The sequence below is a fragment of the Microtus pennsylvanicus genome, chromosome 3, assembly GCF_037038515.1.
Source record: "Microtus pennsylvanicus isolate mMicPen1 chromosome 3, mMicPen1.hap1, whole genome shotgun sequence".
In the NCBI taxonomy this organism is placed as follows: Eukaryota; Metazoa; Chordata; class Mammalia; order Rodentia; family Cricetidae; genus Microtus; species Microtus pennsylvanicus.
In genome coordinates this window covers 71,741,577-72,027,945 of record NC_134581.1, presented here as the reverse complement: position 1 = coordinate 72,027,945, position 286,369 = coordinate 71,741,577, and the positions used below count along the sequence as shown (strand labels likewise).

The 286,369-nt window shown below is 45.2% G+C and overlaps 6 protein-coding genes and 2 pseudogenes across 19 annotated transcripts; 3 read left to right on the top strand and 5 right to left on the bottom strand.

Moving 5' to 3' along the window:
* Positions 1–33,329: 33,329 nt before the first annotated feature.
* On the bottom strand, positions 33,330–44,415 carry Htr3a (5-hydroxytryptamine receptor 3A). The gene is made up of 9 exons (XM_075967800.1): positions 44,201–44,415; positions 41,910–42,076; positions 40,827–40,871; positions 39,782–39,891; positions 37,998–38,167; positions 35,650–35,810; positions 35,090–35,300; positions 34,791–35,012; positions 33,330–34,134 (listed from the first exon to the last, which is right to left on the bottom strand). Exons 1-9 carry the CDS (start codon positions 44,265–44,267, stop codon positions 33,794–33,796), a joined length of 1,494 nt encoding a protein of 497 aa, XP_075823915.1. The 5' UTR covers positions 44,268–44,415; the 3' UTR covers positions 33,330–33,793.
* Positions 44,416–68,377: 23,962 nt separating this feature from the next.
* On the bottom strand, positions 68,378–94,947 carry Htr3b (5-hydroxytryptamine receptor 3B). Its single transcript, XM_075966009.1, has 9 exons — positions 94,834–94,947; positions 89,441–89,601; positions 79,540–79,584; positions 79,158–79,267; positions 78,319–78,488; positions 77,545–77,702; positions 70,386–70,596; positions 70,099–70,278; positions 68,378–69,441 (listed from the first exon to the last, which is right to left on the bottom strand). Exons 1-9 carry the CDS (start codon positions 94,871–94,873, stop codon positions 69,206–69,208), a joined length of 1,311 nt encoding a protein of 436 aa, XP_075822124.1. The 5' UTR covers positions 94,874–94,947; the 3' UTR covers positions 68,378–69,205.
* An 11,387-nt stretch (positions 94,948–106,334) lies between these two features.
* LOC142846108 (H/ACA ribonucleoprotein complex subunit DKC1 pseudogene) lies at positions 106,335–118,738 on the bottom strand (annotated as a pseudogene).
* A 231-nt stretch (positions 118,739–118,969) lies between these two features.
* Usp28 (ubiquitin specific peptidase 28) lies at positions 118,970–182,192 on the top strand. Of its 12 annotated transcripts, XM_075965999.1 has the most exons (28): positions 118,984–119,136; positions 129,864–129,988; positions 136,356–136,439; positions 136,673–136,750; positions 137,678–137,810; positions 138,889–138,994; positions 139,835–139,994; positions 147,108–147,194; positions 147,820–147,957; positions 149,187–149,260; positions 150,230–150,309; positions 154,875–155,023; positions 156,917–157,044; positions 158,571–158,666; positions 162,415–162,594; positions 164,389–164,603; positions 167,106–167,176; positions 168,249–168,477; positions 170,623–170,817; positions 171,541–171,680; positions 171,869–172,054; positions 172,885–172,980; positions 174,291–174,469; positions 174,588–174,666; positions 175,706–175,785; positions 176,314–176,437; positions 177,884–178,079; positions 181,031–182,192. In XM_075965999.1, the coding sequence occupies exons 4-28, from the start codon at positions 136,682–136,684 to the stop codon at positions 181,204–181,206; spliced, it is 3,366 nt and encodes a 1,121-aa protein (XP_075822114.1). In that variant the 5' UTR covers positions 118,984–119,136; positions 129,864–129,988; positions 136,356–136,439; positions 136,673–136,681; the 3' UTR covers positions 181,207–182,192. The 12 variants fall into 12 exon arrangements, with proteins under 12 accessions (XP_075822122.1, XP_075822111.1, XP_075822116.1 ...); XM_075965997.1 differs by lacking the exon at positions 129,864–129,988 and having other exon boundaries at positions 118,974–119,136; XM_075966003.1 differs by lacking the exon at positions 171,869–172,054 and having other exon boundaries at positions 118,981–119,136; positions 136,356–136,443.
* On the bottom strand, positions 124,251–124,535 carry LOC142847064 (small ribosomal subunit protein bS21m pseudogene; annotated as a pseudogene).
* Positions 182,193–188,079: 5,887 nt separating the features above from the next.
* Cldn25 (claudin 25) lies at positions 188,080–188,769 on the bottom strand. The gene has a single exon (XM_075967798.1). It carries the CDS (start codon positions 188,767–188,769, stop codon positions 188,080–188,082), a length of 690 nt encoding a protein of 229 aa, XP_075823913.1.
* A 7,575-nt stretch (positions 188,770–196,344) lies between these two features.
* Positions 196,345–221,509, top strand: Zw10 (zw10 kinetochore protein). Its single transcript, XM_075965995.1, has 16 exons — positions 196,345–196,550; positions 198,292–198,426; positions 200,662–200,763; positions 200,936–201,013; positions 201,159–201,318; positions 202,212–202,364; positions 203,427–203,618; positions 206,524–206,687; positions 208,304–208,486; positions 209,989–210,224; positions 213,191–213,262; positions 216,578–216,747; positions 217,707–217,837; positions 218,658–218,789; positions 219,530–219,732; positions 220,924–221,509. Exons 1-16 carry the CDS (start codon positions 196,446–196,448, stop codon positions 221,042–221,044), a joined length of 2,337 nt encoding a protein of 778 aa, XP_075822110.1. The 5' UTR covers positions 196,345–196,445; the 3' UTR covers positions 221,045–221,509.
* An 18,248-nt stretch (positions 221,510–239,757) lies between these two features.
* On the top strand, positions 239,758–257,201 carry Tmprss5 (transmembrane serine protease 5). 3 transcript variants are annotated; one of them, XM_075965991.1, is made up of 13 exons: positions 239,758–240,040; positions 244,185–244,316; positions 244,621–244,719; positions 245,207–245,329; positions 247,183–247,318; positions 247,490–247,603; positions 249,675–249,718; positions 250,369–250,531; positions 252,052–252,230; positions 253,463–253,561; positions 254,004–254,146; positions 254,436–254,588; positions 254,929–257,201. In XM_075965991.1, exons 2-13 carry the CDS (start codon positions 244,241–244,243, stop codon positions 254,935–254,937), a joined length of 1,338 nt encoding a protein of 445 aa, XP_075822106.1. In that variant the 5' UTR covers positions 239,758–240,040; positions 244,185–244,240; the 3' UTR covers positions 254,938–257,201. The 3 variants fall into 3 exon arrangements, with proteins under 3 accessions (XP_075822106.1, XP_075822107.1, XP_075822108.1); XM_075965992.1 differs by having other exon boundaries at positions 239,861–240,040; positions 244,214–244,316; XM_075965993.1 differs by lacking the exon at positions 253,463–253,561 and having other exon boundaries at positions 239,953–240,040.
* The last annotated feature ends 29,168 nt before the right edge of the window (positions 257,202–286,369 follow it).

Below are 286,369 nucleotides of genomic sequence, written 5' to 3'. Positions count from 1 at the left end.
CAAATAACCACACTAGGAAGTAACCTGCCCCCACTTTTTTTTGCTAAGTGGGATGATGGGGTGGTTCTGGGGCAGCTTGGAAAGGCTCACAGTCTGATAAAGTAAAACCATGGCTCAATCTTTGCCCTTGCCCTAGAGCAGTGGCTCTCAGCCTTCCTAATGCTGTGACCCTTTAACACATGTCTTCATGTTGTGGTGGCCCTAACCATAAAGTTATTTTCATTGCTGCTTCATAACTACAAGTTTGCTACTGTTATGAATTGCATTGTAAATATTTTTGGAGATAAATGTTTGCCAAAGAGGCTGTGGCCCACTGGTTGAGAACTACTGCACCAGGGGCTTAGGACGTATCTCCTACTGTCAATGGTGTTCCTTGTGAGAGTCCTGGGAAATGTACAACTAGGGAGGGAGAAAGGCCACATTTGATCATACATACTTAGGTTGTAAGCTTCGTTCACTGTTATTTCTTAACATCTCTATTAAAAAGGGACATTATCTCCATGTTGGCAATTCCCATAGAGTTTTTTGTTTTGTTTTGTTTTGTTTTCAGTTTTGTGGAAATTCTTTACTCTTCAGAAGAGTAAAAGTTTCAATCAACCAAATTAAATAAATAAACAAACAAACAAATAAATAAATAAATAAATAAATGTAAAAGAGAAAGACCAGCCAGATTCTATGTTGAGGGGCCCCTTCCCTTCTCATGCCCCCTTCTTTCTCAGTCTTTCTATTTTGTCTCAACTGAGACTTGAAGGATTTTCCCATTCCTGAGACTATTGCAGCCCTAATGAAGGCACTGTCTACGAGGGAAAGAGAGGAGGACGGAGGTCCATAGGTTCCCACAGTCTAGAGCAGCATTTAGAGCATGCTTTTGCTACAGAGCACTGTCTTCTCACTTGGCCACCAACGCCATTCCAAGCAGGATGGAGCCTGGCACCTCTGCCTTCATGTTAGTCTCAAGGCTCTCTGTCTAGAAACTGCAATACCTCGCTCGTCTCTTTCCCCTTCAAGGCTGAAAGCACAAAGAGTAACTGAGACCTCTTGTCACCAGCTCTTACAGTGTCCTGTTCCAGATAGGTCTTAGTCATTGCCCTAACCCTGCAGATGTCCTGGATTCCAGCAACAGCACAGCATCTCAGGACAAGCTATTCCCCAGACGAAGGCAATGGTCAGTGGAGCTGTACCCCGAAGTGGGGCATAATCACCCCCTGGGAGCTAGTTTATCTTCTCAACAATAAGTTCTCCTTCAGGTCACCTTACAAAAATAGACTTTAAACACTGGTCAACCACACTTGAGCTTGAATAGCTTAATTATGCATACTTCTTGCTTCCTGCCCCAATTCTTCCTCTAAACCTAAAGATCATGTCAGTATCCTAGAATAAATGTGGAGGTCACAGGACCCTTTTATCTTTTTCTTTTCCTAATGTACATATTGGCTAAATTTCCTTTCCGTGCTTTCTTTCTCTTTGTGTATGCATAGGTGTGTGTGTGTGTGTGTGTGTGTGTGTGTGTGTGTGTGTGTAAGAGAGAGAGAGAGAGAGAGAGCAAGCCAGGGGTCAACCTCAAATATCCCTCCTCAAGAGTTATCCACGCTGTTATTTTAGAAGGGGACCAGGCCTCTCATTTGTCTGTATAGTTCATGGGCTTGGCTGGTCAGAAAGCCCCAGAGTTCTGCTTGTTACCACCTCCACAGGGCATCTGGACAGTGAGACTGTGGGACTTTACAACATTAGCTTTTGAAGCCCTGTAAGCTGTTCTATCATCACCATCGCCACAATCACTTTTTTTTTTTTTGATTTTTGAGACAGGGTTTCTCCGTAACTTTTTTGGTTCCTGCCCTGGAACTAGCTCTTGTAGACCAGGCTGGCCTCGAACGCACAGAGATCCGCCTGCCTCTGCCTCCCGAGTGCTGGGATTAAAGGCGTGCGCCACCATCACTTTTAAGACAGGGTCTCACTGTGAACCCCTGGCTGGTCTGGAGCCCAGTGTGTACAACAGGCTGGCCTCAAATTCACAGAGATCTACCTGTTTCTGCTCCCCAGCTGCTGGGAAAAAAGGAGTGTGCTGCCGTGCCTGACCAGTTTTCCTCGTACTTTATTCATGAGGAACATGAAGGCAAAAAAGTCTTACAATTCTCAGAGGAGTAAAGTCAGAATAGGCTAGACACCAAAGGTCCTGACATCAAATACGTTCTTTTTCTGTAGTATTTTGTGTTTTCTTCTCTCTGGTTGTACCATCTAAGTATGGAGAAGATAAATAGGAGCAAGAAAGAACCCAGGACCCAGGGCCATACACTGGATGCGATGGGAACATGGGCACCCTGGAGAGGTCTCAAGATTGTGAGATATTTCAGGATCATGTCAAGTGGCTGGAGAGAATGCCACAAAAATGACAGATATGTGTATCAAATAAACAACTTATCATGAATATAAAGGAGCTAAGATGAAGATGCAAAATAGACCGTGACGCCCTGGAAGTGAGTCCAGACAATAACTACTTACAATTTGATATGAGCTAGACACCCAGCCCCACGCCAAGCGCTTTGGGCAAAATCAAGAAGCCAGAAGAAATAGCGTCTGTTCACAGGGCACAATCCGCCTAGTTAGAGATGCCACAGGGTGTGAGGGCACCAGAGGACACTGGATCAGGTAGGTCACTAAGCCGCAGGGATGAAACCTTACCCCTGGTCCTGTGGTCCCGTACTGAAGACCTTCAGCTTCTCTAGATTCTGGAAAGCAAAAATTGGATTAAGGGGGAAAAAAAGTGCACCACGGCAAAGGAGGCCTTAGTGACGGTCACCAAGGCGCTGGGGCTGGAGCTACTTTCTCAATCAAGGTCAGGGTCATGGAGAAAAAGCCTAACAAATTCCTGAGCCAGCTATTTCATGCTACTGGGGCCTGTGGACAAGACAGTGACCCCCAAGACTCCAACTCTCACTATTCTAGTGGGAGGTGGAGGAAGCTCTCCTAGGCCCAGAGCTCTGTCAAACTGGGCAAGTGCTGAGATGAACAGCCACAGAGCTTAGAGTTAATACTGTATATAAATAAACTTTACCATCATGAAAAAGGCTTTCTACTCAGAAGAGACCATGGGAATATTTTATAGTGGTGCAGACCAAGTGAAAAGATGGAGGATAAATAAAAAGGGAAGATAATTGTTTGATGGAGCTCTCTTAGGATCCGCCACAGCAGGGAATACTTACAGAGAATACATATTACTGGAGAGACATAGCTCTTCACACATCAAACTGAACTATAAATTGTCAGAAGCGAGCATGGGAGGAGAGGGATGGGCCAGATCCGGGTGCCCACCATGCCATTAGAGCTGGGTCTCCGCTTTCCACCTTGCTCGCAGAGGCTCTACGCGCCAGCCTGGGCACAGTCCCGCAGAAGGGAGACGCCATCTAATAAATGTCTCTAGAAATTTACAATTGTACTGCTACAGTAAAAAGATGGGGCCGTTTATCTCAGCGCCATCTGCACAGGCTCATTTGTTGCTCCTGAGGCAGCCCACGCGCACCCAGCAAGTTTGCAAGTCTCCAGCACTTGGGAGTGTTTTCTTCACTAGAATGCTGGAGAACTCGATGTGTAATTTCTCTTCCGGCTCCCTGTGGTCAAGCCAGGGGAGGCCGGTAATTGGACCTTCTGGTTGGCATGTGCCATGGACCACAGCATTCCGTCTGGGTTTGGGGATTAGGAACAGGGGCCCGGATTCCTTCCTAGGCAGGTGGAAAGGCATAGGGAGAGTTGGAGAGAAGGCTCAACCGGCATGGCGCTTGCCACAGCATGAAGACCTGTGTTTGATCTCCAGTACCTGAATTTAAAAAGGCAGGTCTGGAAGCATCGTGGACTTGTGATCCCAGTGCTGGGGAGATGGATGGAGATACATGGATCCCTGGGGCTTGTTGCCTAGTTATCGTAGCCTCCTCATGGAGCTCTAGGCCAGTGAGACCCTATCTCAAAAAACAAAGTAGATGGCGCCTGAGGAATGATTCTTGAAGTTGGCCTCTGGCCTCTGCATGCGTGCATGCAAACGTGCAAGTCTGTTTGCACACACATACACAGCTGTGGGCGGGGTGGGGAAAACACCCTCGTGGCTCATCCATTCTACTAGTTAAAACAAAGTCTTAGCTAGCTGTGGGGCACTGGTGGAAATGAAGGCTAGCTTCCCAAGTGCTCACACTGGCTGTACTTCCTGTAGGCTCTTCTTCAAATGCCATCTTCTCAACAAGGCTTTCCCTGGCACCCTCATCTAATATTGCAACAGCTGCAGCTTGTAGCATGTCATTCTGCCCTGCCAGTATGACAGTGCTCCTTCTTTATTCCCACAGACTCCCACTGTTATATTACCAATGCCTGTACCCAGGTCTCTTTGGGGCCACAGGCCTCAAATCGCTAGAAGTTATTGGAAGGGCCTGGGAATGCATAGCTCAGCTCCTGCCCTCTGCATGTAGTCATTAGCCGATGATGTTTGTTTGTTTTCAAGACAGGGTTTTTCTGAGAAGCCCTGGCTGTTCTAGAACCTACTCTGCAAACTGAGCTGGCCTTGGACTCACAGAAATCAGCCTGCCTTTGCCTCCTGAGTGCTCAGATTAAAGGTGTGCGCTCTCACCACCCAGCTCAACCACTGATTCTTGTAAATGGATCACCTCCCCAGTACAGGGGCTCCCAATGGCTACACTATTATGATGTGTTTGCTACTGTTGCAGTTAAAATATCGAGGCTGGAATGGGCAGCTATCAAAGTAGGAGTGCACTTTTTGGCAGGTATGTGGACTTGTAGAGGTATCCAAGGACCCGTCTACAGAGGATGCTGTGAGGGTCCACAACTGAGAGGGACTCACAAGGGGCCAGTATGAGAGGATGAGGTCATCGGCCCTGCTCTAAGCTCAGCCTGCTTTCCAGTTGATGTATTGGAAGGTGCAGGTGGCTCTGGAATCACCTGTAGCCCCTGCTTAACAGTGACCAAAACCTTGAAAGCCACTGAGATGGCTTGAAATCCCTCCCTTCTCTTCTTTAGAAGTCACACCCTACAGATACTGGCTTGAAAACCTCTTCCTTGCCTTATCTTTATACCCAGTCCAAGAAGAGACACCCATCTCAGCTAATTTTGTTTGTGTTTGGGCAATCTTACTTAGGCCAGGTTGGCCTCAAACTCCCTATATAGCCAAAGATTGCCGTAAGCTCCTGATCTCTGCCTACTAAGTTGTGGGATTATAGGTGTGTGTCACCACACTTGCTTGGTCTACTGTCATTTCTGTTTCTGTGATAAAATATCCCGAGAGGCTCCTTGAGGGAGAAAGAATTTATTTTAGTTCACAATTCTATGTTACAGCCCCTCATTCTGGGGAATTCCTTGACGGCAGGAATTTGCACATCTGTAGTCAGGAGCAGAGAGAAATGAACAAATGCATATATACTGCTTGCTTGTTTGCTCTCAACTAGCTTTTCCTCTCTTATATGGTTCAGGACCCCCTGCCTAAAGAATGGTGCTACTCACGGTGGGCTGAATCTTCCTACATCAATGAACAAGTAAGACAACCCTCCACCATAGACATGCCCCAAAGCCAACATGAGCTAGATAATTCCTCTTTAAGATGCTCTTGCCAAGTTAATTCTAGGTTGTTGAACTAAAACCACCTGCTACATAGCCTAAATCACTATTCTTTGTGCTACGTGCAGAAGCCCCTGTTGGACTTGGTTTAGGGATCCACTTGAAGTCTTCATGCCACTGATAGGGGTAAGGGGGTCAGGGTACCATGAAGTTTGGTGGAGCTATTCTCAGTAGATGACTCGGAAGCAGTGATGGTTTTCATGGGGGGGGCATGCTAGTCAGGGCTGCAGGTGGGTGGAGAATGAGTTGACTGTATCCACGCCTGGGGGAAGGCTCCACCAAAAAGAATCAGGCGATGGTGAGGCAAAGGGGTTGGTGATGTGGCCCTGGGCTGGGAAAGTGGCCTCTAATGGAGGTTGGAACTCGGGGCTCCTTGAGACCTTTAGTCCACGGAGTGGATGTTTGTGCGGAGGTTAGCTCTGGGGAGGGGCATAGATTTGTGTGGAAAGGAAAAACAAGGGACAGAGGTAGGGTAAAGGGGGAAGGAGAAATGAAGGGCAAGAGATGCTGAAAGGATGACAGCAAGACACAGACACTGAGAGAGCTGACAGTCTTCAGATGTTTGGTGAGTTTTTAGCCTCTTTGGAGCTAATTTTAGACTTTCAGAACATTGACAAAACACTACAGAGAAGCCCCTCAGCCCTTGCCCAGCTTCTCCAGGACTAACATACCACATGATCACAGAGGATACTCCTGTAGATGGGGTCAGCCACATGGTAGACCTTGTCTAGCAGGTTCCCTAAACTACTCAACTCCCAGCATGTACAGACCCAAGGAAGGATGGGACCAACGGGATCAAATTCCTGATTTATGGCTTCCTATTTCATCTAGTGTCTTGACTTAGCTGCTATGCTCATGCCCGTCCCTCTTGAATGTGAGTACGTGTGTGTGTGTGTGTGTGTGTGTGTGTGTGTGTGTGTGTGTGTGAGAGAGAGAGAGAGAGAGAGAGAGTTTCTGTGTATGAGTGCATGAGTCTGTGAGTGTGTGCATGCATGTGAGAATGTGACTGTGCATGTGTGCATTTGTGTGTGTGAGTGTGTGTATGCATGTGTACAAGGCAATCTTGAGAGAGTAGGCTATGAACCATCAGAAGGTACATGAGTCTCTGCCCTCCTGGGGCCATCTGACATGGAGTGTGCCATCCCAGTGGCGGGCAGGTGTGGAACTAGTGACCCAAACACAACTTCCCACATGTCTTCTGAGACTAATTTCAAAGCCTACAAAATTGCAGCATGATTAGGCCAGTCTGCTTTCTCCATAGCAGTGACAGCGACATGTTTGGAGATTCCCTTAAGCTTGGGCTATAAAATGCCACCAGCTTCTTTCTTTGTTTCTTTCTTCTTTCTTTTTTTTTTTTTTCAAAGTCTCACTATGTAGCCCTTGCTGAAGACCTGGAACTCAAAGATCTGCCTGCCTTTGCCTCTTGAACACTGGGATCGAAGTCTTGTGCCACCAACCTTGATTTTTTTCCCCTTGTGGGTTTGAACACCTGACTCCCATTGGTGGCCTGTTCTGAAAGATGGTGTGCTTTTTAGAGATGGGACCTCATTGGAGGAAGTGGATATTGTAGGATGTACCTTTAGGCTATAGCACAGCCTGACTTCCTGTCTCCTGTGTGCCTCCTGCTCCATCGGCACATGAACAAGAGGCCACAATCTACACCACAGCTGCGAGCTCTCCCTCCATCATTCCTTCTCTTCAAAGCCCGTCCGTACCCCCTCCAGCTGCTCATCTAGCATTGCTTTGCAGCCATGAGAAAAGTCTCCAACACCGTTCCTTTCTGCTGTTCTCTGTTTCACAAAGGGAGAGAAATCTGCCATGTTGGCCCTTTAGGAAGACTGGCGTTTATCGAAGGTCAGCCGTGACCCTTATGTGGGTTGCACGAGAGGGGAGGAATCTGAAACCATGACTTGAATGAGATGGCAGAGCAAAGGGGCAAAGCTATGACAGGTCCCTGTGACCAAACTGAGGCGAGCTAGAAAGACAGGAGTAATTGAGGAGACTCGGAAAGGGGGAAAGAGCCTGGTTGACACTGATCACCGGTAGAGAGTCAAAAAAAAAGCAGCGCAATTAACCGCATCTGCTGTGAAGGTTGCTCAAACAGAGACAGCATTTCTATTATACAGAGAAACTTTCAAATAAGAATATTAAAATAGCAATGAATCATGCTTACTTCAAGTGTGCCTACTCCTTTCCCAGATATTTCCTGGAAGTCTCACAAATAAGAATAAACTTGATAGTAAAAACATCTTGAGAACTAGGATTTACATTATGGGCTGTTATCTCTCCCGGTGCCCAGAGAACCACCCCGTGACCTCAGTCGGGTTCTGTAGCAGCTTTTTGAGTGTATCTAGGAGCCACCCTAAAGACAGTTCATGGACACTCTTTTAGGGAGCCCACACCTGATTACTTCTCATTCTTTCCCTGAGCGTCCCGTCCCGTGCTCTCACTCTGTTTAATCCTGCCCCGCCCCCGCCCCACCCCCTCCCCCACATGCACACATCCTGGCCTAAAACCTATGTTATACTTTCTTCCCAATAAATTCCAACTCTATTTCCTACGGACTGATCCAAAATTCTTTTCTGTGGTGCAACCAAAAATCCCATCTCCACCTGAACTGAGGTCTCTGCTAACTTGGTAGGCTGTGGTGGACAGCAGCTTGGGGCTGTGTCTCAAGCCTGCATCCTGCTGCTGAAAGGGCCAGTGACTTCAGGTCAGTACAAATGTTCTTTGTTGGAACTCTTTGGTGATCGCAGAATAAGGTGTGTGTATGGTGGGTAGGGGTGTTGTGGACGGGGACGGGGAAGGGACTAGGAACAGGCATTGCCTTCTAATACCAAGGAATGTCTGTCTATTCAAGGCCCTTCTGATGGCTCCTGTCTACTCAAAAGTGGGTGATCTTTTCTCAACTGGTGAAGAAAGATACAAAGGTGTAACAGACCAAAGAAATGGAGGACTTGAAGCAACCTAGTTCTAGTTAGTCATGGTTTCTTTTTCTGTTTTTCTTTTCAGTTTTTTTGAGACAGGGTATCTCTGTGTAGCTTTGAAGCGTGTCCTGGAACTCACTCTGTAGACCAAACTGGCCTTGAACTCAGAGATCCACCTGCCTTTGCCTCCTGAGCTCTAGGATTAAAGGCGTGCACCACCACTGACTGGCTCTTGTCATGGTTTCTTATTAGATTCAGTTTCTCAAGCAATGAAGGGAATTGGACAATTTCATCTTTTCTTTTGGTAACAAGAATAAGAAACAGTTGGGGCTGACAAGATGGTTCAGCTGGTGAAGGCACCTGTGGCCAAGCTGATGTCCCTGGAACTTACATAGTAGAAAGAGAATTGGCTCCTGAAAGTCTCTCTCTCTCTCTCTCTCTCTCTCTCTCTCTCTCTCTCTCTCTCTCTCTCTCACACACACACACACACACACACACACACACACCCCACATGAGGGGGTGGGGAGAAAGAGAGTAAGTAAATAAATAAAGTAAATAACTGGCTGGGGTCTGGGGGTATAGCTCAGGGACAGAGCACTTGCTCAATGTATACAAGACCCTGGAATCAGTTCTAGCCCCAACAAAGAACAAAATGTTGGCATCTATTGAAGCAAAACAACAGGTTAGCTTTAGCTGCTAGCTCAGGCCCTGGGACACAGTAGGTGTTGGAAGTTATGTACTAACTGAACAAATAACCAGTGTAAGTATAGGAGAAACCGTGGTAGCTGGGGAATACTAAGGAACGGGGTTGGGATCAGAGAGAACTGAGCAGAAGAGTCTAGACATACTCCTTCCAGTGTGTCTTGGACATGTTACACATCTCAACCTCCATTTGTTTCACTAAAAGAAACAGAGATAAAAGACTGGGGATGTGGCTCAGAAAGTGCAGTGCTTGCCTAGCACACGTGAGGCCCTGGGTTCAATCCCCACTACTGCATAAGCCAGGCATGCACGGTAGGGCAAGCCTACTATTGGCATACAGGTGGCAGAAGCAGAGGCAGGAGGATCAGAGATTTAAGGCTGTCTTCATCTACATAAGCTTGAGGCCAGCCTGGAATATGAGACCCTGCCTTTGAAACAAACAACAGCGAAAGTGAATCGCTCCCTTCTTCAGTGCTTGGTGGGGATGAAATAAACAATCAATGTGCTGGAAAACTGCAGTGCACAAGGCCTGGATGAGATAGATAAGAACAGTAGCTGGGAGGGGGGATGCAAGGAGAGAGTACTGGGAGAAACAGCAGCGGGAACTGAGGGCACTAGTGAGGGGAGGGCGATGTGGAAGCCTCGTGCAGTGGAAACTCCATGGAGTCTACGAGGTGACCCTACAAAGTCTCCTAGTAATGGGGGATGTGGAGCCTGAATGGACCAGCTTCTGAAACCAGGCAAAGCTTCTAGTGGTGGGATTGGGACATCAACCCAGCCACAAATTCTTCCGCCAACAATTTGTCCTGCCTGCAAGGTGTGCTGGGGTAATGGTGGTGCAGAGCTTGTGGGAACTGCCAACCAATGACTGGTCCAACTTGAGGCCCAGCCCACTCCTAATACTACCTAGATAGCCTGGAGCCAGGGACTGGGGTCCAGAGACTTAGACCAGTGCCTAGCTTAGTTGTTATCAGAAAGGCTTCATTCAACAACCAAAGGGAGCAGATGTAGAGACTCACAGCCAAACTGGGCTCAGGGAACCCCAGTGAAACAGAGAGGAAGGATTGTAGTAGCCAGAAGGGTCAAGAACACAGCTCACAGATTCAACTAAGCTGGGCTCACAGGGGTTCATAGAGACTGAAATGACAACAAGGAGTCTCTATGGGTCTGAGCCTGGCCCTCTGCATAGATGTTATGGTTATGCCGCTTGCTGAGCTTGTGGAGCTCCTAACAATGTCTCTGACTCTTTTGCCTGCTCTTGGGACCCTTTTCCTTCTACTGAGTTGCCTCGTCTGGCCTTGATATGAGGGTTTATACCTAGTGTTACTGTATCTTGCTATGCCATGTTCGATTGATAGCCCTGGGAAGCCTGATCTTTTCTGAAGGGGAATAGAGGAGAAGAGAGGGGAAGTCAGAGGCAGGCAGGTACTGGGAGAAGTAGATATGGGGAACTGCAGTTGGGATGCAATGTATGAGAGAAGAATTAAGAAAAAGTAGTTATTTTTTGATTGTTTTAGATAGAGTCTGGAGCCATGGCTCAGGAGTTAAGATTACTTGTTATTCTTATGGAGGACCAGGGTTTGGTTCTCAGCACCCACACAGTAGCTCATTGTGGTCTGTAATTCCAGTCCAACGCCTTCTTCTGGCCTCCACAGGCACTGCATGAATGTGGTTCGGATACATACATGGAAGCAAAACACTCATACATAAAAAATAAAAACAAAAATGCCTTTTAAAGAAAAATAACAGAAAGTCTGGTATGTATACTGAACACATTGCTGTTCACAGTGTACAGTAGGTATGGAATCTGAGCCGAGGTGTTCCAGGCAGTGTGCCTCAGCATTGTGTGGTAGAACTTTGTGCGTGGTGTAGACCATGATCTTTTATGGGGTGTCTGAGTCTGAGGTGCTGGGTCTGCCTGGGTCCCTTAGTCCACAGCACAAGCAAAGGCCACCCAACCAGATGAGAGAAGGAGGCAGGCACTGTCATACACCACAGTCTTGTCTAGAGCAAAACCCTACAAAGCAGAATTCCCCCATCCTCTGTCCAGAGGTGTGGCCAACAGTGTCGGTCCAGCCTTGAGAGTGCATCAGGCCCATCTGGAGGCTGACTCAACATAATGAAATGCAGGGTCCCATTTCTGTCCTGGAGTCAGTAGGTCTGAGGTTGAACTGGCATTCAAAAAGGGTGTATGTGTGTGAGGGATGTTGCTTGGGGGACCACTGGCCTCAGAGTCACAGCTGTAATTGCAATGGGAGACTTAAAATGGACTTTTTTCTGACCCCAAGTCTAGTCCCTCCCTGCATCTGGCGTCCTTCTGTAGAGTGCCTGCCTAAGATCTCTGCCAATGCCCCGAAATCAGTTGCCCTGGCAACAGCATGTTGTGAGTGGAGTAGAGCAAGGAACCAAGTGCTCTGAGCTCTGGTACCGTGGGATGGAGGCTTGGACCACAGGAGTGGCTCTTGGCCACATCGGCTGCTGCTACTGTACCTCCTCTTGTTCCACCTCCTCTTCCTTGACACAGGGTCTCCTGTACCCTAGATTGTCCTTGAACTTGAAATTGCTGTACAGCCTAGGATGACCTAGAAGACCTGGTTCTCCTGCCTCCTTCTCCTGTATGCTCAGATTACAGGCATGCATTGCCATCCCTGGTTTGTGCAGGCCTGGAGATCAAACCCAGGGGTTCCATGCACTAGGCAAACTCTATAGTAGCTGAGCTACATTTTCAAGTTTGTAGCTTTTACAGAGTGTTTTAAAAGGGGCATTTTTAGTGCTGGCATTGGGGCGGGGTGAAGGTTTTGGCCCTCTGGAGTCAACAGGGCTCTGCCTGGTCATTGGAGCACCCCCTCAACCCCCACTGCAGGGTGGCTTTTAATTGCTACTGTAGTTTTTAGTTAGCTGAACTATTGGTGTGGTCATGGACAAAGGGCTAGACAGAAAATGGCAGGAATGGACTGAGAGGCTGAGAGACTTTACATTTCTCCCTGCATTTAGCTCACTGGGGATTCTGTACAGAGCAGCACCATGGGGCTCAGCAGGAAGTCTGTGTCAGCACTGTACTTGATGGGTCTGAAGTTTGTGTCTCCTGGTTAGTGGGACCCAGGAGGCTGAGAGCCCCAGCTGCTGCCATGAGTCTCTCCTGCCATTTCCATAGGCAGGGACTGACTGTGACCTTTCTAGGTCCCAAAATAGAAGCCAGAACTAGCTTTCAACACCATAAAACTCTGTGACACTACATGTTGTCACTGCTCTTCAGGGTCCCTTATTAGCAGGGATGCCTAGAGAGAGGCAGGGGGATGGCCACAAAGGCCACACCAGCCCCAAATCCTAAACAACTCCATCTTGTCAACCCTCAATGTTGGGAAGTGAAAGCAGGTGCCTTTTGCCCTCATCTGTGCCCAGTCCAGACTCCTGCCCTTTGCCTGGTGTGGCTCCTTCAAGTATCCAGGGCCAGCCCTACCTCATTGTCCCCAACTTCAGGTGGAAGCAGGAAGCAGAGGGAGAATGCTAGTCATAACCATTGCTGCTGTCCTTTGCTTGGGGCTCCTCTGTCCTGGGCACAATGCTTACACAATGCTTCAGTTAACCAACATAGTGAACAACTGTGGGTACGTCTTCAGCTCTGTTTTATAGACAGAAACTGAGGCACTTAGGGCTTGAGTAACTTGGCCAAGAGCACAAAGCCAGGGAGTGAGGCAGGATTTGTATCTATGTGGTTCAAGCCTATTCCCTTGACTTCTCCTTCGTACTGCTTCCCATTCCTACTCTGATACCCACAGCTGCCACGGATGGCTTAGACACTTCCGGTCTTGTACTTGTCAATCACATAGCCATAGTCACCTGTGTTCATGCGACACTTGCAGATACATTACTTTGCAAGAATGGAATGCTAAGAAGATGGCAGTGAGGGCAGAGGACTCTCAGAGGATGGTCTGTGACCCTAGAGACGGAAGTGGCAGAGAGCACTGGGGTCTAGGATCAGATGGCAGAGTCCTTCCCTCAGCCTCCTATGTGAGTGAACATGGGAAAGCTACCTAACTCATAGGGGCCATTTTCCTATAGACAAAAGTAGGACACACTAAGTGTGGGTAACTCACTCCTGAGATCCCAGTATTCGGGAGATAGAGGTAGGAGGACTACTGTAAACTTAAGGCCAGCCTGGGCTACAAAGTTGGACACAAACAAAGATAAGATAAAGGAGAAGAGATACAGCTTAGTCAGTAGAATTCTCGCCTAGTGTATATGAAGCTTTAGGAGTGATTTCCCAGTACTGCATAAACCAGCACCAGTCTGTGATCCCATACTTGGGAGAATCAAAAGTTCAAGGAGAGAGAAAAAAGAGAAAGAAATAGAGAGAGAATGAATATTAGAGCAAATGGCACATTTTTAAAGGTTACAAAAAAAAAAGCCTAGCACATATTTATTTTCTAGGTCCTTGGAAGGAATTTGTTGGAATAAAATGTCATGGAGCTTAGATGTCCATAAATCTGCTTCGGCTTGTACAAGTAAACACACATCCATGCCTAGACACCAAGCCAGCACATGACTTATGCGGTGTTCTTGCCAGAGGCCTCTCCCTGGAGGTCATTAAATGCATGGTCATCTTGGAGCATGTTGGCCCCCGTTTGCACACAGGACACTCCGAGGGAATTGTCACCGAACCCTTACACAGTCCGGAGATCCATGCGTGGAACTGGAACAAAGGCTCGTTAGCAGCTGGCTCTGAGTCAAGCTATCAAGACCAGATGTGATGCCCAGGTATCCTGAGTGGGAAGAAGAGCTGTGGAGAGTTCAGGAGGCAGGAGGTAGCCAGGGCTTTTTGAAGAGTTATTCATTCTCAATGATGCTGAATTTGTGCACACAGGTAAAGAGGCAAGAAGAGAAGGATGTCGGAAGGAGCTGAGGAATCACAGATGCCAAAGCACTAAACAGGAAGTCATTGCAACCAACTAGAATACAGAGACACATTCAGGGCATTTTTGAGAGGGGGAAGACTACTCTAAAAGCAGAATGGAAGAAGCCGAAGTGCCTCAACAAGGTGGGAGATCCTTCTGGAAGTTTCTGTAGTAGTCTAGGTGGGAGAGCCTTCTGGAATCTACTGTAGCAGTCTGGGTGAGTTGGGAGTCTCCAGGGAATTAGAAACCAAAGAATAGGGGTGGAATGGATAGAAAGACTCAGAAAAATAAAATTCCAAGATCTGCAAGCAAAACCCTGGAGATCCAGAAGATGCTATAGTGTAGTTCTTGTCTAATCCTGAAGGCCTTAGACACAGGAGAACCAAAGATGTGAGCTCAGTTTGAACATAGGCAGGGTCAAGGAAGAGCTGGTGTTTCTGTTTAAATCCAAAGGTCAAGAAAAAATGTCCTAACTCACGACATTCAGGCTAGAAGAATTCTCTTATGAAAACAGGGGTCAGTCTTTTGCTTGATTCAGACCTTCAACTTGACTGTATAAGGCCTATACATATTGTGGTGAGCATCCCATGACTTTTCCTGGGAAGACAAGAACTAGCATTATTTATCCCAGATAAGACCCTGATGACAAGATAAGAGAAATTAAATTAACTAATGAGTATACTGGAGTTACTGATGGGAACCTGGGTTCCCATCCTAGCTGGGTTCGTCAACTGGACACAGCCTAGAACACCTGAGAAGAGTCTTGAAGAATTGTCTAGATCAGATTGGCCAGTGGACATGTCGGTTGTTAATTGATATAGGAAGGCATTGTCCACTGTGGGCAGCACCACCCCTAGGGAGGAGATCCTGGCCTGTACAGGAGAGGTGTTCCTCCATGGTTTCTGCTTCGAGTCCTTCTCCTGACTTCCCTGAACAATGGACTGTGACCTAGAAGTGTCGTACCAATAAAACCTTCCCTGCCCTAAGTTCTTTCCTCGTGTGACCACTCACAAAAACAACATCACAAGAGCTTCCTGTGAGGTTTACAGACAGCTTCACTAAGTGTCTCCTCTTCCTGAGACACTCTGACAGCCTCCAGAACCTCAGGAGGGACCTCGTGAGTCTTGTTTGTTTCCTGAGCCTCCCTGTTCCCTTAGCAAAGATCCAGAACAAGCAGGGGAACCTACTTTCCACAGTTTATTCCTTCACACCTCAGCTTTGTCTAAAACATCCTGGCGGGGGGGGGGGGGATAACGTTTGGCCAATTATTCGGGCACCCCATGACCCAGTCAAATTGGCATATAAACTCCTACACAAAGGGAGGCCAAATAGTGGCTACCACAAAAACAGCAGCCACAGCCAAGCAACAAAGCTAGGTGACAAAGCGCTTATGGAGCAGAGTAGGAGTTAATGACTGACCTACTTTGAAAGATGGAGGAGCCAGATTTGGGTTTGCAGTTAAGTGAAATGGGGTCCTGTGATGATTAGCTTTAGTTGTCAGACTGACACAACCTAAAATCTTTAGGGAGGTAAGTCTATATTGGGTTGATTGTGGTCTTGTCTGTGTGTGTGTGGGGGGGGGTTGTCTTGTTGTACTAGGGACCAAACGCATTGCCTTTGCATGTGCTAGACAGAAACGCTGCCTCTATTTCCCCTCTAAGACAGGGTTTCTCTGTGTAGCCCTGATTGTCCTGGAACTTGTTCTGTAGACCAGCCTGGCCTCCGACTCAGAGGTCCACCTGCCTCTGCCTCCTGAGTCCTGAGACTAAAGGTGTGCACCACCACTGCCCAGCTTGTGGAGAGAGAGTGTCTTAATTGCTGTAGGAAGACACAGGCCGGTGTGGGTGATGCCATCCCCTAGGCAGGAGGACCTGAACTAGGTAAGAGGGGAAAAACTGAGCCCAGCACTAGAAAACAAGCAAGTGGGTATGCATGGCTCACCACCACCCTCCTGCCTAAGGGTGACAACTTTACTGCTTCGAGCTCCTGTCACTAGGCTTCCATCTTAAGACAGCCTGTAACCTGGTCCTGGAGCTAAAATAAACCACGTTCTCCCCTAGGCTGCTTTTGGTTACGCTATTTCATCAGAGCAGCGCAAGTGGAACTCGACCATCTCCTCTTACTGCTGCCGTGTCTTCTGGTTGTCCTGTAGCCTCACTGGGTCACAGGAACAAAGGCTGTCATGGTGACCATAACGTACAGATCTTACTGGCACGAAGTTCCCACCTGCAGATCTTCACAGCCTTCTTCCCCAAGAGCTCCTGGTGTCTTATGAGGTCTCCACCCACAATGCACCTTTGCGGAAGACACCGCCAAGCCACAACTCTGCCGTGCCTGCCTTTCCACACACATCCACAGCCAGAGAAGCTTGGCCCCGGGTGTGCAGAAGCTGCAGGTTGTTTAAGCATGCCACAGGGCCTCCAGATGTCTGGTCACATGGAATGTCCCTTCCCTTAGGCTATGAGGCTGACTTTGTGACTTGCATAGGCTTGACTCACAGAAGCAGCACTGAAATGCATGGATCTCTTGTTCTTGGGTAACTCTCTCCTTCCTCACACAAGGACACTAGTTGGTTTTATGGTTCGCCCTATTCTAATTTAATATTATTATAGCCAATTATACCTTAAATGCCTTTTTTTTCTGAGTAAGGTCATACACTGAGGTACTGGGAGTTAAGACTTAAGTCTATCTTAGTGGGAACTCAATTCAACCCCTAAAAGCCCTTCTTTTCTTTTCTTTTCTTTTTTCCTTCTCTGCCATTGTCAACTCAGGGCTTGCCTTTTGGCTTCCTCAGATCTGGCTGTCATGGTCCCCTATTCATCTGTTATGGTTATGTCGAGTAAACAAAAAGGGACCTCCTCTCCCCCCTGCCTTTCCAGGACTCCTTCACCAGCAGACTTCCTTGTATTTCTCCTTGGCAATCAGCAGGATTTTATCACATGCTCACGTCTAACCCAATCCCTAGGAAGGAACAGGGTCATTTACCACTATTGACTTAGACCAGTGGGTTCAAGCTTGAGCACTTAAAGGGCTTGTCATAACACAGGTCGTGGGCTGGGAGAGTGACTCAGTGGAAGGTCCCTTGCCCAGCATGGGCAAGGCTCTGGATTTGGTCCCTAGCAACAGAAAAACAAATAACAACAACAAGAAAACCCCAACCCCACAGATTATAAGGCTCTATCTCTCTTCAGTTTCCAGCTCAGCCGTCTGTATTGAAGTGAGGCTTGTGAATTTGTACTTTGTCTCAAGCTTTATCTTATTTTAATTGACACGTGGTAATTGTGTATGTTCATGGGATTCAATGGGATTTCTGATACAAGTATGCTTTGCAAAAATAGTTAAATCAGCATTATTATCATATCTGTCACTTCAAACATGTTTCGTTTTTGCCTGGGAATGTTCCAAATTTTCTTTTGAAGCTACTGTGGAATTGATGGTACTTTTCTTCTTTTCTTTCTTTCTTTTTTTATTTTTTTTTATTTTATTTTATTTATTTATTTTTTTTTTGGTTTTTCAAGACACGGTTTCTCTGTAGCTTTGGAGCCTGACCTGGAACTAGCTCTTGTAGACCAGGCTGGCCTTGAACTCACAAAGATCTGCCTGCCTCTGCCTCCTGAGTGCTGGGATTGAAGGTATGCGCCACCACCGCCAGGCTGATGGTACTTTTCTGTTAACTATAGTCACCCCACTGTTAACAGAACAGCTGAACTTGCTTCTCTCTACCTGTTGAACCTGTTGTCCAACCTCTCCCCATCCTCCCTCATCTCAGCCTCTGGTGACCACCAGTCTATCCTCTACCGTATTACTAGCCTCCTCTTCCACGTGTGACTGAGCTCTTACAACGTCTCTCTTTCCGTGACAGACTTGTTTCACATACTGCAATGTCCCCTAGGCTCTTCCAGAATGTAGGTCATTTTGTTTTGTTTTATTTTGTTTTGTTGTTGTTGTTTTGAGACAGGGTCACAGATATTCCAGCCTGGATTCAAACTCACTATAGGGTCAAGGATGACTTTGAACTCCTGATCCTCTTGCCCATTGCTCCTAAGTACTGGGGTTTCAGGTGTGCCACCACACCTGGTTTGTGTGCTGGATTGAACCTAGGGTTTAAGAATGCAAAACAAGCACTCTGTGTCCTTTGCTCTTGGATTCATTTTTTAATTTAATTTTATTTATTCTTGTGAGTGTGCTTACTGGATGCAGCGGTTGGTGGGGGGCTAATGAATACCACTGTTTCTGTAGAGGTTGGAGGACAACCTTCAAAAGTCAGCTCCCTCCTCCCTCTGTAGGTTCCAGGATTCAAACAGGTGGTCAAGTTTGTAGGGCAAGTGCCTGACCCGGTGCCATCTTGCCGCTGGTCTTGGAGCACTCTTTGAGAACCAGTGGTTCAGGACAATCAGGATCCATCTCAAAAGATGGAGCTCAACTCTTGGGAAGTACTTTACCACTCACGGAAGGACGACTGACCCAGATCAGGATTCCCACCAGAAAGGAACAGGTGGAAAGTGGGAAGCACTCAGCAGGTCAGGAGGAGATTCAGAATGGTGCATGTGGGCCACACTGATAGTGTCACAGAGGGCTTGACAATGTCACCATTGGGTTGGACAACTGGGAAGGCTTTCCTGACCTTGCTTCTCATTCTGAAAACAAAACAGAAGCCTAGTTCCAGAAAACAGAAAGTTACAAGACAGGTGAGGGGGCTTATATTTGACAACTGTAATTCCAGTACTCTGGGGGCTGAGGCAGAATGATGTCCACAAGTTCAAAGTTAGCCTGGGCTACATAATGGATTCCAGATGATTCTCGGAAACCATGTGAGACCCCATTTTGGGGGTTTGGGTTTTTTGTTTTTGATAAGCCAATAAATAATATCATCAATAATAAATAATGATTATGAAGTACATATGGTACAGACTTAGTTATATATTGTTGCCTAACAAGTACTAGAGTTAATTTCCAGAGTTGGGACTGGTGGTCCTGGAATCAGATTGTGGCGGGACAGTAGGGACTGAAGAGAGCAGTACCAAGGCTAGCATATGAGAGACACTGGTGGCAGGGGACTGAAACCTTCCCCACCTGGGCTGCTTGCATTAAACAGCATGTGTGAGAAAAGCCCGTCACCGATAAGCATGAGAAAGGCAAACTCCATAAAGGGGCTAGCGGATGACTAATGAGAGGGCCATGAGAACTGAAGTCCAGAACCTTCGAAACTATGCCTTTCCCCACTTGTAGCTGCCCCCACTCTTGGAGTGACTTTCTCTTTCTTCATTAGCTGCCTGTTTCTATTCCCTTACCACGTGTCCTGGTGCCGTTCCCTGTCCTGTTAGCTGGATCGGATATACCTGTAACGAGGTAAATAAGAGGATGCCATGTGCTAGATGGGGTGGCCCATGATTTCCATGCCAACAATTAGGATCTCTGTGAGTTCCAGGTCAGCCTAGGTTACATAGGAGACCTGGCAAAAGGGGGGGGGGGAGGCGGGGAGCGTTTAGCTGAATAGCAAGATGAATCTGATTAGCTAGTCCTGTGTTCTGAACTCAGCAGCTAACAGTCCTTCTGGGTCCTCAGATACAAATGAAAAGTCATGGTTGTGGGGGAAGGTTTGTTCATCTCATTGAGGTCCCCACGTCCATTTCCATGTGTATTTATGCATACCGAGCCCTCTGCCCCTCTCTCTTCCCTACTTCCTCATTGTCTAGCTTTACACCTATGTAACATTATCTATAACCAAGTTAAGCTTCTGCCTCACTCTGGAAGGCTTTTCCTGGTCTCCCTTTCAGCGTCTGTGACGCGGAGATAGTAATTGTACCCCTCGTGCAAGAGCTGTGAGGATTAAGTAAAACCACGTGTATAAATAAAGATGTGTATTAAGATAATTGTTGTTGTGGCTACACATCCATTGCTCTCCCCACGCATAACATCACCACTAATTACAGATTGATTCCCAGGTGCTGGATGATTATCATTTTAGAACTGTATTTATAGCTATTGACATCCACTCGCCTACATAAATCTATACCTAGGGATGTAGGCCTTGGCTTCCAGCATTTCGTGCAAACATCGTCATGCCTGTCTTCCTGGCTGCGTGTCTTCCTAGAAGCTATCTACAGGAGCAAGGTGTGAGTGACGCTTGTATATACGCCCCCCTCCTTACGTAAATGAGAGGAGCATTATTCCAGGTCTCATGAGCTTAGATGTCAAGAGGGGATTAAAAGTGTGAGGATTTTATTAGGGGGGAATGTCTAATAAAAGGCAAATGAGGACCACGCTGTGAGGCTGCATGGCAAGGCTGACCTGAGGCGAGAAAGGAGGGAGAGAGTTGGGAAGGCATCTTCCTAGGCTGCTATGCTGTGCCATGAAGATCTGGCAAGGCCATTGGGGAGTCCTCTGGCAGGTCAGGTGCTGGAGGAGTTCCCTGCCTTTCAGCACAGTGTGACAGTGTTCCTCCTCCTTTATCCACTCCCCTCCTTCCCCCACTTCTTTAAGATAGGATGGCCTGTGTCTCAGGCTAATGTCACATTTCTGACTCTCCTGCCTCTATCTCCTGAGTGCTCCATCACAGGCATGTGCCACCATGCCTGGTCTCATGCCGTGCTGGGCCTGCATGCTAGATGCTAGGCAAGTACCCTACTAGCTGAGCTTTATCTCCAACCAGGAGAGAGCTTCTGTTAGCATCTTTATCCCGTTCAGTCTCGGGCCTCCATCAGCCCGTGTGAGATGTCAGAGCCAATCTGGAGCTCCGGCTGCAGTTTGGATGGGGCATGGGTCCTCTTGGCTGTCATAGGCAGCGTCATCTATTTTTGTGCTTGGCAAAAGTACAAAACTACAGATTAAATGACAAAAACTCAAATTCAAGAGACTTTCCCCTTAGGACCCCTCCCCTGTGGCTGTGCTATGCTGTGCTTCTGCTTAAACTGCTCTTAAGTCTGGTGTCTCACATAGAGCCTGGCTTGAGCTCTGTCCCTGGCCTGTCGTGGGAAGCTATGTCTAAGCTTAGCACTGCTACCCTCTAGCAACTTTGGGGAAGACTTACCCTGTGCAAGAATGGGAGTATCTAGAACATTCTTTGCTTGACAGATGGGAGCCCATTCTCAGACCATCATAAGAGGAGGGGGAGGGCCCAGGGAGGGCCCACCCCTTAAATCTTTTCCTACTGGGGTCCATAACTTTCCTCAAAGTCTTCTAGTCCAGCTTTGATTGGCAGCAAAGAGACTGAGGATGGCAAACCAGGACGTTGACTTGGTGGGAACCACCTTAGGTTCCATTGCCAAGTCCACTGATGGAACCAGCCCCAGCACTTCAGTACTGTATCCATGAAAGTGTTATTTATGTGAAAGCTATATCTACAGAGGGAACAATAAACCAGAAAGCAAAGTATGAAGGTTTGCAGCGAGCGCTGTAAAGTTTTATATTCCTGAAAACTAGGGATAAAAGATATAACCATTTAAGGCAAAGTGGATAAAAGGGGTTTCACGCGATTGTAAAACAGCCTTATAATAGTTAATTGCTAGTTTCTTATTACGACGGGGAGAGTCAAAATAGGCTTTAAAAACCCCACACTGCAAAGTGAAAGGAGGTAGAAAAAAAGAGACAGGAAGGGGTGACCTGTTAGAAAGATTTAAGTCACGTTTTGGCACTTCTAGCAGAGAGAACACTATTGTTTCAAAGTGCTGGTCATGTCCGATAGTAGTGACTAGCCACTCCCAAGTCTGTCTTGCATTTCCCATCCTTAGTCTACCACCCAAGGAGTAGAAAGGACATGTCTCCCCAAACTGTAGTGCTTTATGACCAGTGACAGTACACAAGAGCATCCAAAACCCTCCCATTGTGATGCTCAGCTCCCACTCCATCCCAGAGCCTCCACTGGCCTGGCACTGTGCTAGCAACTGGGTGGAAGAGAGTGTGTGGGCAATAGGAAAGTTAAGCAGACCACAGGCATCTATGGGTGACAGGACAGATACCCAGAGAGGACTTAAGGCTTCACAGAGGGCAGCTGATCTGAGTTGGGTGTTGGTGGCATGGCAGGAACATGCCAGAATGACAAATTCCCCTGTGCAAGGGAATAGTGTGAGTGAGGTAACTTCCAAGGGTCCATTTACACGACACCCCTTTAAATGATGCTGTAGCAACTAATGGCAGGGTTCAGAATGTATCTCCACAGGGAGGGGGACAGGTTCTTGTGTCCCTGAAGGAGGAGTAGAGCAGAGACATACGGTTGTAGCAGAATCAGAAACAGTTTATTAGGAAAAGATATACATACTTCAAGGACCAAGACTGTGGAGCCACCATGATGGCTCAGTGGGTAGGTGAACTTGCCTTTGATACTTGGTGGCCTGAGCTCAATCTTTGGGACCCACACGGTGGAGGGAGAGAACTGACTCCCATAGTTTGTTCTTTGATCTCTATGTGTGCACTATGGTACACACACGCACACACGTGCACGCACACACACACACACACACCACATCAAATTAATTAATCAATTAGTTAATTAACAAATGGAAGGGAAAGGCCAGATGTGGCTGTACACCTTTGTAATCTCAGAACTGGGGAAGCAGAGACTGGCAGAACCTTAGGGTTGGCAGCCAACCTAGTCCAATCAGGGAGCTCCAGGACCAGTGACTGACCATGTCTTAAAACACAAGGTGGATAGCACTCATGGTTGACCTCTGGCCTTCGCTCTGAGTTTCACACATACCCAGGTGCACAGGAATACACACACACACACACACACAGAGAGAGAGAGAGAGAGAGAGACAGAGAGACAGAGAGACAGAGACAGAGAGAGAGAGACAGAGAGAGAGACAGAGAGAGAGACAGAGAGAGGGAGAGAGGATACACTTCTGGGCTTACGGATTCTAACAGAGTTCATAACAGTGAGGATGGCATGGCAGCAGGTGGAGAGAACAGGAAATCTGACAGGTTCTGTTTTCAACAGCAAACACGAAGCAGAGAGGGTGAACTGGAATTGGGGCCAGACTACATTCCCCCCCCCCCAGGGACCTTCTTCCTTCAGCAAGGCTGCACCTCACAGAACAGCCCCAAATAGCAGCCCCAACTGGGAAGGAAGCACTCAAATAGCCAAGCCTCGGGAAACATTCTCAATCAAGCCGCCACAGCTTCCAAAGGAGGAAGTGGGCTAGAGCAGTGAGGGCTCAGGAACTACACAAGGATCAGAGCTTTACTGCACTTAAGTGACAGCTTCCGGACTCATTTGCATGGTGCAGGCTTTTCTGTCCATGCTCCATTCATTACATGGCATGCTACATACAACTTCTCGCATCACATGCCTCATTAGCATATTCAGCTCCACACAGGGGTGGGTTTTAATATGATAAGGAGCCCAGGTGACCGTCAGATCCTGTGCAGTGCCTCTGTGCCTGGGCTAATGGCCATTGGAATTGCCTCTACCACTTGAGGGGTTTTTGTCTTTATTTGGTCTTTGTGTGGGGTGTGTGCATGTATACACACATATGTGAGAGCACAGAACTCAGATGTCAGCCTTAAGAGCAAGTGCTGTCACCTGCTAAGCCATCTTGCTGTTTTTCTGTAATATGCAGATTTCATAAGGCTTTGTGGCAGACATTCCAGAGAAGCATACCCTCTACCCTACAGTGTACAACCTGTGTGAACCAACACAGACACCCTGTAAAGCTGGCGTGTCAGATGCACCGCGGGAGGGTGAGGCAGAGCCCAAGACTCAGCAGGCACTGCCACGGATCCTCATGGCTTCCCATTTCTGATATCTAGGACTGGAGGTCAGATAGGATGGAGCTACTTGTCTCTTCCTGACTATAGGGTGACCTCTACTCTACTCCCAACCTGGAGAGCCCTAAGGAGATGTTAGAGGGCTGGGGCAGGTGTGGGGCAGAGGTAGGGTGGGGTGGGGGAATCCATTTCCCCCTTCAGCCAGAAAAAAAAAAGAGCACATTTGTTGAGGAAGCTTACAAATTCCTTCTGCACAAAGGTAGCATTATTGGAGTATTGTTGGAGAACAGATTTTTAAAAAAAATATGTATTTATTTATCATGTATACAGTATTCTACCTGCATGTATGAACAGACACTGCTCTTAGCCACTGAGCCATCTCTTCAGTCCCAAGAACAGATTTTTTTTTTTAAAGACAGGGTCTCACTATGTAGCTCTTGTTGGCCTGGGACTCACTATATAGACTGACTGGCCTTGAACTCACAGAAATCTGCCTGCTTCTGCCTTCCAAATGCTGGGATTAGGGGTATGTGCCATCATGCCCTACATAGAAAGTAGGATTTTGAAACAGCAACTCTTGTCAATCTAGTCCTACAGAGCCAACTCTCAGCCCCACAGTGAGAGTCCCCCTGCTGGCAGTGCCCTCTTGGAGCCACACCCACCACGCCTCACCAAGGAGATCATCTCTCAGAGAAGGTAGAGGAAACTGGTGGAACCATGCCCTTCCTATATGAGTGGTAGCCCCCGCTCAGCTCACGGGGACTGCTTCCTGCCCCAGAGTCAGTCTGTCCTTCCTGGGGGAGGGAAGGTATTGGGATGACCAGTCTCCTATGACCTCTGCTGAGTCATGCAGCATTTGACCTGTGACCCCCACAGGAAACCCTTCCAACTCCTTGGTTATGTCTGGAGAAAAGCCATGCATGACCCCACACTTGGCAAAATCGGAGGTTCCTTCCCCCCCCCACACACACAGCCACCAGCCTGACTTCTCTTGGGGAGGAGAGATTGGAGGAAGAACCTGGAGATTCTCTTGACTCTGCGGTTGTGGCTGCTGAAGGGGCTAGAGAGCACTCATGGCAGCAGGTGCCCCCGATGACCCCTCTGCTGGAGATCACCCATGGCAGCAGGTTCCCTGATGACCTCTGCTGGAGATCACCCATGGCAGCAGGTGCCCCAGATGACCCTCTGCTGGAGATCATCATGGCAGCAGGTGCCCCGATGACCCTCTGCTGGAGAGCACCCATGGTAGCAGGTGCCCAGATGACCCCTTTGCTGGAGAGCGCCCATGGCAGCAGGTGCCCCGATGACCCTTCTGCTGGAGAGCACCCATGGCAGCAGGTGCCCAGATGACCCCTTTGCTGGAGAGCGCCCATGGCAGCAGGTGCCCCGATGACCCCTTTGCTGGAGAGCGCCCATGGCAGCAGGTGCCCCGATGACCCCTCTGCTGGAGAGCACCCATGGCAGCAAGGTGCCCAGATGACCCCTTTGCTGGAGAGCGCCCATGGCAGCAGGTTCCCCGATGACCCCTCTTAAGGACTTACAGCACCTGCAGTGGTTTCTAGGACAGAAAGGCCCTGGTTCTGCGGTCATCTTAACAGAAAATAAATCCAGTAGGAAGCATACTTCTTGGTTGATTGGACAGTAGGGAACCTCCACTGCATGCCAGGCACAGGGCTCAGCTCTGGCTGTCTTTCTGGGTAAACGACAAGTAAGCTTGTCCTGTGTGTACTCATGATTTGGGGAGACACAGCCCCGAAAGCAACTATAGCAGAGCACAGAGTGACCCCCGTGAGAACTGTAAGCCTGGTGCTTGGTGGGTTTGAGTTTCATTGCCAAGAATAGGTCTTAGAAGCCAAAGAAGGGGCATGAATGCATCAGCCAAGAGGAAAGGACGGGGCACTCATGGAGCCTGAGCCCCTAGCGAAGTATCACCCGGAGGGAAAGGCATCATTCCCTGGATCTGGAAGGTCCTGTTGAGGTCACCACACCATCTCCTGCATCCATTGTCCTGGACAAAGGAGCTGAACCAGAACATGGCTGGTATCTCGGAAGGCCTGCAGGGAGTAAGTCTGAGACCCATACTGGGGTAGGACCTCAGGCTTAGGAAGCGCTTGGTGCCATCTCAACTCAGGAGGCTGTCTGTCCTGGGGGTGATGGGAACGACAAGCCTGGTCCTCTGTCTCTTGCCACACTGGCATGCTGGCCTCCAGTCTGCTTTCCTATCCCTTTTTTTCTGAGCTTATAGAGTTGATCCACATTCATCACGTGAGCACACCGCACGTGTTACCTGGTACGAAGCATGGTTTCTCTTTCTGTGTGAACGCAGTGTGTCTGTGATGCCCCAGTTTACAACTCTCCTGTGCTGGAGGCAGATGGATTTACAAAAAAGCAAGAATAAACCACGAACGGAACTCACCCACCATCGACTAAATCCTCACCGCAATCTCATAAAATGGGTGCTTTATTATGCCGAGTTTTACAGACAGGAAGATGGAGGCACGTGGAAGACTGCCCAAGATCTCAGAGCAGGAATGATGAGCCCACCAACAATGTCTACCATGTCTACCTCCTGTCTTCTAAGACTTGTGTGTGTGGCACAGTGTGAAATAGAAGGCCTTTGCTGAGTTCTGAGTCAAGACTTCTAAAAACGAACAGATTCTAGATGTTCTGTGTGGATAGGTGATAGCCACAACGACCTGTGTGGAGGAAAGCCCAGAAGATGGTGTGATAAGGAGCCAGAAGATAGCACAGTCCACAGAGTACTGGATGTACAAGCTTGAGGGTCTGAGATCAAATCCCTGGCACTGGGTGTCGTGGACCTGTAACTCTAATTCTGTTGGGAGACGGGAGGATGGAGACCCCTGAGCCTTGCTGGTCAGTAGCCTAACCAAATCAGTGAGATCCATGTTCAGGGAGAATCCAAGGAAGATACCCAGTGTCGAACCCTGGCCTCTGCACACTCACTTGCACACACAAGTACACACACACATATATACACACATATGCGTGCACACAAACAAAAAAAAGATGGTGTGTTGGGGCTAGAGAGAGGGCTCAGTGATTAAAATACTTTCTGCTAAACCAGGGGACCTGAGCTTGGTTCTCAGCACCCACATCCAGCCGCTCACAGTTGCCTGTAACTCCAGCATCAGGGGCATCTGCTGCCTCTGACTTCTTCAGGCACCTGCTAACATGTACATGTTCCCCTGAAGACACAGATGCATGCACATAACGTGATAAAGGGAAGCTCGGAAAGGGAAAGACTGAGGGAGAGAGAGAGAGAGAGAGAGAGAGAGAGAGAGAGAGAGAGAGAGAGAGGAGAGTTGAGGGAGGTGGATACCAACATCAAGTGAGCTGAGACATTCGGGGCCTGGCTTTGAAGCTGGGAAAGCACGCCCCGCAGTTAGCACAGGTGGCCCAAGTCTGGGAAAGGCAAGGAGGCAGACTCTTTCCTAGATCTTCCAGAAGGCACTCAGCCCTGGGGCTCCATTTTGGACTTCTCAAACTAATGAACCCCCTCCTACAGAACAACAGCAGCAGCAGCAACTCTGACAAAAGCCAGCTTTCATTCCGGGGAAAATAGTGGCTTGTTTGGAGCCAAATCTTAGAGGCCATGGCCAGCAATGTGGATTCAGGTTGTCCTGAATGACCTGCTCCACTGTAGAAGTAGTGACAGTCACAGCACAAATGCCACTTAGGGCCCTCACCAGCTACACTGTGGGAGCAGCAGGTAGGCTGGTTATAGTGAAGAAGGAGGTCTCTGCTGTAGGGGCAAGCCACTGTGTGATCTGGTGACATGCTTTGGATACTGGAAGCCGTGTGTGGTCTGTTAATGGTTTTACCTGCTAGTCAGAAGGCTAGCTAGATATAGGCATGGCCGATCAATGCCTACGAATGGGTACTAAAGATAGCCCCTGGTAATTTTAGCTCTGGATCTGCAACATTCCAAGTCTCTGCATTCATGGTTGTTCTAATCAGTCAATTAACATGCAAAATCTTCAACACAGATGTGGCCTTTTCAGGGGAACCTCAGTTCACAAGAACGGACCACATGCAGGTGCAGTAGGTTGATGACTTGCCAGTCGGCGGGGGCAAGACTGGAGGTCACGTTATAGCCACACTGTGGACATGGTATCTGCTGTCCCGATATGGAAAGCCCTGCTTAGGGCAGCCATATCTTCCTCATTGAGACACTCCTCCCTGAAACAAGCCTGGGGTAAATGAGTGTCTCCCAGGCACTGGCCCTATCTGCCACCCACTCACCTGTTCCTAGTACTTGTGCCCACAGCCCACCTCTAGCGCCTTTCCCCCAGGATGGTGAGGAGTGGTTTCAGGTTGATGTAGCATTGACTGGAGTTCGGCAGAGGAGACAAACAGTCTTCCAAAGGTGTATGCTGAGAGAGCTTTGGACAAAAGTGTCCCGCACCACCAGCCACCCACATCTTCATCTCATGTACAGAAACGGGGAGAACTAGAACCAGCCCTGTGCGTGAGAAGATGAGCATGGGCAGAGCCTAGGCAGGAGTCACAGAACCCAGGCCTCAGTATGGATGGGCACGTGGTGACAGACTGGTTTGGTGGCGCAGCCTTTGCCTGAGTACTTGAAGCTCAGGGACGCTGTCCTTATTGTTGACCCAAAGGATAGGGCTGGCCTTGAAGGAAGGAGGCTGCAGACACCACTGGTGAGGGATGGGGGTCTTTATTTGGAAGACACAGCAGGGAAGGGGGCAGTAAACCACTTTGCGCCTGACTTTCCATAGAATTTCTGGGCTTTGCTGCCACCTGGTGGACAGAATCTAGAAGTAATTGTTGTAGTTGGCCAAATAATGGTGTTTTGCTGGATGTTTCTTTCTTTCGGAATCATTTACTGGGAAAGTTCTTCTAGCTTGGGGGAAGGGAGTTCCCAGGTTCCTATAAGTCCCCCACATGCCATGCTTACAAATCTCCTTCTTCTATGGATTTAAAGCTCATTACAAAGGGTCAAGGCCGTAGGGCTGCATGGGAGATCTGGCCAGGCTCAGGATGGGATCCTCAAGTGCGAAGGCTCTCACACTGTTTCAGTGCTGAAGTTTTTATGGAGAAACTCTGTTAGGAAGCTGAAAGTGTGGGGGTGAGTAGGGAACATAAAGGGACAGAGAGGACACCAGTGTTTGGGTACAGCATGGTACAAGCAGGCTCCTTAGTGGCCTGGCCTTAAGGTAAGTGCCTAGCTCATTTGGCTAGACTTGTCTTTGATATAGGACAAGCAGGACAAAGGTCCCCATCCACCACTTACCAGGATCAATTCTCACTGGTTCCAAATGTGATCTGAGCCAGTGAAGAAGGACCAGCATGATGCTGGGCGTCTCTCCTTGAGCCTTGTAGATTCCCTCAACTTCTCTCCACTGGGATCTCAGAACCCCCAATACCTATGAAGTGGCAATGGTGTGAGCCCCACTTGTAGACACACAAGGAGACCCAAGATGCAGAAGATTTGACACTTTGGGGTCTAACAGTCCACAACACACTCATGTTGTTCTCAGTAAACATGGCTCAGAAAGCAGAGGGATGTCTAAGTGTAGCTCTGGTCTCCCTCCTCCCAAAAGCTCCAACAGAAAACCGAGGTAGACCCCTCTTCCTTAGCCACCCTCTCCCAAGCCACACAGCTAAAAGTCCCTTTCGAAAGGCTTCTAGGAAAGGAGCGGCAGGTTGTTCTTTTCCAGACTCCTGTTTTATTAATCATTGTTAGCATTGGCATCGCCAGGAAGTTCTTCCTCCAGTCTAACTTCTACACTTCCAGAAAGGAAGAAAGAGAGAAAGGGATAGGAGGAAAAGGGGAGAGGGAGAGGGAGAGGGAGAGGGAGAGAGAGAGAGAGAGAGAGAGAGAGAGAGAGAGAGAGAGAGAAGCCAGGCGCCAGCCTCTATTTCAGGATGGGGTATTCTTATTCCCTAAAACTAGGGTTGAATTCTCTAACCACGACACTGTGACATTCCAGGCTGGCCATCACAAGCCTCAGTGGAATAGCTTAAATTATAGAGGACTAAGTTAGAAAAATGGAAAGACAAAGATCCAAAAAAAAAAAAAAAAACCCACCCAGTCCCAGCTGATAACTAGTTGGTAGCCAAGTGTTTGCCTTGGGGTGCCCTCCACCTCACCGGTCAGGGTATCCAGTGCAGCTGGAGGAAGAGGCCGAGGAGTTGGTGTTAGGCCAAGGCAATTGCATGGAGTGGGCTGGACCAGTGTGACTGCCTCCAGTGCAGTCAGAGGAGCTGCCCCTTCTTGCCCAACATCCCCTCCCCCGAAGATGCAGAGGGTGGCGGAGGGAGTGATTAGCATGGGGCATTGTCCCCAGATAATGGGCCCCAGCTGCCTCCAGAAAGGAGAGACAAAGCGCCTGGCGGCTCCACGTGCATTATCCCCTCGTTAAATCTCTGTTATTAGATTAGATTCAGAATGTATTGATTCAGAGGCTGGGGGAGGAGGGGGAGGGAGGAGAAGCTGGCTGGCAAACACTGAGCTGCACTCCCCCCTCCCCCCCATCCATCATCAGGAAACTTTTCCTCTAAACTAGCCTAGGGGGAACTCACAGTTGTGGCCCCTGCCTCCCAACCCCAACCCCTCAGCGCTGGCTGATAAGCTCAGCCTACCTGTCCCAGCTCTCCTGAAAAGCCACCAGGTGTCCACTCTAGGGTATGCCTTTAAGGTCGTTGAGCACAGGTGGCCAACATTAGGCACAAAAGCAACTTCCGTCCTAGGAGCCAGTGGCAATCTCCTAGCAACCCAAGCTACAGACGTGGAGAGCACCAAGGCTTGCAGGGCTACAGAGCACTTCCACAGTTGGGGGTGGGGGTGGGGAAGGGTGCTGCTAGAAGCAGGGTGGGTGGGGAAAGGCCGAGGAGCACTTGGGAGGTGAGATGGGGAGGTGCGGGAGGGGCATGGAGACCTGAAGCCCATCCCTCTTCATAGGACAGGCTCAGAGGCAGTGGGGCCCTGTTAAACTAAAGCAGGCCTAGAGAAGCTGGACTGTGCTAAAAGCCCTTGACTGCTCACCACTAGCAGAAGGAAAGGCTGGTTCTCTGCCCTCACTCTGGTACTATGGTTTTTACCTAGAACCTGGCGTGTTTCTCTGTGGGTCTGTTTGGTAGCCACTCAAGGAGTGTTGAGTGTCTGTCTAACTTGTCTTCCTTCTTCAGACTACCCCCACTGGAGAAGACAACTCTCGGGTAAAAGCCGTTATCTTCTGAGAGCCACCTTGGCCACTCAAGCCAAGGACTTCTTGGGACAACCTTGCAGATGAGACAGTGATGGGTGGGAATAGACAGGTCCTTATCTCGACTAGAATTGGTCAATTATTCCTACTTCCTGCCACTGGCCACAAATCTTCCTTCATTTATTCCTAAAGTTCATGTCAGTACCCTGAACCTGAATTTGGGGTCACTGTACCCTCTTATCTGATTTATCCCAATATGGCTACCTCTCTGCTCATTAAACAACACTACCCTCTCTCCACAGGGTCTCACTGTCACTCAGACCGACCTAGAACTAACAGTAATCCTCGGCCTCATGAGCGCTGGGTGTACAGGTGTGAGCCACCATTCCTGGCTCGACTTATCTCTTCCATCAGCACATTAGGGATTGGAGGCCCAGCCTCACCTCTGACTGAGGCCCGGCCTCAGACTGAGCTTTAGTTACGAAAGGAAGGGAGTAAGCAAGTGATTGGGTGTCCCCAAACATGGACATGGTAAAGACTTCTTAGGGAATGGTCCAAGATTAGCATTGATGAAGAGTTCTCCAGTGCTGGGCCTCAGTTTCCCATCCTTGGGAACATGGTATAGATGTCAGATCAATGCTCCTATTGGATGTGGCCAGTGGACCAGAAGATGTTACATGCAGCAGCTCATTCCTGAGGTGGTTAATTGGCCGCCTCAGTACTGGGCTCTGTCGCCCCATTGATTACGAATGAAGGGTGAGAAGGGGGAGATGGGGAATCAATAGGCTGATGAGTGTCTTACTAGCTCTCTGGTTGAACACTTTGTCAATAGCTACCCACTTAATGGCCAGTGGTGCATTGACTGTCCATCTTTCTATCCTTGTGGCCTGGGATATGAGAACCTTCTGATAGCATGTGACGAGGCCCAGCAATCCTAGTAGGTGGGGCAGCTTTTGACTCTAAAGCCAGGCTCCAAATGAGGAATTGCAGGGCCTATCCTGAACAAGGAGGAGTGCCCCACCTCTTGCCCATCCTTGCTCAGCCAAAGGAAACTCTTGGTCCCACACTTTCCCGTTTGCTAACAGAGCCTGACTCACACACAAGCAAAACAAAACAAAAGGTGAAATTCTGAAGTCATATCAAAAGTCACGTGTCTGGGGTGGAGGTGGTGATGAGACCTCAATCCCGGTTCACCAGAGGAGCTAGCAGGAAGTTAGAATCCAGGAACTCTTTCTGATAGTGGAGATCCTGGGACAAGAGGCAACTAATAAAAGGTAAACCAGGTGACCCTTCTTCAGCCTTGGGCTCTTTTAGATGTGACAAACCCCAAGGCTCCCGATTTCTGCCCTCTGCTCATCCTCCAGGTGGTTTGTGAGCTGAAACTGCAGAGTTGGGGGTTTGAGAATGGCCGTTCCCAGTGTTTGTATTGACTCTCTTATTGTTGACTGCTCTGCAATAGCTTAAGAGGTAAGGGAACTGTTTGATTTTATCCCAGACAAGTTTTTGGTGGGTCCTGTCCCTGTAGCCCAGCCATTTGTTGTCTAGTCCCCCCTACCTTGCTCTACCTTGAGTGTCAAGCAACTCATATATTTTTATATTTTGGTTGTGAGCCTAGCCTTTAACTGTTGAGCCATCTCTCCAGCCCAGAGTGTCAAGCAACTCAAGATAGCGAGAAGGATAAGATAGGAACAAGCTAAAGTGTCAGAGAGAGCCTCATCTACACACTCTTGAGACTAAGACAGAATATTCCTTTCCCTAGATGCCTGTTAGGTGGGAGGAGTTGGGGCATTGCTTAGCGTGCCTAAGCCTTGATGTCTAGGACAGGCGACAGTTATGTCCAAGTTATATCCCAGCTCTGCCTCCATCCAAGTTAGGGGCACCAGGCACTAGTTACTAAGAGTTCTCAGCAGAGTTGGCCCAAGCTAAGCCTTGCCTTTAGAGTCACCTAAGCACGAAGCTGGAGGGTGCTGACCGTGGTGCTGAAGTCTTATCGCCTCGCGGCACTCTGTTGCAGTGTTAAGAGCTTGCTCCCTAGAGACCATAAATCCAGAAACGCTGGCCCACAGGAATCCTTCCAGCATTTTCCCAGTAGGCTGAAAAAAGCCTCCCTCTCTCCCCTCATTTGATAAATGCTCAGTCTTGACCTTCAAACTGATCCACCTCCTATTGTTTCATCATGATGGCTGTCACGTCACCCTCTAGTTCCTTGGTCCAGGAAGCATCAGTCAACTGAAACTACAGGTAACTTCACCATCCAGCCTTTTCCCATCGCTGAATACAAATGGTCATGGACAGAGAATAAGATATCATTGCGTTTTATTAACCCCTGCCCCTACTGGCTGATAAAGCTGAGTGCTTAGGGAAGCGGCCACAGGTGAGCTGAAGAGGGAGCCATTGGGGACTGGATAAAATGGATGCAGAAGTCTCAGGCACCTATACTAGAGGGTTAGTTTTTCTTTGAACAAGAAACAAATTTTGTGGAAATGAGCAGTTCCAAGGGAAGCTTTAATCAGGGAAGTGCTGGAAAGGAAATCAAGGCCCAATGCATTGATGAGTAAGTAAAGTTAGAGAGTACTTGTTTTCTCTCGAACTAGGATATCATGCTTTAAAGCCATGGTAAAGGAAGCTGGGAATGAAGTGGGGGAGGCAGAATGGGTCTTCATCACTAAGTTTCGGGACCAAGGGTTCAGACACTGGTTTGGGACTGCTCAGACTAACTGGTGTTGGAAACAGAATGAAGGACCTAAGGGGAAATCCCCCATCCTTAGCTTACCCAGCCCCGAGTACCCTGCTGGGTTGTGTTCACTCGAGAATAATGCCAAACGGACCAGAGCGTGACCAGGGTGATGCTGTAGACCAACACAGCTAGCAGGTAGATGCGGAATAGCAGCCTGTCCAGCACATATCCCACTCGTAGCCAGTCCCGAGCCACCTCCCGCATCTCATCCCGCTTCTCCAGGAAGTGCCGGATGGAGGCTAGCTCTTGCAAGAGCCCACGCACAGCCAGCGAGGCCTCTCTAGGTGGTGGGGGAGGGCTACCTCTGCCCCTCGAGGTCTTCTCCAAGTCCTGGGGCCCCCCAACATGGCTGACGTGGTTTCCCATGGCTGGAAGAAGAACAGAGCCTTGGTGTGACAGGGAGGCCAGTGAGCTACCCTGATGCTGTAGCAGAGGAGTGGGGTATGGGGACCAGAAGTCAACTTTGGCTGTCTTCCTCAGTTGTGTTCTCCCTTTTTCTCTTTTAGGACAGGGTCTCCCTATGTGGTCCTGGCTGGCCTGAAACTCACTACATAGACCAGGACAGCATCAATCTCACAGAGATCTGCCTATTCATGGCTCCCACAGTGCTTGGGATTCAAGGCGTGCACCACCACACCCAGCTCCTCTGAGCCCTTCTCAGCCCATGGGGCTCAGCCTCCAGGACTTGCATCCTATATCCACCCAGACTGGTAAGGGGTTCAAAGGCAAAGCAAAAGGGCGTGACTGGGCGTGGTGGTGCACACCTTTAACCCCATCGCTTCCAAGACAGAGGAAAGATCTCTGCAAAGTCCAGCCTGGTCTACATAGCTTGTAAGACCTGTCCTTTTTGGTTTTGTTTTTTTTTTTAAGTGGAAAGGGAAACAAGGTTCCAGTCTGATTGACATCTTTGACTGAAGCATCCTCCTGCCTCTATCCTGTACCCAATCCCCAGGTCCTACCCTGCATTCCTGGCATGTCACAGCTCCCAGACTCTCTGTGTGAGTCTGGCCCTGTCGTCTCTCACCTGAGCAGTCATCAGCCTTGCTGGCTTGGAAGGTGGCTGGAGGCCTATTGGTCATTGGCTGCTCCCCAAGGCAGAGCAGCCAGGCTATTTTCCGTAGGACCAGGTGCCTTAGCCAGTCCGGGACAGGCCGCTGTAGGTCCTGCTTGTGTACCAGCCGCACAATGAAGATGGTCTCGGCAAGGCTTATCACCAGCAGAGCCATGCAGACCACAAAGTAGACGCCTGAGCCAGAGAAAGAGATCCACTAAGAGTGGGGGCAGGTCCTCGCCACAGTGGGCACTTCCGGGGGTGGGGCTTACCGATGAGGGGCGTGCCGATGGCCGTTGCAGGCAGGGTATCTGACACAATGATGAGAAAGACGGAGTATCCCAGAAGGAGTGTGATCTTGAAGGAGACTCTCTCGCCACTGTCCGGGGGCAGGCAAAAGCCCACGATGTCTACCACCATGAGGAAGATGCTGGGCAGCAAGAGACTGACTGCGTAGAATAAAGGCCGCCGGCGGATGACCACCTGGGACCAGGACAGAAGCTTGGGAAATGACTGGGCAGACAGGAACCCCGGGACCATTAGTCCATACCCACCCCACTCTCGTACAGAATGTCTAGCCTGGGACTGTTTGGGAAGGAGAGTAACAGACCCCTAGCCTTCCTCCCGCACCAGGCTTGTGGCTGTTGAGGATAAACATGGGGGTGCTTCAGTGGTGTCCCGGTCTCCCTTGCTGAGGTCGCATGAAATGTGTATGAACCTGGAGGTGGCAGAAGGGCTACTATATCCTTCCCAGTTTGCCTCCCGAGGCCACCGGCGCTGTGGAGGTCTGTTTGTTTTTGTGGCTACCCCAGGCACCGCCACACCCACTCACGTAGAACTTCATTTCTGCATAGCTGCTACTGGTTTCCATACTGAACTCCTGGAACTGGGGCAGCACTCCCAGTAACTCCCACTCGCCCTGGTTCATGAAGATGCTCTTGTCTGACCTCACTTCTTCTGGTGACCTCCACAGGGAAATGTTGATGTCCTGGACTAAGAGGAGACAAAAAGAAAAAAAAAAAAGCTTCAGAGGCTTCTGCCCTTAACCCTCAGCCCTTGGTTTCCTCAGCTGCACAGAAACTAAGTTCTATGTGGGTGGGCGTGGCTGTGGCTGGGGTGGCATCAGAAAGCGAGGTGACAGAACACATTCCATCTGTCTCACAAGCCTATAGTGCAAAGAACTGTAGGAAGTGTCCATTAGAAAGCTTTCTGCTTCTGTCTCTCTCGCTCACTTACACAAACACACACACACACACACACACACACACACACACACACACACACACACACCTTCCAAACAGATTTCTATGTTAGGGTTTCTCACCTAGGAAATGAATTAAACACAACATTTTTACCTCTGCCTTCACAGAACTACCTGTCTTTGAAAAAGAATTAAAAAAATAAGATAAATCTTCAATGACACCATACCAAAGATATATATATATATATATATATATATATATATATATATATATATATATACACACACACACACACACACATGGGGGTGGGTGTGTATGTATTATACATATATATGGAATGTATATAATATAATATATGTAAAGGAAACTAAATGTCCATCAGGGGAGAAAATATTTAATAAGCAATGATATACCTAGATGAGTCTATTGCAGTTAAAAATTATGAGGAAGATCTCATACACACTAACTTTGAAAAAAGTCAGGGATTCATTGTTGATACAAAGAATCAAGTAGCAGTGTATGATAGTATATGCAATATGTGCCCTCCATAGGTAGCACATGCACATACATGTGGATGGAAATGCATAGAGAAGTAAATGGAAGATTCCATCATGACATGTTCTGTTTAAAAACAATTTCTTTATGTGTACGAGTGTTTGGCCTGCATGGATATGTGTGTACTGTGTGTGTGCAGTGACTATGGAGGCCAGAAGAAGGCATTGAATTCCCTGGAACTGGAGTTAACAGTTGTGAGCTATCACGTGGGTGCCGGGAACAGAACCTAGGTATTCTGGAAGGGCAACAAGTACTCTCAACTGCTGAGTCATCTTTCAGCCCCCTTAACTGAAGTTTAATGTAATGACCATGTCAGAACAATAGTCCAGCAGTATGCCTTCCCCAACCCTCCACTGAATAGCTGGCACTTACACACTCACTAAAAATTCTCAGAACCAGACACTGTGCTGGAGAGTCTAACAGTGCCAGAAAACATGTTCCCACTCCTCTGAAATTATATCCATGAGAAAATTAGACACGGACTGAACACATATTATCAAGTGATGAAGTTAGTAAGAAAAACCAGGGTTTTTAAAAACTGCATGGGAGATTGCTAGTCTAGGGGGCTATGGGAAGTCCTCCCAGGGGCTGGTGACACCTGAGGGATATACAGGTGAGCAGAGAGGTTCATCAGGCTGTGTTTGGGGTGGCAGGAGTAGGGGAATGGAGAGGGGAAGGTAGCCTGGGAGAGGGAAGAGCCTGTGACAGAGAACAGGAAGGACCTCTGTCTGGGCCTCCAGAAGAAGACAGCTGGGCTGGCACACACCAGACGAAGCTGGTGTGGTACACTGTGGGCAGGACCAGGTCAAGGATTTGGATCGGGTCCCAGGACTGCTGGGAAGCCATTGAGGGGTTTAAATGACATGATCAATTTGCATTTTTAATAAGAGCTCACTGGCTGCTGTGGGGAGCATGAACCACAGTGGGGGTGGTGTGTGGGGAAGACCAAGGCCGGAAGGAATGAGGGCACCTGGGCAGGAGGTGTGGGTGTGATTCAGGAGTGAAGAGGAGTGGGGCGGGCCTGAGATACATTTCCTGCCAGATCCTCTTTGAGACACTGAGTGAGAATTGTCCCTTGCTGAGTGCCTTGGAGCCGATTCACACCATCTCATTATTCCTTGTAACAACTAGGGGAGGCAGTGAGAACAGCAATATTGGCTCCAACTGGAGGAATAGAAAATGGAGACTCATTGACTTTAAAAAGACCATGGTGGGGTGCTTGCTTAGCATGTATAAGGTCTTAGGTCAGATTCCCCAGAACCACAAAGGAACAAAACAAATGAAAGAGACTGGTTAAAGGGAAGAGAAGAAGGGAAAAAATAAGTGGTCTATTGATTAAAGAAGGATGTGTCAGAGAGAGTATTCCTGACCCCAAGTACCTAGAGTCCCAATCTCTGCCCCACCCACAAGTGCACAGACTCACTGGTGTGCAGCCAGCTGGTGAAGGTCAGGGAGCAGTTCTGCACATCAAAGGGGAAGTTATAGATGTCAAGGCTGCAGGCAGTCACCACCTGCAGGGGCTTGTAGTTCTGGACTTCACCATGGTACTGCACATACACGTACGGGATGTTCGGAGACTTTCCCACGTCCACACTGGTCAGGAAAGAGGAATCAACTTGTGAGATGAAGAGGCAGATCCTTGCCCTGGAAAGCTAAAGATCTTTTGAGTAGCCCAGTAGGAAAGGAAATTCAGGGAAGGTTTGGACAGCAAGATAATCCAGACATTTTGTCCGGCCTTAATTTTCCAGTGTTATCAAGCTTATCTTTCTGACTATCATCAAAGTCGTGTTCCAAACAATAAAAGGTGTTTCTCTTTGATTCCTCTAGCAACCTAACTCTTAAAGGGGGAGAAGGAATCCATGAGTCTACAAGCCACTGGCTGTCTCCGGGCTGTTAAACCCACTCCATGCCAGATAGAAAAGAGGTGACACCCAGGATAATGGTGGGTTGATAGGAGAGAAGGATCCTATGATCCATCCTGACTCTGATTTTGCATTGATTCTTATTACTAGAAGCCCCCAAATAGGAACAGTCATCATCTCAGGAGGAAGAGAATGGAGATTACGAGTAAGAATAGCGGAGCCTAGGAAAATCCAACAAGAATTGGCCCATTCTCTTGACTGAGCCTGGACCCCAAGGCCTGAGGTAAGCTGAGCCCAGGGTCCCTGTCTTTACCTTCTGTGAGATAAAAATGAGAAGCTAAGATAAAGGGCAGGAAGAAATTTCTAGAACACTTGCCACCTATGCCATTTGGGGCATTCAAGGGTGGGGTTAAATTTAATAGTCTTCTTCGGGAAAATGCCATAGAGTAGGACAATGCAGTTGGCATTGCATGAATCCCTCTGGCGCCTCCCTTTAGTATTATTATTAAATTTTTAATAAGGTCTTATGTAGTCCAGGCTGGTCTTGAACTTTCTGTGTAGTCAGGAATGACCTTGAATTTCTGATAATCTTGCCTCCATCTCCCAAGTGCTGGGACTGTAGGCCTGTGCCACCTCATTGGGTTTATTCGATACTAGGCATGGAACCCAGGCACTTTGCATGCTAGCCAGATACTCTGTCAATTGAGTCAGCCCCAGCCTACCTTCCCCCTCCTATCTGTATTTTCCCCACGTATTTTCCTTGCCTTTGAACTCAGATGTCCAGTTGGTGGACCCTGGATGAACCTGCAGGATGGGGAGAAAGTCAGCTGGCTGAAGGCAATGGGACCATGTTGGGCTGCTGGGAACAAATGCTAATGAGTCCCACTTCATACTGGAGGTGCCAATTGTGGCCTGTTCGGCACATAAGTGGCTTGGGAGGTTTGAACATGTTCCTTGGCTCCCGATCTCTTTTGTGACCACGAGCATTGGCTGTCATCAGTGTTCCATTCCTTTCAAAAAAATGTCACAGTCCCCTCTGACAAATGCAGCTGTCTCCACTAAGTTATTAGAACTCAGTGTTACATCACTTGCTGGCTTCTGTTCCTATGATGGAGGCCCCTGTACTGAAAAGTATAAGGTTGTCGCAACCAGTCCAAAAAGAAAGGGTTGGAGGTTAGCAAAGAAGAGAAAATTTGGTAAAGGAGAGCTTGAGCAGATGCTAACTTGGCCTACAGCCTGCAAGCCTGGCGGGACAGTTTGGAGGCTGCAAAGAAGACATTGTTACCGGGCCTGGCTTCTCTAGCCCCAGCCTCTCAGCCCCCTAGACTCTGATGAAAGTACTCACAACTCATTGATGAGAATGTCAGGGACCCAGACGCTGTCTGTGGGGACGGACAGTTTGGTGATATTGTCAAAGTCCTCAGGAGTCCACTGCAGAAACTCATCAGTCCAGAACTGTGGGAGAAGCAGACACTGTCACAAGCAGCTCCCTGCCTTCTTCAGAGATGGTCACCTGCAAATCAGACAGCTCTCCACCCCTTATGCTAGGGCAGAAGGTGGCGGGGAAGTAGGTGGGCATCTTCCAGGGCAAATCTGGCCATGGACCCACATCACTCATTGGTTGCTGAGAGACCCCACCCCTACGCCTGCAGCTTTCCATCATCTGCATGTGTAACAGCACAGACTGCTGCAGCCTCTTCTGGGGGAGCATGCAGCCTGTCCTTGTTTGGCTCCTTGCCCATGAGACAGGGTGTGTTCGGAATTAAGAGGATCTTCATAGAGTCAGAAGTGGCGCATCTCTGCTATGTTCTCTGTCCCATACATGGTGGTATCGTGGCAATAGAGCATGGCTATGGCTCAAGAAGGGATTCCATGGAGACCTGTGGATGCTGCTATGCCTACAGAGCCTCTGCGGTGAGGCTTCTCTGGTTTACCTCCCTCCCCGGAGCTCAACCAAGGCCTGAGACATCTGTATACCAGTGTGACCTGCGCCTGTCAGAAATGAACATGTGCCACCAAGGCAGAGTCCTGAGGGTTAAGGGGATGGCTTCTCCCTGTCTCCATCTCTCAATCTGGTGGTTAACCAACTTAGTGTAGAAGAACTTTCTAGAAGTTGAAGCTGTGTACGTGAAGTGAAGTGAGGCCAGGGGCTGTCCTTTCTCCAGGGTTATTCACTCAACACTTGTCAGGGAAGCGTCAAAGAATCTGAGAAACCAGGGGTGGGGCCTGGCTCTGAGAGGGGAACATTTCAGACTCCTAGATCTTCTGCCTACTGTGCCTCTGAACCTCCACCATGGCCCCTGAGATTCCTGACTCCTTGAGAGGGGGACGTCCTTCCTGGTAGAGAAGTCTCATCCCAGGAAGCAGGTGGGGAGAGGCGGTCAGCTCACCTGCCGGTACCAGATGTAGGTGGTCAGTACCTGGTTCTTCTCATCCTAAAAAAGGAAAAGGAGCTGAGAGGTTGTCCCCCAGACACCACCTAACAGGAGCTGGTCTTCTGGGAAGGCAGGAGGGAGAAAGGGACTGGGGAAGGGGATACACTGGCCGCTGGGCAGCCAGGAGAAGCTGGTCTGTTAAGAGGACACAACTAGAAAGAAATGTAATGGTTTCTTTTCAAGTTCAAAGATACACAGTGTGGTATGGCGGTACATGCCTATAATCCAGTATTCAGGGCGCTGAATTCAGGCATGTTTGTGAACTTGAGGCCAGCCTCAAAATGTGGTAAAACTCCCTCTCAATAAAACAGAAAGAAAAAAAACCCTAAAGATATGTAAATTATGCATGTTTTCTGTTGTCATTGTTTATCACATTTATATATATATATATTATATATATAATGCATATAGGGCCTGCTGTATTATGAAATTAAGAGACCCAAAACTATAGAATAATAAAAGTGGTTACTCCCCTCTCCCCCAGCTAATTGCAGGTCTCCCTTTCTGAAACAGCACACCAACCTGCCGTTAGGTATTCTTTCTAAAGATCTTCTAAGTGTTGCGATTCCCTCCTATATTGGGGAAGGGGTGTCATGTGATCCAAGCAGCCTGTGAAGTCAGTTCCCACCTCCCCATTGCAAGACGGAGAGCCCACAGCTCTTCAAATGCCTTTGTGTCGATCTCAAGCAATGCTTGGCTTCACCTGCTGAACAGTGCACCACAGCCCATAGTTATTGATTAGTTCATTGATCTATTACTTGACATTGGATCTACTGTTGCCATTTAGTGACCCCTGCCACTCAGGGACCTGTGTAAGGCACTAACTAGGGGTGTCGAGACGACCACATCTAGGAGAGGGTGCACCTAGGTGACCCAGGTTTGTGGTTTGGGCAGCTGTGCAGACACAACTTCAGTCTGTCCTCAGCCGTGATGCCAGCCCATAGGCTCAAGGCTTCTTCATGCCTACGGTACCTCCCAGAGGTGGTTTGGCCTCACATGGCTTCTCCGACCCTCCCTAAAAAGTTGAGGGCAGCTCACCACACTGAGGATGGCATACATGATGACGTCGATGGAGACGGTGGTGGGCTTCCTCCAGTCCCGCACGGGCCGCACCGCTTTCTTGTAGTTGGTCAGGAGGTGATCTGACAGCCTGAGCAGAGCGGGTAGGGTGGTGTTGCGGGCCTGGGTGGCCGCCCTCCGGCTGGCTGGGAAGGAGAACAGTTTTACACAGGAGCCAGAGCCCTGGTTCTCCTGCCCCAGCTCAGCATCTGTTCAGAAATTTCATTCTCTGGGCAGGTGAAATGGCTCAGTAAGTAAAGGCACCTGCCATCAAGTCTCATGACCTGAGAGAACGGACTTCTGCACGTTGTCCTCTGACCTCCACATACATGCCACAGCATACGTGTGACCACACACATGCACACAACAATAATGATGATGATGATGATGCTAATCATAATAATAACAGCAACAATAATGTAATTCTAAAAAGAAGAAATTCTAGCACCGGGCCCTGGCCCTCTTCTGGGTATTTTGAGTATTCCTTGGTTTCCCTCTGGAAGACAGTGGTAGTGACTCAGAAAGCAGGGGTGACACTTGCAAGCCTCGCTCCCTTCGGCAGCACGCCTACTAACATTGCTATGATATAGAGGTTATGGAGGACCCTGCCCAAGGATGACATGCAAGTGCGTGAAACAGTCCATATTTCACGAAACAAAATGAAAACCAATGTGCATTGGGTGGGGAGGGCACAGCCCAGAGGGCCAGGACCCAGGCATCAAGAAGGCGGGATTGTAGAGTGGACTGACTGGTCCCTTGCAAACTAGGAGCCACAAGGCTTATTATCACTAAATAATACCATGTCCTTATGTTCTGCGCTCAAGTTGGTCACCAGACAGCAAGTCATTCTTGCAGGTCCTTCACTAGTGTGTCATCTACTTGCCCCATAAGCTTCCTCCCCCGTCTGGAAGGACAGAGGCAGGCAAACAGAATTGGAAGGGGCTATTTTTAAGTTTGTTTTATTTTGCTTTGCTTTTCAGGCAGGATCTCACATAGCTGAGGCTTGCCTAGAACTTGTCACGTGACCTTGAACTTCTGATCCCCCCCCCCCCCCCTTCACTTTCTAAATTCTGGGATTACAGGCTTGTACTTCCACTCCTGGTTTTATGCGGACTGGAGCCAGGGCTGTGTGCACACATGCTAGGCTCGGCAGGCCTCTACCAACAGAGCTATCCCCAGCCTCAAGAGACTTTCTTTTATTGAGTCTTCTTCAGACTAATGGAATAGTATCTGCACAAGTCTTCCATTTCAATCTCAGGATAGCCTGCCAGGGTAGCTAGCAAGATAGACCATTATACGAACATGATTCCCCAAGGCACAGGAGGGTAAATAACATATAGTGCTAGCCGAGAGACAGAGATTCAAACCACATTCCATACCACTACCTGAGATTCTGAGAGACTTGGAGGGGGGCGGGTCTGGTGGGCTTTGTGGACTCTTGGAGATATGGAGGGTGTGCCTGGCTGCAGAACAGGGTCAGTTGAGAGGAAAGGTAACTCAAAGCATTTACACATGCAACTAGCTTCTGATCCATCTACCTTGCTTCTCCTGCAATGACATCCCATTCCTAGCCTTCACATCAGTCCCACCCCCTCGGTGGCATCCTTCTCACTGTCCCCCAAGGTGTTGCCACAGAGCTTTGTAGAAGGAACCTCCCTGAATGGGGCTGAACGTGGTTTGCAACAGAAGGACCCAGGACCCTTGTTGGCCGAACACCCAATTTCTGAGGCAGTCAGAAGAGGATTCGGTAGAAAGGGCAGGAAGTTTGCTATTACTGAAGGTGAGTCTTGGAGAAATTTGGAGGAGGAGAAAGTCCACAGGACCCACACAACAAAACCAGCAGAAGCAAGAAAAAGTTACTAAAGTGGTACACTCTGCTGCTGCCCCCTCAGTGAATTAGTCTCCCGCTCTGAACTCTGGCTATAACAAGAAAAAGTGGACTGAATGAGCTCACAGGTCCATTGCTGCTTCCGTTTGATAAGTTGAAAGCAAATGGGAACCGTCTCTCAGCACCTACCTGTGAATTTCTTATAAACGGACAACCACCCTACTCCTTTCTCAGCCCAGGACTCAACTTGAGCTCAACTTCTCAAACCACCTCATTGGACCCAATACCTTAGAATGCTTTCTCGCTCAACAGTACCGGGATAGAGATAGCCGACCTTCCTTCAGCCCTCCTGTGGCTCCAGCCTCTCCTACCTTCAGCCCTTTGAGACCTAAGGCCTTCCCTCACCCTAGCTTGCTATTCCCCTCCCCAGCAAACTCCTTACCTTCTGCCTGAGCCAGAAGCGTGGACAGGAACAGGGCCAAGAGCACCTGCGGCGCGCAGAGCTTCATGGCCAGCTTCCCGAGCGTGGGAGGGCCTCGGAGCAGTCGCTCAGGGTGAGTTGCCCTGACTACCAGTCTGCATACCCTCTGCCAACCTCATGTCCCAGGCAGCCCGCTTTTTCAACTGCTGTCTGCACCTTGTGAGAGACTGCAGCCTGGCACTAGGGCCACCAGAGTTGGGGAGCCGCCAAGTTTTCCAGCAAGCTGCTTTTCCGCTGGATCAGGTTTCAGGGCAGCGGGAGGAAGGGGAGGGGAGTCTGCCGGCTGATGTCAGGAGAGGGAGCTCATGCCACTCATTCAAGTAGGAGCTTGGCCACATCTTGTCCAGGAAATGTTTTGGGAAAGGGGTCTACAGAATCTGTGGAGCAAAGATCAAGATTGACAGCGGTGGGACTGTACACTGGGCTGTCACTGTCACTCGTGTCCCTTAACAAGTATAGCAAGGGGAGAACCAGGGGGTGGCTTAAGCAGGGGCAGCAGGAGTCATACTTTGGCTCCCCAAGGTGACATAATGCCTCTAGGGAAGCAGGTGACTGGACATTTTCTGCAGACTGAGAGGATGCGGGGGAGGGGAGATGGGGAGTCAACTAAAGGTCTTTGCCTTCATCCTCATTCAATTAAAATTTTTTAAATTTCATTTTGGTTTATTTTGCTTTTTTTTTTTTTAATTTTTTTATTGATAAAAGGAGGATAAAGAAAAGAAAAAAAAAACAAATTTCCACCTCCTCCCACCAGCCTCCCATTTCCCTCCCCCTCCTCCCACTCTTCTCCCCCTCCTCCCACTCTTCTCCCCCTCCTCCCACCCCTCTCCCCTTCCCCCCACTCCTCTCCCCCTCCCTTTCCAGTCCAGAGAGCTGTCAGGGTTCCCTGCCCTGTGGTACGTCCTAGGTCCTCCCCCCTCCATCCATATCTAGGAAGGTGAACATCCAGACTGGCTAGGCTCCCACCAAGCCAGCACATTGCATAGGATCAAAACCGCGTGCCATTGTCCTTGGCGTCTCATCAGCCCTCATTGTTCTCCATGTTCCGAGAGTCCAGTTTTATCCCATGCTTTTTCTGGTAACAGTCCAGCTGGCCTTGGTGAGCTCGCAGTAGATCATCTCCACTGTCTCAGTGGGTGGGTGCACTCCTCGTGGTCCCGACATCTTTGCTCATGTTCTCACTCCTTCTGCTCCTCATTGGGACCTTGGGAGCTCAGTCCAGTGCTCCAGTGTGGGTCTCTATCTCTATCTCCATCCATCGCCAGATGCAAGTTCTAGGATGGTATGCAATATATTCGTCAGTATTGCTCTTGGGTAGGGTCATTTCAGGTTCCCTATCCTCAGCTGCCCAGGGAACTAACTGGGGACCTCAGCTTGGGCACCTGGGAGCCCCTCTAGGGTCAAGTCTCCTGCCCACCCTAAAGTGGGTCCCTTAACTAAGAATTGTGGTTCCGTGCTCCCCTATCCAACCTTCCTTTATCCCGATCCTCCTGTTTCCCCAAGTCCACCCTCCTTCCCTTCTACCTTTTCTCTCCCCATCTCCCCTAACCCCCATCCCACCCCACCCCCAAGATCCCACTTTTCCCCCCGGCAATTTTGTCTACTTCCCTTATCCAAGAGGATAACTATATGTTTTTCCTTGGGTTCACCTTCTTACTTAGCTTCTTTAGATTCGCCTATTGTAGACTCCGTGAACCCTATTTATGACTAGAAACCAATTATGAGTGAGTACATCCCATGTTCGTCTTTTTGGGCCTGGGATACCTCACTCAGGATAGTGTTTTCTATTTCCATCCATTTGCATGCAAAATTCGAGAAGTCATTGTTTTTTACCGCAGCGTAGTACTCTAGTGTGTATATATTCCATACTTTCTTCATCCATTCTTCCATTGAAGGGCATCTAGGTTGTTTCCAGGTTCTGGCTATTACAAATAATACTGCTATGAACATAGTTGAACAAATGCTTTTGACATGTGATAGAGCATCTCTTGGGTAAATTCCCAAGAGTGGTATTGCTGGGTCCAGGGGTAGGTTGATCCCGAATTTCCGGAGAAACCGAAACACTGACTTCCACAGTGGTTGCACAAGATTGCATAAATCAGGGTCTCTTGCAGCCCAGGCTGTCCTTGAACTCACTAGGACTCTGAGAATGGCTCTGGACTCCTAATCCTCCTGACTTCACTTCTCCAGTACTAGGATTACTTAAGGCAGGTTCCACCAAGAATTGAAGACAATGAAATACATTTTACATCTCTTTGCCTGATTTTCTGAGCTTTAACAAATACCATTAAACGTATCGCCTTCTGCTGCTTTCTGAATGGAGGAGGAATGGATGGGGGGGATGGGAAGAGAGGAGGGAGGGGAAACTGGTGGGTATGTAAAATAAACGAAAAAGCTTAATAAAAAGAGAAGAAGTGTATGGCCCTTTGTGGTTACAGTCTTATCTCAGGTTGGGGGACATGGTTGCGTGGTATGGTGCTTGCCTGGCATGCACAAAGATTACTTTAATCCCTGGTGCCACACGGCCAGGTGGTGGTCACCTCTGATCCCAGGGAGGTGGAGGCAGGAGGATCGGAAGTTTCAGGTCACGTTGAACTACACAACTGGTTCCAGCACACTTTGGGCTACACAAGACCCTGCCTCAAGAGACAAACGAAAAATAACTAAATAAATTAAAAGTTAAAAATGAAAAGAGACTGAGCACTGTGCTTCCCATATGTAACCTCAGCACATAGAAAGGTGAGGTAATAGAACAATAGGCTCGAGGCCAACCCAGGCTGCACAGAGAACCTGACATGCCTGTCCCTCCCTATATTCCTCCCTCCCTCCTCTCTCATACAGACTTAAAATAATAATATGCATATATTTTAAAGATTTGTTTTACCTTTAAGTATGTGTATATAGGTGGAGGGAGGGCATGCGTGAGCATGTTCATGTGTGATCTACTTGCTGAGTGCAGGTGCCCTCAGAATCTAGAAGAGGACTTTGGGTCCCCTAGAGCTAGAGTTACAGGCAGGTGCCCTCGGAGTCTAGAAGAGGACTTTGGGTCCCCTAGAGCTAGAGTTACAGGCAGTTGCGGGATGCCCATCATAGGTGCTAGGAACTGAATTTGGGTCCTCTACAAGAGCAATATATGCTTTTAGCTGCTGAGCCATTTCTCTAGCCTTGTAAAAAAATATTTTTAATGTCATGTGTATTTACTTTTAAAAATTTTTGTTGGGCATAAGTACATGTAGATTAATATTACTTACAGAAAATTATGAAGAATAGTTATAAGCATCCATAGGTTTACTGCCCCAGAGAGAGTCACTGTTAATATTTTGGTGTATGTTCTTCTATGAGTTCTTTCCATAAAGTGTATAGTTAAGAAAATAGGAGATTGGAAGGGTACCTCTGTGGTTAAGAGTATTGACTTCTCTTCTAGAGGTTCTGGGTTCAATTCCCAGCACCCACATGGCAGCTTACAACTGTCTGTAACTCCAGCTTCAGGAGGTCTGATGCCTCTTCTGACCTCTTAAGGCTCCAGCATGCATGTGGTCCAGACATACATTCAAGCACACACACATCCACATAAAAGTAAATAGATAAATTATTTAAAATATACTATATATAATTTCAAAGCCTTCTTTCTTTCTTTTAAAAATGTATTTGTTATTTTTAAAGATTTTATTTTTAATTATATGCATGTATATGTGTGTGTGAGAAACGCAGGTGTCCATAGAGGCCAGAGGTGTTGGACCCCAGGAGCTAGAGCTGGAGCCAGCCACGTCACATCCCTAGCACCAAGAATAATGTAAGATACTTTTTTTTAAGACAGGGCCTTTTGTAGCTGAGGCAGGCCTTGAACTCCTGCTACTCCTGTCTCCTCTTTCCAAGTGCTGGGATTATAGGCATATACCACCAAGCCTGGTTTATGTGGTACTGTGGATCAAACCTAAGACCTCATGCATGTTAGGCAAAGACTCTACTAATTGAGCTGCATCCCCAGGAACCTAAATTGTCGTTAAAAGACAAACATGTGCCTTGGTCAAGCTGGATCCTTCCCACACTCACGTGAACTATAAACTGTGCACACAACACTGTGACATTCCTTGGCAGATTCCCTTCCTAGAGATGCTAACCAGAATTTGGTTCTAGAAGGTTTTGTTACTCTTTTATAAATTCATATGTTTCAAAAGTAACCATTCAGAACAAGGAAAATCAACTCATAGATTTGTCTTGAGAGAATGGCAGTGAGACCAAGAGCAGAAAAGGACACTTGGTAAAAATAAATAAATAAATAAAAAGGGGGGACCCCCAAAATTGTAAATAATGTGTCAAGCCAGACAACCCTAAGAGAGGATGTTCTCAGATTTTGTGGTTCACAGACAAGACAGGAGGATCCAATCTATCTCTTGGATTTCAGTCTGGAAACACAAAGAAATCCAAAGCTGCAAGAAAGCAAGTCCACCCTGGGGACCGGCTAAAACCCCTGGATTGCCTATGCTTGGGAACCATTACCTGCGCAAAGCTGCTGCAGAGAGCTGCAGGATCTCTCCTCTCACTCGTGTGCATCGTGGGACCTGCAGACGACATGCTGCCACTCACATGGCAATAAACCAGGGTTTTCAGCAGACCTGCCCCTGGGGTCACTGCTGATGCTATTTCATCACCAAAGAGCAGGCCACGCCCACACCCTCATCACTATGTTAGATCTCCACTGTGGGGCTCCGGGGCATACCCAAGTCATGCCCTCCATCTGAAGACAGAAAGTTAGGAGGAAGCAATGAAGAGACACCGTGTCTAAAGGGAGCCGCACTGCAGTGGGACTGAAGAGGGAAAGAAGAAGCAGAAGATACTGAGGAGATCCAGAGAAGACGAAGGATATTTGAAAACTAAGAAGAGGAAGAAGAAAAGGGAGAGGAGACAAGGAGGGAAAATAGGAGAGAGAATGAGTGGAGCAAGGCAAGGAGGGAGAGGAGCAGGAGATTGAAGGAGAGGAGGAAGAAGGCATTTGAAGCAGCTGGAGGTGGAGTGTGGACTGCCCCTCCCCATGGCCCTCCATGGTAGCTCATACCTGTAATCCCAGCTGCTTGGGAGGCTGAGAGAAGGGGACCAAAGCTGAAGCACGGCTGAGGATAGACAGCTCAGTTCATAACAAGTTTACCTAGCACGCAAGAAGCACTAGATTCAGATGCCAGAACTCCACAAAACCACGCATGGTGGGGCACACTTGTAATGTCAGCACTGTGGAACAGGAAGATCGGAAGTTTAAGGTCACCTTCAGTTACACAGTGAGGTCAAGACCAGCCTGAGGTACACAAGACCCTGTCTCAAACAAACAAACAAACAAACAAACAAAACATTTAAAACTAGACCCTATCTCAAAATCAACAGCAACAAACCCCCTCCGGATGTAGTAGCGTACGCTGGTGTGAGGGAGGTGAAGACACCAAGAGCAAGAGTTCAAGGCCTGACCAAGCTACCTGAGAGTCTGAGGCTAGCCTGAGCTACCATGAGATCATGTCTCAAAGAAAACCTCTCCGAACTAGAAATTAAATTAAAAATATTTAGAGTATCAGGAATGCTAAGATCATAGCTCAGTAAAAGAGATTGTGAGTAGCAGAGAGGAGGCGCTAGGCCAGCGGTTCTCAACCTTCCTGATGCTGCAGCCTTCTAACACAGTTCCTCATGCCGTGCTGACCCCAACCATAAAATTATTTTCATTGCTACTTCACAGCTGTAATTTTTGCTTCTGTTATGAATCACAATGTAAATATCTAATATGCAGGCTATCTGATATTTGACCCCAAAGGGATTAACGGCTCACAGGTTGAGAACTGTTGCTCTAGGTTTGAGCCCCAAAACTGAGAATTAAAGAATATCATTAGAAAACCTGGAGACCCTGTCCCATGGGCCCTGCGCCTTCGCTTCTGTGTTCAGTACTGGAATCCTCTGGGGCATCCAATTGGGTTAGGAGGAGAGAGGATGTATTGTATGCAGCGTGTGCATTAGAAAATTAATCCCTAGATAACAGGATTAGAGGGAGCCGGGCAGGCCATGGCCTCAGATGGAGATAGATTGCCCGGGAGTCTCTCTGATGGAGCAGCAATCAAGTTTCCCCTAAAGAAATGTCCTAATAATGGATTTGATGGCACAACAGACAGAGGGAACTTGGAGCCGCGGCCAGTGGCGGGGTGTAAATTGCCTCAGATGAAACTGTGGAGTCCCTTTTGCCCCTTTTTAACAAGATAAGAATTAGCGTGAAGCCTTGATGAACTCGCCTTGGCCAGTGGGGACGAGGAAACAGCAGAGTCCTGCCTAATTTGATTCCTGAGCTCTGTCTCAGACGGCCAGGCTCCTCCTAGGGAATGGAAGCAGACACGCAGATGCCATATGGCAGGGAGCCAGTCTGCTTGATGAAAAGCTCTAAGAGCGCAGGACCCACAGGCTTGGGCTTGCTCTTTGTGTCCAGTCTTCCCGGCTCGGGAGGATGAGGACCATACTTACATGCTTGGAGAGGGTTTCCACCCACCCAGAGATGCTGCCATGTACCCTCAGGCCACTGATCACTGTTCTTGCACACAACTCCCTGGTTGAAACAGAACTTAGGTGAGCCATCTGGACTTGCCTCAATCCACACAGCTGGTTTAAGATAGGACTGAGTTCCTCCAGGCTCCTGGCTCTAGCATCTTCCACTACAGCTGTGTTTTCATCTTCCGTAGTAAAATTTTACTGGTCTGTAAAACTTTTACCACCATCTTTTTTCTCCTTTTCTCAATAAAAAAAAAAAACTTTTACCACCAAAGATCCTGACCTTTTAAAACCTATAAACTTACAAACAAAACTGTGACCAGTGGCAGCATCTGGTCCCACTCCAGACCCACCTGCCAGGGAGAGGCTATGAGTGGTATCTGTCTGGCCTGTCCTTTCAGTGCTGAATCGGAGACACCCATGCATCATTCTCCATCACCTTGTGGACAGGGTTTTATTCTCCCCTGGGCTGGGCACTTGCTAAGAATGAGTCTCACAGGACCCACCTCTGTCCGTACTGAGTGCTAGGCCAGGAGAACAGACAGGTGCACCTACCTACAGGGACCACATGTATCAGGCACAGAGGCTGAGAGATTCAAGGACTGTTTATTCATGGAGAGAAGAGACACTGGAAGGATGGGCAGTGTCTGACAACTTCCTAGTTCTCTACTCAAAGAGACTACAATGGCCTACATAGCAGAGAGAGGAATGACAACATTCTCAACAGGAAGAGGGTCTCTCCCTTCCTGGTCATTTCCCTGCTTTGGTGCGTTGTTTGTGACTCTAATCTTTGTGCCAACGCAGCCTCTAGATCCTTGAACATCTACACTGCTCAGCACCATCCTGGCGACAGTGGGTACTGTTTGTTGAGCATCTACTATGGGCCAGCTCTTTGTCTCAGTTGCTCACTGTTTTCTATGAAGATGTTAATAGTTACTCCTGAGGCACAAATGAGAAAGTCAGAGCAGTACATCCAGAGCAAAAAAGGCTGCTGGGAGGAGGGTGTGGTGTGGGGTATTGACACAAACTCATGGCCTGTAATAGCCCAATTATAATCTGAGTATAATCTGAGTGGGTTTTTTTTTCTGCTTTATACCCAGGATAATTGGACTTTGATCTCTATATTCCTCTCTTTCTTGTCTTAGAAACGAGCAAAGCCCTTCTAGTTGAAAGTCAGGCTCATTGGGTTGACTCTCATCAAAATATATAAAGTATTTCTTCTTAGGGAGGAGTTAAGACAGAGTCTCATGTTGTCCAGATTGACCTTAGACTTCCCATGTATCTGGGCATGGCCTTGAACTGATCCTCTTGCTCTCTCCTCCTGCGTAGTAGGATTTACAAATGTGTCCCATCATGCTTGACTTTAAAAATATATTCATTGAAGAATAGAATAAGAATATATAATGAGGGATGGGGGGGTTGTAGCTAAATTGGTAGACTATTCCCCTTGCATGCAGTACCGCATAAACTGGGTATGGTGTTAGCACTTGAAAGGTAGAGGTAGGAGGCTCAGAAGTTTAAGGCCATTCTTGGCTATACATTGAGTTTCAAGCAAGCCTGGGCTATGTTAGACTGTGTCTCAAAACAAAACTCAACTACAGCTAAGAAAGCAAGAATAGATAATAAGTGAAGGGGCACAAAGCTCAGTTTCCCCCTAGAATGAAGTGGGTTTGCAAATACTCTCCTCTGCCGTTCTGCTCTTGCCAAGGCCTGCTTAGCACAAGTCAGCATGAGGCCTCATGGGATGTCTGACCCATGGAGCTGTGATGCTGGAGTTTAGGTCACCTATTGTGATTGTGTTGAGTGTAGGCACACAGTGGCGGGGCTGCCCTGGAGGATGGGAAAGCTTGCTTTCTCCTGTCACCAGATAAAGAGGCTTTTTTCTAACTCCCCACCAGATGCCATAGCAACCCGAGGAGGTCAAGATGACTTTGAAGCTGTTCACAAGTGATGGGTGAGGTGTTGATGCTGCATCTTTTCACAGGCAAAGCAGAAATGAAGACATCAGGCAAGGGGCTGTGGAGCTGGGCAGCGCTTGTGTGACTCTGGGGAGCAATTTCGGGAAACCAAGACTCTAGGCCTGGCAAGTTTAGACTTCAGCCATTACACACTTTTCTGCTCGCTTCCCTGTCTCTTCTCTATAAGTGCTCATGTCCATAGCATGTTTTCACATTGGAGCTGTGAGTGGTGTCTCATATCTTCTAATCACTTGGAGAGCTGAGGCAGGAGGATTGCTGTGAGTTCAAGGTCAGCCTAGGCTAATAGTGAGTTTTAGGTCAGTTTGGGATACAGAGTGACATTCAAATCCCCCTCCATGTATGAGTTTGTGTGTTCACACACAACCTTCACAGTCCACACTGAGTGGAAGAGAAGGAAGGGGACTTTGTGCCTGACTGGGCTAGTGTGGTGGTGGCAGCAATGGCTTGAGAGAAGCTGCAAATAAAGACAAGCCCCATCTCACATGGAGATCTTCCTCACATTGAACTTGGGGCCTTTCTTTGACAAGCGTTCAACAATCCCCAAACGACTTAAAGATTCATTGATGGAGACCCTGAAGATCAGGACAGATTTTGCAATTAGGATAGTACTGGCCTCTGAAAAATGGATTAGAAGATGTTCTTCCTCTATTTTCTCTATTCTTTTTAACACTATGTTTCAGATTTTAGTTTAATAGCAATAGGTTTCTGTACATATCTCATTTTGTGGGTTCTCCTTGCCTCACTCCAACTCTTGTAAGTTATCTAAGAAGACAATGACTCGGCCTCTTGGGCATGCTTCCCACTTTGAAGAAGAAACTTCTCCCATCCTTTGCCCAGATTCCCAATTTCATTATCTCGAAGGCAGCAGCTTTCTCCTGGGCCCCATACAGCATCACTAATGGTAGCGTGTTCTCCCAGGCAGGAGGCCATTCTGAATGTATATCTAAAATTAGCAAGTTCCCACGGAAGGCCAGGCTTTAGTGGGTCACCAGTCCATATGGTCACCCCAGATCTGGAGCTGGGGGCAGAAGGTCATTTGGCTTAAGTTTCTCTCAAGGGAATTAATGAATTCCAGGGAGGAAGGATCCATACAGGCTATCTGATTTGTGTGGGGGAGAGGGAGGGAGGTCACCATCCATCCATCTGGCTACCCTAGAACTGGACCTGGGGGCAGAGTTTGGCTTCCTCACATTTCTCTTGTACTTGAATTCTCATTTCTGGAGCGCCTATCCTTTCTATCTCCTTGATTCTGGGAAGAATAGAGCTGTCGTATATTATAATTAGTATTTTCAGAAAAATTTCCAGAGACAGACTTCAACCTCCCCTTTGGGATTCCAAAACAAAGTTTCTTCCCATCTCTAACTTTAATTGCACTTGCTACAATTTGGATCATTTCCTTGTCCCTGGAGAAATAAGTTCCATAGCCAAGCCATCCTTTTCAGGGTCTCTTGGTGGAAACATAAACATCACGGATGGTCCTGGACTCTTCCAGAGAGAAGAAAACAGGCAGAGAGCGATACTGACCAACATTCATACAACACTAACAGGCTTCCAGTGCATTTGCACTGATATTCTGTCTCCTAACACTCTGAGCCAGAGACAAGACTCTCCTTTCATAGATGACCTATGATTCTGAGATACTTAGGAACTTGCTCAAGGTGCCCATGCTTGGTTCATGTTCATATCCACACTTGGTTCATAGCCCTTGGTCAGACCAGGGCAACACTCCTAAAGATTTGAGTCTGTCTTCTGTCTTTTGAACTGGGATGAGACACAAAGAAGGAAAAACCACAACAAAGTGTTGCCTTGGGGAATGGTGACTGTTAGGGGATAGAGTAGAAGGAAGATTTCTTTCTCACTTTCTACTTTGTTACGCTACTAAATTGCAAATGTGTTATATGCAAAAACCTTAAGTGAGGCGTTAAGCAGAAGCAGTGGGAACGGTGGGACACGGTCCAGTCCTGTTCCAGCTTCCATCACGGAATGTCAGTGTGACCTTGGACAAACCAGCAAAACTGTCTAGGCTTCTGAGTCATACCTACTAAATGGAATAATATGATAACTGTCCTGTCTGCCCATCAAATTCCTCTGGATCTATGGCAGCAATACACTTTGTAGTTATTAATCTGGAATCTGGCTCGGATGACGTTTGTCGTCCCTCCATCCTGGTTCTCAACTACACAGAAATTATCAAAACCACAGATCATGTTGACTGATATCTGGGACCCTTTGCTTAAGGACATGAATCCTATTTGTGGGGCTCTGACCTCATGATCGAGGTATTACCCCCTATAGCTATCACACTGGGGGGTTAATTCCACCAATGTGGATGTTGGAGTGGCACAAACATCCAGTCTCTAGTAATACTGAAGAGTCTAACCCTGATATTTCCCTGTCTGGGTTGGATGCAGCCATATTTACCCTTATAGGTTGTTGTGAGGATTAAGTAAGCTGTATAGGGGCCAATGAGATGGCTTAAAGGAGGAAGGTGTTTGCTGCCAAGGCTGATGACAGAAGTTCAATCCCTGGGACCTGTATGGTAGAAAAAAAGGGAACCAACTCCCACAAGATCTGATCTCTGAATATGCTCAGTTGTGTGCGCGCACAAACACACACACACACACACACACACACACACACACACACACACGATATAAGAGTAGGAGGATTTTAAAAAAAAATGAGATGCAGGTAAAGGATACAGCACATGGCTTAACAAATGAAAAGGGATCTGGAGAATTAACAGATTAAGTGAAAGGATCAGAAATGCTTTAGCAGAAAGGGTAGTTCCCAAGCAGCTTAGACAGCCCACACAGTGGCCAAGGGTGGAGTCTGGGGGTAAGTATGGGAGAACTGGAAGCTAGAGCTTGCTTTTAGGGCCCATCATCTTCCGCAGAGATCACCTTTCTGAACTCTCTTCCCTAGATTATGGCCCTAGGTCTCTCGAAATTCCTCCTCTGTAGGATACATGAATTTTCGCTCTCTCGTCTCATTTATTAATTGTCTCTCATCTCTGGACTGTAAGCCTCACGAGGCAGGGATTCACACCTGTTTTGCTGGTTGCTGAAGTCTCAGAACCTAGAAGAGGGCTTGTCACACAGAAGTAGTCCAGACAGTATTCACTGGCTAAAACTGTATAGCTCGGAGGGGAAAGGTTTCCCCTGTGGAAGTGTTTGCAGCTCTGAAGGAAAAGGTACCCTGGCAGTTGGAAGCCAAAAAAAAAAAAAAATACCACAAAGTCACACCACGCAACTGACTTTGCACAAGAGAGTCTTGGGAAAGACACAGAGTGGGGCTGCCTCTGCGTGGGTGAGAAGCAGCAAAGAATTGAGCAGGAGATAGGCTTTCTGTAAGACTTCTGAGGGGGGCGCAGTTTCAGGGTGGCCTGGGATTGGTGTGATTTTGTTACCTGATCATTGGTAAAGTTCAGGGATTGGTGGGATTTGGGGCAAGCTCGGGGATTGGTGGGATTTTGAGCTCAGGGATTGCTGGGATTCTGTAGCCTGGCCTTGGACGTTTCTTTTTTCTCTGTACGGCAGAGCTTGGTCGCTGCTTCTTGGGAGTCTGGAAATGACCTTAGTTTGGGAGGCAGCGTCTGACCATTAATGTGCCTTGAGGTGCTGGGCCCAGCCATTAGAGGAGTCTGAGGGCGGGGCCTGGCCACACTATCACCTTGAGGGGCTTACAGAAATGAATAGATGAATCAATGCCTTCAGAAGGGAAGAAAAGTAGGAGGATCCTAGCAACTCTACCTATGCCGTGAGGCTCTTAGGGAGTCCTGTCAACTAGCCTGGAAGATGATGGTGGCTCTGAAGCTGGCATGTTGAGCACCTCTTCTGGGTCTGAGAAGGAATTGAGCAGATAGACTAGTATACATTTATATATACATGGGCTTTTCTAGGGGAGCTATAAACAACCATTAATTGTCCACCAACAACAGACCAAAGAATTTCTCCCAAGTCCAACTTGGTGAACCAATGAGTTTATCACTTCCTGACACATGGGTGGCTCACAGGCAGCAGCGTCAGTAAAATCTCACATGGGAGATGAGTCTTTCTCCCATTTACAGAAGAAAATGTTTCAATCTGAAGGAAGTAGTTACACAACACCCCACCCATCTCTCATATTCTTCATGCTTCTTCCTGGATATCCCGAGTTTTGGTGAGGTATAGAGATGCCCGATATTTTCTTTCTTTTATGACTGAGCACAGGGCCACCATGTCCAAGCACATGTCATTTATTCTGGGCAGGTTATGAGTTCACACCAAAACTACCTCCGGGGTAGTAGGGGATTTATAAGTATTGGGTACTAGAGGGCTGAATGGTCACTTGAAGGGCCCTGTAGATGCTGGTGACTTGCTGGTCCATAGGTTGATTCCTCTAAGAACTGGGCACTGAATGTTTACATAGGCTCTCCTGGGGTCGCCACAAGTCCCAACTATGACTATGGGCTTGAAGAAGCTCTCTGCTGGAGATCCCAATGTGAACTCTAGATTGTGGTTGGCTTTATGGCTGGCTTCTTTACTATCCAATTCACCTCGGAGACTCAATGTGATATCATAAATAGCTCCAAGGTCCTAATCCCTGGAACCTATGACTGTTATCTCCGGTGGTAAACAGGGTTTGTAGGTGTGACTAAAGGAAGGGTTCTGAGATGAGATTTTATCCTGGATTATCAGGGTGCTGTAGCATGGATATGAAATGTCCATACCACACGTGTGTATACAGCGGTGGTGCTCTTTTTGGACGACGTGGCAGCTTTAGGAGGTGGGGCCTAGCTGGAGGAGTAGGATACTGAGGATGGGGGAAGCTGGAAGTTTAGAGATGAGTTTCCTGCCCCTTCTCTCCCACTTGGTCCATGGAGATGCTAGTAAACAGTCTCACGCTGCTGGAAACGGAGCTTCAAGCCATCCCACACGGCCATCTTTCCCCCATCATATTGGACTGTTTCATCTCAAATTGTCCACCAAAATAAGGCTCTCCTCCCTTAATTGTTTCTTATATTTGTTTGTTTTTTACTCTGACAGTTTGATGAATGTGTTTGGTTTATTTTGATCACGTTCATTACCTTCTATCCTGTTCCGTTGAATATCTTCTTCTCAAGGAGTCATCTCTCTCTCTCTCTCTCTCTCTCTCTCTCTCTCTCTCTCTCTCTCTTTCTCTCTCACTGTTGTTTTTGTTTGGGGTTTTGTTTTTTGTGACACACTTAGCTTAATAAGGGTCACTTACATAAGCATTGATTGGGGAATATTTACTGGAGAATGGCTCTCCTGGGGTTACTACAAGTATAAGAGCGAGGGCATCTTAACAGTAGCTATGCCATTAATGAAAATGATTTTTCCTCCTCCCTCAGTAACCATTAACTGTCATTAGCCCCTTGGTTAGAGGTCGAACCTTATTAAGCCCTGATGGAATGAATTCTTGCATGTCTCATCTTGTATAGGTCTTGTGCCAATAACTACAGCTGCTTTGAGTTCATGAGTTCAAGCCCAGACAGAATGTGGCATTCACCGCACTCCATCCTCTGTCTTTTGCACTCTTTCTAAACTGTCTTCCTTCCAGGATGTTTCACGCACCTTGGAAGATGTTCCATTTGTAGGTTAAATTGCTTCCTGTCAGATATTTGGTTACATTGACCAGAAGGTAGCTAATACCTGGCTGGTGTCAGCCCTAAATCACAACTCTCTTCATATGAATATTTAAGGACAGAAGGGACAAGATAACACAAGCAGAAACTAGAATGTTGAGCCTCGAAGAACTCGACAGGGAGGAGCCACCAGGAGAGGCAGATGGACTCTAGAAGTGAGAAAACAGCATTCTACCCTCTTTGCAGAAGGAGCTAGTTTCTACCAACCCCTTTGGTGCGAGACAATTGTCTGTAGTCTGTCAATTATATTTTAAATAAATGCTGATTGGCCAGTAGCCAGGCAGGATGTATAGGCGGGACAACAAGACAGGAAGTAGAGGCAGGTCAATGAGAACAGGAGAATTCTGGGAAGGAGAAAGCCCATTCCTCTGCAGTCCTGTCCAGACACCGAAGAAGCAAGATGTGACTACTGCCTTTCTGAAAAAGGTACTGAGCCATGTGGCTAACACAGATAAAAATAATGGGCTAATGTAAGTTGTAAGAGTTAATAAGAAGCCTGAGCTAATGGGCCAATCAGTTTATGATTAATGTAGACCTCTGTGTGATTTCTTTGGGACTAAACAGCTGTGGGACGTGGTGGGAGGACAGAAACCAGGCAGGACAGAACCTCAGTCAACTTCCTTTGACTTTGAAGGATGAACCCCAGAGCTATCAAAGAATGGATATATGCAGTTTTAAGTCACTAATTCTATGGCTATTTGTCATAGTAGCAACAGGGAACTAATATATCTCATTCCACAGAGAGCCCCATAACCCCATAACCACCGGTACAAATGCCAATCATGTGTATTTAAGTCAGGGGGCTTTTGTTATTGTTGGTTTGGAGTTTCTTTTGTTGTGGTTGTTTATTTGTGTTTGTCTTTATTTATTGAGACAGGATCTTACCATGTAGCTCAGAGTGGCCTTGAATTTGCAATCTTTCTTCTGTAACTGCCTAAAATTTGGGATTACAATCATGTGCTTTTGTACCCAGCTCCCAATTCTCCTTTCTTCTTTACTCCCCGCCCCTCATTTTTTTTTTTTTGAGGCAGAGTCTCCTGTAGCCCAGGCTGATCCAAAACTTGCTCTGTCAAGGATGACTCCAAACCTCAAATCCTCCTGCCTTTACTTCCCAAATGGTACATATTCAGTTTATAGGGTGCTGAGGGTCAAACCCAGGGCTCCATGGATGCTAGGCATGTACTCCACCATCTAAACTACATCCACAATTGCCAATTAAGTTTTTATACATCAAGAGACCTACACCGTCAGAGACCAAGGTTAGGGCCTAACTATAGTACAGTGGCCAGGTGATTGTTAGCCTATATAGCCTTGTTCTCTGTCTCCAATACATGGCATGTAGCAAGTGTCCTGTAGGTAGCACTATCAATAGCCAATATCACCATTGTCATCTTTACTATATTCTCCCAGCCACATCTTCAGAATGAGAACTCTGATGGCCCTTCAATTTTGTGTTAGCAACACACACAGAGAGACAAACAGACACACACAGACACACCTACTACTACTACTACTACCCAAAACAGCAGATCAAGAGACCCCAAGCCTATAAATCCACAGTAGTCAGCCTAGCTTCTGCCCAGCACCCTGGAAAAGCCCAGGATGGCAAAGAGATTACCTCATGGTGGCAGAAAAGCAAGCAGGCAGGCAAGTATCCAGAAAGATTGGCAGGCTACAGGGAGGCCTAAGGCCTACAGTGAAACCATCTTCTGGAAGAGCTGTACACCTATAACCTAATAGGTATATGAAATGTTGCCTGCAGGGGAGGATGGGAAATGGAGAGAGCTTTCATTCTCTGGGGAACCAGGGCAGAAACACAGTGGTAGGGAGAATGGACTACTTGGCCTCACGGACTTGGTAAGGAAGAACAAGCAACCACTCCAAGTTGTGGTGCCTCCTCCTAACTTGCCCCTCTGGGTGGCAGGGACAGGAGTGGTGGCAGCAGTGTGGCCTGTCTGACAGCTGGGATTCGCAGACCCTTCCCACTCCCCAGAATGACCTTCACTGAGTGGTGTCTGTGTCAGATGGAAGAGATGAGGGTGGAGGGTGCCACATGCTCCCTCTGGTTCCAGACTTCCTTTCGCCCAACATTCTGCTGTTGCCAGCTTTGAGGGGATGGGAGGGGTGTGATGAACAAAAGGATTGCATCTGTCAGAGGCGAGGATGGCGCCTTAGAGGGCAGGAGGCTCCAGGCTTTCTCCCTGAGCGAGGCAGGGAACGGGCTCTGATGCAGTGTGTTATATGGTATGGCACAGCCTTATTTCTTGGGGAAAGTGGGTGTTTGGTGTCAGGGGAAGCAGCCAGGGGAAGGGGCCTGATTCGCGTTCATTCACTGCTTCCTTGGACGGCACACAGAGCCATCTCCGCCATCTGCCCACAGCCTATAATTCCGAGGCCCAGCTGCACTGGGTGCTTGACTGCTCTGATTGTGAAGAGGGGAGATTACCGAGTGGAGTGCAGTGATTGGCAGGTGCCCGAGGGTCCAGCTGCCCTGGTGGCATAGTGGACTCCAAGTGACACTGTTCTGTCTCTGAAAGCCTACTTCCCAATTGTTCAGGCCTCCCAGAGCCCCACGGTCATCTTCAATCCTGTTGTTCCCTAGAAGCCCTGCTTCCCTGAGAGCAGCATGTGGGTGAATGCAAACACATCCCTTAGGGATCTGCTTAAACTCAGGTTCAGGATCAGCATGTCTGGGAAGGTGGATCCTCCTGCACATCTCACAGGTTCCCAGGCAGTGCTGATGCGCTCTCTCTCTCTCTCTCTCTCTCTCTCTCTCTCTCTCTCTCTCTCTCTTTCCCTCCTCCTTTCCTCCCTCCCTCCCTCCCCCTAGGCTCTCACAGTAGTCTGATGCTGAGGTGTTGAGGAGGATTCTCAACTATGTAAGGCACTGGTTTGATATTCAGTAAGTCTTGACACCCCAGCAAAAGAGCCTTTTAAATTAACAAACGATGCAGAAACAAACAACAGCAACAAGCCCTGAGGAGCTAAGAAAGTTTTATGGCTGGTCTAGAATCAGGAGTGTCAGTCTGGAAATCAAGGCACATATTCTGACTCTAACCACTTCCTCCAGTCACACAAGAAGTCATACACGAGCCACTTAGGAGGTATCTCTGTGAGTAAAGAGCTCGTGCGCAAGCGTGAGGATGTGACTTGCCATCCACAGCTGGGAGTGGTGGTGCATGGGTGTGGCCTCAGTCCCAGGACAGGACAGTTCTGTGGGGATAGGGGCAAGAGAATGCCTGGGCTTGCTCGCTGGCCAATCTAGCTTAAACAACAAGTCCAAGTCCCATGAGAGATTTTACCTAAAAAATAAAAATAAAATAAAGTGAAGAGTGAAAGAAGATACCAGTTGCTGACCTCTGGCCTCTATACATGAGTGCACAAACACATATGTACACCAAACCTGCATGCACACACACACACACACACACACACACAAAGGTCAAGGGTACACGTTCGGAGCCATGGAGTACCTGAGTGTAACGAGCTGTCTGAGGATGTGGGAGCTGGATCCAGTGCTCAGACTTGAGTCTGAATTGCGGTAGCTTGCATCTGAAGTATTCTTTAGGGCTCCAAATGTTCATGACTTGGGCCCTAGCATCATCCTACTGGGACTGGGTGGAAACTTGAATAGACAGCAACTGCTAAGAGGTCTTCGGGCTGTTCTTCCAGAGAACCCCGGTTCAATTCCCAGCACCTACACGGAGGCTTACAACTGCCAGCAATCCCAGTTCCAGGGCATCTGACACCCTTAATAGCCTCTATGGGTGCCTGGGTATATTTAGTTATACATCCAAGGTAGCCAGCAGGTTTTCATCAGATGAAGTCCGGCAGCTTTAAGAAGTAAAGTACACCACAGTGGAACCCAAACCTGTGATTCTGAGACCTTAGACCTGTGCTCTTCCACATCACCATTCCTGTCAGAGGGTGAGCTCCTTGCAGCCCCTGGGCACTGTGAGCATCTTACCAGAGTGCCCTGCTGGCACAGGGCCAGGTCCCTGCCACACAGAGCAGATGCTCTATCACTGCTGAGCTGAGGGAGGAGTGGGTCAGTATGTGACTGAGTCTGTCTTGTGGGGTACTGAACCCCTCAAGCAACCCTTCTCATGCTTGGCCCAACTGTCTCCTCAGTTGAAGCTGACCTTGTAGCACGTACCATTGAAATGTTCAGAAGAGCAGAAGAAAACTTTCAGTTTCATGAGGTCACATCCACAGATCCACAGAGTCTAAGGAATAAGGAGGGCCCAAGTGGGGAATGCATGGATTTCCCTGGGAAGGGGAAATAGAGACCTTCTAGTTGGACTGGGGGTGGGTGGGTATGGGAATTTGAGGGGTTGAGCAGTGAGTGGAGGGAGACAGTGCTGAGAGAATTGATTGGAAAGGGGGGCTTTGTAAAGTCGGGTAGACGCCTGATGCAAGGGAAACTCCCACGAGTCTATGAGGATGGCCCCAGCTAAGACTCCTGGTAACTGTGGATGCATAGTGGATGAACTGGCCATCCCCTGTGATCAGATTGATCTGTTGATAGCAGAGAGCCTTCATCCAGGGACTGATGGAGGCAGATTCAGAGACCCACAGTCAAACATTGGACCACACTCAGGGAGTCTTGCTGAGGAGAGGGAGGAGGGTTTGTAGGAAAGAGCAGGGTCAGAAACATAGCAGGAAAACCCATAGAAACCACTAGCCTGGCCCATGGAAACTCACAGAGTCTGAACCAACAACCAGGGAGCCTGCATGGGACTGACCAAGGCCCTCTACATATGTGTGACAGTTGTGTAGACTTGGTCTATATGTGTGGGACTCCTGGCAATGTGAGTGGATGGTGGTGGTGCACATCTTTAATCCCAACACTCAGGAGGTAGAGGTAGGTGGATCACTTTGAGTTCGAGGTTAGCCTGATCTATTTCCAGGACAGCTAGAGCTGTTACACAGAGAAGTCCTGTATTGAAAAACCAAAAAAACAAAAATGTTGAAGAAAGAAAGAAAGAAAAGAAAGAAAGAAAGAAAGAAAGAAAGAAAGAAAGAAAGAAAGAAAATACTTCTGGAAGGGATCCTCAGAGGAGGCTGTATGAACAGACCATCGTTTTATGTCCTGTATACCAGTGCTTTGACATCCAGGATCCTTCTGATGCTAGAGAGACTACCCGCCATCCATAAGCCATTCTCTGGATGTGGTGAATAACCAAGCTGGCAAGCATTTTGTCCAAACAGAAACCAACTGATCCAAAGCCCACACCCTGCCCTGCATCCTTCTTACATTCCAGACTGCCGGCACCGGGTCTACTCACCCTGACGTCGAGCATCTGAGCACTGGTCATAGCCTTCCTGCCACAGAGCCATGGAACCCATCCAAAGCCAGTGTCATCTATGTCCCCTGTCCTCTATCTCTATTCCTTCTTGCAGAAAACAGTTTTGAAGCTCTTCCTCCTTCATTTGCCTCTGGTCCCTGGAATGAACTGAGCATTTTCCGGTACACACACTGCCCCCTCTCCACTAGGATGAGGTACCGCTACCACCTGTGGGAACCCTGCACGATAAAGTGTCTTTCCTAGCGGTCAGTTCCTGATCTATGGATCACAGATTTTATGGATCACAGATTTTCGACTAATCCGCTGTTGTGTTTATGTAACAAACATTTACTTATCTGTTTTATATGTGTATGTGTGTGGTTGGGTAGATATATGCATATCACATGCATACGGGAGCCTGCAGAGGTCAGAGAAGGGAACCAGATTCCCTGGCAACGGAGCTGTAAGAGCCTCATTTACCTGCATCGTTGACCTCTGCAAGAATGGTGAGTACTCTTAACCATTGATCTAGCTCTCTGACTTCCATGGCACTTTTAAGCCAGGATGTTACCATGTAGCCCAGGTTAGCCTCCCAAGCCTCCTGCTTCTGCCTCCTCCCAAGTACCCGGATTACATATGGGCATTACCATGTCCAACGTAATACACCACGTTTTAAAGCAGAGGTAAGGGGCTGGCTAGGGGGCACAGTGGCTAAAGGAGCCTGCTGCTGAGTCTGACAACCTGAGCTTAATTCTTGTGACACACACACATGCATGCAAATAAAATAAGTCTAAACCCAAGACAGCCCCTTCCACTTCATGAAGTCTACATTTTTTTCCCCAATACACCATTGAGTAAAATGAATGTTGAAAGGAACCACACTGTTTCTGGCTTTGCGTGTACCTGACATCCTGCTCAGCCCCGTGTGGGAAGCAGCCTCTCTAGACTGAAAGTTTGCGTGCATTTGTTCTGGGGCATTTGTGCTCCATGGTGGGTTAACTTTAAAGGATCGTGAAGGAATTGGTCTGGCTAGAAAGAACCTGATGTGTCTGAGTGTACAACGTTCCGGAAGGTAGCTTTGGAAAGAAAGAACTCAATGGAGAAGGGTCCTTTGGGTGGTATAGGGACACAAATGGGAAGCAAGGAGGGACAACAGGGAACTTGGACAAGCTTCAGCTAGTGTACCATCTATCAAATTTCACCTTGCTCCTCAAAAGGCCGAGTGAGGGGCTGGGGCTGCATCGAGATAGGCCCCCAAAGAAGAAGGCTTCTACTGGACCCAGTGCTGAGAAGCCAAGACTAGCCAAGGGAGCAGGGCAAGAAAACCTGCCTGGGGGCTGGAGAGATGGCTCAGAGGTTAAGAGCATTGCCTGCTCTTCCAAAGGTCCTGAGTTCAATTCCCAGCAACCACATGGTGGCTCACAACCATCTGTAATGGGGTCTGGTGCCCTCTTCTGGCCTGCAGGCATACACACAGACAGAATAATGTATACATAATAAATAAGTAAATATTAAAAAAAAGAAAAGAAAAGAAAACCTGCCAACAGCACCTGCCTTTCCTGGCTCTCGGCCTGGAACTCTGGAAAGAGGATGAGCGGGTGACTGGGTTGGGGGAGGGGACCAGGAACAGAGTGGATTAAAGGCTGGCTGTCCCCAGAGAGACCCAGGATGGCGGATAACCCTGTATGGCTTGGGTGAGTCCTAGGTCTTTGAATCTGAATACTAGACTGTGGGAGAGTAAGAGACAAGGCAGAGGTGAGAGAGCGGCTCCCTCCACCCTCAGTACTGAGCCACTGCTTACCACCGGCAGTATCTTCCAGCCCCTGCTGAAAGCAGCTCTGCGATTCCCATTTTATGGCCTCTGCCAAATGAAGCACAAATTTAACTACATCACTTCCCCAACAGGACAGGGGAGAGGATGGGGGTGTCGTGCTGGGCTCCTTCAGCCCCCTAATCTAATCACTGGTGTGGGTCATTTCAATTACGGACAGCAGAGAGCAGTGGGGGACGTGGCTGCTCGTAAAAGTATCATGCTGGGGCTCAGCTAATTATGAAGTTTTCACCGGCTCTGCAGGTAAATAACTCAGAACCGAGCAGTGGCAACATCCAAAGAGTCAGAACCGGGGACCGAACAGGACATAGACAAGACAGGAATAGACAGGCATGGACAAGGTAACAAGGAGAATAAGGCGGGGCTCCTGGACAGAGGGTGAGAATTCAGGGCATAGAAGGAGGCCCGTGCTTCCCAACGAAAACACACAAGAGCTTGAGTCTGTCCTGGGCTGACTGTCCACCACCCAAGGACTCTGTCTTGAAGCCATACTCCTTTCATGGCTACTCTGTCTCTGTGTCTCCTGGTTCTCACCCTCCTACCCTGGGATTGAGGTCAGGGAGAGTTGCTAGGTATGGAGATTTCAATGCTAAAAGGCTCAACTTCTTTTTCTATTGCCCCTCTAGGTTGTCTGCAAAAGGTGGTAGGTGTATCCTTGGGGACAAGTGACTCCTTCTGTCACCTTGCAACACAAAAAGGCTGGGGGGGGGGGTGTAGCCCCCTTGGTAGAGTGTTTCTCTAGAATGAACAGGGCCCTAGGTTTATTCCACAGTATCATATAAAACCAGGTATGGAGATGCATGCCTGTAATCCTAGAGTTTAGGAGGTAGAGGCGGGAGGATCAGAAGATCAGTGTCATCTTCAGAAGAATAGCAAGTTAGAGGTGAGCCTAGACTGCACGAGATTCCATTTTAAAAAAAAATCAAGACAACAAAACAAACAAACAAACAATAAAACAAACAAACAAACCAGGCTACCAGGTCACCAGAGCAACCCTCTGAAAGTTATCTTGAGATATTAGGATGAAGGAGAGGCTTCTTGGCAAGCCTGGGGTGTGCTTTTCTCTTTGTATTCTAGACATCGCCCTGGAGCTGTGATTTCTTAGATTATGGGGGACAGCAGATGGCAGGAGCAGTTGCAGCTGGGAGAATCCCATTTTTGTTATGTTCCTCAGTTTCCTTCCTTTCTGAGACAAAGCTCATGACAAGGATGAGGATGTAGAAGGGCTAACCTAAAGCTGTTCTGTCAACCAGGATTGCTGGCAAGCATGCTCTTTCTAGGACAGCGCACACTCTCCCAAAAGCTCTGTAGAGCCGTGGGCTCACAACGCTGCTGCTTTGGGCGGCAGATCTGGCCCCGGGGCTGCCAGTTGATATTAGGGCTATGGAACTCTAGACAGAGGGAGTCTAGTTAGCGCTCAGGTTCCACCAGGAAAGGACTGCTTCTTAAATAATGTTATAAGGACCCTGGGTCACTGGGGTTGTAATAAAAGTGAGCTAGGCTGGCCGGGCGATGGTGGCGCACGACTTTAATCCCAGCACTCGGGAGGCAGAGGCAGGCGGATCTCTGTGAGTTCGAGACCAGCCTGGTCAACAGAGCTAGTTCCAGGACAGGCTCCAAAGCCACAGAGAAACCCTGTCACAAAAACCAAAAAAAAAAAAAAAAAAAAAAAAAAGTGAGCTAGGCTGGATGTTGAATGGGAAATCTCTTTCAGGGTCCTTCACTGCAAAGGGGACAGTTGGTGGCATCAGCCCTTGAACTTTAGATCCTATAATAAGGTCACTCCTTGGGAGAAGCAGGGTCTAAACTTAAATCCTGGTAGAGATTGCTGGAAACCAGACCCCACACCAAAGGCTCCAGACCGGAACCTCTCTCTGTTGATAGCAGGCAGGCTCCTGTTTATTTTGTCATCTGTTAATGACTTTTTAAAATGTCATTAAGTTGTTTCATTTTGCTCTCAGAACTCTGTGACATGGCGATAGTAAATATTTATAGCATCAATTTCAGTAAGTCAAATTGTAGTCTGAGAAATGAAGTCCAAGCTCCCTGGGGTAAACAATGATGGAACCAGGACCAGAATCAGGCCTCCTGGCTCCGACTCTGGCACTTTCTCCAGTATGCAGTTAGTGGGGAGGAGGCTCCACAGTCAGGCCTTTCTTAACTTTCCCTCTGTTGATGGGGGAGGAAGTGGAGGAGGCCAGGATCGTTGTGGAGACTAACCCAGAGCACTGCTGAGGCAAAGAGACCAGTGGTCGAAAATAGGAAGTGAAGAAAGAACCAGGTGGAGTTTGTATGGACACTTCCTGTTCACAAACTTTTTGCCTACCCCATTTCATTAACAGCAGCAGTGGAATTTCATGGGCAATTGGCACTGAGCACTAACTGGGAGGTAATGAAAGAGGGAGTGTGTAGGTAAAGGCTGTTGGAATTTAAATCCTTTTTCTTCAGGGTGGGGAGAAGAGGGCAGATTATTTTAAGGCAATTTTAGTCCTGGAATAGGTTCCTAGAAAACAGCTTTGGACTTGCACGGCCTGTGCTGGCAGCATCAGAATGGACAGCCATCTTTAAGCCTTGTTCTGTCTTTCTGCCCACCAGCCTCCTGAAGACTACCCTCCGTGAGGGGTGGAGAAGTGAATGCCTGGAGACTGAGCTCTGACCTTGGGTTCATTTTGTTCCTCTGACTTGGGAAAGCACATCAGATATGAGTTCATCAAGCAGTGAGCTAGCATGAAGTGTTTTGCAATTATTACTGCAGAATCCCTACATGGAGAACTCTGGGGCCCTGGGTGAGCTTGGTATGGGGGAACGCAGAAAGAACAAACAGAAAGCAGAAGCCCACACTCACACCAAAGACTCAGACCAGAATCCATCTCTGTTGATAGCAGGCAAGTCAGATTTATTTTTGTCATCTGTTATTTACTTTTCAAAATGCTGTTGAGTTACTTTGCTTTCCTAACTCTATGACACGGAGAGAGTAAATATTAACAGCCCCTACTTTAAATTAAGCAAACGGACGTGGGAGAAGTGAAGTCTAAGGTCTCCTGGGTGAATAGTGATAGAACCAGTCTCAGCGTCAGGTCTAGAAGCATGTGGGCTATTGGGTAATCTCTGTCTGTCTGTCGTCTGTCTGTCTATCCCTCTTCCTCCTCACATTTACACATGCATTAAAGGGGAAGGATATAAGGTAATACGAGACCAAAGCAGGACTCAAAACATATGGGCTCTTAAAGCAGATTATATCAAATGGAGCCCGGCACGGTGGCACAGTACTTACAATCTCAGCACTTGGAAGGTAGAGGCAGGAGTATCAAGGGTTCAGGGTCATCCTTGGTTGCCTAGTAGTCAAGCTTAGCCTAGATACAAGAGACCCTGCTTCAAAAATCTAAAGCCAATTTTTTTTTTTTTTTTTTTTGCTTAAAAGCCTAAGTATATATGGTTGCTGATTGTGGCTCAGGAAAGGTAAAAACTTGCTTGTTACTGTACACTCTATTCTGTTTATACATCTTTATTATGAACATATATGTTTACTGGTTCAGTCAATAACCAATTAAGATGCTCATCTGTGTAGTCACTGAAAAGAGACAATGGAGTCCTAGAGAAATTTTTTAAGCCTACCCACTCTTTCCCCTTCAATCCCTCTCCAAACACAGTTAAGGTTTCCCTAAGTGTTGTGCCCCCCACATCAAGTGAGACAAGCAATCTCCATTGTTATATTCTGCTCCACAGTGCCCAGAGAGTGCACAAGGTGACAGTATAGAGCCCCAGCACTGCGAGGTAGATTCGGAAGAGCAGCTGATCAAAGTGGTACAGGATGCCCAGCCAATCCACCTCCTTCTGGTAAACCTGATCCCGAGTTCGAAGAGAGTTGTTGATGGATTGGAGCTGGAGCCAGACTTCCTGCAGAGTATCCGACTGAACCAGGTGCTCCTGGTGGACAGGGGACTCTGTGTGATAGAGGAAAACACTCTAGATGAGCTGTCAAGAGGGAAGGCCTCTTGAGCTGTCAAGAGAACCTGGCAGAGCTGTCCTGTGTCAAGAGAGGTGTGTGTAGGCTATACCTATCTAGGAGATTTCCTGAGCTAGGATAGATAGTTCTTAAATTTCTTTATATAAAGCAACCAGAACCCAACCATTCGTATTCCTTCCCACCTTTCTGTACGTAGTGTGATGTGTGTATAAAGTGTGATGTACAATGTGTATGTAGGTAGTGTGGCGTGTGATGTGTGTATAGTGTGATGTGTATGTATAGTGCGATGTGTGTGTATAAAGTGTACAGTGTCTGTGTGTGCATAGTGATGTATGTTGTGTGTGCAAACATGCTTGTATGCCAGAATGCTACAATTTCTGAGTTCACAGCTCAGTCTCTGTGGTAGAAATGAAGCAAACTAGAGGTGACTGAAAGCCTGACCTCCAAGCTAAAATGACCTCCCAGCAGGAAGTCACCTTCAGTCTGCAGAAGAAATCCCAAACTCAGAACAGGGGTTGAAAAGCTGGAGTTTCCCATTATTCGTGCTGGCCAGACTGGCTGGGTGCTTCCCCAGGACCCAGGTGCTCAGCACAACAAAGCAAACAGGGTGGGGATCACAAGGCTTCTCACAAACCTGTTGTCTCAGCACTTGGAGCCCACAGGTGCAACCTAGACTCATCCACGTCAGAGTCTCCTCGAAGGCAAAGAGGCCGTTCTTGCCCACTGTGTCGCTCCTCGTAGAGGAATTTGATCAACAAGATGGACTTGGATAAGCTGAGAACCAAGAGGGCCATGCAGACGGTAAAGAAGACCCCTGGGGAAGAAAGGGATTTGGCTGTATTCAGTCTACCATTCATGCAATACCAGATCTTGGCCAGGAATGGTTATAAGGGGGTGTCCGATGACACCCGAGCTGCTTACCAATCAGAGACGTACACCCTGTGCTCCTCGGCACCTCGTCAGACATGTTGACCCTGAAGACTGTGTAGCCCACCAGCACATTGGTCTTGAATATAATTCTTGCACGGCAGTTGGGGGGCAGGTAGAAGCTCCCCAGGTCCACGAGCATCAGGAAGATGCTAGGAATCAAGAGGCTCACAACATAGGCCAATGGGCATCTGCGAATCACCACCTGGCAGAAGACGAGGAAGCTCTTCCATCTAAACAAACAGTCTAACACTGGGCTGAGCCCATAGTCCTTAAGACCCAGCCCTTGTGAATAACGCAAAATGGCTATGTAGTTTATATTTGAGGCAATTGGGTGTGCTGGGAAATGCCTGTAACCTCAGAATGTGGGGAGCAGGACCAGGAGGATTGCTATGAGATGGGAGCCAGCCTCAACTACATAACAAGACCCTGTCTCAAACAAAATACACACACACAAGGCTATTTTGTGATTCAAAAAATGGAAAGTTTTCACATAGACCTAACAATGTTGCATGTGTGTGTGTGTGTCTGCATGCAGATGTGTGTCCATTTATAGGCATGCAGAATCCAGAGCAGCATGCCAGGTGTCTTCCTTTATCATTCTCTGACTCACTGCCTGAGACAGGGTATCTCACTGAACCAGAAGCTCAGCACTTTGGCTAGGCTGGCTTGCCTATGAGTTCTCTGGATCTGCCCATCTCTGTCCACCAATCCTGGGCTGATAACCTGGGGGGTAGCTCAGTTGATAGAGTGCCTGCCTACCATGGGCAAAGTCCTAGACTCTATCCCCTGATCTGCATAAACTGGATGATCTGGCACACACCTGTAATCCCAACATTGGGGAGGTAGAGGCAAGATCAAGGCCCCTTCTCTGAGGGCTGACAATAAGGCCTCTCTGGTGGTGGATATTCAGTAAAGTCTGACGGGGCAAACCAATATCCCGGTCCCTTTGCTGTTTGATTTGCACCAGCACACTGCTCAACAGCTCCCGTCTCTTGGATTTGCCAGACAATGTGACACTTGACTACTTTCTATGTGTTAGATCATGTGCTGGAGGCTTTTTCATCTATTGTATCATTTATTTTACTCTCATCATCAACTTCTTGGATAGATAACCTTACCCTGTACCCTTAAGGAAGCTGAGTCAGTGGCTGAGGTGTAATGTAACCCCACACCTTCTGATTCCTGGTGCTCATTCCTCAGCTACAGCCTAGCTACAAATCTGGATCTGCCCAGATGTGGAAGAGGAGGCATTATTAATTTTTTTTCTCTCTCATCTCCACATCTTGCTCTGGGAGAAAAGTACAAAGAAAGGAGCACAGAAAGGAGGTACAGAGGCCTGAGATGGAGTGGGGAGGGGCAGCTTGGCTGGGGGAGTTCACACACCTTGTTGATGAGAGTTGAGGCTCCATAGTCATTGGATCTGAAACCATGCCCCTACTCAGTGGAGCTTGGCAGGCCAGAGCTGTTCGGTGGATTGTAATCTGGCTGTTGTCTTTCACATTAAACATAATTGGCTACAAATATCTACACCAGTGCAACACACATCGCTTTGCAATAATTTGGTTAAAACACATTTCTACCAAAGGGCAGTCAACAAGAGAAAAAAAAAACACAATGAACTATCATCAACCTACATCTCTTTTGGGCCGTGACTTAGACAGCCTTGGGAGGTGGGGTAGGAGGAGGGGCATTGAGATGCTGGTGATCTGGTCTCTTAGAGTGGGAGCTGGAGAGGTCATACCTGGTCAGGTAGAGGAAAGAAAGTAAGATCACCCTTGGAGACTTCATGGCAGAGATTGCATGAGAAGGGGAAAAAAGTCTGAGTATTGCCCTAAAGAAAAGCACAGGGCGGGAGCTCCCCAACTCCGGCCGGATAGGGAAGGAAGCAGCATAGGACCTAACTAGTCCCTCTGAATGTGGGTGACAGCTGTATGGCTGGGGCAGACTGCAGGACCACTGACAGTGGCACCAGGATTTATCTCTACTGCTTGTACTGGCTTTTCGGGAACCCATTCTCTTTGGATGGAGACCATACTCAGCCTAGATATAGTAGGGAGGAACTTGGACCCTCCCCAAAGCAATGTGCCTTACCCTCTCTGAGGAATGAATGGGGGTGGGATGGGGAGGAAGGTAGAGGGAATGGGAGTCGGGGGACTGGGAACTGGGATTGGTATGTAAAAAAAAAAAAAGATGGTTTGTTTTCGTTTAAAAAGAGAAAGGAAAAAAAGAAAAGCACAAGGCATGTTGGTTAAGGGGGAAGGGCCCAGATCTGTAGTCAAGGAAATAGAACCTATGTATGTAAATCTATTGTTATCCCAACTGATTGTCCGCTCTCTTTTCCTTTGTCCAGCAAACACTGAGCATGAGGAGGCTGCTGACATACTACTGTAAATATGAGAGATTAAATAGGATAAGTCCCTGTCCTAGCCTGGTCTTAGGAGTTTGGGAGCCGTACTCTGGTGGCTAGTGTTTGAAAAGTCTATGGGGTAGAAAGAAATTTTGCCCCAGAATGAACCAAAACCAGAGTCCCTATCTCATTTGCATGATGCCACTAAAGACTTCCTAAGCTTAGTCTTTATTTTATGCAGAGATTGAACCTAGGGCTTCCTGCATGCTAGACAAATTATCTACCGACTGAGCTATATAGCTCCTTGGTCAGATTTTGATGTTTATAATAGATACCAAGAGCCTTTCTCATTCATCTCTGTACCTTTTATGTCTGTCATTGTCCTTGTTAGCTTAGTCTTTCTGACACAGCTTAGAGTCATCTGAGAGGAAAGCCTGGACAGAGGAATTGTCTGGATCAGATTGGTCTGTGGGAATGTATGCGGAAGATTGCCTTGATTATTACTTGATGCAGAAGGGCTATGCCCACTGTGGGTGGCACTATCCCTAGGCAGGTGGTCCTGGGCTGTATGAGAAAATTAGCTAAGCACGAGCCTGGGAATGAACAAGCCAGCAAGCCAGCAAGCCAAGTCCCTCAATGGTTTTTGCCTTGAGTTCCTACCCTGACTTCCTTTGGTGATAGATTGTAACCTGGAAGTTTGCACCAAATAAACCCTTTCCTCCCCAAGAAGCTTTTGGTCACAGTGCTATGCCCCAGCAACAGAGATTAAACTCCAACTATCATTACTTCTGAGATGTTCACTGAACTCCATCAGAATCGGTTAATAAGGCTACCTTTAGCTTCAGTCAACTGGAGATGTGACATTAGCCCAAATGGTGGGTGTCCTGTTGGGGTCAGTCTTCATACGGACCTCACCTGAGAACCCACGACTCCTGCTTCTGCTCAGAGGAATGTGTCACCTGCTCAGCGTGACACTGTTCTCTGTAAGCCTGCCCTACCCAGAGCCCATCATTCCTAATGGGCTAGAGGAGCTGGTGCCTTTAAATTCCACAGCAAAGGAAGAAAAAGCACTTTAGTTTCAGCCTGTGTTCTCCATTAGACACCCTTCAGGTGTTAGCAATATTATGCCACAATTTCATTATCCATTAAAGCCAGGTAATAATAAGTACACAAAGGTATTTGGAGCCTATTGATGTTAATGAAAGAGATCAATCTAATTCAGAATGTGTGTGTGGAGAGCTCCTTGGAGATGGAATGGGCCCCAAGGTTAGCCTCTAATTGCCTCCTTGATGGTAGACCCCACCAGTACTCAATTTTGCATGACCGTCTTTATGACATACTTGGAATTTTGACGCCCAGACTCATGCTCCATACAGAAGCCCATTTTCCTCCCCTCCCAAATCCCTCCTCATACCCCTGGTTCAGAAGGAATGGGAAAGTTGTTGCCTTTTAAGCAAGAGCCTTGTCCCAGAGCGAGGACTTTGGAGATGCAGACTGTGGGTCTTGTGATTATCACATTCCTTGAGCAACCCTAGGATGGCTCTAGAGTTCAAGCTTCCCCCCCTTCCTGTTTTCCCTCCCTTCTCTTCCTTGGAAGGGTGTCCTCTCAAGTATGCATCCACGTTATTGATCAAGAGTTTTTGAAGGACACTAGAATCCTTGGATCCTAAATTTAGAGCATTCAATGGAAATCTCAATAAACTCACCTTAATCTAGAAAAGACATGAGAATCATGATAGAAAAAAAGATTGAGCGAGGCACCTCTCTTTCCCAAATTCCCTTTTCATTTCCCCAGTACTCTGTAAGTTTCCAGTGCCTGGTGAGTTCACATTCAGCGTCAGAGTACCTTGATTGGCCCTTTCCATCCAAAATGACTTCTAGATTTTCTCCCTACATCTGCCCACTCCTACAAGGTTATACAGAAACAGAATGTCTATCCTGCTGTTTTCTGGGAACCAGCACCTCTAATAATGTTTTGGAGGTAATCTCCCCTCCCATGGCTGTTGGATTGGGTCCCAGGCTGTACACAAACATCCTTACAGGGAGAAGAGCTTTGTCTGGGACTCCTATGCAATGCAGTTGGATTCTAAAAACATCAGTGGTTCCCTGTGATAAGCACCAGTGGCTGTGATTGCATTAACTGGTACCAATGCCATCCTGAGCATTTGATGCCAGATAGATGGTAGCTGTGTGTGTTAGTGTGGAATGATCCTGTGCTTTGAAGAGAATGTTGTCTCTCTTGCCTGTTCCAACTGTCCCCAGCTTGGTCTGGGACACAGCAGGTGATTAGATTAAGAGAAAGATGGTCCTTTACCGTCAGGACACCAGTGAGCGCACTGTTGGCACAGAGTTAAAATCCAAATGCTACAACACAGGCCAAGGGCTTTCGAATGACACCAGGATGCCTTGGTTGCTAAATGCAGAATGTCTTACATCATATGAAAACAATGAAGCCAGGCATGGGGCACATGGCAGCCATGGAAAGGCATGGAGGTTGGGAGAGATGGAAACCAGCAAGCATTCTGGAACCTGCGAGTCTTTCCAAAGCTGCTGGATCACTTCTGAGTCTGGCTAATATAATCTGTAAGTTTACTCAGGATTTTTGGGGGCGGGGGGGAATTTGGTTCCAGAGAATCAGGTGAAAGCTAGCCTGGCCAGGTAATCCACTTTGACCCCCAGGGCAAAGACACCTTGGGGAAAACTTCCAGGGCAGGAAATCAAATGCAAATATCCCTACCTCCAGTATGCCTTCATATGAACACCCTAACAGAGAGGAACCGGACTATGGTTCCTGCATGGAGGGACACCTGTCAGGAAGCAGTGCTTGCCCTCTCTCTTATTCCAAATGGGTCCAGCTACTCTCAAGAAGACAAGCTAATATTTAGGGGAAAGGATGGCATGTAACGTGTAACTGGAGAGAGAGAGAGAGAGAGAGAGAGAGAGAGAGAGAGAGAGAGAGAGCACACAAGGGTATATCCACACTCACACTCCCATTTACCTGCCGCTCACGCCTTTGTCTCCGTGCAGTGTAGGTAATGGTGTGTGCAGCACTCCGTGGAGTGCTTGGTAGGTGACTGGTTCCACCTTGCACTTGCCATTCCCTCGCATTTCCCTTTAATGCTCTCCATTATTTGGGCTGCATTAATAATGTTTGCAGGCTGATATCTTTAAAATTAATGAGGTGTTTACTCTTAGCCAAGAAACTCATTGAAATTAAAAAAAAAAAAGCTTTCTTCCCCCTACTCTCTTTCTCTTTCTAAGAACGAGTGGACAAGAACTGCGGATGTGATTCAGTGGTAGAATGCTCGCCTAGTGTGAGCAAGGCCCTTACTTGAGCCGTAGGATCACGAAACAAAGAACAGAGGGCAGGCAGGCCACAATGGACACCCTTGATCCCTTGCTCCACAGACGTGTTTTGTTTTGTGATGGGCTGCTAGCCAAGGAGTAGCCATGAGGGAGGCTCAAACCCCAGTGCTTTAAGGCGCTGGCTTCACAGGTTTTCTAGAAAACAGACACCTTTCAGGCAATGGAGGCCATTCATGTCCTCAGGATCCCTGATCTCTTTGCATCAGCCCTCAGTCTGACCTGCAGGCTCCTCATTCCCAAGGCTTGATTCCGGAGAGATCCACGACACAGGCACTCCTGACCTGTTTGAAGTACCTATTTTTCAACTGAATTTATTATCTGCCATGGATACCATCCCCCTGCCTTGTCACAAATACCACCTTCACTGTGCGCAGTAAAGCAGGGCTCTAGCGTTGAGAGTCTCCTGGAGATGTGAGCCTGCCCGTGACCATGGCAGGGTGGCTTGCTAGGGAAGCCAGAGAAACGGAAGCTTGGCAGGAAAAGTGGTGAGCACCACTGTCCTTCTCCCAGAGCTCCTCAAGACAGACAAATTTCCCTGGGTACAGTTTGACCAGGCATGCATTAGAGTACCGTGGCTTCCACCATGGCCTGGTCAGCATTTGTTGCCTCTGACCCCGAAGCTACTTACTTGTTCTACCTGTGTCTGTCTGTCTGTCTGTCTGTCTGTCTGTCTGTCTCTCTCTCTTTCTCTTGTCTTTTCTCTCTCCTTCCCTCCCTCCCTCCCTCTCCTTTCCTTTTCTTTCTTTTTACAAAATAGGGTCTCATGTAGCCCAGGCTAGCCTCAAAGTTGATCTAATTCTCTGGTCTCTTCCTAGCGCTGGTATCACATATGTGTGTTATCATGCTCGGTTTATGTGTACCAATGATAAACCCCAGGGCTTATTGTAAATTATCAACTCAGTTACGTCCCCAGCCCCACTCATTGTTTCTGTGGGTCATGCAGATGACTACTGGCTAATTCCTTCAGATATTCAGATATGATCATTTTCTGCATCTGCATCTGAAATTAATTGATAATTTTCTCAATTAAAAATGGGACAATTATGTTGATGAGACAGGTTTTGTTTTGTTTCGTTTTGCTTTCTTCTAGTTCCTTGTAATGCTGATGGTGTACACTGCTTTGGGCTTTATCCTCAGTGGCAATTAGAAGTGATAATGTTTGTGTAAGCCAAAAGGTTTGAAGGCTTCTGCTGTGAGGTGGGTCAGATCTCTGGAGTCTACACACTGTTCTCTCTGATTCCCTTGTAGATTATGGTGGTAACCTGGTGACTCGGGATCTCTGCTCTCAAATGCTGCAGCTCACGGGGATGGGCAGAGCCATCTCAACACGCTATTCTCAGGTAATAATGAGGATATGCAATAAAGCAGATCCCGCAACTCAGTAGAGAAGGCCACGGACTGCAGAGACGTGAAGACCGGGTAGGAAGGAGAACCTACGTTAAATTGAATCTGTGCGAAGTTTCCAGCGCTGTTCCTCAGGATGTGGTATGTGGAAGACACTGAGAGCAGTTGCCACTCACTGTCATTCAGAAATGACCTTTTGTCGTTCTCAATGTCTTCCTTAGTCCTCAGAAAGCCCAGGTCTATGTCTTCCACTAAAAAAAAATAACAGAAACAATGGGCTTCCTGAGGGAGAACCAGGAGCCAGCACCCCCCACTTACCCAACCCCCAGTTTGAGTCTTTCTTTTTATCCTGACCACACGCACAGTATCACCAGTGTTTGAGTTACAGAGTAGAGGCGGGGGTGAGGGGAGGACCAAAAATAGTTTAATCTTTTGTTAAACTATGAATTTGAAGTTGAAGCCTGCTCTCCACAGTGCATGAAGCGTGTTCTGTGACTTTTAGAACATCCTCAATGATGATAGAATCCTGATGTCATAATAACAAATTAAAAGCACCGGTTATAACATTGTACCTTGTCTGAATTCTAGGAAAACCCACTGCAATAATACATTTTTTGAGGCAGAGTCTTATGTGTCCCAGGTAAACTCAAGTTCTCTCTATAGCCAAAGAATTTCTGATCCTCTTGCCTCCACCTCCAAAGTGCTGAAATTTCAGGCACGTGCTACCACATCCAGCTGAGGTTTAGATTTTTAAACAATCAACCATGTGTAAGAGTAAAATAGATCTGACGTTAATGTCATTTCACCCATGTGTGCCCACACAGCATAGGTATTGCCAGCAGACTGCGTCTCTTGTGGTTCATTTACCTGTGTGCAGAATGCTGTGGAAGGTGAGGCTGCAGTTCTGGATGTCAAAGGGAAAGGCGTACGTCTGCAAACTGCATGCGGAGACCACCTGGATGGGCTTATGGTTACTAATGGTTCCAGAAGAGTTCACATACACATAGGGAAGGTCGGGAGATCTTTCAAGGTCCACACTACAGGAAACACAAGAGAACCTGTTATGGAGAGAACCTTAGTTTTTTCCAAACATACACAAAACTGACTATGTGGTGGTAGTGACCCTGAGATCCAAAGTAAGACCTAGGAAAAAAGAAAAAGAAAAAAGATAGAATGATATTTCCCATAAGGTGACTCACCCTTACAGACACTCTCAGAAATAACAAGTCTCATCAATTAACTCACCTGCTACAACTACAACATAAACAATAACTCCAAGTACCATTGATCAAATATGTATCTTTTAAAAGAATTATTTTATTTTAAATTATACGTATATGGGGATGGTATGCTCACATGAATGCAGATGCTCACAGAGACCAGAAGAGAGCATCAAATCTCCAGAAGCCAAGTTACAGGAGGTTATGAGCTACCCAATGTAGGTGCTGGGAACTGAATCCCTGGTCCTCTGGAAAGCAGGACGTACTCTTAACTACTCTTAACTCTTAAGTCATCTCTCTAGCCTCCAAATTTGCATCCTGAATCATGTCAACTCGTGGCCATTCCATTCTGAATATTCCCCATAGTATAACCCCAGTAACCAGAGAAAACAAAAGTATAGCAACAATGATTGAAAGTAATTGGCATTTGGCCCAAACAGGTGAATCAACCCAAAGGTCACAGAAATACACCCCCAGAACACTTACAACTCATTGATGATGATGTCGGGGGCCCAGATGGCACTGAGAGGGAGAGAGATTTCTTGAATGTCATCAAACAGGCTAGAGTTCCAGGATAAAAACTTATCATTCCAAACCTGTTAAGAGCAGTCAAGCAGGAAGCAGCAACATGAGAAAGCTTAAGTGTACTGTCATAACTGAGAACTGATCCAGTCACCAGCCCCGTGGTGTGCTCTGTTAGGGGGAAGGAAATCCGTTCTATGGCTACACCCTTGAATGAATGTGGTCTCGCTGAGCAAAGGGACTATCTCCCTAGTGGCAGTACCTCCTCCTTAGGATAACCACATTTTGCGGTAGATCCTGATCAGGAACCCAGAATGCAGAGGGGGAAGGAGAATGAATGGATTACCTCTTGGTACCACACGCTCGTCTTTAATTTTTGATTCTGTACATCCTGCAGAACAAAAAAGAAAAAAAAAAACCATCCTCACAGAATCTGAGCACATGAGCAAGCGAAGGCAAGTGCAGAAGCATCCCCACGACATCTCAGCACATCAATTATCAGAGGCAAGCACAAACATCTGACAATTTAAGAGGGAGGAAAATCAAACCCGACCAACCAAAGCTGATTTTAAAAACATTACCTAGCCTCCTTGATACCCTAGTATCCTCAGTTCCCGCTTATCTTGCACACCTGTGGCTTTGCATGTTGCTCTATTATCCAGGACAAAATAGCGCTCTAACCGCACTTAACATTTTGAGTGATTTTTCTAATTTCTTTTCCTGCTTTAATTAGTTACTCTGCCATTAATCAAACTTTAAAAAAAATGATATGTATGTCTTAGCCAATATTGAGCTGAAAAGATGAGACCAAGCTCCTACTTCTAATCAAGATATTATTCATAATCTTTCAATGAAAGCTATCTGCACTGACACATGCAGACATTTCTGTTAAGTTACTTTGTGTTTAAATGTGTCTGCTTATGAAACAGACTTGATGAGCTCAATACAGGTGAGGTACACTTTCTTGACAACAGATGTAGTTTTTCCATGTCTGTAATAACTCGGTGATGGTTTCTAAATTAAAGAAAGTATTGAATGTGGGTGAGACATGCCTTCATGTATATTTGTGCGCCACGTTCAGGCCTGGTGCCAATGAAAGCCAGAAATGGACACTGGACTTCTTGAAATTGGAGCTACAGATGATTGTGAGCTACCTGTGGGTTCTGAGAATTGAACCCAGATCCGTTGGAAGAGCAGTGCTCTTAACCACTGAGTCACCTTTCCAGTGCCTTGGTGATATTTTGTTAAAGATTCCCCCCACCCCCGCCCAAACAGCAGCAGCAGTAACAACAACAGCAACAAAACCCTCTTTACCAGCATTCTCCACATCTAACCTAGATAGGACAATCCAAAAGTAAGATGTTCTTGGAGATTAAAAGAGAAGGGTTATTTCACACACATCATATCGAACAACTATTAACTATAAAAATGGATCACAAGCCTGAATGTTTGAGCTAAGACTAGAAAACTCAGACTCTTGGGATTTTAAATTAGATGATGTTTTCTTAGATATGAGCGCAAAAGCAACAAATGAAAAAAGTGGGATTTTTATCAAAATCAGAAAGCTTTTTGTGTGGCGTAGAGAAATGGTTCAGCAGTTAAGAGCACTTGCTGCTCTTGTAGGGGACCCGAGTTTGGTTCCCATACTCGCATCTGGCAGCTCACAATGACCTGTGACTACAGTTTCTTGGGCTCTAATGGCCTCTTCTGGCCTGCATCAACACCTGCACACATAAAAACATGCAGGCATGCACACACACATATAAAAATAAATACAAATATTCTAGGATTGAAGAGATAGCTCAACAGTTAAGAGAGCTTGTTGCTCTTCCAGAGGAATCTGTGCCAGAATCTAACACCCTCTTCTGGATTCTGAGGACACTGTGTACATGTGGCGCGTGGATCTATGTGCAGGCAAACACTCATACACTTTAAATAAAATTAAAAAAAAATAAATTTATTAAAGTTGACAAAATGAGGCATTAAAACATCTAAATATCATCATCATTATTGTGTGTTAAGTGATGTGGGAACATATATGCCAAAGCACGTGTGTTGAAGTCAGAGAACAACTTTCAATAGTCCCCACCTTCTACTGTGAGTTCTGTTGTGTGTGTGGGGGGGGGGGAACAAGTGCTTTCACCCGCTGAACCATCTCACCAGCCCCAAGACATCACAAGACATACCAAAGAAACACAAACACAAACATTCATAAGAGACTCCATGAACAAATGCATACCAGAGGACCAGAAAACCTAGAGCAGATGGGTAACTTGCTAAGTAAAGTGTGAAAGTTGAACCACAAGCTCACTAAAACCTCGTTAGAGTAGAGCTTGGCGATCCACTCCTGTGGTCCCATCACTCCAGCGGCAGAGGCAGGAGGAGGACCCAATATTCAAAGTCATCCTCAGCTATATAAGTAGCTTAAGGCTTGCCTGAAACATGTGAGACCCAGCCTTTAAAAGCGAATCGGGGAACTGAAGCGATAGCTTAGTGATTGAGAGTGGTGCTCTTGCAGGAGACCTGAGTTAGGTTCCTTCTGCCCCATCTCCCAAGCGCTGGGACTACCAGCATGCACCATGCCCAGTTTATACCAGGGTGAGGGAAAGAACCCAGGGCTTCTTGCACACTAAGCAAGCACTTCCCAGCTGAGCTACTTCCCAAGCCCAAAGGAAACCCAATAAACTTTTTGAATTAAAGTTTCCCCTTTTTACAGTCAAAAAAGTTGGGTGGTTACTGAATATGCATTTCTAGGTACAGCAGGAAAGAAGAAAGAGCAAGCAGATAAGGAACCCTGTTTCCAGGCTCAACAAAGGCTGCTTTGAACTCATGGGAACTACAGATTTTTATGGACTTTAAATAGATACTTGAGAGAGGCAGGTTTTAAAGTGGTATGCAAAGCGAAAAGATTGGAATTCACAAATATTTCCCCAAGGAACAGCTTGTAGAAGGACCAGTGGGGACCCCCCCAGCCAAGATTGGCTCAGCGGGGGTTCTGGAAGGTTTTCTTTTTTTTAAGTCTTCTATTGAGAGCCCAAGATCAGAGGATACCACTTCCTTCACTTCCTTGAGAAACGTGTGAGCCAAGTAATTCTGGAATAGATCATGCCATACTCACCTAAGTAATGCTAGGCTTAGTGACCCTCAATGAGGATTCCCTACAAACACGTATTTGTAAAACTCCAGAACGCAGTTCATATTAATGGAAACGGTCGCTAACTATACTCACAGGATTATGGCTGTGTGTTTGTGCACAGGCACACTCGTGCAGTAGTGTGAGTGCGGAGGTCAGAGGACAGCCTTGGCACTGGGGTCGCTCCTTCCTCTGTGTAGGCTCTGAGGATGGAGCTCAGGTCCTCAGGCTTGGGGCAAGCTCCTTTACCTGTTGAGGGTCTCACAGGAATCTTATCTCATTTCAGTAACTCCATTTTCCTTACTCGTTTGTCTGTCACTGACCTAGCACCCTATAAACGCCTCTCATTAATCTGGATAGCTGGGAAGAGGACCTCTCTGTTCCGATGGCTCCTTTTCGCTATCATTTGGTCCAGCTGATTCGATTGCCAGCCATATTGATACCGTCACTTATTTTCCTCTTCTTGCCTACTGCTTTGTTGTTTTACACCTAGAAATGATATTTACACTTTTTTTTGGTCCTAGAATCTTATGGGGGTGGCTGGGAAGATTCATCATTCAGTCCTAAAGAATGCGATGTCAAAAAGTAGTTTGAGGCTAAAACTAACAATTTTTTTTTTGTCAAAGAAACAAGTTTCCCAATGCCAGCTGGTGAGTGTAATTGGTTCTCTGGTGGCATTATTCACAGCTCTTCCCTCTGCGTGCCTCTCTTTTTTCTTTTGATACCTTCCATCTTGCTTGTTAAAAGCAAAGGATATTTCCGAGAATTGGAATTCATTAGTCTTCCTAACAGAGGGAGTCTATTTAGATCTAAATTGGTGGTTAGCAAATATACAGATAATTCCCTCACATTCTTATTTATCTTTCCTAGTTCCGGAGACTATGGAAACAGATGCCTGAACGTCTGGCTGGGAGGCTCCAGTCAATGGGCTGGAATACAAAGGTATCCGGAATTCGGAATTGACAAAACTCAATAGAAACAAATTGGAACTCTTCACTGTTGAGTAGATTATCTCTATAATCAGATTTCCCCAAGGAACTCGTAATACTCAGAAATTCGAAGACAAGACTGTAGGCTTTTCCATAAACAAAACAGGAGGCAAAACATGCGATGCGAGGCGAGGTGCTGCGATGGGAGCCAGGCTGCGTGTGCTTCATTCAGCACGAGTTGCTAGCAGTACAGCTGCTGGCAGAGGCATCCGGCAAGTTCGCTATTCACAGCGGGAGCATCTTCCTCCGGACAGAATCTGCGAGCGAGTTATCAGAACCCTCACAACTGTTCCTAGGGCTGCAACTACCTTTGTCTGGCTCATCTACATATAACAGTGACATTTGTAAAGTGTCTCTGGAGTAACCCAGTCATCAATAGAGACAAACTTAGAGTCGGTGTTTTTTTTTTTAAGTCACTATCTATTTTACAATATCGATCTAGCATCTTGGAAGCAAAATAAATCACAATGCATGTGGTGGGAAATAAGAACACAAGTGACGAAGACTTTCTATCAAGAAACTTGTAACAGCTTAGGGGATGTGTAGCTGTAGTGATCCACGCTATATAGCCCCAGAACTCAAAGGTTTTCGGGGGGTGGAACAGCTGCTCGGTTCAGGACAGCGCTTGCTTGCCTGTTTGGCATACAGCTGTTGTCAAATTGACACAAACCTGGATACGAGGAGGAGGTATCTCACCGGAAGAAACACCTCCATCAGATTGGTCTGGGCGCATATCTGGGGGCATGTTTTCTTAATTGCTGATTAATGAAAGAGAGTCCAGCCCACTTTGGGTGGTACCATCATCCCTGGACAAGTGGGCCTGGGCTATATAATAGCTAGGCTTAGAGGAGCGTGTCTTTAATTTCAGAACTGGGAGGCAGAACTTGCTCTACATAGTGAGTTCCAGGACAGCAAGGACTGTAAAGAGAGATCTTGTCTCAAAAGAAAGAAGAAGAAGAATAAAGAAAGGAAAAGAAAGAGAAAAGAAAAGAAAAACCGAGCAAGCCAGGAGGAGCAATGCAGTAAGCTTTAACTCCTTACTCCAGTTTCTTGCCTTGGCTTCTCTTCTTGCTGGGCTGTAACCTGTAAGTCAAACAAACCCTTTCCTCCCCAGTTTGTCTTTGGTCAGTGTTTTATCACAGCCACAAAAAGAACAGCTGTGAACATAAAGGCCTGAGTCCAATCCTCCAGAACCTATGATGTTAAAACAATTAAAAGTGCTGGAAGCAGTGGCTCACCCTTAAAATTCAAGAGCTTTGGAGGCAGAGAAGGTGGATTCCTGGGGCTCTTCTGTGAGCCAGTGTAGTCTACTTGAGGAGTTCCAGATCAGGGAGAGACTCTATGTTAAAAAGTGAACTAGCCAGGCGGTGGTGGTGCACACCTTTAATCCTAGCACTCAGGAAGGCAGAAGCAGGCAGATCTCTGTGAGTTCAAGGCTAGCCTAGTCTACAGAGTGAGTTCCAAGACAGCCAGAGGGAGATACACAGAGAAACCTTGTCTTGAAAAACCAACAAAAAAAAAAAAGGAAAGAAAGAAAAGAAAAAAGAAAACAGACAAAGTGAATGGGATGATAACTGACATCATCTGAGGAACGATAGCTGAGGGCCTGTGAGATGGCTCAGCAACTTCTGATGCCTGCCACAAAGCTGGGGCCCACGTAACAGGAGAGAACTGACTCACACTGCCCATTGTGACCCAAACACACACGCACGCACGTGTGCACACGCACAAAATATATATATTTAAAGAAATGGCAGTGAGGTTACTCTCTGGCTTCCACAAGCATCCACAGCACCCGCACACAACTTCGCATGCATGAATATGCTTGAACACACATACACATGCAATAGAAAATTGACTCAAAAAAAAAAGAACAGAAAGAATTGACTGAACCTAATTGTGAATTATGTGTAACCTAGTCCAGTAACAAACAAATACATGTTACAACATGGGGTAGGAGAGCCATATTTTCAGTTGTTTCCTTATCTAAAATAATAATATGATTTTGCTTTCTTTTACCAAGGCAGGAAGATCTAGATTTTAAAAGTTCAATTTGACATCCTTGCTCTAAGGGAAAATATTAATGTAAAGATCTTATTTTTTTTCTATATTTATCTCCAAATAAGTCACTGAAGGCAAAGCTGAGCAGTTCTACTTTATCTTAATCAATATAAAATCAAAAGAAAAAAGTTAAGGAAGCAGCTGAGAGCCATCCTAACCTCTTCTAGGGCTCATTATTCACCTGCCCTAAGGTTTCACATGACATAGCTCTTGTTGTGTGCCGTTTAGTTATTTGTTGGTTTGTTTGTATTTATTGAGATAGATTTTCTTGCAGTCTCTCAGGTTTGGCTTCATACTCACAGCAATCCTCCTGCTTCAGTCTCCCGAGTGTTGGGATCACAGGTGTACACCACCCTGGCACTCATACTGTGTGTCTTTATTCGGATCATGCTTAACGTTGGACTCTAGAAAGCGAGATGTCCCTAATAATCCGCTGATAACTACAGGGTGAGGAACTGTATCTCTTCTAGCCAAGGGACACATTAGCCGCAAGAAATTAAGTCTCCAAAAATTCTCGTTCAATATCCAATTAAAAAAGACTTTAAAAAAGGGACCTTAAAGGGGTTATCCATTAGCAATGTGTGACACTAGGCCTTTCGGGTGGGGATTCTCTTGGCATTAAATTAAACAACCCCGTCTAAGATCACAGACTGGCCCTTTCACTAGGTTATGGGAAAGTCAAACTGAGAAAGGAGAAAGTTAGGGGCTGGAGCTATGGCTCAGCGGGCTAGAGCAGGTGCTGCTCTTCCAGAGGACTTGGGTTTGATTTCCCTGCACCCATATGATGACTCATAAGTGTTTATAACTCCAGTTCCAGGGGATCAGACGCCCTCTTCTGGCCTCCACAGATCCAGACATGCAGGTAGTGCACAGACATACACAAAGACAAATCACTCATACACATATAAAAAAAAAATAAATCTTTTTTAAAAAGGAAACGTGAAATTTCTTGTTGAAAGGACGAATTTGGGGAATATTGATTGATTGATAGAATCTTGTGTATCTTAGGCTGGCACTATCTTGCCATGTAGCCGAGACTGGCCCTGAACTTCTGATACTCTTGTTTATGGCTCCACAGTGTTGGGCTTACAGCATACACTACCATGCTTATAATCCTAGCACCCGGGAAGCTGATGCAGGAGGATTGCCACCAGTTCCAGACTAGTCTGAGGTATGTAATGAACTCCGTACAGTCCTGGGTTTCACAGCAAGATACTGTTCTTAAGAAACAAACACACATAAAAATAGGAGATTCTGTGATTTACTGCAGAAAAATGGGTAGGGATACAATTAGAGTATTGTATCATGGTGCATGTCTATAATCCCAGTATTTGGGAGATAGAGCAGAAGAATCATGACCTAAAAGACACCCTCAGCTACATAGTGAGTTCAAATCCAGCCTGAGTTACATGAGACCCGACCTCAAATAACAAAAACAATATTAAAATGTTTAAAAATATTTTTAACATTTATTAAAAATGTATAAGATACTTGAGATAGAGAAGGATAGAAGGAACAGACGAACAAAACCAGAATTCTAGAAACAAACAGCAGCATAGTGTTGGCAAGTGAACAAGATAACATCCATTAAAATAGGAAAAAATAAAATAGGTTTCAGACCAGTTAGAAACACAAGAGCAATGACCTAGCACACTACAGAGCAGCATCAGGGAGTGGACGGTCACCACACATAGCAGACGAGCTTGGGAGAAGTGACATGAGGGGGCAGCTCATCTGTGGCTGCCATGCCCACTGTCGCTTTGTAGTGGACTAAATAACTGTGTTTGGTGGGGGGAGGGAGACCTAGCCTTTTTTTTTAAAAAAAAAAAAAAAAGTGAAATACAGGTTTATGGCTGTAATCTCAATACTTGGGAGGCTGAGGCAGGAGGATTTGCTAAGAACTGGAGCCCACTTTGAGCTACATATAGAGACGCTGTCTCTAAAACAAACAAACAAAAAAACAAATCAAACAAACAGAAAGGATCAGAGGTCTAAGGTCACGCATTTGTGGTTCCATGTTTATGATTTGCTTGAAGTATAAAGGTTGAGAGAAGGGCTGGGGACGCAGCTCAGTTACAGAAGAGTGAGGATCAGACTTGGAATTCTAGAACCCATTTAAAGTCAGACACGTTAGCAAGAATTGTAATTCCAGTTTTCCTATCGTGGATGGAGCCAGAGGGAGGGGAATCCCCCAGAAAGAAGCCCAAAGGCCAGACTGACATATGCAGAAATAAATAACAGAGAGACCCTGTCTCAAACATGGTAAGGAAGATGAGGTCCAGTACCCAAGGTTGTCCTCTGACCTCTATATATGTGCTGTGGCATGCATGCCTTTACACACACACACACACACACACACACACACACACACACAATCTGTAGACAGCTCAGCATAGCCCTGGGATGACAGTGCACCAGGACAACTTTGTTATGGTGGTGACTGCGCTAAGAGGAAAGATACTGTTCAGACATCGAGTGTCCTCTGAAGACAGTGTGTGCTGGCTACTTTTATGCCAACTGGGCACAAGCTAGAGTCATCTGGAAAGAAGGAATCTTAACTGAGAATATGTCTCCATAGGATTGACCTGTAGGCAATTCTGTATGGTATTTTTTTTCTTTGATTGATGTGGGAAGGCTCAGCCCAATGTGGGTGCTGCCAACCCTAGACAGGTAGTCCTGGGTATAAGAAAGCAGGCTGAGGGAGTTGTGAGGAGTAACCAGTAAGCAGCATTCCTTCATGACTTCCGAGTGAGCTCCTACCTCCGGGTTCCTGCCATACTTGAGTTCCTGCCCTGACTTCTTCAGTGTTGGGTTGTGACCTGGCAGTTGGAAGATGAAATAAACCCTTTCTTCTCAAGCTGCTTTTGGTCGTAGTGTTTTTATCACAGCAATAGTAGCCCCACCTAGGATAGAGTGTTGAAGGCTGGGTGGACAGAGTGCTGCTATTGAAAGGTCATGAAACCCTTAAAAGGTGGGGCCTGGTAAGAGGTGTCTTCCTCACTGGAATCTGCCATTGAAGGTGGGGCCTGGTAAGAGGTGTCTTCCTCACTGGAATCTGCCATTGAAGGTGGGGCCTGGTAAGAGGTGTCTTCCTCACTGGAATCTGCCATTGAAGGTGGGGCCTGGTAAGAGGTGACTTCCTCACTGGAATCTGCCATGGACTTGGACTCCTCCTGCTCTTCTCCACATGAGGTGAATGTCTTTGTTCTGAGGCATGTTCCTGTGGTAAGTGCTGCTGAAGGCCCCAAAGTAATGAAACCCACTAACCAAGCAATGGAACCTCCAAAACCCTGAGCTGAAACAAGGTTTTGTTTTTGTTTGTTTTTTTAAAGATTTATTTATTTATTATGTATACAGTGTTCTGCCTGCATGTATGCCTGCAGGCCAGAAGAGGGCACCAGATCTCATTATAAATGGTTGTGAGCCACCATGTGGTTGCTGGGGGTTAAACTCAGGACCTCTGGAAGAGATGCCAATACTCTTCGGCACCAAGTCACCTCTCCAGCCCCGTTTCTGTTTTTGTTGTTGTTTTTGATAGGGTCTCAAATGAGTCCTCCCAGCTTCTAATAACAGTCTAGATAAAGCCCTTTACACATTCACGATAATCAGGGGGGACATTTTTCTTTTTTCCTTTTTCAAATTTCAGACAGTAAGTAGTGGATCTAACAAGCAAACCCTTTCTCATCAGGCAAGTGCTCAACCATCCAACTGTAACCCCAGACCTGGTTGTCTACGATAATATGCCATTATCACTAACAATGGAAAAGATAAGTAAATCAGCTCCATCTCCAAAATAATCCAGACTCTTCCTAGTACCAGCAGTCCAGCCAGAGTCTCAGGACTAGAACTCCATCCAGGCTTCTGCATGAAGCACAGAGCACAATAAGAGGCTGGCTGTGGTCCCAGTACTCAGGAAGCAAAGGCAGAAGGATCAGAAGCACAATGCCGTCCTTAGAGAGTTTGGGGCCAATCTGGGCTACACGAGACCTGTCTCAATCAATCAATAGTTTGATCAGTCAACCCACCAGAACAGCAAGAGCAAGCAAGGGCAGGCTAGTCCTTACCACATCCAATACAGCATGGACACATAGGTCCAGGTAGACAGTGGTGGCCTCAGCCGAGTTGTAAACTGGCCTGACATCCTTGTGATACTGCCGTAAGAGCTGCCTGGTGAGACGATGCAGAGAGGGAGTCCTGGGATGAGGAGTTGCTGTGCCTAGGATACCTAGAAAAGAAAGCTGTCTCTGTGAAGATGAAGACAATGAGCATCTTTAGGGAGCGGTAGACAGACCGTGTGGGACATGGTGGCTCTCTGTGTGATAATCAACTGACTCTAGGCTGTCCAAATTCACAGGCAGTTGGTGAGCTTTCTAGTAGATACTTACTTAAAGTAAGCTGACAGCCCAAGTTCCCTGTGAGGGCTAATCTTGGCTGTTGGTGTAAATTCAAATGAGGAATTGCCTCCGGCAGGCTGACTTGTAAGCATGTCTGTGGGAGATCGTCTTGACTATTAATTGATACAGAAGGGTGCGGCCCATTGTGGGCACTCTCATCTGTGGGCAGGGTGTCTAGGCCATTTAAGAACAGCAAGTGATCCAGAGCCTGGGAGCAAGCCAGTAAGCAGTGTTCCCCCATGGTATCTGCTTCAGTTCCTGCCTTAAGGACTTTTCTTGATAGGGAACTGTAACCTGCAAGATGAACACGCTGCTTTAGGTTATGGCATTTATGACACAACAGGAAAACAAACTAGAATATGCCCTCAAAAGAGACTGAATTGTAAAGATACATAAAGCGACTGCATCTTCAGGAATGCAAACGGTACCTAGAGTTCCGTTTCACAGTGCTCATACCAAGACAGGACTCTGTCTCTGCTCCTGTCATGTACTCTGCTGGTATGATGAAAAAATTCACCTACACCCTTAGCCCAAAGTTAACCCCCATGTTGGTTTGTGTTTGTGAGTGTGGGCAGGTACATGTACCACATGGAAGACATTTGGTGTCCCAATCCATCACTCTTTGACTTACTCCCCTGAGATCTCTCATTGAGCATGGACCTAGACTAACAACCAGCAAGCCCCTGTGACTCTCATGTCTTTGTTCCCTGCAGTCCTGAAGTTATAGGTCATACAGAGCCATGCCCAGCCTTTTCCATAAACACCGGGGATTCAAACTCGGGTCCTTATGCTTTGAAACAAAACCACTCTTACTCACTGAGCTGCCTCCCCAGGCCTGTGTTTTATTTTTCCTTTCTTTTGATTTCCCACGTGTAATGGACAATCCATTGATCCCAAAGATCGGCGTGGATTCCCACATAATGAAGTCAATGAGAGTTCAATTCATGCTCTTTTGTTTCCACTGAAAAATCTATTTTCTCACACCATCTGTCCTTGACTAAAATGTACTTGTCAGAAAAACGAGATCTTTGCTTTGGGAAAATTCTCCCTGGCTTCAGGAAACAATCATTTCCTCTGATCCAGGAATCTTGATTTGTTAGGAGTCACGATTGGTGTCGAGGCAGGAGAAAACAAGCAAGGGAAACAAACATCAGGGATTGGAAGTGACAGATTTGTGAAGGCTCTCGAATTGCAAAAAGATATTTTGTCCACAAGCTTCGCCAATCCTTAGGGAATTTGAAGCTTCGATAAGTCATTGAGCTAAAGCAAATTGCACACCTCCCCTCTTACACTGCATGGGATGAAAGCTGTCTGAGGTGTCCTGGGTGTGGATTGGCCCTATTCTGATGAATCCCTGAAGGTCTGAGCAATCCAGCAGGAAAGTGAATGATCTAGATCACTTCTCCCTGTGCAACAATCCTGTTTGGACCCATTTTTTTATGAATTAAGTCATGTTACGGCCGCCACAAGCAGCAATTTCTATGATTTATCAATGTCAGAGAGGTGGAAATCAAAATGGCCAATGACGGACGATGCTGGAGTCGTCATCCCAGTTTGGTAGCAGGCAGAGAAACATATGCTTTCGTTATCATCAGAACTGTGAACTTAATGAGCATTTTAACTCACTGTCTGTTCACCCATAAAGAAGCTTAGGGTGGGATCAGCTATTTGGGCATGCAGGACGAAGGTGGGTGGCTTTCACGGGACATCATTTTTAAGGTTTGTGTGAATTGTTATCGTCAAAACATGCGGTGTGTCTCTATCTGAGAACATTGCTCACTGCTGTACCCCAGGGAGGGGAAAGAGGGAGTATCAAACCAGGCAACCCCATGATCCCCCCTACAAAGTTTGCTTTGGGCAGCAGCTTTTTTCCCCCTTTCTTGGGAATCCACAATTCAAGTCTCAGTTGGAAAAATTCTGAAATGGGCATGATTCAACTCAGGAAATAGAGGTGGATAAGTTATAATGCTGAGAGGTGAAGGTACTTTTTTTGTACCTTCCGCTCAAAGGGACCCAAATCTATCTATCTATCTATCTATCTATCTATCTATCTATCTATCTATCTATCTCTATCTCTATCTCTCTCCTATCTTATCTAAGAAATAATCCATAGGTCTCCTGGAGAAGATAGACCCATGCTTTCTAGAAGGTGTCAAAAGCCTAGGTACAAAGAGAAAGTTTTGCAGGCTAGGACTAGGAACAAAGAGAAAGATAAAAAGCAAATGAAAGTAAGCTCACATAAGTGCAAAGAGAACCGAGCTCTGGCATAAGCTGGGAGGAAATAATAAATTGCATTTCTACTATGAATGCAAATTTGCCCAAGGAGAAAGATCAATTACAGGAGAGAGATTAAGGATTTAAGTGACCATTAATTAGCAGCAAATGATGCCCCCTTGAAAGCTAATGTGACATTCACACAGCACTAAATGACTCAAAGTTCAAGGCTGTTTCCATAGACACTGATGGAAGCTATTGTCGGGCTCAGGAGAGATTCCTGGCCAACCCTGTCTCCTTAGGTCCAGATAACCAGCTTCCCTTAAGTCACTTGTATTGTTTCTGGAGAATGAATCTATTCGGGACTGAGCTATGAAGTGTTTGGTGGTGAACAGATTTAAAAAGACAATACGAATACAAAGGCAAGCATGGTGGTACATGTCTGGAATCCCAGCCCTCAGAAATTGAGGTGGGGAATCACAAATCTGAGGATAGCCTGGACTACATACTGAGTTACAAGCCAGACTGGACTAGAGACTGAGTTCCTGCTCAAAAATGACAGCAACAACAACAACAACAACAAAAAAGCGTTCTTTCTTTTTCACTTGTTTTGTTTGGGTATGGTGAGTGTGTGTGTGTGTGTGTGTGTGAAGAAGGCACAATTATTACAGATTCAGTGAAAGTACAGATGCCCAGGGCCATAGCTTCCAAATTAGGGGCTGGCGCTGAAGCACAGCTGGTCTGCATTCAGAGAACAACCTTGTAGGCATGACACAATTGTGACCTGGCTGTCTAAAAATATTAGGACCAGCACTGAATATGCCCTTGGAAGGAAAACCGATACACCCTGCACAGTGTCTATTACTGAGCAGAAGCAGCCAGTGGTCTTTCCGGAGCCCGTGCTTCTGGGTTGATAATATCTTACATTTGTGCTACACATTACGCTTCCACGGTCTGATCTTGGTGAATATTCCAGATAAAAACCAATTTAAGGGTATGAGGGTGAGCATCCATAAATAGAGTGCTTGCCTAGCACACATGAAGGCATGGATCCCTCCTTCGGCATCACATACACAGGATGAGATGGTGCACAGCTGTAGCCTAGAATTTGAGAGGCAGGAGGATAAGAATTCAGCATTCAGGTATAAAGTAAGTTCAAGGCTAACCCAGGCTATATAAGGCCCTGAAAAACTGCCTAAAGAACGAATTGACTTATGTGGGTCAGTGAATAGTGAGGCTGGAGGGGTACAAGCCTCATCCCTAGCACACGCTCAGCGCAGAGGACAAAAACCAGTTCTGCCGTAGTACAATGTCAGATTCCTTTGCCACAGATGCCCTCCGTGTGATTTACGAGGAGGCCTCAGTCATTAGACCCTGCTAAAACCTTGTTCCTGTCCCGCTGAGCACAGAACATCAGAGGGAAAGCTGGTAAGAAGGATCTCTTAAGGCTTCTGGATGTCGGTTCTCTATTTTATCTCATTTTCATGTTGATAGTTATTTTCTGCAAAGAAATCCATTTGGCATTAATGAAATTTCCTCTATTTTACTCCTATAATTAAGATAGGCTTTTATCCTTGAAGTTAAATGTCCAGGATATCTGTGCTATTTTTCTTCTCTACCAAACAGAAAAAAAAAAGTTTCCAGTGTTTTCTTCCTTTCTCTTTAATTTCCCAGCTTTCTAGCTACCAAATGTCTTTATTTCCTTTCCATAACTGACTTGCATAACTACTTGCAGTTATATTTTAAACGTTGAGAATTTAGACCCAAGTTCTAGGAGCACCCTCAAAAAGGAAGAGTATGAGGGGGATGCTGGAAGAAAGTAGCCTGTTAGAAATCACCAACAGTTGAAATGTAGGAAAAGATACTTTAACAGATTAGTCCCAGTGCTTCTCCACATTCTTAACACTGTGAGCCTGTAATACAGTTCCTCGTGTCATGGCGACCCCCAACCATAAAGTTATTTTTTGTTGCTACTTCATAAACGTAATTTTGCTTCTGTTATGAATTGTAATGTAAATATCTGTGTTTTCTTGTTGTCTTAGGCAGCCCCTGTGAAAGGGTGGTTTGGTCCCCTAAAGGGATCACGACTCATGTGTTGAGAACCACTGGATTAGAGAAGGGGATGTAAGAAGAAGAGAATGATGCATACCCAGGTGTGGGTATGGATCTCCCACAGATTCTTCATTTATACACTCTTTTTAAAAAATCAATTGCATCCTAACTAAAACAATTCAATTCAGCATAGTGAATGTTACCATGGAAATATCATTCCATACATTAAAACACATACAATCTCTAAAGTATTTTGAGAGAAATCATACACTCAAAACTTGCATGTTTTTGCAGCTGCTGTTAGCAATATATTAGCCAGGTCTATAGTTTCTGTAAAGCTGGACTTAAACACTGCAATATCAAGACAGTATGCAGGTATCTCCAGTTGAGATATATCCAAGGGACTCTTCCTCTGCTCAGCTAAAGGCTTATATTAATGCCAAGACTATCTAGGATACTAAAACCCGCTCTCTGTTCATATCTGAAAGAGATTGCCCCATGTTTAATGCAAATTACCACAGTGAGCCGGATTTCCTCAGACATGAAGATTTGCCCACCAACTGTAATGTTTCAGGGTGAATTTTCACCTATATAAAAAGTCCCAGGGCACGATGCTGTACAGCTGTGTGTGATTGTGTGTGGGAGGGGACATAGAGACATACGCTGGTCTCTCTCCTAGGACTAGCATTCAACAGAGTATGTATAAAAAGGAATGACTCTGAGGTGTTCCCGCTCCGTGTGGACACCGCACTGCGAGAGCTAAGACAGTGCCCAGTCTAACCATGGGCAGGACTTACCTACAGCAGCCACCAGGAGGCAGGACCGCAGAAGACTCATCGCACTTGCCAGCTGAGCTGGGGCAGGGACCAGAGAAGAGGAGTGACTATGGGGTGGCTCAGTTTTGCATCGCTCGGCACCTCTCCACCCTGCGCTTCTGCTTGCTCACTTGTGGTAACCTTGGTGCTATTTTGTGGGCATGCCACTGGACTGAGGCATACAAGCACCACATGGAGGTTTTGAGATTGATGCCTTCATGAACCCCACTAGCGTCTCCATTTGGCTCTGCCCTAGGACGGTGGCCAACAGTCCATCTCCCTTCCAGGAGACAGCTAAGTGAATAATGCAATAGAAGAGGAGCCCCTGAGGAGAGGAAATTCCACGCTAATATGATTTCCTTTACAGCCTTTACCTAAGGCAATGCTCTTGCTGGCATCCAGGACCCTAATTTCATTAATAATTGAGATCCAGATAGCTGTCTTAAATCAGACTTAGGCGGTACCGTCTTCAGGCTTTGGGAACAGTCGCTGGGCTCTTGAGTTACAAGCAGCTAATGGGAACCTGGTATTGTCTAATGAACATCAACTACAAACAATACAGCAGAGAGAGTGCTTTTTGTCTCTGCTAGGCCCCTTTAATTAAGAGAAACATTGATTTTTGATAAATAGAAATGCTTTTTAAGTTTTCACCAAACATGGTCCAAAAAGTAACTAGGATGCTTCTTGAAGATGAGAGCTATTAATGTTTAGCATCATTCAATAAAAGACTTTCTTTAATGTCCCTTTTAAAAACTATTTTTGTTTACTTTGGGGTTTGGGTTGGGCGTGTGCTGCCGGGCACATGTGGAGGTCAGAGGGAAACTTTTGGGAGTTCGTTCTCTCCTTTCACCATGTGGGTCCTGGGGATGGAACTCGGATCACCAGGCTTGGCAGGAAGCTCCTCTACCCAATGGGCCCATCTTTCTGGCTCCCTGATCAAAGATTTGTTGCTGTGGTTGTTTGATTGATCCCACCGTCCCCTCCTCTCCGGCTGCAGCTTCGGTGAGAGACCCTATCTCAGGGAGTAAGTCATGGCTTGACAGAGCAGGAGTCCCTCTGGCGTGGCCACACCTGTGCACACAAGTGTGCAGATGTCATTTCCATACCTGCACACACAAGTGTGCAGACACCATTTCCACATACTTGAAGAAATAAATGGCACAATGTCCTTGTCAGGCCCAGTGCAGCAGCTCACAGTTAAAACCTCAGCATCTGAGAAGAAACAGGACCAAAAGTTCAAGTCCAGCCTTGGCTACGCACAAAGTTCCTGGGCAGCCTGAGCTGTATGAGAACTTGTCTTGAAAAATAGGAAATGAAACAAAGGAAGCAGACACCCCTGTCCCGCTAACGAACAGACTATAGTCTTTGGTGTAATAACCATACACGTGCCGGTCAAGGCTGCAGTCAGCTGGCTGTGGAAGAGTTGTGTTGGTGGAGGCAGGAGAACAGAGAGCTAGCTGTCTCCACTGTTCTTCTGATTTTCCTATACATGTGAGAATAATTCAGAAGGAAAGGAAATTACAATTTAACCTGCTGGAGGTTAAATCTACGAAGCGTGTTTTTCTTGGTTTTGTGTTTGAGAAGTACCTGTTACAGACATTGGTATACTGGGCTCCAAGAGATTAGCTCACCAAGGGTTGACCAGGCCCCTTCCTGGCCCCTTGCACCAGTTCTGAGAGCCCACTTCTGCCTCTGAGGAGACTGAATAAGAGGGACCACATCTGTCGGTAGCACCTTCCTGCGGGAGGATTCAGAAGCCTCCCTCTGTGCAAAGGTTTGAATTGAGATGGTGAGAACATGGTATCTTGCCAGAGGCTCTAGTGAGCCATGATTCTGTCAGACCCTTCTGGGACAATCTTCCCTCCTTTTTCTTTGCATTTTCTTGTGTGCCCATCTGTCACTGCAAGGCCATTGCTAATGATGTGTGATGTAGGTACATTACGACCTTCATTAGCTGCTTTAACAGCGGTCTGCTGCTGCTTCTACCTGGTACAGCTTGGCTGTTGCATCCTGCCAGGAGTTCCTGTGAATACCGTGTCTTTAGGGGAGTTTGAGGCCACATACTAACTCAGCTCTCTCCTCCATCTTACTCTCCTGCCAGGATTTAGTTTATTTACTCAGGAATTCTAGATTAGTATCATCTCTCTCCCAAACCTTTAGCTTTTTTTTTTTTTGAGACCAGTTCTTACTACATAGTTCTGGCTGACTTGGAACTCATTATGTAGACCAAGCTTTCCTCCAGCTCACAGAGATCAGCTTGTCTCTGCCTTCTGAGTGCTGAGATAAAAGGTGTGCACAACCACACACAGCTCAACCCTTTAATTTTTGTTTTTAATGAGAATTGTCTCCTCTTGCTTTCCTTAAGCCCTTCCCTTTGCAGCCAGACAGCTTATTACTACCAAGGGTTTCCACTGGTCCTCTTAGGACACTTCACAGGAACCATAGCTATGAGCTTGAATGGCATCGAAGTCTTTCAAGCAGATCAGTATATTTAAATTTTTGGTTATTTTTTATTTTCTGTGTATGAATGTCTTGCCTGTATGTATGTATGTATGTATGTGCACAACAAGCATGCCTAGTGCCCACGGAGGCCAGAAAAGGGGTTATATTCCTGGAACTGGATGAATGTAAACCACCTTGTGGGAACTGGGGACCGAAACTGGGTCCTCTGCAAGAGCAACAAGTACTCTTGCAACTGAGCCATCTCTCTATCCCCCCAAATCAGTATTATTTAGGATGTAAAGCTGGAGTAATGAGGGGCTAGACATTCATGCTTCATGTGTGTTGTTTTATGTGTGTGTGTATGTTGTATGTATGCATTGTGTGTGGTGTGTTGTATTATGTGTGTAGTGTGTGAGTGCTGTAATGTGGTATGTTGTGTGTATGTTGTGATATGTTGTGTGGTGTGTGTGTGTGTGTCTCCTACGTCACCCTCTGCTGATGCTACAGGCCTGTGTCACTGTGTTCTTCTCGGGATCCTCATTTCTCAGGAATAACACCTAAGCAAAGCAAACCAAGTTATCAAGTGAGGTTTGTGCCTACCACTCTCTAACAGCAGGTCAGGCCCATTTTAAGAGAGTTGCGAGAATATTCTTTCAGCAGCTCCTCTCCACCACCCCAGACACCCCATGCACCAAGTAAGATGTGGCACCTCTTAAATGGACCAACCTCTTCTGGAAGAAGCAGGGGTAGAGGGCTTATTATGCAAACATAATAAGGAAGTGTTTATTATGCAAACGGCGACTGAGTTATGTGTCCTTTAAGACTACTAAATAGTTTTTAATTACTGCTATATCAGTAAATCCCATAAATATGCAAATGCAATTAGTTCACAAAATAGGCCTTAAATATCTTTATTCCTCTCCAACAAAGTTCTTTGAAGTTAATCGCTAACTCTCTTTGTTCAGTCCCTTGGCAGTTGTGCTAAAATTGACAAGAATTTTGACAGATGTACATATTCAAGGAGAACCAAGGTTTCTGAACACATCTGGTGAGGCTGGATGGAGGAGGAGAACAGATCAGTGTTCTAACCAAGCTCAGTATCCACTGAGTACATCCCTTCCTGCAATTTATTTTCTGTGCTGTTGCTTTTTCTTTGACTTTTGAGACAGTCTCTGACTATAGGCACTGTCTCATAGTGATCCTCCTGCTTCAGCATCCCTGGATTACAGACATACACTATCTTTCCATTTGTCATTCATCGATTTGTTTATTTTACTTCAGACAAGATCTGTGGAGTGCAAGTCATCCTGAGGATGGCACTGGACTTTGGTCCTCTTGGCTCTGTTTCCTGAATGCTGAGATCCCAGGTGTGCTCCAGCACATCTGTTTTTCGATGATGCTGGGGACTGGACTCCGTGATTTGTGTGTGCTAGGCAAGCACTCTACCAATGGAGTTATATCACAGCCTCCATCCCATATGTAATTTTCATTACTCCATGAAATAAATATCAACTCAACTATTGAGGCCTCACTTCAAATCCAAGGTTATGCTGTTTGATTTCCCTCTAAATAAAAACTTGCATTAAATAAAACATATTTTCTGGTTATTTATTGATCAGTTAATTAACATGGGCAATCCCAGTGGCTTGTGTAGATAGGCACAGTCCTTGGGATACTATTGCCTGAGATTAGAGTGAGTTAAAGGGCAACCTAGGCTATGGTGTCTTTTAGGACATACCCACAGGCCAAACCAATATAGACAATCCCTTTCCGAATTGAATCCCTCTTCCCAGTTGATTCTAGGTTGTGTCAAGTTGACAATTATAGCTAACCATCACACTGTGGATATTGTGAAGGTGGTCCTGTTTGTCTCCATAACTCCAGCACAGAGCCAATGGATGCTCAGCAAATGTTCAGAAGGATGGAAGTAAGGAAAAGTGAACAAATGAACAGAAACGGTATTTTTGGCTTACACAGAAAGAGCATACTTAAAGGGCCTCAGGCCCACACTAAAGACGCTATCTTTTTACCACCATCTCATAAAGCACAGGGAGGTGTTTGGACTGGAGCCAGACTGCTACTGTTTATTGTGCTCAGCAAGCAAGCAGTGCAAAGGGGGATAGACAGGCGCAGGCACAGGTGGATCTGCCTCTCTTTGGGGGTCCACAGCCCACAATTTTGTAAGTCCTTGGAAGTAAGATAGACTCCCCGACACAGAAGGAATTGAGCCAAGTGTGGTAACTCACATCATTAATCCCTGCTGCTTGGGAAGGTGAGGCAGGAGGATTGTCATGAATTTGAAGCCAGACTGGGCTATGTAGTGAATTCATAGCAAACCAGAGCTACCCAGGAAGACTATTTTAAAAAGGGGTGTCATGGGGTGGGGGCTGAGGAGTGGTCAGTAAAGTGCCTGCCAGGTGTGGTGGTTTGAGTAAGAATGGCCCCATAGGCTCATCTATTAGAATGCCTAGTCATCAGGAAGTGGCATTATTTGAAAAGGATTAGGGGTGTGGCCTTGTTGGAGAAAGTGTGTCACTGGGGGTGAACCTTGAGGCTTCAAAAACCCATGCCAGGCCCAGTCTCTCTCTCTTTGCTTATGGATCAGGATGCAGATCTCAACTACCGCTCCTGCCTGCCTGAATGTTGCCATGGTTCCCACCATAATGATAAAGGACTAAATCTCTGAAGTTGTAAACCAGTCCCCAGTTAAATGCTTTCTCTTATTAGAGTGGCTGTGGTCATCACGCCTCATCCAGCAACAGAATTGCGACTTGGACACCAGGTAAGCACTGAGGACTTGAGTTCAATCACCAGAACCCATGTGAAAAGCCAGGCTAGTTATGCAGTCCCACAGTCCCAGCCCTGAGAAGGCAAAGGAGCCCTGAGACTTGCTGACCAGCCAGACGAGCCAAGTCAGTAAACTTCTAGGAGTTTCCCACACTGATAGAGAGAATGGGGAGGAAGGGGGGAGAGGGAGGGAGGGAGGGAGGGAGGGAGGGAGAGAGAGAGAGAGAGAGAGAGAGAGAGAGAGAGAGAGAGGGAGGTGTGGATGTGTAGAGGCCAGAGGAAGATACTGCTTCCTGTGTTGGCACTCCACCTTATGCCCCTGAAATAGTATCTCTCACTGAACCTGAAGATGGGTTATTTTGGGGAGGAGAGGAGGCTGGCTGACCAGTAAGCCCCCAGAAATTATCTTCCCCTTGATCCACATTCCTGGGACAGGGATTATAAATTGGTTTGGCTGTATTTGGTTTTCAAGTGCTAGGGATTTGAATTCAGGTCCTCGTGTTTGTGAGCCATTGTCCCAGCCCTGTTTAAAAAGTTTCTTATCTGGATGTATTAACAGATTTTATTATGACAGTTTTATATATGTATATATTTTTATCACACTCATCCCCCTCCTATTGCCTTCCCACTCTTGCTGATTCCATTTTGAATTGTTTTTGTTATCACTGGGACAAAGTCTCACTTTGTGGCCTAGATCCAGGCTGGCATGGAACTTACTATGTAGTTGTTCTGGCTAATTTTACGTCAATTTGACCCAGGAGAGAGTCATCAGATAGAAGGGAACATCAATTGGGAAATTTTTCTTAATTAGTGATTGATGAGGGAGGGTCCAGAACATTATGGATGGTACCATCCCTGGGCTAGTGGTTCTGGGTTCTTTAAGAAAGCAGGTGAACACTCAGGAGAGCAGGCCCTACACCTCACGTGTGCAGCACAACAGAGCCAGTCTGGTGAACCAGCCTCAAAGCTGTGAGCATGAGAGGGCTGTCCTCACCACTCGAGTCTGTCATGTGGCAGTGTGGGTGGGGAAGAGATACCTCCTTATCCCTTGCCCCTCACTGCCTGCAACAGAGGAGTGAGCTGACTCTCCCTCTTATCAGCTGCAGCACTCAGAAGAGTTAGCCCTGCACCTCATCCGGGCAACACCCTATTGTCAAGGGTGCAGGTGAACCACCTGGAGAACATGAGCATGGAGATCTGGCTGTGTCCCTCATCTGCCATACAATGGCGTAGGTGGAGAGCGGGGAGAGATGCCTCCCCCCTCACTGTATATAATAGGTGGGAGGGCTGGCTCTGCCCCTCACTAGCTACAGCACCTGGGAGGGTGGCCCCTATACCTCTCATGGGCAACATAATAGAGCTAGGCCTGAAGGTGTAGGTGTGGAAGTGCAGACCCCAAGGCTGTAAAAGCAGGAAAACTGGCTTTGCCCCTTGCTTATTGCTTCCAGGGGTGAACTAGCCAGGGTAATGCTGGAGATCTCACCCTGGTGTTAAAGACAGGGGAGAGCTGGCAGACTGACCAACCCTCTAACTACCCTGGCCCAGAACCAGGGTTATGAATTGGCCCACCTCAATATCCACCCCATCTATCTGCTGGAGCATATGAAGGGGTCGGTCCTGCAGGCCCAAAGTTGTAAGACCTCCATGGCATGGGACAACAACAGGATAGCCAAGAGGAATCCCAGTAAGGGCCCAACATCAATAGTGTAGCAGAAACCAGAGGCCTCAAACCAGACCAACGACTCTTTGCAATGAACGCTGTGCAGTGATGGCGCACACCTTTAATCCCAGCACTCAGGAGGCAGAACCAGATGAATCTCTGTGCGTTCAAGGCCAGCCTGGTCTACAAGAAGAGTTCTGGGTCAGCTAAGGCTATGTGCCAATCCTCCTGCCTAACAGCCTGAGTGCTAGGATTACAGGCCTGAGCTACGACACCCAATTTAGAAGCTGGTTTGTTTACTTGCCCAGTACTTCCTTTTCTACTTGAGAAGTGTGCTGGGCATAAACAATGAAAAGGTAAGAAAGTACCAGAGACCTAGGGTGGAGATTGAAGATAAGAAGCTTTCAGAGCTCTTTCCTGACCACTAGAGAAGAGGCAGCCACCGTCCTGAATTCTTTCCTAGCCAGACAGTGGTGGCTAGGGAAGAATTCTTTAATCCCAGCACTCAGGAGGCAGAGGCAAGAGGATCTCTGAGATCAAGGCCAGCCCAGTCTACAGAGAAAGTTCCAGGACAGCCAGGGCTATACAGAGAAACCCTGTCTTGAACCAACTCCTCCCCTGCCCTCCACAAAAGCCAAAAGATGGACAAGTAGATAGGAAGAAGCCAGACAGGGCAGAGGAAAGTGGCCTTTGTACCCAGGCTTGGAGACAATATACCTCTAATCTCAGCCTTTGGGAGACCAATGAGGAAGGATCACTAAAAATTTGAGGTGCGTTTAGTCTATAAAGCAAGTTCAAGGACAGCCTGGGCTACGTTAAGAACAGAAGGTAAGACCCTATCTTGGGTGGGGACAGCGGCTAGGAAGCGGGGGGGGGGGTATAACTCAATAGGTAGAGTAATTGCCTAGCACATATAAACCCTGGGGTCCATCCATGACACTACAGAAGCTAAGAACCTCTTAGCACGAGACAGCAAACCCAGCCCTGAGGTAGTAGAGGAAAGAGGATTAAGAACTCAAAGCCACCTACAGCTACAGAGAGAATTGGAGGCCTTTGCAAGCTATATGAGACCTCAGGGCTTTTTTTTTTTTTTTGGTTGTGTGTGTGCACTTTGTTTTGTGTTTTGTTTTGTTGTTTTGTTTAGAGAGAGTGACCTTTGTCCTGAGTACAGGTAACAGAGTGACAGCAAGATAGTACAAAAAAGAGAGAGAGAGCCTTGTGCCTTCCAGGGGACCACAAGCACATTGTAAATTGTGGACAGATCATTCCAGACTTCCACGAATTGACTAGATTCACAAGTTTATGACACAGAATGCTAATGGGGCTTAAAATAGGAAACCGAAATATTGTATAAGTCTGTATAAGCGCTGTGATTACAATGCTGTCTCCAAAGGGCCTGTAGCAATTACTCTAAAAGGCACAACAGCTGTATTTGTTCCCTCGTTGCCATTGCTGAAATTGACACTGTCATTGCTCCAGGAGGAAGGCTTGGCACTAATGATAGGGGGGCTGACTATGGCTGGAGTGTGACAGACCTCTAGTTAAGGCCCTTACAGACTGAGCGAGGAGTAAACGAATAAAGTGCTCTGAAGCCAGTCTCAGCGATAGATGTAGTCAGAGCGCCACCTTGTGGAGGCCCTTCGGCTTGCTGCAACACTTTCTATGCCATGAGAAAACTACAACCAACCTACGTTGAATTATTTGCTTATCTTGGCTTTTTGAGGGAAAGTCCCACTGTGCGGCCCTGTGTGGCCCCTAACTTGTGGACTCTCCTGCCTCTGTCTCCCAAGCCAACAATGCACCATTTTTTAAATCATGTTTGTTCGTTTATTGAAATGAGGTCTCCTGAGTAAAGGAGGATGACTGTGAGCTCCGGATCCTCCTACAAGTACCTTCTCAGACTGGAATTACAGGCAGTTCCTACCTGCAGCATTAAACTATCGAGTTCATCACATTTACGTGTTTGCTTGCTGTGTGTGTGAGCCTGTGTCTGAGCACTTGCCATAATCTTCATGTGCAGGTCAGAGGACAGCCTTCAGGAGTCGGCTCTTCAACGTGTGGGGCCAGGGGATTGAACTCAAGCTGTCAGACTCCTTGGCAGGTGCTTATAAATGATGAGGCATCCTGGTGACACTAAACTTTATTTTTTTTTAACATAAGTTCTTTGGAATCTTCACATCATGTGCCCCAATTCTGCTCATTCCCCAGTCCTCCTGTGTCTGCTCTTCACCCTTGCAGTGCCCTGCTCCAGCAAAATTAAAGTTAAAAAGAAAAATTAAACCAAATCAATCAACCCACCAACTAACTAAACAACAATAAAAACAGAACAAAAAAAGCCCTCTTGGCGCCTCCATCTTTGTTTTTTTTTAATATTTATTTATTTATTTATTATGTATACAATATTCTGTCTGTGTGTATGCCTGCAGGCCAGAAGAGGGCACCAGACCCCATTACAGATGGTTGTGAGGCACCATGTGGTTGCTGGGAATTGAACTCAGGACGTTTGGAAGAGCAGGCAATGCTCTTAACCTCTGAGCCATCTCTCCAGCCCCCTCCATCTTTTTTTGTTGTTGCTGATGTTTTGTTTTTTTGTGTGTGTTGTTTTTCGAGACAGGATTTCTCTGCGAGCCATGACTAACCTAGAACTAGCTCTTACTAACCTGGAACTAGCTCTTATAGACCAGGCTGGCCTCAAACTCACAGAGATCTGCCTGCCTCCTGCCTCCCTGAGTGCTGGGATTAAAGATATGTGTCACGCCCCACTCCTCACTGGCTCCTCCATCTTTCCCACTTCTCTTGCACTTTCATTTGTCTGAGTGGAAGTGGGAGCTGAGGTATGTCACCCAGCATGCCTTTTATCCATTCAGCTTTCCTTGAAAATGTTCTTTGACCATGAGTCATTGGTCTGGTTTAAGACCTCTAATTCCTGGCACACCACCATCACTGGACCCTAAACTTTATTATATACTATGTTTTTAGATTATTTGAAAGTCATGTTACTCTTCAGTATGTCTCATCACCCTTCTTTTGCTCTTGGGGTTTCCCAGCACGAACCCACACCCGCCTGTCCACTCCAATCCCTTTCAATGTACAGCTGTCAACTAGATACCTACCCCACACTAACCTCTTCATTCTTGCTTCTTCAACTCTTGATTCAAAGTCTTCCAATTTTCTTAAGTGACTTCTTAGTAGTAAAATCACTAAGAATAGGTGGAGCATGAATAATAAAAACCGAGACAGATATTGGGGTTCAACCCAAAGACCAGAAAAGCAAAGCAGCCAAGCCACTAGAGAGTTCTTACCTCTATTAAATCTTCAAACTGAAAAAGAGAGCGAGTTTCTGTCACATCCCTCTTTATATTCCTCTCTAGTGCTGGGATTAAAGGCTTGTACCACTACTACCTGGCCTCTATGGCTTACTAATATACCTGCTAGGATTAAAGGTATGTGCTACCACTGCCTGGCTTGTATGGTTGACTAGTGTGGCTGTTTTGCACTGATCTTCAGATAAACTTCATTTATTAAAATATAAATATTATATTTCCCCTTTTGTCTAAAATAAAGGTTATAATCTAAGAAAATTATATACAATAAGTACAATAACTATATACAGTATATATAGGCTATAAATACATCAACAATGTCTAGTTCATTTGCATCTGACAAATTCAGAGAAAATACTCCATATCTATCTTTGTGAGTCCAAATTCTTGTACCTAATTTTCTTTCTATCATAACTTGCTTTCTGCATCTGGTAAACAAAACTATAACTATCTAGTCTTCAACTCCCTCAGAGACCTAAGAAAGAAATAACATTAACTGAGTAAACAGGAAGTGCCAGAAGCAAATCCCAAAAAATTGTGAGAAATGACAGAAAGAGCTAGCTGCCTGGACTGTCACTCAAAGTTCTTCTGAAACATTGGGGCACCCACCTTCAGTAGACAGGCTTAGCATATTCGACAGACTTTTCTGTGAAACAGGGTATTCTGAAGGGCTGTTCTCCCTTGCCTTGACAATGTTTGGCAGTCACTTTCTTTGTGTCCTGCTTGTCCAAGTAGGACAGGATACTGTCAGCAGTCAAGGCAAGGGCATTTTCTTGCCTGGTGGCTTATTTTTGCCACAAGTAAAGTAAACTCCATGTGGAGTTTCTTCAATGCCCATTATCTTCTCTGAAGTAGATTGGTGCTGCTAGAAGCAGACATATATCACCATCATAAAAAGCCTTATGTTATGAAAACACCTTAAATACCATAGTCTGTAGATCTCTGAAGTGTTTGAAGATGACCTGTCTATCTAATATATATCTATGTTTGACCTTGAAAACATATTTAATGTGACTATAAATTCAATTATAATAGGTGATTAACTACTAACCTGCATTTCCTTATTATCCTAAATAGTTGGTAATAAAAATTCAAGGACTAGAAATTTGCATCATTGTTAAATGAGTTGAATAAGTACAATACTTTGAACAACAGTAAAAACGTATGTATAGTATATTCTAACAAAATTAATTTCAAATTTGTATCTATATACAAAATTCAATCCAATGTAAAACATTTAAAACTAATAGTTGCTTTTTAAAAGTAGATTCAATAATTTACCTTTTTATCTTACCATATCTATATCCTCCCCCTTTTCTTTGCAGAGTAGATTCAATAATCTACCCTTTTATTCTATATTTATATCCTCCTTTTTTCTTTTTAAAACAAGAACCTTGAATCTAATTTCTTTTGTTTAGCTTTTCCCCTAACTGTAACCAATAACAACTTGTAACCAACCCCCCTAAACAATGACAAATATCCATAACCCATTGAATGACCAAAAACCACCCATCCTACCTCTTGAGAATGTGAATGTCATATTCCTTTTTTTTTTAAGGTTCTATACCATTTTATTCAGCAGATTTAATTTTTACAAACATTAAAAAAAGCAAACTAGGAGAGGACTATCTATGGCATTGTTTAAAATGGCCACTAGTAAACAGTCAAAAACAGTGACTAGGCAGTTTCATGTCTGAAGGTATGCTCCCCACCTCAAGCAAGCAGAGGGGTCAGTGGAAAAAACCTGCGTTTCATCTCTTAAAACAGGACAGAACAAGATGGCCACACCCTAACCACCGAGATCACAAGTGGCAGGAAAAGTGTACCAGAACTTTATTCTGTTTGGGTCCTCTGTTCTACTCCCTCAACAAAATGTTTTCTCAGTAAGGCTTTCATTTCTCCTCCCAGCTTGACATAATGCTTCAAGTGGCTTTTACTATTCAGATACCTCTTCCACCACTTTTACTTTCTTCTTCTTTTTCTTTTTGCTGCTATCACTGTCCCCATGCCCAGCTTCGCCCCCACTTTCTGGCACAGTTTTAGGCTTCTTGTCCTTCTTTTTCTTCTTTTCTTTCCCCATCACCTGGGGGACGACTGGAGGGGTCTCGTCACTTTCACTCTCGCTCTCCCGCTTCCTTTTTGTGGCTTTTACTGCAGCCGCAGTTAACTGAGGGGCTTGTATGGCTTCAGCAACCAGTGCCTCCTTGCCAGAATCACTGTAATCAATGTAGTCCTGTTTCCAAGCGGCAGGGGTTTTGTCTGTGGGTTTGCCATGCTTGTCTAGAAGGCCCTGCTTGATCATCATCTTCTTCTGACTTGCCTTTGGACCTAAACCCCACTTACGAGGATAAGTGTCTCTCTCCATGATCACCCTCTTTATCTTGGCTACTATGCCATGATCACAGGTAGAAATCACTGCTGTAGTCATCAATGCAATAGCCATGCAGATAGCTTCCCCCTTGGTGGTAATGACCACAATCTCCTGGTTGACCTCAATGCCATCCTCATATCGGAGAACACCAGGAAGCATGATCTTGGCCCCATAGCATATTGCATTCACTGCACTATCTTTCATAACCAGCCGTTTATGAGATGTCAGCAGCTTTTCCAAAGGGTAAACAACACGCCTCAAGTAAGTCTCATCCTTATGGTTATCATACAGCCACTGAGCATCGAGTACATCATGCATCGTCACCATGTGGTCCTTTTCACTCATGACTCCAGAACGCACCCTGCGAAGTTCCTGCATCTGACCACCAACTCCCAGTAACAAGCCAAGGTGTATGCATAGTGTCCGAATGTACGTGCCAGCTTCACAGCTCACCCAAAAGATTCCTAATCTTCTTTCAGGATCATATTCTATCATTTTGCTCTCGTAGATCGTCCTCACTCGAAGCTGCCTCTTTACTGCAGCAATAAGTGGGGGTCGCTGAAACAGGGCACCTGTCAGAGTTTCTAGGGCCCTAGAAAGCTGAGTGCTGCCTTCAATAGCATTGTGCAGGCGGACAATTCCCACATACTCTTTGCCTGCACTCTGTTGTGATTTTACCAAACGAGTGGCTCGTTCAATACACACAATTAAACAACCAGTCACTTTGGGATCTAGTGTGCCACTGTGACCTGTCTTCTCTACCCGAAGTATTCGTCGGATCCAGGCTACCACCTCATGGGAAGAGGGGTTAGAAGGCTTGTCAAGATTAATGAACCCTGTCCTGATATAGTCTCCAATCTCCCTCTTCAAAGGATTTGAACCACAAGGAATAGGCGTATAGTGTGTTGTCTTTACATTTAGCTTATCAAAATCCTTTAGTAACAAGGGCCACTGAGAAGTGTCCAATTGAGCCACTCTGGATTCTGGTTTGATAAGAAAGTCTTCAGCATGTTGTATTTCAGCTACATCATCTTCTCGCAATGGCTTCCGGTCTTTTTTCTTTTTATGCTTCTTTGGCAAAGTTATTACTTCTGCATCCATCATCTTGTACTGCACGTGTGTCCTGCCCAAGCCACCACCAAGACGTCGTATTCTTAAATTTACTTCCTGCTGTCTGGAAGTGATGGTATCTTTAGGGGATCCTGAAAAGAAAAATTTGAATTAATTGTCAAGTCCTGGGAGAGGTAGCTGTATCATTCGTTGCCCAGGCTCTGCAATAACAGTACAGTGCAGGGCTTGAGTCCTGGCTAGAGTAGTCTGTTAGGCAGGGCCATCTCAGCTAGCCACCTCAAAATTCTTCTGAGCAGTTTGTATTCCAAAGCTGATCTTTAAGTGGTGTCTTTCTATCGTCTCAGAGTAAAGGGCTGTGAAAAAATATACCAATCAAATAGACCTAAGAAACAAGCAGGTGTAGCTATCCTAATATCTAAGAAAATAGACTTCAAGCTAAAATCAGTCAAAAGAGACAAAGAAGGTCATTTCATATTAGTCACAGGAAAAATCCATCAAGAGGAAATTTCAATACCGAACATCCATACATCTATGCCCCAAATACAAAGGCACCCTCCTATGTCAAAAAACACTTCTAAGGCTTAAATCATATATTAAACCCCACATTCCTCTTTCACCACTGGACAGGTCAATCAGACAAAAAAATGAACAGAGAAATAAGAGAACTAACAGATGTTATGACTCAAATGGACTTAACAGACATCTATAGAATATTTCATCCAAACAAAAAATATACCTTCTTCTCAGCACCTCATGGAACCTTCTCAAAAACTGACCACATACTCAGTAACAAAATAAACCTCAACAAATAAAAAAAAATTGGAATAACCCATTGTACCTTATCAGATCACAATAGTCTAAAACTAGAAGTCAACAGCACTACTAATTCCAGAAAACCCACAAACACATGGAAATTAAACAATGCTCACCTGCATCATCAATGGATAAAGGAAGAAATAAAGGGGAAAATTAAAGACTTCCTAAAATATAATGAAAATGACCACACAACATACCCAAATTTATGGGACACAATGAAAGCAGTGTTAAGAGGCAAGTTCATATCACTAAACGCCTACATAAAGAAGCTAGAAAAATCCCACACTAGTGGACTAACAGAACATTTGAAAACTTTAGAACAAAAAGAAACAAACTCACCTAAGAGAACTAAAGGGCAGGGAATAATCAAATTGAGAGCTGAAATCAACAAAATAGAAACAAACAGTCATCAAAAGTCCCCCCCTCCAAAAAAAAGCCCAGGATCAGATGGTTTCAGCTCAGAATCCTACAAGACTTTAAAGGAGAACTAATACCAAGTGCTTTAATCCCAGCACTTGGGAGGCAGAGGCAGGTGGATCTCTGAGAGTTCGAGACCAGCCTGGTCTACAAGAAGCTAGTTCCAGGACAGGCTCCAAAACCACAGAGAAACCCTGTCTCGAAAAAAAAAAAGGAGAATACCAATACTCCTCAAATTATTCCACACAATAAAAACAGAGGGAACATTGTCAAACACTTTTCATGAGGCTACAATTACCCTAATACCCAAACCACAGAAAGACATTAGTAAGAAAGAGAATTACAGACCAATCTTATTCATGAACATTGATGCAAAAATACTAAATAAAATACTAGAAAATCAAATCCAAGAACACATCAGAACCATCATCCACCATGACCAAGTCAGCTTCATCCCACAGATGCAGGGATGGTTCAACATATGAAAATATGTCAGCATAATTCACATTAAAAACAAACTGAAAAATAAAATCACATGATCATCTGATTAGATGCCAAAAAAGCTTTTGACAAAATACAACATCCCTTGCTGGCTGGAGAGATGACTCGGTGGTTAAGAGCACTGCCTGCTCTTCCAAAGGTCCTGAGTTCAATTCCCAGCAACCACATAGTGATTCACAACCATCTGTAATAAGATCTGGTGCCCTCTTCTGGCCTGCAGGCATACATGCAGAAAGAACACTGTATACATAATAAATAAATAAATCTTTAAAAAAAATTACATCCCTTTATGATAAAGGTTTTGGAGAGAGCAGGAATACAAGGAATATACCTAAACATAATAAAGGCAATATACAGTAAGCCAACAGACAACATCAAACTAAATGGAGAGAAACTCCCAGCTGTCCCACTGAAATCAGGAACAAGACAAGGTTCTCCACTATCTATATCTAATCAATATAGTTCTTGAGGTCCTAGCAATAAGACACCAAAAGGAGATCAAGGGGATACATTTCGGAAAAGAAGAAGTCAAACTCTCACTAATTGCTGATGATATGATAGTTTTACATAAGCGACCCCAAAAATTTTCCCAAGGAACCTCTACAACTCATAAACACTTTCAGTAATGTAGCAGGATACAAGATTAACTCAAAAAATCAGTCGCCCTCCAATACACAGATGATAAAAGGGCTGGGAAGAAATCAGAGAATCAACACCCTTCACAATAGCCACAAATAGCATAAAATATCTCGGAGTAACTCTAACTAAACAAGTGACAAGAACTTTAAATCTTTGAAGAAAGAAATTGAAGAAGACACCAGAAAGTGGAAAGATCTCCCATGGTCTTGGGAAGGCAGAATTAACATAGTAAAAATGGTAATCTTACCAAAAGCAATCTACAGATTTAGTGCAATGCCCATCAAAATCCCAGCAAAATTCTTTACAGACCTCCAAAGGACAGTACTCGACTACACATGGAAAAGCAAAAGCCGCAGGATAGCCAAAACAATCCTGTACAATAAAAGAACTTCTGGAGGTATCACAATCCCTGAGTTCAAACTCTACTACAGAGCTACAGTACTGAAAACAGCCTGGTACTGACATAAGAACAGACAGGAGGACCAATGGAACCGAATAGAAGACCCAGATATTAATCCACACTCCTTTGAAGACCTGATCTTTGATAAAGAAGCAAAAAATGTCAAATGGAAAAAAGAAAGCATATTTAACAAATGGTGCTGGCATAACTGGATATCAACATGTAGAAGAATGAAAATAGACCCATATCTATCACCATGCACAAAACTCAAGTCCAAATAAATCAAAGACCTCAACATAAAGCCAGCCACACTGAACTTTATAGAAGAGAAAGTGGGAAGTACACTTGAACACATTGGCACAGGGAACCACTTCCTAAATATAACCCCTGCAGCACAGGCACTGAGAGAAACAATAAATGGAACCTCCTGAAACTGAAAAGCTTCTTTAAAGCAAAGGACACAGTCAACAAGACAAAACGACAGCCTACAGAATGGGAAAAGATCTTCACTAACCCCACATCAGACAGAGGTCTGATCTCCAAAATATACAAAGAACTCAAGAAATTGGACACCAAAAGATCACATAATCCAATAAAAAAAATGGAGTACAGACCTAAACAGAGAACTCAACTGAGGAATCTAAAATGGCTGAAAGACACTTAAGGAAATGTTCAACATCCTTAGTCATCAGGAAAATGCAAATGAGAACAACTCTGAGGTTCCATCTTATACCTGTAAGAATGGTCAAGATCAAAAACACTGATGACAACTTATGCTGGAGAGGTTGTGGAGTAAAGGGAACACTTCTGCACTGTATGGGAGTGAAAGCTGGTACAGCCTCTTTGGAAGTCAGTTTAGTGATTTCTCAGAAAATTAGGAAACAACCTTTCTCAAGACCCAGTAATACCACTTTTGGGTATATATCCAAAGGATGCTCAGTTGTGCCACAAGGACATGTGCTCAATTATGTTCATAGCAGCTGGAAACAACCTAAATGCCCCTTGACTGAAGCAAATGGATAAGGAAAATGTGGTATATTTACACAATGGAGTACTACACAGCATAAAAACATGACATCTTGAATTTTGCAGGCAAATGGATGGAGCTAGAAAACATCATTTTGAGTGAGGTACCCCAGACCCAGAAAGACAATTATCACATGTACTCACTCATAGGTGGTTTTTAAACATAAAGCAAAGAAAACCAGCCTACAAATCATAATCCCAGAGAACTTGGACAACAATGTGGACACTGAGAGAGACTTACATAGATCTAATCTACATGGGAAGTAGAAAGTAGAAAAGACAAGATCTCCTGAGTAAATTGAGAGCATGGGGACCTTGGGGGAGAATTAGAGGGGAGAAGCAGGGAAGGGAGAAGAGAAAAATGTATAGCTCAATAAATATCAATTTTAAAAAAGCAGAAGATAATCATTTGATGGAAATTCATGCTGGCCATATACAAGTAAGCCTGTTTGCTTTTGTTTGAGCTTCTTGTTTGTAGATGTGGCCACATATGACAGTCACCATAATGTTTCAAACACATACTAGTGCCTGTTCCCATTGCCCATGACTTCAGAGGCAGTCAAGATAAGCTCCGGTCATTTCATGTCTATGTATGTGCATGTGTGCATGCACACAGGTTTAAGTGTGTTTGTGTGTACAGGTGTGAATATGTGCCTTCCCATGTGTGCTGAAGCCAGAGATCAACATCAGGTCATTTTTTACTTTTTCTTTTCTTTCCTTCTTTTTTCTTGTTTTTAGTCAGACTCCCTAGCCAATGAGTCCCTGGAGTTTTCCTGCTGCCACCACTGGGAACACACACATACACAAGAAAGTATCGCTATGCTGCCCAGGCTGAGGCTCTCAAGTGTACAGGCATGTACCTCTACACTACTGAGACTCAGGCCTCTATTGAGCTTGTCATGGCTAGGTCCTACATTTCCCCCTTCACAAGTACCAATGACAGGACCTAATTATGGGTCCTGCTTGCACACAGGTTTAAAGAGATAGCATTGGGACCTAAGAACCAATAATTAGCTACTTCCTGTAGGAATTGCACAATGGCCAGCTCAGTCTCCCTTCGCACTTAGGGCTAATCCAACACCAAAATGGTTCAGCTGAGGTCATTACCCTATCTTGTAAGCCAATCTCTCCTTCTCTTCAATCTTGCTTCTCTTCCTTCTCTCTTGATCCCCAAAACACCCCTCAATGGGATTTCCTTACATGCAGCCCTTTGTTTACTGTTGATAGAAACTGAGGCCAACTGATGCCAATGGCGATCCATGATGACAGATGTCAAGATGTTGGACAACCTAAGGTCTGACTAGCAAAAAGATGCCATCATTGTTAATACTGTCCACACCAAGAAGTAGAACTCTTCCAGCTTTGCTGGTGTTGCATTAGAACAGTGTAATGGGAAAGAAATGGGTTGCTAGCTAGTGCAATATCTTAGATATTTGAGGTTGTTTGTTGTATTGGTTACTGTTCCTTTGTTCTTCTGTTTCTGTTTTATTTTAGATAGTCTGGCTTCAAAATTAATAACTGAGGGGGGGGGCTGGAGAGATGGTTCAGTGGTTAAGTGTACTGACTGCTCTTCCAGAGGACCCGGGTTCAATTCCCAACACCCACATGGCAGCTCACAACTGTCTGAAGATCCAGTTGCAGGGGATCTGACACCTTCATACCAATGCACATAAAATAAAGTTAAATAAACCATAAAAAATATTTTAAAAAATTAATAACTGAGGATGACCTTGAACTTCTTTCTTCCACTTCCTGAGTACTGGGATTACAGGAGTGGTCTTTAAAAGACCTTGAGTGTCCTGGCTTATCTTGACTAAAGCTCTGAGAAAAAAATAAGGAAAAACAGAAAACGATTAACCAAAAATTAAATCTATGTGTGAATTCAGAGAGTGTTCAAGGTACTCAAAGGTAAATAAAACTGAGAACAGGGACTTCACCAGTGAAATAGCTGTGCACAGAAGTCAATTTCCCAGCAGAAAATGGTTGTTAAGTGCTTGCTCTTTAAATGCCAATTCGGTAAGATCTTCCTTTTAATTAGAATGTTTGAGTCATTAATATTTAAAGTAATCATTGACATTAACAGATTCAGATCTCTCATCTTATTATCTGCTTCCCATTTGGTTTGTTTGTTTTGTTTTGTTTTTTAAGACGAGATTTCCCTGTGTACCCCTGGCTGTCCTAGAACTCTCTGCAGACCAGGCTGGCCTCAAACTCACAGAGATCTGCCTGAATCTACCCCCCAGGTGCCGTAATTAAAGGTGTACACCACTACAGCCCAGCCCCAGATTGCTTCTCATAGCTTTTGTTTCTTCTTCCTTTTTTGCTTTGCTTTATTTGTTTTTTTAGATAGGTTGACCTCAAACTCAAACACAACTGATGATGACCTTGAACTTCTGATTCTCCTTTTCCCACCTCCTTAGTGCTGGATTACAGGCAAAGCACACCTTCACGCCCCATGTAGGAGACGCTGGAATTTGAACCCAGGGCATCTGCATACTAAGCAAACATTCCAGTGTACCTCCGCCTTGTTTATATTGTGCTAAGAATCAAGGCTAGGACTTCCCACCTGCTAGGTAAGGCCCCTGCTAAAGGAACTATATTCTGAAACTCCTGCCTTTGATTTTACATCTCTATCTTCATTACTTATTAGTAATAATATTACTTATTATTACTTATAGGTTTTGCCTTTTTATTTAGTAGTTATTGAGATTCATATATGCACTCTTTTCCGTTCCCTTTCCTTCTTTTTTGAAGCAGGGATTTAATAAAGGATGACCTAGTTTAAGTAGCCCACCCACACCAGCTTCAAATTTGCAGTAATCCTCACGCCTCTGCATCCTGAGTACTGGGATCGCAGGGTGATGGCACCAGCCAGCCATTCTCCACCGTCTTCTAGCACAGGTGGGTCTGGTTTATAGTTTTCTGTCTTTCTTATTGGCTTCCATTCCTTCCCTCACTCTGTGTGTCTGTTTTGAAATCTTGGTTCACAGTTTCTAAAGCCAGAGAAGCCTGGATGCTTTGCTATAAGAGTTCCAACCAATAGTCATACTGTGACTGCAACCTGCTGTTTCTGAGTAAAGCTACACACACCCTTTGTAGAACTTTGGTTTCTGTTTTGATTTCCTTTTCAAAACTGTGGTTGATCTCTGGAGCCTTTGTTAGCCTCTAGGCAGATACTTTTAGGGGTAAACACCCATGCTTCAGAGGTAGAGTATAGGGAGAGGAAAGACTGCTGCCCCAGTAAAGGGCTGCTTATGGAACCTTCAAAACAGTCATTGTTATTTCAGATAACAGCCTCCCGAGAAACAAGGAGTCAACTAAAAATAGCTGGTTCATTTGGATTTACTCTTTTTGAGTCCTAGGATAAACTTTGCACATTATAATACGAAATTCTCCACCCAGAGGCTTTCCTGTCTGCCTGAGTGTGTGTGTGTGTGTGTGAGAGAGAGAGAGAGAGAGGGACACATAGAATTGTTATTATCACATCTATTCATTTTTTGAGGAGTGTGTGCGATTATGTGCTGTGTGCCACAGCAAGTGTCTGGAGCTCAGAGGACAGCTTGCAGGGGTCAGTGGCCTTCCATCATGAGAGTCTTGGGAAAACTAGCTTCCTCAGGCTTGGCAGCAAGAGCCTCTCCACAACTGAGCCATCTCCCCAGACCCCTGCCGTTATTTTGAACAGGTTATATGAGTTCAATCTGAGCATTCCCAGGAATGTGCTCAATTCTGAACGTGATGATGTATTTTTCCAATCTAAGGGTGTATATTTTTCTCCAATAAAAGCCTGTTCCTGCCAGGCCAATGGCACAGGCCTGTGATCTCAGCACTGCGAGGCTGGAGCAGTAGGAGTAAGAGAGGCACGCCAGCCTAGAAATCATAGTGACACATTCTCCTAAGAACAACTTAGTCCATAGAGACCTTTGAACTCCGGAGTCTATCTTTCTTGCTTGCTGCCCTTTGTCCATTCTTTATGGAGATAGGCTTTTGTTTATTTATCCCAGGCTAGCCTGGACTTACTATACGGTTAGCCTTAGTCTCGTCCCAAACTCACATCAATTCTCTTACCTCAGTCTCCCAAGTGCTGGGATATTAGTATGCACCACCACATCCAGGCCTCCTTTCATTCTCAACTCCCCAACTCCCGTTTTTGGTTTTGGAGACAAGAGTCTCACTGTGTAACTCTGGCTGTTCTGGAGCTCACTACATAGACTAGTCTGGCCTTGTACTCATAAGGATCCATTTGCCTTTGCCTCCTGAGTGCTAGGATTAAAAGCATGGGCCATTATGTTCCACCTCTAATACATGTATATTCTGTGTTTTAACCATAGTCACCTTTTATCCTCTCTTATCCCACTCCCACTTTACAACAAGGCTTCCTCCTAATTTCATGTCTTATCATTCTTTCAGTGATATTGTGTGACACTGTTCCTAGGGAAATAAGAACAAATATCTCCTCACGCCAGATAGAGAACTGATGCCAAGTCCAACTTGGCAAACCAATGAGTTTTATTGGGGCTACTTAGAGAAGTGTTGGTGAGGGACACTTATAGGAGCAGAAATAACTCACAAATAAAGCCCATGCCAACGTGGGAGACCCTTCAATAAAGCTGGAAACCTTAAACACCACACAAATTGCAGGCAGCCAGACAGTTGGAGTGGGTCTCTTTCCAGGTAACCGAGCCTCTTCTAGGCTGTTCAGTTTATCTGAGAGCATCTCTTAGTAGTTCTTACTGTTTTTATATGCTTGGGGAGGGAGGAATTCTAGTGATGTATTGTTTGTATTTCAATAAGTAAATCTTGCCCGAAGACCAGAGGCAAAGCTACCAGGTCATTAGAGGTCAGGCAATAGGGACACATACCTTTAATCCTAGGATTTGGGAGACAGAGTCAGGTGGATCTTTGTGAGTTCAAGGCCACCCTGGGCTGCGTGCAAACAATGCAGGAACAAATCCAGGAGGGGGATTTGTTTAATCTCAGTCCTAGGGAATTATACACCTTTAATTCCAGCACTAGAGGGAATATAAAATGAAGGAGAGAGAGGCTTTGCCTAGTTTACGGTCGCCCAGCCTTGGAAGAGATCAGACTTCTCTAGTGACTTGGTTGCTTTGCTATTCTGGTTTTGGGGTTCAACCCCAATTTCTGTCTCTGGGTTTTTTGTTATTGGTGCTACAAGGGACCTAGTGGATCTGGTCAGTTTCAGATCGCTTTTGAAGAGACCTGAAACCTTTGAGTTGTTTACTTTCCTGAACTTAAGGAGCCACCTCCAAAGTAGGTTTAATTTGGAGGAAATCGCTTCAAAACAGTGACTCGCTGATCTTTGACAGGATTTCCGAAAGGTGCATGAATACCTAACTGTGGCTCCACCTTGGGGGCTGGAGAGTTGACTCTGTGGTTAAAAGCACATACTGCTGTTGCAGAGGCCCTGGGTTTGAGTCCCAGCAACCATATCAGATGGTTTACAATTGTTAAGGCACCTACTGCTTTTTTCTTTGGTTCTCCATCGTGTGCAGACACTTGAAGCACCCCATTTTGATTGTGTAAGTCAACCTAACTAATCCCTTAATAATTTTATAAAGTCTAATGGTTCTATTCCTCAGAGAGTCCTAACGATGTACCTGGTAAACAAAGGTCCAGTCACATAGGAGGCTAAGGCAGAAGCACAGAACGTTCAAAGCCAGTGAGGGCAACTTAATGAGACGGTCCCAAAGTAAAACATTGCTAAGCATGATAGACTTAACATCATACAAGACCAGGTGGAGACAAAGGATCAAGAGTTCAAGGCCAGTCTTGGCCACTACAGAGGCTAGTATTAGTTTCGTGAGACCCTGTCTCAAAATTCCAAGCCTAAACCACCACCAATAAAACCCTCCTTCTAAACATTAAGATGGGCGGGGATGTGGCTTAGTGCAGTAGGCTCAACACAGGTTACACATACAGGGAAAACGGAAAATTAGAACATTTGGCCACTCTATTTAGGATTAAGGACACCATGCTGAGCTCTACGAGTCATTTGGCCCGCTCGGTTGTCTTTGCAGAAATCAATGGAGTCAGCCTAGGTCTCCCTTAGCGTCCCCAAACTAAGAAATGGCTAGAAAGCCTGGTTTGAAGTCTGTCAGCACAAGGAACCCAGCACCCTCACAGAGCCTATGGGGGCCTGGGGCCGGGCCGGACGCAGACGCAAGGGTCAGTCAGTGAGGATGGAGAAAGAAGGAGTCTCGGAGACCTACCTCGTCACCCACTTCCTGGGCACCAAATACGGAAATGGCAACCGCGGGCTCCGCCACGCTGACCCGCTACTCAGTGCCCGGCTGCGGTCACGTGGGCTGGAGCACGCGGAGACGCTCGGTCCTGAGCTCACGCAAACGAAGGAGGGTGGGCGGGCGTGTGGGTGAGGCCTCCGGCGCGCGCTGCGGGCGTGAACAGGCGGCGTGGGCGGGGCCTCAGGGGGACCACGGGTGTGAGGGTGGAGCGTGTGGGCGGGGCCACCGGCACAAGCTGCAGGAGGGGTGGGAGCCAGCGGATGGGGGGTGGGGAGGACGTCCTCCTGCGCGCGCTGTGGGCGGAGCCTCGGCCGCGTGCTGCGTGGGGGGGTGGGGGAAGTGTTGGCGGCGGGCTGGTGTGGGCGGGGCCTCTAGCGCGCCTGGGGCGGGGGCGGGACGTGTGGGCGGTGCCTCCCGGTGCTCCCGGGCTTCGGGGGCGGCGGTGGCGGCGGTGGCGGCCGCGGCGACAACGAGGACGACGAGAGTGGGGCTACGCACAGAGGGGCGCCTCGGCCATGACTGCGGAGCTGCAGCAGGACGACGCGGCTGGGGCGGCGGACGGCCATGGCTCGGTGAGCGGCGGGTGAGGGTAACGGGGCCCGAGCTCCGGCCGAGAGGGGCGCGGCGGGCCAAGCTGGCGCGAGCCGGCGGAGGCCGGGGCCTGTGGGGTGAGGGCGGGAGCACCCCCCTCGGGCCGCCGGAGACTTGCGAGGCTGGGGTCGCGCGCCGGTGTGAGGTTACCTGGATGTGTGTGCCAGCTCAGGTTCCAGGTGGGACCCGGTGCGGGACCCGCTGCTGGGGACCCTACCGGGAGGGGTTGCACATGAGGTCGTGGGCATCGGGGTCACCCCGAAGTGTGCGCCCGGCCAGACCCAGCAGCTACAAACTTCCGAAAAGCTCTGCCGCAATGCCTGATTCTGATTCTCAATCAGTTTTATGGCAGTGGCTTCCCAGAGGCTTAAGCGGACTCAAGTTATCTCACTTAAAGCCGGCGTTTATCAACAAAGTGCAAAAAAGACCTGGAGCCACATTCCTCCCTCTTCCCGCCCCGCTTTCCGTTCATTCCTTCCTTTTCTTTTGGAAACAAATCAGCTTCCCCTATTATCTCATTGATCACTAGATTTTGAAGGAGGCGGAGAGGAACAGCACAATGAATAAAAAGGCACATCTATTAGGTTCCTAATATTTAAGAAGGTTGAAAAACGTTACGGGGGCCTTTTGGCTAAGGTGGTGAGGGTTCAAAAACACTGGTTTGGAGAACATTGAAAGACTAACATAATAATGTTTCTTGAAACTCGGGAAGTGGGCAATTTCATATTGTGTTACAAAGTAACACTATATCCTCATCCCTCAGGAACTGCACTTTTAAAAGACAGAATGGAAAATCTGTACCAAGTATTTAAATACTGTGCTTTCAAGCGAGAAAATTCATAGACTATTTAGAATACGAAAGTCGGTGACTGCTAAGAAACCCCTTATATCTCTGTTTTAATTTAATTAATTTAGCGTGATGGAGCTCAAGCCTGGGGCCTATCACATGGAGTGGGCAAGAACTACACTCCCAGACAAGGAGTTTAAAATGTAGAAGGCTCTTTAAAATTCATGCAGAAAAAAAAGATATCTTTAAGACTTGGGCTGGGAAATGAAAGTAGGTGGCTGGTTTTTCTGTGATCAGATAAAATTGTATTGCTAGATATTCACTGCTGTCTTTTTGGTTACTGGGGTTCATATTTTTCTGGTTTTTTTTTGTTTGTTTGATTGATTTTGCAGTGAATAAGTCTACTTGTTTTGGGGACAGCGGCTTAAAAACAGGTGGTGAGATTTGGTTTTGAGACAGTCATATTGATACTATTTTAAGGGAGAGCAAGTCATATTTAAATTTGTTCCGGACTCCGTCAGTCATTTAAGACCGCATGGCTTTTAATCAGTGGCATCTTCGTTTACCTCTGCCACAGTCTGAGTAGTGGCCCCTATTTCAGCACTCCTTATTTGAGGGTTTGTATGTGAGGTGTTTGATGAGCATTGTGTATAGTCATAGCTATTTTGGGAAGGCTTGGCACTCCCGGGCTGTGGCTGGCTGCAGTTGCCTGATGCCTGGCGACCTGCAGTGATGACATTTACTGGTATTCCCAGAGATTTTGCCCCAGCTGACAGATGATAAGCTTTGAATGCTTGGTAACTGTTGCCTTTTTGCTCAGGCTGGGATAAGGTGCTTGAAGGCACGGGTTGGGATGAAGGAACTTAAAGTGTGGAGCATAACTTGTATATTTCGGGAGAGTATTAATAACTTCTTCCTCTTGGTAAGTTCTATGTAGGATGGATTCTTTTCTTTTGCATTCACGGAGGCATTCTGCCTTCCCTTAAAAGATCTTGAGCGGAGTTGAGAGGAACTATCCTCCCCCGGACACTCAGGAGCTATTTAAAACTTAGCATGCTTTCCCTCCCTTCCCCAGCTGGTCATCTGTACAAAGGACAGATAAAACCGTGTATAAGCTCTCCACCATTTTAGTGAGTGAAAAATAGAGTTCTCTGCAAATATGCTCTGGGATCTGAGTAGACACTCCGAGGTCTCTCTATCCCCTAGATGGTGAGTTAAGGACAGCTTCCTGTATTTTAATCAGTTCTCAACTTAGATAAGAACCAGCAGGAAAGTTTACTGTTAGGGTAGTATAAGCAGCTTGCTGTCAGTTTGCTTCTTAGGAACCCATCCCCCTTGGCAGCAGCACCTCAGATTCAGTCCACACATTTCCCCTCCCCTTCTCTCCCACGTGGAACCCAGGGCCTTGTGCATTCTAGGCCAGCACTCCATCAGGCAGCCTTTTTGCTTTGTTGCACTTGCTGTCTCTGTCCTTTACTTCATGGTGTTTGTAGTTTTTGAGACCAAGGCTGGCCTGGAACTTGAGGCAGTCAATGTGAGCCACTGCACTCAGCTCCTTTTATGTTGTAACCTAGCTCCACCACTCTGCTCTTTCAACCCGGGTCATGCACACACAGAGAGAGCAGTATCCTGAGCACGTTAACAGATAACGCATATCAGGTAGAGCTGTGTGTTCCGTTTCATCAAAATAACTTTGTGTGTGTGTGTGTTTTTGAGACTTTCTTGTAGCCCTGACTGACCTCCAAACTTTGTGAGGGAGGATGACCTTGAACTCTTGATGCTCCTGTGTCTACTAACTGCTGGGATTATAGGCTTGAGCCACAGAGTCTTATAATCAGAGAAATTTGAAACAATGCTATCAATACAAGTAACAGCTAATTCACACTCTTTCTCTCCACCCTCTCCTCCCCCTTTAGCCCAGGCTGGCCTAGAACTCTTAACTGTCCTCCTGAGTTCTGGGATTACAAACTTTTGCCAATCATATCCAGGTCAAAGTTCCAGCCTCCCCCAGTCCCCTACTTGTTAGTCCTCGCTTTCCACCTTGTTTTCCACCCTGTCTGTCTTCTGTTTCCCCTGCATATGGCAACTAGCTGGCCCTGCACTCTGAGGGATTCTTTACCTCCCTGCCTTCTGTAGGTATGAATGCCGGGATGACAGGGGCTCTTTTTGTGTGTCCAGCTTTTATATGGATTCTTGGGAATCAAACTCAGGCCCTTATGCTTGTGTGATGAGTGTTTTTACCACTGAGCCATCTCACGCACCCTTAAAAAAAAAGATTGACTTGTTTATTTTTACTTACGTGTGTTAGTGTGTGCCTGCATGTGTTTATGTGTGCCATGTCTGTGCAGAGAAAGAGGGTACCAGATTCCTTAGAACTGGAGTTAGAGGTGGTTGTAAGCCAACTGATGTAGGTGCTGAGAACTGAACCCAGATCCTCCTCTGCAGGAGCAGTAAGTGCTCTTAACTCCAAAGCCATCTCCCTAGCTCTCACTTTTTGAGGAAATGACAGGTTTTGTTGTGTTGTTGTTGTTGTATATAGCCCAAACTGGATGGCTCCACATCGTCATGCCTCCTCTTCTGAATTACTGGTGTCTCAGCAGTGCCACTGTATCCCTTTTCCCAACCCTTTTGTTTTTTGAGAGCATGCATAGGCCTCACTTTATAGCCCTGGCTGGCCCTGCCTTCTCACGCAGGGATTAAAGGCATATGCCACCACACCCAGCCTCCTTATATTCTTATACTTGATGGCTTTCGCTGTTGTTTGCTCTTTCCATGCAGCCCAGGCCAGCCTTAAACTTGGAACAGTTTTCCTGCTTCAGTTTCCTGAGTGCTGGAATTGTGTTTTCACTTTCCAGCAGCAGAGAATTTTCTGTCAGGGCAGCTTTACTCCAAACTGAGGCTTTTGTTTGCTTTGTTTGAGGTAGTCTCATAGTGTAGCCCTGGCTGGCCTGGAACTTGCTGTGTAGGCCAGAGTGGCCTTGAACTTATAGAGATCTGCTTGTATCTGTCTCCCAAATGTTGGTATTAATAGGAGTGTGCCACCATGCTTGTCTCATTTTAGTATCTTTATTTTATTTGTGTGTTTGTGGTATTGGGATTCAAACCCCGGCTTCCAGCATGCTAGGGCAAGCCTTTTACCCCCACCTCTGTCCCCATTCTCATTCTGTATTTTTCTTCCCTCCTACTGTGTGTGTGTGTTTCTATTTTGAGACAGATTCTTGATATACAGCTTTCGAACCTTTGGTGATCTTCCTACCTCTGCGTCCCAGATACTAGCTAGCACTGCGGCTGTGCCCCACCACACAGATCTGTCCCATGGCCTCTCTTTCCCGCCTCTCCCCACCCCCTTTTTTTCTATTTGCTGTGTGGTTTTGGGTTGCTATCCTGTATTCTTGATCTCCTGGCCTTGATCTTCCCACATAGTTGAGGATGCTGAGGATGACTTTGAACTTATGATCCTTTTGCCTCTACCTCCCAAGTACTTGGATTATGGGTGTGTACCACACTTGGATCCCCTTATTCTTGTAAAACCTTTTCTAGAACTCTTCCAGTGGTTTAAACTTTTAAAAGATTAGTATAATTTTTGTATTATTTTTATGGGGGGGGGAGGGTAGGGAGGAGCGTGGGTACCCACATAGAGGTCAGAAGACAACTTGTAGGAGTTGGTTCTCTCCTTCCAGAGTGGCTGCTAGGGATTGGGCTAGTGGTCAGGCTTTGCAGCAGGTGGTGTACTTATTTCACCAGCTCCACGTCTCAGTATTTCATTTTCTCTAATCCTCAGAACTTGCTGATATCTAAGAGCTGTCTGATGTTTTGTTCACTCCATTCCCCAGCATTTCATCTCTTATTTCCATGGAAAATTATACTTTCTTTCTTCCCCTTTGTTTCTTAGAGGTAAACTTCCACTCGTTGATCTCACCAGGGATAGTTTGCACTCCAGGACATATTTGGCAATACTTGGAGGGTTTTCTTTTTACTTAGTGTAGTTTTATTTTATGTATATGTGTGTTTTGCCTATATGCATGTCTGTGCTCCATGTGCATGGAATATTCACAGAGGCTGGAATTGGGTATCACATCCTCTAGAATTGGAGTTGTAGATAGTTGTAAGCTGCATTGTGGGTGCTGGAATCAAACTTGTTGCTGTGTAAGAGCTGCCAGTGCTTTTAACCACTGAGCTCCAGCCCTAGGAGATATATTTTTTCTTGTTCACACATGATTAAGTTTATTGTAAAGAAAGGTAACAGAGATTGGGGTTGGATAAGAACAGTTAGACACCGAACTAAAATGGGCCTTCTGTCCACAGAACTTAGCAGCCCAGCCATGGACCTGCCTGGTTCTTTTGCATCAAGAAGTTAATCTTTCGAGCCATTTCCATGTTGTAGATCTTCATAGCTCTCCCGCTGGCGGCAGTGGCGGCAGTGCTTCTCATAGAAGCACAGTTGCTTTATGACTTAAGTAAGCCCATTTGTAGTGAGGATTCTGTTCAGGGTCTGTATACATCTTCCACGTTCCCCTCCTGAATTATCACAGTCCTGGCAATGAACTTCAGGTGTTTAGCCATGGCCTTGCTTTCAAATCTTCATTCTTCAGGACCTACGGATTCTACAAAATCCTCAAACCAAGGCCGGGCGGTGGTGGGGCACTCCTTTAATCCCAGCACTTGGGAGGCAGAGACAGGCGGATCTCTGAGTTCGTAGGTCAGCCTGGTCTACAAGAGCAAGTTCCAGGACAGGTTCCAAAGCTACAGAGAAACCTTGTCTCGAAAAACAACAACAAAAAAAGAAATCCTCAGACCAAATGGGCTATCCTGTTTCTACAAGTCCTCAGACTGAATGCCCCTGGAGATGTTTTTAAATTGTAGAGAAAGATGCTGAATGAAAAAAAAAAAAAAGAAATAAAAAGGAAAGGAAAGGACATGACTGCTCCTAGGTATGGTAGAGGAAAAAATTTATAGATATATGTGGGAGAGAGCGTAGTCAGAGGCAGGGATATCTAAAATAAAGTCCAGAGTGGGCATGACCAGACTGAGCTATGAGAGACAGGGAAGGAGACAGGAGAGAGGGAAACCAGGTGCTGCAACCAGGAGGACAAAGGTCCAAAATGCCTGGATCATGTAGGGAAGAGCCTCTGGGGGAAGGGCAGACCAGCCTCTGGGCTGGAGAGTTCAGGGTGTGCCAGCTATACCCTGTAACAGGTAGGGACTGACAGATGCTGGGAGAACCTAATGGCCAAGTCCAGTTGATATGTTAAATAGGCACCTCAGCCCTTTGTCCCAGACAACCTCCACAAACCTTCACTGTCTTCCCCTGTTATCCACGAGAATCAGCAGCTTCTGCCCACTGGGAATTGAACTGGCTAGTCCTACTTCATCTCTGTTGTTTGTTCATCTCTGCCCAGCTCTGTCACTGGCCTTGGTTGATAGGTCAGAACACCAGGATGGAGTGTTGATACTGTGGAATCAGTTGTGTTGCAGGTCAGAACCAGCACCTTAGACCTGCTAAATCAAAGTCGGCTGTCGATTTTGGAAAGGGGTTCACTCTTATTCTAGGACTGCCAGGAACACATAAAGCCCAAGGCTGCCCTCAGACTCACAACAGTTCTTCTGCCTCAGTTTCCTCAGTGCTGGTTTACAGGTGTGGGCTACCACACCTGATTCATACAATTCTAGAGCTCAAACCCAAGGCTTCATTCATTGTGCAAGGCCAGCACTCTACCTTCTTAGCTGCTACATTCTTAGCCTAAATTTTGCCTTTTGATTCCATCCCTGGGGGACTCATTTGCACATAAAACTTTTAGGAGCTTAAGGATAGAATTCCTATGCATAGGAGCCCTTAATCCTGAGAGCAAAAGCAGCAGCAAACCCTCCAAACACTTCCGGCAACAACTTCTGCTGCCCCCATGCAGAGGTAGTTTCCAGGCCCACCTGTGTGTTGTTGTTGTCCAAATGAATAGAACCTCATGATTTTATTGGTTTCTTTTATCATCCTCATAACAAAGACCGCAGAGAAGTAGATCTGCCTCTCCTCTCAGCTCCCTTCCTAGCCAGGTCTCTGCTTTAGCTCTGCCCACAGGCTCAGAACACTCACGCCTCGGCACAGTCTTCTGGCACTTTTAGTCTTTTTCTAGAAAATAGGCTTAGTCTGCCCACTTCCTGTCATCATGCCACTTTCCCTGGTCACACAGAGAAGTACTGTGTCACTGTGGTGCTTGCCACATTCTTAAAGAAAATTGGAAGAGTTTAGAAATGTTGGCCATTTTTGCCAGAGTGCCATTGACATTGAAAATCCTTCTCTAAAAGCTTTGCTGAAGCAGGAGGTTTGCTGTGAGTTGGATTCAAGCCTGGGCTACCTGGTAAGTTCCAAGCCAGTGTTGATGACAAAGTGAGACCATTTTTCAAAAATCAAATATTTTTTTTTTCAGTAACAGTATGATTAAAAGTTAGTGTAAAAAAAAAACTTGGAAAATACAGGTGAGCAGAATTAACTGAAGCTGAGAGGAGACAGGCAGGTTGCTTCCTAGATTCTAAGCAAGGATATAAGTAAGCTTGCTGAAACCACACACAAATATATGTAGAGGGGTTAGGGCTTTTGTTTGTTTGTTTGTTTTTGAGGTGGGGTTTCTTTATATTGTTTTGGCTGTACTATAACTAACTCTGTAGACCAGGCTGGTCTTGAACTCACAGAGATTCCCCTGCCTCTGCTGGAATTATGTGTATCACTACCACCCGGCCCGGTCAGGCTTCTTTCTGTTTCACTGTGCAAAAGGGAGCCCATCAATTCCGTGAACCAGGCACTGTAAAGAACTGAGAATGTAGCTCATTGGACCGGTGCTTGTTTAGCATGCAGGAGGTCTTAGGGCCAACCTCCAGTAACAGAAGAAACAGCCTTAGGCAGGCAGGTCTGGAAGGAAGACTGCTGCAAGCTGGAGGCCAACCTGGGCTAAAAAGATAGGCTTACAAAAACAAATAACAACAAACCCCAAAAGAAAAAAAAAAACAAGATTACATAATGTGTTGAATTCAGAGTTTCTTTTCCCAGGTCTAATATTTATTTTAAAAAGTTCTGGCCATGAAGAGACTAGGGAAAGTGATTTACATATATATTGGGAGTTTTTAGAAAAAAAAATAATTAACTCATGCAAATAATAAGCTCACACTCCAAAACAAATATCAGTTTAAAACATGATAACGAGGGATCATAAATAAAATAACAATGACAGACCAGATGTGGTGGCACTAGGGAAGCTGAGGCAGAGGGACTGCTGTGAAGTCAGGGCTAGCCTGGGATACAGAAAGCCCTGCCTCAAAAGAAGTAGAAAATAAAATTCTTCTTAAAAACCTCATTTGGGCCAACAAGAGGGCTTGGCAGGTAAAGTGCTTGCTGAGCATCCCTAACTACCTGAGTTCAATCCTGGGAACCCATATGAAGGTTGAAGGACAGAACCAACTGACCTACACACACACACACACACACACACACACACACACACATAGCAAGCATGCACAAGTCTTCTTGGCAAGCCTCACATCAGTCCCCTAGCAGATGCTGATTAGGTGAAACCACTAACTGCCTACAAACTGCTCTCCCAGGTCAGGCTGTCTACAAGCCACTGCCGAACTGGCTCTGAACTTGCTGGAGCCCAGATCAGTTCACATGGCCATTTCATGATGAGAGTTTTACAGAAGCTGTGCTTGCCACTTCCATCTCTCTCTGAGTTTTTATTAATTGTGCTTCAGAGTAAATCCTTGTCCAGAACACAAACAAACAAAAAAGTAGCCTTTCAACTTTTTGGTTTTTCGGAACAGGGTTTTTCTGTGTAGCTTTGGAGCCTGTCCTGGAACTCTTTATAGACCAGGCTGGCCTCGAACCCACAGAGATCTGCGTGCCTCTCCCTCCTGAGTGCTGGGATTAAACTTTTTGATGCCCACTTGGTTGTAAAACACTTAAGTTTAAATTGTCATTGAACCTGCTTCTTACCTCTGAAGTCAGGTATGTCTGAAAATAGAGTTTTCAGAGTGAGACATCTAGTAAGTAGTGGTGCTGAGCCTGTAGCGGGCCCTTTGCTCTAGGGTATCAGTGATTTTACTACACACACGAGCAGACATTAGTTGGACAAAGTGATCACATGGCAGGTTTTCATTTTACTGACCATGGCTGTAGGTGTTTCTTTATGGGCATCTTGCCCTCGCTGTCAAAGTGGATGCTATGGACCTCATTTGCCAGGTTGGGAAGGTTGAGGTTGGTAAGAGTCCGTTGCCGTCGGTCTGACTTTCCACATGGAAAGGAAGGTCAGAGTATCAGTCAGGAGATTAGGAGTGGTACCAGCAGCATGCTATATTAACTCTAGTAGGCAGTGTAAATTTGAGTGTGCTGGGCAGTAGGGGTACACAACACACCATCATCCCAGCACTCAGGCAAGGCCAACCTGTGCCCCAGAACAGGACTCTGTCCTAATTATTTTCTTTCTTTTTTTTTCTTTTTGTTTTGTTTTGTTGAGACAGAGTTTCTCTGTAGCTTTGGAGCCTGTCCTAGAACTAGCTCTTGTAGAGTAGGCTGGCTTCGAACTTAGAAATCTGCCTGCCTCTGCCTCCCAAGTGCTGGGATTAAAGGTGTGCACCACACCACCAAACCCTGCTGTTTTCTTCTTTTAAAGTCTCCAAATTTTGATTATTCTAAAAGAAAATTCTATATTAATATTCTGTCACTCCGTTTCTCCTGCCCTTAATGTCTGGCAATGCCTGCTGCTTTCTGTCTCTAGATTATTCTAGGTGTTTCATGTCAGTGGACTCATGCAGCAGTTAGCATTTTGTGCATAGTGCTGTTTGTGTTGGGTGTGTATGCTTGCAGGTGTCGTGTGTGTGTGTGTGTGTGTGTGTGTGTGTGTGTGTGTAGAAGCTCGGTGTGGGCGTGTCTTTCATTGATCACACTCACTTTTATTTTTTTCCTGTTAGTATTAGTGTGTGTGTGTGGGGGGGGGGGTATCTGCACACTACAGTATACCTGTGAAAGTCAGAGGACAACTTTGTGGAGTTTGTCTGCAAACATTTGACTAAGCCTTGTCCCGTTTTCTGAGATATTCAGGGCATGTTCTACCTCCACATTGTTCCTGCATCATGTCCCTCTCATTACCTCTGGTTTTTTCAGAAGACCCATGACTCAGCTGTAAGGCTGCCTTTCCCTAGTCTCACCCCACTTTGAACCAGTTGTTGACTTGTGTTAGATTATCTGTTGAAATACCTTTCCCATGGGCTGGAGGGACGGTTTGGTTAAGAGCACTGGCTGCTCTTCCCAAGGACCTACATTCAATTTCCAGCACTCACAAGGCAGTTTACAGCCATCTTTAGCTCCAGTTCCAGCAGGGCTCTTATGCCTTCTTATGCCTACAGTCCTCTGTAAGTGCTGCTTGCACAAGGACAACATACATCCAGCCAAAACGCTAATACACGTAAAAATAATAAACAAAATATTTTTTAAAATTTAAATACCTTATCTGAGCCAGTGAGATGGCACAGCAAATGCGGGTACTTGCTGCCACACCTAACAACCTGATCTGAGTTTCAGCCTTGTGACCCACATGGTGGAAGAAGAGAACCAACTCCCACAGTTTGTGCTCCTACCTCCATTCATATGTGGCATAGCATTTACACACACACACACACACACACACACACACACACACACACAGTGTCTTTGCCCCATGTTCCCTGCTGTGGAGCCTGCTTGCTTCCCTTCTGCCATCACATCAAGCCTGAACTCATTCTGCCTTTAAGAACCTTCATAACCCAGTGCCATACCAGGAGACACCTAATAATAACATTTTACTGTGCCTAGATTTCTAAAACTGGGCATATAAACCTGATGGCTCATCTTCCTCTATTATTTTGCCCTCATAGTACATTGTTGAATGGTGTTTTTCTTAGGTTTTGTAGGTACGTTCCACACAGCTGAGTGATGGCTTTGTGGTCTTCTTTCTCATATTTGGTTGGGTGTGTACTGAAAGGAATGGAGCATTCTCCTAGATCTTCTGCAGTAAGAAAGAAGCAAGGTATGTAGTATGGTAAATATTCATGCTTACAGGCACGCGCCTGCCCGCCTGCTTTCCTTCCTTCCTTCCTTCCTTCCTTCCTTCCTTCCTTCTTTCTTTCCTTCCTTTCTAGTACAAGCCAGATAGTTACTGAAACAGGTATATTTCATCCCATTTTTACATTTTGTTATCGCTGTATGACCTAGCCGAAATTGTCTATTTCTTTTGTTGGTTTGTCAAGACAGGGTTTCTCTGTGCAGCTTTGGCTGTCCTGAAACTCACTCTAGTCTAGGCTGACCCAAATTCACAGAGATCTGCCTTCCTCTGTCTCCATCACCACTGCCCAGCTGAAATTGTTGTTTTATTTTTTGAAACAGTATTTTTATAGCCCAACCTGGCTTTAAGCTAGTCTTGAGTGCCTGATCCTCTTGCTTCAGCCTTAAGGATTACTGTTACACATAGGTACCCCTACACACCATTTTAAAGTTTTATAAGTGTTGGCTGTTTTGCCTACATGTGCATTTGTGTACCACGTGTGTGCAGTACCTTAGGAAGCCAGAAGAGGGCATTAGATTCTCTGGAATGAACAGTCCAAAAGTGCTATGTAGGTACTGGGAATTGAAACTTAGATCCTCTGGAAGAGCATTCAGTATTCTTAGCTGCTAAGTTGTATGACCTGCCCCAACTTAAAACATTTCCATTGCTGTTTATTAATTATATACAACAGTGGGTTTCATTGTGACTTTTTCGTATGCATATATTTGATCATATTCACCCCCATTATCTCTTCCTCCCCTGGTTTCCTTCTGACTCCTACTGATTCCCCTTCTTGGCAACTCATCCTCTGACTTTGACGTCCCTTTGGGAACCTGGTGGGCTTAATTGCTGTTACAAGAGCATGGCTTATACTGGGTTGTTTACAGCTGTGTGGACAACTTACCAGTGGCTACACAACTGAAGAAAATGTCTTCCTCTCCCAGAAGCTATTATCTGTCCATTGGTTTTGGGAGAGGGTCCTGAGCCCTTTCCCCTTCTTTGTTTTTTAAGATCAGTCCCTTCTATATGATTGACCTAGAACTCATAATGTAAACCCACGCTGTTCTGGAACTTGTTATGTAGCTAAGGCTAGTCCTAGACCCTCATTGGTCTTCCTGAGCAAGCAGTTACTTCTCCAACATGCCTGCCCACTTAGCTACTGCCTGCTTAGCTGCACTTCTACTACCTACTCTTATGTTTGCATATTGGGTGTCTGTAGGCCAAGGTGGGCTGGCCCAAACTAGTTGGCCCTCATATGACTGCCAGAATGAGCACCAGACAACTTGTAGTCCTGTCTGCATGCTCAGTGTTACTTCAACTCTGTGAGAGTAGCTAGATGGCAAGAATTATAAAACGAGAGAAGAGTTAGTGCCCGGTTCCCAGAGCATCTGACCATTCTCAGAAAAGCCACGAGCTCCACTTTATTAGCACCCTCCCCCTCAGGCCTTTTTTTCTGTCTGTATGCTTCTGACTCCGAGCACATAGGTCCAAAATCATGTGCAAACTGTCTCTCCACTCTTCTTATAATCCAGACTGTGAGCTGGTTTTGTTGCTTAACTGCTATTGGCTTGTTATTGACTGTAGTCCAGAGGGAGGACTCAGTTTGGGTTTAAACATTGATTTTACATAATTCATATAAATAATCAATTAGCCCATATCAAGATTTTCTTCTGTTCACAAAAAGCTGAGTGTCCTGTCCCCCATAATCAAGTCATGTCATAATGACTATGTTAGGCTTCTTCCCAAGAATAAATTGGAATGGCGTAGAAGTGTTGCTAGAAGAAAAACAAAAATAAGTTGCTGGTCCATTCCGTTTTTGTGGAGTTTAGAGAGTTAATAGCAGTCTCATTGAACTGTTAAGCTGGGGTACAGAGAACTGGTTCAGGGGTACTACTTTTGCAGATTTGTGTTTGGTGCCTAGCACTCACGTGGTGCTTCTTAACTATCTGTGATTTCAGTTTCAGAGGTTGTGACCTCCTCTTTTGGCCTCCAAAGGTACTGCACACACGTGTACAAACTACACACATTACACATAATGAAAAATAAAAGTAAAATTAGTCAAAAGAAACACTTGTTAAGACAGCTGTTTGTTACATCCGGTATCTCAGTAAGAACTGTTGACACACACACACTTATTTCTTCAGTACTGTCATTTTTATTATTACATTTTATTTATTAAGCATACATGTGTGGTTGTGGGTAGATAGATGCACGCATGCTTGTTATTTATTGCTTGTGCTTTTTGAGACAGTCTTTCCATTAGTGCTGGTTGGCCTCAGACTTATGGCATTCTTCCTGCCTAGGCCTCCTCAGTGCTGAAGTTGTGGGTGTGAATCAGCACTCCCAGCTTAGTTGTGAGCTAGAGGTCCTAATAGTAGACGAGATAGGGCATCATAACATTAGAACAGGGAAAGGAGCATCACTGTTTGAACAGATGGATGTAATAGGGGTTGGGGAGATAGCTCAGTGGGTAGAACACTTAGGATCCACACACAGTGTTTTGAGTATGTAATTCCAGTGTTCCTGAAAAGTTGCAAGGCAGGTAACCAGAAGGAGACCCTGCGTCAAGCAAGGTTGACTCCACTCCTGTGGCATGCATGTGTGTGCTGGCACTTAGACATATGAACACAAACACAACAGTTAATAATTACATTTTTGGTGATGGGTTTTTTAAATTATAGTCATATTAGGCCAATTACTACTTGTTACTGGACCAATAATTTAGGGGTTTGTTTTGTTTAATTCCTGTAATCCTATTTTTTGTGTATCATGAAGTAAGTTGTTTTTCGCATTAAGAGAAATCTACCCCTTTCCCTATACCCTTAAGGGTCTGGAAATCTAGGCCAGAAAGGAGGCAAAAAGACAGCAAAGTCCCATCCCTAATCAAGAAGCTCTTTGTAATTTATACCCTCTGGGAGAAGGAACATCTGTTTTTTTCCAGTGGAGTGACCATGGGTGTATCAACCACACTCCAGGATAGGCTCCTTGCTGCTGAGTAGTTGACCAACACAAACTGAACTCCATGGGGTTTTTTTTTTTGTTCTTTTTTTTAGTTTTGTTTGTGTGTTTGCTTTTGTTATGGTTTGGTGGTTTTGTTTTGTTTTGTTTCTTTTTTTGAGACAGGGAATATGAAGTTAGTTGGGTGGATAGGGAAGTGGGGAGGAACTGGGAGAGCAAAGAATATGATCAAAGCATATTGTATGAAAATTTTTAAAAATGAGTAAGAGAAATCTCTGGTTGGTTCTCCTGTCACCGTGTGGCTGAGCCTAGGTGGCAGCTAGTCTTGGAGATGGATTGGGTCTGTCTCTCTTTACTGCCTCTGGGCAGGAAAAGAGAAGGCATGCTTTGTGAAAACAGTGCAAATTTAGTCAAGGAAATGCGAGCCTGTTGGTTCTTGTCATCATTTGACTTCATCAGGACAGAGCACAGGCTTTGTCTTGTCTGCACGAGAGTGTGTGCTTTCTGTGGAGTGCTGTAGTTGGACTGAGTTAACATTGAAATCCACTTCCTATGAAGTTCCAGAGAGACTGAGCGGAGATACTGTGGGAGCCTAATGACTTGATTTGCCCTTGTAAGAATAAACTCTTTTGCTGGAGGTGGTGGCGCACGCCTTTAGTCCCAGCAGCGCTCAGGAGGCAGAGGCAGGTGGATCTCTGAGTTTGAGAACAGCCTGGTTTACAGAGTGAGTTCCAGGATAGCCAAAATACAGAGAAACCCTGTCAGGAAAAACAAACAAATAAATACATAAGTAAACTTTCTTTTGTAATTCTTCCTGTTGTTTTGGTTTTTGAAACAGGCTTTGCTGTCTTCTAATTTGCAGAAATCTTCTGCCTCTGTCTCCCAAGTACTGGGATTCGAGTTACAAGCCATCACACCTGCCCTTGTAAAATTAACATTCAAGGGACTGGAGAGATGGTTCAGTGGTTAAGAACACTGGCTTCTATTTCAAAGGACCCAGGTTCAGTTTCAGAACCAAATAGAAGCTCACACTGTTTAACTCCATTTCCAAGTGATCTAATCTTTCTGACTTTCCTAGGCACCAGGCATGGACATCCAGAAATGTAGGCCAAAACACCTGTACACATAAAGTAAAACATTTACAAATTAACACTTAATATATAATGCTGGGACTGGCAATGAACCTTGGTTGGTAGAATGCTTGTCTAATTTTCATGAAGCTCTGGGCTAAATCCCACTGTCAGATTGTTAGGAATAATAGTCAAGTTGCACCCACTGTTGCTCCCCATGTCATTTGCCAGGTGTTTAAATGACTTTTAAAAGATCGCGTTGTGATTTAGCATAAAGACAAAAGAGAAAAGCAAACAAAACTTGTGTGTGAAGGAGTAAGTGGGAAGCAGGCCCAGGGAGTGTGTGTTCGACTTCCTGTGAGACAAAGCACTTAACACTGGAGGAGCAACCTGCAGTGTGAAATTCTCATGCAACACTACAATCAAATGCTTTATGTTCCAGAAACTAGAAAGGTGCCAGGAGTGTATTCATCCATGTTTAGTTTTGTTGCTGAGAAACATGCAAAAGAATTGCCTGTTGAATGCCAGGAAATGCACCTGGAACTGCTGGTTCCTCGGCATAAGTGAGAACATTTCAGCTGCAAGAGGCTGGATGGAGTAAGTGACTGGGACTGTCATTAGGCCCTGGCATAGTTCCAGTGGTAGCAGATTTTTCTTCGTGTAACTGATGGCACCTCTGAGTCATTCAAACACGCAGTATTGGCCCTCCTACTTCCCCATGATAGTCTTTTACAACACATTGTTCTAAGTAATCAGCTCCTGATAGTATAAAGGCTGGCAAATATTTAAAAATAGAAGTTTATTACCATGCAAAGTTCAAGGTCAAAATCCAGGAAAGAAGTTTGCATTAAGAGGGCATTTGCTAGCCTGGCGGTGGTGGCGCACACCTTTAATTTAATCCCAGCAGAGGCAGGCGAATCTCTGTGAGTTCGAGGCCAGCCTGGTCTACAAAGGGAGTTCCAGGACAGGCTCCAAAGAAACCCTGTCTCGAAAAACCAAAAAAAAAAAAAAAAAAAAAAAAAAAAAAGAGGGCATTTGCTCCAGTGTTTTGTCTCCTTAGAGGCGCTGGTGGTGAGCACACCTCAGTAGTCACTTTGTACGTTATTTCTTACAGGGTTTGTTAGGAGAGTAAGGGAGGGAAATCAGCATCATGTGGTGCTTGCTGGGTGTTGAGAACAGCACAGGGCTCTATGTAGGTGGTGCACATTAGCCAGTATTTCTTGCTGGGACTGTTTCTTTGTCTATGTATCGAGCTGGTTGATAACATTCAGAGCAATTCCAGATGACGTTGTGGTTATTGGGGTCTGTCATTTCCACCTTTGTTCTAGTTTGATATTATCAGGCTCCTCTTGTCCCCTCCATTCTTCATGACTTTGGTTTTCCAGAAAATTTTGTAGACTCCAGATTTTTTTAACATTGTCAATTTTTTTTAACGTGGTGAAATCAAATGGAATTATAATTTATCTGGAAGGATATTGATGCTTTTTTTTTAAAAAAAAAAAAAAAGCTTACATTTTCTGTTTTTTACCAAACCTAAATCTCAGCCCCTCTGGCCTGATAATCAGCCCATTTCTGGTGACTGGGATTATCAGGACCCATAATATTGAAGACTGCTGTCTCAGTGGGACGATTCCTTTCCAGCTTCTGACCAGAGAAAGGCTCTGACCCCTTTTCCAGGCCTGGGGAGGGCTGTTCAATCAGTTGCTTCTGATTGTGGCATTTATGTGTTGCCAGCGGGCCCTCAGCTGTTGGAGACCTCAGGATACGGTTTCGGTTACAGCTGGCAGTGAATGGTAAATGGAGGCTGTCTCTCAGCCATTACTGACTGAACTTAATGGTAAAGCCTGCAGTGTTGAGTCAGGACTTAATCCTGGCACAGTTTTAGTATGGAATAAATTAGATTGTTGCTTACTGGAATAATCTATAACTATTTTGTTTCAGTGTTGGCTAAAAGACTGTTGTGTCTCGTGTTGACCGGCCAGTTGTTTCAGCTGAGCCGTCCTTGTCTATAGGTTGTATAAACAGGATGGTAGGGTGAACACTTAAGGCTGAAAAGGGGTTTTAGGATTATCTGTGTGGCTGATGTTAGGTTTTTCCATGGTCCAGGTTAATGGAAACATTCATTCCATAGCTCATCCTTCTGGAACTCTATGCCTTATTTGATAATTCAGAAAGTGACTAGCTTTAGCTGTGCTTCCTTTTTAAGTTAGTGGTACAAGCCATTTGTTAATTACAGAGTTAGAAGCTTATTGTCAGTGAAAAATGACACACACAAATGGCATCCACAGTAAAGCTTAAAATAGCTCATCCTCGCATCCATGCAGATTCCCTGGACTCCTATGACCTACTGAAGCACTGTCCAGAGAGGAAAGCCCAAGGCTCCTTAAGGCTGACCGGTTACAACTGACGTAGGTATTTGGAGTTTTCTGTTGAGTCATATTTCTCTCGTAACTGCCCAAAGTATTTCCTATCACAGAATGCAGATTCTGCATTTTAGAGCGTGTCTGACTATCAGTAACCTACTACATGGACCTTTTCATTGCTTTAAAATGACAAATGCAAGTCTTGGGCTTCTTTGTCCAAGAGGTACCCAGGTCTGCTTTCTGACTGATATATATCTGATTTTGTTTTTCAAAAACAGAGCTGCCAGATGCTGTTAAATCAACTGCGGGAAATCACAGGCATCCAGGACCCTTCCTTCCTTCATGAAGCATTAAAGGTTGGTTTCTCATCCCGGCTTAGCTGACAGGATATGAAACAGTTTCCTCATAGGTGTGTCAGGTCAGGCTATCTTTATACCAGACCAGAACATGGGAAGAGTCCTGCAGGTCAGATAAGGCTAGTTTCCTCCACAGAGAAACTTGGAGAAGATGGTGGGAACTTACAGTTGGGAAAGCCAGTGGGAATCCATCATCCATGTCCTTTGTATAGACCTTATATGGATCCTGCATGCAACCCTCAAACCAAAGAATATTCCAGCAGAGAAATCGGCTGCTCTTCGGGCGTGACGGTGTTATTCTTGAACATTGTTGGTTATAATTTGTAAAGATACATTCTTAATGTTACCCAAGGAAATGGTAACACACCTAGTTTCAGACTAGCCAGCAGGTGTAGGCAGTGTAGCTAAGCATGACTGGCCGTGACTGGATAATGTTGAGGGCAGGCAGTGAATGTAAGGTTCGGGTCTTCATTCTAGTGTTGTTCCTTTTAGAATATTTTCTGATAAGAAGTTCAAAACAGATATGTCACCTTTATAAAATACGGTGGCTACTCATGACTTTACTGTCCAGGCTGACTTACCACCTGTGTTGGCTCCCAGTCCCTTTTTGTGACTCACTGTGCCTTAACTGGTCTGTGGAGTTAGGTTCCTGGAGCAATGACTGCACCATCCAACAAGGCTGTGGTTTGCTTTTCAGGTTGTGAAAATCTGAGCCTCGAGTCTTGTCCTATCACTAGGGCTTGTTACACCTCCAGGTGCATCGGGATTCCTGCCTTCATTTTCTTACTCTGCTGTCTGCCCCAGCACTATGCATAGGCTTACTCATTGTGTCAGCCATAGTAGTAAAAGATTAACACCAGATACTGCATACTGTTAATTCTTTGATACTTTTCTTTTGGAACTTGTTATTATTTTTCTTCCTTTTAGGCCAGTAATGGTGACATCACCCAGGCTGTCAGCCTTCTCACTGACCAAAGAGTTAAGGAGCCCAGTCACGACACGACTGCTACAGAATCATCCGAAGGTGAAGGGAGCTCTGCCAGCAGAGAACTGTTAGCAAGTAGGTCTCGCCTGTTGTGATCCTTCTCTGTACTAACAGAAGACAGCGCCTGTGGTTCCTCATTCATCACACTGACCTTTGACGAGTCGCTGAGAGCCAGGCCTGCGTTCAAGCTTTTCAAATGCCTCCTTTCTTACTATTTCACTGTGTAGCCCAGGCTGGATGTAAATGTTTTTTTCTACTTGACTAGTTTTAGTATGTCTATACTAGGTCATAGGTCAACTTCATAAAACGTCCTCTACTCACTATAGAAAGCAGTTGACTATCCTTTGCTAAGATATTTTATATGTAGCTGATGTTTTACAATGATAAAAGTTATTAACCTGTAGATACAGAATGTATTTTTGGATTTATTGAATATTAATTAATTTATTGTGTGTGTGTGTGTGCATGTCTGTGTGTATGTGTAGGCCAGAGGTTTGCTTCGGGTGTCTTCGTTTATCACATTCCATCTTATTTATTTTTAAAATTCTGTTTATTTTTATGTATATGAGTGTTTTGCTTGTGTTTATATAAGTGCATTACATGCTTGCCTCAGAGGCCAAAAAGGGTGTTGGATCCCTGAAACTGAAGTTACAGATGGTTTTAATCTACCATGTGGGTGCTGGGTCCTGTGCAAGAGCAATAGGTACTCTTAAATGCTGAGCTCCAGCCCCTCTACCTTACTTAGTTTTTGAGACAGGACTGCTCACTGAACTTGAGCTCACCAAGTCCTTTTGGAATTTTACTTTCTTTGCCTCCCAGGGCTGAGATTATAGGCATGTGCTTATTAGCATGTGTATCCTTTTCCCTGGATACTGGAATCTGAGCTCGGGTTTTTATACTTAAGCAGCAAGCACTAAGCAGTGATCCATCTCCCCTAGCCTCTGGTGCACTGTAGGTTAGTAGCTTGCTTCTGAACTGTTAGGGAGGATAAGATTACAATACAGCGATAAGTTGTTCATTTGACTTAGAGACAGTTTCAGGATTGTGTACAGAGGAGCCTCTGTGGTGAGAACTAGGGATTGGATATGGTTTAGAAAATGTTTTTACCTTTTCTTTCTGCACACAAACTAATCACATTTCTATTTCCTAACAGAAGTGATAGACCTTACTCATGACAACAAAGATGACCTTCAGGCAGCCATTGCATTGAGTCTACTGGAGTCTCCTAAGATTCAAACTGATGGCAGAGATCTTAATAGGTTGTTGCTTTAATTTGTGATCTTTGTTCCCTGTGGTTGCTTTGGTTTTTGTTCTTGGAAAGCTACTCAGAGGTCATTCTTTTCCTTTATTGCACTAAGATAAAGTTTCTTTAAGGAGCAATTTTAGCTTATTATTCATCCCCCCCCCTTTTACCCGTCTGTCTGTCTCTGTCTCTCTCTCTCTTTCTCTCTCTCTCTTTCTCTCTCTTTCTTTCCTTCTTTCTTTCTTTCTTTCTTGGGGGGCGGTGTCTCAGAGTGGCCTGGAACTTGAGACCCTTCTTCCTCACCCTCGAGTGCTGGGATTCCAGTTATGTATGATGTTAGAATTTGGTACTAATGTGGTACTTGTGTAGTTCACAGACATCCACTTCCAGCTGTGGCTTCTTTTGATTTCTGTACTTGTCTCCTAACACCTCTTGAGTTTCTTTTTCAGAGAAACGTAGAATAGAGAATTTTGTGCGAGGCAGTTTGGAGGCTCCTAGCTTTTGCATAGTGCCTCATTTCCCCCTTTCACTGACAAGCCCTTTGATAGGATAGCATGGTTGAGTGAAAACCTTTAATGTGGTGGATGTGAATAGCCTTGAATCTCAACTCATTTTCATTGTGGGCCTGACTAGAAATAGTACCTGTTATGGAAGGCTTAAATTTGTGTTTAAAACTCAATTTTCACTTACATATAGCTGTAGAACTGTTATGTAGCCAATGGTTGTCCAGTGAATGATTATTCTGATATTTGAATCATCTGTGCAAAATTGCCAGCATCCTGTGTATAGTAAATAATTCTTTAAACTGCTTTTCTTTTTCTTTTGATATGTGGTGTTTTTGATATGCATGCTACAGAATGCATGAGGCAAACTCTGCAGAAACTAAGCGCTCAAAGCGAAAACGCTGTGAAGTTTGGGGAGAAAACCACAATCCCAATAACTGGAGGAGAGTGGATGGTTGGCCAGTTGGGCTGAAAAATGTTGGCAACACATGCTGGTTCAGTGCTGTTATTCAGGTATGGTGTTTTTAAGAGACAGCTGTTTTCTTCTGGATATAACTTAATTAGCTAAAATGAGAGACGTGAAGTTGACTTCTGAAAGTGAAAACAAGGCTAGCTAGATAGTTCACTGGGTAGAGGCACTTGCTGGAAGCCCAGAGACAATGAGTTTGATCAAGGCCCCACTTGGTGGGAGAAATGAACCAACTCCTGCAAGTTGTCTGATCTCTACTCAGCATGTGCATGTAAGGACACACTATACTTACTTTTGTATGTTTTGGATTGATAATTTATGGTGTCTAAACTGGAAAGTACTGAAATATAAATATTTAAATGTTTAGGGTCAACAATGAATACTGTTCAGGGTAGCTTGGAGTAGAGGCATGGCAGATAAGGTATCCTGGAAAGAGAGAAGTAAAAATACTCTTTCATTATGTAGCCCAGGCTGGCCTCAAATTTGTGATTCTTTTGCCTATTCCTCCCAAGTGCTGAGATTATAGGTATGCACCACTATTATAGCAATGTACCACTATGCAGGCTATATGCGTGAATTCAATATAAGGACACACACACATCCACCCATCTACTCCAGGGTGTTGTGTGTGCTAGACAAGAACTCTTAGTCACCGAGCCACATCCTCAACTCTGTGGAAACACTCTTGGAGTGAATGAAATCTATAGGACTTGATGAATGATACCTGCAAGAGAGAAATGAGAAAGACTGCAAGGTCCATCTGGAGTATCTCAAGAGGAATAATTTGTGTGGGCCAGAAGTTGCCAATAAGGCTGTAGCTGTGCTGAGTTCAAGATGCTTATGTTTTACACTTGTATGAGACATTACATGGGGGTTAACTATATGCATTTCTAGTTTAGAAAAGAGTCAAAGTAAAGCCAAGCAGGTGGGTGGCTTTCCTTAGAGAGAAGTGGCTATCAAGAAATATTTCCCAGGGCTGCAGTTAGAAGCACTTGTTAGTCTTGCAGAGGACCTTGGGTTTGGTTTCCAGTACCTTCATGGTGACTCATAACCATCCCTATCTCCAGTTGCAGGGGATACAGTACCTCTTCTGAACTCCATGGGTATCAAGCATACATGTGGTGCACATATATTATATGCAAGCAAGACACTAATGCATATAAAACAAAATACACTTTTAAAAAAAAGTATTTTCCAGGCATCATAAGCTTCATGTGGCAGTGTCGTTCCCTCTCCCTCCCTGCAGGCGTGTCTATTAAATGTCTGTGGGCATCCAACCCGCTGCTCAAAAGCCAGAACACTTCAAAGTACACTCAGTTTACTCTGTGCCTGACTCTGATTAGGACCCAGGAAACAACAGTGACTAAAACAAAGCCCACATTCTCCTGATGTCTACTTTAAAACAGTGGAGTGGTCAGTCAACAGAATCAGGTAGTGATAAGTGCTACAAAGGCATTGTGAAGGAGGTGGGAGAGGGGCTGCTGCTTCTGTGGGTCAGTCAGTGATGGCTTGACCAGTAAGGAGGGACGTGAAGGTGACTAGGGCTTGGGTCATATAGTTACATACAGAACATTTGTGAGTAAAAGTTAGAAAATATATAACCCATGTGAGAGAGAAATCTGCTAGAACTGACTGGGTAAGAATGGAGAATGGGATAGGTGTTGGGGAGAACTGACTCCTGCAAGTTAGTCCTCTGACTTTACACATTACCTGATGTGTGTGTGCTGCTTCCCCAGCCCCCAGTAAATACATACTTAAAATGAAAAGCAAAGGGGTCTGGAGAGATGGCTCAGTGGTTAAGAGCACTGACTGCTTTTCCAGAGGACCTGGGTTCAATTCCCAGCACCCACATGGCAACTCACAACTGTCTGAAGATCCATCCAGTTGCAGGGGATCTGACACTTCACACCAGTGCACATAAAATAAAGTTAAAAAAAATGAAAAGCAAAGTGTATGTAGTACGGAGCAAAACAGGCAAGGTGGCACGTAATCAGCACTTTTGAAGCTGAGGCAAGAAGGTTGCCTGGGCTTCGTAGTGCATTCCATATCAGCCAAGTCCTGTGAGACCCTGTCATAAAAAATAAGAAAAAAGTTAAAAGATGTAGGAAGGTAGAACTAGGACTCTGTGAGCAGTCAGTTACTTCCTATATCTGTCTTGTGTGTGTGTGTGTGGAGACAGAAACACACTGAATTCATGATGCCCTTAACCGTTACTTGGGTAAGAGATATTGAACAGGCTTATGTTTTCCTTATACACTGCTTTCAGCCATTTTTTTTCTTTTGAAAAGTTGGTGAAAGGACAGATGGATTTTGGAATAGTTGTTGAAGGTTATAGGAAAACCAGTTGACTAACAGGATAGCATATTCAAAATCCCCAAAACTTGAGAATTTCAGACTTTGGAATTAGGGGCATTCAGCTGACAGCATTTATGTAAACATTCTAAAGTTGGAAAGACCACAGTCTGGCCCTGACCTTTGGGTTACTGAGGTATGAAATGAAAGAATAGAGGGCCAGTTTGAGGTTTAAGGTGGGTAACTGAGAGCCATGTATGGGTACACACCTGCAGTTCCAGGACTCTGGAAGTTAAAGTGGAAGGCTCAAGAGTCTGAGACTAGCCTGAACTAAGTAATGTGATGTGGGAGTGTCATATATCAATCTCTTGATTTCATTGGTTAAGCAATAAAGAAGCTGCTTGGCCCTGATAGGTTAAAACATAGGTGGGAGGAGTAAACAGAACAGAATGCTGGGAGGAAGAGGAAGTGAGCTCAGAGACGCCATGCTCCCCTCTCCAGGGCGGACGCGAGAGCTCTGCTCTCTGAGGCACACGCGATGAAGCTCCTACCCAGGATGGACGTAGGCTAGAATCTTTCCCGGTAAGACTGATGCTACACAGATTATTAGAAATGGGCTAGTCCAGGTGCAAGAGTTAGCCGAGAAGAGGATAGATATAATGGGCCAAGCAGTGTTTAAAAGAATACAGTTTGTGTGTAATTATTTCGGGGCATAAGCTAGCAGGTGGCCGGGGTGCTGGGGACGCAGCCCCACCGCTCATATTACAACAGATTGGTGCCCAGACGTGTAGACAACTGAATCCACTGAAAGCCTGAGAAAGCTTGGAAAAGAGTAAAGCATGTTTTCTAGGTAGCTGCAATTTCTTGGTTCTACTCTGCTTGCTAGAGGCAAGCAAGCGCTCTCATCTAAGAGAGGCTTCCTGACTCAGCTTCAGCTGCAAAACCCTGCAGCTCTTAAGAGGTCCTGCCACAAAACACTTAAACGGTGTTGACGAAAAGCTGAACGCATGCTTTTTGGTGTTCAGCCATAGCAGGAAAAAAGCTGCGCCGTTTAAAAATGCCGGCTTTCTGGGCTGTCCTGCCAGGGCAAACTCTGACTCTTTTACGCAGGCTGTTCGTGCAGTTTGCAAGCACAGGCTGCTGAAGCTCGCTTGCTGGCAGGGACCTTGAAATGCCATCGAGTTGTGGCGATAAACGTGGCGTGGTTTATCTCCGCCATGAGGCTGGCTAAGGAATGGGCTGGATCCAGCAGCCAAAGCAACAGCTTTAGTCCTACTGATAATGCTTGGTAAATTAAAGACTCATGTGGTCAGAAAAAGAGAGATATACAGTAAAGAGAGGTTCAAAGACAAAGAAAATTTCTAAATGGTTTTCAGTGTGTTAAAAATATATGCAAGCTAGGGCTGGAGAGATGGCTCAGTGGTTAAGAGCATCGCCTGCTCTTCCAAAGATCCTGAGTTCAATTCCCAGCAACCACATGGTGGCTCACAACCATCTGTAATGAGGTCTGGTGCCCTCTTCTGGCCTGTAGACATACACACAGATAGAATATTGTATACATAATAAATAAATAAATATTTAAAAAAATATATGCAAGTTAAAAGTTAAAAGTTCTTAAAAGTAAAAAAAAGGAAGAAAGGGTAGTTGGGTGTGGTAGTACACACCTTTAATCCCAACACTTGGGAGGCAGAGGCAGATTGACCTCTGTGACTTCAAGGTGTGGTAGCACACACCTTTAATCCCAGTGCCTAGAAGGCAGATTGACCTCTGTGACTTCAAGGTGTAGTGGCGTACTCCTTTAATCCCAATGCCTGGGAGGCAGAGACAGGCGGATCTCTGAGAGTTCAAGGACAGCCTGGTCTCCAGAGTTATTCCGGGACAAAGATATACAGAGAATATAAAATAAAAGTAAAAATAAACAAAATAGAGTTAAAATAAAATAAAGCCGTACAAAGATGGAAAATAAACAGAATTTTGATACTGTATGCTATTATACTCTCTTTGAATTGTTTGCTGAGGAAGGAGCAACAACTGCTAAAAGATATTTGTTTATAAATGCTGCTGAACTAATCCAACATAGATATTTTGAAAATGCCTTGACTTTGAAATTTGGATCTAAGGACATGATGCTTTGGAAAGGAGTTTCTTACTTTGTTTTCACAGAGGGTGAGAGTCTGTGGATTGCTTCTATCCCAATATGGTATGATGGACCACACCCTCCTGAAGGGTTGCTGTGAACACCTTCAAGAAATTACTTCACTCAACTGCCAACTGAGATGACCCTGGCACACAGGTTATACCATGAAAGACCCAATTAACGACACCCCTATACAGCAGGAAGCAGTTTGGAGAGAAAAAACTGCTCCCATGTTCCCAAATATGGTTTATAAATGTTCTTTTACATTTAAAGGGGGATATGATATAGTATCATTAGTATATATTTTGCTTTATTGATAGAGATTTAAGGTCAATTTTGTTATATGTATATGTATTTCTGATATTGATTAAGGTATTGTGATTGTGTAGTTCACTTAAAAATGTAATGTATATAGGTTGTTAATAGATAATCATAATAGTCAAGTTTGTAGTCATGTTAGTTAAGATTTTATAGATGTCCATATCTTTCAAAGATTATAGAATATGGCATTTTAAATGTTTTAATAACTTAGGGTTTTTCCATGACAATGAGACACTCTGCTCCTGGCAGCACTAATCTACTTCAAGAAGAAGATGGGCATCGAAGAGGATCCTTATGGAGTTTAATAGCCATTTGGGCAAGAAAACTGCTCTTGCCTGGACTATTGCCTAAACTGGACATAGAGAACCTGCAGAGAGAGGACTACTGAACTTGCCTAAAGGTGAGATGATCTTTCGGGGTTCCTGATTCATGAAAGAGTCTGCAAGACATTCTTCAGGACAAGCAGATAGTGACTGCCTTTGAAATTTCCTGCTTCATGGAAATGTCTGCTGGAAACTATGGGCCTATAGGCTGAAGATGGATGCCCCAACGGTACAGAGAAACTTTGGGTGACTGTCCAGGCAGCGAGATGTCTCTGTCATTTCTAGAGTTTGAAAGTTGCTTATTTCTTGTTTGCTTAGGTAATATTGTATCCTTCTGGAGTCTTTGATGGAGTTGAAGAATAGTTAATTATAGTTATAGTTTTCCTTAGTTATGATAAAGATAAAATAGATGTAAATATTGTAATTTTTACTTGATAACTGTTTTGTTATATGTAATTTTGCTATGTTAAAGTTAAAGCCTTCCTTTTTTTTTTGTTTAAACAGAAAAGGGGGAAGTGATGTGGGAGTGTCATATATCAATCTCTTGATTTCATTGGTTAAGCAATAAAGAAACTGCTTGGCCCTGATAGGTTAAAACATAGGTGGGAGGAGAAGTAAACAGAACAGAATGCTGGGAGGAAGAGGAAGTGAGCTCAGAGAGACGCCATGCTCCCCTCTCCAGGGCGGACGCGAGAGCTCTGCTCTCTGAGGCACACACGATGAAGCTCCGACCCAGGATGAACGTAGGCTAGAATCTTTTCCGGTAAGACTGATGCTACACAGATTATTAGAAATGGGCTAGTCCAGGTGCAAGAGTTAGCAGAGAAGAGGATAGATATAATGGGCCAAGCAGTGTTTAAAAGAATACAGTTTGTGTGTAATTATTTCGGGGCATAAGCTAGCCAGGCAGCCGGGATGCCGGGGACGCAGCCCCGCCGCTCCTATTACAACAGTAATGATCCTTTTTAAAATGAACACACACACACACACACACACGACAGAATAAAACTGCTGTGCTTACAACTCAGATAATAAGTGAGTATTACAGGGACTCAGCAGTTAAATACACCTTACTGTACAATTATGAGCACCAAAGTTTGGATTCCTTGTAACAGGCAAGACAAGACATCTAGCACATGCCTATAACCCCAGCTTCAAGTGGGTGGAGATTGTAGATCATGGGGCTTAGAAACCATGAGAGGTTCCAGGAGAGCCCCTGAGTCTAGGGAATATGTAGAGGATAATGGAAAAGGACATCTAATACTTTTAATGGCCCCTGAGTGTGCACTGGGACACACAACACATGTGCAGGTCTTTTTTTATAATGAATATTATAAAATCCTTGTGCTGTTGAGTCCTGTCTGCCATCACCTGTACCACCACAGACCTAATCATACATGTGTATACCTTAAGCAAGGTATTTGTTTTATTTTCTTAATTTAACAAATGGAACTATACACCTCTGTAACAAAAAGGGAGAGGATGTGGGATGTCCTTCTGTATTTGTTTTTATTGGTTACTGAATGAAGCTGTTTTGGCTAATGGTTTAGCAGAGTAAAGCCAGGCAGGAATCTGAACAGAAATAAAGAGGAAGAATAGGTGGAGTCACTTAGTGCCACGCTGGTAAGACACAGCCTTGTGGCAATACACAGATTAATAGAAATGGGTTGATTTAGGAATTAGAGCTTGCCAGTAAGAAGACATTGCCAAATAATTGTAACTGATAATAGGCCTCAGAGTAGTTATTTTATAGGGGACTTCGGGAACAGGCAAGCAGAGAAAAACTGATCCAGAAGGACCAGTGGGATGGAGAATACTTCTAGCTACATTGATTGGGGCAGAATTTTGCTAAGCAGCCAAGGCTGGCCCTGAAACTCACTGTAGCTAGCTTTGAACATGAGGCAGGCCTTCTGATTTAGAGTCCTGGATGCTGAGATTATAGGCCCAAGTTTCCATGCCCAGCTTCTATCACACACAAAGAGTATATTTCTGAGATTATTCGTGTTTATGTAGACAGAATATGTATACATAATTAATAAATCTTTAAAAATGAAAGTGGCTGAGAATGAATTTCTTTCTCTCAGTCTCTCTTTCAGTTGCCTGAGTTCCGAAGACTTGTTCTCAGCTATAGTCTACCACAGAACGTACTTGAAAACTGTCGAAGTCACACCGTAAGTTGGCACGGAGGCAAAGTTTGTATGTTGCTGGATCAGATGTGCTGGGATGGGCTTTGGCTTGTGCTGATACTTGTTACATTGCTAGGCACTCTCCTCCCTCTTTTGGATAAGAAGTAAGGGCTTATGGAGATGTCCAGTTAAGTAGGAATAAAATTAGGAAAACAGTCTCAACAGCAGTGAGACACCATTCTGACCTGAGTGCTGTGCTGCGTGGGCACACTCAGAACCTGATTCAGGTGGTGTCCTCTCTTATGCCATTGGTTGCTGAGGTCAAGGGATGCAGAGCATCCTGGGGAAGAAGCCTGGACCTTCTTAGAGACATCAGGGTGCACTCTGACTGCGTACTCTCGTCACCGTGCTGTGGGGCATTCTCCTACGGCGTGGGCAGCTCCAGTAAGAGCATCTGTCTTTTCCATAGCATGGCCCCTGGCCCCTAGAGTCTTACTCTTTGTTCTAGAATAACTCCTTGCTGTTTTTATCTGCTTCCTATTTGCTAGGTTATTCTGACTGATTGTAGAGCTTGGTAAATGTGAATTAGAGAATAGTTACTGATAACTTTTCTCTTTATCTGTTCAAACTTTCTAAATAAGATCTTTTAAGTTGGCTGTGTTTTTTATAGGAAAAGAGAAATATCATGTTTATGCAAGAGCTTCAGTATTTATTTGCTTTACTGTTGGGATCAAATCGAAAATTTGTAGATCCTTCTGCAGCTCTGGATCTACTGAAGGGAGCCTTCCGGTCATCAGAGGAGCAGCAGGTACTTGGGGGCTTTGTTTCTTCTCTTGTTTTATTTCAGGATTGAGTATATGAAATCACCTTTGTTAATGTGATACTGCTGTTTTCATTGTTATTGTTTGACAAGCTCTGAACAAAGCTAGACAGGATGCTGAGTAGCTTCATTTACCCTTTATTTTACTCTCAGAAGGTGTAGTGAGGGAGAGTACATGCTATGTGTCTGTGTGCATGAGTGAGAGGTAACACGGGGTTCTGGCAGTCCATGTGCACGAATGAGAATTATACAAGGTGCTTGTACTACCAAAGGAAGAAGATGTGGTAGACAGAGTAGCAGCCTCCCCCGGCATGATAGCTCATGCCTTAATCCCGTACACAGGCATCAAAGGCAGGAGGAGATTACTGCACATTGGCAGCTAACTTGGTCTACACAGTGAACGCCAAGCCATCTAGGGCTACTTCACAAGATGTCTCCAATAACCAGGAGGATTAAAAAAAAAAAGTTAAAAGAGGCTGTTGAAGCAGTAAAGAATTTGAAAAGTAATTCAGTGAGCTGTAGCAAAGGATAATTGAGAGAAGTCAAGTCCTTTGTCTAGTAGAAATCTTAATATGGTTTGGAGTTTGAGACAAAATCTCAATATTAAACCCAGGTGGACTTTGAACTTTGAACTTCTCATCCTACAGCCTCAGCCTCCTGAATGTGGGATTACAGGCTTGCAGCATCATTCCAGGATAGAAATCCTCTTTTTCAAACCACCTAAATTCAGCAGCTTTTCTGAGCAATCTTTCCTTTCTCCGCCTGCCATTAAACTCAAAGCTGTTGCTGTTACACCAGCTTCTTTCTGCATGCAGTGTTAAACCTGCTCTTCATTACATAGCTAACCAGCATTCTCAAAATAGTTTGTAGAATTGCCTTTCTCCATCAGTTCTTATAGAATTCTTGTGGACTCTAGTCTGTTCTTTGGGCCTTTGTAAAAATGCCTAATTGGAGCTGGTGCTTGTGTCTCTGTCACACAGAGATGTGGCCAGCTCTGCAGAGCTCCACTCCTTCCTGGCCTAGCATGGTCAGATCTCATCAATGCCCTGCAGTTTGTCTCTAGTTGCTGGCTCCCATTCCTGTGTCTATGCAAGTTTGGTTCCCAAAAAGGAGATTGTGTCATAGTAGAGTCTTTAATTGTGGGCTTAAGGGCAAACCTTTGTTTCCCTGAGTACAGTATTGCATCTAACTTACTGCAATTTGTGCCTCTCTTATAGCAAGATGTGAGTGAATTCACACACAAGCTCCTGGATTGGCTGGAGGATGCGTTCCAGCTAGCTGTTAATGTTAAGTGAGTGTTGAGGGTTTGCCTGCACATCCTTCCGACTCACAGTTACCACTGAGAATTATGGTGGGGGAAAGTCACTCTTCTCAAGTAGAAACTGGTGTTTGCCAAACCTCTTGGTGGCCCCTGGACTATTCCTCATTGTGTAGCCCTGTTTTAGCTTTCCCTTTAGAGAGCTAGATTGTCCCGTTAACCTGCAGCCTTTTTTTTCACTTGTGAAAGAATAAGCCCCAACTAACTGTTTGGTTGTAAGATGTGATTAAAAGCTGGTAAATGAGTCCTAGATGTGAATGTGGTGTATGATATGAAACCATTATATTTGATGTCACTCACCTGTGGTATCTGCTTAGCATTCACAAAGGATAGGGATCAATCACCCCAGCCAGGGCCACAAGGACATGCATGTATCATCCTGTTGTGGCTGCCAGGAACCTGCTTTTCTATGTAGGTTTAAATCTGAGGTTGGAGAGTAAAGTACCATGAAATAGTTTGCAACTGGGAACTTACAGAGTTAACTACAATGTAAAACAGGCTTTAGAAAAGAAAATTTGCACCCTAATTCTGTTGTGCCACTGAGAAAACTTTATTTGTAAAACTCTTGAGGTGGGGGTGGTTCATTCTTACTGTTCTGCTATTCTCTACCTTTTGTATATACCTGTCAACAGACATAGGTGTCTATAACAAATGTCTACACACACACATACATATGAATACATTTGTCACCGTGTGTGACTCCCTAACATCCTAAAGACTAATATTCCCGAGGTCAGGGTTCATACTTTGCATCTCCAGCACAATGCCAGGTATCTTTGTCAGTGTCTGTGCTGAACTAAGTCAGTCCTTGCTTCCTTAAATGCCGTATGGCAGTCTGTGGTTAATGAAAATAGACTACTGTTGGTTTTGAATGCACTTGGGTTTTATGAGAACGTATTTGATCCAACTGACACAGAATTGTCTATCTCTCTTTTAAAATAGCAGCAATCCCAGGAATAAGCCTGAAAATCCCATGGTGCAGCTGTTCTATGGTACTTTCCTGACGGAAGGGGTTCGAGAAGGTAAAGTCTGTCCTGTGTGTTGGTTCCTAGCTGTTACTGTTCCTCACTGCTGTGAACTTTCAGGCAGACATAGTAGCCTTAAAAGTCCAACAAATCCTGGACTGGCACTGACTCTGGCTTTTGTCTGTGTGACTTTGAACACATAGTCTGTGAGCTCCAGCATCCTTAGTCTCATCTGTGCAGTGGGCACAGTCTTTGTCCTAGACTTTATATTAAATTGTGTGACATCTATGTAGATGGCAGGGGTGCTACTTTTTTTTGTTTGTTTGTTTTAGGATTTTGACTTTGTACAAATAGAATGATATCAAAACCTGTGAATTCAACAGCTTGTGAACCCACAGCCAGTTGTTCTCTGTATAGCCTCTGTCTGCTCTTCTCCCTCGTTTTATGCATTTTTATTATTTGATGTTTTGGTGTCGTTTGTTAAGAGCTTGTGAGGGTTTTTTGATTGTTGTTTTTTGTTTCTTGAGACGAAATCTCACACATAATGTAGGCTAGCCTAAAATTTGCATTTGCCTAGGGTGAGACTTCAGATCCTCACCAGTCCTCCTGCATCAGCCTCCCAAATGATTACCAGCATGCACCACCACTGGGGCTATTTTTTAAATGTATTGTTTGTGTTTATTTTTGGTACTGGGACTTGAACCCAGAATTCATGCTGCATTCTTACTGCTATACCCCTGGCTCCTGATAGTATTAGAAATATAGCCTAGTACTCCATGGATTAGCATTACTCTGTTTTGGCTTATGGTTCTAGAGGATTAGACTCCATAATAGTGGGGACAGCATGACAGCAGGAAGCTAAGAGATTACATCTTTAACTGCAAGTATGAAACAGCCAAAGCAAACTGGAAGCAGGGAAAAGGCTATGAACTCTTAAAGTCAACCTCTAGCAACATCCTTCCTTTAACAAGGCTACCTCCTCAGTCTCCCCAAACAGCACTACTAACTGGAGACCAAGTGTCCAAATGACTTAACCTATGGGAGACATTTTTCATTCAAACTATATTCTGCTCCCTGGACCCCAAGGGCTCCTGGCCATATCATAATGCAAAATGCATTTAGTCTAACTTCAAAAGTCTTCTATGGTCTTTCATAGTCTTCAACACTATTTAAAAGTCCAAGGTCTCTTCTGACACTCAAGAGAATCTCTTAATTGTAACCCTTTATAAAATCAAAGGATAGATTATATACTTTCAATATGTTTTCTTACCCGAAGGGAGGAATGGGGGCATAGTGAGAAAATGCTAAATCAAAGCAAGACCAAAACCCATCAGGACAAATCCCAAATCCTATAGTTCAATGTCTGGTGCCTGGGACTTCAGCTTTATAGGGCTTCGTGTCTCTCAAGTCAGCACCATTTGGATGACAGATAGCGCCTAGTTCAGCTGCTGGCTTGGGATGGATCCTTGACTCCTTGAATCACCTTAGCAGCAGCTTTTGTTCTTGCTGCTTTCTGGGAGCTCTCTGTTACAAGTTGGAAGCTTGCTGGGCAGGGTCTTGCCCTCCCTTTGTTCTAGCACAGAGCAGGCCTCTCTTTAAAGATTGATGATCTAACAATTACAGCCTTTCTTTCAGTATGTGCCTTGGCTATAACTATCCAAACTATACATTTTGTTTTTCTTTTTACCCCGCTTGTTCTTTTTGACAGTAGATCTATGCGAGCATTAACAATAAACATGCCATAAATTCAACATTTTGCAGTCTTGAAATTTCCTCTGCCAAAGAAATCATTCCATTACTTTTTAATTTTGCCTTGGGCACATTCCCAGAACAAGGGCAGAAGGCAGTCTAGAGTCTATGCCAGAATATCACAGGAGGGCCTCGAGGCATTGTCAGTCCTGGCTTCCCTCTGAAGCCTCTCAAGCCAGGCCTCCATAGTCCGTATTGCTCTCCTTCAGCACTATTGTCTTCTAGGCTCCTACTAGAACAGTCCTTTAATTTGAGTTCTGCCTTTAACATTCAATACTTTTTTTTTCTTCCATATTCCTCCGAAAAACAAGCCAACAAGTTGGCAACTCTCTGGTCCAAGTTCTACATTAGTTCTCCATTGTGATAAAATACCATGAATAAAAGCAAATTCTGGAGTTTAATTTTGGCTACTGTTCCACAAGGACCAGTGTCCGTCATGGTGGGAAGCATGGTGAGGCAGCAATCTCCAGGCATGGTGGAGGAACAGGAAACTGAGAGATAATATTTTTAGCTGCAGGCTTGAAGCAGAAAAAGCAAACTGGGAATAAGGTGAGACTAAACTCCAAGGCTACCTCCAGTGATGTGCTTCATTCATTAAGGTCTAAGCCTACAAATTAAATGGTGCACAAACTGGGAGGAAGTTTGAAATGTCAAATAGCTAGTTATTACTCAAATTCTCAGTTTATATATGTAATTTTAAAATGTCGGGCTGGAAAGGTGACTCAGAGATTAAGAGCACAGGCTCTGCTCTTCCAGAGGTCCTGAGTTCAATTCCCAGCAACCACATGGTAGCTCATGAACATCTGTAATGAGACCTGGTGCCCTCTTCTGTCACACAGGCATGTATGCAGGCGGAACACTGTATACTTAAAAAAATTACTTAATGAATAAATCAATCATCTTTTTGTTTTGTTTTTTGAGACAGGGTTTTTCTGTAGTTCAGCTCTCCTGGAACTAACTTTTGTAGACCAGACTGGCCTTGAACTCACAGGGATCCACTTGTCTCTGCCTCCCAAATGCTGGAATTAAAGGCGTGTGTCACTACCACCCAACAATAAATAAATCTAAGAAAAATAAAAAGTCATTGTCTTAGTTAAGGTTACAGTTGCTGTGAAAAAACACCCTGGCCAAAAGTAAAAAAGTTGGAGAGGAAAGGGTTTATTTGGTGTTACACTTCTTTGTTGGCTGTCTATCACTGAAGGAAGTCAGGACAGGAACTCAAGCTGGGCTAAAACCTGGAGTCAGGAGTTGATGCAGAAACCATGGAGGAATTGCTGCTTACTGGCTTGTTCTTCGTGGCGTGCTTAGCCTGCCTGTTTGCTTGCTTGCTTGCTTTAGATTTATTTATTTGGGGGCTGGAGAGATGGCTCAGCAGTCAAGAGCACTGACTGCTCTTCCAGAGGACCCAGGTTCAGTTCCCAGAACCCACATGGCAGCTCATACCTGTCTGTAACTCCAGTTTCAGAGGACCCAACACCCATGGCAAAACACCAGTGTACATAAAGTAAAATATCTTTTTTAAAAAGATTTATTTATTTTTATATATGCGGTGTTCTATCTGCATGTAAACCTTGCATGCCAGAAGAGGGCATCAGATTTCATTATAGATGACTGTGAGCAACTATGGTTGCTGGCAGTTAAACTCAGGACCTCTGGGAGAGATGCCAGTGCTCTTAACTACTGAGCCATCTCTCCAGCCCCTGCCTGCTTTCTTATAGAACCTAGGACCACCAACCAGTGTAAGGATGGCATCATCTGAAATGGGCTGGGCCCCTCTCCCTCATCTGTCACTAATTAAGAAAATTTTCTACAGCTGGATCTTATGGAGACATTTTCTCAATTTAGGTTCCCTCCTTTCTGATAACTCTAGCTTGAGTCAAGTTGACATAAAACTAGCCAACGCAGTCATAGACTGCCCCTGATTGAGGAAGATGCCCCAAGTCAACTTGATTTCTCATGTGCTCACATAGGTTAGTAAATCCTCCCCTCCCTATTCCCCATCCCCTGACACAAAGGATCAAGGACTGACTTGGAACTCTCTTCTTAGCCTCTGTTTGTTTTAATCAATACTGAAATCCCCTCCTTCTGAGAATGCAACCCAGGACTGACTATATTGAGTCAGTGGTATCCACTCAACTACATCCTCAGCCATCATGTGTGATTCATGTATGACTAGTTGGCATACATGAATCTGGGCTCCATTTCACCCTTTTTTATTTATGTATTTTATGTACATGGCATTAGACAATTACGAGCTGCATGTGGATGCTGGGAATTGAACTCAGGACCTTTGGGAGATCAGTGAGTACTCTTAACCACTGATCCTCCAGACCCATCCACACCCACCCCCTTTCTTTTACTTGAAATATTTTGTGTTGTTTCTTTGAGGCAGAGACTTGCTTTGTAGTTCAGGATGGACTTGAAGCCTCAGTACTCAGCCTTTCAAGTGCCGCTGTGTCCATATTGAAATACATTTTTATTAAGAAACTGATTTGTTTGTAATAATTTCCTAGTTCCCCCAGTCTGAAATTTGCTGCTTACATTCCCAGTTTACATACTTAACATTTGAAATAGTTTCTCATTTGTAAATTGGTTGAATCTTCTACAGTCTTATTCCAGTCCAGCCAAGACTCTGTTGAGGAGGGTCTTTGACTGGGGACGAGGGTACATTGGGTGGCTTTACTTTTTGCAGAATCAGTGGTTGCTCATTGTTGTTCATGCCTGTGTTGACTGGAGTTTACCGCGCTGGCTTAAGTTGTTTCTAACCAGTTCTCAGGAGACTGCTGAATTATAGAAGGTGCTATCTCAGTGGAGCCAAAGAAGTAGACTTGAAATGGTGTGGTGACGCTTTAACATTCCCCTTCTTTGCCTAGGAAAGCCCTTTTGTAACAACGAGACCTTCGGCCAGTATCCTCTCCAGGTAAACGGTTATCGCAACTTAGACGAATGCTTGGAAGGGGCCATGGTGGAAGGTGACATTGCGCTGCTTCCTTCCGATCATTCAGTGAAGTATGGACAAGAGGTAAGGTGTATATCTTTGCTTGTTCTGCCAGTGACAAAGCCACTAAAGTAGGATTGAACTTTTAGGGAAAGAGGTTCGAATTACAAGTTAGATAATACACTGAACAGAACTTGAATCTGTCTTCTCTCTCTCACCAGTTGATTTGAATCAGTGAGTCTTCATGTTTTGATAAAGTTCTTTGCTAAAACTGAATTTGAGTTACTCATGTAAAGGTTTATGCTGCTTCTGATATTTCAGTATGATCAAGTTTCTCTCTTTCTGTTGAAGCCTACCTGTACCTGAGTAGGGAGAACGCAAAGCCTCCATATTTTCGGAGGGTAAAAGTGATTAACTCCTATGGTATGCCATTTAGAATATTTTCCCTATTACAGTATTTATTGTTCTCAGTTGTAAATTCTTTTGCTTTTACATTTTTAAAATATAATTTTCATTTATTTATGTGGGATTCTTGTTTTTTGATGGGTTGGAAGTGGTTAACACATGGGTAACTAATACCCAGGTAGGATAGTTAGTAATTCATCCAGTTAGGCAGGAAGTAGTGAACAGCATTGTAGCATAATTGTCAGTATTGCCTCATTTGGTTTACTCCCCTCTCTTATATTTTGAGGCAAAATTGTGGCCTGTGGAACTGTCCAACGCAATTACAAAAGGAGAAATTGGCTTGAACTAAAGTAGGGTACGTGACACGGACTTGTGGAGGTGTGTTAGTTCTAGAAGGTGCTGGGATCTGGAGAGGTTTCTCCTCGGCTTCTCCAGGAAAGAATGGATTCTTAGCAGTTCCTAGCAAGAGCCGTACCATGTGTGCCAGTTTTTGTGTTCTCTTACGAGTTAATATTTACTACTTGTGCAGTGTCCAAGGATGAAAATTCTGCAAAAATAAAACTTAGCAGAAGTCATTATGCTTAATTAGATTTAATTCTGAAGAGCCAGTCAAGGTGGTTTGTGCTTATAATTTTATCACTTAAGAGACTGATTAATCAGGAGGATTGTTGCAAGTTCAAGACCAGCCTTGGCTGCTTAGTGAGGTCAAGGTTACCCAAGCTACAGAGTGAGACTCTGTCTCAAGAATAAAGAAGAAGATGAAAGATTGAGCTGTGAGGTTTTCAGTCTATTCACCTGGTGCCAGCAGGGTCCCTGGAGGGACCCCTGAACCCTGGTAGAAGAGTGCTTAAAGCCCCCTAGGAACCTCTGGCATGTGGGTAGACTGGAGCAGTTCTTCTCAGCTGTGGTCAATGTGTTGAAATGGGTTCTTTTCATTTTAGGAAGCCAGTTGTTTGCTACTCTGAAACTCTGGGTATTATTGTAGGCTCACTTGACTGACTTTCTTCTCAGAGATCTGTATACTGGAGATCAGATTGTTTTCCTTAGAAATATAAGGAATTACAACATTCTGAGACTAATTCAAATTTCCCTTTTATACATAAACAGGATTTAAACTGTAGTTAGCTGTAAATAAATAGTATATGATATATTTCAGTATTTGTTTTATTTAGATGATTATTGGATGCAGTTATCTCTTAATTATGTGCTGTTGGGATTGTAGTTTCCAGCTCTTTGGTTAGGCTATCTGTTTCCTGTAAGATCTGAATGTCTTGAATGTTTATGGAATGATTTGTGTTGGTGCTTGGTCAGTTCTTCTATTCCACAGTGGTTATTTCTAAGGATAATGGTTGAATGCAATACTCGTGGCTAGATAGTAAATTTGGAGGCCAAGGAATGCTTAACCATATTCTCCAAGTATGATTTTAAGTATTTAAGGTTAGTATGTGAAATAAAATGCTATATATTATTAATTAAATTCCATATCAAAAGTTTGGTGAAGGATATTTTAAATATGGCTGTTATTTCCTGAAATTAATTTTCCCTTTTCCCGTGTTTCTACCTTGAACATAGCGTTGGTTTACCAAACTACCTCCAGTGTTGACATTTGAACTCTCCAGATTTGAGTTTAATCAATCTCTTGGGCAGCCAGAGAAAATTCATAATAAGCTGGAATTTCCTCAGATTATTTATATGGATAGGTGAGTCTTGGTTCAATTGACTTTGTGATGTTAATTGCAAAAGTAGAAATGGCTGTGGGCTATGTATTTGTGTATGGAGATCTCCTGGACATCTGGATAATGTACACATTAGACTATGAATCTGCATTTGAGTTTGTATTTCTGAGAATCTCCTAGGGTAATGTGACTGAATAGCTAGGCATAAGTCTGGGCTCAAAACATATATCTTGTTTCCATGGATGCTGTAAACCAATAAGAGTAAAGAATGCAAAGCAGGTGCTTGCTTATATTATCAAGGTTAGACAAACCCACAGGAATACCAGCTAAAGGGTTGGTTTGTTGGGGTTTTTTTTTTGTTTGTTTGTTTATTTGTTTGTTTGAGACAGAGTCTCTCTGTGTAGCTCTGGCTATCCTGAAACTCTTTCTGTAAACCAGGCTGGCCTTGAACCCATAGAGATTAAATGCTTATGCTACCACAGCCCAACTCAACTAAGTTTCTAATGATGCTTAGGTTTCTGTTTTACAACCAAATTGGAGAACATAACATCCTTTAGCTTTGACATAAAATGTCGCCATCACTCTCCAGCCACCATCTGGAAAATGGATTTTTTTGAAGCTTTTCTAATAAGGACCCACTTGTGGGTAGAGAAAGAGAAAGAAAGAGAATGAATACAAATCCATTATTAGCATGGAACAGATTGATCTCAGATCTCATCCCACACACCCTGGAACTTTGGGCATTTTTTATTGGTTTAGTATGAAAAAGAATCCGTACACTGTCAGTGGTTTCAGCCTCAAAATTGTTTTGGCTTTTTGGCTTCTTCCATTTCCATAGAAATTTTACTGACTTGCCAGTTTCTGACAGCTAAGGGATTCTCATTGGTTGGATTGTGTTGCACATGTAAGTCAGTGGTTTCTTAATGGCTTGCAGCCCTTCAATATGTATGATTAAATTCATCATTAAGTAAATAATCCCTTTGATATTATGAGTTTTTGAAATTTTACTCTCTGTTCTCTCTGAGCAGATAGAAATAAAGTTGGTTGTATTGGTTACTGAAGTGACACCATATCTTCTGGCTGTGCTAAAGCTCACTGATTCTGCTGTGATCCACAGCTGGAGAACAGCTCTGCTTCCTGTACTATCTCTGTACCTCTTGTCTTACCTTACTACACTGGCTTCACCTTTAGTAAAAGCATTTAGTAACAGTGGTAAGAGTGGGCATCCTTGCCTCATTGCTGACCTTGGTACTGGTAGTGTAGTAGCACTGGGTTTGATTAACAACAATGTGTTAAGCTAGATTTGGTGGCATATCACTGTAACTTAGCACTAGACCATGAAAGACCAGAAATTGAAGGTCATCCTTAGCTACAGAAGGAGTTGGAGGTCAGTCTGAGCTATGAGATTCTGTCTCAAGCCAAAAACCAAAGTAAAAACAATATATATTATTGGTTATTCTATAACTGCATGTTTTGAGGAAGTCATCTTCACTGAGATTTTGTCATTAGTATTTGCTAATATTTCTATCCATGGGTTATCGTTTGCTTAGGTACATGTACAAGAGCAAAGAGCTTATTCGAAATAAGAGAGAGAGTGTTCGAAAGTTGAAGGAGGAAATACAGGTTCTGCAGCAAAAATTGGAAAGGTGAGTCTATGGGCATTTTTATGCTTAGCAACATAAAACAAATAAAATAATAAGATCAGCGATTATGTTTATATTTAAAAGTTCAGAGCTAATAACTGGTGTTTCATAAAATAGCCAAGATCTTCATTTTAAGTGTAAAGGAGTCTTCAAGGCCAGCTAATAAGATCTGTGGGTAGGTGGTCCCGAGGACTTCAGGGACTCAGACATACTGTGACTAACAAGTAAGTGAGGGGAACCCCAGCTTTACAATGTCTGTTCCTCCTGCTTTCTGGCTGAACAAACTTGAGAGGCAGTTTTCTTTGTAGTCCAATCACTTGTCCTCATTGTTTTTGTTGTGTTTGGGTTTTTTGATTTGTTTTGGTTTTGGTTCTTTTGTTTTTGAGACAGAGTCTAAACTCAACGAGAATGACTTTGAACTTTTGATTCTCCTGTCTCTACCTCCCCAGGGTTGGGATTGCAATGGCCACTGTGCCTGGTCATTTCACTTGTGAAAAGTGGGCTTGGAAGTGTTGAGATGGTGTGGTGCTGGCTGAGTACATGTGCTGAGTTCTTCTGGAGGACTCTGCTTTCTTTTTTGCAGTGCCATCCAGATCTCCTTAGGCAAGGTCAGCTTGATTTCTTTTTTCCTTTTTTTCTGTTTTCTCGGTAAGCAACCTTTATTGATTCTTTGCAGATTTCACATCATGCGTCCCAATCCCACTTATCTCAGTTTGATTTCTTCATAGTCTAGGTAGATCCATTGGTTTAACCTTTACAAAGGAAATCCGTACACTGTTGGTGGCTTCCCCTCCCCAACTCCATCTAATAACAGTCTCCCTTCTACTACCATCCCATCTTACCCAACCTGCTATTGGGTCATTTATTTCTCCAAGGGACACACGTTCCACCCAGATCCAAGATTAACATTTTTTACTCTATATGTGGGATATGGGGTGAGAGAATTCTCTCCTTCCACTATTATGTGGATTCTGGGCATCAAACTCAGGTCACCAGGCTTGCATGACAAGTGCCTTTATCTGCTGAGCCATGTCACTGGCCCGAGTGTTTTAGAGAACTTAAAGACTCAGCGAGCCGGGTGGTGGTGGCGCACGCCTTTAATCCCAGCACTCAGGAGGCATAGGCAGATGGATCTCCGTGAGTTCGAGGCCAGCCTGGTCTACAAGAGCTAGTTCTAGGTCAGGTTCCAAAGTCACAGAGAAACCCTGTCTCGGGAAAAAAAAAATACTCAGCGAGATTACGGGAATATTGTCCTTAGTGTAATACTACTCTAGATTTTGAATTATAAGTGACCTTGTCTCAGAGAACAAACCAAGTATTCGTTATTTCTTCACTAAATAGCTGTGGTAGGTATTGAAAGTAAGATTTCTTTTATATAGAATAGACAGACAATACTTTTGAAAACACTTTGCTATTTTTTTTTCTCTGTGTTGAGATTTGAGCGCCTTGTGCCCAGTAGGCAAATGCTCTGTCCTAGACTGATTCCCAGCCCGTCTCTTGGTCTGATCCTATTTTTCAAAACAGGTGCTACCTTGTATGAAGTAGTTGTCCTAAGATCTGAAACTTAGACGTGATTGCCACAAATAAACACAAATCTCCTAGATGATAAACTTCTCTGGGGTTTTTATATAAGTATTCTATTAAAATGTAACAAGCCTGGAAAAGTTAGCTGGAAGCTGGTACGCTATGTTCCTGTGTTGGGTTATCAGTTCTGCTCTCTGTTTTAGATTGCGTAGAGTTTGATAAGCTTGTAATGGAAGAGCACATTGAAGTGCATGGCAGTGATTGAATGGTAGGGTTCTTCCACCCTGACAGGCACACACTGTTCCTCCATTAGTGACCTTGAGGGGACACAGTGGTTGGTAGCCAAGCCTTTGCCTTGTCTAAAGCAGCCTTTGCTATACGCCTCTGTCATTTGTTTGATGCTGAGTTGCAGTGCCCTTTAGTTTTCACTCATGTTTTTATTTTATTCTCTTTTGTTGTTGTTAGTTTGGGTTGAGACAACATATCACTATAGAAGCTTGAACTTGCTATGTAGACCAGGCTGGTCATAAAATCATAACGATTTGCCTGCCTCTACCTCTTAAGTACTGGAATTACAGGTGCACGCTACCAAACCCTGCTCATTTAACAGTGGTGCTGTTGTTGCTGCTGTTGTTGTTGAGATGGGTCTTCTATACCCCAGAGTGTCCTCAAACAGTGTGTAGCTGAAGAGGACCTTGATTTTCTATCCTCCTGCCTATACCTTGTGAGTGCTGGGTTGAGTGTTACCATGCCTGTTTTGTGTAGTGCTATGAAGCAAACTAGGATTTCACAGATGCAATGCAAGCAGTCTACCCACAGCTGCAGCTCAAGCTCTAGGATTTTTATTTTGTGGTGTCCTTTTTGCTACAGAAATAGATGCTTTTCTTAATTCCATGTTTAAATGCATTTCTTTCTACTGTATTTAGGGAAGAAAAATGGTGACGTGGCTGTTTTCTTTTATAAGATGGAAATCTAGAATAATGAAGTTTCCTGTGTGAACCAGTTAGGTTGATTATCCTACCTTTAAATTCTACTTTAGTGAACTGTAGACTCCATTGAACTAAATCTCCATAGTGAGTTTAAAGTAATGGCAGAATATAAGGTATTATTAAAGTAGTTTGTTTAGAGGCTGAAGAGATGGCTCAGGAGTCAACAATGTATGCTGTGCTTGCAAAAGAGCAGAGTTCAGTTCCTGGCACTCATGTCATTGTGACTCACAACCACCTATAACTCAAGATCCAGGGAATCCAGTGTCCACTTCTGGACTCTGAGCACCTGCATGCACATGTGTGTGCACAAACACACAGATACACACACACGAAAATTAATTTAAAAATAAAACCTTAAGGAGCTGGAGAGATGGCTCAACAGTTAAGAGCACTTGCTGCTCTTGCAAAGGATCCAAGTTCAGTTCCCCCAGATTCACATAGCAGCTCATAACTCCAGTTCTGGGGATCCTACACCTCTTCATGACCACCTAGGGCATTCATGTGTACAGACATACATGTAAGCAGAACACTCACATTTATAAAATAGAAATACATCTTTAAAAATAACTTTAAATACTACTTTGCTATTTCAGTCATATATTTGTGACTATTATTTACTCTTCCTGAAGAAATTGCAAATAATTTATGTCTGGCCTATGCCATCAATCACATTCACGAATAATAGAGTATGTGAAATGTCTAATTTCGATTTCTGGATTTCTCTCACTCAGTTATGAAGCAGTTGGCCTAAAAGGGCAAAGAAAATGCCCTTGAGTATTTTCTTTGCATCACCAGATGGTTTTCCAGTTGTAGTGTGGAGCACGTATGTTCCTTTAAGAAGAACTAAGTTGATGAGCAGAGCCTGGCTGTGACTGACAGCAAAGCAGAGCAGGAGCTGTCTGGAATGGTCCCATTTGGCGTCAGGGTCAGACTTGTAGCAGTTTTATTATTAGAGCCTTTTTTAACCTTATAGATCGAGCAACCAATTAGCTACTATGTGTAGATTTTCTTGATGTAATATTGAGATAACACTCTCACTAGGCTTCCCCAAACTTACTCTGTAACCTAGGTGGTTCTTAAACTCTGGCGATCCTTCTGCCTCAGCCTCCTGAGTGCTAGTGTTATAGGTGGATATTAGCACACCTGAGGCTTCCCATTGACTCTGCATGATAAGGTTTTTGTTAGCAGTTCTGCCCAGCAGACTTGGGCAGGAGTGTTCCAGTGTCTTTGTCTCTTAGGTATGTGAAGTACGGCTCCGGCCCAGCTCGGTTCCCGCTTCCCGACATGTTGAAATACGTTATTGAATTTGCCAGTACAAAACCTGCCTTTGAAAGCTGTCTGTCTGGAAGTGCTGAGCACATGACATCACCACCTCCTTCAGTGCACTGCCCAGTTTCTGATCTCACATCCAAGGAAAGGTAATGGAAGCAGACTTCTTAAATGCGTTGTATTGTTTTTCCATTCTTATTTGAACCATTTCCCATCTTTTTCAACTGCTGAGCTCTCACCCCAGATAGCTCAAGGGGTGAGCTTTGTCCTCAGGGAAGAGTTTTATCCCCACCCCTTCTGGCTGTGTCCTTAGTACTTGTCACTGTCCATTTCCTGGATCAGACTCTTCAGGACTGCTTTGCTCTGAGCTAACTGCCCCGGAACGCCTTTCTCAGAGTTCAGATAGGCTGTGGTTTTCTAGGTCTCTGTCTTTTTCAGGTTTTCCAGGTTCTGTGCTTCATCTGTGGTAAAGGAAGAGTGTCTTAAGTAAACAACAAGGAAAAAAACCTACTCATGAGCAGAGTTACCCAAGGGAGGGACTGGCTAGAATTCTCAGGACAAGAAGACTGGGCTCATGAAGACATAGGGAGGCCAAGCCAGGATCCTCTGACTATGCTCATTCAGCCAACAGTCTCTATAGCCTGAAAGTGCCAGCAGGTTCAGCATGTATGTGCCTTGGTAATAAAAAATACTAGGGCACATTTGTCCCCCACAGAGAAAAGCTTATGTTAAAAACCCAGTTGCTAGCCAGGAGGTAACAGCTTTAATCTTAGCACTTGGGAAGCAGAGGCAGGCAGATCTATGAATTTGTGGCCAACCTGGTCTACATTGAGTTCCAGGACAGCCAGAGTCACACAGAGAAACCCTGTCTCAAAAACAACATTAAAAAAAGGAGAAAAAAAACTGATTTGTTGAGGCTAGAGAGAATGCATACTGCTTTTGCAGAGGACCCTAGTTAACAGCACCCACGTCAGGCAGCATTACTTTGGTAATGTTAGTAGATAAATTTGCATTTACTTCTCTTTTCTTGCTATTGGGCTTGGCTTATTCAGTGTAGGGAGTCAAATCCAGTGTCTTATGCATGTTAGGCAAGCATTATGCCATCTGAGCATAGTGCTTTTATGGATTTTGTTGTTTCTTTGTTTTGAGAACAAGATCTTACTTTATAGCACTTATAGGTTTTAAACTTGAGCAGTGGTTCTCAACCTGTGGGTTGTGACCCTTCTTGGGATCAAATGACCCTTTCTCAGGAGTTGCCAAAGGCCATAGGAAAATACAGATTTACATTATGATTCATAACAATGGCAAAATTACACTTATGAAGTAGCAGTGAAAATAGTTTTATTGTTGTGGGTCAAACAACAAGAGAAATCGTATTAAAGGGTCTCAGCATTAGGAAGGCTGAGAACCACTGAGTTTGAGGTTTTTCTGCCCCCATTTCATTTCTTGGGTGCTGGGGTTATAGGCATATTCCAACTTAGTTCTGTTAAATGCTACTCTTGCCATTGGTCCAATGGGGATAGCACTAATGTCAGCCTCATAACAAGCTGAGTTAAATGAGGTGGTTCATATAAGAAAAAGTTACCTTTTCTATATGTAGATTTTAGATAAGACCTCACCACATAGTTCACGTTGGCCTTGCAATTGAGACCCTCCTGCCTCAGCCTCACCATTGCTAGAAATCACATCTTTGTCACTGCTTTCTTTGTAACTGTACCTTTTCATATAGTGGTTGGTTTTTTAAAGTGCATTAGCTTAGGTACAGTTGAATTTTCTTTCTTCCTTTTTGAGAAAGGCTCTCAACTGTACCAGGGTGGCCTCAGTGTCACAGCAGTCCTGTATTAGCCTCCCAAGGGATGAGATTACAGGTTTCTGCCACCATGCCCAGCCCAACTTGCATTTTAGGTATTACAAAATGAGTATCATCTTTTGTTTTCCTCTAGTTCAAGTCCAGAAGGCTGTTCTCAGGATGGCACCTTTTCTTCTCCTGAAAATACTCTGCCCAGGTCTGATATAATGAATGGACCGTTTACCTCCCCCCACTCCTCCCTGGGGATGCCTGCGTCCCCAGCTCCTCGGACAGTCACTGATGAGGAGATGAACTTTGTTAAAACCTGCCTTCAGAGGTGGCGGAGTGAGATTGAACAGGATATACAAGGTTGGTGCTCTGAAAACATGTCAGCTGCTCCCTGCCTTTCCTGTTTGTTTGACTGTTTGGAAGCTAGTCACCCTGGGGATTCAGGCTGTCATTGCCACTCACACAGTGTGGTCAGGCCTGTGACATTTGTCCTTCTCCTGCTTTGTAAGCTTGGTCCTGTGAAGTTATCCCTCTCAAATTCACCCCCCCCCCCCCCCCCGATTTCTGGCAATTCTAGAAGTTTTGCAATTATGGGAACCTTTGGTGAAATCAAGCAGTGAATGTTCCTCCCTTTCTCTCCTTCTGCTCTTGTCCTGCCCCTTTGAGGTCTCAGAAATGACCTTGACTTCATATGCTCCTTCTACTTCCAACTCTGGAATGTTGGAATTAATAATTGATATTGTTTAAATGTGAAGTTTGTAATTGATAGTAAAAGGGATAGCAACAGTATTTTCCTCATAACCAGGTGCTGTTAAATGAAAGTATGGTTTAATATTTTTCTTGCTCTTTTTTAAAAGATAAGGTCTCTATTGCTCAGGCTAGTCTCAAATTCATGATCCTCCTGCCTCTGCTTCCCCATTGTGGGGATAGTGCCCACAGCTGTGAGCATCTTGACAAAATGATTGCTTCTTAAACAATAGCTACCCGTGCTCCACTCTGATTGCTCCCCCTCCAAGGCTCTCATACAGGATAAGCATGCCCACTGCCACTGAGCCCAGGTTTCTCCTGGTTACCGGTGTACTTTTTCTCAACTCTTGCTTCAGTTCATGCAACTTTTTCCTAAACTGAGACAATTTCTTTAGGAAATTTCAGTGCCAGACTTCAGTGTAATTCCGTTGAACTAAAAGCCTTTATAGCCTGGAGCACTTGCCCTTCAGTACCACGTGCTGCTTTGTGCTTCCTAGCTGGAAGTAGAGAGCGTTAGGATGGGGTGCAGAGAAGCAGTTGTTAGGATGAGGTGCAGAGAAGCAGTGTTGTTAGGATGGGGTGCAGAGAAGCAGTGCTGCTGTTGTTAGGATGGGGTGCAGAGAAGCAGTGTAGTTGTTGTCAGGATGGGATGCAGAGAAGCAGTGTTGTTGTTAGGATGGGGTGCAGAGAAGCAGTGCTGTTGTTAGGATGGGGTGCAGAGAAGCAGTGTAGTTGTTGTCAGGATGGGATGCAGAGAAGCAGTGTAGTTGTTGTTAGGGTGGGGTGCAGAGAAGCAGTGCTGTTGTTAGGATGGGGTGCAGAGAAGCAGTGTAGTTGTTGTTAAGGTGGGGTGCAGAGAAGCAGTGCTGTTGTTGTTAGGATGGGGTGCAGAGAAGCAGTGCTGTTGTTAGGATGGGGTGCAGAGAAGCAGTGTAGTTGTTGTCAGGATGGGGTGCAGAGAAGCAGTGTAGTTGTTATGGGGTGCAGAGAAGCAGTGTAGTTGTCAGGATGGGGTGCAGAGAAGCAGTGCTGTTGTTGTTAGGATGGGGTGCAGAGAAGCAGTGTAGTTGTTGTCAGGATGGGGTGCAGAGAAGCAGTGCTGTTGTTGTTAGGATGGGGTGCAGAGAAGCAGTGCTGTTGTCAGGATGGGGTGCAGAGAAGCAGTGTAGTTGTTGTCAGGATGGGGTGCAGAGAAGCAGTGTAGTTGTTGTTAGGGTGGGGTGCAGAGAAGCAGTGCTGCTGTTGTTAGGATGGGGTGCAGAGAAGCAGTGCTGCTGTTAGGATGGGGTGCAGAGAAGCAGTGCTGTTGTTAGGATGGGGTGCAGAGAAGCAGTGCTGTTGTTGTTAGGATGGGGTGCAGAGAAGCAGTGTAGTTGTTGTTAGGATGGGATGCAGAGAAGCAGTGCTGTTGTTAGGATGGGGTGCAGAGAAGCAGTGCTGTTGTTAGGATGGGGTGCAGAGAAGCAGTGTAGTTGTTGTCAGGATGGGGTGCAGAGAAGCAGTGTAGTTGTTGTTAGGATGGGGTGCAGAGAAGCAGTGTAGTTGTTGTTAAGGTGGAGTGCAGAGAAGCAGTGTAGTTGTTGTTAGGGTGGGGTGCAGAGAAGCAGTGCTGTTGTTAGGATGGGGTGCAGAGAAGCAGTGTAGTTGTTGTTAGGATGGGGTGCAGAGAAGCAGTGCTGTTGTTAGGATGGGGTGCAGAGAAGCAGTGCTGTTGTTAGGGTGGGGTGCAGAGAAGCAGTGCTGTTGTTAGGATGGGGTGCAGAGAAGCAGTGCTGTTGTTGTTAGGATGGGGTGCAGAGAAGCAGTGTAGTTGTTGTTAGGATGGGGTGCAGAGAAGCAGTGCTGTTGTTAGGATGGGGTGCAGAGAAGCAGTGCTGTTGTTAGGATGGGGTGCAGAGAAGCAGTGCTGTTGTTGTTAGGATGGGGTGCAGAGAAGCAGTGTAGTTGTTGTTAGGATGGGGTGCAGAGAAGCAGTTGTTAGGATGGGGTGCAGAGAAGCAGTGCCGTTGTTAGGATGGGGTGCAGAGAAGCAGTGTAGTGTGTGTGTGTGTGTGGCCATCATGGTTAGCAGGCCCAGCATACAGATGCACTCACAGAGTTTTTCTTTCTTAACAGATTTAAAGAATTGTATCGCGAGCACCACCCAGGCTATCGAGCAGATGTACTGTGATCCTCTTCTTCATCAGGTAGAATTAAAAGTCATGGAAAGTAGGCTGATACAAATGGTAGAGAATGCAACACCACAAGGAAAGAGCTCCTATATTGTTCTCTTACCTCAAGTGGAAAGATTCAGAGCGTCTTCTATGTGCATTGACACCTAAAACATCCTCTTTTGGATTCTGCCATGTGGTGTTTTTCCATATAATGGAAAGATTTGCTGTGAGTGGCTGGAGAAATGGCTCGGTGATTAGGAGTGCATGCTGTTCTTGCAGAGGACCCAGGTTCAGTTCCCAAACTACCTATACCTGCCAATTCTAGGGAGATCCAATACCTCTGATTTCTATGGGCACCTGAATTCACATCTACATACCCACATGCATGCGCACACACATAATTTAAAAAAAAAAAGACATCTTAAAAGCAGGTTTGCTATTAAATATTAATAAAAAAAGTTCTCTGCAAATGGTAACTGAAACAGTGCCATGGGGAAACCAATTAGAGACCAGTTCTCCATCTCCATAGTCTTCTGAGAAACCCCTTAGCAATGTCCTGATTCTTCATTTCTCTGGTGATGAGAGACTCTAGAAGGAAGCCAGTCTAAGCAGAAATCCTTACTGTCCACATTCGTTTCGTGGACACAGTAGTGCAGAGACTCCTCTGTGACTGACCCATGGCACAATGCCTCTGGAACACATCTCTGCTCCCAAGCAGGGCAGTAAGCATGGTTGTGGTATGGAATAGGAATAGACCATGTGACTTGGATTTCTCTCTTTTCTCTTGTGCTGTTTCAAAAAAATCTGCACCTAAATGAAAGCATAGTAAGGTACTGAGCAGAACTTAAGGCTGAAATAAAAGAGCACCCAGAAGGGACTGCTTTAACTCTCTCATTTTAAGAGCCCCGGGATTGATATCTTCCAAGGTTGTATTTTCATTGGTCTATCCTGAAGTAGTAAAATGCTCAATGTGAACTCTCTCTGTTATCTAGTGTGTGTTGTCATTTCCCTTCTTCCTGGTTGTTGGGAATGTTTTGAGTTCTAGTAATGTAAACGTCATCAGATTTCTTTGCTTCATCTGAGAACCTTACTTTCTGCTTTGCAGGTGCCTTACCGTTTACATGCCGTTCTTGTTCATGAAGGACAAGCCAATGCTGGACACTACTGGGCTTACATCTACAACCAACCTCGGCAAATCTGGCTCAAATATAATGATATCTCTGTCACTGAGTCTTCTTGGGAGGAACTTGAAAGAGATTCTTATGGGGGTCTGAGAAATGTCAGTGCGTATTGCTTGATGTATATCAATGACAAGCTACCCCACTTCAATGCAGGTAAAAATGGCTGAATGGAATCCAGAGTTGGGGGGAAATATAGTCCCTGGGAGAAGAACAGTCTTTTCCTTATGTTGAAAACATTTAAACTACAATTTATTATTATGTAAAATGTTTTTAAAACATAAAAACTGTAAGAGAATAAAAAAAGAAAATAGGTTTTCTTTTCTCTACTTCTGTCTTTGACACCATCAGCCCCACTCCCCAGCAGGTCTACACTGTGATGCCTCTGTCATAGAGACATGTTCTGTGTGTACGTAGATTTTAGGATCTACTTCCCTTCCCTGTTTTTCCTCATGGAGGTATTTTTCTGTTCATTTCTATCCACTTTTTACTAATTGAGAATTCAGCAAACTTACTTTTTCATAAATAGAACTTCCTTAAGTGGGTGTACTGGCTTGAACCTGTAATCTTAGCATCCAAGAGGTGAGGCAGGGCTAAAGCAGAGCCTATCTCAGAAAGTTAGAAAGCAGCCGCCCTATATTTATAGAGTAAAGCCAGTAGTGGTGGCTGGGGAATTACAGAGGGCTGTAGTGGCTCTTGGTTGCCTGTGAGTTCCTTGTTACACTGCTTACATTTCTGTTTTATGGAGTACATGGCAGGCTGGGAATTTAGATTTGTTTGTAGAATGCTTGCCTGGTGTGCATGGAGCCCTGGGTTTGATTCTCAGCACTCTGAAAACTCAGTGTGGTTGTGCATGCTTGGGTTTCTAGCACTCAGAGGTGGGACAGGATCAGGTGTTGAAGGGCAGCCTGGGCTATATAATACCTTGACTCAGAAGGAAAAGTAGACTTTGTTCTTGTTCATGAAAAGGCTGCTTAGTGATAGCTAACAAGGATCTGCTCTTCTGTTGTAGACTCTTTGGTTTTGATAACATAATTAGAATTTAATAATGCCCTTGATGTTTTTGCCATTTTTTTTACTAAAGTTATTAATGTTCTTGATTATGCACCATTTACCCAATATTTCATCTTGATTTTTGATAGCACATAACTGTGTGGAATTTGAAGAAGTATAAGTACTTGGCTCTTTTTCCCCCTTCATTCCTTTTTATTTTTCTTACTGAGACAGAGTCTCACTATAGAGTATCTGCCTGCCTATGCCTCCAAAGTGCACTCAGATCAATACCTTGATTGAAACTCTTACCCAACTGTATTAAAATAGGTGAACATTCTTTTGTCTTTCTGAGATAGTATGTCATCTAGTCTATTCTGCCTCTCTGGCTCCTGAGCCTCCTGCCTTCCCTCTCTGTTGCTGTACTGAGATTGTAGCTGGGTGCCACCATACCCTGCTAGGACATTCTCACCAGTCTTAGATTGATACAACTTTTACTTTAAATTTTCTTCTTTTTTTTTTAAGGTTAAAAATATTTCTTTGCATGTGCCTATGCTTATGTGCATTTGTGCATGCAGGTACCTACAGAAGCCAAAAGATGTAGGATACCCTGGAGCTGAAGTTACATGTAGTTATGAGCCATCCTACATGGATGCTGAGAACTGAACTTGGTTCTTCCTCAAGAGCAGCATGCACTGTAATCACTGAACCATCTCTCCAGTCCCCTAGCTTAAGATTCTGCCACATATATTGTTGCTTACATTTTAAAGAAACACTGACTTCATCCAGTGACTGCCTATGATTAAATCATTTTTCTGTCATGTATTCATTCATTCACTCATCCAATAGATAGTGACTTTAAGGGTTTATTTTTATTTTATGCTGATGAATATTGACTGCATATATGTATGTGTACAATATTCATGCCTGATGCCTGCAGAGGCCAGAAGAGAGTGTCAGATCTCCTGGAACTAGAGGTATGGATGGCTATGAGCTACCATGTAGGTACTGGGAACCAGACCTGGGACCTGTGCAGGAGCAACCAGTACTGTTAGCTGCTGAGCTGTCTCTGTTGCCCCAGCAGACACATACAGAGCACCTGCCTGCTGGTGCTTCTTGGCATGGCTCCTGATATGTCATCAGAGTTTCTGATAGAATTACATATGTGTAATTATACACGTCTGTGCATGTGTCCATGTAGGGACAAGAGAAAAGATGAAATGTGCCGCGCTTCCTTCTGGGAAGGTCTGTCTGATTTATTTTTGGTTTACCTTTTTCTTGATGGCTCTCCATTTTAACTGCTTTCCTCAGAGGCAGCTCCTAACGAGTCTGATCAAATGGTGGGAGAAGTGGAAGCCCTGTCTGTGGAACTCAGGCAGTACATTCAGGAAGATAACTGGAGGTTTGAGCAAGAGGTGGAGGAATGGGAAGAAGAGCAGTCCTGTAAGATCCCACAAATGGAGTCCTCCCCAAACTCCTCATCACAGGATTTCTCCACATCTCAAGGTACCCAAGGAAGGTGCTATGCCGGTCTAGTCAGGTATTGCTGCACTCTGCAGCCACCCCCAGGTACTCGGGGGCATGGTGATGCCTCTCTTCACTGTGGGTTTCTGTTTTTTTCAATTTCTCATTTTTCCTTAATGGAATGGGTGGGAGAACACATGCAGTAGCACAAGAGGATGATGTGTGGAAGCCAGCTCTCTTCTCCTACCACAGTTCGTAGGGTCAAATGCAGGTCAGCAGGCTTGGCAATAAGCACCTTTACCCACCGCACCATTTCTGGCCCAACAGTGGGTTTCATTTATAGTTGCTATCACACAATATGATAGAATCATTGTACCTTTAGAAGGTGCTTTCTGATGAGCAGAAATAATGCAAGAAAGGCTTATCCCCCAAGTTGTAGGAGAAATTATGACAAGATTAAAAGCTGGACTTCATGAAAACTCTTCTCCATAGGAGATCTTCCTAAGAAATGGTTGATAGAAGGAAAAATCTGTAGTGTGCAAAAATAGGAAGAACCGAGCACGGTAATTTTAACAGACCTTCAAGAGTCCTTGTATGGAATAGCTGTTGCTTGTCAAAATTTCTAAGGACGTTTACATGGGCTTTGCAAAAGGTGTGCCAGGACTGTATTTAACTGTGTGTTCCTCCTGCTTGCCTATTTTCAGAGTGTTGAGAATGTTATTCATCAGCTGTGACACCTATTTGACTTTCTTTTTGTTTGGTCAGAGTCTTCAGCAACCTCCTCTCATGGCGTTCGATGCTTGTCCTCTGAACATGCTGTGATTGCAAAGGAGCAGACTGCCCAAGCTATTGCAAACACAGCCCATGCCTATGAGAAGAGCGGAGTAGAAGCAGCCTTGAGTGAGGTGAGACTGCATAGGGTGAGACAATGAGTGGCCCTCCTGCAAGAGGATCTGACTTTTGACACCGACTGCCAGCTGTCCGTCGTTTTTATTGTTCATGTGTCTGTTGAATTTAACCACCCCTCTTTATTTCTTCTTGTTTTCCCCCATTATTGTTGTTCTTACTCTTTCTCTCCATTCTGCTGCCACAGCGTAAGGAAGCTGAACCTGAGAAGCCCAAACCCCAGGAAACAAACCTTGCAGAGCAGTCAGAGCAGACCCCAGAGGCCAGTGACACAGAGGCTGCTGCCCCGCCTAACTCTGAGGTCTCTGAAGTCGAGATTCCCAGTGTGGGAAGGATTCTGGTTAGATCTGATGCAGATGGATATGATGAGGAGGTACAGAGAAGAGTGCAGGCTAGCTATATGTTGTCTTTCAGAAGGTGTCTGTCATGAGCTAATGTTTTCTCACTGAAACAAGTAACAGCCATGGAGGCCTGTCTGCTTTTGACCTTAGCTGCTATTTTTGGAAAAGCACTGGAGACCCATTCCTGCTGTGTACTGTTGGCATGTGTGTGTGCATGTGTGTGTTCATCAAAGCTTGGCCTGGAGAAGGCAGGATATGTTTACCTTCTAGAGACAGTTTGCTTTTGATGGTAGTTCATTATTTTGTCTTCCAAGTAGAATTTTTCCAATTGCTCAGTAAGTAAAACAAATGTAGATTGAAGTTCTAAAGATCAGGATGCAGCTGCTTCTCATGGTCTGCCTGTCTCCTTTTCTGTTATACTACACACAAATAGTCATTAATCCTGTCTCAGGTTTCTGTCTTTTGCTGTGGGTACATATTTTTTTATTTATTGGAAATTTGTAGATATTTATAGGTAGGTCTGTGCCTTTATGCCTTCATTTAGGGAACTAAGTTGAAGTGCTGACCAGATAGTTGAGCTTATTCTTCAGCAGTGCCCAGTGGAAATGGTTTTGGACATCTTTCTTTGTCTTACAGAATTAGAATGTGCATGCAGAGGGACAGCTTGTCATAGGCATCATTACAAGGACAGCCAAGTTTGTGCATGTGTCTAGAATAGGCTGTGCAGTTTGACCTGCAGCCTGTGCTGGCCAAGGAGACAGTGCTCTGTTTCTCATCAGCACCCTGATCACCTGTCTTCATCTAGTCTCCTTTTGAACCTGTCTGCTCTCCTTTTTCTCCCTGTTTGTGTCCTCTATGGTAGGTGATGCTGAGCCCTGCCATGCAAGGGGTCATCCTGGCCATAGCTAAAGCACGCCAGACCTTTGACCGAGACGGGTCTGAAGCAGGGCTTATTAAGGTACTCTTGTTTTAACGTTTTAATCCTCATGACCCAGGGATAGTTCCATGAGACGGTGGGAAATGGTGTTAAGATGGCCTGTGCTGGGAAGGTAGTTCAGTTGGAAGATCTAAGTTAGATTTCCAGAACCTATAATAAAAAATTATACAGGGCTGGAGAGATATCCCAGCACATTCTGTTCTTGCAGAAAACCCGTTTGGTTTTAATATCCCACACTGTAGAGCCCAGCTCATCGCCCTGCTTCAGAGGGTCTGACATTCTCCTGACTTCTATGGGTACTAGACACATGCTCCTTGCCCCATACATACACGCATGTAAGTAGACATGGTACAGTGCATATTTGTAATCCCAGTGCTGCAGAGGCAGAGATAGAATCCCCGAGGCTTGCTGGCCAGCCAACATAGTAGCCTACTTGGTCAGTCTGAGGCCAGTAAGAGACCTTGTACCAAAAATTATGGTGAGACAGCGCATAGTGTCATCATGTTCCTTCAATCCCAGCATTTGGAGGCAGAGGCAGGTGGATCTCTGAGTTCAAGACTCACCTGGACTACATAGTGAGTTACCAGCCAGCTAGGGCTACACGTGAGACTATTTCAACCTTGCACCTCCCACCAATAAATGTGTGTTGGATAGAATCTGAAGAATGATACTCAAGATTGCCCTTTGGCAGCCTCACACAGAGACATAAAATATACTGTGTTAAAGTGAAATACGACACCATCTTTCCTAGGAAGTCCAACTGGTGAGCAAACGGTCCCACAAAGCTAATGACTAATCTTCACCTGGTACTAGCCTAACAGTTAGTTGTGCCACTGTGCATTGCATTCAGCCTTCAGAGATGAAGAGGTGGTTAAATGTTGATTTATGTCACAAACTGATTGACTGTGCCTTTGTATCTTGGGAATCTTCATTAAAAAGAGAAAGGTTATACTATTTAAAGTATTTTAAGCGTAAGATGTTTGAATTAAATCACATTGGGTGGATTTTTAAACAATTTAAACTAAATTCTTGTGTTTTTAAGAACTCCACGAGAGCCAGGCATGGTGGCACATACCTATAATTCTAGCACTTGGGAGGCACAACCAAGAGGAGGGCCACAAGTTTAAGGCCAGCCTGATCTGTATAGTGAAGTCCAGACCCTCTAGTGCTAGGATTGGAGGGAGTGATGATATGCCTACTATTCACATTGCAATTTCTTGACAAGTAGTCCTTAACCTAGCATGGATTAATGAGAGGTCCTCTGGCATTTTGGTGTATGTGCTCAAGTCCACAGTGTTCCCTTCTCTGCTCCCCAATTCTGTTTTTAACAGGCATTTCATGAAGAATACTCCAGGCTCTATCAGCTTGCCAAAGAGACCCCCACCTCTCACAGTGACCCTCGCCTTCAGCATGTCCTTGTCTACTTTTTCCAAAATGAAGCACCCAAAAGGGTAGTAGAACGAACCCTTCTGGAACAGTTTGCGGATAGAAACCTTAGCTATGATGAGAGGTGAGAATGCCAGACCTGTTCCTGCGGGGGGAGGGGGGTGTCTCTTTAGGCAAGTTCCTCTATTGCGGAGGTGCTGCCCTGCACCCTGCCATTGCTTTCTGAACTCTGTCCCACACAGATCTATCAGTATCATGAAGGTGGCTCAGGCCAAACTGATGGAAATTGGTCCAGATGATATGAACATGGAAGAGTATAAGGTAAGTTTGGTTGTTTTGTATATTTAATTCTTCCCAAAATAATAATTTTGGAGGCAGGTGGTACTGGAGACAAAATGAACAATTTTATGTTACCAAACTGACTAGTTTCCTAATAACAAAATTTGAAAGGGGGGAAAAGAAGCTGAATATGGTTTGGCACACCTTTAATCCCAGCACTCAGGAGGCAGAGGCCTCTGAGTTTGAGGCCAGCCTGGTCTACATAGGGAGTTCTGGGACAGCCAGGGCTACAGATTGAGGCATAGAATATGAATAAAGATCTTGTCTTAGCCTCAGAATCACAGATCTCTCTCTTGTTGGTCTTATGTTAGACTATGTCTATGCTTATCTCCCAAGGGCCTTTTGGAGCCTTGTTCTAGGCAGTGTCTGTGTGTTAGTGGGTGAGTAAGGTTGTCATCTTCTAGTATGCAGTAAAATATGTGGAACTACAGATTAAAAAACAGAAGCAGAAGACCTCTTCTGTGGATAGAAGTACTGAGTTGTGCTGTCTGCATGTGTGTATTGTCTACACTTGTGTGTTATCTACACTTGCTGAACTGGCAGTGGTTTGTATGGCTTGAGTAGTCTTGTGCTCTCTTCTTCCCTGTGTCTGACTGTTGATGTCTCAAGTGTCATTTGTGTAAGCCATAGCTGAATAACTTTGAGTGTTGTGTTAGGATTAGGAGGGTTTCCAAACTTGTTAGGTGAAGTAAAATGATTTTCTGACCCTTAGCAGAAGAAATAGAACACTGCGAGTTAGGGTCAGTGATATAAACGTTATATTGTACAGCCTAGGTGAGGCTCGGATTTGTCATGGAGCTGAGACTCTGGCTTCTTGATCCTTCTGCCTCCACCTTTCCTGTGTTGGGTACAGGCATGCACCTCCATGCTCAGCTTTAAATCTTTTTTTTTTTTCCAAAAGTTTACATGTTTTTGTAGTTGGCCAGATTTGCTCAGTAAATGCTTGTACTGAGAGTGTGGCAGTGGAAATGGAGTACTGGTTTCCTGAGACAAGTCATTAATGGTGGTCCTTCTTTTCCAGAGGTGGCATGAAGATTACAGTTTGTTCCGAAAGGTGTCTGTGTACCTCCTAACAGGCCTGGAACTCTTTCAAAAAGGAAAGTATGTGGGCCTTTTCTTTCGCTGACATTGCTACTGAGAATTCTGACACCCACTCAGGGATACTCAGATGTCAGAACCATAAGTCCCCCTGCTTTGTCGTGTACTCTGTGGCCTCTACACCACCTATGTCTGGCTTAGCCTTGTTCTACACATCTGTCACACTTTTTTTTTGGGGGGGGGGATGTCCTTCACATAATAATGGACTTATTTTTGAGGAGATAATGTTATGCTGGGTTCCTTAGTGACGAGAAAATGAAGTTTTGATTGGCCTGGGCCATAGTGAATAGCTAGTCCCTTTCTTTGTCTTAGAGGTGGAGAAAACCTAAGGCCTGAAGATGTTTCCTGATTTGCCTTCCCTTTCTTGGCCATTGTGCAGAATTGCTGAGACTGGCTGTGGTCGTTGGCCCCTAAGCTTTCCCAGTACACACCATATTGTAGCTGAATATATTCTCATTGCAGAGAATTGAGAGCTAAGCCCTAGGTTTTGATGAAAGAGAGATCAGCTGTGGTTTTTCTCCCACCTTGTAGGTACCAGGAAGCACTGTCCTATCTAGTATATGCCTACCAGAGCAATGCCGCCCTGCTGATGAAGGGGCCCCGCAGGGGTGTGAAGGAGTCTGTGATCGCATTATACCGCAGAAAATGCCTTCTGGTTTGTACTGCCTACAAAACCTTAATCTCTTCTCCCTCTCTTGCTGTGTCGTTCTTTCCAACCCTTGACAAGTTAAGCGAGCCATGCCTATCTCTGCCCTTTCATGCGCCTGCATTAAAGCTTTTAGTATATTGCCCCACTATGTATGAGTTTGTTAAGCACAGAGCCACCTTCTGGTCAGCTGTTTCCTCTGAGCCACAATGAATACATGGAGAGAATGTGATGTTTTCCGAGGTCACCTATCAGGTGACAGTTTTCAGGACTTGAAGTCCAGTCTATAGAGGGTTACAGAATGTAGAAGTTGGTCTTGCTAACCTTGTCATCTTCCCTCCTGTGCATTGGGAAGCCTTAGGGAAAGGCAGGTGTAATCCTGTCAGCCTGCCCAGGAGTGTAGGCCCTGCTAGTTCTTCATGAAGTGTCAAGAGATGGCTGGTGTACAGATGTCTATATGTGTTCATTTCCCTCCCCTCAACATCCTCATTTTCTGATAATTCTTGGATTGCTATGTCAGGTGTGGCAGGACTGGCTACTTTGCTAAGAAGAGGAGCACTAAAAGGCTTTGTGCTGTTGGCTTCTAAGTCACCAGATACAGATCGTCACCTTGAGTTCTCACCCCTTTCTTGCTGCTGCTATATTAGGGATGGTTTAGGCTTTCCATCCCTGCTCTCATTCTCTAGTGTGTATTAGAGTCCCATAGGGGATCTTCAGACATTGGTGACAGCTGACCAGTCTGGGGAGCAGCCTGGGTTTCAGTGTCTTCTGCATGGGTGTCTAGTAGTCAGTTGTTGAAATACGATTGACAGGCTGTGTCCCACCACCCTGCTGGCCACCCGGCTAGCTTTACACCCGAAATTATTATATGGAAACTGTATTCTTTTAAACACTGCCTGGCCCATTAGTTCCAGCCTCTTATTGGCTAGCTCTTACATATCGATCTAACCCATTTCTAATATCCCTGTAACACCACGAGGTGGCTTAGTAGGTGAATCATGGCGCCTCCTTGACTCAGCTTCTTTCTCCCAGCATTCTGTTCTGTTTACTCCGCCTACCTAATTTTATATCCTATTAAAGGGCCAAGGCAGTCTCTTTATTTAACCAATTAAATTAGCACAAAACAGAAGACTCTTCCCCCATCAGTCAGTGAAGTTTGAGAATCACTATATAGGTCTTTGGGTAGAAACAGATCTCAAATATGACCTTGACTTTTAAGTTTTGGCCACCGAGTCACAAGTTTGGGTGCATTCAGATCATCATGGTAGTTGCTCTAAAATCGCAGGGCCCAGGTCACCTACATCCTAATCATAATTATGTCAGCACATCTGGGGAAGGAACCAGTGCTCCCTCTGCCCCCAGTTAGGTGATTTTGGTGTGACTGTTGGCTTAGATTCCTACTAAGTTGATACTTTTTTCCCAAACGTTCTCCGCCTCTCTGCCTTTTATCTGTAGGAGCTCAATGCCAAGGCTGCTTCTCTGTTTGAAACAAATGAGGACCACTCTGTAACAGAGGGCATTAATGTGATGAATGAGTTGATCATTCCCTGTATCCACCTGATCATTAATAACGACATCTCCAAGGATGACTTGGATGCCATTGAAGTCATGAGGAACCATTGGTGCTCTTACCTGGGGAAGGATATCGCAGGTATGTCGTTAGTACTGCTTATAGAGTATCTGGGAACTCATAGTGGTCTCACTCCTTAGTGTCGCTGGGAACCCCTAATATCTTCAGTAAGATACAGGTATGCTCCATGGAAAGAGAGTCTGGGAGCTTGGCTTTTACTCCTTTCCACCTCCTTGTCTCAGCCAGTCCTGCAGCCACTCGGGTCAGCGATTTCTATAGAGCTGTGACTTAGTTTGTCACTTTTTAATTTTTTCCAATACTTTCCAATACTTTCCAGGGCCATGCTGAGCAAGTACCCTACAGCCCTTGCTACTCCTCTGCCCCAGCAATCCCTGTGTGAAAACAGTCAGTACTCTGTAGGAACGTTAGCCTTCTGTTATTTCTCCAACTACTAAATTCTGGGTTTTAATGGTTTAAACATCAAAATATGTTTATGCAGAGTGTGATTAGCTGATGGCTCTCTAAATTTCCTAAGGTTTGAAGTTACTGTGTATAAGAATATTATTAACTAATTACTTCAGTGAATTAGTAAATGGAATGAATACCTTTTTTTTTAAATATTTATTTATTTATTATGTGTACAGCATTCCTTCCATGTATGCCCACAAGCCAGAAGGGGGCGCCAGGTCTCATTATAGATGGCTGTGAGCCACCATGTGGTTGCTGGGAATTGAACTCAGGACCTCTGGAAGAGCAGTCAGTGCTCTTAACCACTGAGCCATCTCTCCAGCCCTTTTTTTTTTTTCATTTTTTAATTGTTTTTATTGAGCTATATATTTTCTCCATTCCCCTCCTTTTTTCTCTCCCCTTCTACACTCTCCCATGGTCCCTATTTACTCCCAGTTTACTCAGGAGATCTTGTCTTTTTCTTCTTCCTATGTACATTAGATCCATATATGTCTTTCTTAGGGTCCTCTTGCTATCTAGGTTCTCTAGGATTGTGAATTGTAGGCTGGTTTTTCTTTGCTTTATGTCTAAAAGTCCCTTATGAGTGAGTACATATGATGTTTGTCTTTCTGGATCTGGGTTACCTCACTCAGGGTATATACCCAAAGGATGCTCAGTCGTGCCACAAGGACATGTGCTCAACTATGTTTACAGCAGCATTATTTGTCATAGTCAGAACATGGAAACCACCTAAATGCCCCTCAACTAGAGAATGAATAAGAAAAAATGAGGTACATTTACACTATGGAGTACAGCAGAAAAAAACAATGACATCTTGAAATTTGCAAGCAAATGGATGGATCTAGAAAACATCATACTGAGTAAATGGAATATCTTAAGAGATACTGAGGCTAGTATTTTGTAGGTGGGTTCAGTTAGCCTTAAAGGAGTATATTCTGATAGGAATCCTGCTTGTTCATTGTCTACTCATGTAAAGATAACCTAATGATTTGTTCTGGTATGCAGGATTTATTGCTAAATTTTATAATAAGCAATTGGTGGTGCTTCCTTTTATCTGCTTTTCTGTAGACCATGTGTGCTCTATAGTTTATTAGTTCTCTGTGCGCTGTGTATTTAGGCCTTTGAAAGACAATAGCACCATTGTATCTGTGGTTCAGAACATCACATCCAATTTCTCAAGTTTTAAGGGAATGGTTGTTAATAAGAATAACCATGATGGCAAAATAGCTTTTGCTATTTCGCCAGCAGGGCTTTGCTTCTTACTGATCTGACCTAAAGTAGGGCTTTTCAATTTTTTTCTGCTTGTACCTCCTTTTCACCCATGGAACTGTTTGTTTGTTTTATTTTGTTTTTAGTCAGTGTCTCACTATGTTCTGGCTGGCCTAAAACTCACTCTGTAAACCAGACTGGCCTCAAATTCAAAAGAGATCTGCTTACCTCTGTTTCCTGAAACCTGGAATTAAAGGCATGCCCTACCAAACCAAGCTACTTAAAAAAATATTGTTTATTATTATTATTATTATTATTATTATTATGTGTAGGGGATGCAGGTGCCATAGTGTGTGTGTAATTCAGAAGACAACTTTGTGGAGTTTGTCTTCTCTTCTCATCTTTACCTGGGGTCTGGGTATTGAACTCAAGCCTCGGCTTGTGCAGCAAGCCCTTTACTCTTTGAGCCATCTCACTGGTCTCATTTTACACACCCAGGTATGTAGGCATATCAAAATAAGTATGCAAATCAACCGTAGCATTTGTTAAAGACAATAACAAATTTTCATGCTCGTGAGATGCATTGCTTTCTTTTTCTATAAAGGATTAAATCTGGATTGAATATTTGATACTTCAGGATTTAGAACATCTGAAAAACACTGGTTTTCAAAGTTTATTGGTATTTTAATTCTATGAGTATCAATACTAAGTATACCACTTTACATAAATATGTAGTATAAAATGGTAGAGGTACTTGAGGGATGTTTCAAAAATGATAGAAATTCTGATCTAATCCCAAGCCAAAGGTCACATATGCTTTTTTTTTTAAATGAAACAAGTCAGCAACTCAAAGCAATTTTTTAAAATCAAGCACCTTACTACGTCCAATCCAATCCAGAGGTAACCTAATTTGATACTACATACATCAAATAATGGTAGGAAAATGTTTAAAAAGTATTTTCTGTGATTAAATTTTAATGTTTCTATAAAGGGCAAGTTTGGCAGCATGTGTTGGCATTGACTGGATTGAATGCACATTGTGTGTTTAGAACCAAGTCCTCAGTGGAGTCACCATTACATGTTTGCTCTTAGTGCTGCCAAAGTTTTCATGACAACCTCCCCCCCCCCCCATATAAACAGGCATGGACATACACTCAGTTATGCAGCCCTATGTGGGCTTTCAGCTACAGTGAGAGGCGGAGTCTCAAAGGCATCCTCTCTGTTAGCTGCAGCAGGATGCATGCTGTGGAGCTAGAGGTTGGCTGCTTGAAGGCCCTCCTGTATAGCTGCAGGCTTCTTAGTTTCCACTAAGATCTCTTTAGCTTTGTACATAACCATCCATTTTCTCTCTACAGAAAATCTGCAGCTGTGCTTAGGGGAGTTTCTACCCAGACTTCTAGATCCTTCTGCGGAAATCATCATCTTGAAAGAGCCTCCAACTATTAGACCGAATTCCCCCTATGACCTTTGCAGCCGGTTTGCAGCTGTCATGGAGTCCATTCAAGGAGTTTCAACAGTGACAGTGAAATAGGTCCCTCGGCCCAGACTCAGCCTGGTCTCTGGTCACCTGCTGTTACACAGCAGTCTGTTGTTGCAGATTCTGCTGGAGACGGGGACTGGGTGGCTGAGCAAGGTTCAGACCCTCACCCCTGTCATGGTGTGTGTTTAAAGGGATTAAGGATAAAGTGCACATTTAGGTACAGAATCATGAGAGCTACTTCACTGAAGAAGGCCAGTGCATTATAGTTTTGAATTATCCCAGAAGACCTGAATTGCCTTTTTAATCTCCCATAACACTTGGGTTTCTATAAGCCTCATGTCACTTTTTAAATTGCCCTTGAGTCACCAGTATTTCTGGCAGCAGAAGGGTGACTCATCAGAACTGAACTGGAGGAGCAGTTATTACTTATTTTGTCAAGTTCAGGTGACATTTAAAATCCCTACCTATCAGAGATTGGTAATAGAATTCTTGCGTGGCTCTTGACAGTGATGGAGGGGGCACTGATGAGTCCTTCCTTCCACACGTGGGTGGAACCTGAGGCTGCACTGCAAAGCCAGGAAGAGCAGCCTCCCCTTTTGGTCTGTATATATTTTAGATAAATCAGGAAACTTCACGTTCAGTCCTGAGTGAAAGGGAAGAAAGCATCATGGACTGTCAGCCCAGTGGTACTGGGAAGCTGCACAGGAAACATTTTAATAGTTAGTAATCAAAATTAAGCAAAAATTTGAAAATTGTCTAAAGCAGGTGTTTAAGGCTAGATACCTTGCCCTAAAAGAACATTTTGATTCTCTTCTCTTATCTCTCTTTTTAGAAAATAAGGGATGTGAATTTGTATAAAGAAAAGAACATTTATCTGTGTGTATATGTAGAGAGAAATCCATTTTTAAAGAACTTTTAATTGGAAACTCATGTTTTAGCCAAATTTTAAGGATCAGTGGAGAAATCATGGGAGGGAAGAAAACAACACAACTATGCAGATTTTATAAATGTGCAATAAAAGTATTTGTTTTACCTTTGGTGTGTAGTATGGCTTTTTTTTTTAAATCTATGTTTCCCATTTTGAAATGAGTGGACTCCATAGCATTTATGATTTTTTTTTAAAAATGGGAGAGGGGATGAGGGATTCTCTGTTCACCTCATTCTTTTTTTAAAAGTTTGTTTTTATTTATATGTATGCATATCCCACGTGTGCAAGAGCCCACAGAGGCCAGAAGATGTGTTGGATTCCCTGTAGCTGGAGTTATCAGCCACCTGCTATATGCTGGGAACCAAACTCGAGCTAGCACAGTGTTTCTCAGCCTGTGAGTCAACCCTTCTGGGGATTGGATGACCCTTTCACAGAGGTCACCTAAGACCATAGGAAAGCACAGATATTCACATTATGATACATAACTATCAAAATCAGTTATGAAGTAGCAATGAAAATGATTTTATGGTTGGGGATCACCACAACATGAGGAACTGTATTAAAGGGTCTCAGTATCAGGAAGATTGATAACCGCTGGGTTAGCAAGTGCTCCTAGCCACTCAACCCTTTGCCCTGTCTCTACCCACCCCACCCCCAATACACACCTGCAATGGCTGAGTAGTCTGCATTATTTAGATCAGCCTGATCACTAGAGGGAGTACTGACACGCAATTTCTCAATCTTGTGTAGCTGGCTACCTTTTTGTATACCCCTGTCTTTCTGAGATTCACGGAGTATGATTTTGCTGTTGATGTTTGTCTTTGAGAGACTCATGTAGCCTAGTTTGTTCTCAAACTCTGATCTTTACTGTCTGCCTCCCAAGTACTAAGACTACAGGCTTGTATCACCAAGTAACTTTTTAACAGCTCTTAAGCTATGGCTTAGAATGTTTCTGTGTTTTTATTGGCTCTTAACTTTTTTTTTATTTTTTTGACACTGGGTCTTATCTGCAGCGGGCCAGCTGGAACATACCATGCAGCCCAGGTTTGCCCTGAACTTGCAGCTGTCACCCCCCCCCCATATTTTGGGGTTACACTATAAGCTACTGCTCCTAGCTTAAAATGTTTCTAATGTAATTTTAAAACTTTTTTATTGTATTTATTTAGCTGGTGTGTATATATGTACCGTAATATGCTGTGGGGGCCAGAGACAACCTGTGGGAGTTGGTGTTTTCCTTCCGTTTTGCAAGTTTTCAGGAATGCACTCAGGTTGTGTAGTGTCTTCACCCACTAAAGCATCTCACAGGCTCTTGCCTCTTGAGACAGAATCTTTGTTCTATGTTCACCTAGAAGTCCAGTCTTCTGACTTCAGCTTCCTGAGCAGCTGTGATGGGACATCCCAGTTACTTTAGCATTTTTAAAGATTTGGGGATAAGGATGCTGAGGGTGAGAGAATGAGAAGAGGACAAAGCCAGTGTGAGAGAGGGAAGTGTTTGAGCACGGTGTTTACCTCAGTATGTGCTGTGAAGACGTGGTGAGATGGAAATCGGTTAGCTCCTTTTCGAACTAATTGCCGGGTGATGGTGGTGCACACCTTTAATCCCAGCACTTGGGAAGTAGAGGCAGGCAGATCTCTGTGAGTTCAAGGTCAACCTGGCCTACGGAGTGAGTTCCATGACTGCCAGAGCTACACAGAGAAACTGTCTCAAAAACAAACAAATCAACAGAAATTACCAAAAACAGGAGACTTGATGATTTAACTTGCATGCTTAGGATCCTGTGTACAAGTCCTAGCACTTCAAATAATTAGGGGGAAAAAGGTGGAATCATTAAAGCTCATTTTTACCCTACATATTTTAAGAAAGGTGGATACATTAAACAGACAAGGAAGCAATTAGCAAGGGCTACAGGATGAAAGACCATCTTTCAGACCTTTGCTAGCTTCTTGGCCACAAGAAGAATATCCTAGAAGCCGAGCCTCCTGGGTCCTAAGGCCTCCATGGCTCTACAGTTGATGCAGAATTCTTAATGTGCTTTAGGTGAGAAGTTCCTTCCATGACAGCACAGACATCTGGTTTAAAGCCTGAGACCACTCTAGAGATGGTGGCAGGGGGCTTCTCAACTACATAGGGAGTTTTAGATCAGCCTTTCAAAACGACTTTAGACATCAAACATGGATTTTTAATCTTTCCATGTAAAATTTCATAGGTTTTTTTTTTTTAAGGGGAAAGGTGTCCTACTGGGGATTGAACCCAGGGCCTCAGCAGTGTCAGGCAAGTAGTTCCTACAGAGACACATCAGTGGCCCAAGAAGTGTTTTAAATTACAACAATTTACAAGCTTGTGAGAAAATTCCTTGTTAAAGATTTAATTAGTTCTGTTTTTAACTCTCATTTGGTCCTCAAAACAGGTGGGTAAAGATCATGGCATTGTGGTGGACAGTCCATTCAGGGGTAGCTGGAGTCTCCTGGGAATGACACGCTGTTCATGCTATTACATGTCAAGCAGCAGCCTTTCTCCTTAGCCCATGCCGTTGTGTCCTTCAAAAGGAGAGTGAGGAGACAGGATATTTTCTCTACAGAGAAAGCTGTAATTGAATGCTGACGATAAATGTCATCAACACCTGCAAACATGGGATTAAGATGAGGGACCAGAAAGCCACCAGCAGGCGCAGGTGAACCAGCTGTCTGCAAAGACCCTGATTGGGTAAACAGTGTGAAGGAGGATTTTCAATGTGAGTCTTTGGGTGTGGTGGGTTGTGTAGGTGCCCTTCCAGTGGTGAAACAGGATGGGGTTCAGAGAGGCATCCTTAATGTCAAATCTTGACTTAGCTACTTACTGCCCCAGGTGTGCTGCCTCATTCCCCCCTTGTTAACAACATGGATAGTTCTAGCTGCTCTTCTGGTCCAACGACCTTTCAAGCTCTTCCAGAAGCCTCTCAAGAGTTTGAAAGCTCTTAAGCCCCAGCCAATTGTGTGATGGGGACAAGCCTATCTGAAAGGCTGCAGTTGGAGGGCTGAGTTCTCTACCAGGCCTGGTGCTCCATCGGTCGCTTCCTGTGATGCTGAGAAAGGTGACAGCATCTTTATCATGAACCCGAGGGTGCTGCAAGGTCTAACGCCTTCCTGCACTGTCAGCCTTGTCCTCTTGCTCTTCATGTTGAATTTCACCCCTACCTTTCTACAGTTGCCACTTCTTTGGGGTGCCCAGCTGTGGCTCTGAAGACTTCTCTTCCCTCCTGCTGTGTCATCTTGAACTGTGTGGTGTTACATTGATTTGTGTGGTTTTACTACCCCCCCCAACCCCGGGGTTTTGAGACTGTTTCTCTGTGTAGCCCTGGCTGTCCTGGAGCTCACTCTGTAGACCAGGCTGCCTCAAACTCAGAGATCCCCCTGCCTCTGCCTCTGAAGTGCTAGGGTAAGAGGTGTGTGCCACCACCCGGTGATTTGAGTGATTTTATTTTAATGTCTGTGTTCTTTGAACGAGGCCCCTGGATACAGTTTGTCTTATTTTTCAGTTGCTTCCCAGCACAGTACCTGGAACATGGTGAGTACTTATAAATATTTGTTAGAGGAGAAAATAAATGATCAGATAGGTGAGTGGTGGCTCTGTGAAGCAGACACTCTAGGGACCAGGAAATCCTTGGATCTTTGAGCCTCACCTCTTGCTGATGCTTGGCCCACCAAACTTTGGACCTGTTGAGAAAAAGGATAGCTGAAAAACAGTCATCAGAAGTAGTTTTCTGATTGACTAAGGACAGAATAAGCTGTGAAGTACACACTCTAGTCAGAGGGTTAGTTCCCTCCTGATGTTTGCCTCTGTAGATGTCAGTGCTTATTCATAGAGAAGCACACATCAAAGGGAAAGGACCTTTCCAGAGAGCTCACACTCCCAGGGACCCAGGAAGGGAAACGTTGTTGAAGTGAAGTTACACTTATGTGGTCTCCATTTTCTGGGAGGGGGTGTCCCTCCTTCCCACCTTCTCTCCCTCTTCTTTTCTAAGACAAAGTCTCTGTCTGTAGCCCTGCTCAGCCTTGAACTGATAGTCACCACCTGCCTCTCCTTCTTGAGTGTTGGGATTCAAGGCGTGCACAACCACACCCATTTCTTTTGTAAACATTTTTTTTTTTTGGTTTTTCGAGACAGGGTTTCTCTGTGGCTTTGGAGCCTGTCCTGGAACTAGCTCTTGTGGACCAGGCTGGTCTCGAACTCACAGAGATCCGCCTGCCTCTGCCTCCCAAGTGCTGGGATTAAAGGTGTGCGCCACTTATGTATTGTTATTGTGCACTTACGATGTTGGAGCAGTGGTGCAGGCCAGAGGGCAACTTTGTGGAGTGAGTTCTTAGCTTTATGTGCATTCTGGGGGGTCAAACTCAGGTTATCAGGCTTGGTGGCAAGTGCCTTAGTCACTGAATCCTCTTGTCAGCCTGGGGAAATGGCTTTTTGAAAAAGGATGCTGGTGGCCTTCCAGTGGTGGTGCACACCTGTAATCCCAGCGCTCGGGAGGCAGAGGCAGGTGGATCTCAGTTCAAGGACTGTTACACAGAGAAACCATGTCTCGGAAAACCAAAAGAAAAAAGAAAAAGGGATGCTGACTTACGCTGCCTTGACAAATGTGTTTATTCTATGGTGTTGGAGATCAAATCCAAGGTCTTACATGTTAGGCGGATGCTCCAACAACTAAACTATCTCCCCAGCCCCAAATAATATAGTAACAATGAACTCTCTCTCTCTCTCTCTCTCTCTCTCTCTCTCTCTCTCTCTCTCTCTCTCCCTCCCTCCCTCCCTCCCTCCCTCTCTCTCTCTCTCTCTCTCTCTCTGTGTGTGTGTGTGTGTGTCTTTGTCTGTCTCCCTCTCCCTTCTCCCTCCTCTCTGTCTTTAACAAGGTCTCAAGTAGCCTGGGCTGGCCTTGAGTTTGCCTCCTCCTTCCAGATGCTAGGTAGCATCACAGGCACTCACCATCACATCTGCCCTTAAGTAGTTCTGATAATAGACCCAGGACTTCCTGTGTGCGAGGCAAGCAGGCACTCTATCTATTGGAACAAATCCCCTTCCCTGAAAAAAGAGTTACAGTGTGCTTTTGAAGCATATGGTAAAGACATTTTTGTGGAACTGAGAATTCTTTGTGCACACAAGTCTGCCTCAGGCACAACTATCCTAGAGTGACCAGTTTGTCTCAACGTGCTTATGAATTTGCTAGTTTTCACTGTGGATGTACTGAGTCCTGGACGAATCCGAAAGGTTGGGCAGCTTGCTACTCACTCACAGGGATGATCACTTTTAGGGAGAAACCTGGGACCATCACAGCCTTATGATGAATCAGAAACAAAGCAAAGCTGTGCCCTTCAGGAGCCCTGCTCAGCTACAGGCAGCAGAGATTTATGATTCAAGTCACACACCTGAAGACTCCCATGCTACATGTGGGCCAATAATTCATTTTTTGCCAACACATCACCAACATTTCTAGCTAAACATGCAATGTCTCTTCATACCAGATTATCTCTGGTGACTTTGTATCTTCCTTAATAAAATAATCAAAGTGATTAAATATATAATTAATACTATGAGTTTGTTTTGTTTTATTTCAACACAGTAGCCTAGACTGACTTTTAACTTAGGGCATTTCTCTTGGCTCAGCTTCCTGCATGTTAACATTAGAAGTGAGAACCACCATGATCAACTTTTTTTTCCCTGGAAGTTTGAGACAGAATTTCACCATGCACCAAGGTTGACCTTAAATTCTCTTTTTTCCCCCAGCTTCCCATGTGCTGAAATCACAAGCATGCAGCGCTTACCCTCAGCTGAAAACACTTCTATGTAAATAAAATTTCAAGTGAGATAAATATGTTTGTAAGAACTGTCCTGATTTTTAATTCTCATGTAAAGCACCCAGACCACCAAGATAATGAGACCTTTGACAAATCAGATAGTGACCACTCCTACGAAAAGAGCCGACTGGCATTCCTTTATTGTAGAGATTTCTGGGAAGACTCCAGTTCTAGATGACTTGGTTCATCGGTCTTCCTGTGAGGTGGAAGGACCCATCAAATTCCTCTCCTGGAACACAGACTGGTGGAGCTGTTGCTGCAGCCATCCAGGGAGAAGCTACTTCTTCATTTCCCAGGCAAGCAGAGATGATAAGGAGAAGTCCACCCAGAGCTAGGAGAAGCCCAGCAGCCCAGCCCAGGAACAGGGCATCTCCAAACTCCCACCGGGGCACAATATCAGGGACACTGTCATCCCAGAAGTCTTGGAATGTCGCATAGGCTACCCAGGAGACTGGAAAGAGGGTAGTGGCTGAAGCTGATGCCTCCAAAGCCCCTCCCAGAAGGCACAGCCGAGTCTTAAAAACTCCTCTGGACCTGTGAAACTGGAAGCATTCCAGTCCATAGCCAGAAAGCAGAAGTCCCAACAGTCCCAGCCCATGAGAAGCCACCATGAGGATGCGGGCTACCTGTAGCTCTTGGGGCAGAGACAGAAAGGACTCGAAAGCTTTGCATACAGTGCCAGCTTCCTCCTGACTCACACATGCCTCCCAGAGTCCCGAGATCCAGGTTTCCATTTCATTCAGGTCCAGATTGAGAGTTTTCCACTGGGGAAGGATGGTGGTGATGCAAGAGAACACCCAGCCAAGAACAGAGAGGAGCAGACCTCCAAGCTGGACTCCCCCACGGAAACTACAGGCCATGGCTGTGCCCTCTGCAGAAGGGGATGTAAGCTCAGGGACTGGTGAGCTGGAATGACTTCCTGGGAGGCTGGAGTGGGCAGTCTCAGGATTTCAGAGGACTCCAGGCTTAGTTTTCAGTGCAGCAGCTGAGACGGATGTCAGGGATTTGGCAGTGTTTGGGGCTAGAGGTGTGGCCAGCATCAGATGTGGGGATGAATTCTGAAGGAGGGTCCCATGAGAGAGGCCAGTAGCCATAGAGTAAGCTGTCACTATATTTGATAAATACATTCAGAGAGTCAAAATCACTCCCCGACTCTGAGATTACAAAAATGGTGTTCTGGAAGTACACCTTGACATGATCTTTCCCAAAGACAAGGTGACTTCATTTGTATACTTTTAAATATATGGGGCAAGTGAGATGGCTCAGTGGGTAAAGGTGCTAAGGTGCTTGCTGTCCAGTGTGATAACCTGAATTCAAGCCTAAGGACTCACACTGTAAGAGGAGAGAACTGATGACCACAAGTTGTCCTCTGACCTCTATACATGTGCACAAACATATGAATAAATATAACTAAAAATTTAAAATATGTATAGACTTTGACCCAGAACTCATCAGATTTTATCTATTTTTTTTTAAGAAAATTTATTTATTTATTATGTATACAATAGTCTGTCTGTATGTCTGCAGCCCAGAAGAGGGCACCAGACCTCATTACAGATGGTTGTGAGCCACTATGTGGTTGCCGGGAATTGAACTCAGGACCTTTGGAAGAGCAGGCAATGCTCTTAACCACTGAGCCATCTCTCCAGCCCCAGATTTTATCTATTTTTGAGGTTACTATATAGAAAGATTTATTTTAGAACATCCATTGAAACTTGTTAATACTTATACATGTTGGTTAATACAAGAGTCATTTTAAAGTGATGTTGAGGCTGGAGAGATGACTTGGTAGTTAAGAGAGCAAGCTGCTCTTCCAGAGGATCTGGGTTCACTTCCCAGCACCCACATGGCAGTTCACAACTGTCTGTAAATAGGTTCCAGGGGATCCCAACACTGTCTTCTGGCCTCCATAGGCACCAGGCACACACATACTACATATACACATATACAGCATGGTGGTTTGAATGAAAATGACCCTCATAGGCCCACAGGGAGTGACACTATTAGGAGGTGTGGCCTTGTTGGAGGAAGTATGTCGGGGGAGGGGGGGTGTTGAGGTTTCAGATGCTCAAGGCAGGCCCACTGTCACTCTCTCTTCCTGCTGCCTGCCAATCCAGATGTAGAACTTGTGCTGATAACTTGTTTATGCTTTAACAAATAAAGCTTGCCTGAAGATCAGAGTGTGGAACTAGCCACACTAGTTAGCCATAGAGGCCAGGCAGTGGTGCCACACACCTTTAATCTCAGCACTTGGGGGACAGAAGCAGAACTCTGTGAGTTCAAGGCCAGCCTGGGCTACACGAGATTGAATCAGTCTAGAAGAGAAACAGAGCCACCCGGTGGCGGCTCACACCTTTAATCTTAGCACTAGGGAGGTGGAGAAGGGAAGTGATGTGGTTGGGTGGAGAGAGGAACTCAGGATTCACTCTGAGGTTTCATAGAGACAGCATTCAGTCTGAGGATGTGTAGGGACAGGATTGCCACTTTGGTCTGATGATTGAGTAGAGGCAAGAACTAGTGGCTAGCTACTCTCTGTTTCTCTGGTCTTTCAGCATTAACCCCTAGATCTCACTCAGGGTTTTTATTAAGACCAATTGGAATTCACGCTACAAGAACTCTCGGCTACCTCTCCAAGCACCATGTCTGCCTATAATATGCACCATGCTTCCCACCGTGATGGTAATGGTCTAAACCTCTGAACTATAAGCCTGCCCCGATTTAATGTTTTCTTTTGTAAGAGTTGCTGTAGTCTTGGACCCTTATTATACCACCACACTGTTTCCTTCCTACCTTGGCTTGATGTGAGCAACAGTTCTTCCTGCAGGTGTTCTCATAAGTGGAAACATTGCAGGTATCCTGAAGACAATGTTTGCATTGATGATTAATAAACATCAGCATGGCCCTAGTGTCTGGTATAGTCATCTCATGAGAATTTGAGATTTCCACAGTAAACCTTAGTTGTTTATGTATCCTATGTTTGGGACCACTGGAAGGCTTTTGTAAGCAGAGTTTTCATATTCATCTTTTGCTTAATTTTCTTTTTCTGTGACAAAGAGAGTGTCAGCTATTCCCACATTATGTTTGAAAGAAAGCATTATAAAACTTCAGATGTTTGACTTTAACACTGTAAATCCCTAATTCCTGTGCAGTGTGGGAGGTCTTGCATAGAGTGGCTCATTACAGCATATGACTTGACAATGTAAATGAGCATGGTTGCTAGGATAATAGACTAACATTTTCAATAAGAATATGACATACTTAAAAAAAGAGGAAAGTTAAAGAAAAAGAAGAGTTGCCGTAGTCATGGTGTCTCTTCACAGCAATAGAAACCCTAACCAAACAAAGCCTTTGGTTGCATACTGAGCACCACATAACAGATGTGGTCAAACTTAGCATTCAGAAGGCAGCAACAAGAGGATCAGAAGTTCAAAGTCATCTTGGCTAATAGTTCAAGGGCAATCTTCACCGCATTAAAACACTGACTTAAAAAAAAAAGTATAGGGGCTAGAGAGATGGCTCAGAGGTTAAGAGCACTGGCTGCTCTTCCAGAGGTTCTGAGTTCAAGTCCCAGCAACCATATGGTGGCTCACAACCATCTGTAATTTGATCAGGTTTCCTCTTCTATTATGCAGACAGAATATTGTATACACTTAATAAATAAACAAATTTTTTAAAAGTATAAGAAAAAGATTTATTTTAGCCAGGGGATAGTAGCACATGCCTTTAATCCCAGCACTTAGGAGGCAGAGGCAGGTAGAACTCTGTGAGTTCAACGCCAGCCTGGTATAGAAAGCAAGTTCCAGGACAGCCAGGGCTACACAGAGAAACAAATAAAGAAAAAGATTTATTTCATGTGTGTGAGTGTTTTGCCTCATGTTTGTAGGTGCACCTGAGGAGGCAATAAGAGATCACTGGGTCCCCTAGAACTGGAGTTCTGGATGATTGTGAGCTGCCTTTTGGGTGCTGTGAATTGAACCTGGGTCCTGTGCAAGATCCAGTGTTCTTAACTGCTGAGCCATCTCTTCAGCCTGTAGAAGAAATTTCCATGACATAAAATGGTGGTGGGCAAGGGTGAGAAAAGTGCTGTCCCATCTCATAGCTGACAGGAAGCCGAGCGGAGCCTGAAGTCCTGAACTGAAAGGAGACAACTGCATCGTGCAGAGCATAGAGAATGCAGTTTCACTGTCCTGAAAAAGTCTTCTCTGGCTGTGAGGATGGCTTAGCAGTTATGGACATGAAACTGGCTGCTCTTCCAGAGAACCTGGGTTTGATTCTTACCATCCACAGGACAATTCACAACTGTTTATTGTAACTCCAGTTCCAGGGGATCTGACACCCTCTTCTGGCTGTCCTGAGCACCAGCCATGCAGGTGACACGCAGACACACAATCTTGCAAGACACCCATACATGTAAAATAAATATTAACTTCCCCCATCTCTGTGTTTTTTAACACAGTGTTAATCATTGTTATATTAATGTTAGGTTTGTGGCTATTTTTTAAAATTTCCTGTTGGGACCATTTGGAGTCCTGGCCTCCAGCTGCTCTTCCTTGCTAGTGATCTTTGCTTTCCTTCTGATTTGAGTTACTGAAACCTGTGTCAAAGTTGTTTACCAGCTCTGCTTCATGAGCACTGTTGCCTTGGCATTGAGGATCAGAGGATAAGGTTTTCACCTGTTGGCCCACCTGACTGTTGGGTATATAAGCCTTCAGGGTGCTATTGAATAGAGGGCGTCTTACCAGTGACTATTGGTTCGTGTCTCTGTCTCTGTGTGAGTCTTTGTGTGTTTCAACCTCCAGCCCCTTGCTCGAAGCTCGGGAACTGTACGGTAGCGCATAGAGCACAGATAGATGCTGTGCGCTGCAATTTCCTCAATTGTTCCTTTATACATTTAATAAATTTGTCATTTGATATTTTTGTGAACAAAAAAAATCCAGAAACCTTAATTTTAGTATTAATATTCCTCAACCCAAGTGCATATCCGAATGGCTTCCCTAGACTCAGAACATTCCTGGAAGGAAGTGCTCCCTCTGCTGCCCGGTCGCTGCTGAGAAGGCAGCTGGCTGCAAACAGGTGCCAGCCCTACCAGCTTCCAGCTCTTGCTGCTTCCAAGCCACAGGAGTTGATGGGAAAGGAAATGATTTGTGCTTTCAGAGTGCCGCTAAAATGTCAGGCTCTGGGCTGGGGGTGCTTTACTTTGAATTTTCATCCCGACCCTGGCTGGCTGGTACAGTGACAAATGGAGCACCTGAACCAAGGGGTTTGGAAGTAGACACTTCATGCCCTTGTCCCCAGCCACAGCAGTGACACAGCATGTGGCTAAGACCTTATCTTTATGGCAGAACACAGAAGAAACCTGGAATTGATTACATTAAGGTCATAAATGTCTGACCGATGTGTTCTCCTTTTCATGTTTTTGTGCGTACACGTGTGTAGAGCATATGCATGTGTGCATGTGTATGTGTACGTAGAGGCCAGAAGTTGATGTGTGCTTCTTATTTATTTATATATTTAATTTAAAATTTTATTTATTTATAAAGGACACCATTATATCAGGCACATCCGATAGAGGGTTAGTATCTAAGATATAAAAATAACTAAAAAAAGACAACTGGGCACCAAGAAAACAAATTTTAAAATGGGATACAGAACTAAGCAGAGTTCTTTAAAAATGAAACACAAATGGCTGAGAAACACTTAAAAGAAATGTTCGGCCAGGTGGTGGTTGTTGGTAGTGCTTGGTTTTAATCCCAGAACTCCCCAAGCAGAAGCAGGTGGATCTCTCTGAGTTCAAGGCCAACCTGGTCTACAGAGCAAGTTACAGGACAGCCAAAGCTACATAGAGAAACCCTGTTTCGAAAAAATAAAACCAAACCAAACAAACAAACAAACAAGTAATGTTTAATATCCTTCATCTTCAGGGAAGTGCAAATTAAAACTAATCTTTTTTTTTTTTTCAGACAAGATCTCGCTCTGCAGCTCTTGGCTGGCCTGAAACTCATCACACCACCAAGCCTATTTATTTTTATGTGTGTGGGTACAGTGCCCATGGAACAAGAAGGGGGTTCCATATCCCCTGTGACTGGAGTTATAGACAGTTGTGAGCTGTCACGTGGGTGCTGGGAATGGAATGTAGGTCCTCTGGAAGAGCAGGCAGCATTGCTGAGCCATTGCTCCAACCCTGGACTTCCTGGTTCTTCGCATTTTCTCAAGAGGCAGTTAAGCTTCAGGGCTCATTACTTGTACAAGCCCCCTCTAGAAGCAAAACTTAATTTGTATTTGTAATTTCCCTTAAAGAAGCTTCCCCACTATGCCCTTCCCATCCTTCATTTACTTTGAAAATAATAGTTACTGCGTTTTCCTGGGATCATTTAATTTGTATTTTGGGGTCTCCACACCTAGTGCAGACCTTGCCACGTAGGTATTTAATACAGGACTTCAGAAATTTCATCCGTAGGTCATTTTTTCTTGTCATCGGGCATTTATTCTTAGCAACATTTGAAATTCAAAGTAAAACCGAGAGGTCTACCGCAGTGGCTGGTTTAGACTTCTAGCAGAGAAGCTTTCCAAGGACAGCAAGGCTGCCTTGGGCACTTGCTTTCTCAACCAGGGTCTCAGGCTCTTTCCTCATGGAGCAGGAACTAGGATTAGCCAAGTGTTCTATAGACACAATGTTGCCATAGACCTTGGGGATCAGCACCCACCTGAGGTCAGGTCTCACAAGGTATCTTTTAAAGAATGAGAGATACATTAATCAAGCAGTATATGTTTATTTCAGAACAACAGAAAACAGAGAAAAGGACAAGAATAAACAGCCTAAGCCACTAAAATCCACCCCGAGAATCCACTGCATTGAGACTCTCATCCCCCCCCCCCCCAACACACACACACAGAATTCTGTTTTTGAGACAAGGTCTCACTTTGTAGCCCTTCTGGCTTGGAACTCACAGTAGACCAGGCTGGCCTCAAACTTGTGGATATTTGCCTGTCTTTGCCTCCTGAGTGCTGGGATTAAAGGTGTGTGCCACCCCATATATGGTCTATACCTCTATTTATTACATTTTTTGGAAAAAAGAATCATATGATGATAATTGTGAATATCTTCTAGTATGCAATAGATTTCAGTATTGAAAAAATTTTATCTTTTTTAATATTTCTTTTATGTGTATGTGTCTCAGTATATATATGTGTATCAAATATGAGCAGGAGTCCTTAGGGGGCAGAAGAAGGCATCAAATTCCCTAGAACTGGACTTTGAGGTGGGTGTGAGCCAGGTGTACTCGGGACTTCCACAAGGCTAGGACTCTACTGAGTCATCTTTCCAGACCCTCAATAATGAAACAATTTTTAAAAAGCTCCAGATAGCTGGACATAGTGGAGCAAGTGTATAATCCCAGTATGCAGGATGCTGAGGCAGGAGGATGTGAATTTGGTGCTCTCCTGAATGGCAGAGACCATGTCTCAAATGAAAACCAATAAATCTCCGAAAACTTTAAAGCTAAACAACAATAAAAAGCTTTTGATGTAACTTATTTGTAATTTCTGATAAGAAGGGCTAAGAATCTTGTTTTAGGGGCTGGAGAGATGGTTGTTCTGGGTTCAATTTCCACCATCCACATGGTGATTCAAGGTATTATCTGCTTCCTTTTTCCTCCTTCTGTGGGTATAGCTAAATCATTCAAATATAAAAATCTTTTCTTTGGTGGTTGGTTTTGGTTTTTTTGAGACAGGTTTTTTTTTTTTTTTTTTTTGTACCCTTGGCTGTCCTGGAACTTGCTCTGCAGACCAGGCTGGCCTTGAACTCTCAGAGATTCTGCTGCCTCTGCCTCACGAGTCCTGAGATTAAAAAGGTGTCACTACGTCCTGCTTCATACATATAAATCCTAAGACAAAAAGTTTCTACAAAAATGTTTTTAGTACACAGAAGACCGTTACACTAAGTATAGATGTTTACCACATTCATGTATGAATATACTTAGTATGAGGCAATAAAAACAAGCAATATTAAAAAAGGTGCAATGGGGGGGGGAAGCCTTTCACTTAAAATTATGAGATGATACCACTCTCTCTTGCCCAACTCCAGAGGGCAAAATTCCCGTGGACACAGCAGCTGCGCCCAATATATGAATATTTAACAAAAAAGATCGAGATGACTCCGTAAGTATCGGGCTAGATAATTTCACAGGAAGACGTTATGAAGTATAAGGAGGACCAAAAAGAATTTACCAGGTGAAACATTCAGCAGCTTCTAGTACAAAAAAAACCACAAAACAACAACAAAAAACCGGCGGGAATTGACACGTTTGAAAACCAGTAGGGAACGGATCACGGCTGCGCAGTCTTGGAGCGCCCGGTTGCTAATCCAGGCTGCGTGAGGCCTGCTGGGAACTGTAGTGTGCCTCCCGCCTGTGCGTGAGCGCGGGCCCCCACAGGACTCAGTTTCCCGGCAGGCCACGCGGGTGAGGCCGCGGGCGGGACGCGAGTTGCGGCGCTGGCAGCTGGAGGGACCCGGTCGGTGTGGGTACGTTTCGTGGCGATGGCTTCTTTCGTGACTGAAGTCCTGACTCACTCGGGGAGCCTGGAGAAGGAGGATCTCGGCACCCGGATCAGCCGCCTGACCCGGCGGGTGGAGGAGATCAAGGTGAGGGCCGGCCGCCGGCGACCGGCTGCAGCTGGGTGCCGAGCTGCAGGGGAGAGCCCTGAGTCGGAGGCGAGGGAAGTGTGGAGAATTGTTGGAGAGCGGTCACCAAGGCCTGGGACTGTGAGGGGGAGGGGGCCTTGGTTGTGCAGTGGTGAGAAGTCGTGCTAAGTTGAGCAAGAGTGAGCTGGAATGGAAAAGACTGAAGAAACCAGCGGCGCCGGAGGTGGGACTGGAAGCCCGGATGTCCAGAGAGGGTTGGAAGAGAGGACAGGACAGCCACCCTGTCTCTGGCTGCTCATCTCCACCCACCCCTCTATTTATGGATGAATTGTAGGAAAATTGCGGCATTATCCTCGGATTTTCTTTTAACCGGTTGAATATGTTTCTAAGTTTTAATTCACGCACGGAACTTGAGGCTTGCTGAGTGCTGCTGGTGACCATATCTTAGGCTGCATGGAGTTGCGGCACACAGCCACAGCTTCACTTCGCATTAGTCTTACATGACAAGCCACATCTTCAGTGCTTTCATTTACAATGACGTGCACCTGAGTAAGTCTGAACATCAGGGAGCAAGCTTCCCACAACAGTTGATGACACAAACGTGGCTTTCTTAATTTTATGTATTCATGTCAGTGGCATCTCTATAATGTGGCTTAAGTTTTTTTTAATGACTTTTTAATAACCTAGGAAGAGAGCATTGCTCTCAGAGCCTACTTTTTCTATTAGTTTCATACATAAACTTGAATCTTCAGTCAACTGAGAACTTCTTTCAATGCCTCAAAGAAGCATAGTCCCTCCTCCCCCAGCTCCTATATTTGGCCATTTCTCCATCTTTTTTTAAAAATAACTTTCAATTTATTTCTACCATATATATGTATTTGTGTATATATATAATCTTCTATGTCAAATGTAGCTTCCTGCATAAAACAAACGGCTGATTTCTTTTTTGTCTTGAGAGATAGTCTTTCTCATTGTGCTGGAATACTTTCTAACTCTGCTGGAGTATTACTTTTCAGCTCTGCATTTTGGTTAGTTTGGAAAATAGTATCTTTTCTCCTTAGAAGGAGTTAGTTTAAGTATCTTTTCTCCTTAGAAGGAGTTAGTTTATGGGCAAGCGTAATTTACTCAGTGTCAAGTGTTCAAGAAGGTATTGAGTTGCTTTGAATGAAGCAACTCATTCCTTTCAAAAAATTTATTTTATTTATGTGCATGTTTAGTTGTATGTGTGCTGTGGTGCATGTCTGGAGGTCAGAGGACACCTTCCGGGAGTCAGTTTTCTCCTTTTACCGTGTGGAATTGAACTCTGGTCATCAGGTTTGATGGCAAGCACTTTTACCATCTGAAGTTTTTCTAATCATCTGAAGAGCTTTAAGATTAGGTCTTAAAGTTTTGTAACTCAGAAGATAGAGATTAGTAAATTAAGGTATTCAATTTATGGATTTATATGTTAAGGTAGATGATTCAAATTTTTGGACACGGATCTAGTTCATTGTGAAACTTTTGTCCGTCATTCTCATTTCTAGAATCTGTAGAAATCTTGGGCATTGTTGGGGTTGGGTAATTGTTGTCTTCCTACATATTAATAATGTCTGGGACCCTTGAGAATGAATGAAATGGTTTTGAAGGAAACCCATTGAGTGGAGGGAAAGCTATTGGTAACTAGATAAAGTGCTAACATTGGGAGATGCTGTATGTTTTCAGGAAGTTCCTGATTGATTTCATTGTTGTACTTGTATTATAGGGGGAGGTGTGCAATCTGATCAGCAAGAAGTACAGTGAATTCCTGCCTACCATGCAGAGTGCACAGGACCTGGTTACCCAGGTAGATAAGCTCTCTGAGGACATCGACCAGCTCAAGTCCAGGATAGATAATGAGGTAAGAATAGATTGTTGTAGGGCCTGGCGATGGTGGCGCACGCCTTTAATCCCAGCACTCGGGAGGCAGAGGCAGGCGGATCTCTGTGAGTTCGAGACCAGCCTGCTCTACAGAGCTAGTTCCAGGACAGGCTCCAAAGCCACAGAGAAACCCTGTCTCGAAAAACCAAAAAAAAAAAAAAAAAAAAAAAAGAATAGATTGTTGTGTTGGGTAAATTTCGGTTTCTTGGGGAGGCATTGTTTTAGCTTCTGGATTTCTGAGGCTATTCTGTGAAGCATTTCCTTGTTGGTAAATAGAGGTTGAACCAAATCATTGTAGGGTGACTTCAATTCTAAATTTGAACATTCAAACTTAAACATTCATATATACTTTTATGGTACTTTTTTTTTTAGTGAGGATAATAATGTCTTACATTTGAGTGGATTTTTAAATTAAAATCGGAGGACTCGTTTTCATAAGAAAATGAGAACAGATAATGGTTAGAATGAGATCATTTGTACTTTTCCTATTTGGAATGTTTGTTTCTCTCTCTCTTGTCTTGACAGGGTCTTTCTGTGCAACTCAGGCTGGCCTGGAGCTCACTATATAGTGTAGCCCAGGCTGGCCTTGCACTTGCATTGCTGCAGCTTCCTCTTCCCCAGAAGCTAAGATTAGAGCCTAGAGGCTTGTGTCGATACGCGCAAGCACCCTTTCATCTTTTAATAGCACTCTCTTAGGGCTGCAGCTGGCCTTAAGGCGTTTAAGTGTCAGACACTTTTTCCAGAATTTGGCCTTTTATAAAGCTGGCTTGCATTGCTCACCACAGCTATTCTGCTTCTCGTGAGCCCTTGCAGAGGGCTCCTGTACCGCAGTACCCTATGAAATAGTTCTTCATAGCTTTATGGAGAGTGGTATACTTTAGGGGCGAAGGGTCACTGAGGCACAAACTGCTTGGTTACTGAAACAAATCTAGACCCTTGGCTCTAGATATATGGGCTGAGTAATTCTGTCGTGCACAATGTATAAAGCACTGTATAAGATATAACTCATGTCCGTGGCTTCTGTTCACTAGATGGCAGCCCTCTTTTGGTGTGGCAGTCAAAAAATGTCTCCAGACATAGCCAGATGTTTCAGAGAAGTAAGGAAGATCAGTAGAGAATGGCTCATGGAACAAGCGGGAGGAAAGAGGAAGGGAAAGTTGGAGTGTGTTAGCTTGATATTGATGAAATAAATAAGATTTGGGTTGAGCAGTAAAAAAAAATGGTGCTTTTTTTTTGGGGGGCTTTTTGAGTCAATGTCTCTATCGCCTCCCAAGTACTGAGGTTAAAGGTGCGCACGCGCGCGCGCGCACACACACACACACACACACACATATACACGCACCTGCACATACACCTGCCTGTTGAAAATTGGTGTTTTTGACAAGGACGATATTGATGAACTGGCGGAGCTAAAACCTTCGTTACAGTGAGGTGTATAGTGACTGAGATGAGGAACTGAGTATATGTGTCAGTTAGAAAAAGCGTATTTGTGAGAAGGAGGAGAGGAAGAAGGCAACTGCTGAGAAACAGGGTGGGTTGTTCAAGTGGAGGAAATTTTTTCCAATGGTGGGAAAGGAGCTTTCTATGCAGCGTAGATGGTCAGTTCCTTGTTTGATGAATGAATGAAGAATGAGGTAGGGAGAAATGAAAATACAGAAGAGAGGAAGTTAACGTTGCTCTGAAAGATTGGAGAACAAGAAGTGGATTCTGCCTCAACATTTAGAAAAACAATTACTTGTCAGTGGGGATGCCTTTCTAGTAATCTTAAGTGGATGAACTCTGTACTGAAAGTTCTGAAAGAAACTGCTTATGTTAAAAGAAGGTAATGAAGCAGGGATAGGCACAGCTCTGTGAGTTCCTGGTCAGTCTGGTCTACATAGTGAATTTTAGGCTAGCCAGGGCTATATTGTAAGGCCCTGTCTTTATTGATTTTTGTTTGTTTTGTGTTATATGCTTGCTACTCAAACTCAGGTCATCGGGGTTGGTGGCAAAAAGCTTTACCCATTGAGCCATTTCGTTGACCTGAGAATGGGTGTTCTTGTATAGGGTAAGGCTTTGAACTCAGTGGACCCTTACAGTCCCTCCTAGTTACCTTCAATGTTTAAGTTTCAGAGTGAATTACACTGTTACTAAAGCTTAGTGATAAGTTACAGATGTCTTATTCTTTTGATGTAGTATTGCTTAAAAAAACTTACACTTTTGCTGTATAAATTAGGTCTGTCGGGATCTTCATATATCGACTGCTGAATTTACAAACTTGAAGCAGCAGCTGGAGAGAGACTCTCTTGTGCTAGATTTGCTCAAACAACTGCAAGAGGTAAGTAAGCTCAGCTGGAACTTCAGTGCTTGGCTGGTGAGGAGGCTGCCTCTTCTTCTAATTGGTTGGTTCTCCCTGACAAAAATGGTATTTTCACATTCTACAAGCAGACATTTAAAACAGTAAAACATGGCAATGAAAATGCCTGCTAATCTAAAGTTATCTTTTTCAGTTTTCTTCTGCTATTGAAGAGTATAACAGTGCACTAGCAGAGAAGAAGTACATCCCTGCTGCTCAGCACCTGGAGGAGGTACACTCTCTGAAGTCTGAGCCCTGAGTGCTATCCTTGCTATTGTTATGTTTGTGTCCTCTTAGCCTTTGTCATTCAGCAGGTGGCTTCTAATTTCCTGTGAATCTAGAGGAAATGTTTAACAGTGATTGCGTTTTACTTCCAGGCACAGGAATGCTTGAAGTTATTAAAATCCAGAAAGTGCTTTGACTTAAAACTGTTGAAGTCTCTTAGCATGGAGCTCACCGTCCAGAAGCAGAACATCCTTTACCACCTGGGAGAAGAGTGGCAGAAGCTGATTGTGTGGAAGTTCCCTCCGTCAAAAGGTGCTGCTGACCTCAGGTGGACTGCTTTGCTTAATCTGCCTGAACCACTTTGGCCTCTGAATACACCCTAAATATTTGGTATTTAAAAACAAGACTCTTTCATGTACTAACACATTAGTCTATTAGTTTTTCTGAATTTCATTTATTAATCTTTCAACCCACCTTTTAGTGTGATTTCCCTTTTCACAGGTTTTTCTTTTTCATTTTTTGATTAGTATATATCGTGTATAGTAATAGAATATATTGTACATAATAATAGACTTCATGATGATGTTTTCATAATGTACTTAATAGATTTTGGTCATAGTCACTCTTCATCCACTTCTCTGTCGTCTCTCATTCCCATCGGTGACTCGTGTAATTATTTGTCTTAGAATGAAACCTAGGAAGGTGTTTGTAAAGGATGTACATTTTATCTGTTAGGTATTGAAACTTAGAGTATTTAAAGTAAATCCCAGAAACTCCTGGTTTCTTTCCTATATCCACTTTGCCCCCACTTATTTTTACATATTATATGGTATTTAAAAAAAAATCATACAGGAAATGAAGTGAAGCTGGCAGGCGTGTTGTACTCTTTCTAGCAACACGCTGGTTATTAGACCTGTTAAGCTGGTTTGGTGGCACTGGTACGTGAAGGAGGTCTGGGACCCAGGGCTCGCTTTGCAGTCCTTGCTTTTTGTCATTCTGCACACACTTAGGTAGCATCTCTCACTGGTGTATCGTCGTTGTTGCACTTATCTGAATTTTTGAAAGCAGTGTATAGGCCATGTGCATCATACTTAATCGAATGTGAGAATGTTGTGATGTAACTTAGGAATCTCAGCAGATGAAGTGCTATGAGGAGATGGTCACCTTGCATTGGGAGACAGCTGATATTCTCTTCCTTTTCTTAGACACCAGCAGCTTAGAGTTTTGCCTGCAAACAGAACTTCATTTCTGCATGGAACAACCCCAGAAGGAGGAGGTGGCCCCTCTGCCACCCGTCAGTTCTGTCCTCCTGGCGTTCTCCATTCTTGGAGAATTACCCACCAAGCTGAGATCATTTGGTAAGTGATTTGCTTCACTGACATTAAATTTCAGAAGGGGATGTGAAAGGGATGGCCGAAGAGATGAGGGACATCTAAGGAGCTGACTCGTGACATCAGAACAGCTGTTCTCAGCTTCCTGGCGCTGTGACCCTTTAATACGGCTCCTCATGTTGTGGTGACCCCAACCGTACAAATATTTCCTTGCTACTTCATAACCAATTTTACTACTGTTATGAATTATAATGTAAATATCTGATATGTGACTCTCAAAGGGTTTATGACCCACAGGTTGAGAACCTGCATCAAAGGGCATGGCCATAAATATCTTTTTTAGTAATGAATGGGTCCTTTTTTAAAACTAGTCCTTAATTTTTACAACTTTATTTTTTAATAACTTCAAAGTCTACAGGTGGGAAAGATTCTCAGAAAACGTGTAATATGTAATTTTATAGGTATATTTTTTGTGAGATTTACTTATTTTTATTTTATGTGTATGACTAGTTTGTCTATTTATTTGGGTACTCTGTGTGTGTATGGTCTCCATGGAAGGTGTTAGATTCCCCAAGAACTGCAGTTATAGGCAGTTGCCATTTGCCATGTGGGAGCTGGGAACTGAACCTGGGTCCTTTGCAAGAAGCAGCCAGTGCTCTTAACTCTTGAGCCATCGCTCTAGTCCTCATGATATATAATTTTGGCACATTTACTCTTTAGAAATTTCCTCTAGTGATGGTTTTTAAACAAATTTTATTTTTGGATTTAATTTTTTAAAATTTTATATATATGAGGTTTTGCTTGTATGTATGCATCATGGGTATGCCTGGTGCCTGTGGAGGTCAGAATTGAGCAAGATCCACTGCTGCTACTGGTGTCATGGTTTTGAACCACCTTGTGGATGCTGAGAATCGAGCCTGGTCCTTGCAAGACAAGAAATTCTCTTTAACCGCTGAGCCATCTTTTCAGCCCCTGATATTTAAATTTCTATTTTTTTTTTTTTGAGACAATGTCTTATTCTTTATTTCTTTTTGGGAACTTCATGTATGTAGTGGTTGTTGATGAGTGTCCCCATGGTAACGATTTCAGGTCAGATGCTGCTGAAGTATATGCTTAAGCCTCTGGTGACTTTCCCATCACTCCATGCTGTGATTGAAAAGCAGCCGAATTCAGTTACCATTCGCTTTCAGTCTCTGACGACAGACTCAGAGCATCCGTCACCACCTGAAGCTTTTGCAAAGATCCGGTTGGTCCTGGAAGTGCTCCAGAAACAGCTTCTAGGTGTGTACCCCAATGTGGTCTTTTATAATCCGAAAATGTGCATACTGCTTTTGCAAGTATACTCTTAGGGCAAAAGTGCTGATATGTCCCAGTGAAGGGGAGAATCTGGGGTAAGCTAGGCCATAGAAGCATGGTAGATCCTTTCTTCCTTCTTGCCTACTTGACATTTCTTCTCTTTGTTCTCTGTTAGCAAGTTGGGTCATTAGTGGCATCTCAGATCCCATGTCTTAATGGTATTTTAGCTGGAGTCCAGGATGTACTTCTCCTGCTGGACTCTTGCTTTAGTTATAGGAGAAATGAGCAGGTACTGTTGTAAAATTCCCTTTAGTCTAGTGCAAATAAATGAGCAGGACTTGGCATTTTGGTAATCTTTATATCAGAAATAGCCTGTTTTTGTATTTTACTATGAATCAGGTTTTTTTCCCCTATAAGTTTCTTCTGTGTGTGGCAGTGGTAGCCTACACCTTTAATCCCAGCACTTGGGAGGCAAAGGCTGGTGAATCTGAGTTTGAGAATAGTCTGGTCTACAGAGCTATTTCTGGGACAGCCAGGGCTACACAGAGAAACCGTGTCCCAACAAAACAAAACAAAACAAAACAAAACAAAAGTTTCTTTTGGTGTTTTAAAACACTGCTGCTATTTCTAGTCTGTTTGACTTGTGTTCTCACTGCCTTCTTCAGTGGTCTTGGGTGTTCCAGCCAACATTCTTCTGAAGAAAGTTTTTAAACACTTCAAAAATGTTGCTATTTGTGGACCCTCCTAACAATCATAAATGGTTTATTTTTGTATAAGTGATTTAGATATAAGCAAGGAATTGTTTGTAACTTTGATAGGAGCGGAACACTTCACACCCACAGTCCTGCCTCCCAAGGTGTGTATTGCCGTATCCATCTCCCAGCTCCACTCTTCTCTTGATTCTTCAGAAGAAATGCAATTTTGTTGTTTTTGGTTTTGGAGACAAGAACCTTGCGGTCTGGTGTGGAACTTACTACATATTCTAGATCAGGCTAATACTTGTCCTACCTCATCTTCTTAGCTGCTGGCTCTGTTTCCCAGTGCCTTCATGTTGTCAGTTAGGACTTCAGCTAAGAAATTTTGTGGGGATACAAGTCCTGAGCAAGTGATGAAAGACAACAGCCTCCCTTCTTTTAAATGTGAGATCAGTGAGAAATAGAGTGCGGTGGTTCATGCTTGTATTGGCATCTCCCAGGAGGCTGAGGCAGGAGCATCACAGTGACTTTCAGGCTACCCTGGACTATAGAGTAAGATTCTGTCTCATTCTACATTACATCCCTCTCCCAGATCTACTTTCTCATTTTTGATTATTTGAATATTTAGCAAGCATTCCTGTTATTTCATTGAAAACATAGCACTAATGATGCGGTTAACCGTTCTGTAACTCATGAGCATTGGCAAAGAGCACAGCGTCATTCTATTTATTATCTTCTGTAAACCAGGAATAATTAATTTATAGTGTCAGCATGTATGTAAACTGATCCTCCCCACCCACGCGAGAGAGGGTTTCTCTGTGTAGCTCTGGCTGTCTTGTAACTTGCTCTATAGACCAAGCTGGCCTTGAACTCACAGAGATCTGCCTGCCTCTGTCTCCAGAGTGCTAGGATTAAGGCACGCTCTACCACTGCCTGGCTTGATTTTCTTTTTTAAAAATGTCTGTAATGACTACATTTCATAGTCTATTTCAGAAGCAACCTGGAATGGAGTCTAAAAGGAGGCACCAACATTCTAGCTTTCCCTAGCTTCTTTTCTCTCTCTCTGTCTCTCTCTCTCTCTCTCTCTGTCTCTCTCTCTCTCTCTCTGTCTCTCTCTCTCTCTCTCTCTGTCTCTCTCTCTCTCTCTTTCTCTCTCTCCACCTACCTACCTACCTGTCTATCATGACAGCGTTTCTCTGTGTAGCCCTGACTGTTTTGGAACTCACCAACATCATCCTGGCTTTCCCCCTTTTTGTTTGTTTGCTTGTTTATTGAGACAGGGTTTCTCTGTAGCCTGACCGTCCTAGAACTCACTCTGTAGACCAGGCTGGCCTTTAACTTACAGAGATCTGCTAACCTCTGCCTCCTGAGCACTGAAATTAAAGGTGTGCGCCACCACCACCCAGCATTGTTTGTTTATTAACTGCAGTGTGGGTGTGGATGTTGAAGGGCAAACCGGTGGGAGTCAATCCTCTCTTGCCACATGTATGTTCTGGGTATTGAATGTAGATCACTATGCTTGTGTGGTAAGCAACTTTATCCACTGAGCCATTCACTGTTTTATTCAAATGATAAATATGGTATTCTAACTATAATACTCCCAAGATATTTTGGAGAAAGTAGCCATGAGATAAACTCTAGAGGAGGCGCTAGGATACCATGCTTGGCAGATGAGACAGTGTACTGGAGTGTAATTACTGGTGTTCTGCTTAGACTAAATTCCCAAGTCCTATACAGAGAGGGAAAAGTACAGTGTTCTTTCGTTCTCTTGTTTTTCATTATTAAAATGAAGCAAAATTTTGTGAGGTTTTATTAAAGACGAGTTTTAACTTCGAATGCATACTTTCTGAGTGCTTGTTATCTAATGAGCTTAAGGACTTAAGGGCAGACGACTAGTGTAGACAGCATGACACACACTGTTTCAGAGTGCGGAGTGCTGCAGTGAGCAGGAAAGGAACCACGAGTTTATGTCTTGCGTTGTCAAGGGCAACCTGTTGAGGTAGCTGTAGAGTTGTCTGCACTGTTTTCTCTCTCACCATCTTTCTGTTTTATTTGGCTTTCTCTGTGTAGCTCTGACTGTCCTGGAACTTGCTCTGCCTACCATCTTAAAACTTAATCATCTTAGAAAACTCAGGAACTTAATAATTTGTTGGGATTGTGAATAGTTTGTCTAAAACCTTTTCTTTTGAATTCAGATTTACCTCTTGACCCTGACCTCGAAAGTGGAAAAGCCCCTGAGATCATGTTGGCTGAGATGCTTGGTGATGTGATCTGGGAGGACCTGTCTGAGTGCCTCATCAGAAACTGCTTGGTTTATTCGATCCCCACAAATAGCAGCAAGCTACAGCAGTACGAGGAGGTAAAGAGTGGGAGATCCATCTTTCCTTCCTTCCTTCCTTCCTTCCTTCCTTCCTTCCTTCCTTCCTTCCTTCCTTCCTTCCTTTCTTTTTTCCTCCCTAGGACAGGGCTTCTCTGTGTAGCCTTGGCTGTCCTTGGAACTTGCTCTTTCTATAGACCTGGCTGATCTCGAACTCACAGAGATCCTCTTGCCTCTGCCTCCTGAATGCTGGGATTAGAGGTATGTGCCACACCTCCTGGCTTAAAGTATGCTCTTAAGAAAACTATTAATATAGAGTAGAAAAAATCAAATCCTACATATTTTCATTTCTGTTCTGCCTTTTTGATTAAGAAAGTATGCTTTCTTATAAATACCTTTTTTAAATTTGATACTTATATCAGCTGTAAAAGCTATTGTGGGGCTGGGGAGATGGCTCAGTGGTTAAGAGCATTGCCTGCTCTTCCAAAGGTCCTGAGTTCAATTCCCAGCAACCACATGGTGGCTCACAACCATCTGTTATGGGGTCTGGTGCCCTCTCCTGGCCTGCAGGCATACACAGAGACAGAATATTGTATACATAATAAATAAATAAATATTAAAAATAAATTCTAAAAAAAAAAGCTATTGTGTAGCACCTTTAACCCCCCTTTTAGTGCTTGCTTGAATGCTAAGGTAAGGGTGTTTATAAGATCTTGGCACCTTTTCAGTCTTACAGTTCTATTGAAAATTTCTTCCCAAATGAATCTAGGTTTGGAAGAATGTATAATTAAAATTTATTTTTAATTTTAATTCTTTATAAGATGTGTCAGGGTTTTCTCTGAGTGTATGTGTGTGTGCCATGTGCCTTGTCCCTGTGGAGATCACGAAGGGGCATCAGATCCTCTGAAACTAGAATTACAGGTGGTTGGGAGCTACCAGGTAAGTGCTGGGAACTGAACCACAGTCTTCTGTAAGAGCAAGTTCTTTAAACTGCTGAGCCATCTCCATTTCCCAGAATGTATATTTTTTAAACCAAGTAATTGATGACTTGTCCAGTGTATAGTGGGTTTAAAATTTTGGTATTGAAATGTATGTACATGTTGATTTTTTTATAGATTTGTGTCTGTAGGTTTAGCCTGACTGTTGACTATATTTGGGGAAAAATTTGCTCTTTATTAGATAATTTAAGATGATTCTTCTTGTCATTTTCCTGAAACAGTAGACTATAGAATCCATTTACATAGCATATATACTCTATGAAGTACTATAATGTAGAGATGATTTATATGTATAGGAGGGTGTACATAGGTTGTATGTGAACAGTGCCATTTTATACAAAGGGCTTGATGATCCTTGGATTGTAATTTCTTTTTTATTATTATTTATTTATTTATTATGAGTACAATATTCTGTCTGTGTATATGCCTGCAGGCCAGAAGAGGGCACCAGACCTCATTACAGATGGTTGTGAGCCACCATGTGGTTGTTGGGAATTGAACTCAGGACCTCTGGAAGAGCAGGCAATGCTCTTAACCACTGAGCCATCTCTCCAGCCCTTGCATTGTAATTTCTGAGGGCTGTTCTGGAACTAATTCCCATAACATACTTAGGGCTAACTGTATATAATTCTTTTCTTTGTCTCCTATTGTTTCTGTCAGATTATCCAGTCTACCGAAGAATTTGAGAAGTCCCTAAAGGAGATGAGATTTTTAAAAGGTGACACTACTGACCTGCTGAAATACGCTCGGAACATCAACTCTCATTTTGCTAACAAGAAGTGCCAGGATGTGATTGTGGCAGCTAGAAACCTGATGACCTCTGAAATTCACAACACTGTGAAGGTACTTGGGGTTTACTGCGTTGTTTATGTAAAGCAGCTTAAGTTTGAGACACACGCGATAAAGTAGAAAGGAGTGGCAGTTGCTGAACTCCTGGGCCTCTTTCAAGTGCTCCTACGATCTCCCTTTTCTTTGACTATTGTGAACTCCAGATAAAATATGTCCTTGAAAGCAGAGGTATCAACTGAGAAAGTCTGTATAAATGTCGTGGATTGCTGTTGTTGAAATTAAAAAGCAGATTATTCACATCTGCATTACCTGATATGTGTGCTTAGATAGACTGTATTGTGTGTAGAGAGTGTGACCTGTTGTGGAATGTTCACTTCTTGCTTCCATGGGCACCTGCACACTCATGCATGCCCATGTGTGTGCGTGTACACACACAAAAACAAAATGAATATCTTTTTAGAGGTATAAAAAAATAACTTTCAATGAGAGTGAACTAATTTGCATAAAGAACAGTTTACTGTTTGACTCCCAATAATTCCAGGCCATTTTGTTTTATATCGTATATGTATGTCTATATTATACATACATATATACACACATATAATGATATAATTATGTCATATATCATTTTATATATCTATAAATAAAATAACATTTGGTAAATGTAAAGCATTACTGAAACATTCTGAACATTATTAGAACATAGACTAAGGCAATCAATCTATTAATAGATTTTCCCAGCCATTTTTCTGAGTTGCCTGAAATGGCAGTGAGGGTTCTGAACTTCATTTTCTTTTTTTTTTTTTTGAGGCAGGATCTCACTGTGTACCCTGGCTGGCATAGAACTCATTGTATAGCCTGGCAGTGGTGGCACACGCCTTTAATCCCAGCATTTGGGAGGCAGGGGCAAGTGGATCTCTGTGCATTTGAAGCCAGCCTGGTCTATAAAGTGAGTTCCAGGACATCCAGGACTACACAGGGGGATTCTGTCTTGAAAAACCAAAACAAAAAAGACAGAAAGAAAAAAGAACTCATTCTATAGAACAGACTGATCTTGAACTCAAAGAATTGTCTTCTCTGCTTTCTGAGTGCTGGGCTTAAAGACACCCACAGCCAGCTCAGGCTCTGGACTCTTGGTCCTTTCTTCTCTGTACCTCATCTTCCTTGGAGAGTCCCATCATTGTGTCCATTCCAACAACGTGTTTAGTCGTTTGAAACACAGGTATCAGTACATCCCGAGGTAATCTGGAATTTTATGAAAGCTGAGAATAATGAATTTTGCAAGTCTTCTCAGTTATTCCAAATCTTTGCTTTTCCATCAGTATTAAGAGTCCCACAGTACATGAGATTGCTAACTTCCTCCCATGTGCTGTCAGTCATGATCAAACAGTCTTTAAATCAGGCTGCTTCCTTGCAGATCCTACAGTCACTCTGGAGGGCCACAACTTCACCACCATGGAAATCTTGAGTGCCTTTATCCTTTGCTGTGTGCTTGAGTTTGAATTTTCCTGAAAACTGCATTTCCTTTGATTTGATTTGCTGTGTTTGAATCTTAGATTGCCCCTGATTCTAAGGAAACAGTGCCAGACTTACCCAGTCCTGATGTGGACAACAAGCTGCAAGGACAGGTGTGCAGACTGCAGTTCAGCGATCCTGGGAACTTAGAGCCTGAAACTTCCCTGGACCCACATTCCTTTTCTTTACCCACATGCCGCATCAGCGAGTCTGTGAAGAAATTGATGGAGCTTGCCTATCAGACTCTACTAGAGGCAACAACAAGTAGTAATCAATGGTAACACAGATAAATTGTTCCCTGTCATTTATTTATAGTAACACGGGCACATGTGTTAAAGCAGATGCTGGATGCATGTGTTGGCTTATGAACATTAACCCAGCACTTGGAAGGCTGAGGCAGGGTTGGGAGTTTAAGGCCATCCTGGCCTACAAAGCAAGGTCTGGGCCAGCCTGGGTTACCTAATACAATCCTATTATGGCAAAGAAAATAAACAAGACCCAGAAAGGCAAACAGAAAACAAAACAGAAAGAAAAGGAAAAAAAAAAAAAAACCAAGAAAAGAAAAAAAACCCAAAAAAACAAAACAAAACCAAAAATCAGTAGGTATCTAGGTTTATTTGGCATTAAAAATTTTCACTCTTTAGTAAGCTATGCTTTAATTTTTGGCTCACTTTTTGGTTTTGAATTTAAATTTTGGTTTAATTTTGGCTCTCTGTGATCATATATTATTTAAGAAAGCACAGGCAGAGGACTTAGAACACTCTCTTGAACAATACTCCCTTAATACTGACATGCTCATTGCTTCGTAATTGTAGTCCTACCACATGTGACAGCGCCCCGTGCAGGTGAAGACTTCATCTTTCCATTCTACACGGCAGCGTGCTGCGGGACGGAGGGTCGGTCTTTGGGACTAGAACATGCCACAGATGTGACTTCACCCATTCAGGATGGCTTTTCTCGATCTACACTGTATTCAGAGTACCTTAGGCTCTAGTTCACATCTCAGACAGAGTCTTTGTTTTGAAACAGCTCCTAAGGTAAAAATGGTAGGCTAGCTAGTTGATTATAGAGCAGGCCTATAAAAGCCCATTCAGTATGAGTCTGTTTAGCTATTCTTACTTAGCTTTAAAGAAAACTGTTTGAGTTTGGGCTTGACTTAGTCATAGGATCCTCAGAACTGTGGGTTATCTCCATGTGCAAACACATTTTGGGGGTGGGTGGTGGTTCAAGACAGGTTTCTCTGTGTAACAGCTCTGGCTGTTCTGAAACTTGCTCCATACACCAGGCTAGCCTTGGCTCTCTCTGTCTCCTGAGTGCTGCGATTAAAGGTGTGCACCACCACCACCCAGCACAAACACTCTTTTAGATTGCTCTGGATAGAACATGTTTACCTAGTGCTGCTGTGGCTTCAGTCTAACTGCAGTATTAGTATTGATTTTAAGTAGAAAGAAAAGTGCATATTTATTTTTGTTATTATTATTTGTGTGTGTGAGTGCATGCATGTGTGCACGCACTTGTAATTGGTCATGCAGTGGAACACATGTGCAGGTCAGAGGACAATTTTGTGGAATCATTTTTCTTCTACCTTTTCATGGGCTCTGGGAATCACACTTGGTTCACTAGGTCTGTGAGAGTGCTGAGCCATTCACTGGCTTGTGCAGAAGACCTGTTTCTTTGTAAGGGATGAATGTGATCTTTTGGCAAAGTAAATATAATTGTCACTATTTCCTCGAACAACTTTCTTCAAATATGTCAAATCAGAAGTTAGAGATGCATGGCAGTATTTAAAATTTTTCTTTTAAGAGAATGGATGCCAGACACTGTTTTGGTATGCTGAATACTTATATTCATTCCATTTGCAACAGATTTTTTAAAAACTATTTTAGTTATTTAAAAATGAATTTAAAAAAATTTATGTGTATGGATGCTTACTCTGAATATATATCTGTGTACACAATTATGCCTGGTGCCAACAGAGGTCAGAAAAAGACATTGGCTCTCCTGGTGTTGTGAGCCACCATGTGGTTGTTGGGAATAGAACCCTGTGTGTAGGGGTGTTGCTTGGCATCCAGAATGGGCTTTAAAAGAGTAATCTCTCCATCTCCATGTATTTTCTCTCTCTCTCTCTTTTTTTTTTTTTTTGGTTTTTCGAGACAGGGTTTCTCTGTAGCTTTGGTGCCTGTCCTGGAACTAGCCCTTGTAAACCAGGCTGACCTCGAACTCCCAGAGATCCGCCTGCCTCTGCCTCCCGAGTGCTGGGATTAAAGGCTTGCGCCACCACCGTCCAGCCATGTATTTTCTCTTTTAAGGTTCATTTTGAGTTCAAGTCCCCTGTTCCCCTCCCGACACACACACATACACACACCTTTTTTTTTTTTAACTTTTTAAAATTTTTTTTTATTTTTTTGGTTTTTCGAGACAGGGTTTCTCTGTGGTTTTGGAGCCTGTCCTGGAACTAGCTCTTGTAGACCAGGCTGGCCTCGAACTCACAGAGATCCGCCTGCCTCTGCCTCCCGAGTACTGGGATTAAAGGCATGCGCCACCACCGCCCGGCTCACACACACCTTTTTTTTTTTTTTAAATTTATTTATTTATTATGCATACAGCAGTCCTTCCATGTATGCTTGCATGCCAGAAGAGGGCACCAGATCCCATTATAGATGGCTATGAGCCACCATGTGGTTGCTGGGAATTGAACTCAGGGCCTCTGGAAGAGCAGTCAGTGCTCTTAACCTCTGAGCCATCTCTCCAGCCCTCACACACACCTTTTAAATGCATTTTAATAGTAATCTTTAGGTGGTTAAAGATCAGATTTAAAGGGCAAAAATGATTGAGGGTTTGATGCAATTTTCAAAAGTGTTGTTTCATCTCTTTGCATTGGGCAAGAAGGAGGAAGGTAAAGGCGGAAAGTCAGTCTGCTTCTAAAAGAACCCAGTGTGTGCCTTTATTGGTGTCTTGCCCTTTGCAGGTGACATTTGCTAAAGGCTTAGCTCCATTTGTCACTGGAACGATACTTGGGTGCTGGCAGGGCACAGATGGATGAATGGAAAAGAGGCTTTGGGTTGAATGCTTCTTGATGAAGGTCGTTGGTAGCCGCGTCTTAGGAAAGAGACTCAGTTTATAGATGCTGATGAATATGTCTCCTGTGCTTTCTGAAGCTGTAGTTTCTGTCAGCTGGTCGTTGGTAACAGAAGAGCTGCTTCAGTTTGTATGATTTCTCTTGAACTTTTGTTTTCCTTCTAGCGCTGTTCAGCTTTTCTACTCAGTGAGAAACATCTTCCATTTGTTCCATGATGTGGTGCCAACATACCACAAGTAAGTACTTCATTTCTGTGTTACTGTGTCTAAACTGGTAAGTCAGGTTAAAACCGCTACCTGTGTAACCATAGCTATTGATTGCACTTGGCAGTAAAAGTACACCACACTAAGACCTTTAAAGGCTAAAGACATTCACTGTGCTGTGTACAGTGATCTTGCGTGCAGGAGGGTGGCACACACTTAAAACTCAGAAGAATTTTATCCAGTTTTTATGCCTAGGCATTTTTTGAGCCACCATACTTTTCTTGGTTACGAAATAGAAAGGTCCTCATCCAGTGAATGTGCTTGGTGTTTGTAGCTCTGCAGACACTGTCTCATGAGAAGGCCCTGTTAGTGTGAAGTATGGTCAGGCTCTCTTTTTAATGTTAACACAGCATCGGGCTGTATTAACCCGATGTCTTGGCCTTTAAAAGTTTGCTTTTAGGGCTGGAGAGATGGCTCAATGGTAAGAGCATCACCTGCTCTTCCAAAGGTCCTGAGTTCAATTCCCAGCAACCACATGGTGGCTCACAACCATCTGTAATGAGGTCTAGTGCCCTCTTCTGGCCATGCAGACAGAATATTGTATACTAAATAAATAAATAAATAAATATATTTTTTTAGCAAAGTTTGCTAGTTCCAGGACAGGAACCAAAAAGCTACGGAGAAACCCTGTCTCGAAAATCCAAAAAAAAAAAAAAAAAAAAGTTTGCTTTTAATATTAATCTGAAAAGTTGCTCAACTTTGCCTCTAGTTCTTTCCGTTATTCAAACGAAATGTTTTATATTGTCTTTTGTTTGTTTGTTTTGTTCTGTTTTCAAGACCAGTTTTCTTTGTATAACCCTGGCTGTCCTGGAATTCATTTTGTCGACCAGGCTGGTTTCTCTGTTTCTGTCTCATGAGTGCTGGGATTAAAGGTGTACACCACCACTGCCTGACTTCTGCATGGATCTTATAGATATTTTTAATAATTTGTCACCAAAACTATTCCATAGTTAAGGGTTCCGCTCTCTCTTTTTTAGAGATTGAGGTTATTTTTTATTTATGTTTAAGTGTGTGTATTCACAACCTACCCTTGAAGGCTAGCATAGGGTGTCAGATCTTGAATGGAGCTACAGGTAGTTGTGAGTTTCTGGATATGGGTACTGGGAAACAAACTTAGGGTCCTGCAGGAATGGTTTGTACACTCAACTGCTGAGCTATCTCTCCAGCCCATCTACTTTCAAAGAAAAAAAAATAGTATATTATTTGGAGGGTTTTTTGTTTGTGTATTTGTTGTCTTGTTTGAGACAAGGTCTGTGGAACATGCTATATAGATCAGGGTGGGCTCAAGCTTACAGAGATTTGCCAGCCTTTGCCTCCCAAGTGCTGGGATTAAAGGCATGTGCCACCATGCTCAGCTTGAAGCATTTTTTTAAGATTGGATTTTTGAAAAGTTTGGATGATTTTTGTTTGCATTTTTTAATGTAATATCTTTTTTTAATCCAATTTTATTTATTTATTTATTATGTGTACACTATTCTGTCTGCGTGAATGCCTGCAGGCCAGAAGAGGGTACCAGACCTCATTACAGATGGTTGTGAGCCACCATGTGGTTGCTGGGAATTGAATTCAGGACCTTTGGAAGAGCAGGCAATGCTCCTAACTGCTGAGCCATCTCTCCAGCCCCTTAATTTAATATCTTAAACTAAGATATCTCACCTTAAATGTTACCAAATGAAGGAAGAGTAAAACCTGTTGGTTCAGCTGACAGCCTTTTCTTATGGGTTCAGAGATTGCCTTGGCAGTTCTGAGACATATTTCCACTGTGTGGGTTTGCCTCCTTTCCCTTGCATGGCTTTGCACCTCTGTTATATTACTTCAGGAATTTCACGTATGCATCAAACCACATGGAAGCTTCCAAAGCAGGTTTCTGTACCTTATGCCTGTGGTCCAGGAGCTTGGGGATGGGAAGACCTGGATCTTTTTTTTTTTAATTATTATTTTATTTTTATTTATTCATTTGTTTGTTTTTTTGAGACCTAGCTCTTCTGGAACTAGCTCTATAGACCAGGACCTTGAACTCAGAGAGATCCACCAGCCTCTGCCTCCTGAGTGCTGGGATTAAAGGTGTGCGCCACCACCCCCCCCCCCCCCCCCCCCCCCCGGCTAGTACCTGGATCTTTAGCAGGTTTCTAAATGCTGCTCATGTTGCTTGTCAGGGGGTTGTACTTTGTGAATTATTGCTCTCAGATGTGGCATTGTTTTAAAACCACTTATGAAACTTCTCAAATAGATATCTTTGCCTAGGCCTCACCCCTAGGGTTGGTCTAAGACTCCTGCTTTGTTTGTGTGTGTTTTCCCTGAACCTCCTCTCCCCTCCCTTCTCCCTACACCATGCCCAGCCTTTTTATATGGGTTCTGGGGATTGAACTCAAGTCCTCATGCTTGCATAGCAAGCAGCCTACCAACAGAGCTACCACTCCAGCACACACAGATGGTTGTGGGGCCTGTCCTGGAATGGGGACATCCGGTCTCTGGCCTGTGCCGGCATTCAGGCAGCAAACTAGAAGGTGTGAATTGAATGGTGTTTGTATAGGGTTTGTTTCTGAGATAGTTTGTGTGGAATAATTTGTGTGGAAGAATTGAAGCAGTAATTTTTCAATTCTGGGATAAAAAATCTTCTGCAGAGATTTCCAAAAGTAAAAATGCCTGATTTTATTCTCAAAGGTTTTGATTTAATGTTTGAAATAAACTCTAAACATCTTTATATTTTCAGATTTCTCATGTGGTTCTTTCTGATCTGTAGTCAACTTGAAAAGTTCCAGTGTTTCATTATATAAATAAGTGGGAATTCAGAAAGCCTGTATTTCCCCTTGCTTAGAATGAAGTTTACTGTGTTTCCCATGCTAAGAGCAACACATCCACAGTTTATTATCTTGGTTTTTCTTTTTTTTTAGTCAAGAGAGAGAGAGAGAGAGACAGAGACAGAGACAGAGACAGAGACAGAGGGGCAGATACTTACTGAGGCCAGAAGTTAGATTCCCTAGAGCTAGAGTTACAGGTGGTTGTTAGGCCACCTGACTCGTATACTGGGGACCAAACTCAGGTCCTATGCAAAAGCAGCAGGCACTCTTAGGAGGAGCTAGACCACCATTGGGACAGTGGTCTAGACATAGGTCTAGAACAACTGACTGAATGAGAATGATTGCATGTTTTGCTATGTTCAGCATTTACACGGTAGACAGTGGTGAAAGCCAAGGTCTGCCACCTTAGAGGAGAGACAACTTTCCAGAAAGCTTGACTTGAGTAACAGGTGGTTTCCTTTTTTGCCCTTCCTTCCTTTTGACCTAGGGAGAACCTTCAGAAGCTGCCCCAATTGGCTGCCATTCACCATAACAACTGCATGTATATTGCTCACCACTTGCTGACCCTGGGCCATCAGTTCAGACTGCGTCTTGCCCCCATTCTTTGTGATGGCACGACTACCTTTGTGGACCTTGTGCCTGGCTTCAGGAGACTTGGTAACTGAAGCTTCGCATTTGGGGGATGTGACTTATTCCTAATAGTGTAATATCTCTGTAATTTAATAGCCGAGGAGGTTAGGAGTGTTAGAGTGTGGGAGTGTGGGAGGTCTTCTAATATGTTAATATTTCTACTTATTTAATTCTGTAAAATGGATTCAATTTTGTGCAAGCATTACTTTTTCATGCCATGATTCTGTGGTATGCTAGCATCTTGACTTTATTGCTGTATGCATTGACTTCAAGTCATTTGTGTCGGGAGAGAGCCACATAATAAGATGTGTCCCCTGACAGCACTGTCTGTGTTGTTGAAAACCCTCACTGGTGTCTGTCCTTGTTCTTTTGGAAACCCCAAAGCAACTCCCTCCCTTTAGGACTTCCTTGGTTTTGACTGTGATTATTAGAAGTCCAGAGAAATCCATTGTAGGGTAAATTGAAATTTACAATGAGGGTACCCAGAGAAGAGTTGAGAATCTGTATGGTTCAAGTAGCTTTTCAGCTGCAGGTATCCCCGTCAGTGGTGTAGACACTGGAACAGTAGGTAGCTGGGTTGTTTTTCTTTTTCTTTTTGGGGTGGGGTGGTTGAGACATAACAGCTCTAGGTGTCCTGGAACTAGCTCTATAGACCAGGCTGGCCTCAAACTCACAGGGATCCATCTGTCTCCCAAATGCTGTGATTAAAGACGTGCACCACCACTGCCCGACTAAGTAGCTGTTTTTCTTTTCAAGCTGTTGAGAAATGTTTATCTGTCTCCTTTGATAGGACCAGAGGGAGTGGCTGAATGGATTCAGAATCAGTTTATATAGATATGAAGTTGACAAAAAAACAGTTAGTGGCTTTTTCAAATGCAGTTGTTTTCATACAGATTGAGGAGCTGTCAGCTTCTGTCCATCTCTCCCACCCTGGTTTTGTAATGTGTGATTCAACATGTTTACAGATTTTTATTTTCCCATTGTAGGCACAGAGTGTTTTTTGGCTCAAATGCGGGCACAGAAAGGAGAACTTCTGGAAAGATTATCAAGTGCTAGGAGCTTTTCAAACATGGACGACGAAGAGAATTATTCTGCAGCAAGCAAAGCCGTGAGACAGGTAGGAGGCTGTTACAGGCACTGACCGTGGTGCTCCATCCTTAGAGCCCCCTAACCCCACTTAGCAAGATGCTCAGTCGATTCCTCTGCTCTCTGTTGGAAAGTCTAGATACCTGTCACAGCTCTGGGTAAGGCCTTCTTCCTGTTCAACCAAGACAAGTGGAGGGTGTCTTTCCATTGACTCAGATTTTAAATGCAGGCTTTTATCTCTGCTCCTGTGTTAAGTGAGTCTTCCCTCCACTGGTGTATATTCACCACTGGTGTATATGTGGACTGGGCTTTATAAGGACATTTGCGTACATTAATAGAACACATACCCCTTTCCTTCCTTTTTCTCACCTTTCCTGTCAAGTGGTGAGTCCCTTGCTCTACTTTCATGTCTTTCTATGTACATCGTTCTATGGGTCTGTATAAAATCTAGGAACCACAAGTGAGCAAAACCATGATCTGTGTCCTCTGAGATGGACTTGATTGGCTTACAGTGATCATCTCCAGCTGTGCATGTTTTCTCACAAATGACATGACTCCGGCCCTCGAGGCTCAGCAGTGCTCCATTGCGTCCATACCACACGTAGTTTATCTCATCCTCTGCTGATTTGCCTCTTCACCATGGTACTCCCATCAGGATGAGTCTGCTTTTCTTCTCTTAGGGTGCCCCGGAGGTTAAACAAACACGCAAGAGCCCTAGAGTCCCAGTTACCTCACTTTTATATCTCTCCTCTACCCCGTTTTATTTATCACATAAAACGTTAAGTGTAAATCTAGAACAGTGTGAATTATGGCCATCTCCTTCCATGTAAACAGTTTCATTCTTCTGACAGGTACTGCACCAGCTAAAGAGACTTGGAATTGTGTGGCAGGATGTTCTACCGGTGAATATATATTGCAAGGCCATGGGGACCTTGCTAAACACAGCGATTGCTGAGATGATTGGCAGAATCACTGCTCTGGAGGTAAGAGCTGATACAGACTTGAAATGCAAGTCTTATCCCGCACTGTGACCTTATTAATAAAGTGATACTGCAGTCTTGTTTTTAATTGACACAAATGGTAGAAGCGATTGGTCAGTTAGTGTCTAACTCAGGCTATTGCGGTTTGGTTGGTTGGTTCCAGTTTTGTCTGAATTCTGTTTTGCTGGGAACTTGCTAATCTCTTCTACACCTAGATAAGAAAGTAGGGTTGTGCAACTTCTCAATCTAGCATCCAAATTAGAAGTGAGGACATTGGAAACTGGGCAGTAGTCTGAGACATTTAGCTTGAAGTCATTTGTTCTGCAGATGAACTAAGTAATTGAATTTACCAACGTGAACAGTCTGTGAAGGCCCCACTTTGCCAGCATGCTGTGCAGTTGAGTGGACTGTGTGATCCTATGGAGAAAATTGCCTGGGCATGGCTAGCTGATCCTCCAAAGTGTTGATCCATCAAATCCTTCCTTGCTGTAGCTCTCTGTCCTTTGCAACAGGCCGTGTGTAGCACATTGTGCTGGGGACACAGGCTCCTGTGCGGACACACAGAACTGCTGACCATCGCCTGCCACACAGCATATCTCACGCTGACTTCAGGAGGGTTTTCAGAGAGCTGACTGGACCTAGTGACTAATGAGATGTGCTTCATTGATTGGAAAACATCTGCCCTGCCCTGCCCTGCCCTTTGGCTCAGTTCTTTTCTGTTACATTCCCTTTGTGCTATCTAGGACATCTCAACTGAAGATGGCGATAGATTGTATTCCCTGTGCAAAACAGTGATGGATGAAGGGCCACAAGTGTTTGCACCTCTGTCTGATGAAAACAAGAACAAGAAATATCAGGAAGAGGTTCCAGTCTATGTGGCCAAATGGATGCCCTTCAAAGAACTGATGATAATGCTGCAAGCTAATTTGCAAGAAATTGGAGACCGGTGCGTATCTGTTTCCCTGGGCAGCATATATATGGTCACAAAAGAGGACTAGGACCATCAGTGGCAGTTACCCCCCCCACACACACGTGTGTGAATGCGTGAGAGACACACACAGATAGGCAGGTTATTGAATCCAGGGTCTTGTGCATGCTGGGCAAGCCCTCTACCATTGGGTCACATCTCTAGCACCTCTGTTACATAGAAGAATTTCATGTTTCATTGCAGTAGCTGGGGCCTTTGAGTAATCTTTCATAGGGCAGATCTCATGACCATTTTCACATTTAATAACAAAAGTTTTTCATTCATATTGTTTTGATAGAATATGCATTTGTTTGTTTGTTTGTTTGTCTTGGGGAATTTTGAGACAGGGTTTCTCTGTAGCTTTGGAGCCCATCCTGGACTAGCTCTTTGTAGACCAGGCTGGCCTCGAACTCACAGAGATCCACCTGCCTCTGCCTCCTGAGTGCTGGAATTAAAAGCATGTGTCCCCACTGCCTGGCCAGAACATGTGGTTTTGGCATGCACTACAGGTGTTCTGGTGTTTCTAATTAGTGCATCCTTCTTACACCTGGATGATGCATTTTAAGAATGATTAGATCCCCATCACTGCAGTTTAGAAAAAATGAAAGAGCTGGGCATATACTACTCCAGGTCTTACTGTATACTCCAGGTCTTAACTATATACACCAGACTGGCCTTGAATTTCGAAAGATCCTCCTGCCTCAGCTTCCTAAATGCTTAAATTGCAAGTATTCACCATATGTGGCTCAATTTTTGTTTTCTCTCGTTTTTTTATTTACTTATTTTATGTGTATGACAATTTTGTGTGTATGTATGTCTGTACACTGTGCACCAGATATGTGTCTGGTGCCCACAAAGACCGGAAGAGGGTATCAGGGCCCTGGGAACTGGAGTTCAGACTGTTGTGAGTTGCTGTGTCGGTACTGGGAATTGAGCCCTGGAACCCTGATCTTCTGGAAGAGCAGCCGTTACTCATAACCACTGAGCATCTCTCCCCTGTCTCTACTTTTTTTCTGGCTCTGCTAGATGCAGTCATGAGCAGTCATATCTAAAGAAGAATGGGGTTCCCAGGGTTTATTTAATTTATTGAGTGTTTGGATCAAGTAAGACAATTTAAAGTCTGACTTTTACAGAGACATAATAGGAAATAGAACTTGTCTTGTTTTGCAGGTGGGCAGATGGAAAAGGGCCCCTGGCAACTGCATTCTCTTCCAGCGAAGTAAAAGCTTTAATCCGTGCCTTGTTCCAGAACACAGAAAGAAGAGCTGCTGCCCTTGCTAAGATTAAATAGCTCTCCCTCCGAGAAAGCCTTTCTTGACTCTGGGTTCCTCCATGGGTTTCATAATTTCCTTCAAGACTTCTCAGAATCACTCATTGGTTTTGGTGAACCAATGTATCATGGAAATGTGACTTAACATAAGGACATCTGAAGGACATCTGACCTGGCCTGGATGAAGACTTTCTGAACTGGATGTAAAGATACTACTTTTAGCAAAGCACTGGGTTTCTTGACTGCCGCTGCTCTCCTCTGCCAAGAGTGAATCTGCTGGGCAGCATGGTTTGTTCCCAGGCCCTCTGAGAGTCGTGTACATTGTAATTTTAGACCCTGGCTTTGGATATTCCAAAGTTGGGGTTCAGAATTTGTAAGATACTTTGTTTTTGTTTGGGTGGGGACTAGGGGCACATTGCTTGGCCTTACAAGAATTAGGGAGATCTCTTCTATTTCTTTCCAGTAAATAATGCCTTTCAGAGTTAAGAGTGAGTGTCTTGAATAACAGGAACCGTGGCCAAAGAGACCAACACCAAGTTTTCTCACAGACTTCCTTTTGTTGAGGTCTGACTCACACTTGTCTTCTCCTTGAGCTAGAGTCTGGCTCTGTTTTTTGGCCGACCTTGCGCTCTCAGTCCTCCCTGGCTCTCCAACTGTAAGCACATACCACCATGACTGCTCATTGCCCCTCTTCATAAGACTGCCTTATACCTTTGAGAAGTTTTTGGCATGTTTTGCTATTATGACTAAATTAGTTTTTGCTGGATGGATCCCTTCTCTTGCTGTTCCCCATTATGAAGTCCTGTTCTCTCTGTACCCTGTCAAATGTCAAAGATTCTAAATTGTCAGAATTCCTTTGCAATATTATGTGGGTAAAATCTAACACTAGGCTGTATAGTCTAGTCCTTTAGTTGGTGTACATGGGTGATCTTATTTTGCCTGTGTATATGTGTGTGGTTTGTGAGTGTTCTCACATATGTGTGGAGGCCAGAAGTTTCTGTTAGGCATCTTCCTCCATTGCTCTCTGTCTTCTTTTGAGACAGGGTCTCTCGTTTGAACTTAGCTCATTTCTTTGGCTAGTCTAGCTAGCTTATTCTGAGGATCCCTGTTTTTTCCTTCCTGAGTGCTGGGTCACCACCTTTATGCAGGTGGAGGAGACCGGACTTCCTCTCCTCACATTTACATGGCACCTGCTTTACCCATGGAGCCATCTCCCCAGTCCCAGCACAGACTTAAGTTCTCAGTTCAGCTTTGTGTTCTGAGATCCTCGTAGTCTTTGGAGGTGCATACTGTGATCGCTTATCCCAGGCTGTGCTCTAGCTTGTGTCTCTCCTGTTACCATCCCCCTTTCAAGAAGGAGGCCGGGAAGTCTGCTCTTGATGTGCTTCAGGAGGTGCTTTCTCCGAGGGAGTTCAGTACATGGCCCCGCAGCTTCAGTCTCCAGGGTCCCAATCCTTTGCCTTTGAGAAACCCAGTTTTCCTACTTAGTGTCTTTTTGTGTGTTTTCCGTTCTCTCCTTCTTGTTTTTAGTTCTCCTTCGACCCTGTGAGTCAAGACATTTTGCTTTTTTAGTCTTACTTTTCCTATTTGTGGGTAATAGAACTAAAAACTAAAAAAAAAAAAAAAAAGACTTCTCTTTAGGATTCAGGTGAGCCAATGACAGTCTGCACTCTGCATGTTCTGCGATGGGCCAGCTGGTGGTTTGTTGTTGCTAATTGTGTTTGAGAACAAAGAAGGGGGCTTTTTTTTTAAAGAGGAGGAAGGGGCCATTTACACAGGTGTGGAAAATACTGTTTTTGAAAATGCGCACAATTTGAGGTGCTGTTCTTTTCTCAGTAATTGAGAGAAGAATGAGCTATAGAAAAGAATCGAAATCAGTACACTGTGGAGCTATTAACACAGCAAATTTCTTTTGTTCATAGAAGCTTTTCCTATTGCTTGACAGGTACAGCAGTTTGTATATGGGATCTCAGAACTGAAAGCCAGGCCCCTCATTCCTTTCTCAGTTAAACAGAAAACCTCACTCGTAGTTTCTGGGCTTCACAGGCTCGGACATGGGGGAAATGAGCAGTCTGTAAGCCATGATTCACAGTGCAGGCAAGCAGCCCCCTGGCCAGTGCCATTGATAGCTACCAAACAGGTGTTTATTTTTGTTAGCAGTGAATCATCTGATTGGGAACTGTGGTCTGGGAGCGCATACCCAGTCTTTGAAGATACCTGTTCTGATAGGGACCATCATTTGGCCCGGGAGGAGAAACACAAAGAGCATAGCCATTGTGGTATTAAGCGAGTGTCAATACTGTGTCCAAGTAGGAGGAAACTGTTCTTAAGAACAACCAGGGTTATACAGGTGACCTTGAGAAAGGAAGACCTTGAAAGATTTCCCAAGATCGTCACAAACAGAAAATTGTTCAAAAGGTAAGTGTGCAAACAACCTCAATCAGTGATCTGATTCCTGTTGCCATGTGATCCTGAATTCCTGGCTGAGCCCATGGTCCTTGTTACAAAAGAATTTCTCTTCAAGTGGAGACCCTCCAGATGGCGCTGTTTCCTCAGGTCTGGACATCACAAGGCATCCAGCTGGTACTGGGGGAAATGGAAGCTAGAGAACCTGTCTGCTTGGTTTTCTTTTTACTCCGGTTTGTTGGAATGTCTAATGGCTTACAAGGACTTTTAAGAAACACGGTAGAAATAGCATGATGAACTTCTGTCCACCTGTCACCTGATCTTAGCAGTTCTCTCATGCCCAGCTCCGTGGTACCCATAACGCTCCTCTCTGCTCTGCATTTCACTGGATCGCGGAAGCAGATGCCAGGGAGTATCTCTCAAACTCCAGGCTCCTTCCATCGCTTGCTTTTGTTTCCTGTGAAGCTTTCTCGCTGCACTCACCGCTGCCCCTGTGAGCTGCACACGTCCTCAGTTCTCAGGCTCTCCTCTGTCTACTGCACGGATCTGCAAGTACTGGCTGAAATAACACCTGCAGGCAGCTGAGAGCTGACCCAACCCCATGGTGTCAGAGTGTTAAAACATTTTAAAAGAAAAAAGTCCCCTCTCCTGCCGTGTGACACAGAGAGCTTGCGGTTGGAAAGCAGACTGTGCTGGGTCACTTCACTTAGAACCCCATGGTTACCCAGCTCAGGTATTTTATTGAGTCCTAGGACAGAGCTTTCTGGAGTCTGAGATTCGATTTAAGACAAAACAGTGCCGTTTCCAAGGTCGGTCTGGCTTTAACATTGGCAAAAGAAGTGGCCTCTGGCTGGTTCCAATCTCCCCTTCATCATCCCCTGTTTTATGAAAGCTGCTTTAAAAACCCACTAGCTGTTTTCATTGTCAGAAACGGCTACATTTATGCTTGATTATAAATGCTGTATGATAAAACAGCGTCAAATATGTCACTAGCTGTGACAAATTACATCTCACTACTATTCTATCCCTTAGTTCTTCTAAACTACCATTTCTGTATTTATATTGCTAAAAGATTAGAGCCTTTTCTTACCAAGTGTTTGAGACTGGGTCTCGCTGTGTATCCCTAGCTGGCCTTGAACTCACAGAGATCCACCTGCCTCTGTCTTCACGTGCAACCCCACCTGGCTCCAATTACTTTGTACTCGAGGCCTTTTTGTAAAACTGACTTCAGTTGCCTTGGTCTGAAGTCACAGTAGGTCTTTTATCAAACTCTTTGAAAATTAGTGTACTCACTCATCTCAAGGACTGTGTAATGGTTTTTTGATTACATCTGCAGCTTCTTTTATTTGGACATCCCAGGAGATAGAATTCATGTGGGTTTAGAATCGTGAACTCATTTGAAACTCAAGTTTTCTTTTCCTATCTTTTCAACCCTCTTAGGCTTTGTATTCCCTTTAACTGCATCTGTTCTGTCATTTCCAGGTGGAAGATAATTCTCGATAGGGAACGGGGAGGCAGAATTGTGGCTGAGTTCTTCAAATGCCTATCATTTAAAACTGTCACACCAGCTCCAAGCATAGCCTGACCTTTTTTCCTTTCACTGATCTTTTACATACCCTGATAGGAGCAGTTTTTTTTTTTTTTAAAGAAATCAGCTTGAGCATATTCTAGACTTTCATCTTCCTCCCACTGATTTTTACCTGTTGAGGCCACTCTTACGGTTTTGCATACAAATGGCCTTTTTGTAGAATTCTTTGTTGGCTTCCATCTGCAGCCGCACTACTGGTTTTTATTATATCATGTTTTGTAAGGGCAGGGCTTTCCTTTTCTTTAGTTTTTGAGACAGAGTCTTGCTATGTAGCCCAGGCTGCCCTCAGTCTTGTGGCAAGCATCCTGCCTCAGGCTCCCAAGTAATGAGGGTGTAGGTGTATGTTGCCATGTCGAGCTTTGGCAGGGTAGCTTAGATGGACTAGGTAGTTAAAACAGCTCATTTCTCTCATGTTTCTGTGCAGATCAGGCTGTAATAAAAGACCTTGTTGTGGTTAGTAAGGCAACAAAAATGCAAACCTGTGTGCAGGGTCTGGCAGCATCTATAGTGAGCAAAGTGAAGCGATGGGAGGCAGGCCCTGCAGCTGAGAACACCCTGCTCCCTGGCCCTGGCCTGGAGGGACCAATGGAGCAGAAGGATTTCTGAGCATATCACCCCCGTCAGAGCCACAGAGCAAGGTGGGTTAAGTTCAGCAGGGCAAACAGAGCCCAGAGCAGAAGCATCCATACACCGAAAAGAATTTCATAGTGGGAGAGGCACATCAGCCTCAAAGCATTCCATACTGGTTTTCCAAAGGGTACTCATGCATCAGAATTTGCAGTGGATCCTGCATCTGAACACTGAAGGATCACAGGAGGCATTAATCTGCATAAGCAAAGACCATTCATATTTAATCCTAAGAACATCCCTATGAGGTAGCTATGCCATTTTTACCTTATGATGAGAATCCATAGCACAGAGATGAAGTGTTTTGATGGAAGACTCACCAAAGGTCATGTGATATCAGGCTTCTGACCCAGGCATGTTTGCTTCTACAACTGATGCCTTTATTGTTCTAGAGAAGCCTTTCTCACCCAGGGGTCTTTCTATATTTCATGTCTCCAGATATATTAGTTCAATCGGCTTAACAATTAGTTAAATGGTAACGCAATACCACAGGCTAGATGACTTCGAAAAGGAAAGGAAAGCTTGGGTGGTGGTACGCGAATCCCAGTACTTGGCAGACAAAGAGAGGCAGATATCTTTGTGCAAATTCCAGGACAGCCAATTCTACAATAGTGAGACTCTGTCTCCATCACATACCCTCCGTCACCACCGCCACCACCGAAGTTTGGTTCCTACTGATGGCTCAGTGGGAAGGACCTGTTCCAGGTCTTTTGGCTCACAGATGGCCATGCTACTGTATCTTCACAAGGTCTTCCTTCTGGGCATCTATCCAAGAGTCCTGTAGGCGAAGGACTTCTGAGAATGACACCATAAATGGTGGGGGCACAGTTCTCCGGGTACCACGCTGATCTCCACACAGCCGTGCTTTAGACGACACTGCTCACGTGCTTCGTTTTCCCTGTGGGCCTTACTGCCTGCCCATTTTATTTAATCTGCTAGTGAACAGCTGTGAATACAGTCACCTTCAAAGTGGGCCTGCTCACTGGGGTGAGCGCCAGTCAATAAAGCATTCAGTGGACTCTAATTTAATTAGCTGAGTTGCTGGGACAGCTGCTCTGTAACTGACTCATGGGCCGGCAGACGACAGAGGACAAGACTAACAGCTCAGTTCAGACATCCCTGAAGCAGCCCCAGGCCCTGGGAACTTTGCTTCTGTTCTGGCAGGATGAGAGAGCGAGCCTGAAGGAGCAGTTAGGAGTCTCTCCTGAGTGTTGATTTTGAAAGTAAAGGAACTGGAGTACAAGGCAGAGCCCTGCAGCTCTAGTCTCCTTTCTGCACATCAGCTTAGCTCTTATACTGCAGAAGGTCCCTACACTGCACACTAGTTTACTATTACACTGTAGAAGGTCCCTGCCCTGCACACTAGTTTACTATTACACTGTAGAAGATCCCTACTGCACACTAGTTTACTATTACACTGTAGAAGGTCCCTACACTGCACACTAGTTTACTATTACACTGCAGAAGGTCCCTACACTGCACACTAGTTTACTATTACACTGTAGAAGGTCCCTACACTGCACACTAGTTTACTATTACACTGTAGAAGGTCCCTACTGCACACTAGTTTACTATTACACTGCAGAAGGTCCCTACACTGCACACTAGTTTACTATTACACTGTAGAAGGTCCCTACACTGCACACTAGTTTACTATTACACTGTAGAAGGTCCCTACACTGCACACTAGTTTACTATTACACTGCAGAAGGTCCCTACACTGCACACTAGTTTACTATTACACTGTAGAAGGTCCCTGCCCTGCACACTAGTTTACTATTACACTGTAGAAGGTCCCTACTGCACCCTAGTTTACTATTACACTGTAGAAGGTCCCTACTGCACACTAGTTTAGCTCTTGTACTGCAGAAGGTCCCTACTGCACCCTAGTTTACTATTACACTGTAGAAGGTCCCTACTGCACACTAGTTTAGCTCTTGTACTGCAGAAGGTCCCTACTGCACCCTAGTTTACTATTACACTGTAGAAGGTCCCTACACTGCACACTAGTTTAGCTCTTGTACTGCAGAAGGTCCCTACTGCACCCTAGTTTAGCTCTTGTACTGCAGAAGGTCCCTACTGCACCCTAGTTTAGCTCTTGTACTGCAGAAGGTCCCTACTGCACCCTAGTTTACTATTACACTGTAGAAGGTCCCTACACTGCACCCTAGTTTAGCTCTTGTACTGTAGAAGGTCCCTACTGCACCCTAGTTTAGCTCTTGTACTGCAGAAGGTCCCTACTGCACCCTAGTTTAGCTCTTATACAGCGGAAGGTCTCTAAAACTGCATCACAGCGCCTTCATGTTCTGTTGGTTGGGTTTTTCCCCTCCACCCATCCAAGTGAGCATGACTTCCAACCTGTCCCTTGTCCTAGACCTACCTTTTACTGACTGACCTTATACATTTACATTTGTCATGAATCTTTCCCCTGCAGGCTGTCAGCCCTGCAGAGATGGAGAGAGCTCTGAATTTGCACTCAGGGCACCGGGCTTCACATCTGCACCTGTTGTTTACCGCCCAGTGTGAACTAGGGGCAAATCATTTCGTCTCCATGCTCTGGGGTGGTCACTCATCAAATGGACACAGAAAGTCCAGGTCTGCTTGCTTCTCAGGCTGGCTTTTTGTTTGTGTGTACATGTGCATGCACACACGTGTGTGTATGTGTATGTATGTGTTTGTGTGTATGTGTGGTGTGAATTCCTATATGTAAGCATGATTGTAGTGACCAGATGACAGCCTCGGTGTTGGTCCTCAGGCCTCCTCTGCCTCCTTTGTCTTTCCTTTGAGACAAGGTTTCTCATTGGCCTGGAATTTGACAAGTAGATTAGTTTGGCTGCCAATGAGATATAGGGATCGATTTGGTGCTAGGAATTCAAGCATTTGCCATCTTACCTAGGTTATTTATTTATTTAAAATATGAATCCTAGGGTCCAATCTTGGGTCAACAGATGGAGCTGTCCCTCCACCCTTTGGATAGTTTTGACCACTGAAATTTAGAGGACCTCTCCCCACAAAAACTAATGTAAAGCAAGGGAGACTATGATCTTGCGTATGTTGCATGACATATATATGATATATTACTGGGATTATATTCCATCACCTCCTGTGTCCCAAATGTGTATGTATGAGCTAGACGATTCCATGAGAGCAGCCTGCATACATGGATCGACAGGAATTGGCATGGTTGATGGAAACCAGTCTTGGAGAGTAAAGCAAAGACTTAGGGAATCAAAGAAAGTTGCACATGGGGAGAGCGAGTTGTTTTCCAAGTCACAGAAGTTGTGCACTTGTGCCAGTCACTAGGCAGTGACAGAGTTTTAGACTGCCTTGGCTGACCAGAGCAGATGGTAAGGAAGTTGGTTTTCATTAAGCACATGATTGGTATTTTTGCTGCTTCTTCGGGTCTCTTAATTAAAGCAGATGGAAAATGTCCGATGTGTCTGATACTGGCCCCGCTGAATCCCTCTGTGGGAAACTGTTCTCATGGTCCACTTTGAGCTGAGTTTATTTCACATGTCTTCACATGGAAACCTGAATGACTCTCAAAGCAAAGTCTTGTGTGTGTGTGGGGGGGTCTTTTCTTTTATTTTAATTTTTGAGATTATAACACAACTCCAGCATTTCTCGCTTCCCTTTTCTCCTTTCACAAATGGCTTTTAAACAGGGTGAAAAACTATTTTGCAAAATGAGCAGCTGCAGGGAAGGCATTTTAATTTGTAGTATGTAAGTTATAAACTTCATATTTTATCTCAGAGCCTGAGAAATAGTTCAGGGACAATGAATAGTTCTTTGTTGGCTTATAGACCATTTCCTAGAATACAGCTTGGGTCATTTTTTTGTCTGGGTATTTCAATAAGAGCAACCTTGTGCTCTAGTTCCTTCTGGGAGTACGTGGTTCTGTGTGGGAAGGAGAGAGCTGTTTTCCCAACATTCCTTCTCTTTGCTGCTGCTGTGGTGGCTGTGCAGGGTATGGAAGTGGCTAGCGTTTCCCTCAATTGAAGGCCATGATGTGTCATTACTGAGCAAAGTGCCAGGAATGGATATCTGTATACAAACAGAAGCCACTAATATTGGATTTAGGTCATTAGAAGTGCAGTTTGTGATGTGTTGAGAGTTGGGCTGTATCTTGAAGCACCAGTGATTTTTAGTTTAGAGAAAACAAGAGGGAAGGACTTTGCAGGCTGAGAGCACAGAATAAATGAAGGCGAGGCATGGGAGTGGTCTTCTACTTAACTATTCTGAGTCTTTGTCATTAGAACATAGGCTACAGGGAAGAAAGGATACATGGAGACAAGGACTCAGACAACTGGTTTGGGATTGGATCATGAACTATAGTGGATGGTTAGCCCAAAGCATTTGAAGTTTGTGCTGCCAGCAGAGAGAAGACAGGAGGTTTGTATAAGAGGGAGAGTGGTCAGGTCTGAACTTGGTTTAGAAAGGAATCCTAGTAGCTGGCTGGAGTCTGGGTGGTGTGGGAGAGAGAAGGGATGCAGGGGGATTGTTTGCAAAGGTAGTGTGATGGTTACTATTGATTTCCATCTCGACAGGCTCTAGAGTCAACTGGGAGATAAGCCCCGGGCATGTTTGTAAGGGAGTTTCTAGACTGAGCTTATTGAAGTTGGGAGACATACCCCGAATGTGAGCAAAGCCATCCCACGAGCTGGGGTTTCAGAATAGATGAGAAGGGGAACGTGAACTGGCCACCGCATTCATTTCTCACTGCTTCTCAACTGTGGGTGCCGTCTGACCAGCTGCCCCATGCTCCTGCTGCCATGCGTTCTCTGCAATGCTGGAACTGAGTTGTAGCAAACCCCTCCTTCCTTCAGCTTCTCTTGCCAGGGCAATGAGAGAAGTAACCAATACAGTTATTAAGAGAGTGATTTAGAACAACAGGGAAGAATCTTCCTGCCTGGGTAGGGTGGAAGAAGAAGGAAACACAGCAGATGATCTTGGCTGCGCATGTTGATTGATTGGCTGGCACAGCATGCTCTCGCTGATTACTTGGCACACTAAGATCATGTGCTGAGGTGACAACGAAAGGACAGGTCTGTGCTCTTGAGAATCCATCATTGCTCAGGAGCCAGATACACACTCATTTCATCAAGTACCAGGAGGTGTGTGTGCTCCATCAGAGCATGGACTCCACAATATGGAGAAACATTTAAGGCTGGGCGATGGTGGCGCACGCCTTTAATCCCAGCACTTGGGAGGCAGAGGCAGGCGGATCTCTGTGAGTTCGAGGCCAGCCTGGTCTACAAGACCTAGTTCCGGGACAGGCTCCAAAACCACAGAGAAACCCTGTCTCAAAAAACCCCAAAACAACAACAACAACAAAACCAAAACCAAACAAACAAACACCCCCTCCCCCCCAAAAAAGAAAAAAGAAACATTTAATTTGGTCTTATGAGATGGTGGCAGGCTGGTCATATAGCTTACTAGAAATACTTGTCCTTGCTCAGGGGACAAGGATTCAAGCATGATTACTTGCTTTGTCCCTTGTGCCCCTCCAGGCTCTGCATGTACCACCTCCTTCCTAGCTCAATCTTCTTTCAGTCCTTTGAGGTTCTACTCTCTCTAGCCACAGGAACTTGAGCATGGCCTTTGTTTGGAGCATGCTTTACCAGTCCAGACCCTTTCTTCATGGCTTCCTTGAGGACATCGTCCCTGAATCTTCAGATTTATCATGTCAGTGTCCCAGGCTTTCATTATCATCTTGTGTTCCTCTTTTTAGCATTCTTTAAGTTGGGACCTATCACCTTGTTGGTATAGCTTTTCCTGCTGGAGAGAAAGCTCTTGTGTCTAGCTTTGTTCATCACTGTATATTCAGTATTTACACCAAATGCCTGGTATGCACACACATTGTATATCATCAATAAATTTAGTGAATTCAAATAGGTAAAGGGAGAAAGGCATTCAGGAATAGGCAACAATAGGAGCAAGGTCCTGTGACTTATTCTGAGTATATTCAAAGAAAAGCAAGTGGCTGGTTTATGAGATGAGGTTAAAAATGGGGTGAAAGATGAACCTTTGTGCCATACGGGGACATCTTCTCTTTTGCCCATTGGAGAATGTACTTGAATGTCCAGTTTAACAAGCTAGATTTTGAGGTCCTTGAGGACAGACTCTGCATGTCTTGATTATCTCCATAACATGTCTGGAACGGTGCCTGGTAGAGACCTGAAAACACACGCTCAGTGAATGAATAGTAGATGAATGGATACCAGGCTACGGAAGCTGTGAGTATCCACGGAAGGTTAATATAGTTAAGCTTGCTCTTGGCAATGTCGCTTTGGCAGCAAGGCACAAAAGAGAAAAATCCATTTTCATTCACCTATTATTTCATACTGGTAGATTTTCTTTTTAATTTTTTATTACATTTATTTATTTTGTGCACATCTGTGTGCATGTATGGTACACACGCACATGTGTGTATGTGTGTGTGTGTGTGCATGTGTGTGGGTGCATGTTTGTGTCTGTGTGTGTGTGTGTATGCGCACGGGTGCACACGTACAGGTTAAAGTTGGTTCGTGTTAGAGTCTTTTCTCTTTTTCTATCATGTGGGTCCAGGAGACTGAATTTAGTTCATCAGGTCTAGTGGCAGGTGCCTTAACCACTGAGCCATTTCTTTGGCCTGATAGATAGATTTTCTTTAAGGGAAAGAGAATCCAGGCTGATTATAATGGAGACTAGAGGAAGAATGTCAGTGCGTGGCTGTTATGATAATCCTGGAGAAGACACTTGTGGGTGGGTGGCTAGGGTAGCGGCAAGGCTGGATGAGGGGGAAAATTTTTGATACTGCCCAAATGAGGTGACCCTAAGGTATTAATACAGGTTACTCTTTTGTTTGGCCTTTTTTTCCCAATGGGACTTCTGGGAGATGAAGAAGCCCTCAAGGAAGAAAAGGCTCAGTGGGAGTCACTTCCAGGCCCCTCAGAGTCCTTCTGAGGAGGCAGCCTGCCTTTCACACTTGCTCCAGCACTCCTTTCTCAGGCTTTGATAAGATTAACAAAGCAGAATACGGTATTCAGAATGCAGTGTGCTAATGAAAAAAGCAGCTGATTACCACGTGGAACCACCTGGCTTTTCTTCCTAAATACATTTTTATTCATTTCTTTATAGTCAAAGCAAGAAAATTATAGTCAAAGCAAGGAAAACGGCAACAGTCACTCAGGAGTCTCCCTTGCCTATTCACACATAATAATGATGTGGAATAAATTAACTAGTTATAGCATTTCTCCAATTTTTACTAATTAAAGTTTTTCTTTTATGAGACTCAGGAAATCATTCATTCATTTGTTGGGAAAACGGCTCTCCAGAGGTCTGGATAAAAACAAATGTGTGTTTGGGTTTCATCAGGTTGTAGGATGGTGGTAGAGGGGTCTGATGACTTGCATGAACCCAGTGGGATTCCCAAACTGATCTTAGAATGGGTGGGGTAATCGTATGAGGAAAGCTGAGGATACTATAGAGGCAGGTGGGTCCTGCTACGGTAGAGACTGCGTAAGAGTGAGGGGTGCATTGCTGACAGAGATGAGGCCATAGCTGTCTTCATCGTGGAGAAAGGAAACGTACATTCTCAAGCCTGCATTTCCCAGTCCCGTCTTGTCTCATCCCCATCACCTGGAAAACCAACCCTTCCCTCTTCATCAGAAAGAACAAGCATAGTGCTGTGGAGAAATACTGATGGTTCCACAAGGAGCTGATCTGAGTGAGGAAGCTGTCTAAGTATGCCTGAATCCACAGAGCAGACAACAGTCAATCTTGAATCTAGTCAAGGACAGAAACTGCTATCCCCTGGGAGATAGGAAGGAGATAGGTTTAACTGAGGCTTCTCTCCTACCTGCCAGTTCCTGAATAACAGCTCTGAGGCTTAATATTAACTACAAACTCTTTGGTTGATGGCTCAGGCTTCTTACTGGCTAGCTCTACATATAAATTAACCCATTTCTATTAATCTATATTTTACCAAGAGGCTAGTGGCTTGTTACTACGCATCTTGCTCCTCCAGCAGCTGCTGGCATCTCCCCAAGTCTGCCTTCTTTCTCCCTTTTTTTCGCTTGGATTTTCCACCTAGCTAATTCTGCCCTGCCATAGGCCAAAGCAGCTTCTTTATTAACCAATGGTAATAAACCATATTCACAGCATACAGAGGGGCATCCCACATCAAGCTGGTGGTCACTATGAGAGTCCACGAGTGTTGACCAGGGCATTGGTTGACAGGTGGGGTTTCTTCCCTCTGAGCCTGGTTGTGGGGTGAACATATGACTTTTGCAGCATATGCATGGTTTGGCATGGGCAAAGAGTCTGGACAGGAAGTCAAGAGGTCTGAACTTGTGTGCTCTTCACCTTCAGTAGCCTCTATTTATCTCTCTGAAGGAAGAGAGATTAGATCTAGTGCTTGCATTCTACAAACATTATAAGCCTAAGGATTCCATATGAATTAGAATTTGGTATTTCCATTTGGGTGAAAGAGAAGAACATTGTATTATCTCTTAGGATTCTAGGGATCATCGGAAGAAAGTTGAGAAAGGCCCTTGATGCTCTTGAGGGTAGTGACTGAAGGAGGAAAAGAAACATTCGTTTCAAGACGTGTGAGTGGAAGTTCATATGTAGAAGTGGGCGTGGTGGACTGGGCAGTTGTCAGTAGGAGGAGGCAAGAGCAGGGCCAGGACTAGGATGAGGCTACTTGAGATCACCAGGTGGAAGCTTAGGTCTCTGGGCTTCCATCTAAAGAGGTTGTACTTTAGGCGATCTCAGATAGGGTACATGATTTAAGGAGCTATCACCCTTAGGCTATTCAAATGCTTGCATACTGCTTGATAGTGTCTCCTTCACCTTTATATTCTAGGCTCATTCTCGCTTTGACCTAGAGTTAAGCATCTGTCAGGGTGGTAAACAGTCAGGGAGAACGGGATGGCTCTGAATGCTAGGCAGAGAAGAGATGAGAGAGATGAGGCCCATTTGGTGTGGATCTACTCTGTATGAGAGCAGAGCTGCTCTCAGCAGCCCTGATGTCCTGTTGTCACCAGCAATGCACAGCTACACCAGCTCCAGCTAGAATATAAATCAAGGGGACTCAGGCTGCTGGGCTGCCTTCCTCCGGACATAGGGCTTTTGGAGAGGGACAAGAGCCAGTGAGAAGCCCTAACTGATATACCAACTGGGTGGCAGAGAAGTCATTCTTTGTCTTGTTTTTATTTGTGACTTTCTAATCCTAGGGGAAATTGTCATTGGAGAGTAAATGTAGATTTAGTGATCCTCTCTTGCAAGGGAATTTCTACCCACCCCCATTTTTTAAAAAGAAATACTTATTGAATACACACCATGGTAATTATTAATGATTCTCGGAAGATTTGTAGGACTGCAGTTTTGGGGGGCTCTCTTCATGGTTAATGGAGCCATGTAATACTGGAGAAATGAATGGTTTACAGCCAAAGTGAGTACTGACAACCCAAAACCCTCTAAGTTTACTCTCTATTCATTGTGACAAGGGACATTCCAGATGGAGGCTACTCTTTTGGCTTTAATTCATGCATGCGTGCATGTGTGTATGTTCACATATTGTGCACATATGCATGCTCATATGCACATATGCACATGTGGAGGCTGAGGGTTGACATTGGATGTCTTTCTCTCTCTCTCCTCAGTTTATTTTTTTTAATTTATTTTTTTATTGAGAAAAGGAAGAAAAAAAAAGTTTCCACCTCCTCCCAGCCTCCCATTTCCCTCCCCCTCCTCCCACCCTTCTCCCCCTCCTCCCACTCCTCTCCCCCTCCCTCTCCAGTCCAAAGAGCAGTCAGGGTTCCCTGCCCTGTGGTAAGTCCTAGGTCCTCCCCCCTCTGTCCATATCTAGGAAGGTGAACATCCAAACTGGCTAGGCTCCCACAAAGCCAGCACATTGCGTAGGATCAAAACCCGGTGCCATTGTCCTTGGCTTCTCATCAGCCCTCATTGTTCGCCATGTTCAGAGAGTCCAGTTTTAACCCATGCTTTTCAGTCACAGTCCAGATGGCCTTGGTGAGCTCCCAATAGATCAGCCCCACTGTCTCAGTGGGTGGGTGCACCCCTCGTGGTCCCGACTTCTTTGCTCATGTTCTCCCTCCTTCTGCTCCTCATTGGGACCTTGGGAGCTCAGTCCAGTGCTCCAGTGTGGGTCTCTGTCTCTATCTGCATCCATCACCAGGTGAAGGTTCTATGATGATATGCAAGAAATTCGTCAGTATTGCTCTAGGGTAGGGTCATTTCAGGTTCCCTATCCTCAGCTGCCCAAGGAACTAACTGGGGACCTCGGCTTGGGCTCCTGGGAGCCACTCTAGGTTCAAGTCTCTTGCCAACCCTAAGGGGGCTCCCTTAACTAAGAATTGTGCTTCCATGCTCCCCTATCCAACCTTCCTTTATCCCAATCCTCCTTTTTCCCCAAGTTCCCCCCATCTCTCCCCATCTCCCCTTACCCCCATCCCACCCCACCCCCAAGATCCCAATTTTCTCCCCAGCAATTTTGTCTACTTCCCATAGCCAAGAGGATAACTATATGTTTTTCCTTTGGTTCACCTTTTTACTTAGCTTCTTTAGGATCACCAATTGTAGACTCCGTGACCCTTATTAATGGCTAGAAACCAATTATGAGTGAGTACATCCCATATTCATCTTTTTGGGTCTGGGTTACCTCACTCAGAATAGTGTTTTCTATTTCCATCCATTTGTATGCAAAATTCGAGAAGTCATTGTTTTTTACCGCAGCGTAGTACTCTAATGTGTAGATATTCCACACTTTCTTCATCCATTCTTCCATTGAGGGGCATCTAGGTTGTTTCCAGGTTCTGGCTATTACAAATAATACTGCTATGAACATGGTTGAACAAATGCTCTTGTCATATGATAGGGCATCTCTTGGGTATATTCCCAGGAGTGGTATTGCTGGGTCCAGGGGTAGGTTGATCCCGAATTTCCTGAGAAACCGAAACACTGATTTCCAAAGTGGTTGCACAAGATAGCAAAGGCTATCATTGGAGTTTTTTATTTTAGCCATTCTGACAGGTGTAAGATGATATCTCAAAGTTGTTTTGATTTGCATTTCCCTGATCACTAAGGAGGTTGAGCATGACCTTAAGTGTCTTTTGGCCATTTGAACTCAGTTTATTTTTGACACAGGGTCTCTCCCTGAGCCTGAAGCTCACTGCTTCAGCTAGGCTGGCTGAGCAGCAACCCCTTGGGATCCTCTTGTTTCCACCTTTTGAGTGCAGGAATTACAGTCAGGAGCTGCATGGGTGCTGAGAATCCAAACTCGGATGTTCATGCTTGTATAGCAAGTAGTTCATTTACTGAGCCTGCTCCCCAGCCCAGCTTGAAGTCTTAATTGAGGATATGTGGAAAGAATGCTGTAGTTTGGCTCCCTGTGGACTCAAAGCATTAATAAGAAATAAACCTTTATTGTATAAGCCAATAAGGATTCTTGGTTGTTTCCTATTGCAACACAGCCTGCTGTGAAGCACAAACCCCTGTGTTCCAGCCTGTTTTGGATGCTGCAGACACTGTGTCTCACTCCAGCATCCTCTGGGGCACCATTAGGTCATGCAACAGCCAATGAAATAGGACTCTCTTGTCTATTTATTTAATTCTTCCGGTTCTGGGGACCAAACCTAAGGTCTCATGCATACTAAATAAGCCCTCTTAGCATGTATAGCACCACTAAGCTGTAGTTCTCTTTTTCCACTACCCCCCCAAAGTCTCTCTCTCTCTCTCTCTCTCTCTCTCTCTCTCTCTCTCTCTCTAGCCCTGGCTGTTCTGGAACTCACTCTATAGACCAGGCTGGCCTTGAACTCATCGATCCTCCTGCCTCTGCTGCTGTGGCATTGGAGCAAGGGGGATGGGATTCCAGCCAGTAAAAACACACGATGCTCACCATGTGTTGCGTCTTTTGAATAACACTTTCCAGATTTCTATAAGTCCCTGAGTAATTTCTAAGACTTTGGAAGACTTGATTCTAACTCTCTCCCCCTCCCCCAGTTGTCTTATGCATTTATGGATGAGAGAATTTTTCCTTTCGGTTTCATAGACATCACCAGGGACTATTTGAAATGCCCTTTTTTGATAGTTGCCATCTTTTTTTTCCCCTCAAAATTCAGTCCAAATGTCTCCTTCTTTGAGAAGATCGCTCTGGGTCCTCTGGGTAAAAGAATCAACTATTCCCCCACTCTCCTATGCTTCTATGCCCATACCATTGTAATTTCACTTTTCACAATTGATAGTTATTTTTATCTGTTCCTGTCCTAGTCTATGAACTTCAAGCCTGTGACTTATTTGACGCTACCCCCCCTCCCCCATACCCAGGCTCATTGATGACACACAGTAGGTGGTCAAGTCTGTGGGCTGAAGAGTACTGCTCTAGGAGTCTCCAGTGACTCTAGGGAGTCTCATTTCTGACCACCAGTTCCCTCCTCGTGTCTATAAATCATGGAGCTCTGTCTCTTCATCTTTGCGTGTGGCATCACCGAATGCACGAGGAAAAGAAGTGGAAAGTGGCAGCGCAGCCTGCACGGGAGAAGCCCAGCAGTCATAACGGTGGGGTAGGCAAGACTCAGAGAGCTGGTGGCCCACACCTTTGATCTCAGCACTCATGAGTTCAAGACTAGCTTGGTCTAAACAAAGAGTGGCCATTCATCCAGAACTACATCCCTTAAAAAGCCAAGAAAAAGGGAAACCAGACAAGCAGCTGGGGCCCTAAGCTGGCCACAAACCTAGATGGTGGACTGATGGCAGTAAATACAATTAGTGGGGCCTTTCGACCCCAAGTTAGCAAAGTCTACAAGGAAAACATAGGTAAGAGCACAGCGAGGGGCTGGAGAGACGGCTCAGTGGTTAAGGGTGCTGGCTGCTCTTGCAGAGGACTCTAGTTCCGTTCCAAGCACCCACACTGTGGGGCTCACATCCACCTGTAACTCCAGCTCCAGAGGCTCTGATGCCCCTTTCTGGCCTCCGATGGCACCTGCCTACAGGAAGCATTCACTTACACAGATGCATATGAGTGCATAAATCTTAAAAAGAAAGATAAACAGTTGTCTCCTACCTCAAATATTCATCCCTAGCTTGCAGACTCACAAACAGCTGTTAACTTGCTGTAAAGTTTAAAGCGAGGGTAATAAAATACAGCTAATTTGCTTCCTTGGCTGGCCCAAGGCAATGGAACAGAGGCCCACAGCATTCTGGGCAGAATGAAGTCTTCACCCTGTTTCAACAAAAGCCTCGACTAGCGAAGGTTCAGGACTATCAGTTCTTTGTTCTGCTCCTGGTTTGCCAGCTTCAGCCTTTGCTGTAAGGTGTGCTGTCTTTTCCCTGAACTCTGGCTTAACTCCCTGAGCTGTGCTTGTGGTCTTCATTTGGTTGGTTGAGGAAGGTGCTCTAGGGTAGGTGTTCTTAACCTTAGGTCATCTCCCCCAAGAACTCTTCCTTATGGTTTTCTGGCCACCATAATGCCATTAGTCTAAGCTAGATGCTAGAGAGAGTTTTATATTCAATAGCTCAACCCTGCAAGGTGAGCACTATGACTCTTCTTTCCCAGGGAGACTGACTGGGGCAAGTGGGAAAACCATATTCAAGAAAAGTTTGACTCTTAAAGCCTGAACTATAGAACTGGTGCATCTGAGGGAACTTAAGAAGCAGACTGGAAGAGAGGAAACCATGCCAGTCCTTCCTTGCCTGGCACGCCTCTGCTTCTTCAAAGGCCCAGCCTGGGATCAGCTACATTACCTTGAACTTTGAAACAAGATAGCACCAAGGGACCACTCCTGGATCCCAGGGGTGATCAGGGCAGGGAGGTCTCATTTGTTAGCAAACAGGCGAGAGGTGTGCCATGGCTGAGAGCGGGGTGACAGAGATTCCTCATCATCACCTGTCAGCCCCGACACTGTGATAGCCTGAGACAGCTTCTACCAGAACTCAGAAGCATTTCCACAGATGCTAATATCACTCTCTCTAGCACAACCCTCTCAGCAAGAAGGGGGAATTGTGCTAGCATGTATGAGACACATATTTTGGGCACAAGGGACCTGACTGCTAAGCAACAATAGTCCTGCCCCCCCCATCCATTTTTTTTTCTGTTTCCAAGCTTCCAGTTAGCAGATAGGAGGGGCTGGGGCTGCCAGGCCCAACCCAGCCCTTGCCCCGATTCTCTACAACAAGGGACCTATTCATGAGACCTGAGCATAGTTCATTGTCTCCCTGGCGCATGTCTATGTGTGTAGGGGTGGGAGACAAGGGAAGGGGCCGTGTGTGAACCAGAGAGACTTCATCCTCCAACCACGCTGGTTGGGTTGTTGAATCAATCCTGACATGAGGACAAGAGCCGCGCCTTGCCCAGCTGACCTTACAGCCTTCCATCAACGCAACTGAGTCACTGGGTAAGGCTGTGCCCCATGCTAGCCCTCCATTCTTGCTCACACTCCCCTTCCCAGGACTAGACCAGTAGAAGAGCCTCCTCTGGCAGCTCTGGTGAAGGGATTGCATCCTAGCAGGGGCTGAGGAGCTAGAGTTTTCTCCAGAGACTGCCTTCTGTTTTCTTCTCTTCCAGTCCCCGCTCTGGGCTGGTGACGCTGTTTACCCTTGGCTATGCCAAACAAAGCATTAAATTGCCTCCTCCTTAGAACACCAAAGGGGTGTCTTCCCATGGAAGGCCTGTGTTTTCAGGCTACCGCATGGGTTTGGGCAGGTGCCTTTTGAGGTAGGTCGGTGCCTGAGTAAGGTGATTTGTTCAGAGGCTGGCCTTGGAGCCTAGCTTCTGGGATACTGAGACAAGAGGAAAGGCTGGGTCTGCCTCAGAGCCCTTTTTATAATGGACCCTGGCTCTCTGACTGGACAGGGTATCCACTCAAGAGGAACTACATCCTTAGAGAAGAAACACACATGCCTATGGCCACTTCCCTACTTTTGTTTTGGTTTTCCCAAGCCTGCTGTCCTTGGCTCTCATCTCTGGGCACAGATGGAGTATGTGTGTTAAGACACACACTGTGAGCTATGTTTCTCCAGGATAAGTATGGCCCACCACTGGTGGGAGGCCCGGTCCTACCTTAATTGTGACTGTGTGTGGGGAGATGGGCTGGTATCTCACTCTGCAGGAAGGGTTTGGAGTCTGCCCTGTGTGCTACCTGAACTGTCTTCGGGGCTTACTGGCAGGCTGGGGAAACCTCTTTTGTACAGTTTGGGGGTGTGCACTGGGTGAGGCTGTCAGGCTTTCGTTTTATAGGTGGAAGGCGAGGAAAACAAGTTTAGCGGGCCACAAAGGCAGGATCTGAAAGATGTTCTGTTAACACAGGAAAATCACACCTAAGATAATGCAGTTTTGGAGTCAGTGGTTCAGGCTTCTGCTATCACTTGGGACAATCCAGTGTGTCAAGAGGGAAAGGTGATGTGCAAGTAGGAATCACTACAGTTTGGGGTGTGTGTGTGTGTGTGAGTGTGTCTGTGTTCATGTGTGCATTCATGCGTACACATGTGTAGGTCATAGGACAACTCCAATTGTCATTCCTCAGGTGCTACCCATCTTGATTCTTTTTTCTTATCTATCTATCTATCTATCTATCTATCTATCTATCTATCTATCTATCTATCTATCATCTATCTATCATCTATCTATCATCTATCGATCTATCATCTATCATCTATCTATCTATCTATCTATCTATCTATCTATCTATCTATCCATCTATCTTCTATCTATCTATCTATCTATCTATCTATCTATCTATCTATCTATCTATCTATCTATCATCTATCTATCTATCTTCTATCGATCTATCATCTATCTATCTATCTATCATCTATCTATCTATCATCTATCTATCTATCTATCTATCTATCTATCTATCTATCTATCTATCAATCATCTATCTATCTATCTATCATCTATCTATCTATCTATCTATCTATCTATCTATCTATCTATCTATCATCTATCTATCTATCTATCATTTATTTATTTAGTTTCTGAGACAAGGTCTTTTGCTGGCCTGGAATTTATTGATCGACTAGGCTAGCTGGTCATCAAGCCCCAGAGATCTACCTATCTTTGGGGTTAAAATCTTATGCTACCAGGCCCTGGGTTTACATGGGTTTTGGGGATAGAAAGTGAACTCTCCTGAGTGCACGGAAGCACTTTGTTGATTGAGCTGTCTTGCTATTTTTCCAGACTTCTTCTTCTTTGTCTTTTTTTTAAGCCTTGTGATCCTCCTGTTCCACTTCCTGAGTGTTGAGACTACAAGCATGCACCATCACGCTCAGCTAGAGTCCAATTTCAGGATGTTGGATTGGATTGCAAATTCCTCAAGGAAGAATTTACAGCTTACATGTGTTTCTTATTGATATTATTATAGCTAACAGGTAGCTCGTGTTTTATAATTTATAAAGCCCATTGAGCCACATTATTTTCCTCTCTCCCTCCCTCCTTTCTCTCCCCTTCCCTCGTTCCCTTCCTTCTCTTCTTCTTTATCCTTTTGTTCTGTTTTGTTTTCTTGGGATAGGCTTTCTCTGTGCAGCCTTGGCTGTCCTGTAATGGGGACCAACTATTGTCAGCCAATGACCTTTAAGAGTTTGGACCAGGTTAGGGCATGACCTTTTGGGTACCCAGAGAAAACTGTCGGTCCACCCAGAACTTGCGCTCTCTCTCTCTCTGTCTCTCTGTCTCTCTGTCTCTCTCTCTCTCTCTCTGTCTCTCTCTGTCTCTCTCTCGTTCCTGCGCTACACAGCTGAGTTGGACTTCTCGTCCCTGTTTCGTGAGTTTGCCCCTTATAATAAAGAAAATATAATTGGAATTTTTGGAATTAGCCTGGGATTCTTTGACCCGCGTCCACACCCATGAACAGCCCTGGAACTCGCTCCGTAGACCAGGCTGGCCTTGAACTCAGAGATCCACCTGCCTCTGCCTCCCGAATGCTGGGATTAAAGGCAAGGGGCCACCACCACCCAGCTTCCTTCCTTATGTTTGTGCACTTTACACTTTATTTATTTAATAATAGTATTGTTATTTTGTGTCAGTCCCTGGAATACATAGACCGGTACAGAAGTGAGGTCCATATAGGTCAATGATAAGTTCTCTCTAGTTAAGGGTGCTTGCTGGAGAAACGAAGGGTCAGTAGGAGACAGCTGTGCAGGTGGGAGCAGCAGACACAAAGCCTCTGCAGTGGGAGAGTGCCTGAAGATGCTGAGGAAGACACAGTGTGTTGGAGTGAGCTTTGCTGGCAGTGAGGATGGAGAGATGAGGAAGGGTAAGATCATAGAAGCCCAGGAGCTATGGAACGAAAGCTTTATCTCAATGTGGAGGCTGCAAAGATCACTGGGCGCTTTTAAGACTGGATCTCCATGCTCATAGCTGCTCTGGCTTGGTAACATGGAGAATAATGGCCAGGCCAGTGTTCCAACTCCTTTCTGTGGGTTGGGTTGTCTCCCACCCTATATCCGTTGCAGCTAGAAGACACGGGGGGAGGGGGAATTTGCTCATTAGGAAGTAGGAATTAGCACTCTTATTTTATGAATGATAAGATTGAAGTTTGGAGCCGGGCGATGGTGGCTCACGCCTTTAATCCCAGCACTCGGGAGGCAGAGGCAGGCGGATCTCTGTGAGTTCGAGACCAGCCTGGTCTACAGAGCTAGTTCCAGGACAGGCTCCAAAGCCACAGAGAAACCCTGTCTCGAAAAACGAAAAAAAAAAAAAAAAGATTGAAGTTTGGAATGATGGTCTGAGTTATTCAAGCCCACAGGGTAGGCTGTAGACTTCATTGTGGACTGTTTGGTGATCTTATTTCACCTCGCATCATGGGTCAAGAGCTTCAGGCACACATGTGAGCTGTTCTGCTCTTTGCTTTCTCACCACCCTGTCTTTGCTTCACCAGCATTCTTTGCCTGGACTACACAATGCTTGATAGAAACCCATCGGCTCCGACCCTACTCGCCCAAGAGGTCACTGCTTTAGAAACTTCCCCTTCTAGGTGTCTTCCTTGATTTTCTTAGTGAGATCACCTCTTAATTTTTGAATGTTGTTGGGTGCTTTAGTCAAATTCTTTTTGGTCATTTGACATGGGCTATGACTTTCCTTAAGGGACAAGGCTGAGAATCCCTTGAGAAATTCCAGGCCATGCTGATTTATCCTGAATTCCCTGTAGCATCTCATATGCTGTTTTATACACTTGGGCCAAATACTTTTGGGGAACGAATGGTATGTGTATGCCCTCTTTTCCTGAGGTAAAAAGGAATGAAGGTGCCTAGGGTGGGATGTTGACAGACCTCAGGGGGTGCCCTTTTGATCCCCATGGGAGGTAGAAACAGGGCACAGATAATGAAGAACATGGTTTTGGAATGGAGCAAGTCTGGATTCTAGTTTTCCCTTTGCTATTGCAGTCACATGAGAGTGAAGCAGAAAGGGTTAGGGACCCAGGGAGAGCAGAAAAGGCCTGGGTGGGATTCTCCAAGGTGAATCGAGACTTCCAGTTAGCCTCAGGGGCAGGACTAAGATTAGAAGCTGGAACTTGGTGAGAGTGGGTCTTCTTTTGGCAGCCCTGGATTTCCAACAACTCTTTCTTCAGAGTCCAACACTGGATGACCTAGGCCCAATGGAGGTTCGGTACACAGAAGAGGGTCCTGGACTTGGGATCTTCAGAACAGAGTTGGGAGACCGGCGGCAACCCAGTAGGTCACATGGGGCCATTTGGGAGGGGCAGGATGGGGTCAGCAAAAGATGTTCTTCCTCTATCCCTTATACTCTTTTAGGGTCAATGTGAGGATGACGAACATGTCCTTCTTTATCCCCTACTTGGTCTACTTCTCCCACTTCAGGACCAAGTGGGAGCTGGGCTTCAGAGCCCAGATCCTTTACCACTTGGAGCCCAAGGGGCAGGGGTGAACTTCTGTTAGAACTTACTAGTGCCTTGCGGTGGAGGAAAGCTTGCTGACAGAAGCAGCAAACTCAGGCAACTCTCTGCTTTCTTCATAGTCTCCCAGTCCCAGCGCTGGTGCTGCCTGCAGCGTGGCTGTGCGGTTCTGGGAGCCCTGGGGCTGCTGGCTGGAGCAGGGGTCGGCTCATGGCTCCTAGGTCAGTGTTGGGCCCTTTTGTCTGGAGAGGGGTGGAGGACAGGATCTGGGGGCAGCATGGAGACAGAGATGCTGAACAGGCACTGTATGTAGATGAGTGAGCTCCTCTCTCATCTGTGCTGTGTAGACAGCAAGACAGAGAAATGGTTACCCATGGAACAGGACGGACTCAGAGAGAACAGTTTGGTCCTACAATCCTGCTACTTGTGTGGATAATCCATGGTTTTAGTCAATTTTCTTTTCCCTAGAAATTATTACTAGTGAGACAGAGACAGACAGACAAATAGAAGCACAGGATAGTCTGACACAGTCCTGTGCCCCTTACAGATTGATTGGGGTCCGTCTATAGGCAATGTGACTGATAGGGACTCTCTAGGAGGTAGGCCTACCTCTACTGCAGTACTGACTTGCTAGACAACTTGAACCCCTCTAGGGGTTTCCCTCGCTACCCCCAGCCTCTCTGTGACTCTCTTTGCATTTCCCTCAAGTACTGTATCTATGGCCAGTTGCCTCTCCCCCCATCTCCGGGACCTTGCAGGAGGAGGAGATGAATCTGAGCTGTCCAGGAGTCAGCAGGGAGGAAGAGCTTCTCTCATCGCTTCCCAAAACAGGTGGGCTACCCCTTCAAAGCCACAGGAACCGGCCCTTCCCCTAGCTTCAGGACCGAAATGAAGGACTAGCACTTAGCTACCACCCGTCTGTCTCTTCTCCTGGGATGAGGGTGCTGACCAGGCCCACCTAGCAGCATTGATCTCCGATTTAGGATTTGGAAGCATCCCTGAGGAGGGTTCTGATCTTTAGTTGGGGCGTGGTGAGGAGGTCAGGCCGGTAGAAGAGATGGAAGCTTGTCATTTAGGGTAGCATGAGGTAGTAGTATTGGGGAAGAGGAGCTGGTATGGGGTGGCTGTGTGTGAACAACAGAGTCACCTGGATATCTGGGGATATCATTCCATATTGTCCTTTGGCTATCCCCACTGTCCCCACTTCCAGGGAAGAGTTGGGGGTCACACAGTATAATGCTGCCCAAAGGCTGGAGGTTGGAAAAAGTTCTAACTTTTAGTTAGACCAAGGCTGGGTTTTCTTATTTTTTGCTAGATGCATGGCCTGTGGTACATTATTTCTTTGAGTTTTCATTTCTTTCTATACACAATGGAAATGAAATAAAAGTATTTACTGCATGAAGTTGGAGTACTAAAGCGTGCAAATATACAAAAGAAGCTACTCTGAGCCTTTGTGTTAGTCATCTGGCCTGCCATAAGAAACGCTACAGATGGGGAAAGGGTGCATATATATTCTCACAGTCTGGATGCTAGAAGTACAGTACTTTGGTTCCTGGTAAGGGCTCTCTTCCTGGCTCCCCATAGTATGCACCACCATGTCTTCTGTTTTCTGAGGGCAGGGGAGGAAAGAATGAAGGAGCTGGAATCTTTTGGTAGGATGCTGAACCTACTGGACCAACATGCCATGACCTCATTTCATCTTTTTAATTTTTTTTTTTTGAGTTAAGAATCTAGCATCTCTAAGCTAGTCTCTAACTCAGTATGTAACCAAAGAGAGCTTGAGCACAGCCTTCTCTTGCTTCCACCTCCGGAGTGTAGGGATTAGCTCCACCATGGCCAGTTTACGCACTGGACATCAAGCCTAGAGCTATGTGCATGCTAGGCAAGCGCTGTACTAACCAAGCTGCAGAGCAAAGCCCCTGTATCACCTTCTTCAAGGCTCTGTCTCCAAACACAGTTACACTGAGGGATTGGAGTTTCTGCCTGGGAAGAGAGAGAGAGTGTGTATGTGAAAAATTCCACCTGTAACAACATGGACAAAAAGCAGTTGATAAATATTAACTATTATCATCACAATATTTGAATTCAGGAGACTTGACTTAAGTCCTGGATGCATCCCTTATTGATCCTATGATCTTGGGCAAATTGCCTTTACCTCTCTTGAGGGTGGTAAACTGCCTTCTGGTAAGGCTGTCGCCACAGAGTGTGACAGAATACCCCTATTTATTTCCTTCTGGTAAGGCTGTCGCCACGGAGTGTGACAGAATACCCACCCCTATTTATTTCCTTCTGGTAAGGCTGCCGCCATGGAGTATGACAGAATACCCCTATTTATTTCCTTTATGTGTGCGTGCACATGTATATGCATATATGCCATCTCATGAATGTCAGGGTCAGAGGACAATTTATTGGTTCTCTTTCTATCAGGTGGGTCCTGGGGACTCAGCCCCAGGCTGTCAAGTGCCTTTGCCTGCTGAGTCATCTCACTGGCTTTGGAGCACATTTTAAAACTCGTGATGGAAACACGGAACCAGAAACATGGGCAGAAAGATGTGACGTGGTGTTTTGTACTAACTGGACACCCAGAGAGGAGCAGGGAAGCTGACCTGGGGTGATCCATGTGTTCAGCTTTTCTTGTCTCATCTCACCCTGGCTGCAGGAGGGTTTTCACACTGTGGTTTCAGTATCTTTCAGAATCATGGGCGAGGATCTCCTGCTTGAAGTACAAATAAGGGCTCGGCCAGACTGGCTCCTGGTCTGCCATGAGGGCTGGAACCCTGCCCTGGGGATGCGCATTTGCCAGAGTCTTGGGCACCTCAGGTAACAGCCAGACTTGCAGGGCTGGCTGGCTGGCTGGTGGGGGGACTGGAGTGGGAAGTGTGGATCGCAGAAGTCACTATCATGGTCTTGCTTGTCCACAATGCTGGCACGGTTCATGCACGGTCTGGTTCTGACCTCCTGACTCCCTCCTGTTTTCTCTCCTCTGCCAAGGCTCGCTCATCACAAGGCTGTGAATCTGTCTGACATCAAGCTCACCAGATCCCAGGAGTTCGCTCAGCTGTCTGCTAGACCGGGAGGTCTCCTCCAGGAGGCATGGCAGCCCAGGTAGGGCGCTGTGGGTTAGGTGAGCTGTACACAGTCTAGACAGGTCTTCCTGCAGGGGAGCCTGATGGTGGGGGCATGGGCAGTGTAATGAGACCAGAGAAGGCTGTTTGCCGGGCTTAACCACAAACCCAGGACACACGCTCTGCCACACAGTATTTATCTCACACAAGAAATGCGAACCTATGGGCTGGGCATGTAGCTCTTGTCTCACCCCACCCTGGCGTCGAGCGTGCTTGTTGGAGAGTGCTTGCCTAACACACACAAAGCCCTGGGTTCAATCCCTAGTACCGTATAAACTGTGTGGTGTTGTTGCTTGAGTTCTAAGCAAGAGCAGAGGCAGGAGGATCAGCAAAGTTAGCCACAACTAGCTACAGAGTTTGAGGTCAGCCTGGGATACAGGAGAACTGTCTCAAAACTGAACAAACCAACCAACAAAAACCCCAAGGTTGTTAGTTACTAGAACAGGGTTTAGAATGGGCCTCCTAGTCCCCCTGTGTTAACTTTACATTGCTGTGACCAAACACACAAGAAAGGCAACATAAAGGAAGAAAGACTTCCTTGGTTCACAGCTGTGAATGGTTCAGCCAATGGCTGCTTGGCCTCAAGCTAGGACAGAGCATCACGGAGAAGGAATGGGTATGGGAGGCTGCTTGCCTCGCGTAGACAGAAAAGGGAGGGAGGTGACCAGGTTTAGGATAAAATACAACTCTTAAGGACGTACATCCAATGACCTACTTCCTCTAGCTGGGCTCTATTGCTTGAAATTTCCAGAATTTCTAAAAGTAATGTCATGGGGTGAGAACCAGATGCTCTGCCCATGAGCTTTTGTTGGGGGGGGGGGCTGGCTGTCATTTTGTGTTCAAATCATAATTCACCTTTTTTTTCATAATTCACCTTTACAGGTAAGGAAGTTGAGGCGCAGTGGGGTTAAAGAGTGTTATCCAGGGCATATGACCAGTAACCAGCCAACACACAGTTGGGGCCAGGCTCATAACTCCAACCAAGTCAAGGGACCTGTGTGGCTGACATTTGCTTGGATAATTCTGGTATCTGAGGAAAAAAATCAAATAGTGTCCAAAAGAAAGGAACTCAAAATAGACCAAGCCTCTTACCATACCCTAAGCAGCACAAGCTGAGAGGTCTTTGCCCAGCCTGGTATCCTTCAAACTGCCTGAAGCCTTGGGGATGAGGGCAGGCAGAGGCACCATCCCTGATCTGAAGCTGTGTTGGCCCTACCCACCTGCACATTCTCCCACACCCCAGAGCCATTCTTAGGAATGCACTGGAGACTGAGTGACCCCAGCTGTCCCTTTCCCTCTGTGAGATTCCTCCAGGAAGGCAGAAGGGCTACAGGGTCAGGAAAACAGAAACCAAGTAGACTGTGGATTGGGCAGCTGAAAGGAGGAGAGAAGGGCAAGACGAGAGTGTTGGGTCAAAAGGGAGTTGAGGCTTGCCAGAACAAGATCGTGACTCTGCAGGCCCTAGATCAAGAGCTGGGACTGAGAAGAGGCTGGGCCAGGAAGAAGCCTGGGGGTAGGGCTGGACTCACTCATTCAGGCCGTGGTCAATCACTCACCCACTGAGCACCTGTTTACTCAGCGACTGGGAAACAGCTGGGCTTTCTCAGCCGTCAATTCTCTGTTGTAAATATGAACCTTTTCCAAACAGATCTTACAGGATTGTGAAGGCTTTCTGTTTCCCTCTGGTGGCTGGGGCAGAATGGGCAGGCTCCTTCCGTGGGAGGGGCCTGAGAGTTTGTGAGGGGTGGGAAGAAAATGGTGACAATGGGAGCGTTTTAAGGTTGGGACTACAGCGTCGCCTGAGACCTATGGAGACAGGCGGGCGTGGCAGGGCATACCTGTAATCCTAGTACTTGGGAAGCTGTGGCAAGATCAGTACACAGTCATCCTTGGCTGCAGAGTGAGTTGGGGTCTAGCCTGGGTCACATGATACACTATCTCAAGAAGACAAAAAAAAGCTATGGAGAATCCCCTGATCACTCCCCGTACCCTTGGTGTGCATGGCCTTTGGGTGGCACTGCCTACTTCTTAGGGGCACCCTTGTTTTGCAGCGCTAGCTGTCCTTCTGGCCGAATTGTTTCTCTCAGATGTTCTGGTGAGTCATATCTTGTGTCCAGGAAGTTGGCAGTGGGAGGAGGGGAGGCTTCCGGTTCTCCCAAGTGTGGAAGAGCTGTAGGGAGGGGCTTGCTCAGGTTTCTGTGTATGTACCTGTGAGCTGGGTTGGAGTGTCCTTGCCTACCGGCCTATTTTTCTGCTGGACTCCTTGATAGAACCTGCCCAAATAGAGTCTTAAGTCTCTGTCATGTATGCTACCAGCCCCTGTGCTGGGCTAATGGTCACTACTGCCACCCTGCCCCTTCCTTCTGAATGGCCCGATAGGTGGAATTACTACTGACTGTGGATGTGCAAGCTCTACCAGCAGCTTCAAGAGACTAAGGGTGGGTAGTGGACTAGATAAACTACCCAAATGATAAACAGTTTACAGGGTTCCTTCACCCACGTGCTCACGCATCTGTCCGTCTATTTATCAGTCCCTTCTCACACCTGGACACCAGTGGGTGGGCATTAGAGCTCCATAGACACTGCAGACCTGGTCGCTGCTCTCAGCAGGTACAAAGGCTGAAGTAATCAATACACTCATTCCTGTCCCCCTACTTAGAATCAGAAATAACACATGAGGACTGTCTACCCAGGCTCTCTGCACCCAGCCCTTTCTCTGTCTATCCTACCCTTTTCTGTTGGCAGAGTGTGGGGCAAGACCTCTGGCTTCTCGAATAGTTGGCGGTCAGGCGGTGGCTTCTGGGCGCTGGCCATGGCAAGCGAGTGTGATGCTTGGCTCCCGGCACACGTGCGGGGCCTCTGTGCTGGCACCCCACTGGGTAGTGACTGCTGCCCACTGCATGTACAGGTAAGTCTTGGGAGTGAATGAGAGGTGAGTCGGTTACCTATTAGTTTGTCTCTTGCTGTGTCCTGGATACTATATCTGTGTCCACGGTCTCCAAGGAGGCAAGGGTGAGGTGCTTGTTTAGTGACAAGTTCAGTTCTGCATGAGGAGCAGTAATAATACAAAGACTGGTTCTTTATATCCCCTCTCCTCCATGTGTGTATGCACGTTCCCTTGTATGTGTAGATGTGTACGTATGTGTGTGTATGAGTGCTTGCATGCATGCTCGTTTGTGGGCATGGGTGGTGTCAGGTATCTTTTTCAACTGCTCTCTCCTGTCTATCTTGAGGCAGCATCTCTCGTTTCTCACTGAACCCAGAGCTAACACATTTGGTTAGTCTGGCTAGCCACCTTGCTCTGGGGATTTGTCTCCAGCTTCTGTGCTGAGATTTCCAGTGGGCTGCCATGCTCACTCAGCTTTTAAATGGGTTCTGGGGATTTGAACTCAGTCCTCATGCTTCCAAAGTGAACACCTTTCTAACGGAACCATCTCTCCAGTTCCCTTTCATTCCATTTTGCATTGACAACATTTTGTGCTTCTGCACAGTGTCCTTTTCCCATTAGACTGGAAGCCGTACTGGGGCAGAGATGATCAGTCTGTTTCACCACTGAGTCTCTTTCTAGGTTTCTTTGTTGCCACATCTTCAGGGCCTAGAGCAGTTCCTTGAATATGATAGGCATGCAATAAAGGTTCTGGGGAGGTGGAAGTGAACCGGTGGTGAATGAGTGAGGTTTGGTGGTAGGTATGGCAGACAATCTGATCTCCACTTTACAGTCTGGTGGAGGGATGGGTGTCCCTCAGGATTTCACATACATGGAGAGAGAGGACTGAGGGAAGTCGTGGTGTCAAAAAAAGTTCTTTCACACTTGCTATAAAAGTTGGATGGAAATTATGCAGGAGAGAGTGGTGGCCAATAATCAATCTCTCTCTCTCTCTCTCTCTCTCTCTCTCTCTCTCTCTCTCTCTCTCTCTCTATTTCTCTCTCTCTCTGCATGTGTGTGTGTGTGCACGCATACTTGTGAGTATGTATGAGCTTCTGCATGTACATGTGGAGGCTACAGATCAATGTCAAGTGACTCCCTCAGTTGCTTTCCACTTTATATATTTTAAGGTTTATCTTTAATTACGTGTCTGTGTCTGTGTGTGGTGTGTGGGTAAGCCAGCAAGCTCCAGGGATCTGTCTGTCTCTGCTTCTCTAGTGTTAGATTATAGACATATGGTGCTATGCCTGGCTTATGTGAGGGTTGGGGATTTGAACTCAGAACCTCATGCTTCTCTGGGGAAAGCGCTTTGCTGACTGAACTATCTTTCACCCCAGTGTCTTGCCAGCTGGCTGGGATAATATTAAGAGGCATGGTGTTTGGGTCCCGGAAACTCACAGGCTTGTGACAGTGGCCACACTAATGGTTTCCCTCAAGAGTCCCCTCCACCCACCATCTTCCCTGCCTTTTCCTCCCTGGGTTCAGGAGGTTTCTGTGTGCAGTTTCAGGCTGTCCCGCCTGTCCAGCTGGCGGGTGCATGCAGGCTTGGTCAGCCACAGTGCCGTCCGACAACAGCAGGGAGCAATGGTGGAGAAGATCATCCCCCACCCTCAGTACAGCGCCCAGAACCATGACTATGATGTGGCTCTCCTGCAGCTCCGGACTCCGCTCAACTTCTCAGGTGGGACTCTGGCCTTGGAACGAGCAGGCTGAGTGCAGTGGTGACCAAGAAACAGAGCCCGGTGGGAGGAGGGGCAAGCTGATCCCTAAGGCTTCCTGTAGTGTTGCCAATCTTACGTCCTTCAGTTCACTGGGGATCATAGGGTGTGTACCTTCTGAAACTGAATTACAATAACACTTGTAAGGCTCTCTGAGGTCAAATATTCAGGCCCTTTTCATAGTGGGGCTGCATAGAGGGGATTTGCTTTGAGGTTCCAAGCAGAACCTCGCTTGTGCCTTCTCCTCCAATAGCTGGCTTCACTCTTGTTTCCAGACTGGACCTAGGTTCAGCCATTTTGTGATACATTAGAGAAAAGAGATTTCTTATTTATTTAAATCTTTTTCCCCCTCAATCCTCGTAACAACTGTGATGAAGGAAATATAATAAGACAAGACCATAGACGTTTAGAGAAGGACAAATAGGTCCCAAGCTCAAGTCTTGATTCCAGGACCAGGGTTCCTCCTGCCGCAGTACCTGTCCATCAAGGGTGGCCAAGCCTGGACTGTGGCTGACCCACCAGCTATGTATGCTCAGATGCTTCTTCTCAAAAGCCACACAAGTGCATAGAAACATGCACACATGCATGCACTCACAGTCCTGTGTGCACATATGCATGCATTCACACACAGAGATCTGTAATTTGAAAACAAACCAGTAATAAAATTCTAGGTTGCCAGAGCCTTCTGTAGAAGTTGCAGAGCCCAGGCCTGCTTCTTCTGGTTAGATGGGAGACTGAGAGCGTTATAAGAGGCATGGATTAGCACCAAACGGGGTCTTTCTCCTGATGCAGACAGAGGGAAGTATGTTCATGTTGTGGAATGTCAGTATGCTACATAGAAACATATTAGGTTCCGTTCATATTATATGTCACACACTTCCTGAAATAGAGTCCCAAGAAGGATGAGGCACTCTGGAGAAAGGGACAAATGGGTCTTGTTAGAGTTTGGTTTCCAGTGCCAGAAGGATTCCCATTCTCCCTCAAGCCCCTAGGTTGGGGTAGAGTAGCAAATACGCTGCTCTCTTCTCCATAGGTTCTGGGGCTCCATACCTTCACCCCCAAGGTGGGATGTTGCTCAAGATATTTATTTGTCTAGTAAGCTTGGTGGTAGAGGCCAGGTCCCAGGCCTCTTGAGAAGGGGATGAGGAGAGAAGCCCAGCCTGAGCCAGGACCTGAACTTTGTGCCTCTCCACAGACACTGTGGGCGCTGTGTGCTTGCCGGCCAAAGAGCAGCAGTTTCCAAGAGGGTCACAGTGCTGGGTGTCTGGCTGGGGCCACACCGACCCTAGCCATAGTAAGTGAGCTCCCAGGGCCCTCAGTATAAGATAGGGAGGGAGGTATTCTCTAAGCTGGGCATTTCCCCTTCCCTTGGTCATCTGACAATGGCGCTCTTTTCTCCCTTGGTAAGTCAGGGTATTCAGTCTTTCCTGCTGGAGTATCCCAATGGAGAATAACCACTGAACATTATTCCTAAGCCCAGGCCCTTTCACTCCCCTGCTCTTGGTGCCAGGAGCTCCATGAGCTCAGCATCTGGTATACTGTGTCTTTCTCTTTCTCTCCTCATTCCCAGCTGGGTATCTGGCAGACCCTTGTCCTCTGGCCCAGATCCATAGCGTTGCCCAAGCTTCCTTCTTTGGGTCTTTGTGTCCTCAGGACCTCTAACTCTTTTCTCTCTTGATGCTCTGCCTTCTTGGCCTAGTTTGGTACCCTGTAGCTTTACTCTGTGTCTCCTACAGCTCATAGCTCAGACACGCTACAGGACACGGTGGTACCTCTGCTCAGTACCCACCTCTGCAACAGCTCATGCGTATACAGCGGGGCACTCACACATCGCATGCTGTGTGCTGGCTACCTGGACGGAAGGACAGACGCATGCCAGGTGTGGCCGGTAGTGGAGGGAGGAGCGGGAGACCTGCTGGTGGTGGAAGGTGGGAGCAGGGGACTTGCATCAGCTTGGTCCCCTGGTTAGTGCACATGGGTTGGGGAAGCCAGACTCTTTAGGGAGTCCACACTAAGGGCTTGTGGGAAGTGAGACCAGCAGATGACATCAGGAGGAAGGAGCCTCTCTCTCTCTACCAGGAGAGTCCATTCCCAGTGGTGGACTGGTGCTGCTCTACCAGATGGGTCTGAGTGTTGTTTCTCTGTGTCTGCTCATTTGGATTCCTCAGGGGGACAGCGGGGGACCCCTTGTGTGTCCCAGTGGTGACGTGTGGCACCTTGTAGGGGTGGTCAGCTGGGGTCGTGGCTGTGCAGAGCCTAATCACCCAGGTGTCTATGCCAAGGTAGCGGAGTTCCTGGACTGGATCCATGACACCGTGCAGGTGAGTGTAGAGAAGGAGAGCGGCCCAAGTTTCCGAAGGACCTGCTCCAGGACACTGGGGACCTTCTGAGGGTTGGACATGGGTCTAGGGAATGTTGGCCAGAGTGGGAGGAGAAAGAAAGGATACATAACAAAAACCCACTGGGTTTCTAGCGGTTTAAGCACTAGCCGGGAAGGGTAGACTGAGTCTGTGACCTAGATCTGTCTTTTGGGGGTGACCTATGGCAAGTTCCTACCCTTGGTAAGCCCAGGCTTTCTGGTCATAGCCATCCTGGCTGTGTTTTGTTCTGTTTTTCTCAGCCTTGTTACACAGATGCCTATGTCTCTTGACTCCCTGGCAGGTCCGCTAGCTACAGGAGAAGCAGCTGCCACCTCTGATGCCGAACTGTGGATCTCCCGTGGATCGTCCCAGACTGAGGGCCAGCAGCTGCAGCACTGGCCTCTCTTCTAAGGCTCTGGTTTCTCCTTCCTCTTTCTCACCTGAGCTGAGCGCCTCCGCAGCAGGAAGGAGGCTGGGGCTGGAGTGAGAATGATGAGGAAAGGAAGGGATAAGAGGAGACGCAACAGATGAGATTTCTGGAAGCATCGGGGAAACTGGTCCTCTGCTCTCCCTGGACTCCATTGCATCTATCAGGAGGATGCTGGAGGTGCCCTGCTTTCTCCCAGGGGCCTCAGGAGGGCTAAGTCCAACTCTAGAGGATGTCCTATCTCAAGGGCTCCTGGGCAGATGAGGCCAAGGTTGGACCAACTCAAGTAAAGACATAGAAGTCAGGATCCCCACCCTATCCCACTATTCCTGTTCTGAGCTAACGCTAGTAGCCCTGCATGAGGCAGGAATCTATAAGGCAAGGAAGACGGAGTTGGACTAGGATGCCATTTTTCAAATGACAGTTCTGTGAACTGGTTGAAGGAGTTTTGTTATTAAATGGAAATTATATATAATCTTGGTCAAGCCCCCCCCCCTTGTATTAACTACTTTTGTCACTGCTGTGACGAAATACATGACCAAAGGAATTTATTTACTTATTTATTTATTTTGGTTTTTCACGACAGGGTTTCTCTGTAGCTTTGGAGCCTGTCCTGGAACTAGCTCTTGTAGACCAGGCTGGCCTCGAACTCACAGAGATCCACCTGCCTCTGCTTCCTGAATGCTGGGATTAAAGGCGTGCGACACCACCGCCCGGCCCAAAGGGGTTTATTTTGGCTCAGAGACAAAAGATGCGGTCTACTGTGCGGAGGAGGGTCCTAGAGTGGCCGGGAGCAGGGAGAGATGACGTCGGTGTTTTCGTCTTGGACCTCAGCTTGTGGCTTAGTACCACTCACAGTCATGGCAGGACTCAGTCACGCCTCTCTGGAAACTCCCTACCTCACAGACGTGCATAGAGGTGTGTTTCCCAGGCAATTCCAAATCCAGAATACTTGACGGTGAAGATTAACCGACACACTGTCATTCGTGTTTCTGAGCAGAAGTGCAGTTTTCCCTGTATGTGTTTCTTGGAACGTAGATACTGACCCCAGCTCGTCAACTCCAGAATTTGGCAGGTCCCTAATTATTAGATTATTTAAGTTAGTTAAACCTCTATGTCACCATCTGCAGCAAAAAAAGACCAACTGTCTAGGGGCTCTGAGACTTTGAGCACCACTGAGGTCATTGCGCTTAGGGAAGGCTGTTCTCGCCACAGGGTTCAGGTTTTCCCCTTAGCTCTTTTTTGGGGGAACTGAACCTTTCAGCTTGGGGGATTTCTTCCTGAGTTTATCCCCAGTTAGCATTTCCCCTGTGAAGCTTCCCTCCTATACTCTCTGGTCTCTAGCTATTAAAATGCAATGGCTATCTTGTTTCCAAAAAATCTCAATGAATTTTTTATGGTGCTTACCCGAGGAAATACAATTAGCATTAAGCAATAACGAGAACTTTGTGAGTTTATCAGCATATTTGTTGAGGGTTTATCCAAGTGATTATTCTTCCCGGAGGGTCTGCCTTAGCTTTTTACATGCAGTGCACTGAGACACAAAGGCCTCAATTTACTCTTGGCTTCATTACCTGTAGAAAAAAGTTGCTGAGAGTCAGCTGTCGCATTGGCAGTACACAGAGAGTTCTGGTGGGTGGCAAAGTGCCTCCAGCCTCCAACCTGAGCCCAGTGTTTTCTACTTGGCTCCTCCCCAAAGGAGGCAGCAGGGGGGGGCAGCATGTCCTCCTGGGAAGGAAGAGTGAAAAGCAAGTCCGCAAGCTATGATCATTTTCATATTTCCTATGATGGCCATAGACATTTGGTTAAAGGGAAATGCTTATCACTATCATTATAGCCCCCACGGCCTTCTAATTACCAGGGACGTGTGAGCAGTACTTGGAGGTTTAGAAAGCCTACTGATGTGGGATCTCACAGCATCCACGTGGTAGAGATATTACTTTATCCACCCGATTCTGCAGACAAGAAGGCTCGCTCAGAAAGTTGTCGTGGCTCCTGCAAGGCCACCTAGTTCCTGAGCACTAGAGAAGTAGGGTGTGAACTTGAGGGGGTCCCTTTACCACCAACCCACATTCTTATCTTGCACATGGATGAAGGAAATGATTTAATACTGTACCGAAATATTAAACTGGAAGATACTTTATCAGATCACCTGGCCTAGTCATTTGCCTTCTTACAAGGGCCTGTAGAATCCTGGAGGCCAGCAAGACGGATCAAAGGGAAAGGGCCCTTAAGACTGAGCTTCATGGCCTGAGCTTTATCCATGGGAGACATGTAGTGGAAGGAGAGAACCGATTCCCCTAAATTATCCATTCGCTAACTTCCACATGTACACCATAGCATCTGTAAGTAAACGTAATTTAAAAAGATTTATGATGACGAGGATGACGACGATGATGATGATTGATGTGTATGTGTGTGTGTGTGTGTGTGTGTGTGTGTGTATGCGTGTGTGCCTGCCTGCCTGCCTACAGATACTAGAAGAGGACATTGAATCCTTTGGAGCTGGAGTTACAGGTATTTCTGAGCTGCCTGATGTTGGTAAATGCCCATCATGCAAGCTTGAGGACCCTGGTTCAATCCCCACCACCCTTTGAGTGAGGTGGCTCATGCCGTCCTGGGAGTAGAGACTGGCTCCCTGGGGCTTGTTGATAAGCCAGTCTGGCTTAACCAGTGGACTCCAGGTGCAGGAAGAGCCCCTGTTTAAGGTGGCGGGGAAGAGACAGAAATCTTTAATAAACAAATAAATAAATAGGAAAAAAAACCAAGCTGAAGCAAGACTGAGAACATCTGATGTCAGTCTCTGGTCTCCATCTGCACACGTGAACAATTATACATGCCCGTGTGTGTACACACGAGCACATGAAAACCTCCTGCCAGAGACCATTGGAGCCCCTGAGTTCAAGGCCTGCCTTGAACCTTAAAAAATGGCCATCTCGCCCAGGAAGACTGAAGAACACACTACGGACAGAGTTTGTGTGAGACCCAGCTTATGAACAGAAACTCTGGTGGCCTTTGCCAGACTGTGGGCCCCATCTATGGATCCGGAAGCTTCTACCCTCCTTTGTCAGCATCTGCTACGCCAGTTCTTGGGGAAGAAAGAGAAGTGAGCAGCCTGGGCCAACTCTGGTCCCTTGGGTCCCCTGTGCTAGCGTGCAGGTGGAGGTGGCTGCAAGGAAGGGAGACTCAAGTCCAGAGAGGGAGGAATGAGGACCATCTGGGAGGCCAGCTGTGCTGAGCTCTGGAGGGAATTCAGAGGTAGGGAAGCCAACTTTCTTTTTGGAGCATTGTGACTTACTTGCAGTAAATTATTACTGACCAACCAGAAAGGGGGCTGAATGGGGGAGAATGTAATTGCTGAGCGAACACAAAGGGCTTGTTGTTGAGTAAGTGAGGAACCTGTGCCCTCCTCCCCAGGGATTAGCTTCCTGCATAAGCAGAACATTGGAGCCTCCTGAGACTTCTTAAGAAAGTGGGTCCTGGCCACCTAGATAGGGAGGAGTTCTTCCACCTACTTCTTCATGTTTAGTGGGCTTTCTAGGATCTCTCTCTTTGGTTCTTGCTTTTCCAGACTGGTTACTGGGAACAGTGGAGGAGTTCTGTTCTTCTCCAGGGACATTTGTGGGCCCTTCCCTGCCTCTTCTTTTTGGAAGTGCTGGGCTTGTCTGCAATGAAAGAGAAGTGGAAATAAAACCCTGGGGCATAGCTGCCAGGAAGCAGGACCCCCCCCCATCCTTTGCTTGATTTTCTCCCCTCTGCCCTCCGTTGCCATGTGCTTACGACCTCCTTATAATTTCATGGCTGCCCATCTTCTGCTTTCTCCAGTGTCTCAGCAGCCTAGGGCTACTGCTCTGTCAGGTGCAGCAAACAGGGCTGCCTGGGTCCCACTCTCAGGTCTCTGTTCCCTTCTACACGGACCAGAGCTACCGAATCTTAAATCCATCTATCATCTGGCACCTCCTGGGGAAGTGGAGAGGGGAAAGCTTTCCGTCCCTGGGGGCTGAGGATGGGTTTTCCTGCACACCCCAAGTCTGCAAAAGGGAGAGGAGGAGCAAACAGGCATTGGCTTGGGATTCACCGCGGTTGGAGAACTCTGGAAGATCTGTAGGTTTTTGGTGCTGGAGTGGGATAAACAAGAGGACCAAAGGAATGAGGGGAGGGGTAAGGAGAGAGTAAGGGAGAAAGAGAGGGAAAAGGAGAGAGAAATCCCTCCCAAACAGGATAGGGCCCCAGCATGGTGGAAATGTCACCCTGTGCTTGCCTTTTGAACTCTCTCCCTTTTAGGAAGCACCTGCCCATGCTACTAGGAAACAGTAGTCCTACTGGAGTTAGATCTGGGTTTCTAACCACATGGCAATGTGCTGACTGGAACTAACGATTTGGTCTCCCTAGATTTTGGTCTCTCCCTGTCAACTTAGTGATCTGAGCGGGATGGTCTTCATGGATTGCCCTTGTCACAGTAACTCAAACCTCCCTTGTCTTTTGGGCTAATTGCTCTTAGCATCTTCCCTTGGATCACCTTTGAATTGAGTCTGTTCCTCAGTCAGATCCAAGGAAATTAGCTTGCTTATGGCTTGACAGCATCTCAAGACTTCAGACCTTAGGTCTGTGGGACCAGAAGGCACAAGACAAATGACTGTAAATCTCCCCCATCCCACAACCTTTTCCCAGCCTCTATCATGTACCCCAATGCAAAGCATGCAAGGATAGGTGAGACCTTTGATCTGATTCTTAATGCAGGCACTCCCAGATCACTCCAGGATACTCCAAGGGTTCTAGGACCTTCAAAGACAGATGAATGATCTTTGTATATAAAGACCACAGATTCTTTCCTTCTCCCCATTTCTGTTAGTCCGGTGGTGAGGAGAAGGAGGAAGGTTGTGTCCCCTGTAGGAACCAGACAGACCTCTTCCCCTGTCTTCTAGAGATAGTCAGAGGGGAGGAAGGAGAGGCTGCCAGACTGCTGGAGCCCACAGGGATTTTTGTGGGGTTTGTTTTTCTCAGCACTGTCTGCAGAGGTGAGGACATGAATAAAAGAACGAGCAAAGATTTACCGTTCTTACATCTTGGCAGTGAGTCTTGTATTTGTACAACACAGCCAGAGAGGAGGGGTGGGCACAGATAAGAGGGGGAGTTGGCCTTCAGGAAGAGAGTCGGGCCCTGCGCAGTGTGTCTGTGGAGACTTGGAGGTGGTGCAGGTGTTAGAGGAGGTGTGTTTAGGCCAGCTTTCCCGCTGCGCTACCCAGACTGCCTACAAAGGAGGTGGGGCAGTGAGAGGAGCATCAGCAAGCCATTGGGTCTGGTTCTCTATAATTAACCCAGTAGAATATAGTGGGCTAGCAGTGTGTGCCAATGGAGACCCCAAAAGAAATGATGCTGGACTGGGACTGTCACTCAAGGTCCTCATAAGAGACATGCTTAGGAATAATTTTGTTGTTATTGTTTTTGTTTGTTTTTGAGACAAAGTCCTGCTAAGTAGCTCAGGTTACTCTTAAATGGAAGATCCTCCTGTCTCAGTCTCCCAAGTGCTGGAATTACAGTTGTGAGTAACTACACCAAGTCAGGCATGACTCTTAACTTGGCCTGGCCTGGGAATGGGAATTATAATCTTTCAGCTGACTATGCTATTTCATACAGTCCAGTGTCAGCTCATGTGTGGTTAAGGCTAGTGTAAAAAAAACACATTCTGGTGACATCTCACTTGTTCTTAGGTTATCAGAAAATGGGCTTCATTTTTGTACAAATGTAATCCTAATAAGTCAAAGCTGGCCCTGCTAGATGATTTTATTCATGTTCTGTGTCTGTGTGTGTGCATGTGCATGCAAGTGTGTTGTGAATAACTTGATGGGACTAAAGAAAGGTCCTTAAAGATGGTTCAGTCGTTAAGAGTCCTTCCAGAGGAACTGGGTTCAATTCCCAGAACCCACATGGCAGCTAACAGTTGTCTGTAACTCTGTACTTCAATTCCGGAGGATTCAGCACTCTCTTCTGGACCCCTTGGGTACTGCACACACATAGTATATGTAGTCAAAATAACTATACACATATAATTAAAAAAAAAAAAAGAAAAGAAAGTGAGGAGAAGAGCAGAAGTTTGAGGAGGGAGGTGGCAGGGGTAAGACCATAGGTTTCTCCCTTGCAATAGAGGTGTGCATCTATGGGGCCCCTCCTTACATTGCCTTCAGCTGGAATTATGTGACTGACATCAAGTGTCTCAAGATGTATAATTTTTTAGGCCTGATCAAGAGGATGGATGGAGGCACACTGACCACATGCCTAAACAACTGAAAGTAATATGTCAAGTTAACATGTTTTTGAGTTAAAATATTTTGCCTTCTTACCAGAGCAAATGTACCCTTATAAGGATATGGGAAGCTGGGTTCAAATTTCAAGTTCTTGAGTCCTTGGCTTTCTACCATGGAGATGGTACATGCAGATGCTGTCTGGAGGCTGACTTCTCTCTCCAACCCTGCATCAGCCTTTCTTACAAAGGGCCTCTGTATGATACCCCATGCTGCTTGGGTGCAGGTCCACTGGTTACTTCTTCATTGGAAGATCCCTGTGCAGCTTTAGTAAACAGACTCAGGACCATCTGAATCCTAAGGCTGGCCACAAACCTGGGTTCTGGATAGTCACATGATAGCAACCCTGTGGTCTGATCCCTTAGAGAGGGTATAAAACCAGTGAAGGATTCGGATGGCAGGTCCAGGAAGAAACTGAGGCCAGTGTAGATCTTCTGGTTCAAGCTTTAAGGAGGCATTGTTTTCAGGGCCACCCAGCCACTTGGCCCTGCAGGTCAGAGACCCCTGTGCAGGGAACCGCTCGAGGTAGGGCTTACTCCTCTCTGCTCTGCAGAGGTTGATAGTGGCTCCTGCCCAAAGAACAAGACCTTTCCTGTAGCTCCCAGTCCCCTAACATACCATAAAGCATCCTTTATTCCAGGGAGCTGCATTTCCACATGAGCCCCAGCCTCTTGACAGTCCCTGGATTCATCTTCAGTGGAAAAATACCCAGAGTGGTTCATTATGATCTCCACTCACATGGCCGCCCAGAATTCAAATGAGATAAACACGGAGGAAAACTCCAGTGTGCAAATGGCTTGCACTCCAAACTCTCACAGAGCAGACTTCAACAGATGCTCAGTGAACGAAAGCTAATTAGGAAAAAATGGACATGTGGGGTCAAGGAAGGGGGTTGGGATGTGAAGCCACATGCATTTTGAAGAAGTCTAGGTTAGGCCAAGTCACCCAAGGGGACGCTCACAAAAGCAGAGAAAATATGAGAGCCAGCCTGGGTCACGTGGGTTGTGGAGCCTGTCACTCATGCACTAGATGCTCCATGGGTGTGGGGGATGGGGGGTGCTGGGGAGGAGGAGAGAGAGGTGCCGGTGCGGGAGTCTGAATGCTTGTGTTCCAGCATGGACTCCGTTGCTTGTTAACCAGCCCCATGAAATCCTTAGACTGTGCTGTGGTTCTTAGTTCTCCTCTGTATAATGGGACTAAAAGCACATGCCTTGCCTAACTTACAGAGAAGATAGGAAAACAAGCCCATTTCGGGTTACTATAGCAGTTTAGATGAGGTTTATAAATAAAACTTATAAATAAAAGCAATTTCTTTGACTCATGGTGATGTCACTGGGAAGTCCAAAACCTTGGGACAAATTTGTCTTTTTTTCTCCCCTCTCTCCTAGAGACAGGGTCTCCTGTAGCCTAGGGTGGTCTCAAACTTGTTATCTATCTAGTTAAGGGTGACCTTGAACTCCCGATTCTCCTACCCCATCTTTTGAGGGCTGGGATTACAGGGATACTCTACCATGCCTGGCTTATGTGATACTGAGATTCAATCCTGAGGTCTCCTGAGGAGACATTTCTAGGGGACAATTCTGGCAAGACAGTGCTTGCTGTGTCAACCGCTGACAGAGCTTGGGAGGCCACTGAGTGTGACACCGAGATGGAACATACAGTCACAACTTTTTTTTTCTGGTGGACTTTCATCCATTTGTGAGGAAGGACCCTTCAGGACTAAACTCCCCCTTAACACTGTTCATTGAGGATTAAGTTTGGCACACATTCTTTTGCGGGGGGGCATCGAAACTATACAAAGAACAAAGTCAAAGCAACGAGAAAGGTTTAGAAGTAGAGTAAAGCTGGGCAAATGTAAACTATGATTATGTCCAGCCTCTACTAGAACGCTGCCAGGCGCCTTATTTTTCCCGGAACACTCCATTTGTTCAATGTGTCTATCCTGAGTGCCACACCCACCTAAGCCTTGAGCACCAGAAGAAATAAAGTAGCGCTGGTGTAGGGAGGGCCGAGGAAGAAAGAGATGGAATGAATGACGTATGACAACATTTATGCAGGAAAACATCACAGTAAAACCTGCTACTTGGCATGCTAGCTTAAAAATTAATTAAAAAAAAAACCCAGCTCAGTCACCAGACAACAGAGAGTTGCACAACTGTCAAAGTCCTCAGAAAAAGAGGCTGAGTGTCCAGCCCTACACAGAACATCTGTACCAATTCCCTCTCCCCAGACCCAAGGGGCATTGCGGAAGGTGGGACGAATGTAACACTGTAGGGAGAAATGCTCCCCTATGCTGTCTGCTGGACAGGACATGGCTGTTGCAGTCATTCACGGCAGGACAAGATGAAGCTAGCCGAGATTCCAGCATAGATGGGGTGAAGAGTCTTCAGAGTCCAGCCCTTGCTGCAGAGCTATTAGCCTTCGCTAGCAGAGAAGGAGAAATCACTCTTTTCTGAGGCTATGACAACCGGTAGGCTTCCATGCTCCAGGGGAAAGCCTCATTTGCAGGGGCAGCACCAACTGGAAGTAGTGGGTTATTTAAAAAAGTTACAAAGTTGGGAGGTGTCTTGAAGAGGTTATGAAGGGAATTGGGAGGAGGATAGAAACAGCAGCCTGACCTTCAGAGGACTGGCCGTCAAGTGTTTACATGGCTTCCTTGTTGGAAGAGCACGGTCATGGCTATTTCCAGACCTCCCCAGAACCACTTTGCAATCGTTTACAGAGAAATGCTTGTTGGCAAGAAAGACCCGGCACAGTAAGTGTGGAAATTGTCTACTTATTATCAGCAGGCCATACTTTAAGAAAGCTGATAGAGGTAAATGGTGTTTCAATATTAATCTCAGAAGTGTGATTCCACACTGGCACATCTACACAGAATAAAAAGACAGAGACAGATTGCTATCTCTAATCCATGACTTGGTTAGCATAGGTGGGACTGTTTTTAATAGAGAAGACTAAAAGGCCCCCTCCTGTATTGTGGTTCCTCCCCAAATGTGTTTCCTTGTACACACACACACACACACACACACACACACACACGTAGTGGGAGCTGTGGAGCTGCATTCTGCCACCCAGCTCCTGCCACCGGCTAGCTTATGCCCGAAATAACAACACACAAACTGTATTCATTTAAACACTGCTTGGCCCATTAGCTCTAGCCCTTACTGGCTAATTCTGATATCCCGATCAACCCATCTCTAATAATCTGCCAGCACGGGTCTTACTGGGAAGATTCTAGCCTACGTCCATCCTGGGTTGGAGCTTCATCACATGTGTCTGCCCGGGAGCGGGGAGCATGGTGTCTCTCTGAGGCATCTGCCCCCGAGAGAAGAGCTGTCGAGTCTGAGCTCACTTCCTCTTCCTCCCAGCATTCTGTTCTGTTTACTCCACCCACCTATGTTCTAAGCTATGAGCCCAAGCAGTTTGTTTATTACTTAGCCAATGAAATCAACAGATTGATATATGACACTCCCACATCACACACTCAGAAACAGAGAGATAAATGGGGGAGGGGAAGAGAGGGACAGAGGGAGATAAATTTGGTTCTCAGAGATGAACGATCAGACACTCAGCTGATTCCCTAGATTCTAGCCCCTGGGCCTGGCCCTTCCCTACATGCCTCTGGGTTTTGGGGTCCTCATCTGTACAATATAGGTAATATTACCTCTTAAGTATTACTGCTGTACGACTGAAATGACACCAAAGTTATTACTTCAAAAGTACAAGGAACAGATGATTTAGAAACACAATTTAATTAAAAAGGCCAGCTTCTGTGTATCTGGGAGGTTGGTAGTCATGACCACCCAGTCCTCTTCCCTCCCTCTCTCCTTCTATCTCCCCCTCCATGCCTTTTATATCACTGAACCCCAGTGTGTGTCAGAACATGCAAATGGTCATCTCACTATCTCGACAGGCACTGGCAGCCCGCTGAGGAACGTGGATGCATGCACCAATAATTTCAGTACAGGTCCAGGTAAACGGCATCCCAGGGCTTTAAATAAGCTGTGGAGTTAGTTTTCAGACATTCCATTTGATGTGGCTTTGAGAGATGAAGGTCAGGTCTGAGCTGAGTTGGGAAATCTGGTAGGGAGGGAAAGAGAGAACAAAAGCATCCGGGGATGGTTAGACATTGCCCAGGGAACAGCAGGCACAGAGGGCATGGGACGGAAGGCTAGGAATGGGTGTGTGGATGCAGGATGGCTTTGCCCTCGACTGCTATGCTGAAGCTTGCCTTCTTTATTTTATGGGGAGTGAGAGTTGTCCCTGGGGGCTTCCAGGAGGAAGGGAGCCACAGGCATGGGTATAAAATGGACGGCTTGCTTGAGCAGAGGTGGGAAGGAAGGCATAGAGGGACACAAACCTGCCATGATCATAGCCACAGAGGACTCCAAACACCCCCCAGAAACAGTCTTTGCTTGGAGTTCTTAATATGTAAGACATAAATATAATATTTACTCCTATGCTTTTATTCTGTAATTCTTAACTGATGGATTGTCATGTTGATGTATGCTTGTAATCCCAGGATTTAGGACATAGAGGCAAGAAAATTGTGAGTTTGAGGCTAATCTAGACTTCCTTCCTTCCTTCCTTCCTTCCTTCCTTCCTTCCTTCCTTCCTTCCAAACAGCAATCAAAATTTAATTAATGATAATTTCTTTGTACCAGTGTAACAATAAAAGTGATACAGAGAGCACAGTTGAAATTGGGGTGACAGAGTTTTGTTTCAAATCCCATAGTTGCATCAGCCTTGGTATTCAGTCTATTTCCTGATTTTGGCTTTGGTTGCCAGGCACCAAGAAGTTCTGATTTACAAGTCAGGTAACTTCTGTAATTGTGATGGGCTCTTCACAGCACAACGTCTAGTCTCAGGATACCCTGTAATTAAAGGGAACCTGCGCTCAAAGCCCTGCATAAGAATGAGTTAACTTCTCATCTTAAGCTAATGAACTGGTGATTTCTATATATCATGGTTTAGATGATTAAAACACATGTTACATGCAATTTAAATCAGACAATTGAGAAGCTCCAAGCTATATACGGAGGCTGAAGATAAGTAAGATTTGTATTCCTTTTGTATTATTGTGACAGAATTGCTGGCACAGGTTTGAGAGAGGAAGATTTATTTCAGCTTCAGATTTCAGAGGAGCTTTAATCCATCATGACTCAGAAGGCAGGAAGGGGCAGCTTTGTCCACTGTGGCAAATGCTGAAAGCTATTTGAGAGCTCATAACCGCTAAGCCACCTCGTCAGTCCTGGGGTGTTTTTAGTCTTATTTTTATTTTATTGATGAGGAAATTAAGTCACAAAGAGGTTAGCCAGTTGCCGAAGTCGCACAGCTAGGACGTGGTCAAGCTGGAATTTGAAACTAGCAGTTTGCCTGCGTCTTCATTGCTGTGCGCTGCCGTTCTGTCATGGTTCACATTAAACCCCCACATGAGTATCTTTGTACTGGGAATGAATACTACACTTATCTTGTAGAACCCAGCCATGACAAGCCCAATAGAGGCCTGAGTCTCAGTAGTTTACCCCAAGGCAATATCTGATTCTGAGAAAGACCACAAGCTTAGACTACCCAGGAACAGACCAGCCAAAGGAAATTCCTAACATTCCAACTGTTGTAGATAGGATCACCTGCCAGCACACACCCATTGCTTTTCACCAGGACACCCCTAGACAAATGTCAGCCAACCAGGGGTCCTAAACCTTAGAAACCCCTCACCCCCACCTTTGCTACTATAAAAACCCAACTCTGAGCTCGGGGTTCTCTGATCACCCCGATATGTTGGACACATGGAAAGACTGAGTTTGCAAACTTGTGTAAGAATAAAGGCTCTTTGCTTTTACATACAGGACTCGGTCTCCTGGTTGGTTTGGGGGGGACTCCATGATCTTGACTTAACAATCTTTTATTTTGTCCTACAATGCCCCTGGAACTAGTTATAAATTTGTGAATTTTTATGGTAATATGTAGAAGGGACTCAGTAGAAACTGTACATTCTGCACACACACACACACACACACACACACACACACACACACACACAAACACTGAACTCCCTGGAGCTGGGCTTGAGCTCCCTATGGCCTGGATCATGCTCTGAGTGTCATGAAGTCAGTAACAGCTACAGATCTGTGAGGGAGGCAGTCTTTGCTTATCTTTCAGCTACAGGATCCAAGGTACCCACAAGACAGATCTGGCATAGAGATGACTAGGATTCCCTGGGTAAAGTATGGCCCTGGCTTCCAAATCCTGCTTAGATTGAGTCTTAGTCACCATTGATTCTTCTAAGTTAGAGAAACATCCCACGGAAATATCTACTGTAGGAGGCTAGAAAGCATAGGGAACGGGAATGAAAGCGAATTGGCAAAGGAGTTGGGGTTGATAGCAGGCATCGGTAGCCCCTGCCCAGCAATGTGTTAGCAGAAGTTTCTGAGAGGCCAGGCAGAGTTCCTTAAGGTGAACAGATGGAGTAAATGAAGCCATGCTCACCAGGAATGTTCTGATTGGCAAAAACAACCCATTCTAGAATCAGGTCATGGTTAGGGTGAAGGCTGACATGTTTTCCTGGTCCCAGAGTGGCCACTGTTAAGTATTTTCTGGACAACAAACCTCTTTGCCGATGCAAATAATCCCAATCAGACAAAATCAGACTTAATTAAAAGATACCCAGGTTTAATTGGATGCCAGTGCTCCCAGGTGGTCCCAGGAAAACACAGGGCGGGGAGGAGAGGGGAGGAAAGCCGAAACAACTACCGGAAAGGAAATGGGGGACCATGTGTTTATTCTCAGGGGGCAGTTTAAGTAGCCTGTGGGAGTGGTCTTGACCCTTCCTGGGGAGGGGTCACTGTTTGGCCGGCTTTCTCAGAGGTGGAGTTTGAACTGAGGCAACTCCCAGGGGAGGGATCTTGGAATGGAGTTTTCTGCCCAGCATTCCAAAGATGGATGCCAGGGGGCTAGGATGAAACCCCCAACTAAATATTTCAGACTCTTTGTATAAAGGGGTGCCAGGGAGCTGAAGTGATGCTTCTGACCAAACATTTCAGATTCTCTTTGGATAAAGGGCACTGGCTCAAGTCTGGCATGGGGCAACTTGGGAGAGGGGAGAGCTGGGAGTTGGTAAACTCATGCTCAGCAAGAGGTGTGGCTGGAAAGGCATCCAGCTTACTGCCATCCTGGAGATGCCAGGCACCTGTTCCTTAAAGAAGATGAGAAGGCATGTGGCTAGGAGAAAAAATATTGTTTTTTCCCATCTTGTTTGTACCGACAAAGATGAGTGTGCCAGGATGAGGAGCAGATAAGCCCTTCATTTGTGGCATCTTGGAAAACTGGAGGGTGGAAGGTCCTAACTGCTGGACAGACCAAGTGTCCTGAGTAGGTGCCTGCTTGAGCCTAGAGAGATGGTACCAGCATGGGTGTCCCAGGAGCTTGGCAGCTGAGGGGGTGGTGAGGATTACCATGTGAGGTCCTGTCCATCAACGTTCAAGAGACCTAGGAACTAAGCTGTCTGAGCAGTACTCTGTCACCTGGGGAGAGTGGGGCAGGTTCAGGGGCATTAGAGTCCACTGATGTGGGGGCAGGGAGACAACTGTCAGCATATGAACGGAGAAGGGACCTCAGAAGGGAGAGATAGGGTAGATACCCCACCAGTGGAGAAGTTTGGGCTGGGAGGTGGTGATTAAGGAGAAAGGGCCTGTCATAAAGTAGCTCAAAAGGGCTCAGGCCCATAGGGGAATGTGGGCTGGCCCTGAGGCAGGTAAGGGCAATGGGGAGAAGGGAGGGCCAAGATAATCTGAGTTCAATGGAGAGCTTGATTAACTGTTGTTTGATGAGTCCATTCCCAAGGAATGCGGAGGGTAGGGGATGTGGAATTTCCAGAAGATGTTGAGAGCTTCTGTCACAAGCTTCATAACCCTGAAATGAAGGCTGGCTCATTGTTCATCTGGATGGTCCGTGGGTGTTGATTGCCTTTGGGTGGGCTACTCAGTCTAGGGGTTGTAACACACCCGGCAGTTAGTTATTCCAGGGTCCCGGAGAGGCACTACCTGTAAGATATGGGCTGAGAGAGAGGAAGAAGGCCATGCAAAGTTTGTCAGAGCCTCCGTTTATTAGAGATGGGGTACAGCTTATATATGGTAAAGAGTTGGGGGATGGGCACAGGGGCCTGGGCTCTTGCCCTGTGGTTCACGTTGGTCACATGGTTCTCGTTGGTCATGTAGGCAGGAGGTTATCTTCGGTCAGGTCACTGTAGGCCAGGAAGTCACAACTAGGAGATGACACACCTAGTTCTCTAGATAGTTTGGAATGTGGGGTGGGTTCCGCCAACAGATAGCTCTTCATTAACAGCCAATTTGGGTGTGGGGTAAGCTCTGTCAATAGAACGATTCCTAACACAATTAAGGGTGTGGGGTTCTCTGCAGACTCCCCAGGGTGATGGTTCCTGCAATGACTCTAGGAGCTCCTGACACATGGGATGCCAAACTGAGGAATGATGTGGTCCAGGAGTGCCTGAGCCACCACATCTCCTTCTCTGAAGGCTAGAAATGCTTCTATCCATCCTGTAAAAGTGTCTACAAGTGTTAAGAGAAAACTGAGGTTTTTTTTATGAGTAGGTATATGAGTGAAATCAATTTCCCAATCTTTGCCCCATTGATGTCCATGAAGCTGATGTAGAGATTGACGTATATGGAGATCCCTCTGTGGACTGGCCTGAGCACACATCTGGCAGGAGGAGTGCCTGTGAAATATGATCTCGGAGATGGGTGGGGTCAAAGAGACCGACTCTAAGAAGTGGAACAAAGCTTTGGGGCCTATGTGTAAGGTCTGGTGGATGTCTGAGATGGTCGACAATGCCTGGTCTTGAGGAATGATGAGATGGTGACCGACTCTAAGAAGTGGAACAAAGCTTTGGGGCCTATGTGTAAGATCTGGTGGATGTCTGAAATGGTCGACAATGCCTGGTCTTGAGGAAGGATGAGATGGTTATTGAAGCAGAACCACCCATCCTCTGTTTTTGTGACCCCCTTTTTTATGAGCTTGTCCCTCTCTTCTGGTTGGTAACAGGGCTGATAGGAGGGAGTCAAGAACAAAATATGTTCTGTGGAATCAAAGGAGTTGGAGGCCAGCCCCCAGGCCACTGAGTCAGCCTTGACATTGCCCCTTTGGAGGATTGGTGTCCCTGATAATGGCTACTTCTGCCAGGAGCTGGGGGGCCTCCAAGAGGTTGGCTAAAAGTGGTCCAATAACTATGGGAATGCCCTTAATAGTAAGGAAGCCCTTTTCCTTTCAGAGTGCAGAATGGGTATGGGCTATTAAGAAGGCATAGTTAGAATCAGTATAAATATTAGCCCATTGGCCCTTGGCTATTTGGAGCGCCCTAGTCAAGGCAATTAATTCAGCCTTTTGTGATGAGGTTCCCATTGGCAGGCAGATCGCTTCAATTGCATTAGTGGAAGTGGTGTAGGAGGTCCTTGTGTTGTTTTCATTGGTTGAATAAAGAAACTGTCTTGGCCTTTTGATAGGGCGGAACTTAGATAAGTGGAGTAGATAGGTGGAATAGACAGAACTGGATGCTGGGAAGAAGGGCAGTGTGGCAGACGCCAGGGTTCTCCTGCCCAAGACGGATGCTGGTTAAGCTCATGCTGGTAAGCCACAGTCAAGTGGCAATACACATTAGTGGAGATGGGTTAAACTAATATGTGAGAGTTAGCCAATAAGGGGCTGGAGATAATGGGCCAGGCAGTATTTGAATGAATACAATTTCTGTGATTATTTTGGGTGTAAGCTAGCTGGGCTGGACCAAAAGCAGGCCCTCTTGCACTACAGGAAGTGACCAACCACTGCATATGCTGCCTGGTGGTTTCCTGATTTATCAATAAGGGAGCTTCCATCAACAAACAGGGTGAGTTGGGGATTTGTAAGTGGCTGGTCTAGAAAACCCTGCCAAGGTGAGCTTAAGGCCTCTACTGCCTCTGGACAAGAGTGAGAGGAGGTACCAGAGGGGGAGGGAACAGGAAGGAGAGTTGCAGGGTTTAGGGCAGGACTGGAGGCCAAAGTAATTTGGGGGTTTTCTAGAAACAGTAAGTGAAAAACTTGAACTCATGAAGGCCTAAAGAGAGAGAAAGAGAGAGGAATGTCTCAGAAGGTCTGAGAGGTGGTGGGTAGAATATACCATGATTGGCCTGGACAGGGTAATCTTGAGAGCCTCCAGAGTGAGTTCAGCTGCTGCTGCCAGGGCTCTTAAGCATGGCTGCCATCCACAGACAGTGAGGTCCAGCTGTTTGGATAAAAAGGCGACAGCCCGATTCGGAGGCCTAACCTGTTGGGATAGAACTCCTGTGGCCAGTCTTGACCTCTCATCTGTATAAAGGTGGTAAGGTCTCATGAGGTCTGGAGGAGCAAGAGCAGGGACCGAAAGAAGGGCATCTCACAGTAGAGAGAAGTGGTGGCAGACAATGGCTGGGTGGGTGAGAGGCCCTATGGGGGTCTCTTTGACTGCCTGGTACAGAGGCTTGGCTGTAATGACAAAGGTAGGGATCCAATGATGGAAGAACCCTAGCAGGTCCCAAAATGAGAGGATCTGAGCCCCTGTGGTTGGGAGCTGTAAATCCTGCAGGGCCTGGACGCTGTCAGAGGTGAGGATCTTAGACCCTGGGCTGAGTTGAACACCCAAATATACCACCATGGGAGAGCACAGCTGAACCTTAGCTGGTGAGACTCGATATCTCAGATATCCAAGAAAGTTCAGGAGTGCGAGGTGGGCTGTTGGGACAGAGACCATGTAGGACTGCAGAGAAGGAGATCATCAACATACTGGAGAAGCGTGCTAGGACCTTGGTCAAAGTTTGAGAGATCTCGAGCCAGAGCTTGGCTAAAGAAATGGGGGCCGTCCTGAACACCCTGAGGGAGAATAGTCCATGTAAGCTGTCTGGAGGATCAGGAGTCAGGGTCCTCCCAGATCAAGGCAAAGAGGAAGTATGAATCAGGGTGTAAAGGGACAGTAAAGAAGGCATTTTAGGTCCAGAACAGTAAAGTAGGAGGTGGCAAGAGGGACATTAGACAGGAGATTGTATGGGTTGTTAACCAGTGGGTGAATTGGAATAACTGCCTCATTTATGAGGCAGAGATCTTGAACCAAGCGGTAAGTGCCAGAGGGCTTACACACAGGAAGGATGGGAGTGCAGCAGGGTGAATAGATAGGAATTAAAAGTCCTTGAGATAGTCAGAAGATAATAATAGGCTTAAGGCAGTGGGTTTCAGAAATAGGAAATCGGGGTCTGGAAGGGAAGGATGATGAGTCTTTAAGGTGAACTAGGACTGGCTGGTGGTGAGTAGCAACCACAGGAGTGGTAGTATCCCATACTTCGGGATCTACTGGGTCAGGGAGGGTAGGGACAAGACAGACTGGGATAGGAACCTGTGAGGCTATTAAGGTGAGAAGAAAGTGTTAGTTAGGAGAGGGTGTGGGGGCCAAAGTGAGTGTGGCTCGGAAGCAGCTAAGAATATCTTGACCAAGTAGAGGTGTAGGGCAAGCAGGTATGACTAGGAAAGAGTGAGAAATGAATCACCCTGCAAAAATGCAGGGCAGTGGCAGAGTCTTAAGTGGGAAGGAGCAGGTTCTGTCTACCCACATGACTGAAATTGGTGAGGGGAACGTAGGGTCCGAGTGAGATGCTAAAACAGAGTGAATAGCACCCATATCCAAAGGAAAAGTAATGGACTTACCCACTACTTGCAGTATTACCATAAGCTAGGAGAGGTCAATGGGAGTCACCAAGTCTGGGCCATGTCAATCCTCCACCAGGCCGAGTAGTTTGAAGGCTAGCACAGTCTTACTTGCCGATGTTGGTGAGGCTGGACCTCCATGGTGTGACATAGAGGATAAACCCGCATGGGTGAAATGGATTATTAAAAATGCTGTGGATCTCTGAGTAGCTGTAGTGGCAGAAACGCTGCAGGTCCCACGAGTGGTGGCGGGCAGTGTGCCATGTGGTGGCAGCCAGGGGGCAGCAGGTCCGAGAGCAGCCAGTACCAGGCAGGGATGGCGCAGGAGACCATGCGGCAGGTCTCTGAAGGTGGCTGGTCCCCGGCAGTGAGTCATATGGCGGAGGCCGGTGAGAGACAGATGGATAGGCACACCATGCAGAGTGAGGTTGAATATTTATTAGGTGGGTTATGGAGGGGAAGGGAAAAGAGGAGAAGAGGAGAGAGAGAGAGGAGAGAGAGAGAAGGGAAAGACAGAAGTTGCCTCTCTGAGAGGGAGATGGAAAAGAGAGAGAACTCAGGTTGAAAGCTGAAGATCAGCCTGTCTCAGCAGATGAGGGAGGAAGTGGGCATGGCTTGTTTCTTAAAGAGACAGAATGTTCATTTCAATGGGGGCATTGTGATTTCCAGTGTCCAGGCTGCTGGCAGATAGGGCATGGCCTTGTAGGAGGAGGAAGTTGGCCTTGAACCTCTTGTTTGACTGGGGAGGGAGAGGGTAGGGGTAGGGGGAGGAATGTGGAGATGAGGAGAATGTTGTTCCATAGGAGGGGATTGGATAGTTAGAGTTCAAGGGAGTAGGAGAGGGGACAGTGTCTCTGGCAGCATGGTCATGGTGGAACTTTCAGGGTCCCAATTCCCAGATGGTTGGGAATCTGGAGGTGCTGTGACCCTGGCAACCAAAACCGGTTACTGAGGGAGGGATGGGAGTCCAGTTCCTAGAAACCATGGACACATGAGAATTCTGTCCATTTATTCCTACAGCAGCAAAAATTTTCAAGGTTCCTGAGGATGAAAAATTCAAGAGTTCCCTCTAGTGACCCTTTGTCAAGGTCATATTGAGGCCAAATCTTAGTGCGTAGAGAAATTAGCCTTTTGGGACAGATTGTATCGGACGGTCTCAATTTATAAAGATTTTGTAAAAGGAAGCCCAGGGGTGATAGAGGATCCAGCTTCGAATTGCAAGAGCCCATTTTTACAAGTGTATGCCAAATCTTGGCACTCAAGATTGTCACAATGCATCCACTGTGACAGGGCTCTTGAGTAAAAACCGGGGGGGGGGGTCATGAGAAATGAGTGAGAGACATCTCTACCCACTCAGTCCCACCTCAGCAAGATCTGACTCGCAGCTTGAATTGGGTACCTGGCACAACTGTGACTCCCACAGGAAAGCCCAAAAATCGACAAAGATAAATAAACGTGAATGGATCCCAGGCCCTTGAGGCATATTTTCAAAAAGGAGAACTCACCGAGAGGAAGCCAGTCTTAGCCTGGCAGAGCGCACACGTGAGAAGGGCATTTTTCAGCACGTGGCCCTGGACCCTTGGGAAAAACAGCCCCCCCCCCCCACGGTGGGACCTCCAAATGTTAAATATTCTCTGGTCAATAAACCTCTTTGCCAGTGCAAATAATCCCAATCGGACCCAATTTAAAAATACCCAGGTTTCATTGGGTGCCAGTGCTCCCAGGTTGTCCCGGGAAAACACAGGGTGTGCGTGTGGGAGCCTGAAATGATCACTGGGGAGGAAAAGGGGATACCTATTTATTCTCGGGGGGGCAGTTTAAATAGCCTGTGGGAGTGGTCTTGACCTTCCCTGAGGAAGGGTTACCTTTCGGTGGGTTATTTGACCCTCACTGGGGAGGGATCATAATTGGCAGGTTTTCTCAGAGGTGGAGTTTGGACTGAGGTAACTCTCAGGGGAGGGAGCTTGGAATGGAGTTTTCTGCCCAGCATTCCAAAGATGGATGCCAGGGGGCTGGGATGAAGCCCCCTACTAAATACTAAATAGCCACCAAGTCTTTGAAGTTGGAAGGAGGTTTTTTCCCCCCCAAATTAACAAAAGGAACCTCCTGCCGGGAACAATTTATGGATCTTGTTTCTCTGGTGTTGAAACCGTGGAATGAGAACAGTGTACCAAGAAACGATTTAATGAGTTCTTGGAGAATTAAGTCAGACAAGGTTATTAAAGGAAATCAGAGGGGAGAGGTGCAGGGAAGTTTCCCCATGTGAGATGGCACAAAGTTCGGTAGGCCTTCCCTAGCACTGGTGTGACTGAATGCCCATGTCCATAAGTCATGATTTCCAAGTGACCGCTAAAGACTTCCTCTTGATGACAGTGTGCCGCCAACCTCTCCCTTTCTCATATTTCGGGTTTCATTTGGGTACCATGTCCCCAAATATGACACCCTTCATTCACAGCCCAGAAGTCTCTAGGTCCTGCCCAGCTCTGCCTCTCCATAAATAAGAATCTAGATCCATGGTTCCAGTTGCCACATGGCTCTAGAATGCATAGTTGGCTTCCATCGCATGTGGTCAAACTCCCAGCAGCACAGAGAAGAGCAGAGTGGGAAGCAACAATGTTTAGACAGCTCATCTGTAGCAGGCTCCAAGTGAGTGGTGTTGTGGAAGTTGGTTGATGCTGTCTACACAGACTGTGAGAAGGATGGTCCATTTTACGTTGGACAAATAAAGAAAATGAATCTCAGAGAGTTTAATAACACACCCCAAGTCACATAGCTAGTGAAGGGGAGGGCAACATTCTTCGGATTCAACTCTACTTTTCCATCCTTCCTCTTTCCTAACAGAACTTACAAAGTTCCCCTCTTCTAGCCCAAACTTTGGGACAATGTTTCCCAGCAGGGTAGAGGCTGTCTCCTCAGAGATAAACTTCCCATCCTGGAGGGAATCTCTGTAAGATGCTGGATATTCTTTTTTTAAAAAAGATTTATTTATTTATTATGTATACAGTGTTCTGCCTGCATTCGTACCTGCACCCCAGAAGAGGACACCAGATCTCTCATTATAAATGGTTGTGAGCCACCATGTGGTTGCTGGGAATTGAACTCAGGACCTGTGGAAGAACAGTCAGTACTCTTAACCACTGAGCCATCTCTTCAGCTCATGATGCTGTATATTTTTAAGGGATGTGAAGCATTCTACCCTTTAGGGAAGCTTAGTAAAACTCAGGAAATGAATAACTCAATAGCTTCAGGAAGTTACTGAAACTGACTGGATTCACTAATCCCCTCCCTCATCAAGCATACACAATCAGTAAGGACTGTTGAGACACTCTCACACAAGGCAAGCCACCCAGAGGAAGCAGAGATCAGATGAAGTAACCAGAAGTGATGGAGACCAGCCTGGTATGGGAAGAGAAAGAGACCAGCCAGCTTAGGTACGTGAACGAGGCTCAGGCTACCTGAGTTGCCTGGGAGAGATAATCTCTGAGTTTTTGAGCTGCCTGCAGACTGAGCAGTGTGCTCCAGGTTTTCAGTTTTCGCCCATGCTGGCATTTGGTGATGCAGCTGACTTTGAGTCATTTCTGCTCCTGTAAGTGACCCCTCACTCACATTCCTGTAAGTGACCCCAATAAAACTGACTGGTCCACCGAGGTGGACTTCTGTGGTATTTTTTACTTTGGTTTGTTGTGGTTTCCTATTTGGGGTGGGCAGATGTTTGGTCCCATTTCCCCATGAAGAGTGTCACAAAGCAGGAGCCCCCCCCCCTTGACTTTTAAAGGTCCTAAGTTCTCATCCTGACCTTGGGTAAATTATTTCATCTAAGTCTCAGTTTTCAACATGGATAAAATGGGAAGAATGCCAAGCCTTCTATCAAGGTCATGGATGTAAGATGAGACAGCATACAAGCACATCACCACGGTCAGGGATACTCTCAAGAGCAGAATAATCAGTAGTAAGCTGCATATTGCGACCACTCCATTCTTTTTCCACTGTGGTCCACTCAGGCTCCCTGGGTGAGTGCTGGTCCCAACTACACTGGACCTGAACTGATGAAGATTTTACTATATAGCCAAGAGTAAATCTTTGGCAATTCCTTAGAGTCTGGCTATTGTAGGGAAGCACAGAGAAAAATCTAAGCATAGAGAATGCAAAACTTTCCTTGGTGCAAGCTCAGGAGAGGAAGTCATTTTTTAGATTCAAGGCCTGGGCTTCCAGCCAAGCTCCAGGAATAATGGAAACTGCTAGGGATGAAGGAGAAGATGATGATGAGTCACTGAACCGGAGTGAGTCTGGCAGCCAGAATTCCAGGCATTTCAAGGTGACTGAGAGATGAAATGGGGAGAGAGACTAGAGACAAGACGCACAGGTGAGGATGGGAGTTTAAGGAAGATCTGTGACCTCGGCTCAGCACCCCCCCCCCGAAAAAAAGACCTGTGCCTCTTGAGCCCACCCATTCCCTAACTACATCACTTTTCTCCAAGTGCTAGGGTCCTATTGCTGCTCCTGAAGCATCCCTCACTCTGAAGAGCTGTGACCTGTCACCAGAACTCTGCTTTCCTTCTGACTGTCCCCAAGGCCCATTGTCCAGTGCCTTCAGAAACGGAGAAAACTGACCAACGTCTCTCATTCCCACATTTGGGACCCTCCGGAAACAAAACTACTTTTTACTCTGTTGCTCCTCTGTGTTCTTCTCTTAAAAGTATGTATTTATTATCATGCATTTGCATAGTATGTGCTTATGTATGTCTATGTGTGTGAGTCATGCATGGAAAACTTTTAATTACATTTAATATATTGTGAGTATGGGCGCATGCCATGGCATACATGTGGAGTTTAGAGGAAAACTTGTGGGGATCAGCTCTTGCCTTCTACCATATGGGTCTAAGGGCTGAACTCAGCTCATCAGGCTTGGCAGCAACACCTTTCCCCTCTGAGCTCTCTCATGACCCCTCCTGATTTTCTTCTCTGTGCAGCCATTGGACATCTGTTCTGAACAATGTGCTCTGAATGCAGCAGAGGGAAGACAGACAAATGAATTGGTGCTTCAGTTAAATCACACCTTTTGTTTTCTGCATACTTGCCCCTCACCCCTCAGATCCACGAACATGTGGGTGGAGTAAACCAAACAGAGGTTGGAAATATCGGGAGAAAAAAAAATTCTCTCTGTACTGAACTTGCAGAGGGTCTCTTTGCTTGTTATTCTTCTCTAAGGGATAATCTATAACCAATACTTCCACAGCATTTACATTGCATTGGACATTCTAATTAGTGTGCAAATGATGCAAAATATACAGGAGAATGTGCCGGGATTCTTCGCTAATACAGTGCCATTGCAGGCACGAGAACTGAACCTCTGTGGATTTAGATCTCCGTGGAGGTACTGCAACTAATTCCCCATGGAGACCGAGGAACAGCTGGATTTTCTGCTGCTCTGATAATCTAGGTCTTGCTGATCCTGAAGACACTGTTCCCATAGGGCCATTCAATTCCTAGAGTTTAAGAAACATGCTACAAATATTTATTGAATGATTGGATTGAAACAATATTGTTAAATCAGACTCTACTATGGGTTGGGTATGGGCTGAGTGTCTCCCAAAGCTCTATTTATTGAAATTTGACTCCCACAGTGAGTCATTGTAATCTGGCTGTGGTGTTTGTGTGTGTTGGGAGGGGGAGAGTGAATTTGGGGAGGTACAATTAGGGTTAGATAAGGTCATTAAGGTGGAGTCTCATGATTGAATCCTGGTAGCTTTTAAAGAAGACTCCCCCCTCCACTGTCTCCCTCCCTCCTTGTCCTTATTTTTTGTCAGTTTGATGCCCTGGGCCATCTTAGCCTACAGCAGCAAGGAAGCAACCTGTAAATGTGGTCCCTCATCTTTGTATTACAGAGCTGTCATACAAAATAACCCTCTTTTCATTATAGAGTAGCCTATCTCTAATATTTAATTATAGCAATGAGAAACAGGCTAGTAGACACTTTTACCTTGGGATAGCCTGGAAAAAATTGGGTCACAGACCTTACCAAGGCCCCAGGTGCTAATGTATGTACTGGCAGCACTCATGGTCTCAGTGGGTTATTAGGAGGAGGAGGAGGAGGAGGAGGAAGGTGGGGGGGGAGATGAAGGATGGAAGGGGAGATGTTGAGGGAGGAATTCAGGGAAAGCTAGAGGGGAGCTAGGGATGGATAGGCTCAAAATGTGTTGTATACTTGTATGAAATTCTCAAAGAATAAATAAGATTTTAAAATACTTGTTCTGTAGAGTCTTGCTTTTTCCCCATATCTGAAGTCCTTCTCAGCCTTTTTGTTAATAATTTCAAGCTTCCTAGACTATTATATTACTTGGATATGACAATGTGAATTCTGAGCCTGGAATGTCCGTCCTGTTTTTCTGTCTGGCTTTTTTATTTGCCTCTCTCAATTGGAAGAGGCAGGCATTTACTTACCTTAATTTCCTTTTAAAGTTCCCACAACAAGCCCAGGAGATCACAGCACCAATCAGAAAAACAAATGGCTCTGATATCAAGGTGACAAGATGGATACCAAGAGCTGGAATTTGTATGGTCACTGAGCTATCCATCAACTCTGGACCACTCCTGTTCCATCCCACCCCCACCTGCTGGGAAGCTGCAGCCCAGCCTGGCCCCGCCCCCTGTCTAGTTCCGCCCCGCCTAGCCCCACCCCATCCCGTCTAGCCCCACCCACCTCGCCTTGCCAAGCCCTGCCCTGCCCAGCCCAGCCCAGCCTTTCTCTACCTGTTGTTTACTTCCTGGCTCTTGATAGCTTTTTCTCATCTAACTCAAGAACCTCTTTTTTTTTTTATGGCTTTGTCTTGCCATGATGTGGTCTCTATAATGCATCACCGGCATTCTCTGAGACAGAACTGCCACTGTTTATAAAGACAGTTCAAAGAACTTCTGGAATCACAGCCCATGGACCTCGGAAAATCTTCATAAATATATCAGAAACAGGGAAATCCAACAAAACCAACTTTTCCAAAATTATGAGAATTAACCCTAGGCTCAAAACAATTTGGGAGTCATTTATTCAAGGGATGGTTGAATGTCAGTGAGAACAGCATATTTTTCTTGCATTTTAATTTGGTCTTTCCTCCTAATTAGGCAGTTAAGTTTGGAAAACAGCAGCCTCATAACTATGCTACCGAGTTCACCGAAGAGACCTCTTCAGAAAGCTCTTCCTCCAGAGTGGCGCCACTGTTTGACCTAACTGATGCTTTTCAAAACTTATCATTATTTTATCCACTCAGCACTCAAACCTTTGAGTTATCATCACATTATTAGCCTATGCTCAACGGCAGTCCCAGAAGAGGAGGAGTAGGAAAAAGTAGTAGAAAAAATATTTGAAGGAATACTAACTAAAACTCCCATAAGTATGAGGTTAAAAAAAGACCCATTAACTTATACATACAAGAAGCTCAGAAAATTCCAAGAAGGATACACTAAAATAACTTTATCCTGGATAAAATATTGGAAAACTGTCAAAAGACAAAGAGAATGAGAAAAATCTTGAAAGGAGCAAGAGAGGTAATTCACCTTCAAGAGCTCTGATAATGTAGGTCCCAGCCATGATAACCTCAATAGGGGCCTGAGTTTCACTAGTTTACCCCAAGGCAATACCTGGTTCTGAGAAAGACCACAAACTGAGACTACCCAGGAACAGACCTAAAAAGGAAATTCCTAATTCCAACCATTGTAGATAGGATCACCTGTCAGCACACACCCATTGCTTTTCACCCCTAGACAAATGTCAGCCAATCAGGATTGAATCAGTCACCCTACACCTACACCCCGATAATGTAGCTTTTCTGGTTTTTGCCTTTAAATTGTGCCCTCTAGAAGGGTGGGGTACCTCCTCTTGCTGCTGTGCTGACAAGGTCCCTGCTGGCTTGTAACACATACAATAAACCTTGTTTTTTGCATTTTGGTGAGTTGGCCTCCCTGGTGGTTTTTTTTGCGGTCCCCACGGACTGGGCATAACATTAGAAGATTATCAGCCAGCATCTATGGTATGGGCATGATATCAGCCATATCATAGGCCAAAAAGCAAGAGTCAATCAAACAAGAATTCTATACCCAGGAAAATTATCCTTAAAAAAATGGAAGTAAAGAAAATTCAAGAACAATACAATGTGACAATATCTTGCAAGCAGATGAATACTGCAAAAAATACTGAAGGGAGGGGGCCCTTTCAGACTCAAAGAACAACATATACTAACAGATATAACATATACACAGAACAGCTAAATAGCACTGGTGAAGGTGTCTACATTAATATGTAAAAGAGAGGAAAATATATATCATACCTCTAACTCCTTTTTTTCACCATCTAATTTAAAGAAAATAGCATAAACCAATAATTATAAAACTCTGCTTGCTGATTTTTATTACTCAACAAAAACAAGTGGTACTTTTTCATCTTATACTTTTATGTGTCTCTCTCTCTCTGTGGGTGTATGTGTATATGTGTGTGTGCATGTGTGGGGGGTCAGAGAACAACTTCTGGGAGTCAGTTTTCTCTTTCTACCATGTGGGAGCCCAGAGACTGAATTCACGTCATCAGGCTTGGCAGCAAACACCTTATACCTTCTGAGCCATCTCACTAGCCCCTAGGAATATCTTAAGAACACGCAGAATATTTTCAAGGATTGATCGCATCCATCAGACAAGTTTTACAAAAAAAAAAAAAAAAAAAGCAACCCAGACAATACAACAAGTTTTGGTAAGAATACGGGGAAATTGGAATTCTCATACATTATTCATAGGAATGTAAAATTATGCAGCCATTTTGGAAAACAGTTTGAATCTCCTCAAGAAGTTAAACAGAGATACAAAATGACCTAGAAATGCTACTTACAGTATGTATGTACTCAGGTGAGTGAAATTAGATGTCCACAGAATCCCTTTACTTGATTATCACAGCAGCATCACTTGTTGCCATGCCCAAAGTAGGAGCATCCCACATGCTCAGTAGCCAACGAGCAGTGAATAAATCATGATGGGTAGCTACGCAGTGGAGCATGAGCTGGCAGAAACAGGAAGTCCTGATATATACAAGATGAATGGACCTCGACAAACATGAAGTGAAAACAGCCTGAAAAACATTATTTATTTTGTACTTCCTTTTGTAAGAAATGCAAAGAACAGGAGATGCATGGAGACATCAGGTCAGTAGTTGTTAGTGGCTGGAGGAAAAGACATGGGTGGACACACAGATTTTATTCTTAGCGTGGTGAAAATCTATAGGTAGTGATCATGGTTGCATGTCTCCACAATATAATCTGAGAATCACTAAAATGCACAGTTTGAGGATAACTGTAATGGTGTAAAAATTGCTTCAAACAAAGCTATTACAAAATGCATTATTTGTCAGTGTGGTAGCGTATACCTGTAGATCCAGCAGGAGGCAGGAGGATTATGATTTTGAAGTCACTTATGGCTACAAGAGAGTTCTTGTTTCAAAAATTAGAATATTATAACATTTACGGGGTCATGTGAGGTGTAGTCATATATCAATGAAGATTTGTAATAATGAGAGAAATATTTGTTTGGGGTAAAGTCTTGGAATACACAAATTCTTCATAGTATTTTGTTTGCTTGCTTGGCAAGGTTTCATTATGTAGCCCTAGCTGGCCTGGAATTTGCTACATAGACCAGGCTGGCCTCAAACTCCCAGAAATCCATCCGCGTCTGCCTCGAGACTGCTGAAATCCCAGGTATTCACTAATCATAGTATGTTGATGATACTGACTGTTCCTGTTCAGGGCCAGGAACTCTTAACAGTCTTCGTTGGTATGTGTATAGTTGCTGGCTAGTCTCACTGAGAACAAGGCCACAATGGCCCTGTCACAATGCCATGGGTCTTAGAAATGTATTCTTTTCAAAACAATATGGCCTCACTTCTGTAAGTTCTGTAACATGCAGTGAGGGTTGGTGTGTCCTCACCACACTGTCTGTCTCACACCAACTAGGAGAGCCAACTCCAATGACTCTTCCAAAGGCTGTTCTTGGTGATGACCACAGATGCAAGTCATAACCACAGTGCATAGAAATATGAATAATCCTTTGTTCCATGACCATAATAAATTGACGCTCTGGAATTTTGTACCATGAACGTTGAATGATGCAATTTTTCAGCAACATCTCTCCAAATACTGCCACCTGCAGGCGAGGTAGATGAAAGGCACCCAGACGAAGAAAAGGGCAGTCTTCTCTTGGAGATGGTTTAAGATTAAGGGGGAGGAAGATTGGGGGTGTCATTTGGAGCTATAATATTTGCCTGGCTTACTCTAGGCTGTGAATTTGATCCCCGAGAGCCACAGTAAATAACATTAACAAGGAAGAACAGGACATTGTGCTTTTCATAGAATCAAGAAAAGGGACTGTTGCTGCCCGCAGGGCTGTCTGACATGTGACACAGAGCCTACAGAGGGGATGGAATGTCATGCGTGGGAGCACTTGAGAATCCACGCCACCTTTGGGTACTCTTGAGTGAAGGTGGAACACAGACAGACCGTAGTGGGTGCATAGGTCCATATATATACCATTTAAACCGAAAGACAGGTGGTGGTTTTGGTAGTCTAGAGTTCTACACTCACTGTGTCTGACGTGAGTGTCACAAAACTAAGTGTGAAGACAGTATGCTCACAGTCCAGCCATGTGAAGAACCAGTCCACCTGCCCGGTTGACTCCCTGGAACCTGGGTCCACTTGCGAGAGTTGGGGATGACCCCTTTGGTACAAATCTTTGGTGAATCTGGTCAGCATGAGGCAGAGAAATATCTTGAAGGAGAAACAGGTTTCAGGGGCCCCACTTGGATGATACTGTTAGTGCCAGTTGGCCTGAGACAGCTGGGAAGATGTGTTGGTCCCGTAGAGACATGTGGAGCCTGAGCCAGGAGCCCTGTGTGTTCTGGCCTAAGGGACATACAGAGTTCAGGTTCACTTCTCACCACAGCGTGTATTAGTTTTCTCATCACTGTGACCAAATACCTGACAAGAAACAAATTAAGTAAGGAAGAGTTTCCTTTGGTGTATGTTATAAGGGACAGTCCACCATGGTAGGAAAGTCACGGACGGGGTCAGGGACAGCTCAAGGCTGTGGTGGCAGGAGTAGAAGGCTGCCTGTTTGTATCTAGAAGAGTAAACACACACACAGAGAGAGAGAGAGAGAGAGAGAGAGAGAGAGAGAGAGAGAGAGAGAGAGAGAGAGAGAGAGAGAGAGAGAGGGAGAGGACAGAAAGCGGGCTAAGCTACACATCTAGAGTCCCACCTCCCACTTCCTCTAGCTAAGCCCCACCTCTTAAAGGTTCCACAACTTCCCCAGACAGTGCCATTGGCCGGAGACCCACCATTCAAGCACAACAGCCAGTGGGCAGCATCTTACACACAAGAAACAACATTTCCCTATTGTTTCAGAGTTGATTGGCTTCATTCATTTTATCTGTGGTTTCCCTGGACTTTTTCGACACCTTTTTGGAGTCTGTATCATTTAAGCTATGTTCTTGATCATTCTAAGGCATCATTTGTCCTTTTCTTCACTGTGATCACAAAAACATTGTGTGAAGCTGTTGGCGAGTTGGTGCAGACCAAGGCAGGGATAACATCTGCTCTCTCTCTCTCTCTCTCTCTCTCTCTCTCTCTCTCTCTCTCTGTCTCTCTCTCTCTGTCTCTCTCTCTCTCTCTGTCTCTCTCTCTCTCTCTCTCTGTCTCTGTCTCTGTCTCTCTCTGTCTCTCTCTCTGTCTCTGTCTCTCTCTCTGTCTCTGTCTCTCTCTCTGTCTCTGTCTCTCTCTCTGTCTCTCTCTCTCTCTCTCTCTCTCTCTCTCTCTCTCTCTCTATATATATATATATATATATATATATATATATCCACCTTGCACTTGCAGTACAAAACCAAAACGAAACAAAAAGTCCTTACTAGTGCAGTAAAGACTGTTTATCTTACTAAACTCCAAACCTGGGCGGGCCCTCACGAAGCTAGTGGGAAATGCATTCACTGCACCTCTGCTTGGCTCTGAAGTCAAGCGTCAGGCTCTAGGAGCAGCACTCATGCAGCTGAGCTTCAGGGCAAACCAGACTCTTCCCCTGTAAATGTCATCTTACTTTTAGATTTTTTTTGAGAATTTTTAGAATAACAAAAATGCATGATTATCTTAATTCAGTTTTTCTATACAATTTTTATTAATACTTTGAACATTTCATATTTGCATACAAAGTCTTATGATTATAATCACTCCGAATCCTTCCTCTAATTCCTCCCAGGTCCACTGCTCCCACACTCTCTCTCCCAATTACATGTTTTTTTTTTAACCTTTCTTTCTTTTCCTTCCCTCCTTCCTTTCTTTCTTTTAAATAACCTACTGAGTCCAATTAGTGCTGCTTCTGTATATGTGGGTATAAAGCCATCTACTGGAGCATGGGCAATCTACCAGGGGCCATAAAACAAACCTGAGTCTTCCTCCTTTTTCCTTCAACAACTAACAACTGTCTATACATCCTTAGTTAGGTGACGAGGGGGGGCTCATAAATTGATTCAATTTTTAATAACATAAGTTTTAAATTAAATCTTTGGGAATTTTACATCATGCATCCCAATACCATTCATTTTTCCAGTCCCTCCATCTCTGCCCCTCACCCCTGTAGCATCCTCCCCTAAAGTAAATTAAAAAACTACTAATTAAAAACAAACAATCCTTCCTCTCTTTAACTGGATTTCCAGAGCTCAGTTCTTGGCTCCCAGTGCTTGGCTCTGAATCTCTGCATCTGCTTTCATCAGTTACTGGATGAATGCTCTCTGAAGGCAACTAGGATAGTCACCAATCTGATTATAGATTGTATGAGCTGGGGGGGGGTCAAGGTCATAGGGAACCCACAGAGATAGCTGACCTGTGGGAGCTCACCGACTCTGGACCATCAGCTAGGGATCCTGCATGGGACCGACCTAGGTCCTCTGCATGTGTGTGACAGTTGTGTAGCTTGGTCTGTTTGTGAGGCTCCTAGCATTAGGATCAGGATCTGTCCCTGGTGCTTGATCTGGCTTTTGGAAACCCAATACCCAAGCTGGGCTGTCTTACTCAACCTTGATGTAGGGGGAGGAACACGGTCCTGACTCAACTTGATGTGCTAAGCTTTGTTGATTCCCATGGAAGCCCTGCTCCTTTCTGAATGGAGATGGAGGAGAAGTAGGTGGGGGAGTAGAAGGAAGGTGGGGGGAGGGAACAGGAGGAGAGGAGGGAGGTATGTAAAATAATGAAAAAATTTAATTAAAAAAGATAAAAGTC

What these genes read in the sequence shown, in the direction of transcription:
- Usp28 (XM_075966007.1), top strand. Translation starts at nt 119,080, where the DNA reads ATGACTGCGGAGCTGCAGCAGGACGACGCGGCTGGGGCGGCGGACGGC. An exon ending in CAGTGAAGTATGGACAAGAG is followed by an intron (nt 155,024 to 156,916) that starts GTAAGGTGTATA and finishes CCTTGAACATAG; the next exon opens with CGTTGGTTTACCAAACTACC. An exon ending in CAGATGGATATGATGAGGAG is followed by an intron (nt 172,055 to 172,884) that starts GTACAGAGAAGA and finishes CCTCTATGGTAG; the next exon opens with GTGATGCTGAGCCCTGCCAT.
- Tmprss5 (XM_075965991.1), top strand. Translation starts at nt 244,241, where the DNA reads ATGGAGGTTCGGTACACAGAAGAGGGTCCTGGACTTGGGATCTTCAGA. An exon ending in CAGGAGGCATGGCAGCCCAG is followed by an intron (nt 247,604 to 249,674) that starts GTAGGGCGCTGT and finishes CTTGTTTTGCAG; the next exon opens with CGCTAGCTGTCCTTCTGGCC. An exon ending in TGTTTCTCTCAGATGTTCTG is followed by an intron (nt 249,719 to 250,368) that starts GTGAGTCATATC and finishes TTCTGTTGGCAG; the next exon opens with AGTGTGGGGCAAGACCTCTG.
- Zw10 (XM_075965995.1), top strand. Translation starts at nt 196,446, where the DNA reads ATGGCTTCTTTCGTGACTGAAGTCCTGACTCACTCGGGGAGCCTGGAG. An exon ending in ACAACAAGTAGTAATCAATG is followed by an intron (nt 210,225 to 213,190) that starts GTAACACAGATA and finishes TTTTCCTTCTAG; the next exon opens with CGCTGTTCAGCTTTTCTACT. An exon ending in GCCTGGCTTCAGGAGACTTG is followed by an intron (nt 216,748 to 217,706) that starts GTAACTGAAGCT and finishes TTCCCATTGTAG; the next exon opens with GCACAGAGTGTTTTTTGGCT.
- Htr3a (XM_075967800.1), bottom strand. Translation starts at nt 44,267, where the DNA reads ATGAAGCTCTGCGCGCCGCAGGTGCTCTTGGCCCTGTTCCTGTCCACG. An exon ending in CATCGGCACGCCCCTCATCG is followed by an intron (nt 35,013 to 35,089) that starts GTAAGCCCCACC and finishes TCTCTGGCTCAG; the next exon opens with GCGTCTACTTTGTGGTCTGC. An exon ending in CAAGGCTGATGACTGCTCAG is followed by an intron (nt 34,135 to 34,790) that starts GTGAGAGACGAC and finishes TTCTTCTTCCAG; the next exon opens with CCATGGGAAACCACGTCAGC.
- Htr3b (XM_075966009.1), bottom strand. Translation starts at nt 94,873, where the DNA reads ATGAGTCTTCTGCGGTCCTGCCTCCTGGTGGCTGCTGTAG. An exon ending in CCTCCTGGTGGCTGCTGTAG is followed by an intron (nt 89,602 to 94,833) that starts GTAAGTCCTGCC and finishes TTTCTTTTCTAG; the next exon opens with GTATCCTAGGCACAGCAACT. An exon ending in TCCAAGTGCTGAGACAACAG is followed by an intron (nt 69,442 to 70,098) that starts GTTTGTGAGAAG and finishes TCTATCACACAG; the next exon opens with AGTCCCCTGTCCACCAGGAG.
- Cldn25 (XM_075967798.1), bottom strand. Translation starts at nt 188,769, where the DNA reads ATGGCCTGTAGTTTCCGTGGGGGAGTCCAGCTTGGAGGTCTGCTCCTC.